At 52.4% G+C, this 282,037-nt stretch overlaps 6 protein-coding genes and 1 pseudogene across 8 annotated transcripts in view; 5 read left to right on the forward strand and 2 right to left on the reverse strand.

Moving 5' to 3' along the window:
* Positions 1-321: 321 nt before the first annotated feature.
* Positions 322-38,973, reverse strand: CFAP99 (cilia and flagella associated protein 99). Its single transcript, XM_028089723.2, has 16 exons — positions 38,804-38,973; positions 30,931-31,058; positions 20,979-21,123; positions 20,063-20,157; positions 18,616-18,728; positions 17,248-17,425; positions 15,641-15,721; positions 15,387-15,461; positions 14,375-14,446; positions 14,079-14,167; positions 13,217-13,421; positions 3,608-3,749; positions 3,265-3,416; positions 2,217-2,422; positions 569-734; positions 322-438 (listed from the first exon to the last, which is right to left on the reverse strand). The coding sequence occupies exons 2-16, from the start codon at positions 31,039-31,041 to the stop codon at positions 322-324; spliced, it is 1,947 nt and encodes a 648-aa protein (XP_027945524.2). The 5' UTR covers positions 31,042-31,058; positions 38,804-38,973.
* A 614-nt stretch (positions 38,974-39,587) lies between these two features.
* On the forward strand, positions 39,588-148,989 carry ZFYVE28 (zinc finger FYVE-type containing 28). Its single transcript, XM_088021263.1, has 13 exons — positions 39,588-39,664; positions 91,453-91,593; positions 100,572-100,709; positions 102,569-102,771; positions 104,275-104,364; positions 106,806-106,895; positions 116,314-116,415; positions 122,776-124,023; positions 143,202-143,317; positions 144,384-144,500; positions 145,850-145,954; positions 148,103-148,206; positions 148,711-148,989. Exons 1-13 carry the CDS (start codon positions 39,626-39,628, stop codon positions 148,840-148,842), a joined length of 2,625 nt encoding a protein of 874 aa, XP_087877389.1. The 5' UTR covers positions 39,588-39,625; the 3' UTR covers positions 148,843-148,989.
* A 9,243-nt stretch (positions 148,990-158,232) lies between these two features.
* MXD4 (MAX dimerization protein 4) lies at positions 158,233-172,693 on the forward strand. The gene is made up of 6 exons (XM_028087535.2): positions 158,233-158,443; positions 158,544-158,643; positions 162,155-162,184; positions 167,792-167,906; positions 168,901-169,063; positions 169,417-172,693. Exons 1-6 carry the CDS (start codon positions 158,380-158,382, stop codon positions 169,572-169,574), a joined length of 630 nt encoding a protein of 209 aa, XP_027943336.1. The 5' UTR covers positions 158,233-158,379; the 3' UTR covers positions 169,575-172,693.
* A 4,666-nt stretch (positions 172,694-177,359) lies between these two features.
* On the forward strand, positions 177,360-196,582 carry HAUS3 (HAUS augmin like complex subunit 3). Of its 3 annotated transcripts, none has more exons than XM_028087661.2 (6): positions 177,360-177,442; positions 178,324-178,442; positions 178,850-179,895; positions 180,859-181,298; positions 183,256-183,484; positions 191,517-196,582. In XM_028087661.2, exons 3-6 carry the CDS (start codon positions 178,987-178,989, stop codon positions 191,748-191,750), a joined length of 1,812 nt encoding a protein of 603 aa, XP_027943462.1. In that variant the 5' UTR covers positions 177,360-177,442; positions 178,324-178,442; positions 178,850-178,986; the 3' UTR covers positions 191,751-196,582. The 3 variants fall into 3 exon arrangements, with proteins under 3 accessions (XP_027943462.1, XP_027943468.1, XP_087877392.1); XM_028087667.2 differs by having other exon boundaries at positions 177,365-177,442; positions 178,379-178,442; XM_088021266.1 differs by having other exon boundaries at positions 177,376-177,442; positions 178,321-178,442.
* On the forward strand, positions 193,563-222,190 carry POLN (DNA polymerase nu). Its single transcript, XM_088021358.1, has 7 exons — positions 193,563-193,734; positions 203,440-203,519; positions 205,424-205,924; positions 208,358-208,551; positions 213,822-213,934; positions 218,862-219,019; positions 221,933-222,190. The coding sequence occupies exons 1-7, from the start codon at positions 193,563-193,565 to the stop codon at positions 222,188-222,190; spliced, it is 1,476 nt and encodes a 491-aa protein (XP_087877484.1).
* LOC148164938 (large ribosomal subunit protein eL43 pseudogene) lies at positions 219,441-219,721 on the reverse strand (annotated as a pseudogene).
* Positions 222,191-223,699: 1,509 nt separating the features above from the next.
* The window catches only part of LOC114196851 (DNA polymerase nu), a 97,667-nt gene continuing 39,329 nt past the window's right edge, over positions 223,700-282,037 (forward strand). Inside the window, exons 1-10 of the mRNA XM_028087656.2 lie at positions 223,700-223,756; positions 224,460-224,524; positions 236,571-236,654; positions 236,948-237,043; positions 244,116-244,172; positions 245,071-245,124; positions 245,763-245,828; positions 264,624-264,681; positions 265,626-265,703; positions 266,587-266,701. Coding sequence (XP_027943457.2) covers positions 224,462-224,524; positions 236,571-236,654; positions 236,948-237,043; positions 244,116-244,172; positions 245,071-245,124; positions 245,763-245,828; positions 264,624-264,681; positions 265,626-265,703; positions 266,587-266,701 — 671 coding nt within the window. The 5' untranslated portion in view covers positions 223,700-223,756; positions 224,460-224,461. The remainder of the gene's footprint in view (positions 223,757-224,459; positions 224,525-236,570; positions 236,655-236,947; positions 237,044-244,115; positions 244,173-245,070; positions 245,125-245,762; positions 245,829-264,623; positions 264,682-265,625; positions 265,704-266,586; positions 266,702-282,037) is intronic.

The following is a 282,037-nucleotide window of genomic DNA, read 5'->3' on the forward strand; positions in this document are numbered from 1 at the left end:
AATGCGTTGCCCTGGGCCCTAGGGAAGGGCTAGGATCTAGGCAAGGGTGGCCAGATTTAACATATAAAATACAGGACACCCAGATAAGTCTGAATTGCCGATAAAAAGCGGATACTTTTTTTAGCGTGTTTGTCCCAGGCAATAGCTGGGCGTCTTACATTTTATACCACAACCCTGTTCTGGGCGGGGGGGGGGGGGCGCTCTGCGGCGGCTGAGCGCGTGGAACCGGGCGAAGGGGCCGAGGAGGCGGAGGCGCGCACCGCCGGCCGCACGCCCCACGCGGGCGGGATGCGCGGGGCCTGGGGGCGTGCCCGGCCCGGCTCAGGCGGCCTCCAGGCGGCGCCCGTGCCCGCCCGCCGAGCTACTCAGCAGCAGCGCCCGCAGCCGGCGCTCCCGGCTCCGCTGCAGCTCCCGCCAGTGCTGCTCCTCCAAGTGCGCCTGCGGACGGGCCCTCGGCGAGGTCGGCGCGGGCCCAGCGACCCTGCGCCCCCATCCGCGACCCCTCCCCTCCCCCCGCCCCCCCGAGGCCACCGGGCCCCCAGCCTCCCCGCCAGCTCCCGCAGCTCACCCATGGCTTAGGGCGCGCGGGTCCCGGCGCCGAAACCGGCTTCAGGGATGCCTGCGTGCGGCGGCGCTCCGCCACCTTCTCCTCGATCTTGCGCTGCAGCTCCAGCACGCGCTCGTCCCGGGAGGGCGTCCCCGGGGCCGCAGACCGGGCTTTCTTCTCCTCCCACCTGAGCGGGCGACGGGGCGGCCTTAAGAGGGGCCCTAGCCGCAGGTTACCGGAAGTGTTTCGGGTGCAGGGGGAGAGGCTCTCCAAGGACCACGGGGGTGCCGTCGCCCCGGCGCCCCTATCTTTTTGCTCTTTGCACTTAACGTTATAAAAACGTACCCCATGTCTATTAGCTGCGGAGGTATTTGGAGCAAAAAAGCGAAAACCCTCTTTTACCCTGTGCTCCCCTTGCCACTCTTGCCTAGAGGCAACGGCTGCTAAAACAGCTTTGCAAATCTCTATCATACTAGACCATTTTTCCTTCCAGAATGAGGTCTCACTCTACAGACTGTTCCCTGACGGCTTTGGGTTAAGTGCACATCACGGCACCGCCAGGCAGACTGCCCACAAAAGTGGTCCTGGCGAATCAATGCCATGAGGTCTGGCTGTACGCAGCGGGCTCCAGGAGCCTTGTTAGCAGGTTTGGACCCTTGGAGGCTCCCCAGCACCAACCAGACTGCACGTGGGGTCTATCAGGCTGAGTCTGGAAGTGGTGAAGTCTCCCAGGTGCCTGCCACCTTGGGGACCTGCTGGGTGGCCAGCCAGCCTTGCCTGGACAGCCCCCACAGTTGTCACGGGGCCTCCTCAAATTGTAACCCGAGCAGCATTCACTCAGGATCAATAGTGATGGGTTTTGTGACAGTCCTTCCTTCTGTCCACCCCACCCCAGTTACACACTTTCTCTGGAGCCCTGGGTGCCAGACCCTGAACCAGGCTATGCTATGACAGGGCTGGGTGCCACCTGACCCAGGGGGGTGACACCAACCCATGCTTGACCATGCTGCCACGGGACAGACGCATGGGGCTGGAAAAGCCACCACAGTGTTCCCAAAACAAAAGGGGTCCATGTGTACGTGCTCTCCATTAAAAGAGAGAAGTCAAGTCAAGATGCCTGACAATCAAATGCTATGTGTGAATCTCAGCCAGGTTCTGGTTTAAAAAGAAAGAAAAAAAAATTACGGCGAACAATCTTTTAAAACTTACAGCAAACAGTCTTGGGACCCTAGAGAAACATGAATACGGAGAGGATATTTAGATGATGGGAATTTTTGCTGAAATATCTAGTTGTGTAATTGTGCTGTGGTTATGCAGGAGCATGTCTTTTTTTCAGAAGATGCACACACCAAAGTGTTCAGGAGCGAAGAGTGTCTGAAGTCTGCAACTACTTCCAGAAGGTTCTTTAGGGACAGATAAGTGGCTAGCTAGATGGAACACATGGCAAAGGTCGTACTTGTGACCTACATGCGAACATTTTGCATCCAAGCCCTCACTGCACGATTTTTTCACGTCTGAAAATGATCTAATAAAATAGTTGGGGTGGGAGAAGCTATTGCAAGGAAATTGCAGGCGAGTGGTGTGTTGTTGCAGGGAGAACCCGCCCGGGGGGAGGCTCGCGGCGTGCCCCCTGCCAGAGGCGCCTGCCCCTGGGACCACCAGTACCGACCTCAAGGCCGCAGACCTCCCCATGGCCGCGCGGCACAGTGAGATCTGCTCCACCGTATTCTGCAGTTCCTGGCTTCTGGCGCGCTTTCCCTGGATGATCTGGTCTCGCTTCTCTTCCTCTTCGCGCCGCTGGGTCTCCTTGAGCAGGGCCAGCCGCTCACGAAGCTCCACCACAGACATCTCCCCTTCCAGGCCATACCCAGGGATCTGCAGGGTGATGGGGAGAGCCGAAGCTGGGCGTCAGGCCCGTGCCCAGCCTGCAGGGCCGTCTCCTGTGCCCTGACGTGTCTTCTGCCCCAGCATTGGTGACCCTCCCCCAGGTTCCCTCGGTTTGGCCCCTGTGCCCAGGAGACCTCCTTCCCTCTGTTCAGTAGCCCTGTGTAACATGTCTGCCATTCAGCCTCTCCAGCCTGGACCCCCCTCTGGTGACTGCACATCGCAGCTGGGTGCCCTGTAGGCCCCTCTACTGGGGTTGGGCCCAAACGGAGCTCACTGCTTTCTCCCCAAGCCAGGCCCTGGGGGCCTGGGCTGAGTGCCCTCTGGACTTCCCACATCCCCTGGGATCAGGCCTCGTTCCCAGACCAGCTGCCGTGGCCCTTCCAGGCCAGCTCCCGCCTCACCAGATGCCAGCCTGGCTTCTCCTGGTTCTTCGCACACAGGCTTCCAGATACCAGTGCTCTCCTCTCATCCCCTGCACATCCAGCCTTTGTGCACCTGCGCTGTCCTTACACCGCCCTGCCCGCCTGGGCCTGGGGAGCCCTGTGACCTCCTTCACCCTGTTGAAGCCTAACTTGTGAAGCCTACCTTGCCCCCTCCCAGGCCCCCTGGGCTCTGGCCCCCAGAGGTCACAGAGGTCTCCCTGACAGGACTGTGGACTCTTGGGCCAGCCCTAGGCCTGGCACATGACAGGTGCAGCATCCACAGCTGGGTATGCCACTCATGCCGGGTGGACCTTGGCTTGGGACCAGACCTCCTTTGGTCTCGGTGGGAATTGTGGACGTGCCCTCCCATGGCAGTGCCAGGCTCCCCAGGACAGGCCGTGTCCTTACCTGGGTCAGGTCCACGAGCTTGCCCTTGCGCACGGGCTGGGTCTCCAGGGCTCGAAGTTGGGAGACGAGCTCGCAGCGCTCCTTCTGCTCCTCCTTGGCTGCCTGTATGGTGCGCTGCAGCAGCTCCCGGCTCTCCTCTATCACCTCCTGAACTTGGGGGCCGAACAGGGTGCTGAGGGGCTCGGAGGGCGGTTGGCCCAGCCCTAGCCTTCCCCTGAGGGCAGCTGGGCCCTCGCCAACCACGGTGGCTCACTTGGGGCCGGAAGGCGGCCTGAGACCTGAGCTGGGGTGGGGGGTTGGCAGAGCTGGGTGCGGCCTCATGGTACCCAGCCCCCCGCTATACCTATCTGCCTTCGGCCCTTCAGGAGCTTCATCTGAGCCAGCTTAACATTCTTCTGCACCTCTGTCACCTGCTCCACCAGCTCCTTCATGGACCTTTCCTCCTGGAGGCGCCTCTCAGCACACTGCTGCTTCAGCTCAGCCATCTGCTCGGACAGCCGACCCAGCATGGTCAGAGCTGGAGGTGCCCCCTGGAGCAGGCCTGTACCCCCCCTGCCCCCGCCGTCTGCCCCAGCCCCAAGAGCAGCATGAGGTCTGGGGAGCAGAACCTGCCCCTGACCCCGAGTCACCTTGGAACCCGGATCTAAGTTCATCAGCTACCGGGAGTCCCCTGGAGGTCAGGGCCTACTGGTGAGGTTCCACCTCATGTCCTCCCTTCCTCCACTGTGGTCCTGGGGAAACCAAGTCAGAGCCACTGGGTTTGCCCCGAAGCCCATCCACCCCGGGACTCCAGCTGAGAGAGGAGGGAGCTCATTGCTTGGAAGCCCTGAGGAGCACAGCACATGCCAGCCCCCCAGGCAGCCTCAGCCTTCTGTCACATGAGCCCCCAGGCATGTCCTGCTGGTCACCCTGCTCTCTTCTTTCTCACGGTGCCTCGTTAGTGAAGAGTCTTAAACGACGGAATGGGCAGTTTTGTCACTTGGACGCACGTGACCGGAACCCTCCTGTGTGTCCAGGTGCTTCTCGCCTCTTTGGCTCTGCGCTGCATTCATTAGCCTCATAAGGAGATGTCCCGGATTGTAGCTGGCTTATTTTTGCAGCTGTATGTTTTGAGGACTATATCACAAAGCTTTCATCCATTCTACTGTGGATGGACATTCAGATCACTTCCAGTTTGGTGCTATGGTGAACAATTCAGAATACTATTTTTAGTCCTCAAGACGCTATAAGGCACAGCGTGGGGTTTATACCTCCATCACTGGCCCAGGGTGGCCACGGAGCTAGCGAACTCCCAGCCCTGGCTGCCTGTGCAATGGGGGGCTCATCTTAAGCCGCACAGTAAGCAGGAATCAGCCTGCAGGCAGCTTGGACTTCAGGCTTAGAGACAGCAGCACGAAGTAATCCTTCTGTAAAACAATTCACTGGTGTGCATAAAAAATGGCTCTTGACCATCCCTTTCGATTTATGCCATAAAGTAAGGAAGTGCTTACACAGCAAAAGGACAGAGGGCAGTCAGAGGGACACAGGGGCCAACCTGAAAGAGCTCCCAAAAGCCAAAGCTTGCAGCAAAATCAATACTGTCCTATTGGGTGAGAACACAAAGTGTAAAACAAATATGTGTGAGTCCCCACTGAAAGAAGTGATTGAATAAATAAGTAAGTGAGAGAGAAGAGAGGAGTCTTCCGGGCAGAAGAATTCTCAGTAGGTGCCCACTCCTTGAGTGTGGGCTTTGCTTAGAGACCCCCTTCTGCAGAATTCCAAATGGTGGGGGGAGACAATGGCAGTGGAGAGACCTGACAGGCACGACCTTGGCCAGGGGACCAAGGTTAACATCACAGTGATGAGTCTGTTGAAATAAGATACCCTTGAAAGAGTGTGATAAGAAGATCACTTTGCTTCTGCAGTCTTGTTCCCAAAACCCACAACCTCAGTCTAACCATGAGAAGAGCATCAGACACATCCCACCCAGGGGCATTCTACAGGACACCTGACCAGCTCTCCTCCAAACTGTCGAGATCATCAAAAACAAGGAAAGTCTGAGAAACTGTGACAGCCAAGAAGAGTCTGAGACATGACCTTTAAATGTAATGTGGGGTCCTGGGACAGGAAAAGGGCATTTGTGTGGGGGGAAAAAAAAAAAACGAGTTCAAATCCTAAGGAGGTGTGGAGTTTAGTGAAGAGTCATGTACCAATGTTAGCTACTTAGCTGTGACAAATATCCCATGGTGCAGTGGGCCAGTGTCTCCCCCCAAATTCACATCTACCTAGAACCTCAGAATGTGATCTCATGTCCAATTAGTTGAGGATCTCAAGAGGAAATCATCCTGGATTTAGGGTGGGCCCTAAATCGCATGACAAGTGTACCTAAGAAGCGGAGAGGACACAGAGAGATGCGGACACATGGCACATGACTGTATGAGGGTGCAGGCAGAGACTGGGGTGAGACCGCCACATACAACGGAGTTCCTGGGGTCACCGGCAACTGGAAGAGGCAAAGAAGGATCCTCTCAGAGGAGCTTAGCCGAGAGCGTAGCCCCACTGCCACCTTCCTTGACCTTGGACCTGGGGCCTCTGGAACTGTGACGTGAGCCCTCTGGGCCATGGGGCTTTGTTGTGGCAGCCCTGGAGACCTGGTGTGGTGCCGGCAGATGTCAGCAGGGCAGCTGGGGGGAGGACACGGGAACGCTCTACACTATCTTTGCAACTTTTCTGTAACTCTTAAAAAACTGTTTTGAAATAAAAAGCGTATTTTTAAAAGTACTTTCGAAAACTTGTTATTAGTGGAAAAATGCTCATGTGGAAATATGAGGTGAAAAGAGGTGGGCTATCAACATCTGCGAGGGGTCTTATCTCACGTGGGTAGAGTACAGACAAACCCTGAATGAACCGTGGGCGAGGAGCCCTGCCCTGCGGGGTCCCCAGGCCCCGGCCAAGCCACATCTCAGGGACAGCCAGGAGGCAGGAGAAGGGGTGGCATCTCCTGGCTCTCCATAAACGTGCCTGTAACAAGGGGGTGGGCAGTGCAGGACCAAGGACAAGGCTGAAGCTGGGGAGGAAGACACACGGGATTTGGGGCGCCTGGGGGGCTCAGTCGTTAAGCGTCTGCCTTCAGCTCAGGTCATGATCTCGGGGTCCTGGGATCGAGCCCAATGTCAGGTTCCCTGCTCAGCGGGGAGCCTGCTTCTCCCTCTCCCTCTGCGGCTCCCCCTGCTTGTGCTCTGTCTCTGTCTCAAATAAATCAGTAAAATATTAAAAAAAAAAAAAAAAAGACACACAAGACGGTAAGGGCCATCTCTGCCTGGACCAGCTCTGCTACCTCAGGCCCTGCCAGCATCTATGCTGGTGGATGAAGACGGGGGTACCCACCACCGCAGCCCCTCCAGAGGGGTGCAGAGGGCAGGGCAGCAGGAAGGGCTTCCGTGGGCCAGGCCGCAGCCGTGGAACCTCTGACCAGCTGAGGCAAAAGTTACAGTTAATGCTGTAAGAGTCATCATCCAACATGAATAATACAAGAGACATTGAAATCCCTTTCTCTCCGAATATTTAGTGCCATCTAATCTGCCTAATATATTTATATAAAGCTTCTAGTCACATAAATGCATGTAACTGCACATTCCAGGACGGGGAAGGAAACGTCAGAGGGTACCATGTGGCAACCTACCTCCCACCCCCCGCCTCCCCAGCAGTAACAAGAGTAGTGTCATCAGAGGCCGAGTGGACAGTGAGGACCCAAGTGGTATGGACACCACTCCTGACATGCTTGCCATGCGACAGTGGAGGCCACATGGGGAGCAGGTACAAGGTACTCCCACCTTTGCCAGGCAGGGAGACATGAGTGCAGGTCTAGCCAGAGCTCTTGCGAAGAAGTAATGAGGAACCCCCCACACAGGGGTCAACAAAGGCCAACTGGGGGGCCTGGATTGCTAGGCCCACCTGGAAATAATATGGCAGCTCCCCATCTTCCCCTACCTGTGTGAGAGGGAGCCAGCTAAGACAAGGGTTTAAATAAGATCCAGAGTCCCATAATATCCAAATGTTTGGGTTTCAGTAAAAAAATCACTCATCATACCAAAAGCCAGGATGATGTCAAGCTGAATGCAGACAATAAATGCTGAGATGACAAAGATGCTAGGTTCGACAAAGATTTTTAAAGAAGCCGTTATAGAAATGCTTCAATGGCAATTATGAACATGTTTGAGACAAATGAAAAAAATAGTTTCAGCAAAGAAATAAAGCCTTAGCGAAGAAATAGAAGACATAAAGAAAAAACAAATGGAACTTTTAGAACTGAAAACCATAATAGATGAAATAGAAAATTCAGCGGATAGCTTCACTGGCAGATGGAGGGAAGGAGTAAAGAATCCGTGAACTTGAAGGTAGAACAGTGGAGAGAAATCACCCAATCTGAACGTAACAGAGAAAAGAGACTGAATGAGCAAAACCTCAAGGACCTGTGGGACAATCAAAAACATCTATCACTCCTGTCATCAGAGTCCCAGGAAAGAGGAAACAGGATGAAGAGGAAAAAGTACGTCAGAAAGTCATGGCTAAAACGTCCCAAATTTGGCAAAAGACATAAGCCTAGAAATTCAAGAAGCTCAGTGAACCCCAAAGACACCCATGCTGAGACATATTGTAATTAAATTTCTGAAAACTAAAGGAAAAAAAAAAAAAATCTTGGGAAACAGCCAGAGAAAAATGACACATTACTTATAAGGGAGAAACTATGTGAATGACAATGGCTTTCTCATCAGAAACCACAGAGGCCAGGTGGTGCACAGTATTTTTCAGGAGCTGACAGAAAAGAATCATCAACCCAGGGGCGCCTGGGTGGCTCAGTCGTTAAGCATTTGCCTTCGGTTCTGGTCATGATCCCAGGGTCCTGGGATCAAGGCCCGCATTGGGCTCCCTGCTCTGTGGGAAGCCTGCTTCTCCCTCTCCCAGTCCCCCTGTTCGTGTATCCTCTCTTGCTGTCTCTCTCTGTCAAATAAATAAATAAATAAAATCTTAAAAAAAAAAAAAAGAATCGTCAACCCACAATACCATACCCAGCAAAAATATTCATCAGGAAAGAAGGAAAAACAAAGACAACCTTAGATGAAGGAAGACTAAGTATTTGTTGTCAGCAGACCTGCCCTAAAATCATGGCTAAAGAAAGTTCTTTGGACAGAAAGTGGTAAGAGAAGGGACCTTGGAACGTCAGAAAGGAAGACAGAACATGGGAAGCAAAAATGTGGGAAACACAACAGACTTTCCTTCTCCTCTGGAGGCTTCTAAATTATGTCTGATGGTAGAAGCAAAAATTATAACACCGTCTGGTGTGGCTCTAAATGTGTGTAGAGAAAATATTTAAGATAATTCTGTCATGAAACCGGGAAGGAAATGGGACTTGGGAGGTAAGGTTTCTAGACCTGACTCAAGCTGTTAAAATGACAGCACTTGGGATGCCTAGGTGGCTCAGTCAGGAAAGCGTCTGCCTTCGGCTCAGGTCATGATCCCAGGGTCTTGGGATCAAGTCCCACATCGGGCTCCCTGCTCAGTGGGAAGCCTGCTTCTCCCTCTGCTGCTGCTCCCCCTGCTCGTGCTCTCTGTCTTTGTGACAAATAAAATCTTAAAAAAAAAAGTTTTTAAAAAATAAATAAAATGACAACACTTGCAGGTGGTGATAAGTTATGCATGCACGATGTAATACTTAGAGCAATGACTAAAAAAGCTATATTAAGAGATACACTATAGGGGCGCCTGGGTGGCTCAGACGGTTAGGCTTCTGCCTTTAGCTCAGGCCATGATCCCGGGGTCCTGGGATCGAGCCTGGCATTGGGCTCCCTGCTCGGCGGGAAGCCTGCTTCTCCCTCTCCCACTCCCCCTGCTTGTGTTCCCTCTCTCGCTGTGTCTCTCTCTGTCAAATAAATAAATAAAATCTTTAAAAAAAAAAAAAGAATGAAAGAGGTTATATCACTATAGACCCTACAGACACTAAGAAAAAAAAAAGGGTGATAATAGGATACTATAAACAACTCTACATGCATAAACTTGACAACTTAGTGGAATGGGCAAATTCCTTAAAAAAAACACAAACAACCACAATTCACCATTTATGAAGCAGATCATTTGAATAGCCCTATAACTTTAATGGAAATTAAGTTTGTAATTTGAAAGCTTTCAAAAAGTAAATCTCCAGGCTTAGATGATTTCACTAGAGAATTTTGCAAAATGTTGAAAGAATTAACACCAATTCTACACAATCTCCCCCAGAAAATAAAAGAGGGGAGAATACCTCCAAATTCATCTTACAAAGCTCTTATGACTCTGATACGGAGACCAGACAAAGTCAGCACAAGGAAGAAAACCACAGATTAACATCCCACGTGAAACTATATGCAGAAACACTTGCAAAAAATCAAAATAGTAGCAAATACAATTAGCATATATAAAAAGTATCATATACCATAACCAAGTGGGGAAGAGATGCAAAGCTGGTTCAGTATTTGAAACTCTGTCATGTGATAATAATTCATCACATTCATCACATATAGTCATGAATCTACTATATTCACAGCCCACAGAAGAAAAGTCACATGATCATATCCATTGAGGCAGAAAAGCATTTGATGAAATTCAACACCTTTTCATAATAAAAACTTGTGGAACTTCATCAACTTGATGGAGAGTACATCCACAAAACTTACATCCAACATCAGTACTTAACAGTGAAAGACTGATTTCCCCTGATATCAGGAACTAGGCACAAACGTATGCTCTCATTCTTACCTAACACAGGCCTCGAAGTTCTAGCCTGTGCAATAGGCCAGAAGAGCAAATGATAGGAATGCAGTTCAGAAATGAAGAAATAAACTGTTCTTTACAGATGACATGATTGTCTACATAGAAAATCCCAAGGAATCTACGACAAAACTCCTTGTTTGTCCTAGAAAAATAATAAGGGAGTTCAGCAAAGTCACAAGATATAAGATCAACACACAAAAGTCAATTACATTTTAATATACTAGCATCGAATACATGGACACAAGAATTAAAAATTCAACACCACTTAACAATTACTCAAAAAAATAAAAGAAATACTTAGGCACAAATCTAACAGAACGTGTACAGGATTGAATACTAAAAACTATACAACACAGATGAAAGAAATAAAAAATTTAAATAAATGGAGAGACATAGTGCATTCATGGATTGGAAGACTCAAATGGTTGGCCACAAAAGTGGATCCAGATCTCAGACCATGTACAAGAATAATCTTTGAGTGGATTCGAGATCCAGATGTAAAAATGAAATACAAATACTAGAGAACACATGGGTCAATTGCTCCCTAATGTGGGTATAGGAAAAACCTTTCTTTTCGCTCTTCAGAATGTGGACACAATAAAAGGAAAGCTTGGTAAGTTTGCACCACAAAACACATCATAAGCAAAGCTGAGTGACCAACTGGAAGAAACTGTCTACAATATACCATAAAGAGTTACTTTCCCTAATGTGTGAAGAACTCTTTTTTTTTTTAAAGATTTTATTTATTTATTTGACAGAGAGAGCACAAGTAGGCAGAGTGGCAGGCAGATGGAGAAGGAGAAGCAGGCTCTCTGCTGAGCAGGGAGCAAGATGTGGGGCTTGATCCCAAGACCCCAGGATCATGACCTGAGCCAAAGGCAGCCACTTAACCGACTGAGCCCCCCAGGCACCCCATGTGTGAAGAACTCTTAAAAATGAAAGAAATGAAGGCTAAGAGCTTATTGGAAAGTACCTGATGGATCTTTGGCACGGAGACCACTCAGTGGGGAGGGGACCGTGTCTTCAACAAGTGGTGCTGGGAAAACTGGACCCCTACCTCACACCACACACAAAAATCAACATAAGACCTGAAATCACAAACTCGTAGAAGAAAACAGGAGACAATCTCCCTCACATTGGCCTTAGCTGTGTTTCCGGGGTGGGGGGTAGTTGACATCAAAAGCACAGGCAATAAGAACAAAAATGAACTATTGGGACTATCTCAAACTAAAAGGTTTCAGCACAGGATAAAGCATAACCAATCAAATGAGAAGGTCACCTGTGCAATGGGAGAAAGCATTTGCAAACCGTATATCCATAAGAGGTTAACGTCCAAAATACACAAGGTACTCTTACAACTCAGTAGAAAAAAAAAAAGCCAAATACCCTGACTAAAAAATGGGCAAAGAATGTGAATATTTTCCCAAAGGCGGTAAAAAAATGGCCAAGGGGTATATGTAAAGATGCTCATCATTACTAATTATCGGAGAAAAGCAAATCAAAATGACCATGAGCTATCACCTTACACCTGTTAGGATGGCTGTCATAACAGTCAAAAGACAACAAATATGGGCGAGAATGTGGAAAAAAGGGGTGCCCGAGGGTGGCGGTGTGAATTGGGGCAGCCACTGTGGAAAACAGTATTTTAATGTTTCCTCAAAAAATTAAAAATAGAATTACCAGGTTTTTTTTTTAAATAAAGTTTCTATTTATTTATTTGAGAGAGAGAGAGAGAGTCAGGGGGAAGGAGAGAGAATCTGAAGCAGACTCCACGCTGAGTGTAGAGCCCGACATGGAGCTCGATCTCACAACGCTGAAATAGTGACCTGAGCTGAGATCAACAGTCGGACGCTCAACTGACGGAGCCACCCAGGCGCCCCGTCACATCACACACCTTAGACATATGGGAGTCTTACTCGTCAATCATGTCTCAGTAAAGCTGTGTAAAAATGGACAAAAGCCATGAAGAGATAGTTCACAGAAGAAGTCACAGAAATGGGTCTTAAATACATGAAACACACTCAGCCCCGCACCTAACAAATGACAGGCACGTCAGCACGGTGCCGAGATGCTGCGTCACGCCCACAGGCTCAGCACAAATCTCTGAATTCAGTACAGTGCACCCAGGCGGGGGTCCTGGGGCCAGGCCCCTCGCACACCACCTGCAGAAGGTGACCCAGCATCTCTGATGAGCCCGCATGCCCCGGACAGTGTGGACGGGGCAACACAGCAAAAGCCCTGCATTCCGTTACTTTCTGACTCATCGACGTCCCCTGGAAGATGTCCCCTTGAGAGTCCCCCTCCCCCGATGCCAGAAGCTTGCATGGGCCTTATTCATTGCGGATGCCGCACAGACAACGTGTGTAAGGAGAGAGGGACGTAAGAAGTGGGTGTAGGCAAGTGTACACATTTGCTTCGAAGGAAAGACAGAAAAGATCGTCCAGAAATTAATGGAAATAAGAGCTGAGGGGGGTAGGTGGAAATGGGCTCCCCAAAAGGGACACTCCTCTGGGTCTATTGTTCACATTGTTTTGACTTCCTATTTGTAAAAAAGGAAACTAAAAAGGAAGGAAAAGCAAACCCTGACATCTAATAGAAACAGACACAGAGAAGTTTATCAGAAAGGTGTTCAGGAGACCGCAGGTCCTCAGGGACACATGTCTGAGGATGGACAGGGCTGCAGTTGGGCCACAGAGCCCAGGCCCCTCGGAGGCCCTCTGCAAGGAACAGGCTTTCGGGGAAACACAGGTTGGGGGTCCCCACCTAGGCCGCCTGTCCTGGCAGGAGGACGAGCCTAGACCAATATGTCTACAGCCTCTGAAGTGGTAACGTGGATGCCCACAGACCCTTCTATGGGACAGGACACTAGAAGCAAATGTTCGACGTGTGGGCTTTCCAGAAGTTTCAGGTCTTCCTTCATGTGTGGACGTGTGGGCCAACCGACTCTGCTGGTGGGGGCGAGGAGCGGGTCTGGACCAGAAGGGCCAGCCTGACTGTCCACTCAGAGAGCCTCTAGAACCCCCCTGCCGCCCCCCCCCCCGCCGCCCCCCAACCACCACGGGAGCGGCCAGGCCCATGGCCCTCGGCAGCCCCACAGCTTCTGGGGGTCAGACAGGCCCACCGGCCGGCCCCCGGGCCCCCAGCCGCTCCTGCGAGGCTGTGTCACCTCCTCCTTCTTCTGGTCGGCCTTCTGCTTGTTCTCCTGCGCGAGGTGCTGCCGGGCCAGGATGGCCTCCTCACGGCTCAGCTTCCCCTGCAGCCTCCGGCACGCGCTTGTGGCCAGTTCCTCCTCCCGGTCCTTCGCCTGCATCTCCTTCTGCCACTGGAGGAACTCAGAGAAGTCCCTGGCCCCGTCCACAAGCGTATCCACCCTGGGGAAGGGGGCAAGAGGCAAGGCTTGGGATCCCCCCAGGTCAGGGCCCACGCTGGCCACCGGGATGCCCCAGGTTCCCCCGGAGTCGGTGGCCCTCACAGGCGTGGGGCGCTCTTCACCCAGTCCCAGCCACACCACCCACCCACTGGCCACCTGTCCCGTGCATCCAGCCTCCAGCCACTTGTTTGTCTATTCACCGGAGTGTCCATCGGCCCTCCCCCTGTCTACCCGTCTGTCCATCGGCCCTCCCCCTGTCTACCCGTCTGTCCATCGGCCCTCCCCCTGTCCACTTGTCTGTCCTCCCATCCATCTGGGCAGCCACCCAAACTCCCACCCACAGCCCAGCTCATGGGTAAGCACAGGCTCTGCCGCGCTGGTGGTCTGCGGGGGGAGGGGGGCATCAGGAAGGGGTCTGAAAAGGAGGGGACCCCTGAGAGAGGTCTGGGCTGGGCTAGCTTTCTGCTAAGCCCCCCTCTGTCCCGTCCATTTCCCTCACTGAGCCGGGACTATCTTCCTTGGATACAGCTGTGACCCCAACACTGGCCTGCTTGTGGACCCCACCAAAGCACCACAGCCACCGGGCGCCCTCTATTCCCACAAGAGCCATGCCCTGCACCCCCTCCTCTGAAGAGGGGTGAGGAGCTGCCGCCCCCACCTCTGCAGCTCTTTCTCCACCTGCCGCTGGTATAAAGACCCTTCTCGGAGGATGGCAGCAGTGTTCAGCTTGACCGGGACCTCACTGGGCTGCAGGAGAGAGGAGGGGCCGGCTGCAGTGGGGTGGAGGGTGAGGGGAGACTCGGGGCAGCAGGTGCCCCCCTGCCCTTCACACTTGCCCTTGCCTCCAGCTCTGGCCATCCGAGCCCCTGGGCGCAGAACAGGCCAGGAGGTGGGTGTCCAGGGACAGGGGACTGGCACCTGTGCCCACCCAGACCAGTCAGGAGCACCCCTCACCTTGTAGAAGGTCAGCTTTGGAGTCTTAAGGATTCGGGGCATGAATTGAAGCTGCAGCTTCTTCTTGGAGTCCTGTAGAAGGCAGGGCCTGGCACCTGTGCCCACCAGGTGCCCCTAACACACCCTGGGGAGGTGGTGGGCCCTGCACCCCTGGGAGGGCCAGCTCCCTCCTCTCTATCCTAACTCCAGCTGCCCACCCATGTGTTCCCAGCCTGCCCCCTGCACGTGCGCCCCCCAGGGCAGCCCCTCTATCCTCCAGTGCCCTCCCCAGTCTTTCTGGGGTGTCGGGCCTCCCAGCCGGGGGCCGGGAAAGAGTGGGCCTGCCAGGCCTGGGGACAGCCGGTTCCCAGTCAGCGGAGCTTGAACCTCCGGGCTTGGGACCCATCCCCCTAGCTGCTCCCTGGGGCTGGCTTCCACAACCCTTCCTGGCTGCCCCCCAGGTTGGCTCTCGGCCTGCTGCTTTGTGGACACCCCCGGGACGGGCCCCACGGCTGCAGTGTGTGGAGCCGTGGGTCGAAGTGCACCTCCTGGGGACCTGCCGTCACCGCCACCCCGCCCCCCGCAGCTGCTTGTGGGGACCATAGCCCCTCTGCCTCTCCGGCTGCTGCCAGGGGGGCCCGCAGGGGAAGGGCAGGGCCAGCCCAGCTCCTCCGGAGTGAGCTGCCACCGAGAACAGGCCTTCCTTGTCCTTCTCCCTTTACTTTTCCCTTATTGACAAACATACCGGGGTTTTTGTTTTTCTTGTAGAAACATTAGGTGCTCAGCACGGAAATCTGGGAAACTAGGAAGCCCCAGAAAGCACAGAAGACGCGTGCCCGCAGTGGTCTGGGAGGTGCGTCCGCACCTGCACGCTCAGGCTGAGCTCAGCCTGGCTCGGGGAGCCTGCCCCTCTGTGAACCGAGCCTGGAAAGACTAAATGAGGGGCTCATTGTGTCGCTGCTGGCAGGGCATCGCAGCAATGTGTCCGTGCCACCATGAAGACTGACCCAGGGTGTGGAGCGCTGGGGGTTACCTGCATCAGGGGCTCCCCCTGGGACCTGGGCACCGCACACCGCATCTCCTCGATGTTCGCCTTTAGCAGCAGCTCCTGCAAGCAGTGCATGACTCTGGCCCTACTGGCCACCAGCCGGCGTCCTTGGGCCCCAGAAGGGACAAGGGCACGGACCAGCTCCCCACTCCTCCCCTGCTTCTTTGCATAGAACCCCCCACCCACCCACCACCACGGCGAGGGCTCTAGGAAGGCAGGCGTCGCGGAAGGCTCCTCACCTCGGCCTTCCAGCGATTAAATCTCTTGGTCATCTCTAGCAACTGCCTCTCCTTGGGCGGCTGGTAGGTGCTCCTGGGGATCTGGTGGGGTGGCAGGAGAGGAGCCTGCTGTCATCGGCTACAGTTTGGAGGGGTGTGTGGAGGTGCCAGGCTGGCGTCCAGCTGGATGTGGGTGCGGGAGGGTGCTGCCCGCACCAGGAGAGGCAGGGCTGGAAGGGAAGCTGCTGAGCTCTGACTGGGATCCCTGGGTGCTGGTGGTCATCCAGGGGAGGGAAAGGAAGGACGTCGGGCCAGCAGCAAGAAGGAAGGTAGCCGAGCATAGCGCCCAGGCCCAGGAGACACTGGACGAACAGGCAGGTGACTGGGGGGCCAGGGGATGAGGGAGGAGGCCTGGAGGGGCAGGTGAGGCCAGGAGAGTGTCACGGAGCCCAGGAAAGTCAGTGTCATGGAGCCCAGGAAAGGGAAGGGGCCGCGGCATTAATACTGCCGAGACCAGGGTGGCCCGAGGAGTATCCGTGGGGTCTAGTCACGGAGACCCTCGCCAGCCTGGAGGGGGCATGTCCGTGGGGGGTGGGGTAGGGACAGCCTGGAAAGCCCTGAGCTCCAGACCCTAATTCCTGGGCCTCTGCCCTGTGTGTCTAAGGAGCATCTGAAAACTCGAGGGACCTGATACGGGTGAGGGGTTTATGGAAGGCCTCTCTGGGCAGACAGGTTGCAATAGACCTAAGGGTGGTGGGAGTGGGCTGGGACCCTGGGGCCCCCGAGCACCACCCCCTTACCCTCCATGCAATCCTCAATTCTGTGAGGAAACCAGAATGGTTCTGGGCAGCTGAGTCCACCAAGGTGCCTGGGGCAGGGACCACAACCGGTCGGAACATCGCACCCCGATCACGGTGATCAGCTCAAGGGGAGGCCTGCCACCCGAGCTGGTCTAATCCTAGTGCCACGGAATTCTTGACCCTAGATGTCCTCTCATGCCCTGGATGGTTTGCTACGATGACGGAAGTTTGCCCAAAGATAAAGATGACCCACAGAAGCACAGCAAGGACTCTGACCAAACCAGAAGCAGCTAGTTCTCTATGGTCTAAACCAGATCGAGCTGCTTTTTCCTGTTATTTGCAATACAATGCATCCTGACTGGCAGGAGAAGTCAGCAAGGTAGGGAGAAGGAGAAGAGGGAGGGGAAGAGGGTCGAGGCAGAGGGAGAGTTGTGCAAAGGCCCTGGGGTAGGGACAGGCCCACATGACTGGGGTCACACAGACAGACATTATCACCGGCCCACGATCTGAAGAGTACAGAAGAGTATATGGTGATGTATGTGTGTGCTGGGCACTACCGAATAGAGAGGGAGAGGTACGCTGCAACAGGCTCCAAGTAGGCTCCAAGTGCCGAGTCCAGATGGGTCTGAGCCCCATGGTCCCCCAGCCTCATTTCATGTCACTGACCAGACCTCAGTATGTGGAGCACAGGAATCCACCAGGCAGGCTCCAGTTCAGCTGGGTGGGGTCATTAAACACTCCTGGTCTGGTCCAGAGCACACTCGGCCCTGGGAAGAGCCCAGCTGCTACTGGCTCACAGCCGGGCCCACGGCAAATGCCTGCACTTACTGGTTTTGACTTGGCCATGACAGGGACCGGCTCGGGAACTGGAATGGCGCGGGGCCGGGGGACAGTCAGGTTGAACTCCTTGGGCTCTGTGACCTTGGCCTTGGTCTTTGAAAGAGGGGGCTGAATGGCCATCACTTCCTCCAGCTGGTGGATCAGCTCCTGGACCTCCGGCTGCCATCTTGAAGGGAAAGGTGGGAGAAGCTGCTTAGGGCCACTTCCAAAGCAGGTCAACTAGGGCACGGTCCTTGGAATCCAAAGGACCCCCCCCCCATCGCCCAAACACCTGGCTTTACCTCAGGGTGGGGGTGATAATGTCTCTGATGCAGGGACAGTACCAGCCACACCCCAGAGTCACACAGCAGGTGGGGAAGCAGGGCCAGCAGCACTGAGGTCTCAAGCCACGCTGGTGAGTGAGTGAGCGGGGAGCTGGGAGGAGGGGACAGAGAGATCCTCTCGCTGCGGAGTCCAGCGAGTCTGAGGAGGAGCGACAGTGGGGACATGGAGCTAATCTGGGCCAGCAGACAGCCCAGGGGAGGGAGGTCAGGGCAAGCTGGCAATTGCTGTAAGGTTCCTGGAGCTGTGCTGTTGGTGACAGGTGTAGAAGGGGCTACAGGGGTGGAGCGGGGTTGCCCTGGGGCAGGGGTTTGGGCAGGGAATCTCCCACATCAGCAGCCTGGCCAGTGGGGCTCCCCTGAGGGCAGACTACACGGTTTGGATAGTTCCTGCCCCAGCTGGAGGGCCACGGCCCCCGGAGGAAGGAAGGGCATGTCCGAGGGCCAACGGAGAGTGCGATCTCAGGAGGGGCAGGTGGGGCAAGGCAGGTCTGGGATGGGGCTGGTCCTATAGCGGACAACGGTAGGGCTGTATCGCGGGTGGTGGGGCAAGGGGGTGGGGCACGCTGGAAGCGGGCTGAACCCGGAGGTAGCTCCCGGGGCCCTGTAGGCCGGGCCCCTGCTGGCAGCCCTGTGGACGGACAGTGAATCCAGCCTGGCTGGGACTAAGGACTTTCTTCTGGGGCAGGGGCAGCTCAGGGGACACTCCGCAACCCCAGGGCCACGATTTCCTTCCCACAGAAGGGCTTCTGCCTTCCCTGGGCCTCTGGGTCTCCTGTACACAGCTGGTACCTAACGTGGTCTGCTTGTGCCCAGTCTCTCTGTCCCCAGGAAGACAAGGTGGACCCCCCAAGCCCCATCAGAAGGGAAGCCACAGGGGGCAGCTTCACCCTGCTCCCCGTGCTGGTCCTTCTCCAGCAGGTCCTGGCCTGCACCTGTGAAACCACCGTTTTCCCAAGCCTGTCAGGGGCATGGGGACAGGCAGTGAGGGCGGCTTTGGGAAGCGGGGTGCAGGGAGGCCCCCAGCCTGGCCCACCTCATCAGGGGGTCGATCCAGTTCTCTCTCACGTGGGCGGTCTCATAGATGAGGCTCCACTCATCCTTGATCCACGAGCACAGGTTTAGGGGATTGAAGAAGAACCCGAGGAACTGAGGGAGAAGCAGGAACCACTGTGGGGGCTCGGGCCCAGACCCCCCAACCTGGTGAAACCCCCAGCTCTCCTCACACAGAAAGCCAGTGTCCAGCGGGCAGGTGTGGCTATGCACCATGAGAGGAGACCTCTGTCCACCCCAGGGCAGGAGGCCCCTCCTGACAGAGCCTCCCTCCCTAGAACAGAGAGGGGAGCCTGACCGTGCTCACCTGCTGGGCTGGGGTACCTGCTCTGGGGAGCTGCCCCTCACCATGTGGACTTCTACACACGGTATCTGGGCTTTCGGGGCAGCCCACCCCAGTCCTGGAGCACGCCCCAGCCAAGCAGGGCCCATCCCCGCTGGTGGGGACCCTGTGCTTGAGCCAGCTGCCCAGGACCCGCGAGGCCCACACCCCACTTCTGGAGAGTTCTTGGTGGGGACAGGCGGACAGTGGCCTCTCCTCCCCCCCACCCCGTGGGCTCCCGAATGCCAAGAACGGAGTTGCACCGTTTTCTGCAGCCTGCCTCTGCTTGCCCAGGGCAGTACCCGGGGTGGGCCCTCAAGGGATTGAGGGTGTGTGCCCTGGCACGGCCCAGACCCTGCCACAGCAGGGATGTCCAGCAACTGTGGGCTCCTAACAGCTGCTTTCCAGGCCGGACCCTCAAGTGTAACAGATCTGATTCTAGAAAAACAGCACAGTTTAGCTTCTCAGTGGAGGCCACCTCGGGGAGCTGGAGGCTTCTGCAGAGCAGGCTGGCCGTCGCTTGGGGTGGCCACAGGAGTGGCCGTCTGTGCTGCTGAGATGAAGCTCAGGCCCCAGCCCTTGTCCGAGGGGTGGCCACACTTTGGGCCTGTTGGGGGGCTGCTCTGTGTAGGGGTGTCCACCAAGCTGAAGCCACACTCTGTCTTGGAGGGCCTTGTCTAGTCAGGGGACCACTACAGACCACTCAAGCCAGGCTCTGGAAAACTGGCTAGAAGGGGAGGCCACGTGGGGCAGTCTCCCAGGAGAGCTTCGTGTGGACTAGGAAATAGGATGCCTCCGTCTGGTCCCCAAAAGAGCACCCTGAGCCGTGGGCCTTGGGAACAGGTCGTTTACTGGGCCGGACCAGGCAGCACAAGAGTTGTGTGTCAGCGTCTGCCTTCGGCTCAGGTCATGATCCCGGGGTCCTGCGATCAAGTCCCGCATCGGGCTCCCTGCTCTGCAGGGAGCCTGCTTCTCCCTCTCCCTCTGCTGCTGCTCCCCCTGCTTGTGCTCTCTCTCACTTGTTCTCCCTCTCTTTCTCTCTCAATGAAATAAATAAAATCTTTAAAAAAAAGGGAGATGCAGGGCAGGTGGTGGTGGGGGGGCTCACCTTGTGCATCTTGTCCACAGGCTGGGCCCGGACAATGTCACAGAAGAGCTGAAAGCCGAGTTCCTCCAGCTGGAACGTGGCCAGGTAGCAGATCACTAAGGAGACAGGGCCGATGAATGTGGGGCAGACCCTCGGGTGTCATCCCCCACACCCCCTAGCATTTGATCCTGGGGGAGTCAGCCAGAGGCCAGGGGCCCGAGGGGTGCGCCTCAGGCCCCACCACCGTCCGGGCGGGAGCTCCACCTGGCGCCCCGTGAAAATGGCAGGATGACACACCATGGCACAAATGTCTCACACAGGTGAGCGTGCGGTGCCTTCCATCCCACTTCCACACACACTAACTCATTTGATGAGTTCTCAGAAATTCCAGAATTTCCCTCGGTAAAAGTAAATCATTCCGGATTTTCGTTTGTTAATTCTGAGAGACCGAATAGCCTCGAGCTGACTGTAACTTGAATGTCCCTGGGCCAGGTGAGGGTCGTCCGCGGGACTGTTGGTCACACCGACTGCTAGGTGGGCCAGTGACGTGCTGCTGACTTGAGCCAAGTGCCCAGGGGCGCAGGCGGGGCCCAGGAGCCAGCTCCGGACCTGGCCTCCGGCCACCAAGCTCAGCCCCCCAGCCCCCCTCAGTCCCCATCCCGTCCCCCTGGACGGGAGCCCTGCGGCCTTTAGTGGGCCTGGAGTCTGTGTCCGTGTCGTCAGGTGGACCCTGGTCCGCCCACTCACAGGCACCCACGAGGACCCAGCGAGGTAACAGGCCGTCGGGAGACCTCGGAAAACACAAGTGCCGCAGAAACAGCAGGAGCCTGAGGAGTGTCCTTTCGTTCCCACTCCACCCGGTCATTATTGCTGCTGCGAGTCTGCGGCCCCCATGCCAGAGACAAGGGCCGCAGGCCTGGCCCGCAGGGACACCTACCCTCGAAGAGGTTGTAGTCGGCCCGTGGGCAGAGCCAGCCGGCCCGCACGTAGAACGCATCTACCACCACGGCCAGCAACTTCCGGTACTCGAGGCACCCGGACAGCACCTCCAAAATGAACGCCTGCTTCTGGAGGCTCAGAGTCTAGAAAAGAAACAGCTGGGAGGGGGCCACGGGCTAGGCCAGGCGTCCCTCCATGCGGGGGAAGAGCTCAGTCAGGGCACTCCCCCCAGAGCAGTGGGCAGAGCCTCAGACCCAGAGGGTCCCCCCCAGGATGTGGTCCCTCGGGTGCTCCTGGATAGTGATGGTGAGCTAGGGGCAAACACAGAAATAAACATGGAAATGATGCATTAAAACAAACGCTCCAAAAGGACAAATATGTGATTTCACAAATAGGAGGCCCCTGGAGGAGCCAGATTCCCAGGACAGAAAGCAGGATGCTGGGGGCCAGGGGCGACGGCGGGGTGGGGCAGCTAGGGTTTCATGGGACAGTGATGGTTGGGGAAGAGGAGAAGGTTCTGGGGAACCTTCTGGGTTGGGATGGCTGTGCAATGTGAAGGTACTTACTGCCGCTGAAGCGTGTGCTTAACATGGTTAAGATGGTAAATTCTACCTCACGTGTGTTTTACCACAATAAGAGAAAAGACGCGCAAGCTCTTATAAAGGTTTCCAAACGAGTCATTAAAAAAGTAAATCTCGGGGCGCCTGGGTGGCTCAGTTGTTAAGCATCCACCTTCAGCTCAGGTCATGGTCCCAGGGTCCTGGGGTCAAGCCCCACATCGGGCTCTGCATCGGGCTCCCTGCTCCGTGGGAAGCCTGCTTCTCCCTCCCCCACTCCCCCTGCTTGTGTTCCCTCTCTGGCTGTCTCTCTCTCTATCAAATAAATAAATAAAATCTTAAAAACAAAAAAGTAACCCCCAAAGGAAAAGAAAACCATAAGGGCGCCTCTGTGGGACTCTTTGGGTATGCAAAGCCAGGCAGGAATTACCAGTAACAGCAGGGACTTTACCCTGGGAGGGGCTGGGGGTCGTGCTGGGGAGACTGCAACACCTTGGGGTTGGTAACCTGGGTTGTCACACGCTACTTATTCAAAAAAGGAATTAAGCTTTTGAAAATAGAAGAATGAAAAAGAACATCCAATATTGCCCGCAGAGCCTTAGCCGGCGGGGGAACAGGTGCTGAGGAGCCTTTCCTGCAAGCAGTCTGGGAACACCTTTCGGGCACCTTATACTCCCATCCCCTTTAACCCAGCAATCACACTTCTGGGGATGGAAGGGAACCAACCAAAATGCAGGAGGTACCCAAATACGACAAGTTCAGGGCATTTCAGAAGAAAACTTTTTCAAGCATTTTTCCCCCTATCGTCTGCCTTACTCTTATCGATTGAACCGTTGGCGGTTTCTGCCTGTGTCCGGCTAGCTGCTGTCATTCGGCTCTCCCGTTGGAGCGGAGGAGTGCCCTAACTTAATGTGCTGGAATGTCAGCCTTGCACAATTCTTTACGCTGAAAGACAAAATGTTTTCTGTTGCTGCTGGACATATATTCCAGGCTTTTCAACTTCAGGAGAAAAAAGAGTCATCATATGTCTTCCTGTGCTGTACATTTTAGACTCGTTCATATATGTGGTATTAAACCTGCCATGTTAATTGTAAGGTAAAGATTTTGCAAATACTATGTTGCATGTGATGCCTAACTGTATCGGTCGGGTATATGTAGTATGTTTATGCCCACTAAATGTTTTACTTCTTTCTGAAAAGAAAAAGAAAGAAGTTCAGGGCAAGGGGAAAGGGTAAGAGCCTAAGTGTCAGTGGGGGGGACGTCACTCTCTCCTGTTGTCCCAGGAGAGCAAGGCCGCCACAGGCACGATGCTCCGTGGAACTGAGGATGCAGCCACAAGACAGTTAATACGGTATGAAGCCGAAGTGTGGACCTGGCCCCTGACAGGTGCAAAGCACATCAAAATAAACTCACCTGCAGTGTCGTTAAAAAAATTGGGGGGGCAATCTATTAGATACATTTTAGTATCTTGTTTTATTTTGAAATTTTTTTATTAGCAGTGAAATTTTCCTATGTTTATTGGACATTTATTTGTACTTCTGTGAATTATCAATTTACATTCTTGGCTAACTTTTTATTGGGACAGTATTTTTCTTAACCATTTTTATGAGCTCTATTTTTAAAAAGATTTTGTTTGAGAGAGAGGGAGAGGGAGGGCACAAGCAGGGGGAGCAGTAGAGGGAGAAGCAGGCTCCCCACTGAGCAAAGAGCCTGATGTGGGACTCGATCCCCGGACCCTGGGATCACGACCTGAGCCGAAGGCAGACGCTTAACCGTCTGAGCCACCCAGGCGCCCCTATGAACTCTTTATAGAGTAAGGCAATAAACATGTTCACTAATAGGATAGTTATTTTTGTGAGTTTGTAATTTGCCCTTTAACTTTGTGTAAAATATTTTTCGGCACACAGAGCACACAGGGGTTTCTCTTTTTTTTTTGAGGTCAAATCTATCCTTTCCTTCATGGTTTCTTCCCATTTTCATGCTAAGAAAACAGAGAAACGAGACGACCTGAGGGCTCCTGGACAAGCCACAGGACCTCAGAGAGCCTGTGTCCCCACCTGCGTGCGTGGGACATCTGGATGTTGTCTTGGCAGATGGTGTCATTCCCACCGGCACCACAGGGGCTGGCAGCCCGGGGACCAGGTTCTTCCGTGGGCTCTGCCCCCATGGTTCTGGGCACAGTTTGGTCCTGCCCTTACAGGAGGGACAGCAGGGCGAGGGAAACAACGCACCTCTTCCTGCCACGGCAGAGGTGACCGATGCGCAGCCCCGGGCTGCCCCAGACTTGGGCTCTAAGCCCGGCTCCTCCCAGTGCCTGGACGAGCCCCTGGTAGCAATGTTCTCATGCTAATAGTGCCTGTGGACATCCTGGCTCCCAGGGCCCATCCCTCCCGCCCAGTTTCTTCACTGTCTGCACTTAGCCCCTGGGACGCCTCACCTAGCCGGCCCTCCCTGGACTCCAGAAAGTTCCGTCTGTTCCTGCTCCTCCCCCCACTCGTCTGTCTGGTGGCTGTGTGGGAGGCTGGCCTCCTGGGCTTTGCCCAAACCTGACCCTCCCCAGCCTTCCCATGTCCATAAGCACAACCCTTGCTCCCAGCTGTTCAGACCAAACCCCCGATGCTTCTCTCTGCTCCCTCCCAATGCCTCATGGACAGCTAGGGGAAACCAGCTGCGTTCTGGCTTCTCCGCTTGCCCGCCCTCTATTTCCAACCTGGCCACCAAGCAATTCTTTTAAAATGGAAGTGACATCATGTCTGTCCCTCTTTAGAACGTTCCAGAAGGAGTCCTTACTGTGGCTGGTGAGGCTCCGTCTGAGTCCGTACCCAACCCTGGCCCCACTCCAGCCATACTGGCCTGTCTCTGCTTCTCCAGCATGTCAGATGTCTCCTCAGGGTCTCCGTGCTGGCTGTTCCCTCTGTGTGCAATGCTCTTCCCTGCACACTTGCTCCTTCGCTCCCACCAGGAGTGCTCAGGTGCTCCCTGACCTGGGAGGCGTCCCTGACCTTCCCACAGTCAGACATCGGCTAGCCCCCTCGCCTAGCAGTGCATGTTGGCAGGTGATTGCCCGTCTCTGTGAGAACGTCGCCCCGGTGCTCACGGGAGAGGGACTAGAATGTCCTGCCTCTTTGGGCCGTGGCGGGGACCCAGAGACCTCGCTGAGTGCAGGCTGGGCGCAGAGCGGGGTCTCCGTCCCGCCAGGCTTCTGTGTCCACTTCCCTGCACGGGCCTCTAACTCCCGGGCTGTGCCCACACCAGGCAGGCTCTCTCTGAGGAAGCCCAGGATGGCGGTGCGGGCCGGTCGGAGAGCAATGAGTCAGCGGGGCTGGAGCGAGGCTGCATGACTCTGCAGGATGCCTGCCTCCGAGGCTCAGACAACAGTGACTCTGCTTCTCATTCATTACGTCTGCGTTTGGGAAGTGTGAGTATGTATTTTTAATAAGGTCAGAGCCTTGAGCCTGTGGCTGGAAGCCCTCATGCGGTCAGTCCCCAGGCAAGGAGGTCAGGCAGGGCTGCACGAGGCCCAGGGTCCCGGAAGACGCAGAGCCAGGCAGTAAATGACACCCTGGCCCATGGGCTAGGCTGGGCCTAGGGCCAGGTCCTCACCGCCAGGGAACCCAGCTGGTCACAGAGGGGAGACTGGGGCCTGGTGGGGTGACATGGGTCAGGGGCCACTGAGCTTCAGACCAGGTCCTTCCGGCCAGGCCAGCGAAGGGCTGCTAGGGCTGGGTTGGCCGGGCTGGCCGGGCTTTCTCTAAAGGAGGTAGGGCCGGGGCCAAATTGCAGAGGGGGCCCCAGTACCAGAGCTAAACCTTAACCCCAAACCAGCCTCAGTCACAGAACCCAGAGGGCGGTGGCCACCCAAGGGCCTCTGAGTGTTGTCATACCATTTTGGGCCTTGGTCCAGTTCAGGACTCCCAAGTCCATAGCCCCTGGCCAGCCCCCAGGGAGGGAAGCAAGCCCTTGGATAACAGTGTCACGGACAGTCCTGGGAGGGGGCCAGGCCTGGGGGCAGAGGACCCAGAGGCCTGCAAGTCTGCCCACGTTCCACCATCACCAGCTGCCTCCTGTAGGAGTTGCCAGACCCAGCTTGTGTGCCGGCACCACAGAGTTAGGGCAGAGCGAGACCAGGGTCCAAGGCAGGAGAGGGGCCTGGGTGCAGATTTCAGCACAGGAAGAATACCCCGGGGCCCCTGCTCGTCAGTGATGCCAAGGCTGAAGTCAGGGAGAAAAGCAGAGAGAGGAAGCTGAGGCTGCCAAATGTTGTCGGCACAACCCCTTCTCCTTTTCTCCTGCCCAACAGAAAAATGCTATCTCATCGCAGATGGTGTGCTCAGCTAGAACTTTTCCCAGTCCCCTGCTGATGGAGCCATGTAGCAAATGGCTTTAATCAATGAGATTTAAAGGCCAGTTGCCAGGGGTAGCCTCCAAGAAGGCTCCTAGAAAGTTAGGCAGATTCACCTGGCACCTGCCTTATGCTCTTTGCCTTTCTCCTCTTCTTACCTGGGATATGGATGCAATGCTGGAGGCAGGGCAGCCATTTTGTGACTTCAAGACAAAGGTACATTCTAAGGAGTGCCAAGCAGAGAGGAAGAAGAATGCATTCCTAATGGCACCCCAGAGCCGCTGAGCCCACCCTACACTGCCCGTCTGCAGACTGCTTCTTATGTGAGCAAAGATACCTCTGATTTCTTCAAGCCATTGCTTTTCAGGATTTTCTCAGAGCCAAACACTGTTTCCCAACAGATACAGGTCTAAACAGATAGTTCAGACATAGAAACACATACTGTTTCAAAACTCGGGAGCTAAAATAAGAGAAGTGTTGATTATAACTGCCCCCAGTGCCTTTCCCCGCCTATCTGGCAACGATGAAACTAGCTGCGAGCACAGTGTGTAAGCAAGGTCAAGGACACGGTCGGCATGCTGCTCCCTGTGATGGGTCCACTGAGCTGGCTGTGTCCATGGAGCTCACCAGGGCCCACTCTCTCTCAGGGAGAAGCTGCCTCTTCCGGGACTTGACCCCGACTGCAGAAGCACGGGCAGACCAGTCAGCCCCACCATGCTTCTCATCCTGAAACACCGGACACAACCTCTGAGCCCGTCGACCAGGGACAGCTGCCGTGACTCCGTCACAGTCGGGAGGTAGGACGCTCGCGTCCACCAACACAGGGCAAGCCTCCAGGGAAGCTTCAGGGCAAACAGCCAAGTGCAGGACTGTGAGACCATGGGTTACCATCTGCTAAAACTGCTTAAAAATTTTATATAAAAATGATATCGTTTTCATATACGAAAGATACTGTGTAGACGTAATTTTCACCACATGGCAGTATCTCTGCGGGAGAGGCCTGCACGGCCTCTGGAAGGAACCGCAGGACACTGGTCTCTGCTTGTCTCCTGGGAGGGCCAGGGGGAGAGGAAGAGCCCCCACTGGATACCGTTTTGGACCTTCTGGATTTTGGATCTTTGATGTCAATAAGTGAGGCACTGAACAAATACTAAATTAAAAACGATTTCCTGAGCCCAGGCCTTCTGTGAAGCTACCGACCAGAAGAGTAAGAAGGCGTTCCGGGACGCGACCGCCACCGCCGCCGCCGCCCCGCCACCCTCCAGGCAAGGACATGGCTGGTGATATCAGGCCCCTGCCTTCCCCCCTACCCTCCTGCACGAGCCCCCTCCCTTCCCCCTTGCCACCCTCCCCAGCATCTCTCTCCCTGGCGGGGGGCTGGGCTGGGTGCTCGGCCAGGCCTTTCCCCTCCCCACCTCACCCCTGCACTGTCGGACTGAGCAGCTGTCCAGTACGTCTCCTGCCATCCCCGTGCTGACCTTTCCCTTCTCCCGCTCAGGACTCACCTGCCTGCCTGCCCTTGCCCATGGGCTGCCCAGATGGTCCCGGGATCCAAGCTGCTATGCACTCAGGCTCTGCTTGGCCACCCTGACCACATAGCGCCTGCCCCAGGTCAGGACTCCGCTGTCCCTGGCTCATGCGGATCCTTCTGCCTGAGGAAGCTCCGTTCTCCCCTACCTCCCACCCCTCAGGTACTCTCTCCCAAAGCCAGACCCTTGTCGGAGGTCTGCTGAGACCTCATGGACTCTGTGGATGCCCCAAGCTGCCTGCTCTGCCCAGCACGCCCACACCTCTGTCCCGAAGGCCGGTGTCCATTCTCTGGAGGTTCTTATGCCCACCTGTTCAGGCTGGTGGCCCAGCTGTCATGCCGGCTGGCCACGTGGGGCTCTGGGAGTGTGCGGGAGGGAAAGGAGTGGCCCAGGGCAGGGCCCAGGGAGTAATGTCCCCCAGCGTCCATCCCCCCTACAGGAAACCCTCCAGTCCACCAATGTGGTGCTCTAATGAAACGATGCCTGTTCCAAAGTGACATTAACTGTGGGGGTCGAGCTTGGAGCGTGGAGAGAGGGAGGGGCCCTTCTCATTCCCAGCCCTCCCTGAGGGCTCGGCCGGGGGGCACAGGCCACTTGCTGGCAGCATGCCTGGTTGCTGGTGCCATCACCCTCACGCCCACCTGCCCCTCCTTCCCTCCTCCAGCTCCAGCCAGCTCTTCTGTGCCGCTGTCAGGCCATTCTGGAGACTGGTGCCTAGAGAGGCTCAACGCCCACGTCTCAGCACCTACATGTGCCGTGACCTGTAGACCAATCTGCAGAGAGAAAGTCAGCGCGCTCTTCCCCCAGCCCACAGGTCCTCGGACTTTTCCCCACCCTTCAGCCAGGCTTCATCTGACCACCTGAGGCATCCTCTCCTCTACCTGGTCCCCAGAGCCCAGCATTCCGGCAGCCACCCTGAGTGTGCCACCTGGCCCTTGGTCTCTGCCAGGAGGCTCCCTGTCTATGCAAATGTCCTGGGGCAGCTGTAACAAATTACCACAAACTTGGCAGCTGGAAACAGCAGGAATGACAGAAGTCCAAAACTGAGATGTTGCAAGGTCAGTCCCTTCTTGGGGACCGGAGGGAGAGTCCCCACCATGCTTCTCCCCATGGGGGGTGATTGCAGCAGTCCCGGTGTCTGCAGCTCATAGATGCGCCACTAAACTCTGTCTGAGGTCACAGGGGCCCTCTTCCTTGTGTCTCTGCGTCTGTGTCCAGATTCCTCTCTTCTTATAAGGATGCTAGTCACTGGATTTGGGGCTCCCCCTAAATCCAGTACGATCTTATCTCGAGATTCTTAATTATATCAGCAAAGATGGCGTTTCTCAGTGAGTCACATTCACAGGTAGCCAGCAGTTAGGACTTCAACTTATCTTTTTTTGAACTGAGAAACCTGCCCTCCACCAGTCGGCCAGTCCGTTTCTGTGCCGGATCATTCTCTTCCAGGTGACAGTCTTGAGCCTTGGTCTAACAAAAGCAGTGGATTGCACCAATTTTCTGACAGCTGGAGACAAGGGTGTGTTGTCCCAACTGTTGGGACTCGAGCTGCACATTTGAAAGGATCTGGGAGGACCAGCGTGTCAGAAAACTCAGCTGCCTCTCCGCCTGATGTGAGCATCGGCGCCCCTCTTAGGGATGCCGGGCAGCTCCCCGGGGCTCGGTTGGGGTGCTGGTCTCCCCCCCAACAGAAACGCACACAGGGGGGCATCACGCAGGGCTCGCTGGTAATAATCTATTGGTTGTGGGGAAAAACACCCCACACTATTGTTGTAACAAACCCAACTTTCTGTAATGGTTGTTATTGAGAAATGAAGACATTATTAACTCTACTGTTCATGCCGAGCAGGGGTGAAAGATTTGGAGGGGTGCGGGCAGGGGAGCTGGGGGCACAGCAGACACACCAAGGAGCCTTCTTGGAAGTGGAAGGTGAGAACCTTGGGTGAGGTCTTTCTTTTAGGACGAGAGGAGTTAACAGCAGTCATGGCTGCCGGGAAAGACCCGAGGTGGGCAGACAGACACGCAGCCCTGCCCGGGAGCGGTCGAAGGGGCCGGGCTGCAAGCGGGCTCTGGGGAGGCCGGTTCTGCTTGGGGACAGGGCACTGTGGCCTGGCACCTCCCCCCCGTGCCGAGGGTCTCAGGGCAAGAGCTCAAGAGATGGGTGCAGGGGTGTGGGGGGACGGACCCCTGCCCAGTCCTTTCCTGAGTGACACTGGGGAGCGGGCACCGGGTCAGCAGCCAGGCTTTCTCTCGTGGGAGTCTCTGGTTGCTGGAAGCCCTCCAGCCTTTGTGTATGCACACCGCCCAGGGCCCCGGGCACTTCGGCAGGCCAATGCCCGTCCACCCTGCCCCCTCTCTGCGTTTTTAGGTTGCTGTACCACAGGCAGCCAAGGAAGGGGGAAAATACCCCACCACACCCCGAGGGAAAGGGAGTCCATCTGTGGCCGGGGGCCCGGCAGAGGCCGCAGCTGAGCAGGTGACGGGGCTGGGGGGTGGCGCCTAGAGGTGGGGCCTGGTCACAGCTGGGCCCCCCGGGGGTGGGTGCCGTGAGTAGCTCACACGGGCCCTGGTAAATGAACACAGCTGCGGCAGCAGCAACTGGAGGCAAACCTCCCGGAAGGAGTGCATTCGCCACCGCGACCCTGCCTTAGCGCGCGTGCAGGCGCAGGTGTTCTCCCTGCTGGATGACGACGGGCAGGCAGTGGGGGGGGGGGTCCCACAGCATTTCCTGAGGCCCCATCCAACAGGGCCCGTGTCCCAAAGTCCTGAAGGCAGGCCCCCACAGTGCATGCTTCTGCAACCCGAGCACCCCCTCGACAGCTGGCCGGCGGACGCAAGGCCAGAGTCCTCCATCCCAGCGAGGCCTCTGAGGGCTGCTGAGGGGCAGGATGTGCTGCACCGCGCTGCTCCCGTCCCACGATCCCGTCCAGCGGACTCTCTGTGTGTGCCTGAAACGGGGTGGCCTGCGGTTGGGGGAGGAGAGCGCAGGGACCATGCAGGGGCACGGGGACATAGCCGAGTCACCGGGGGGAGGCCCCTTATTTCTTCCAGGTGTGGGTCACAAGAGGAAGGAGCTGGGGGCTCCCGTGGGCCTTGCCGCTCTGTGGGAGGCCGCTCAGCTCACTCGCTGCCCGTGCAGAGCTGCCCTGGGGAGGACGCCACTCTCCAGAATGGCGGCTCATCCGAGCTGACTCTTAACCTATTTTCAGTTTTGGATGGTACCGCACAGGCATGTCCCGAGTCGCGGTGCCACTGTTTCTCTTCATGAGACTGGTCTGACGCACATTCTGGACACCAGGAGTGCCTCTTGAGGCACAGAGGGTTTCCCGCCCTGAAGGGTCACCATCGTGACCTACGGTGACATTGAGCATGCCCAGGAGCTGTGCCCAAGCCTTCTCCCCAGGTGGGAAAGAAAGCAGCTGTGAGGAGGGGATTTGATGTTGTTTTGCTAGAAAGTAACTAGCTACATGACATGTGTCACTGGCACACCTCCCAGCGAGCCCTGAGTGGCCACTCTGAACCTACCTGCAGGGCGGTGGATGCAGCCTCCAGGAACTGCTCAGGACTGTCCTTCTCAGGCTTAAATTTATTCAATTGCTCAATGACAGTTTCAATGCATTTTCCGTAGTAGGCCATCTTCCCAGGGCAGGACCCTAAAAGCAAACCACTCCAGGTCACGCCCTCCAGGGCCTCTAGGCTGCCAGGTCAGCAGGTGGCAAAGGCCGCCACAGAACCCTATCAACAGACGGCCGCCCCCTGGGAGCCTGGGGCCTCTCAGAGTAAGGCGTGTTAGAGGGAAAGAGGGACCCCAGCTGCAGTAACCTGGGCCCACTTCCTGGACTGTGTCCCTGCTGGCCTCTGCTACCCGAGGGGCCCGGGCTGGCCTTGGGGAGCCCTCACGCACAGCCCCTGGAGGCTCCCAGTCTTCCCCAAGGTGGCCCCAAGCCCTACAACTGTGCAGGGGTGGGGATGACCCCTGGGGGGTGGAGCTCTGAACATCTGTCAGCCCAGCTGGGGTTCAGTGACAGTTTATGCAGCAGGTCTTGCCCAGAGGGGCGGGTGACCTAATCCCAAAAGGGTGGGGCAAGAAGAGTCCTCGGGTCACCAGATCCAACACCCCCATTTTAAAGATGAAGGACCCAACACCTGGAGAGACTGCACAGTTGGTTAAGTGGCCAGGCCTGGTAGAGGCACTGAACATTCCAGAAACATACTAGCTCCAGGAGAATGGTTTGCCCAGAGACCCTCTCTGGGAGACCTTGGAGAAGCTGCTTGGGGTGGGGCTGGGCTCCCAGGAACTGGTTCTAACAGGTAACCCCCAAATTGCCCTTGGGGGGTGGCCAGGCCCAGCAGAGTCTCCCTCCCCACCCTCCCCTTTGTTTCACCTACTTGAGCAGCACCTCTGGGCCACCCCCCCTGCTGGTCTTCCCAGGCTCCAGTTGTTGGCGGAGCCAAGCTATTAGTGCCCTGGGGACAGTGGGGGCACTTCTCCTCCACCCCCAACAAATTGGGATGGCTCCAGATAGCAGCCCCCAGACCAAGGTCCCCCAGGGGAGACAGCGGAAAAACAAACCATCACTGGGGTCCCCAGGGAGATGGCCGGTCCCAGCTGATGCAGCCGCTGGCTGAGTCCCACCCACCCCCCCCGCAAGGAGAGTGAGGACCAAACGCCCCTGGACACCTCGAAGAACCTCTGACGTGAAACGCTGAAGCAAGCCAGGAAGAGGAGTAGCAGAGTTAAAGTTCAGGGACAACTATACCACCTCCCAAAGATGAGTCATACGGTATCCGAGGAACGAGGAACTGTGGCAGAAAACGGAGTCTTGCAAACGAAAATATGGCAGCAGAACTAAAGATATAAATACAAGAGGTGGAAGGTAAATTTGAGAAAATCTCCCAGAGAGCAAAAAAATGGAAGTCCAGGGGCCCTGGGTGGCTCAGTCGGTGAAGCGTCTGCCTTCGGCTCAGGTCATGGTCCCAGGGTCCTGGGATCGAGCCCCATGTTGGGCTCCCTGCTCCGCGGGAAGCCTGCTTCTCCCTCTCCCTCTGCTGCTCCCCCTGCTTGTGTTCTCTCTCTCTCTCTCAAATAAATAAATAAAATCTCAAAAAAAGATGAAGATACAGAAAGCAGGAGACAAATACACAGAAAACCAGAGAACCACTCCAAAAGGTCCAAGTGCCAATTAACAGGTGCTCCAGAAAGAGAAGAGAAGAATCGAGTGAGAAGATGTTCCAGAGATGAAGGATGGGTTGGTTTCCCTGTGGACAGGGATCCCAAGCGCCTTTTGTCGCCAAGGGAGATAGCAGGTGGCCTCAGAAGGGACAGGAGTGTGGAGTGGCCTCAGATTCCCCAGCAGGGAATCCATCTCTGACCTGGAGAGAAGGATGACGTGGGCAGACAGGCAAGGCCCCCCACCCTTCCTTGGGGAGTGAGCCCAGGAGGGGGCAGACAAGTGACTAGGAAGCAGGAGAATTTCCAGGAAGGTGACAGCAGGTGGCAGGCCAAGGACATCAGAGCCCAGCACATGGGGCTCCAGCAGGAGCCCTGCACCTGGCACAGAGCTGAGTGGGTTTTAGTGAGTGCTCAGGGAAAGAGGCTTCGACACTGCCCTGGTCAAGTTCGGGACCGGTCTGCATCTTCGCCACTCTGCTGGCTGCACACCTGGGCCCCACACCACCCAGCCCCCCAGGCCTGACTTGGGGCTGTCCCCTCAGGGGCTGCTCTGGGCCCAGCCCTAGCTCTGTGGGGACCAAAGCCAGCAAGAACGTCTCTTCTATGTGACCAGGAAAGTCCTCTTTAAACCGAGAAACACACTGAAACCGGCTTAAAGCCCTGATGCCGAGCTCAGGCCCCGGAGACCCAGCCTCAGGAGAGTCTGAATTCGGAAACCAGCCAGTGGTCCTGCAGAAACCAGGGCAAACTGCCGGAGGCAACAGCCGAGACCTGCGGAGGACTCTAGCGTGACAGAGTCCCTATTTCTACATCAGATCTTGCCCCAAAGTGCGCATGAGCAATCAGTACCGGGTGAGCTAGCTCCAGGCACAACCTGGAGGAATCTCAGCGCCAAAGGCGGCACTGAGGGGTGTGCAGCTAGTTCTTTTTCTCCATGTGGGGTCTGGACTCCAGGGAGTGGGGGTCCCTCCCTGGGGCCTGGCTTGCAGACTGAGGGAATGCCGGGCCTGGGGGACCCTGGAGGAAACACTGACTCTGGTGAAGTCCTGGAAAAGACTTATTTCTATGGTTTGCAATCTTTGCCCTAGCAAGATCGGGGTTTTCTCCACCTAATGCAGCTAATGGACAAAGGGACATCCTATTTTATTAAGTAGGCTCCATGTCCAGCATGGAGCCCAACATGGGGCTTGAACTCACCATCCCAAGATCAAGACCTGAGCTGAGATCAAGAGTCAGATGCTTAACCGACTGAGCCCCCCAGGTGCCCCTGACAAAGGGACTTTTTAAAGGCCACAGAAAGTGGTGGCCACCCCTCCTCACCCTGACCACCCCTCCTCTGGCATCAGAGGCTTTGCTGGGCATGATGGAGCTTGGAAGCCTAGAGGCCGGCGGGCTGCCCGTGGCTCCTCGGGATGAACCCCTCCTAATTGGTTTCTTGGGTTCATGTAAACCCTTTTCCCCCGGGGCCCGTGTCTGAGAGGCTGTGGGACATTTCCAGGTGAGGATCACCCAGTCTGGCTGTGTCAACTAGCCATAACCCCCCTTACCAGGTCTCCCAGGCCTGGCCCTCCATCTTACCCCCCAGCACATCCCTTGTCCTTCCAGACAGGTCTTCGGGTGTAGGGGGAAGGCAGGAGGACCTAAGGCCTCTGGTAGATCCGACAGGGGGCGATGTTACGCTCTGAGGGGAAGGAGGTTAGGGGAGGAGTGGTCTCAGGTCAATGGATCTCCTGCCACTAACAGCCATCATGAACAAATCCCCCCAAGTTCTCAGCTCCTGGGGGACCCAGCCGGGTGTCCTCTCCCTGGTGAGCTCCTAGGTGTCTCACAACACCGAGTGCAACCACAGCCCCTTGGAGCCTGCCTTCCTCATCCCCCAGCTCTTCCCTTCTCTGTGCCTCCTCTGAACTCGTCCAAACTTGCATGACACCTCCGTGAGCAGCTGGCACAGGACCCTGCTTTCCTGCCTCTGAGTTCTGGTCCTTAACCAGAGCTGGCCCCCAGCAAGAGCCGCAGACATCTCTGTGGGATGAACGACAGGGCGCAAAAATGTGCAAAAGGACCCAGTACCCTAACTGGTACTCTTAGTTTTAATCTGAAAGATGGCTTTGACATCCAGAGAGAGACCTCCCCAAAGATCATATTAGTGCTTTTTTTTTAAAACCTGTGCTCCCACAAATCCTATAGTTCAACAGAGTTCAGTTTTACAATGTTTCACTTAACTGGAGGATAACAGATACCACAACAAGATTTACTAAGCGAGTAAATGTGGAAGAAAACAAACCCCATGTTGAGTTGGGGGCTGAGGTAGGGGGTCACGCTCCCCAACCCCAGGGAAGATTTCCTGCCCACGGAGCCCGAGGTCCAGGCTGGTTCTAAAACTCTGCCAATAGCCTCTCTGCCCGATTCCCGATAACATCTCAGGGGGAGCCATAACTGGGTGAAAGAGGCACCATGTCAACATAATAAAGGAAAATAACATTTACACATTCCAGAGCTCACAAGGAAATGAATGCAACTAGTAAAAAGTCTGTTTTTATAGAAACAATGTTAGGGATGCAGGTTTTTTTTTTTTTTTTTTATCGCTCCTGCTGACCATCACTTGGGGGCGCTGCCCTGGGATGGGGTCTGGCCCTTGACCCTACCTTTCTGCATCTGCTCTGAACACAGCTCAGCCTGGGGGAACCACGTACAATCAGGAAAGGGCTCCCTCCCTCCAGCACCTGATGTGGGCGGTCTGCATGCATGGGAGCTGCTCCTGGGCACAGGATGACTTCCCTGCCCTCCCTCCTGTCCCAGAGCTGGAACATTCTGGAGAAAGCATGCTCCAAGAGGCCCTTTGGTGATGACGCAAGTCCACGAAGAGCAAGAGAACCACCCAAGGCATCCCCTCAATCCAGAGCGGGCCTGGATGGAACAAACTGGAAGCAATGACTGCATGCACCAGGTGGCAGCTGCAGAGGGGACTCTATGGGGGGCTGTGGGGAGGAGAGGGGAGTCCCTGGCTCACTGTCAGGCCCAGGGCTCCTGGGGCAGGGGCTCTGAACCCCCACCTTGGCACAGAGCCGCTGCGCAGGAGGGTGGACATCAGGGAAAGAGACCTTGGAGTTCTGCATTCTCACTGAAATTAGCCTATGAGCTTAGTCAACATAATGACATGTTTGGGTGGGAGACAGGCAGTAAAGGCACCTGATTCTGATGCATGCTCTTAGCTCCTCAGCTTTGTTTTAATGGGGTAAAACCAGATATGTGGGAAGTAGCATCCAATTCCCAACATTTAACTCCCCTAATCAAGACTTGACTGTCTCATATTTAAGGAAACTTTAAAGGTGGGCTGGACCAAAGCTTCTCTTTTCTTAGCAAATCCTTTGTAGAAAGGAATGAGATCACAGGAGGTTTAAATTCCATCAGACACAAACCAGTTCAACACTCTCAGCCACTAGAGAGCCTTCATTTACATAGATACCAAATGTGCACTAATTCAAATATATTCTTTCCTTGGTTTTTGATTCTGAATAAAAGTCTCTGAAGGATTTTTGCCAAGTCATGCTCTGATGGCTTGTGCTCAAAGTACAGACCCACACGGTAGGTTTTGCTGGTTGCTTTTTAATCTCCACTCCCCCTTTCCTCCTGAGTACAAAACACTGAGTTTTAGTTGGGTTTATTGCTGCCCAGCCGAAAGATGACATTTTCTAACCTCCCTGGCAGCTGGGTATGCCATGAAGTGCAAGAGTGTGAGATTTCTGGAAATTCTTTCTGAAAGGCAGAGGCATATACGCTTCTTCTCTTTTCCATCCTGCTGCCTGGACTCAGGGAGTGATGGCAGGAATTTGGGCAGCCATCTTGGACTGTGAGGAAACATGTTCAAGATGGCAGAGGAGAGGGGCGCCTGGGTGGGTCAGTTGTTAAGTGTCTGCTTTCAGCGCAGGTCATGATCCCAGGGTCCTGGAATCAAGTCCCACATTGGGCTCCCTGCTCAGCGGGAAGCCTGCTTCTCCCTCTCCCACTCCCCCTGCTTGTGTTCCTGCTCTCGCTCTGTCTCTCTCTGTCAAATAAATAAATAAATCTTAAAAAAAAAAAAAGATGTCAGAGGAAGAAGCGAGAAGAGTCCAGTCCCTGACCGCTTTTTGTGGCTGCTATACCTTCCAGGATTGCCTCCCCCATTAACCTCCTTTATGGAAACATGAATAATCTTTTTTGGGCCGCTGTGATCTTGGGGTTTTTCGTTACATGCAGCTGAATCTAATCCATAAAAAAATTTTTTTAAAGATTTTATTTATTTATTTGAAAGCATGTGTGTGAGAGAGAGAGAGAGGACATGAGCAGGGGGAGGGGCAGAGGGAGAAGCAGGCTCCCCAAGAGCAGGGAGCCCAATGTGGGACTCGATCCTGGGACTCCAGGATCATGACCTGAGTCGAAGGCAGCCGCTTAACTGATTGAGCCACTTGGGTGCCCCTAAAAAATTTTTTAAAGATTTATCTATTTTAGAGAGAGAGAGAGAACAAGCATGAGCAAGTGGGGGGAGGGTCAGAGAGAGAGAGAGAAGCAGACTCCCTACTGAGTGGGGAGCCGGACCCAGGGCTGTATCCCACAACCTATGAGATCATGACTTGAGCCAAAACCAAGAGTTGATGCTTAACCGACTGAACCACCCAGGGGCCCCTAGGTGAACCTAATCTAATTGATACACCAACTTCCCTGAGGCCAGCCCTCCTTCCAAGCACAGTTTTAAACTGGGAAGCATAGGAGGGAAGACTCGGCACAGCCGCAACTTTGTCCGCAAAGTTGGACAAGGACAGAGCCATAGAGAACAGTCCCCCAAGTTCCTACCCCGAGTTCTCATGCTAGAAGCACTGGCTGGGGAGGAGCGGGTCTTCCGGGGGGAAGATGGAGAGTCCATTTGGACATGTTGCATTTGGGGGGAGTTGTTAGACTTCCATTGGCAAAGAATAGGGAAAGGGGTCTGCAGTCCCAGGGCGATGTTCAGGCTCGAGATACAAGTTTTGGAAAGCTCAGGAGAAAATGGTTTTTTATCAGACCTCGTGACTGCAGAAGGTCACCCAGGGAGGGAGTGGAGAGAAGAGTTTCCAAGGACTGAGTCCCGGGGCTCTCGTGTTAGGAGGCTGGGAAACAGAGGAGACCCCAGCCAAGAAGACTGAGAAGGAGCAGCCACAGGAGGAGAGGCAGGGAGTGCGATCTGTTCCAGCCAAGCGAGGATGGTGTGTTCAGGAGGAGAGCACTCAGCTGAGATGCCCGCTGCTAACAGTTCCAGGAAGAGATGGGGCTCTGATCACTGGACACAGCAACATCGGGGTCAAGGATGACTTTGATGAAGAACTTTGGAGGAGAAGTTGGTGAAAATCTGATCGAGTGGGCTCCAGAAAGAAGAGGCAGAAAAAATTGAAGATTAGAGGCAACCCAGGGTGGGGAGGGATTTGCTCCTAACGGAGCAGCGATTGGGTAGTAGCTGGAGGGGTGTGGGGAAGATCAACCAGGCACTCAAAAATGAACATGGCCCGCCACTAGCACGCAAGGAAATCTCCGAGGCTGCCTGCGTCCAGACTCATCGACTCTCATAGGCTAAAGAGGTCAGGGATCCAGAACAATCAGAGCACATAGCCCCTGGGCCACTGATGACATGAGTCTCAGAGAATGAGTTCTCTACCAAGGGAGACATTCCTTCCGTTTCCTGCACCCCAAATCTGCACATTTCAGAAGACCTAGAGAAATGGTGCTGGGTGGGGGCAGGGGAAAGTGCGAAGCTGCTGGGGGAGTGCTGTCCTTGATCTAGATCCCCTTCCTACAGCCAAGAGCACAGCAATTTCTCCAGCTGTCAATGGGAATTTAAGTGTTTTGTATTCAATACATCTGTTTTTAGCTCTCTGCTTGATACATAATAGGTTCTTAGATTTTGGTGATTGTCTTTATGGATCCAAATTAGGGCACGGTTGGGGGAGTAGTGAATATGGGAGAAAATCTTTTTAAAAAGCACCGTTTATTGTGGCGATTTTAAAAAACAAAACAAGACAAAAAAACACCGTTAACTTTAATCAAGGAGCTGGGAAGAAGCCCAAAAAGGTGGTCAGCCAAAGCAAGATGAGAAGCAAGGAGGATGCGCACTGCCTGCAGACCATGGGAAGCTGCTGGAGAGAGGTGCTGATGCTGAGGGGACGCGCCTCGCCCTCCTCCCTATCGGCTCCCACCTGCTCCCTTCCCACCTCCTACCTGTTGGTCGGCTTCGTGGGCGCTCCTGCCGCCGAACCTCCCGTCCCACTCCCACCCGCCGCCACCGCAGATGCCAGGGCCAGCGGGTGAGGCAAGTCTCACGAATCCAGGCGGGTCCCCGACTTCACTCCGGCCCAGCCAGGACCTCCGCCACCGGCCGGGGCAGGGGGTGTGCCCAAGAGTGCAGTTTGGATGTCGTCACCTAGCAACCGGCCGCAAGCACCGGAGCTGCCAGCGGAAAGACTACACGCCCCAGAATGCACAGCGCCCGCTGTGCGCCAAAGGACGCCGCGCCCAGGGCCCCGCCTCCCCGCAATCCTCCGTCGGGACTTGTAGTTTTTCGCCCTTCCCGGGAGCGCCGGGTCGCCCTCCGGCGGGGAGCGCGCCTCGGGCGGGGCGCGGCACGGCGCTGCGGGATTGGGCGGCCTCGGATGCCCGCGGCGGGCAGGGGGCTCGCTGTGCTTCGGCGCATGTGCGGCGCGCGGCGCGGTGGCCGGCGAGTTGCGGGGTGTCAGTGAGCCGCGAGGAGCCGGCGCCCCCGTGCCAGCGTCTGTGCGCCCGCTCGCCCACCCGTCAGCCCGCAACCGGGCTGCGAGTCCGCGCTGCGCGCCGCTCGCGGAGCATCTCCGGCCGCGCACCTGCCCCGCGCACCTGTCCGCCGCCCTCTGCCGGGCCCTGCGCCCGGCTCCGCTAGCGCCAGCCGCCCAGGCACCGCGCGGGCCCCGGCCCGGCCCTGCCCCCGCGTCCGCCCCGCTCCGCAGCCGGGCCGGGCGCAGCGCTGCGGAGGCGAGGGCCGCGGGTCCGGGTTCGCGCGGCGCGGCGATGATGAACAGGTTCCGAAAGTGGCTGTACAAACCCAAGGTGAGCGCCTGTCCCTCCCTGCCCGGACAGACCCCTTTCCCTGTGGTGACTGGCCCTCTCTCGCCTGCCGCCGATACCGCCCCCTCCCCCCGCCACTCTGAGACCCGCACGCACAGTCGCGGGACCCCTGCGGCGGGTGCCGCCTCCCCCACCCCTCTCTAAGCCGGGTCCTGGACCCTCCTGCTCTCTCGCGCCGACCGGGGTGCGCTTTCCCCCCACTGCCCGAGACCAGGACGCTCCCCGTTCCCTGCTCATCCAGGTCCTGCTTGAAATCCCGCTCGCACCTCGCGGTCCCCGACCCGCAGCTCGAAGCGGACCCCTTCCTACTTACCCTGGGTCCTGGAAGGACCTTTCCATCTCTCTTCCCTGCACGGGGGTACCCCCTCGTTCTTCTGCCGGCCCCCGTTATCCTGGGCCCAGAATGTACCTCCCAGCTTCCCGCCGCACTCCGGAAGAGACCCTCTCCCCACTCCCCCAGGTTCTGGAGGGGACCCCTTTTTTCCTCTCCCGGGGTCCCGGACGGACCCCTCCCACCCCATCCCACTGCCCCCGCCCTGCCCTCCCGAACCAGCGCTGATCCGCTCCTTGGCCCAGTCCTTGGCCCGTGCCCACCGCGTGCTCTCGAATCCAGGACGGGTGCCCTCCTCGGCCGCGGGGTCGGGGTCCGGACGGCGCGCCCCGCGCCTCGTTCGCTGCGCCAGTCGCACTGCGGGCGCTGCGTCCTCGCCGCCTGCCGGGGCTCGTGTCCGCTGTGGCCCGCGCGGGGCCGGGGGCGGTGGTGCCGGGTGCTGGGCGCAGGGTCCCCGGCCGCAAGCGGGGGGCCGGCGCAGCGGGGAGGGCGGGGGCGCTGGGGTCCTGGCTGGGGGCGATACCGCTCGGGTGGGGTCACCGCGGCGACAAGGGACATGGAGGCCGCAGTGTCACTGACCGATCCGAGGAACCCACTGCTCCCCCGGGGGCTGACCACTTTCCTGGATCCGGCTTCCCCGCCCTCCCCAGCGTGGGTGGGCTCTCAGAGTGGGGGTTTCTTTAAATCCGTGCCCTCTGGGTGCGCCCATTCGGGGGAGGCAGCAGGTCCGTTTGGGAGACGGGCACCGGGGTCCTGAGGCGAGCCCAGAAACCGCAGGGTTCGTGCTTCGCGGTCTTTGGGGTCAGAGAGTTCTCCGGAGTGTTGGGTTGAGTAGGATGCCCGCGGTGCTCCTTGCTCCACCTTGGCCTCACCCGGAGAGGATTGGGGTTCTTCCATGCCAGGTACAGCCGCCCTCCCGCTCCCGACCTTCTTGTCATGTAGCAGCTCCTTGTCAGTGCCACCCTGGTGCTCCCCGCTCTGTGTGTGGTCTGGGGCCCGCCCTGACCTCGGCCATTTTCCACCCAACCCCTGCCGCCCCCCCACCCCCAATCCCAGCGCCCCTGCTGTCCTACTGTAGGTTGTCAGCCTCTGCAGGATATCTGGGCAAGGAATGGCTTTTTGCTTGTGTGACTTTTGTCCCCGGTTAAGGAAAAATCAAGTCTACTTGCCAAAAGGTCATTTCTAGGGTGGGCAGCATTATTTTTCCAGCGTATTTGCCAGCAAGGGCTGGCAGGGAAATGTATCACTGGTCAAGTAACCTTCTGGTATTTCCAAAAAAACTTTTGTCAGGAGTCCGGAGGCTCTGGGATGCTTTTCCCAGCCGTGGCTCTGCAGTGGCCTTGTTTCCAGGATCACGTAACTGTATCATATTGTTGGAAGGGAAGGAAAAGTAATTGTGGGCTCTCTGTTTCACTAATAACTGCGTACTTTCAGTGGCCCTGCCTGTTTCAGTTTAGGGGAAAGTCTTTAAAAGTGAAAAATGATATTGCCCTTGAGCTTATGCCCCAGAATTGAGAACGGCGTCCCTAGTGTTCCCTTCCAAGGCAAGCTCCAGCGGCTGGCCAGGGCGAGGTGGACAGTCGTGATGGAGAATCAAGCTGTAGGAAAACGGAGAGGTAATGGTTCATCTTGTCTTCAGTGTCATCTCAGATCATGTTGTCTGATATTTGTCCCTGACCCTTGGACTCAAAGACACATCTGCATCTGAGATCTTTGCGTCTGGCCATGATGTGGTGCCCTGCGGTCAGCTTGAGCTTGGGCAGTCTCTTGTTTGAGATCTGTCTTCGGAGTTAAATATCTTGATTGTTTGAAGGGTTGGAGTATGTTAAGTCACCCCAGTAGCCTTTCATTTTTCAAACCAAAGCTCAGACTTTTGTCTTGGATTATGAATTGAATTTTAGGTGTCCCCTACCTTTCTGATTTAACCCATTTGGCACAAGTGAGCACAGAGTCAGTCCCGGGAAGATTCTGGGCTGGAAGAGCAGAAGTGTGAGTGTTAGCTGTGGGGGGATGTGTCTGGGGGAGACTATTGCCTGCAGTTAGGATTTTTCCCCCCACTTTTTATTTAGATAGATACACAATTCAAACTGCATTCTTGCTATAATCCCTGCTTTGGTTTAAAACTGAACACTGAGCTGCTTGTTCATTGCAATGCAGTGGAAAATATTCTGAAGCCAAAAATATTCATTGTTCTTGCAGTTCTAAAAAGCATTTAGAAATGCTTTAAAACATTCTGACACTTAAAATTTTTGATATCTGAATCATTAATAAGTACCTCAGTTGAGTAAAAAAAAACAACCTGACGTATAATATACGTGTTTAACATTAAAATGACATTACCTATCTCTCATTTTTCCATTTATTTTCTTTAAGGCAGACTTTTAAACCTTATGATTTTTCTTCATGTAAAGTGTTCAGATTTGTCAGTATTACCTGGACGGTAAAAGCTGCGTGCTTATCAGCCTGTCCTTCTTTGTGTTGTTGGTAGTGTGCTTTTTTGGCTTTTGTTTAGGGAAAGTCCTTCCAAGAAAGAGTTTAACTTTATTTTTTTTTAAGATTTTATTTATTTAATTGAGATAGAGACTGAGAGAGAGAAAGAGAGAGCACAAGCAGGGGGAGCGTCAGGCAGAGGGAGAGGGAGAAGCAGACTCCCCGCAGAGCAAGGAGCCTGATGCAGGGCTCCATCCCACGACTCTGGGGTCATGACCTGAGCCAAAAGCAGACACTTAACCCACTGAGCCACCCAGGCGCCCCAAGAGTTAACTTTAAAAAGGTGAAACCTTTTGGAAAAGTGGGTGTCTTCATTTGAGAGAAAAATATTAATACTTATATTTCTTGCTGGCTTATAAGTTTCTTGCTGATGCCTGGTCACTGTGCTGAGGGGTGAGATGGTGGTGTCGTGGAAGGGGGTCCCACACTAGGCCCAGCCAGGGTGTCCTGGCCACCGTCAAAGAGCATCCTCATGATGGTACAGGTTAAATTTGGGCTTTCCATCTTTGAGGAATAACTGCTGGGTGGGCAGGTGATGCTGTCCAGCTGGATGGGGATTACCATGCTCAGCCATGCACCCCATGAAGAGCTCTCATCTGTACCCCAAGCCACTTCTGGGGTGTGGGTCATTAACTTTCCTGGTAAATACAGTGCTTTAGTGGGTAATGTTTATCTGGAAACTTTCAGTATTCTGGGTTCAGGTTAGAGATGAAATGGCCTTCTTAAAGTGAAGCCTGAGTAATGGGATGGGTGTGTGTGCCTTCTGTAAGAAGGACTCTGCGAACTTTGTGAAGTGGGCCTGGGTGCACACCCAGGCGGGGTGTTTGTGGAACTTCCTGTCGGTGGCTGTGGACTTAACCCAGCCTCAGTGGGCTAGGGGCTCCAGAGCCCTGCCCGGGGTCCCTCCTGGTTTCCAGAGTCCCTGGCCACCTGGTCATGGGCATGGAGCTGGCCCTCTGTTCCTTGGCCACCTGGCAGAGGAGGGGGCCGCACCCTGGGATTGCAGTGGCAGGTGGGAATCCTCCAGGGATTAAACCAGCCGGTCTCGGGGCCCCAGGAAGGACCCGGGTTTGTTCTGCATGGCCCCCCAAGGTGCACAGATGCTGCGTAGCCCAGCCGTCCTTTCAGGGCTTCCCTGCAGAGGCCTGGAGAAATACAACTGAGGCATCAGCAAGCCCCAAGGCACAGAGCACCATGGGAGGGCCTGCAGTGGAGGCCGGTGAGATGTCTGGTCTTCCCTTCACTGGGGTCCTGCTGCCTCTGGTCTGAGAGGGCAGCCTTGGCATGTGCCTCGATTTCTCTGTTGGAGCCTGGTGCTGGGTACAGACACTGTTTCAGGGGCTTGGGGTTTTAATGCGAACATGCAGCCAGGCTGCTGACGGATTGGTTTTCAGCTGATAAACTCTGAGGGCTCAGCTACAGCTGAGGCCGTCCTTGGGGTAGCTCACTTCTCTCTGTTTCTCTCTGAGGTGAGCTACTGGAAAGCCAGCGTTCTGGGAAGCCTGGCCACGCAGTCTGTGCCAGGGCTGAGTTCCATCTACCAGCATGTGCCTGGAAGAGAGGGGCTCAGGGCGTCCTGGGAAGGATGCTCGGCAGTGCTGAGTCACAGCAGGCTTGCCTGGCCCACACACCCATCTCTGTCATCCCTGAATTCGGAAAGCACGGGCCCCTCCCCGAGAGCCCTCCCTCCGATGTATCAGCACTGGGAGGCCTCAGGCACATGGGAGGGCCTCAGCGGTCCCCTGGCCCTGCAGGTGGCTTGCCGAGCCCACCCGGCCAGGCAGGGGGTGACTCAGTAGGAGGCTCCCGTCTCACTTCCCAGGCTTTGCCGTGTTCCTGTGTGTGGCCTCACACGCTAGCTCTGTGCCGTCGCCGTTTGCAGGGCAGGGAGAGGCTGAGTGGCTAACGGATGGTGAGTGTCCGTTCTCTGCCAAGTCTGATGTCATCAGTTAGGGGTCTGCAATTTACAATCAGAGCAGTATACTAATGGGAAATGTCTGATAGGGTTTCTGTTAAATGGGCGAGTCACAGGCAGGGAACCTTTAGCGTTGCCTAACTGATATCTGGTCTCAGGGTCCAGCAGGTCAGCGCACTGCCCCCTGCTCTGAACGGGAAGCCTGCTGCGTAATTTTGTTCGACCTTAAGAAGAGATGGGTAATTTTAGGATGCTTTAGTGCCTCTCCTAAAGCTGCCAGGAATTCCCAGAACACCAGAGATGCTTCTTTTAAATGTGTGAAAATGCACATCTAAGAGCCTATAAATGACTCAGTGGTCATCTGCAATTTTCGGTGGCGTAGCCGTGTTTTGTTTTGTTGCCATTGATGGCACTGGGTCACCATGGCTCCTGAGGGGTCTGCATGCGCCCACGCAAAGGTGAGTGATGGGGAGCACTCCCGGTTCAGAGGAAAATGGGTACCCGGAGTGCGTGTGCGGCAGTCCCCTCCCGTGCCTCACTGGCCTGTCTTGGCTGCCCGCTATGACCTGTGTGTCCAGTGTCGAAGCCGCAGACAGGGCAGCAGAGGCTTCTGGGAATCCCCACCCCTTCCTGCCCAGCCCCGTGCCTCAGTTTCCCTGTTTGAGGTGGGGAATTTGAGGAGATCATCTCTGACCGGAGCTCATAGGAATGGCTCAGGAAATGACCGCTGTCCATGTCAGCGGCGCTCTCGGGCGTTGAGTGAATGCGGGACCACGCGTGGGGCATTTTATGGAGTCTGCTGTCACTGAGGTTTCCAGTTACTTCCAGGTCAGCTTGAGAGTAACACTATCTTAAAAGGTGCATCCTGCCTCCCCCACCCTCCCTTTCTGTGGCACGTTGGGTACTGGGTTGCTGGGAACAGGCCCTGATTCAGGACACCTCAGGCATCCTGCTGGGCCTCATCACAAATAATGACAATGATGCATAATAATGACCCCGCCTCCTGTGCCCTCCCTGGGGCTGAGATGCAGCTGTGTCCTCATCTACTGCCTGGCTTTGCCTCTCCAGTGAGAATCCAGGGCCGAATTTCAGTCTGTGCAGGCATCAGTGGGCTCCACCATGTCAGGTCTGGCCTCCAAACCTCTCAAGCCTCCTCTGTTCCTTGGCCCGAGGCTTGGGATCCAGTGGAGGACGCCGGAGCCATGGCGTAGCCAAGGCTGGATGTAAGTGACAGCTCGGGGATAGAGCTCTATTGGTTAAGGGGCTGAGGTCTTGGGGGTGCTTGTTAACGATTGCTATTCCCTGTTTTACAAATGAGATCTCAGACACGAGATGTTAACCTTCGCAGCCAGGATGAGGGCAAGCTAGGTTTGAACTCCGGTCTGTTTGGCCCCGGAATTCGCAAGCACCTCTGTCCTGCGCTGTGTGTTTCCTGCAGGAAGGAACCGAAGCTGTCATAGGTGTTTACATGAGTCCCATTTGATGAAACAATTGCTTTTGTACTTTTCACAGTTGGATTGCAAAGAAACTTAGATATTGATGGGCAATTCAAGTGTTTGAAGGAGGAAGACAAAAATGAATGGATTTTTTTTTTACTGATCTGACTAGATTAAGCAGAAGTAGAATAGAACGTTTCATATTATGGTAATTTATGTAGAGTAGTTGGGTAAGATCAATGGAAGGTTTTTTCCTTCTTACAGTAAGTATTTTGAAGCTCTTCCATTTCTCCTTGTTTTGTGCTGGGCGGAGGCAGGGGGATGTTGGGGGCATTTCAAGTGGGGCTCCCTTCCTGGCTGAGGAGTCCTTTGAGCTCTGCATGGGGGCTCTGTGAGTCTCTGCCCTGGGGGGTTTGCCAGTGATCTCCCCTGACCATCCCCATGACCGCCAACCATCATACACTGGGTTCTTGGGGAAAACAGGTTTCCATTCCTACCCACTATGGGGACGGTGGCTTTAGGGCAGCCATTTTTCCTTTGGGTTTTTCGTTTTTGAGAATGTTTCCTGTTATTTTTAGGGATATTGTAATTGTAAAAAAAGTCTAGAAGCAGAATCAATTACTTTCATGTCAGATACATTTAAGAATCGTATACCCATGGGGCGCCTAGGTGGCTCAGTCGTTAGGCGTCTGCCTTCGGCTCAGGTCATGATCCCGGGTTCTGTGATCAAGGCCCGCATCGGGCTCCCTGCTCAGCGGGGAGTCTGCTTCTCCCTCTGCCTCTGCCCCTTCTCCCCACTCATGCTTTCTCTCTCTGTCAAATAAATAAATAAAATCTTAAAAAAAGAAAAAGAATCGTATACCCATGTTTATAGCAACATTATACATAATAGCCAGAACGCGCAAGCAGCCCAAACGTTCTGCAACGGTGAATGAGTAAATGAATAAATGAAGTGTGATCTGTCCACAGGATGGAAGGTTATTCAGCCAGGAGAAGGAAATTCAGGTTATAACATGGATGATCTTGACATGCACAGCCGCTGAAATGCACACTTTAAAATGGGTAATTGTATCTTATGTGACTTTCACCTGAATAAAAAAAATTTAGCAGTTCTTGAGAGTTCTTTGAGAATTGTAACATTTTTATTTTTATTTTTTTAAAAGATTTTATTTATTTGAGAGAGACACAGCAAGAGAGGGAACACAAGCAGGGGGAGCGGGAGAGGGAGAAGCAGGCTTCCTGCCGAGCAGGAATCGAGCCCCAATGTGGGGCTCGATCCCAGGACCCCGGGATCATGACCTGAGCCCAAGGCAGACGTTTAATCACTGAGCCACCCAGGTGCCCGGAGAATTTTAACATTTTTAGAGATAATCAAGGGAAAGGACATTTTGCAGCCAAGTAAAGAGATGCTCAGGACTAGGTTTCCTGGGGGGCTTGGTGACCTGAGGCTCTCTGAAGCCACCCCTGGCAGGCCACCCCCCCGAAGCCACCTTGCTGGGGGTCTCATTGCCACTGATGATGGACCCCCTTGTCCCTGCTCCCCATCCTCCCAACTGAGCCATGCCAGGCCCCTCTGTTCTGGGGCGTCTAGAAGACAGCAGTGATGCGTCCCGTGTGCTGGGGCTTGTCCTTAAGGCTCACTTCTGTCAGCTTCCTTTTTTTCTTTTTTTTTTAATTTTATTTATTTGAGAGAGAGAGAATGAGACATAGAGAGCACGAGAGGGAAGAGGGTCAGAGGGAGAAGCAGACTCCCCTCTGAGCGGGGATCCTGATGCGGGATTCGATCCCGGGACTCCAGGATCATGACCTGAGCCGAAGGCAGTCGCCCAAACGACTGAGCCACCCAGGCGCCCTTCTGTCAGCTTTCTGAAACCAGAACCCACCCCCCTGGAGCTGCCCTGGGGTGAGCCAGTCCTGGTTGCATGCAGCGCTCACACCCTGTGCCCGCTCGCAGGTAGTGGGCGGCAAGGGGAGCCAGGCCCCGGAGGAGCAGCTGTTGAGCTGGGGTTGAGGGACTGACGGCAGTCTGCAGAGCGGGCAGGAAGGGTGCCGGGCATCAGGCAGGAGAAACTCCTCCAGGGTGTGGATGTGTGTGTGTGAGCGATGCTGGAAGGGCCAGGGGACCAGGTGGGGGTCCCTGTAGATGGTGACCAGTCCTTGGCTCTCTTAAGGAGGGTGGGAGGCATGATGGATCCCTCCAGGCCTGTGAGGGGAGAGAGTAGATTACGTGGGGAGACCCTGGAAGATGGGACTGGTGACAGAGGCCTGGCCATGGCTCAAGGGAGGGGATGGCGGCCAGGAGTCTGGGAGGGAGAGGCCTGGTGGGGAGGTTGAGGGGTGCTATTTGCTGGAGGGGGGTGCAGGGGGGGCCAGTGGGGCGAGGGGCCCGGGGACCTAGGTGGGAACTGTGGCATTTGAGGTACCCATGGAATGTCCACATGGAGGGTGAAGGCAAGGACAGTGGACCTGGGGCTCCGCGCGGCAGGCCTGGTGAGAGTGGACCCTGCCGCTGCAGGTGCCCAGGAATGCTGATTCACTGGCCCCGAGCTGGCCCGGGTGCTGGAAGCCAGGGAGCTCAAGCCCAGGGCTGAGAGCGCCGCTGTGAGAACCAGAACAGTCACCCCATTTCGCGGGCCACGTGTGGGTGGGGCCCGGTTGCTCTTGCCTGGCTCCCTCCTGTGGCCTCAGTCGGCTGGGGGCCGGGCATTCGTCTGTCAGCTGGGCCCCTGTCTGCATGGCCTCCTGTCCCCCCGGAGCCTGAGTGGGGGTCTCAGGGCTGCAGCGGGAGTGGCAGGGCCTCCTGAGGCCTAGCTCTGAAGTCACAGGCATCCCCTGCACTGTCTCCAAGGGCTAGACCACCCGCCCCCCCCGCCGGGCGGGGGCCGTGTTCAGGGACAGGGAAATCCCAGCTCCTGGGGAGCACTCCACTTGGTGGCCCAGGGCCTGAGAGACGGGGAGGAGGGATGAGTGGGTGGTGGGGAAGCACGGGGCAGGGATGGGTTAGAGGGGCTCACACACAAATCTGTGCCCTCTGTGACAGGCGGCCAGGAAAACCCCACCCTCCACTGTGTGCCTGGGTGGTGCTCAGTGTCACTGGGGTGCCCGGCAGAAAAAAACGAAATCGTCTTGGAAACCCCTCCTGCCATACATCTGGCGTGGAATTCATGGTAAAAAAGTTACAAGACATGAGAGTGTGGATTTGCCTGAGCGAGAATCAGGAGCCTAACACACGTAAGTTTTAAAGCAATCCAACAGGTGGGGGAATGAAAGCCCAGGGCGGCGATGCGGGGACCTTTTAAACAAGGGCCCTGGAACTCCCAGCAGTGAAAGAGATAGCCAGTGAACTGAAACTTAAAAACTAACCCCAGCCCGAAGGAAGGGGTCTCCCGTAGGAGGGGGTGAGGGGATCATTCTGCAGGTGGCCTGAGAGGTCCCAGCGTGGAGGGCGGGATGAGGGTCAAGGTGCATCTGAGGGGACTGGGGTGGGGGTGGTAGGCGCAAAGGGGGCCTTTGCAGGTGGCCAGACTCGAGGCCCTGGGGGGGCCGTGCAGGGAGCCACCCCCCGGCAGAGCTCTGGGCTTGCTGGGCCGTGTCCGCAGCGGGGATGAAATGGAAGACAGTTTTAGATGAAGGCAAAAGCGTAGCCACCCCCGAATCCTTGCTGCAGAAGTACTGGGAAGTGTACTCTAGAAGGAAGATCAGAGTCAGAGGGCATGGAAGGAGGCTCCCTGCACATCCATCCAGCAATTAGCCCATGCAGTGAAGAGAAGCAGGGGCTTGGGCAGGAGTAACCCAGAAACAAGGGGAGTGGAGTTACCAGCCAGGAGCACCTGGGGGAGCTGGTGTCCTGAGGGGAGTGGAGTTATCAGCCAGGAGCACCTGGGGGGGGGGCTGCTGTCCTGAGGGGAGTGGAGTTACCAGCCAGGAGCACCTGGGGGGGGTGGTCCTGAGGTCTCCGATGGCTTGATGGCTCTGGAGGAGGCGCCGGTGAGGGTGAGGGTGAGCGTGAGTTAAGCACATGCATGAGCACCAGCACACTAGTTACGGGATGAGAACCTTCCAGACCAGGAGAGGGACACGGAAGAATGTAGAAGACACAAAGGAGCGGGGGGAGGGCAGCAAAGCAAAAGCACAGTAAATAAAAAGCAAACAATAAAGCTGTGGAGATAATCGCTTATCTATCAGTGGTCTCAGTAAATGCAAATGGGGCAAACCCCTCCACCCCCTCGAAAAAGGTCGAGTTGAATTGTGTGTCAGAGATACAGCTGTGCGCTGTAGATAAGGGATGCCCGCAGAACAGCTCTGTGCAAGGGCTGGAAGGAAAAGTCCAGAAAGACACGCAGGCAATCAGCAGAAGTAGGGAAGGGAGGTAAATGGGCTGAACCTGTCCCAGCCTGGGGGGCCTGGGGGAGGAACGTGGGAGCAGGCTCTCCAAGGAAGGTCCGCTGCAGGCACGTGTCTGTCGGGGAGGCCTTCTGGAGGGGGAGGGGATAGGAGCGGGGGAGGGGGAGCCAGGTCTTGGTGCAGCCTTGCTCCCGAGGCCTCCGGAGCTGGGAGGGCCCTTCAGGGTGACCTTGAGCTCGGTGAGGCACGGGGCTTGGATGGGTCTTGGACGGGGCTGCCCACGGAGGGGCCCACCCTCAGTTGGGTCAGTCCCGGGGGGTGGGGGGCTGCCAGCTCCTGGGGGATGAGCCTTCAGTTCTAGACGTGCTTCTGGGCGAGTCACAGATACCCCCTTCACCTCCCTCAATGGCTTCATGCTCGTGTCGACCCCTCTACCCTCTAGCACACCGAGCGCTCTTGAAGGGCCCTGGCTGGTCTAACATGTTCATGTGTGTTTGTCAGATTGACTGTCTAGCACTGTGTGATTGGAGGTAGATTGGAAGGGGGGCGGTAATTGAGGTCATGCACAGGAAGCCTCCATGTATTGGAGGAGGAGGTGGTCGCTCACAGTCCTGGCTGCGACCCTTGAACGTGGAGGATGCCTAGGACATTCCACCCCAGTGGGTGTCTGTTCCATTCTGTGGGCTTCGGTCTCAGCTTTGAGAGGAACGTATGATGAGCAGCCACGCATCCTGGGACAGATAGTGTTCCTGGTGGCCTTGTCCTTGTGCGACTCCCTGCTAACTCCACACGTGAGCCCCCAAGGAGCCTCCATGCTACTGGGAGAAGTCTGTGTCCTGCAGAGCCCACCAGTGGCTCGGGACGGAGGGCAGAGAAGCCCAGGACGGATTCAGCAGCCGGGTCCTGCTCTGGGTCTCCTCATCTATGCGGCAAGGCTCCCTGGGGGATCATTGTTGACCGGAGGCCAGTGTGCTTTTAGCTGGATGAGAAGCTGGGGGAAGACACAGCTGCCCTCCTGCCCCTGCAGCAGAGCACCGCCCCCCTCCCCCCCCACACAGGTGGCAAGCGCTGGTCAGGCCTGCCACGGCTCCTATGAGCCAGGCACCGCGGGATCTGCTGTGTGGGACAGACTGAGCAAGCTCCAGAGAGCCCCGCAGTGGGGGGACCCCACTCTGACACCATGGCCGCTGGTCTCTTACACACGCCCCTGGGTTGCTGGCTAAGCACACTTGCAGGGGCCAGACTGTGCTGTTTTCCAGTGTGTTTTCCAGTAATAAATGTTCTCGGACGAGGAACCCGTGCCCCTGAGAATCCCCGGCCCCAGGTGCCCCACAGAGGGCCTGTGTCCAAACCTCTGCCATGTGGCCCCAGGGACAGGGCTCCGGCAAAGTCTGGGGGCACCAGGGTCTGTTGAACTGCCCCAGGGAGAAGAAAACATGTGGGCCCCCCCCCCCCCAGGAGGTGTTCGTCAGGCTGAGAAGGAGCCAGCAAAGGGTCCGGCGGTGAGCTCACTTGTCACAGACGAAGACCTGGAAGGGAGGAGTGCCCAGAGAGTGAGCACGCGGCTTCTCCCCCAGACTCGACCCTGTGTGGGCCGACCCGGGCCTGGGGCCCAGCCCCGCTGTCTGCGGCTTGCCTTGGACCTTTTCCAAGGATGTGCTTTTGGGCACAAATCCAGCCTGTTCACAAGGCCCGTTGTAATTTTGTTGTTGTTATATATATTTTTCGTTTTTTAAAAAAATTAGATGACATTCACCTGACAGGCAGTTAGCCATTTAAAAGTGCACAGCTCGGTGGTGGTAGCGTATCCAGCATGCGTGTGAGCGCCCGTGTCCACCACGCAGCTGCTCCCCGCTCCCCCCTCCCGCCCCGAGACCCCTGACCTGCGGTCTCCGGGCACTTCTGTTCCGGGCACTTCATCCGAAGGGGATCTGCACCACGGGCCTCGGTGTCTGCATCCACACTGCCACCGGTGTCAGAAGTTCCTTTTGGAGGATGAATAAGTTTCCCCTGTGTGGGCAGACTGCCTTTTGTTTATCCGTTCAGCCATCCGTGGACTTTGGGGCTGGGTCCTCTTCCGGGCAGCTGTGAATACGGCTGCTATACACATCCACAGACATGTTTTTCTGTGGACACTGTTTTCATTCTCTTGGGTAGATACACAGAAGCAGAATTTCTGGGTCACATGGCAACTCTAGGTCTAACTTTTTGGGGACCACTAAACTGTTTTCCCCGCTGTGGTTCTTGACGCACGGAGGGTGCTCATGGCAGTGGGTGGGGCCTGGGGAGCCACAGGGTGCCCAGACGGGGGACCTCTGGCTGCCCGGCCCCTGTGCTGTGGCCCTCGGGCCGTCCCAGCCCTGGGGCCCGGGGTGTTCCCATGGGTGTCCGTGCTTGTAAACCAAAGCAAACTCCTTGAGGTCGGAGGCTGGGTAGGTCCTCGGAGGTGGCCTGTGCCCTCCGGACCGCAGCCCGGGCTCGCCGGGAGCAGCCCTCTGTGAATCCTCGGAGGACCCGCGTGGTGTGTCGACGTCCCTCTGCGTGACTGTGTCTTCCTCACGCGCTGTTATTTCTATACCCCACTCTTGGGGCGGCAGCGAGGTCCCCTGGCTGGGAGCCATGACATCCTTCCCTTCCTGGGATCCCTCCGGGCCTGTCAGAAGCAGGGCTTGGGCACCCACGGTGGTGTCTCGGAGAGGTCACCCTTTGTCCAGTGTTGTGAGGAATCCGAGAGTGTGGACTCTCCGTGGGTGCCTGTGGATTCTCCACATACACGGCTGCCGCTGGGGGCCGGGGGACCCCCAAGTGGGGTGGGAAGGCTCTCATGGGAGTTAGCCCGCTGCCCACCGCGGAGGGTGCAGGCCTGGCCCCCGGCTCGAGGGGCTGATGAAAGCAGAGTGAGCTTCACGTACGGGAACGGGAGATGATTTGGCACGGGGAACAGACGGAAAGTTCCCGCCAGCGTTCCCCTCCCCGACGCTGCTGCGACGTGCGACACCCCCTTCTAACCCTTCTCCTGACATTCGTCTTCAGCATGTCTCCACCTGCTTGCGCCATTTCCTGTGAGGCTTTGTCTCCCCGCGGCTGCTTGCTCACAGGCTTTGTGTAATTCCAGCTGTGACGTAGCCTCACCGGAGCTGCGTTTTCCCCGTGAGCCCTGGGCTGGATGACCTCTTCTGCTAGTGGTCGCCGTTGTGGCCGCTTGGCTTCGTTAAGGCCTGTGGGCCCAGGGGAGGGGGTGTCCTGTGGGGGGAGGGCCCAGCCACGAGGGGTGTCCTGTGGGGGCAGGGCCCAGCCACGAGGGGTGTCCTGTGGGGGCAGGGCCCAGCCACGAGGGGTGTCCTGTGGGGGCAGGGCCCAGCCACGAGGGGTGTCCTGTGGGGGAGGGCCCAGCCACGAGGGGTGTCCTGTGGGGGCAGGGCCCAGCCACGAGGGGTGTCCTGTGGGGGCAGGGCCCAGCCACGAGGGGTGTCCTGTGGGGGAGGGCCCAGCCACGAGGGGTGTCCTGTGGGGGGAGGGCCCAGCCACGAGGGGTATCCTGTGGGGGAGGGCCCAGCCACGAGGGGTGTCCTGTGGGGGAGGGCCCAGCCACGAGGGGTGTCCTGTGGGGGGAGGGCCCAGCCACGAGGGGTGTCCTGTGGGGGGAGGGCCCAGCCACGAGGGGTGTCCTGTGGGGGGCAGGGCCCAGCCATGAGGAGTGTCCTGTGGGGGCAGGGCCCAGCAGAGGGGGTGTCCTCTGGGGGGCAGGGCCCAGCGGAGGGGGACCCTGGCCCTGTAGGCACCAGGCTGACATTCCAAGTCCAAGCCCCAAAGTAGCTGCCGCCTTGAAGCCTTGCTGAGGACAGGGAAGAGGTGGGCGTTAGGGGACCCCACCCACCCTGCAGGGCTGTCCCCAGGTGATGCGCGCACAGACGGAGGCCCCTGCTCTGCCTGGCGCCCTGTGGCTGGTTGTCCCTCCACCCTCCACTGTGGAGGCTCCCTGTCAGCACATGGAGAGCCCAATGCCCGCTCCCTGCCCAGGCCCGCTGCAAACTCTGGGCATCTAGCATCTCTGGTCCCACATGTGAACTGAGCAAGTCCCTTCTCCGGTGTCCGATGAGGGGACTTCAGAAGCTGCTACTGTCCGCCCCCCCCCCCCCCCCGTGGCCTGTAGGGTCTCTGTGCATTTGCGGGTATCTCTTGAAACAACAGATAGAGCCACGGGAGGCCACGTGGGCTGGCAGTCACCCCACACAGCTGGGCTGCAGGAAGCTTTGTCTGAAAGGTCTTTCTCATGAGGTGGGGGGGGGAAGGGAAGGGCACAACCGCCCCCACCCCCACTATTCCCCATTTTGGGCCAGGACCCACTGCGGGTTTTGGAGCTGTGCGGAAGAGGCCTGGTGGGACCTGGGACTGAAATCTGACCCTGTAGCCACGGGACCGTAGAGCTTTGCAGGGTGGACCTCGGAGGGGCTGGGGCCGGGAGGGGCGGGAGGGGACGAGGTGGGTAGAAGGTGGAAGGTGGGGTGTCTGCTGAGGGTTGCAAGGAGGCGCTCACTTTGGTTCTGGGTTTCCCGCTGCTGTGGCCCAAAGGCAGCCCCGGAGCAAAGGTAGTTTCACGATCCGATAATTCCCCCGACAGACCTCTCTTCCGAGGGCTTGAACGCACAGAGCCACTCACAAGGGATGCTGGGTGAGCCCACATACTGTGGAAACCACCCGTACTGCCTAGAAGGTTCTGGACACATGGCCCCAGGCTGTGGGGTGCCTGTGGCACGTGCTATGAGGTGTGTCACCAGGACCCTGGACACAAGCTGGGCAGTGGGGGGTAGCTGCCCCGAGCAGTGGCTGTGGGCCGTGGCTGCCTCGGGGGTCCCTGGACACTGGACTGACTCAGGCCTTGGCTGGGGGCAGAGTGTTCACTCTGCATGTGGGTTCTGGCCAGGCGGGAGCTGTCCTCAGTCAGGAGACCTGCCCCTGCAGCAGGTGCAGGTGCTGGGGCTGCAGGTGGGTGACGTCCTTCTTAGGAGTCTCCTATCATCTCAAGTGCCCGTGGCGAGGCAGGCACGCGGGCTATAGAGAGGAACAAGACCCAATTCCCTGCCCTGAGAAGGGTGGAGAGCAGGGCTGGGGCAGGGTGGTGGTTCTGACAGCTGGAGAGCGGGGCTGGGGAGGTGGGCGGAGGGTGGGGCCGGCTGGTGGACCTGGGCTCGAAGCCATTCAGGGGTCCTGGAAGTGAGATCCCACTCCACCAGGCTTGGGGGACACCAGCACCACCTGGACATTTTTGGATCTGCATAACCAGCTGTTACATGTTGGATTGTGTTCTCCTAAAAAGATGGTTTACCTGTCTTTACCCTTTACCTGTGAATGTGACCTTATTTGGAGACGGGGTCTTTGCAGATGATCTGGTTAAGATATCACCTGGGTGGGCCCTGGATCCACCGGTGCCCGTGTGGAAAGGGGAGCTTTGGGCACTGGCACGCGCAGGGAGTATGCATGTGAAGACAAAGGCCGAGACAGGGTGGTGAGTCTGCAAGCTGAGGAACGGCGAGGATGCTGGCAGAGCCGCAGGGGCTGGAGGGAGGGCCTGGAGCCCCCAGAGCTGTGAGAGGGTCAGTGAGTGTGGTCCTCTGTTACGGCAGCTCTACTGGACCGACATGGGCTCTGTGATTTTACACATCGGGGCCTAGACAGTTGGCTGCCCTCTGGGCCAGTGGATTGGAATGTGGCCACTGGGTCAGGCATTCTGGTACATTCCATCTGCCGCCAGGCCCCTGCGTTTTTGCTCTGTCTTTGGGCCACAGTGCACCCCAGTGCCCCAATCCTGGGACTCGGGGAAGAAAGCCCACTGGGGTCCCTAGACTCCCACCACCCCCAGTCCTGCCAGCCTGCCCTTTGCCAAGGTGGCCGCACCTGCCCACAACGGCTGAGCTCTGCAGGCGAGGTCCTATCTGGGGCTGAATTGGCTTCATTGGCATCTTCAGGAGCCATTTGCTAGGCATCTGCTGAGCCCTTGCCTGGCCCCATGGCTGTGCCACCCAGCCCGCACCCACGTGTGCCTTTGTGGACCCCACGGCCGCCCCACCGTGGCAGCGCCCCAGATAGTGGTGAATGTCTTCAGTAACCCGTGGTCTGTCCCCTGATGGATTCCCCGCCCAGTCCCACCGAGAAGTCCCCGTTCGATTTGGAGCTCATGTGACCACACGCCTGCCTCCCGGGCCATCACACTGGAGCCGTGCCCGGCCTGCGTCCCCACGGTGCCACCTCCATTTCTGTGCCCTGCTGCGCTGCCATTGGTCACGTTCTTTGTGCATGCCAGCCGGCAGCCACCTCACTCCTTTGTGGACAAAGCAGGGACATCGATCACTCAAGATAAATAGCTTTGATATATGGCTCTGGTCTTGCTCACTCCAGCAGAGCGGGGGTTGGCTAGTGACCTCCACGATGCTCCCTCTGAAGGTGGTTTGGGACATCAGGTTGCAGTAGAATCCTCCTTCTCAATGCCTGCATTTTAACAGCCAGACTGTTAATGGGTGAGGAGATTTGTTTTTGTGTGTGTTTTATCACACAGTCAGTGGAAGTCATTTGATATTTCCAAATGTTCTGTGATGGACCAACGAGGAATACAACACTAAATCCACAGGGCCTTTGTGTGGATAAAGGAGCGCACCCTAACCCGTGGTTCTCAGAGGCCTTTGGAGGGTCTGTGACATCACTGACACGAACCACGGGGGTCAGAGCTGTGAGTCCCATGGAGGAGCCAGCAAAACCCACAGTGCTGGCCTGGAGTGGCCAAAAGGCCCCAAAGGCTCCCGAGACCTCCCTGGGGAAGGACCCTGCGTAGAGACGATTAGTACAGGAGTGGAAAGCAGGGGGCTGTCCCAGCCCTGCATGCCGAGGTGCGGTGCGTGTGTGCCCTGGACCTGCGCTCCTGATTGCTCTCCATGGGCTCTTGGAGGAGGATGAGACCGTGCCTCAGTGGGCCGCTGCCCGGCCTGCTTCCTTCTGCCCTGTGCGGGAGAGGCTTTGATGCGAGGGGCGGAGAACCTGGCTCCGCATGACCAGGCGACTATAGTCCGCCCGCTGGTGCGGCTCATGCCCAGCAGAGTTTGGGTCCGGACAGCAGCCCGGGCTCTGCTCGGAGCTCCGGTCTGGATAAGGAGCCCTACAGGGTCTGCCCCAGACCAGGCATCCAGGGAGAAGATGCCGCAGGGCGCTCTGTGGCGGGACCCTACCTGTCCGCCCCCTGTGTAGACATGCGCTTGGGGACCCAAGTCTCCCTATGGAGACAGATGGGGGTGGGAGAGGCTGGGGTCTCTTTGTGGACAGTCCCTGTAAGCATCTGGTGCGACGGAAGGGAGTGGTAAGCCCCTCCTGACCTCAAAATGGCACAGAGTTAAGGTAATCATTTATTAATTCAACGGCATTAATTGGGTGTGGACTGTGTGCCAGGCCCTGGGCTCAGGACTTGACAGAGGACAAGACAGTAGAGGCCCCAGCCGACTCGGGACTTCCTCTCAGGAAGTAAAGTTGGGTGCCAGGTGGGCGAGTGGCCGGTGGTGGTTTCGGAGGACGTCACGGTCAGGGAGGTGGGGGGGGGGGGCGGGACTCAAGTGACCCCTCCCGGAGCACTTGCTGGGATCCCAGCTTACGGTCAGGACAGCTTCGGCTCCCAGGGGGGTGGGTGGCTCTGTGGCTCCCCAGGCCGGCAGGACAAGTGCGAGCGGGGCGGTGGGACCAGGAGACCCGAGAGCAGAGGGCAGAGGCGCAGTCTGCAGAGGACGGGTCCGCGTGTGGAGCTCGGTGCATCCCGGAAGCAGCGGCCGCGCACCCCCACCGCGTGGGGCCCTGTGCAGACAGACGCCCTGTGCGTGTGACGTTCCAGGTTCTCTTGAGGGGACACAGACCCTAGGAAGCCCCCTTGCTGGACCAGGTGGTGACCACCAGGGGGCCTTGGGGTGAGGTTGACCGGTAGGGAGCAGCGGATGGGAGCCGGCAGTGGTCTCTGACCTGCAGGGGATGGGGAGGGCCGCTGGCCTGGGACCCTTTGAGGCGGAGAGGGCACCTGCTCATGGTTTTAAAAGCTTTACCGAGGCGTAGTGTACTTAATACCATTCCACTGTACGTGTCAGAGTTCACAGTGGTGGATTTTACGTTATGTGTGTTTCACCACCATGAAAGGTTTTTTTAAAGGCGCAACATGAGGGATCCTGGGGGTGACGAACAGCTCTGCATCCTGATGGTGGTGGCGGGTTGTGGCGCTCCACAGGTGATAAGGCACTGATCACACGAGCGTGCGCTCCGGAGAGTGTGAGTGTGGCGGTGGGCTGTGTCTGTCAGATGTCCCGGTCACAGTGCTGTTCTGCATTGATGTTACCACCGAGGGAAGCCGGGTGAGGGGTGCACAGACCCCTCTGTACTGTTTCCTATGATCACATGTGAATCACAATTATGTCAAAATTAAAAGTTCGATTAAAAAAACTTTTAAACAGCTTTATTGAAGTATAACTGACATATAATAAACTGCACGCATTTAAAGTGGACACTTTGATAAGTTTGACATGGGGATACCCCGTGCAACATACCCACCCAGTCGCAATAGTGACCGTAATTGCCACCCCCATGTTCCCTCGGCCCCTCTGTCTCCCACTCTTTCCCGCCCTGCCTCTGCCATGCCCCCACCCCCGGAAGAATGCAGGTCTGCTTTCTGCCTTCATAGATCAGTTTGAACTTTCTATGGAAAAGAGGAAGGGCATATGACCGAGGATGGCATGAGGACCGCTGATCCTGCCCTGGGGAAGGCCAAAGTCCAGACTTGGTGAGACTGGCCAAGTGCGACAAAAGGACCTTCTAGAAAGTCCCTCAGCAGCAAGATGATGCTTTAGGAGGATGCTGTGCACTGAGTCCTATGCTGAGTCCGAACCCCAGTGCGGCTGTATTTGGAGACGGGGCCTTTAGGAGGAGACGGAGATTACATGAGGTCACGAGGGTGGGGTCCTGTTACCATAGGACTAATGTCCTCATAGGAAGACCTGTCAGGAGGTCCTGTACTCTCCCACGTGCAGGGGTGGTGAGCGATGGCCATGCACAAACCAGGAAGCGCATCTCACCGGGAACGATCACACAGGCACCTTGACCTTGGGCTTCCAGCTCCAGAACCGTGGGAAGTAAATGCCTGGTCTGTGATGTGCTGGTTTGGCAGCCCAAGCAGACCAGAGACCAAGGGTGGCGTGGGCGTGACAGCGGCAGAGTGGTTTCGCTCCTACGGTGAAGGGTGCAGGTTCCTTTTGGGGAGGTAGTCCAAGTTCTGGTGTTGGCTGGTGTTGGTTCGCAAACCGGCCGCTGTTCGTGGAGCGCGGGGAGAGGCCGAAGACAGAGGCGGCCATTCCGGGTTGGCAGGTGGCAGGGTTAGCAAGCAAGCGGACTCACTCACAGACTTGTCTCGATGCCACAAGACAAGGAGATCTCTGTGCCCGGCTGCCAAATCTTAAAGTTCATAGAGAGGCCTTAAGTGGACTCAGTGATGGTGCCATCAGATGGCCTCAGCACAGCACTGTCTCAAGGCCGCGACCTTGGGGCAGCCTCAGAATAGGGAAGGCAAGCAGAGCACACATTCGGAGGACCAGGGAGGGGGTGAGGAACCTCCGAGGGCCTGGGTCCAGCTCCCAGGTCAACTGGAGGTCACGTCCTCTGTCCTCTCGGTGATTTCCTCCAACAGCTGGGTTTCTGGGTCCCCCAGACTGCGCTGGCCTTTTTTGGGGTGATGCAAGGGCATGACAGAGGGACGGTGGTCCAAGAGAGTGGCAAGCCCCAGCCCAGAAGTCACAGGGAATGTTGGCTACATTCTCGTGGTCTCAGCAAGTCACAGGCCAGCCTAGATCTGAGGGAACCTGAGAGAGACTCCAGCTCCTGATGGGAGGAGAGGCATGAAGCGTGGCTGGGGGGAGGTTGCTGCATTATTGTGGACAATCTGCCTCTCAAACCTGGGCACTGGACCTCATTCCCCTTGTACACTGGATCTACCCCAACTCTCTGTGCACCGGCTCTCCCTCCCCCTGTGCGCTGGGTCTCCCCTCCCCCCTGTGCGCTGGGTCTCACCCCCCACCGCCGTGCGCTGGGTCTCCCCTCCCCCCTGAACACTGGATCTCCCCCAACTCCCTATGCACCAGCTCTCCCTCCCCCTGTGCACTGGGTCTCCCCTCCCCCCTGTGCGCTGGGTCTCACCCCCCACCGCCGTGTGCTGTGTCTCCCCTCCCCCCTGTGCGCTGGGTCTCCCCTCCCCACTGTGCGCTGGGTCTCCCCTCCCCCCTGAACACTGGATCTCCCCCAACTCCCTGTGCATGGGCTCTTCCCTCCCCCGTGTGCACTGGATCCCCCCCCCCGCCATGTGCACTGGATCTTCCCTCCCCGCTGTGCGCTGGATCTTTCCCCGCCATACACTGGGTCTCCCCTCCCCCTTGTACACTCGATCTCCCCTCCCCGCCGTGCACTGGGTCTCCCCTCTCCCCTATACACTGGATCCCCCCACCCCATGCACTGGATCTCCCCTCCCCCTTGTACACTGGATCCCCCCACCCCGTGCACTGGATCTCCCCTCCCCCTTGTACACTGGATCTCCCCTCCCCGCCGTGCACTGGGTCTCCCCTCTCCCCTATACACTGGATCCCCCCACCCCGTGCGCTGGATCTCCCCTCCCCCTTGTACACTGGATCTCCCCCTGCCCCTGCTTTGGACTTCACCCCCTTTGCTTTTGCAGCATTGTTCCCTGACTCCTGTACTGGTCTCTCCATCTTCTAGATCATTCCCCTGGAGGTAAAACCTGCTGTGAACTCCCCTGTCTCTAAAGCAGCCAGGTCATCAGCCCACTTGGCCTGAGGTCCCACCCGCTCTCCCCTCCACAGAAGTCCTAACCCTAAGCCCGTGCCCCCTGTGGTCTGCCTCCCACCAGCCCTTCTCCGGCCCGCCTCCCCAGTAGCCCACCGAGACCACACGGCTGACCATGTCCTGTGGCCGGTTGTCCTCATCTCTTCGACTACTTCCTTCCCTAGGTGTCCGTGACACCAACCCTAGTTTCCATCCGGTCTCACTGGGGCTCCTTCCCATCCTCCACGTGGGGCTGTGTCACTCCCGTCCCGCCGGTTCCCCAGCCCTGAGCCCTGCGTGCCCTGACCTCTGCCCCGGGTGCCAGACTCCTGACACGCTGCTCACTCAGCACCTCCACCTGGGAGCCACACCGCCTGGGGTGAGGCTGCTTCCTCGCCTCCCGCCCTTCATGCGCGTGCTCAGGCCACACCTGGAAATCAACCCAGTTCTCCTGGCCTCAGACAGTATGTCCCCGCCTCAGCAAATCCTGTAGCACGCCTTCCAGCGTTTTCCAGGAACACACCCCTGCTCATGGCAGTGTTATTCCCCATTGCCCGAGGGGGGAGCATCCCAGTGTCTATATGTACAGACGACGATAAACCAGTGTGGCCCATCCAGACACTGGAATATCATGCAGCCTGAAACAGGAAGCACCATCTGCCACCTGCCACCACATGGTGAGCCTTGAGGACACTGTGCTCAGTGAAAGGAGCCAGCCACAGAAGGACAAGACCTATATGGTGCCACTTGGATGAGGTACTTAGAGTAGCCAAAATCACAGAGACAGACGGGGCTGCCAGGTGCCGGGAGGAGCGGGAACAGGGACTGATTCCTGGACGGACACCGAGGTTGAGGTTCACAGGAGGGGTGAGTCCTGGGATGGACGGTGGTGATGGCCATTCAGCAACGTGAGCGTGGGTAATACCACTGAGCTGTGCACTTAAAAAGGGTCAAGACAGTCGAGTTTATGTTATGTGCGTTTTACTACAATTTAAAAGAATACGTAAAGGAAAAAAGTGTTTCTGACGCCTCCCGCATGCCGAGCCACCCTCATCTTCCATGGGTTATTGAAGGAACCTCTAACCAGTCTCCTTCTCTGCCCCACCCCAGGCTATTCTTAACACAACAGTCGGAACCAGCCTTTTCTTTTTTAAGGATTTTTTTTTAAAGATTTTATTTATTTATTTGAGAGAGAGAATGAGAGAGAGAGAGAGCCCACGAGAGGAGGGAGGGTCAGAGGGAGAAGCAGACTCCCCGCTGAGCAGGGAGCCCGACGCGGGACTCGATCCCGGGACTCCAGGATCATGACCTGAGCCGAAGGCAGTCGCCCAACCGACTGAGCCACCCAGGCGCCCTTTTTTTTCTTTAAGGATTTTATTTATTTGAGAGAAAACACCAGCAGGGGGAGGGGCAGAGGCAGAGGGAGAAGCAGGCTCCCCGCTGAGCAAGGAGCCCCATGTGGCTTGATCCTGACCTGAGCTTCACCGACTGAGCCACCCAGGCACCCTGGAACCAGCTTTTAAGCACACACCTCCGTGTTGCCTCTCTGCCCAGAACCCCCCGTGACCCTCATCTCAGAGGAAAGCCTGAGGCCTTCCAGGGTCAGGTGCCCCCTCCGACCTCCTTTGACTCCCCCTGCCCCCTCTGCCCCAGCCCACTGGGCTCCTTGCTGCTTCTCGAACACCCCTTGGGGCCCTCTGCCGGGTGGCTCTCCCCACCAGGTTTTCCTTTAAATCCCACCTTACAGGAGACACTTGCTTTCCATCTGATGCAGCGGTTCTCAGAGTGACTTTAATCCCATAGGGAACGTTTAGCGATGCCTGAGAATGTTTTTGGTTGTCACAACTTAGCAGGGGGAGTGGGGCTCTGGCATCTGGTGAGTAGCGGCCAGGATGCCGTCACCATCTTGCAGTGCAACAGGGCGGCCCCGTAACCAGGACTGTGAGCACCGCTGGGGCTGAGAAACCCCGCTCTAATGCCCTCCCCCTGCTTCGCCTCTTTCCCCACAGCCTGCTGTCCCTGGCCACCAGGTGTTGTCTGAGGAGGGTGCTCCCTCCCTGGGCAGCCGTGTGGTCAGAGGCCATCCCTAAGGTCTTGGGTCTGGCCATCTCTTCCGGCCTGACATTCTCGGTGACCTTGGCCACAGACGAGCTGCAGTGGGACCGAACTTCAGGAAACTGGATTCCTGTCCCCCACGTGACAAGGAGGTGTTCTTGATTGCAGCCCCTCCCAGTGGGATGGGAGCTTTGGGAGCTTGGGTCAGCGAGCGGCTGGACCCGGTGTGAAGGTTCTGCAGAGCAGAGGCCTTTGGGCCCTCACATTCCTCCCTCCACCAGCTGAAGGGCTGAGCCTGTGGAGGAAGCTGTTCAGGGCCCCCAGGTGGCCTGTGGGGGGTGGCCTGCCCAGATCCCCTGGCTCTGGAGTGTGCTCAGCCTGAATGGATGGGTGGAGGAGGGGAGCCGGGGATCAAGCAGTTGAAGGCTACTCTGTGCTATTTTTGCATTGTCACCTGCCCTTGGAAGGGGAGCAATATGGTTAAGTAGTTTTCATGAAATATCAGGTATTAGGTCTGAATTCCTCTCTTACTAGTCTTTTAAATCTGGACTGAAGAAAACACTGAACTTTGCAGTTCTCTCCTGACCGGGGAGTGCACCCACTGCACACTCTGATGGTCTCAGGTGGGCGCCTCTGCCAGGACGGGGCGCCACGAGGTCGGAGAGTTCTGGCTAGTTAGGGAATGCTGAATCAGCCTGCTGGGCCCGCGCCTCTCAGTGCACGCACACAGGGTTTCACGCTGGAGTCCGCCGCTGCAGCCCACAGCCTTCATTCCATTCTTTGAAAGAGGTAGAAGCCTCTCCCGCTTAGTGAGGTTGAACTTGCAATGGGAAGGTCAGAGAGGTCATGAAGGCTGGCCTTGCCCGGGGCGTGGAAGAGGTTTCTTGATCTTCCACGGACCAGTTGTCTGCACGGCACCCAGTCTGTGCCTCCCACCCCCCCTTGCCCTGGGTGCTGGGTCTGCTGGAGAGTGGAGGACAGCACCTGTCTCCTAGCAGAGGCAGGACACCTCTGACCTGAAACAGGGCAAGTATGCCGCATCTGCGGCCAAGTGCGCCCGGCGTGGGACCGTCCCTAGGACTGCAGACCCTGCAGACCCCACCACCCAGATGCCCAGGCCCCTCTGTCCTGGGACTGTGAGCTGGACAAATGCCCTTTGTCGGAAGGAGTGTCATCAACGTGTGGAGGACCCCCGTGCACAGAGCAGGAACCACCATAACCTGTGCATGGTCATGACCTTCTCATGTGGTCATCCGCCTTGTGAAGGGAAACCCTTTCCCTCAAGTCACAGCCAGCCCCCACCTTTTCCCAATGAGCTGGTCACAGGAAGATGTCCTCTGGCCCAGGTCTTGGAGGAGGGGGGTCTGGGACCTGAGTCATGACTGCCAGGGTCTGACGTGGCAGAGTAATGGCCCCCAAAGATGTGCATATCCCGATCCCTGGAGCTCGTGAACATCTTAGGTTATGTGGCAAAGGGGAATGAAAGCTGCAGGTGGGGCTAAGGTTGCTAACGAGCTGACTTATTAAAAGATTATTTATTTGAGAGAGAGAGCACAAGCAGGGGGAGACGCAGAGGGAGAGGGAGAAGCAGACTCCCCGCTGAGCATGGAGCCTGATGCGGGGCTCGATCCCAGGACCCCGAGATCATGACCTGAGCGGAAGGCAGACGCTTCACCGACTGAGCCACCCAGGAGCCCCCGAAGCTGACTTTAAAGTAGCAAGATGGGGGGCGCCTGGGTGGCTCAGGTGGTTAAGTGACTGCCTTCGGCTCAGGTCATGATCCCGGAGTCCTGGGATCGAGTCCCGCGCCGGGCTCCCGGCTCAGCGGGGAGCCTGCTTCTTCCTCTGACCCTTTCCCCTCTCATGCTGTTTCTCTCTCTCTCTATCTCTCAAAAAAATAAATAAAATCTTAAAAAAAAATAAAGTAGCAAGATGGTTCTGGATTATCCAGTGAGCCCAGTGTAACCACAGGGTCCTTAATGGTGGAAGAGGGGGCCAAAGAGGGTCAGAGGGAGCGGTGAGTATGGAAGGTCTGAGAGGCACACCACTATCGGCTTCAGAGATGCAGAAAGGGAACATGGACCAAGGACGGGAGGCCTCTGGCAGCTGGGAAAGGTAGGGACACAGATTCTCCCCTAGACCCTCCTGATGGAACAGCCCTGCTGACCCCTTGATGGTAGCCCAGTGAGACCCAGGCTGGAATTCTGTCTCCTAGAGCTACAGAGTCACAAGTTTTGTTGTTGTAAGCTGAGAAGTTTGTGGTGATTTGTTACATCTGCCTCCTAGGGACATGCACATACAGCCAGGGGATGTGTGAGCCCATTCATGGAGGTCCACGCACTGCCAAACCCTCATGGGGCGTGGCTGAAAGCACGGTGGGACTCCACGCAAGGTGTGGTTACAGAGTATCAGCTTGGTAAAGGGCAGAGCTCACAGGATGTGACAAATCTAAAGCCAGTCTCAAAATATCACATATGCATGACGTCTTTTTTACAGAGTTAAAAGCAACCAAAAATACATTTAGGACCACATATGGCAACCAAGATGCATTAAAGGGGCCGCATGAGTCCGGATCCAGAGTGCAGGTAGCTTTGTGGGGAGGCGGGGAGTGGATGGGAGCCGTGGGGAGTAGAAGTGGGTGGGAGCGGGCTTGTGGGTGCTCATCGCACGATTTAAAATAACTACTGAGCCATAGAGATGGCCATCTCCTGGGCCTGTGTGGCTTGTGGCCTGCCTCCTTCCAGAGAATTCCCAGCCCAGGAGTTTTATTCTTATTTATTTCTTTTTTGGAAGATTTATTCATTTATTTGAGGGGGGGTGGAGGGGCAGAGGGAGAGAATCTCCAGCAGACTCCCCCCCCTCCCCCCCGCTGACCCCAGAGGGCAGAGCCTGATGCTGGGCTCCATTCCACGACCCATGAGATCACAACCTGAGCCAAAACCAAGAGCGGGTTGCTTAACCCACGCAGCCAGCCAGGCGCCCCAGGAGTTTTAAATTAGTGTGGCCGGTAGCATTGTGTGTGACACAGGCAAGCTTTGCATATGGTCGGATTGTTCTGTAATTAGCAAGGGGAAGGCAGGTCATGTGTGCAGACGGGGGAGGGGGGATGAGGCATGTTCTGGGCAGCAGGGCTGTAATGTTTGGGGTTCCCTCTGACAGCCTGCATTCAGGGGCTCTGCCCGAGAGAACTGATTCACCCATGTGGTTAATAAAATGTCTTTGGAGTGAGAAGGATACAGCGTTTGGTCCTTTCAGGAGGAGCTTTGCAAATTTGCTTTCTTCCAAGATAGGAGCAGAAGATCCCATGTGTCTTGCCTGGATCTGGAAAGGGATAAACGTCTCTTTTCTTGGAACTCCAGGATGGATCCCACACAGACTTGTTTATTTGCATTTCTGCAAATCCTTTACAGCCGGTGTGTGTGATGCCCAATGGCCATTGAGCTCACACAGTCAGAGCTGAGTTTCCAGACATAGTGTCCGATCAGACGTGGGGTCTGGGAGGAGCCGGGCCAGGTGCGGGGGGTGACAAGGAATTCAGAGAACACAATGTTTCCCTTGAGTTAATTGAAGAATTACAGGAAAGGAGGAGAGATGGAGGGACGAGTGCGAGCCGTGAAATTTAGCTGAACTCAGATAATCATGTAAGGGGTGAGGGTCAGCAAGGTAAGCGGGGTGTTCTTGCCGCATTTACTGTAAAGGATAAATCTGTCCTGATTTGCGGAGACACCGGCTTTACCCTCCTTCCCAAAATGACCCGTGGTAATCCCGAAGAAAGGAAGTGATGCGACATTAATATACTTTTTTTAAGAGTCCCTCCTGTTTTATACTTTTTGGGTCCATTGCTCATGGTCATTTTGTTTCTAGTGTGGAATTTACTCCGGCGTTATGTTCCTGGTCTGGCCAGAGAGCGATTACTGGGCACTGCTGCTTTAAGGGAGAAGTTCGGGCTTCACAGGTCCAGGGAGCCCGGTCCTTGGGCGTGGGGCACACTGGCCACGCTCGCTTGGCTTCTCAGGACGCATTACCCCTGGGTGATTCACCCCCAGGGTGTTGTCAGTATTAGTTTTAAGTTAAGGTGAAATTGAGGTAACATAAAGTTAACCATTTGGAAGTGAACAATTCGGAGGTATTTAGCACATTGGCAGCGTTGTGCAACCACCACCTTTCCAGTTCCAGAACATTCTCATCCCCTGAGAAGGAGACCCCATGTCATGGAGCTGCCCAGCCTCTGGCAACCGCCCATCTGCCCAGGGAGCTGCTTAAATGATTAAATTTAGTTTTATGATGACTCATCACTACCGGCATATTTAAGAAGGATGAGGTGAGCAGCCTGGTGGGGGCCACTCACTGGGGCTTTGCACCTGACCTGGCAGCACCACAGTCGACCGCATGACTTTGACCAGTGCCTTGGCCTCTCTGTGCCACAGTTTTCCATCTGCCAGAGGAGACTGGTAATAGCTCTACACACAGGGCTGCCAAGGGAGCGGGATGGAGCCTGGCCCTCTGAAGATGCCCAGGGAATTCAGCGGGGGGACACGGCTTCCCTAAGGGGGACCGTGGATCGTCATGCCCACTCTGACGGCCCACTGCCCGTCAGAGGCCGGGCCTTTGCAGATCCTGCCTCAACTGCCCCCTGGGGACAGGAGCCTTGCTGCGGCCAGCTCAGACGCAGGGAGCTGAGCTGTGTCCAGGCCAGGGTGTCCGAGGGGTCTCTTGTCTCTGGACTCTTCAGTTCTGCTGTTCCACAGCCTTCTGTGAAGCCAAAACCCCCAGATCCTTTCCTGGGCAGTTCTGAGGCCGAGGTGAGCGAGAGCCGGGTGACGCCCGCTCTAATGGACACTCACGGATGCATGCCTGTGATAGCGGGTGTGGCATCTCTGTCAGCCAGCCGAGGGGGCCACCCTGCCCACGCGTGGAGCCTGCAGCCCCACTGCTCCCTGTGCTCCCTGAGTCTGGGGGTTCTCTGAGGGTGAACAGCCTGCCCCAGCCAACACCCAGATCCTAGCATATTCCTCCCCGATGAGCCTGGGGCAGGTCCAGGGGGCAGGCAGAGGGGGGATATAAGGAAAGCAGACAGGAGTGGTGGGGGCAGACCCAAGGCTGGGGAGGGGAAAGCTGAGCGCAGATGGGGGAGCGGGCCATGGGGGAGGGGGGGACCTGGGCGGGGGGCGCAGACCCGGGGGTAATGGGGGGAGGACAGTGCCCGTATGAGGAGGGGGCACCCAGGAGAGGGTGGGGGAGGGTCCAAGGAGGTGAGGCCAGCCCGTTCCTTCAGTGCGGGCAGACGTTTGCTGTCCCCCAGGTCACTCAGAAGAGCCCCAGCTGCCCTCCATCAGAGAGCCTTCCCAGGTCCCTGTGTCCAGTGTAGATGTCCAGCTTTCCCTCTGGTGGACAGTGGCCCTGTCCACCAGATGCACGAGAACTGGCTGGCAGCCCGGTCCAGGCAGAAGCCTGTGGCTGCCGTTTCTGTTCAGATGGGACTGGACCCTGGGAGGCTCTGCTCAAGAGGACGGACAGGATCCTCCAGGGTCATCAGAGGGCAGTGTGCTGGGCTGGGGGCTGTGTTCGAGGGGCATCATCTCTCCGTGGTAGGGGAGAGTGCAGGGAAAGCAGTCTGGGTTGGGGGGCAGAGATAGACGTGTGGGCTCAGCAACAAGTGAAGGGTCATCCATGGCTCCGGCCAGGGATGAGCATGCCCACCACACAATGTTCATGAGGACAATGAATCATGCGTGTGTGGTGAGAGGCCCCCAAACTCCCCCTTTGCAAGTTTGAGACCCTCTGACAGCCCAGTCCTGACTCCCCCTTCCCAAAGGGCCAGATGGGTCCTCGGTAAGCCAGGAGCTGGGAGCACAGGGAGGGCTCCCCTTTCACTAGCCTGAGGGAAAGGGGGGCAGCACGGTGTCCCGAGAGAGGCCGGACAGTGGGCCTGGGGAGAATTGCACAGGAGGTCAGAGGCTGTGTCCCTGCCAGCAGGGCTCTGCTGCAGGTGGTGGGTGCCCCCCTCTGTCCCCTTGCAGCAGTGGGCTGGATCCTTGCCAGGTTGGGGCCTGGGACACTGAAGAAGCCCCAGGGAGGCTGCATGGGTGATCTAGGACCTGCTGGGTGCCACGTTGCTGCCGAACCCAGGGGGCCTGCAGTCTGTGGGGCCTGGCCCCATCCTCCTGGCCCTGCCAGTTCTGCGCCAGTGGTTGGCATTCTGTGGCGTCGAGGTGAGATCTGGTGCTGAGACACATGGTCAGCACATCAGCGATTCTCGGGTGGGTCTGCTGTATTGACCCCAAATGCTCCAGCTTTGGTTGGCAGGAGAGTGTTAAACATCAGATACCTGTCCTCTCTGTCATCTGGTTACCAGGGATCTAGCCTCTCATCTATACTCATCAAATCAATACTTATCTGCAAGAGAAATAAAATCAAGTCGCCGCCGTGCTCCTTAAAAGGAAAATAAGTTCTAGATAGGTTAAATGTTTCCCCATAGGAAAAGAAATCACAGAGAAGCTGGAAGGCTGTGTGCGCAGCCCCATCTCTGTCCCACGGTAGGAAGGCTTGGGGAGCGCGGGCAAGTGGCAGGGAGACATGGGGCAGAGCGAGAGGCAGCCCACGAGACCCGCAGCTGTGTTCCGGGAAAACTGCCACAACGTTGGACAGGCGGTGAGGTACACTGGTGACTGGACAGCAGGCCCATTGTTGGCTTTAGTATCATGAATGCTGTCACGACGCCCCACACCCCTCAGGACGGCTGCTCTCAAAGGAGCGGAGACCGACAAGCCTTGGCGAGGACATGGGGCAACCGGAACCCCGGGCACCGTGGGGTGCAGCTGCCGTGGAAAACACCGTGGAGGGTCCTCAAAACACTAAGCCCAGAATGAGCCCACGGCCCAGCCATTCCACGTCTGGGTGTGCTCCCCGGAGAACGGAGAGCAGGGCCTTGAACACGGGCCCTGCTTGGCCCTGTTGCTCTTAGAGCGTTTGGGAACCCCTAATTTGGAAGATGTAAGAAGGGACACGCGTGCCTCCACTGTTAGAGTTCTGCTAGGGACACGCTCTAAGGAAACGCGTGGAAAGACACGAACGAGGTTGTTTGATGCGGTTTTGTTCATGATGGCAAAAGGCTGCGTGAGCGGTGCGGTTGGAACGTAAGCCATGCCGTGCGGTGGAACGCCGTCCAGCCTCGGAGCGCAGCGCGTGTGGTGCAGGGAGCGGTGAGGAACTGTGGGAATACCGCTCAGTTTTTATTACAAATACGTACGTATGTGTGTGCTGGGAAATCATTCGGGATGTGCCTCAGAACGCTAGTGGCCCTTGTCCACAGAATGGTTGTTCACCGGGATGTGGCATGTGCTTGTGCCGTTGGGACCGGTTGTGTACGGATACTCGTGGCAGTGATAACTCAATCCAGAAGAAACGTCTAAAACTCAGTCTTAACGGTCACAGGAAATTTAAAAAAAAATCTATTTATATGTTTATTATTGCAGAGGTGTGTGATGGGTGATCAAAAAAGACTTGGGGCATAAACGTATTCTGTGCAGATAAAACAATAGGAAGAAAATGGTGTGGAAACCCGGACTCAGGAGGGCAAAGGAGCCGGGTGTTTCTCTGCTTATCTGTGCTCGGCTGTGTTTAGATGAGGCCGTCCCATCGGGGGGCTGTTTGGAACCCATATGGGATGGGTAGTTTTACTGTCAACAGTTACAATGTGCTGGTAATCCAACCTCTGTAACTGTGTAAGCTTCAGCTGAACGTTTTAGCTCTGGCTTCGTTTTCTAGACTCTCATAAGAGGAGAGAGCGTCCACGGTGGGGCCCTGGCATGGGTGGGGGCATCTCAGCGGCTGCGAATCCACGCAGTGCTCCCCCCACAGTCTGGACAGAACCTGGGCTTCTGAGATTTCCTGTATTAGATAGGTGAGGACACTCTAAGTCCCAAAGTGGCTGTTGATGTTTGCGGGTCCTGCCGGTCCCTGGAGAGCACCCCCCCAAGGCATGTTCTCCGTCCTCTGGCCCAGGTTCCACAGCAGGACTATGCACAATTGGGTCTCGGCCACATAACCAGCCCTCATCCAGTGCCCTTCCTTGTGGGATGGCCTCCACAGGTTCGGGGTGACCACCTTCCCAGCGGCTCCCCAGGGTGCCCCAGAGCCCACAGATAACGGGGTGCAGACCTGTCCCGTGGAGGAAGAGCCCTCTGCCCAGAGCCCTGATTCCCACCCTTGGGGGTCTCGGGCGGTGTGGGGAAGGGTGGGTAAACCCTGCAGTTGCCTCTCCTGTTTCCTTTGGAAGAATCAAGATCTATGGCATGCATGAGCTCTGGGTGTAGAGTGTGAGCCTCTAAAAAGGCAGTTGGTCTGGCTGGCCTGGAGATGCGGGCGTGAATGCGGGCTGGAGCTGAGCTGGGTGGAGAGGTAGCTTCGGGAGCTCGGGAGCTCGGGTGGGCATTGCCTGGATTTACTCCTGCCACAAATGCTGGCACAGCTCCGGCCGCTTGTGGGGTCCTGGGTGCCGAGCGAGGAGCAGGTGGATGTGGTCCTGCCTTCTCGCACCTCACAGGCAACCGGGCATGCACCTACGGTCAGTTGCACAACCAGCCTGTGGTGTCAGTCCGGGAAAGCAGGACGAGGGGACGTGCAGAGTGCCCCCTGTGTGCGGGAGTGTGGGGCGCTCCCTGGGGGTCCGATAAAGCTCTCCGAGGAGTCCAGGCAAGAGAATGGGGGAGAAAGACTGATGGGAAAGCCCCATTTGGAAAACAAACAAACAAACAAAACCCCCCAAAACCAGCAGCTGGGAATTTCCCCGAATGGAAGAAAGACGAGAGTCCTCCAGCGAAAGGAGACGGAGTTCGAAGCAGGAGCAACAACATGAAATCCCCTGCGACGTGCGTAAAACTGCAGAACATGGTGAAAAATCTCAGAAGTTAACGAAGAAAAGACAGGGTAACCGTGAAGAACAGGGAAAGCCTGGCGGGTGTCTCCGATGGTGCCCACTCGCAGACAGAGGAAGTATGGCCCGTGGTGCGGGGTCTCACCCAGGACAGACTCGCACGCGGGGCAAGGCACAGCCGTGGCCCAGGCACCCCACGGTGAGCTCACAGCAAGGCTTATTCCCAACAGATGCTCCTCGGCAGGAGGGAAAGAGGGCTCGCAGGGAAGCCGGGGGGATCAAAGGGGCGGCATTGAGGCTGGACGTTGGTTGAACGTCGACAAGTGTAATTAGCTATTGATGGTTGCAGAAACTCTGTGTGTCTAAAGTCGAGGGAAGGGTAGAGCCCCAGAGCAATGGTGTCCTGCAGAGATACGGCACAGGCCTCAGCTGCAGATTTTCAAGTAGCCATGTTAAAAAATATATAGTAAAAAGAAACAGGCAAGATTGATTTTAATAATACATTTTACTTAACCAAATAGATCTGAAATATTGCTGTCTCATCATGTAATCAACATACCAACCAGGAGACCCGGACATTCCCACGAACATCTGTGAAGTCGGCGTTTCCACTCGGACTGGCCCCGCTCAGGGGCTCACCAGCCCTGTGGGGCAGTGGCTGCCGCGTGGACAGTGGGCACAGAGGGAGGGGCTCCCAGCTGTCCTCTGCCTGGGACAGCAGGTGACGGCGGCAGTCCTGTGCCCCAGGGCTCACGCTGTGTGGCTTTGTCTCCCTGGAAGATTTGGAGGCTCAGTGTTGGGGAGGCAGCCCTGGTGTCTCACCGCACAGGGCAGATCACTCCGTATGGCCACCGAGTCATGACTTCATGTGGGCTCAGACGGTGGGGCATTTGCTCTCTAGCTTGGGGGAGAGCCAGCCGGGTCTCCCCGGGACCCCCTAGGGGAACCGGCCCAGCTGATTTAGGCCTTGTTAGAACTTACCGCCCTATTAGATGCAAAGTTGCTTGAAATGAGTAGGAATGACTTAATTTAACATTTAGCTGTAGAATGGGCAGTTGGGACAAGAGAAAGCCCTCTTCTTCAGAGCTTCTGGAGAGCCACGCGGCCCCTCCTCAGCTTGCCGCAGCAGGGCGTGGGGAAAGGGGCACGGCTCAGGAGCTCCGGGCGTGCAGGGCAGTGCCCATCTCATGGCAGACGCACCTTCCTATTGGTGGACTAGATGTCAAGGCACTTGGAATTGCATTTTATAAACAATAGAGAAGGACAAAAACTTACCAGGAGAATTCTGTTCTGGAAGCTCAGAATCTTCCGTGGGAGAATTATAGCCTCTGTGCCTCCACCCTGCCCCCCCCCCACCCCCGTCTGAAAGCCTCCCCAGGTCAGCGGACTCTTCGAGCCAGGCCCGCCGGTGGACCAGTGCCCTGCGTGTTCAGCAGTTCAGCACCGTGGGGTCTGCTGTGACCTGGTGGGCCAGGCGGGCAGGGCAGGGTGGGGAGCAGGGGGCTGAAAATGGGGCTCCTGACAAGCTGTACAGAAAGAAGGCCAGACCTGCCCAGATGGGAGCTCAGCTGCTGTGCCTGGCAGCGTTGATGTGGATGGATTTTAAATTCTAGATTTGTCCCAGGGGTACTCTGGGCATCTTTCCTTGTGAGGACACAAAGACCCACTTAAAAGCACAGATTCTGACCGATGTCTGTCCTTGTCTTCAGAGGCTCAGCTTCTGAACAGTTAACTGAAGATGTACATTTTTGGAGAGATCTTTTCATCAGTTCTGGTTTTCTGTATAATTGCACTCAGTTGTCCCTGTGGCTTTTTCCAGAGCGGAGGGCTGAGCCTGTGAACAAGACAGACCCGTAGAGGGACTGTGCATATATCCTAATTTTAGGGTAAAAACACTGCTCTTGGCTGTTCAGGGTAAGCGCTCTTGAAGACCTGTGGGTAGAGGGGGGCCCGGGGTAGTGTTGGAGCTGTCTCTAGTTTCCTGGAGGCATTGAATACATCCGTGTTTTCGAGGGGTTCCGTGAGGACCCCAGTATGCCGCCTGAGCGCGCGTTTTCCGCTGCGCAGGTGGGAGAAGCCGTGTGTGCTGGGGGGCGGGGCGCGCTTGAGGATTCATTATGTGCCCAGGTTCCCACAGGCAGGAGACCAAGAGGTTAACAGTGGTTTGGTTCTGGGAGATGTTTACTTTCCTGTTTACAGTTTTCAGAATTTCTGTACTTTTTATAATCAAAAAAATAATATTTAAAAAATCATCTTGTGTTCCGTGTGCTCTATCACGGCGTGGTCACTCTTTAAGAAGGTTGAGCTGCAGTTGGAGAATGCTGCTCGGCAGCAGGCCAGCCCCGAGCCTTCCGTCCCTGCGGTGGCTTGTTGAGGGAGGCGCTGACCCCCCAGGTGTCACCATGTAGGTGAGGGGTGTTCTGTGGCTCTGGTGTCATTTTGTCCTCCTCTTGCTGCCCATGGACCCAGGGCAGCTCTGCAGGTGCTCAGGCTGCCCGGCACTAGGGGGAGAGGCCTGGGGGCCGCACACATGGGTAGGCGCTGGTCCAGGCTGCTGGGTGGTCAGCCTTGGGGACAAGCCTCGGGGAGCGCAGGCTCTTGGGAGTGAGGAGCGGCCCTGATCCAGATGGGTGCCAGCCCTCACCCCTCCTGAGATCAGCCCCAAGGGTTTTAACCTGCCCAAATCAGGGCAGCCCCAAGATATTTGCTCTCTGCCTTTACAGGGTAGTGGTGGGGGGGGGACAGCTGGTGGTCATTCAGGCTTCCTTGTTGGGTAACTTCCAGAGTCCAGGCCAGGCCCGCCTGCCCACACATGCCTCCTGTGGTACCCCCTTCTTCTTCCTTCCCGAGTCACGCTGCATGCTGGAGACACCAGGGAGGGCTTTGGTGATGTTGGGCGACGTTCGGGATGGAGGAGTGAGCTGTTGGGGGAACGGTGAGGGTGAAGGCCTGGAGGCTCCACTGTGCCGGGCGTGCCTGAGGGACAGGAGGTGGTCTGGGTGCTGCAGCCTGGCGAGAGGAGCAGGGCCAGGGCGTCCGAGGGGCACCGTGGGCAAGCTTTGGCTGCTGGCCCCCAGTGGGCTGGGGGTACGGCAGAGGGAGGGGCAAGGGGCGGTCGGGCAGCTTTGAAGGCACAGCCCATGGGGTTTGCTTGGGGTGGGGGTGGGGGTGAGATGGAATCCACCAGCCCCCAACTCTCACGACCGAAGCTGCTTCTGCCTGCTCCCGCTGCAGCCAGACGCCAGCCTGAAAGCTCGTGCCCTGGAGGGTTCCTCTTGGTCACGCAAACGTGTGGCCGTAAATGAAACACTCCTCTTCGCACAGGACATGTCCCCCCTAGGCTACGTGCCGGCCTTGGCCTCCTTCTGCACACAGGCCGCGTCACCACCGAGGACAGGCCAAGCCTCAGAGCCTCCCACCCGCCCTCTGTCCTCCGTGCCCCCACGCGCTGGGCCTGGGGGCTGGGGGCTGGGGTTCTGCAGGTTCCCACATGGGGCACCAACCCTGACCCCACAACCCCAACCTTAGTCTTGTCACTGAGCAGGCCTGGCTCCTCACATCCGCAGACCCAGGGGCTGCTGGCTGTTGGGTCGAGGACCAGCGGGCCAGCACGATGTTGCCAGAGGAAGGCCTTTCCAGCCCGGCTTTGGCCCTCAAAGACAGCGTCGGCACCGGCCTCCCGGCCCAGTGTGGCCCCAGGCCTCAGGGGTGGGCCCACCATGGGCTTCAGCCACAGCTGGGATCAACTGATGCACCCCCAGGGGCCGTTCCATGCGTGGGGGTACCTGCTACTGACCCGGCGGCTTGTGACAGACTCAGGGGCTCGCCCTCCTCCGGGCCGGTACCTGGGGGTGTCCCTAGCGGAGCATCGCCCCTCGATGTGCCCTCTGGCCTCCATGCCGAGTGTCCCCCCCCAGACCTCCCGGGTTGGCCCCCGTGCACCCTGACCCCAGGCAGCCCCTCACCCTAGGCTTCCCCGAGCTACGATCTTGTCCTCGAGGTCCTGTGGTTGACAGGAGAGCAAGAGGGTGGGGCTGGCCTGTCACCTCTGTCCCCAGGCAGCCACGGCTCTGCCTTCTATCACTAGGTGTAGTTTGTGTCGTCCGGAATGGTGGGCACACAGATTTATACATACTCACCGTGTGTAGTCTGTTTTGTCTGGCTTCAATTCAACCCAAATATTTTGAGATTCATGTAGTAGCTCAGCCCTTCTTGCTGCCAACAGGTGCTCCACTGTGTGGACAGCCCACAGCTTGTCCGTCTGTCCGTTCCCTCGACGAGCGGACGTGCGGGTTCTCTGCAGGTTCTGACTGTTACGGGTGAAGCTGCTGTGGACATGTGTGCTCAACTCCCGGGGGAGCTGGGAGCGGCACCCCTGGTTCATGTGGCTGATGAACTTTTTAAGAAACTGCGTTTCCTCGATGCCCATAATGTGAAGCATCTTTTCATGCTCATCCGTCACTCTGCAGGTCTTCGTTAGTTAAGTGTCTATTCAAATGTTTGCCCATTTTAAAATCAAGTAGCGGTCTTGTTTAGTTGTAAGAGTTCTTCCTTTGTTCTAGATGTAAGTCCTTCAAAATACACGTTTGACAAATATCTTCTCCAAGTCTGTGGCTTGACTATTCATTTTCTTAACAGGGTCTTTTGAAGAACAAACTTTTTAATGTTGATGAAATCCAATTTATTGAATTTTTTCATACAGTTCACGTTCGCTGTGAACTATTTACGAACACTTTGCCAAGCCCCAGATCACAAGATTTTCCTATTTTGAGTTAATTTTTGTGTATGTTCACAGGTAAGGCTGGAGGACCGTTTTTTGCCTGTGGCTGTCCCATTGCCCGAGCACTATTTGTTGAAAAGATTCTTCTTTCTCCGTCCCGTTTCCTTGGCCTCTTGGTCAAAAATCAATTGCCCGTGTACGTGTGGGTTTATTTCTGGACTCTGTTCTGTGGCGTTGTGACGGCCGAAACCATCCCCGGATGTACCCAGACACGCACAGGCGTGGGCCCCGACTGGCCTAGCTCTCCAAACCGAAACGCCGTGTACAGCGTTGGTCAGGTGTCTAGAATCAGGGGGTTGAACTTGTACGTGACAAAGCGATCCTGGGGAACCAGTCTGTGCCCTTGAGGAAGAACATCCTATGTATCTGAGGGAAAACCGCTCCTTGATTGTTGATCATTCTGGTTTGGATGGCTCTGTTTGCCCTTTCACCCCTACTCTGGTGGGCTCCTGGTGGATGTGGGCTGAGGTCCAGACGCTCTTCCTGTCTGCCTCTGGGATGGCCTGGCCCTTGGGGTCCCAGGACCTTCTGGAGTCAGGCTGGCCTGTTTGCAGGTGTCCTGCGCAGGCACCCCACACAGGGCCCTACAGCATCCCTGCCACAGTGAACAGAAGGCATGATGGCGATAATACCCTCCCTTCTGAGTGAGTCGTGCACTTTGGCCTTACCCCTGGTCCCTCCAGCGGGCTCTCCACTCTGGGCCCGCAGGACTCGGGTGCAAGGGTGTCTCCCTCCTGCAGTGACAGATTTGTCAAAAGAGGGTGCCCAGACGTGGGGCAGTGCCCATTCTCAGAGGCACCAGGAGGCCTAGAGAACCTGCAGCCCCCAAGTGTGAGCCGGCTGAGAACCCAGGACACGCCTGTTTGTGGGCTGGGGCAGCCAGGAAGCTCTGCAAGGCCTAGAACCCTGGTCATTTTCACCTGGGTTCCGGGCCAAGCTGTGCCCAGGGCAAGTTCACAGGATACATGGACTGAAGTTGGAAAATAAAGAAGGACTTCTGAGTGCCTCCAACAGAGCCACGACGAGGCAATCCCTCCTCCCTGCTGTGCGCTGGTTCATTCGGGTAGTTGGGAGGGAGGTGCGGGGCAGGTGCACTCCTTCACCCCACTGCTGTAACCAAATACCACAAAGTAGGTGGCTTAAAACAAAGGAAATTTATTCTTTCACGGTTCAGGAGACCACAGTCTGAAAATAGGGTTGGTTCTCCGGAGGCTCTGAGAAAGAACCTGGTCCTTGTCTCTTCTGGATTCTGGGGGCTCTAGGCATTCCCGGGCTTGTGGACACCTTGCTCCAATGTCTACCTCTGCTTCCCATGGCTTCTCCTCTGTGTGTACCTCCCCTTCTCTTGTAGAGACATTTGTCCTCGGATGTAGGGCCCAACCCTGATAATCCAGGATGGTCTCATCCCAAGATCCTACCTTCCTGCCATCTGCAAAGACCCTTTTCCAAAGAAATCACATTCTTAGGTTCTCGGTGGACTTTGAGGTCCACCTGTTCAACCCACTGCACGTGGACAGGAACCATTTCTGGGGTCCCGAGGCAGGTGATGGGGAGCACCATTGCAAGTAAACATGTTCCCAATCGTGATGAAGGTGCCATGTTGCCCGGTCCACACCTGCCTTGGGCTCTGGCTGTGGCAGAGGGACCCTGGTCCCAGCAGACAGAGGCCCGGTCTAGACAGTGCACTTACGCAACTGTGGGAAAGCAGATCTGGTCAGGCCAGAGAGCGCGACTGCCTTCCCTCCTGTCACGTGCATGCAGAAGGACAGAACACTCTGAGGAAGGACAGCGACAGAGAAGACTCACAAAGGGCCAATAACCACAGGAAAGGAGCTCAACATCCTCACTCAGCAGGGAGATGCAAATCAAGATCCACGGAGGGGGCGCCCCCCACCCCCCCACCCCCGGGGCTGGAGGCTGGAATCGAAGTCACAGAGGCCCCTGCGGAGCTGCCGAGGCTGTGGAGAGATCAGGACCTCAAACACTAATGCCACGGGATCGTCACGTGGTGCAGCCGCTTCGGAGAGCAAGCTGGTGGCTCCTCAGCCTCACCCAGAGTTACCGTGTGACCCGGAATTCCCCTTCTAGGTTTATGCCCCAGACCAATGGAACACTCACGTCCACACAGAAACCGGTTCATAGCAGCATTATTCACCATCGCCACAAGGTGGAAACAATACACGTGTCCACCAACCAATGACTGGAGCGATCAACAAGACGTGGTCCATCCACACAGTGGCAGGCTACTCACCCGTAAAGAGGGCTGACACACGCCACAACACGGATGAACGTGGAGAACATACTGAGAAGGAGCCAGACACAAACGATCACATCTTGTACGATCCATTTGTACGAAACGTCCTGAAGAGGCAAATCCGTAAAGAGAGTAGATCAGGGGCCGGTAGAAGGATAACTGGTAGTGGGCGTAAGTTTTTCTTTGGGGCGATGGAGGCCTTCTAAATTAGTTCATGGTGATGGTTGCACAAGCCCATGAATATACTGAAACCCCTGAATTGCATACTTTAACTGGGAGGATGTTATGGGATGTGAGTTATATCTCAATAAAACTGGTTCTAAGAGCCAGGCTTACACTCTTTTGGGAAGGGGTGTCTGGGCTTGTTGTTCTGACCCGTTGGAGCTGCTTGTCCACGGACCTTCCCTGAGCACCCACGTGGCCCCGAGTGACCTGTGGTCAGAGGGTCTGCGTCCAAGGCGGCAGCAAGCCCCTGGGTTCTAAGTCCTTGGATCCTTCAAGGCGGGGCAGTCCAGGGGGGCTCCCACAGGGTGCATTAACCCCATCTGCTTGGCCAGGGAGGCCTCCCTCGGTGCTGGTTTCCGGTGATGTCCTGTCTGTTGGGTCCTCTCGGTGGGACACCTCTTGGAATTCCATGTTCTCCCTGACCAGCATGTTCCCCCCGCCCCCCCGACCAGGTGGGGCTGGCCCAGGATGAGGGCTCCCTGCAGGTGTGGGGTCAGCCTCTCCTAATCCACTTCATGCCAGTGCTGTGGAGCTGATATGCCCAGGACTGGGGGGACACTCGTGGGCCACGGGCCTGAGCTGGCAAAACAAAGATCAGGGTAGCCCAGCTGCTGTCGTAACCCACCTGCAGTAATCCACTTGGTCCCAAACCTGGGACCCCTGCTTGGGTCCTTTAATTGCTCCTCTGTTTAAACAAACAGGCTCAGTTCACAAGTGTTCAGATTTAGTAAGTCACCTCAAATTCTTTTCAAAGGAGAAGACAATTCATAAACAAGCAATTTAAATTTCTGTTTCCCTTGGGTAGATTCCCACCTGGCCTGGAAGCCAAGACTACAGCCCCCGGCCCCCGGCCTCATCTGGTCACGGGCTGTTGTCATCCAGGCGGCCAAGCTCAGGACTCTGTCCCAGCAGGGGGCGTGCAGGAGGGTGATGCCCCCGGGGCCCCTGGGACAGTGTCTGGTGCTGCCAGCAGTGCGGGAACAGAGGTGATTGTCATCCTAGCAAGTTTACTATTTAATAGTTTGAACATAACATGCATTTGAAAGAAATTTCAGAACAGATCTCCTACAGTTTAAACACACAGCTGTCAGGTGCGGTCTGTCCGTCTGGGGATGCAGAGCACACTTCCCTCTCCAGATGGGCCGATGCCCGTGCCCCTGCCCCTGCTCCCGCAGTTACAGAAGAGCTTCTCCATGGTGCTCCCGAAGCTTCGGTGCGTAACCCCCCAAGTCCGCATTCCTGGTGTGTCGTTTGTGTGTACACAACTAGACTGCGAGATTTGCGAATTCGTTTTCCCTCTGAAAACCATTCACTGGACAGTCAGCTATCTTAGGTGCGCGTGTCTGGTTTGGTGTGCAGACCAAACACTGCAGCCAAGGCCCGGGTTGTCTCCTGGGGTGTTGCAGGGTCCCACGCCTGGCTGCCCCCCCCCCCCCACTACGGGAAGGGGCGGCCTAGCCTCCTCGCAGGGCTGAGGGCCTGAGTCTCAGGAGCATCTCCCCCAGCAGTGTGGGTCTGTCTTCAGATGGGACTGGAGCATGCTTCCATGGGGGCCCCTGTCCCCAGGGCAGGGACCCTCTGCAATCAGAGAGCTTTCTCCTGAGCTGTTCCTCCTTCTTCCTCCAGAGTGGCCAACAGCAGGGAAGCAGCCCCTCCAAACTGACCCGCCCGGCTGGGAGATAGCAGGGAACTGGTTTATTGGGTGTCTAAACATCTAAACTGGTCCCGCAATCTAGAGTTTTCAGGGCACTAATTTAGCAGATCACGTGGGAAGCGGCAGCGTGCTAAGCCGGCCTCAGGGAGGCCCACTGTCAGCTTTGCTTAAGAAGGTTCTTCTAAAACATCATTTGGGGCAACACTGGTTATGGTGATAAAAGTATCTTCAAGACAAATTTAGCGAGTTCAAAACTCTGTCTCGGAACTGATGTGTGAACCTCTTAGGTGTGGGTAAGATTTCATGACTATTTTTTGCTGGGATAACTGGACCCTAGATTTCATCGAAAGTTGCCCCTGCAGTCTCTTTAAGAGGATGAGGTGTGCTCCCTTGTGGGTGTCCAGCTTCAGCCTGGGGACCCTCCTTTCAAGTCGACCTGCTGGGGAGGGGTTCTAGGGCCATCTTTGAGTTCACCATGAAGTTGGGCTGTGTTATGTCTGCCCACCTTGATTTCCTGAGTGAGAGTCATACTACATGTCTGAGTGCTGGCCCGCCACTGCAAGAGGGGGTGCTGGCCCTCTCCCGCGCCCCTCCTGTAGAGGGGGACCCCGCCCATGCCCATCCAGACTTCAGTCCGCAGCTGGCTCAGCAGAGGTCTTCTGGTATTGCGGTGACTCTCCAACCTCGCTGACCCACACTCCAGCCCAGGCCCGAAGTTGGAGGGCCCCCCAGGAACCCCGCGCATCCGGCCAGCACTCTGCCACGGTGGCGCCCGCCGCTTGTCCCAGGTCTCTGAAGGGACCCGGAGCAGGGCCCAGGCTGCGTTTCTCCGGTGGGTGGCCAGAAGGCGGCGGTCACGCCCTCGCACACAGGCGCACCGCTTCGGGGCGCATTCCGTGAGACCCAGGGAGAGGGCGCCGGCGTCCGTGCCCTCCTGCGCTCCTCCCGCGCTCCCCTCGCTCCCGCGGCACTTCGGTGTGGACACCCACGGACCTCCCGGCCTCCACTCGCGGCGCACTCCCAGCCGACGCCTCCCGCCACCAGGCCCCGCCCCTTCCTCCTTCCCCGAAGCCCCCCCGCAGCCCGCACGGCGCCCCAAGCCCTCCCTTGCGGGCTCACCTGGGCCCCTGCGCCCCGCCCCACGTGCCTTCCGTACCCTGCCCCTTGTCCAGGGCCCCGCCCCCCAGTCCCCGGTGCCCAGCATCCCAGCCCCCAATATGCTGCCCCTGCACCCCAATGCACTGCCCCCTGATGTCAAGGGAGGGCTCTGAAAGACGGAAAGAGGCAGGGACATGGGGCAGGAGGCACACCCCAGAGCAACCCCAAGTGTGCCTGTCCGGAGATCCGGGAGCCAGGTGCTGTGGAGGGGTGTCTCCCGCCCTCGCTGTGGGTCCTTGCCGCCTCCTGGATGTTGAGGTTCCCCACGGGGCTCTGTTGGCTGGACGTCGGTGTGTGGTCAGCTGTTTCGGGAAGGCGCTGTCCCCTGGAGAACTCAGGCCACTGTCAGGGGATGATGCTATCAGGGAGTGATGTCATTGCTTGGCTTATTTTTTATCACCCTTGGCAGCTTCCACCATGGTTGCTGATGAGTCCTGATGACTCCTTATTGAGTGTCTGCTGTGCCCCAGGCACTTGCCAGGTACTCCGTGTGCTTTAAGCCCATTTTGCAAATGACAAACTGAGACATGGGTGCCCATGGTCACCGTCCAGTGAGTGACTGAGCTGGATTTGAACCTGCAGCCCACCCTGGACCTGAGCCGAGCACATTGCATCTAAATTCTGTGCCCACCCGGTTCATCTTGCCATCTTGGGCACACACTTCCCCATGCTGCTGGGGGCCCTTGATTCCTCCAAACGCATTATCAGAACGGCTTGTCTCTGTTACTGTACCATAAAGATAAAATATTTATTGGTGTGAGTCATCAGTCTTTCCTGGGCAAGCATTTGGCCGTGTTTTGCGGCAAAGTGCTGTGCCCTGGAGGCAGCAGTCCACGGTGGCCTGGCTGGCCCCCACACAACTGAGGACAGGCCATCTGTGGCTCGGGTCAGGCTGCAGGCACGTGTGGGGCCCGTTCTTGGGCTTTGGCAATGACCTGGCGGCAGCCCAGGGTGGGGCCAGCCTCCTGGCGTGGATGGATGCTCCCTGCGCATTCAGAGTTGATATGTGGTATCTGTGCAAGCTAGCCCACTGTGGGCCCGTGAGCCTGACCCTGGTGCGACCCACCAGCTTCCTACATGGGACACGTGGTGGCTGCTTACTTGGCAGCCCTGTGCAGCCCTGGCTCTTAACACCCAGCAGGAGCCAGTAGGGAAACTGAGTTAACGAAAAAGGCTGTCCTTTGTCAGGGCGGCTACTTTTTGGATATGTGATCCTGGGTGGATTTGTGCACCTCTCCAAGCCTAAATTCTCCCCTGTGCAGGTTGGGGAATAGCCTTCACCTCCTCTGAGGGGGTGTTGGTGGAAGTTAGGTGATGTATGGATAGCTCTTGATGGTTTTCTCTGTGATTCATCTGCACCGCGCTCTGCCCACCAATACCTAAAACCACTGGAGCCTTGCCAGCCTCCTCAAGTCCCAGCAGAAGCAGCTGGCCATCTTGGGGACTCCCTGACCAGGCGAGCTGGACCGCTGCAGGGGGCCACAGGGGTGGTGACCTGCCCAGGGCTCAGCTCCGAACCTAAGCCTGGAGGCCAGAGGAAGGGTAGGCTCCTGAGTCCTGAGAGAGCAGAGTGGGAGGGGCAACCAGCAGGAGCTGTTGCCGGTGTGTGTTGGGGGGGTAAGGACAAAGCGCCTGACAGTCCCTCCTGGTGACTGGGCATGCTGTCTGCAGCCCCCCACGGAGAAAGCAGGCAGTCGAGTGGGGGATGGGCACAGGAGTAACCGGCCACCTGTCATCGATGGGCCAGAGGGCAGGGCTGCGGACGTGTGACAGCAGGAGCGCACCTGTTTGGAGCACTGGATCTGCGGAAGGATGGCTGGGGTCTGGGGCCTGGCAGTCCCCGGGGTGTACTGATGGAGACAAGGCCAACTTTGGGGGCATGGGTCATGGCTGCCAGTCGGCCAGACTCTGGTGGTGAAAACCTGCAGGAGGGCCGGGGTCCGTGTTTGGAGGCAGTGAGGGGTTCCAGGCCTGGTGACCCGTGGTCAGTGGGTTTCCTTAACAGTCCAGTGTGGTCTGGGCAGCTTCTCCTGCGTCCAGAGCCCGAAGATCGGCTGGCTGAGTGTGAGGGGAGCACCACTGGAGAGGAGCAGTCAAATTCAAAGTGCTACAACTGGGGGCTTTTCTCTGGTTTCTTTCTTTCTTTTTCTTTTTTTTTTTTTTCTTCCAAAGATTCCATCCATTTATTTGACAGAGAGAGACACAGCGAGAGAGGGAACACAAGCAGGGGGAGCGGGAGAGGGAGAAGCAGGCTTCCCGCCGAGCAGGGAGCCGGATGCAGGGCTCGATCCCAGGACCCTGGGACCGTGACCTGAGCTGAAGGCGGACGCCCAACGACTGAGCCACCAGGTGCCCCTGCTCTGGTTTCTTTACAGTTTCTTTCTTGGATTTGTGGTGTTGAAGTGGGGGTCCAAGGCCTTACTGGTCTAAGAGAGACCCAGGGCTGCGCTGGCGCCTGAGGCCCCCAGCCCTCACCCCTGAGCAACCTGGACTCTGTCCAGCTGAAGCCTACCTGGGGTCCGCTGAGGTCTGGAAGGCTCTCTTCTGCTAAGTGTTGGAATGGTGGGGGGCACGTGGGGTTGTCTGTCTTGGGAACCATTGTTCAGAGACCAGCTCACATCCTGCTGCAGCCGCTGGGGAGAGGGTGGGGGGCGGTGGGCAGGGGCCGGGACCCCCCACACTACGTGGGTTACGCTCCATGCCTGGGCTTACGCTGGGGGTGCGGGGGTGGCAAGGCCGCCTGTCCTACCATCTGTCCTGCCCCCCTGTCTGGCCGTCTACCTCCCCCTCTTCTCCTCCCTGCCGTGCAGCTTGGCTGAGGCTGGGTGGTTGCTGCTCCGGGGTGAACAGGGGGCATCCCTGTAAGGCCTTCCCTCTGCCGTGCTCACTTCTTACTGGGGAAGCGAAGGGCGTGAAAGGAATGGGAACCCGCACCGCACTTACCCCTTCCTCCCCTTTCCCGCGAGGATGCCTGAGGGTTCTTAGTGTGAGCACCGGGCCGCCTTTGAGCTCCACCCTGTCCAGCAGTGCAACCTTGGCCATCCCTTTTCTTCACAAGCCACGATCTCTTCATGTGGGTGCTCTGCACGGGGCTGGGGGCTCCCGCCCCTCAGGGGAGGCTCCCCACTCCTGCATTCTGCTCCAGCCCAGCCAGCCAGCCTCGAACCTCTCTCCAGCGTCATGGGGCCTGACCTGGAGGCGGGGCTGAGCTCGCCTCTGCCTCCTGCAGCCTGTGTCCCCTCCCACACCACAGAGCGGGATTTTGAATGAATAAGTAATTTCATCAACTTTACAAAATTAGTTCTGAATTAGTCAGTTTGTGCACTTTGACTTAGTACTTCTTTGTGGTTGCGCGTTTTCTGTTCGTGGTCACTTGACCTCCGAAGCCAGATGCTTCCTTCGTGAGCTTAGTTTTGTCTCCTTGCAACTCTGAAAACCTCCACCGCCCTGAACTGATTTTGAGAAAATATTGACACAGTGCGCCAAAAGACATTCCCACCGAGTTCTAAATTATTACCATTTTTATTCGAAAATAGGGTAAGTTCTTTTTATTTATACCAATTGTTTCTCTTTGTTGTGGACATTTTCTTTAGGGACATTTAAAAGCTTAATTTACAATTGAATTTTAAAGTATTATAGGATAATGCTGGCCGATTCAAATCAAAGAGAAAGACAACTTGTCACATCCCCAAACGCTCCCTCTTCCATCCCACGGGGGGGGCCCCCCTCTGAGCTGACTTGAGGGTGCTCCTGCCCTGAAGGCTGAGGCGGGTGTCCACCATGGGCGTCCCGAGCCAACCATTGATGCTCCAGACTCTGCAGACACAGACAGGGAAATGGGGGGCCATCATCTCTCCTTTGGATTCTGCTAATCGGCTCAAAAGGGAATTTTGTAAGTTGTGTTAATTCATTTCCTGGGACCGCGCCTGGAGTTTTGTCTCACACAGCACCTGGGGGCTCCAGGCGTGTCCGAATGACACGGGGCACACAGAGGACTTCTGACTCCTCTGTGGGCAATACCAGTCCTGAGGGGGCTGGAGCGCGAGCTCAGGGTACGGCTGAAATCTTAAAATAGCATAGACCTTTTGAGTTTCAGGAATATAAAGATAATCACTAGCTGTAAACAATTTTTCTGAATTTTCTTATTCTGTTGCACGTGTGTGTGTGTTTACCTCTGTAGGTCTGGTTTTAAGGTCTGTAATTCACCGAAATCCAATCCCCAGGCGGCAGATTCTGCCACACCTGCCAGGTGCCCTGGGCTGGGAAAGCGTGGTCGTGAGGAGGTTTAGAACCCGCGCAGCTCTGGGGGCACACTCAGTACTGGGTGCTCCCGTTTGCTTTTCTTGTGCCTTTCCACGCACGCACGCACAGACACTCGTACCTCACAGTTCCACATCGACGCACGGGGTACTTGTTTGTCACTCCCTCCAGAACGTAGAGCAGGGTGTGCGCGTGTGCACGTGTGTGCGCAGGCACGAGCTGGGGGGCATGCAGGAGACCCTCTTGAGGCTCAGTCCCCTCCTGGATTCAGGGAGGAGGATGGCCAGGTCGATGGGAGCGTGTGAAGGGCAGAGCTTTGGCTTCCTGCCAGCTGGCCCCACGGCCAGCCACCGTCAGGCATTCCTGGACCTTCGGTTGCTGCTACCACTGGCCAAAGCTTGCCACCAGAGCAGAGGGGGCCGGGCTCGCCTGGGCAGTCGCTGTGAATATCTGGGTTTGAGGTCTGCTTATATGTGGTGAGGTTTGTACCGCCAGGGCAAACGCTGATTCTGAGGTATTTTCCAGACTGTTTTGGGCATGCCCCCCCGCGTCGTGCCCTCTTTCTCAGAGCAGAGACTTAGCGTCCTGGAGGTGTCCTTATCCAGTGCCCTAAATTCAGTCCCGGCCCGTTCGCTGGGCCAGCTGGCGTCTCGTGGGCGAGCCGCAGCGGAGCGGGCGCAGGGAGGGCTCTGCGGCCTCGGCTCCGGTGCGCGTTGACCAGCAGGGATCCAGGCCAGCTCCGTGGACGGCTCTGGGTCACGGCGGGGTGTCCCCACTGTGCCCCTGCTCTGCCGCCTCCCACCCCCACTGCTGTGAGCGGAGCTGGGGGCTGTGAGGCCAGAGGGAAGCCAGTGGGCTGCGGCGACTGGGGTCAGCTCCCGAGCGCGGTGTCAGGTGCCCAGCCTCACCGCCAGCGGAGTCCAGCATATGTCACCGGCCAGTGGCGGCCTCAGCCCCTCTCCGCGAAGGGATGGCCCCTCTACGTCTGGTAACAAGGTGCCGTTTGAGGCACTCCCCTCCTTCCCTGGCACAAGGCTCGTGGTACCCAGGGCTGCCGGAAGGGAAGCCGGCAGTCCCCAGGAGAGCCGGGTCGCCATTGTGGGGCTGCTGCCTTTTTTGTTTTAAGTTTCAGGGGTAGAGTTTAGTGATTCATCAGTTGCATAAAACACCCAGGGCTCATCACATCACGTGCCCTCCCTCATGCCCATCCCCCAGCTACCCATCCCCCACCCCCTCCCCTCCAGCAACCCTCCGTTGGTTTCCTAGATTTAAGAGTCTCTTATGCTTTGCCTCCCTCTCCGATTTCCTCTTGTTTTACTTTTCCCTCCCTTCCCCTATGATCCTGTTCTGTTTCTTCAATTCCACATATGAGAGAGGTCATATGGCATTTGTTTTTCGCTGACTGACTTATTTCCCTCAGCATAATACTGGGGCTGCCTCTGAGAAGCAAAGAGCAAAGCCTCAGGGCCTCAGCTGAAGGTCAAAGGCCTCCAGTAATGGCCCTGAGGCCACCCCCACCCCCTGTCTGCCTGCCAGCACCCTTGCCCCTCCCTGGGACTCCACGCCCTTGGGGGAAGGGCCGGGAGATGCCTCTTGAGCATCACTTTCCACACCACCCACTCAGTGGAACAGGAAAGAGGCAAAAAAGTATTGCCCAGCCCCCTACCCCAATTCTGCCCCTGGTTCATCACAGAGGGGACACTGGTTACCCTCCTAGGTGTGACGGGAACCAGGGCAAAGTCAGCTGAGCCCCCTGAGGGGACGCATTGGCTCCCGAGGCCAGAGAAGGCACGAGATGCGGGGACACCGGTTGTGGGGGAGGGGCGTCTGGGTCTGTCTCACCCCAGGCTGTGCCCTGACTCCTGCATGCCTGGCGGCGTGCTGCGTGAGCGGCTGAGAGAACAGGCTCTTCTCTCCGAGACTCTCCTGAGGAAGTCCCGGGAAAGGCCTCCCTGGCCCTGCCTGGGTCGCGTGCCCGCCTCCTGGGCCAGTCACCGCGGCTGGGCACCCCCATCCATGGGTCTCTCCGCCGTCTCTGGGGGCTCCTTTGGGGGCCAGCGTCCAGAGCTGACGGAGTCAGGCACTGAAGGGCCCAGACCCCTGAGCTGGAAAGAGCCCCCTGGCGTGGCCACACACGTGGGAGCGGGCAGAAGGCTAGGGTGAAGGGGAACACCTTCGGTGGGGAAAAAAGGGCAGCCAAAAAATTTTGAAAATAAGTTATGCTACATTTACGAACTTAGGTTATAAACACATCTGTGCTATATCCTGGGTCAACTGTGCCCTGTATGTGCTTGTGATTTTCCAGCAAATCTTAACGCCTGGGTGATTTGGCATTTCTCCTCCGTTGTTTTTCTCTGTGTGATCGTGAAAAACACCACTTATAACAATACCTTCAGGGGCTCTAAAAATTTTACTGTGGGTTTCTCCTAATCCTGGAAACTCAGATCAAAGGGAACAAGCCATGCCTGTCTGTGGGCAGAGGGAGCTAGAGCAGGCTGCTGTGTGAGGAGAGATGGCTGCCGTGTGAGGGGAGAGGGCTGGTGTGTGAGGGGAGAGGGCTGCTGTGTGAGGGGAGAGGGCTGGTGTGTGAGGGGAGAGGGCTGGTGTGTGAGGGGAGAGGGCTGCTGTGTGAGGGGAGACGGCTGCTGTGTGAGGGGAGAGGGCTGCTGTGTGAGGGGAGACGGCTGCTGTGTGAGGGGAGAGGGCTGCTGTGTGAGGGGAGAGGGCTGGTGTGTGAGGGGAGAGGGCTGCTGTGTGAGGGGAGACGGCTGCTGTGTGAGGGGAGAGGGCTGCTGTGTGAGGGGAGACGGCTGCTGTGTGAGGGGAGAGGGCTGCTGTGTGAGGGGAGAGGGCTGGTGTGTGAGGGGAGAGGGCTGCTGTGTGAGGGGAGACGGCTGGTGTGTGAGGGGAGACGGCTGGTGTGTGAGGGGAGACGGCTGGTGTGTGAGGGGAGAGGGCTGCTGTGAGGGGAGACGGCTGGTGTGTGAGGGGAGACGGCTGCTGTGTGAGGGGAGAGGGCTGGTGTGTGAGGGGAGAGGGCTGCTGTGAGGGGAGAGGGCTGCTGTGTGAGGGGAGACGGCTGCTGTGTGAGGGGAGACGGCTGGTGTGTGAGGGGAGACGGCTGCTGTGTGAGGGGAGAGGGCTGCTGTGTGAGGGGAGACGGCTGCTGTGTGAGGGGAGAGGGCTGCTGTGTGAGGGGAGAGGGCTGCTGTGTGAGGGGAGAGGGCTGGTGTGAGGGGAGACGGCTGGTGTGTGAGGGGAGACGGCTGCTGTGTGAGGGGAGAGGGCTGGTGTGTGTGAGGGGAGACCGCTGCTGTGTGAGGGGAGAGGGCTGCTGTGTGAGGGGAGACGGCTGCTGTGTGAGGGGAGAGGGCTGCTGTGAGGGGAGAGGGCTGCTGTGTGAGGGGAGAGGGCTGGTGTGTGAGGGGAGAGGGCTGGTGTGTGAGGGGAGAGGGCTGCTGTGTGAGGGGAGAGGGCTGCTGTGAGGGGAGACGGCTGCTGTGTGAGGGGAGAGGGCTGCTGTGTGAGGGGAGACGGCTGCTGTGTGAGGGGAGAGGGCTGCTGTGAGGGGAGAGGGCTGCTGTGTGAGGGGAGAGGGCTGGTGTGTGAGGGGAGACGGCTGGTGTGTGAGGGGAGACGGCTGCTGTGTGAGGGGAGAGGGCTGGTGTGTGTGAGGGGAGAGGGCTGGTGTGTGAGGGGAGAGGGCTGCTGTGTGAGGGGAGAGGGCTGGTGTGTGAGGGGAGAGGGCTGGTGTGTGTGAGGGGAGACGGCTGGTGTGTGAGGGGAGAGGGCTGGTGTGTGAGGGGAGACGGCTGGTGTGTGAGGGGAGAGGGCTGGTGTGTGTGAGGGGAGACCGCTGCTGTGTGAGGGGAGAGGGCTGCTGTGTGAGGGGAGAGGGCTGCTGTGTGAGGGGAGAGGGCTGCTGTGTGAGGGGAGAGGGCTGCTGTGAGGGGAGACGGCTGCTGTGTGAGGGGAGAGGGCTGCTGTGAGGGGAGAGGGCTGCTGTGTGAGGGGAGAGGGCTGGTGTGTGAGGGGAGAGGGCTGGTGTGTGAGGGGAGACGGCTGGTGTGTGAGGGGAGACGGCTGCTGTGTGAGGGGAGAGGGCTGGTGTGTGAGGGGAGAGGGCTGCTGTGAGGGGAGACGGCTGCTGTGTGAGGGGAGAGGGCTGGTGTGTGAGGGGAGAGGGCTGCTGTGAGGGGAGACGGCTGCTGTGTGAGGGGAGACGGCTGCTGTGTGAGGGGAGAGGGCTGCTGTGTGAGGGGAGACGGCTGGTGTGTGAGGGGAGAGGGCTGGTGTGTGAGGGGAGACGGCTGGTGTGTGAGGGGAGAGGGCTGGTGTGTGAGGGGAGACCGCTGCTGTGTGAGGGGAGAGGGCTGCTGTGTGAGGGGAGACGGCTGGTGTGTGAGGGGAGAGGGCTGGTGTGTGAGGGGAGACGGCTGGTGTGTGAGGGGAGACGGCTGGTGTGTGAGGGGAGAGGGCTGGTGTGTGAGGGGAGACGGCTGGTGTGTGAGGGGAGACGGCTGGTGTGTGAGGGAGGTGGCTGGTGGGGCTGGAGCTGAATGGGGAGCGAGGTCGGGACAGTCTGCCATCCCGTCATGGGAGCAGGGCACCCGGGTTTTGCTCCAAGGAGGGTGGGTGGTGACCCCCTGAGGAAGGGGCTTCCTGCCACAGAGCACTGGCATTATCTGGTGTTACAGAAACCGGGCTGAGGACCTGAGAAGATTCTAGAGAGTAGAGCAGGCGTTGGCAACCATTGATGAGGCTTCTTTTGAGGAAATTGTGTTGTGTAGTCTGGTGCACTTCCTTCACAGGCTGTCGTCATTGTAGTTTCGTTTCATGAATAAAACCCGATTATTCAGAGCCGATTCTATTAACTCCACTGCGGCCTCGACCCACTGTCCACGAGCCCCTCATCTGTGAGTCTTCCTACCACCGGGAGCTTTGGGCCCGGACCTCTGGCTTCCGCACAGAGGTGCTGTCCCCGCACGTCCCGCCGTCAGGGCGGCCCTCTGAGAAGTGGGCACAGCCCTATGGGCTGAAATGCCGATGGGGGTTGGGGGGGTCAGGCCGGGTGTCCAGTTGGGAGCCGTGTGGGGCTTCTGTGAGGGGTGACGCTCCCATTCACACCCAGACCTCTCTCCCCTGCAGAGGTCGGACCCACAGCTGCTCGCCCAGTTCTACTATGCGGACGAGGAGCTGAACCAGGTGGCCGCTGAGCTGGACAGTCTGGACGGGCGGAAGGACCCACAGCGGTGCACACTGCTCGTCAGCCAGTTTCGCTCCTGTCAGGTGAGCGGGAGTGGGGCCAAGAGGCCTGTCGTGGGGGAACCTGAGGCTTTGTCACCTGCTCACACACTGTGAGCACGTCTCACTGTGGCCTGGGCAAGGTGCCGGGCGCCCCTTGGTCCGGCTGCACCCCGGGCCTGGAGGAGGGACGAGCCGGAGCAGGCCCGGGTGGGGAGGAGAGCCAGGCGACAGGCGCCGCCTGCACAGGGCACTCTCACGGAGCAGATGTAGGGGGAGGCTGGGTGACTGGGAGCCAGCAGGGTCTTAGCCAGGGAGCAGCACAGGAAAGGGGCCTGCTGGAGGAGCCATGTGCAGAGCTCCCGGCGGGGGTGGATGGGAGCGGCTCAGACTCCCTAGGTATTGCACGATTCAGAGTGGGCTCTGGAAACGATGCTAGAATGTCCTCCCAGTTTAGCCAACGACCCGTTTGAGAGCCTGAGGTGTGATGCAGTTTTGTCAAGGGACAGTCAAGGTCTTTCACAAAGTTTCAGAACATTTTGGTGCATTCTGCCCGCAAGTTTTGCTGGATTCTCTGCCCTGGGGGGGGGGGGGGGGACTGGGGTGTGCTTCCCAGATCACAGGGAGAGCAGGATGCAGTGGAAGGGATGCCACAGAAGCCAGCATCCCACTGTGTGTTTTAAGCATCAGGGGAGTTAGAGAAGGATTTTGGTGGGAGGAGCAGGTCCCGGCTGGCCCTAGAATGACCAGGAGGCCCTCCCCTCTCCTAGGGGACTGGAGGGGCCAGAGGGGTCTCCGGACTTGCTAGGCCATCAGCGCTCTCCCTTTCCCACCAGAAGATGTCCTTCCTTGTGCCCACCGCACACCAACCTTGCAGCTAAGAGGCCTCCCTCCATCATGCCCACCTGCACCCCTGCCTGCGTCCCCCACCTACGCCCCACCTGCACCTGCTCCCACCGCAGCTCTGTGCCCCCTGCAGTGCACTGGCCAGCTCACTGGAGGATATAATTGCCGTTTACACAAACTGACCAAGTGGGATGGCAGCTAAACTAGGTGCTTTGTAGAGCCTCAACAGGGTAAAAACCAGAAAGGAAAAATGCTCTGGAATTAGGCGTGGGCACGGTACTTTAAGGGGATCAGGAAACAAGTCATAGAAAGCTAAAAGAATCTTGCACAAGCATCTTTAATTCCTCACTCCTCTCTTAAGACTCCCGTGTCAGGGTCCCAAGACCACCCCGGGGTCGATGACTCACTAGGAGGATGCACGGGGCGCAGCACATAGTCGTGCTCATGGCCGGGATTCATCCCAGTGAACCCATACAGAGCAAAATCAGCGAAGGGAAAAGGTACGGGGTGGGGGGAGTGGGGGGGACGAAGTCCAGAGGAAGCAGGGGCCAGCTTCCAGCACCCTCTCCCGGGGAGTCAGGTGGGACACGCTCTGTTCCCGGCAGCGCGTCGTGACAACACGTGTGGGGTCTTGTCTGCTGGGGAAGCTCGTTAGAGACGCGGAGCAGGGCTCTCGCTGGGACTGGTCCCGCAGGCCCCTCTCCCTGGCTCGGCCCAAACCGCAGACCCCCGGGAGGAAGGGGTGTCGTCACCGAGCACAGCGTTGGCCCGGACGGGGGAGGCGCAGCTGAGGAGCCGGGAACGCTCCTGATGGCCAGGACCGGACACCTGCCCCGGGCCAGCGCTGCGCGGGCCTCTCAGCACACAGGGTGGGCCTGCGGCGGGGCCCCTGTACACAGAACAGCACAGTTAGAAATCCTGGCTGCCAAGTCACGGATCCTGGCCGTGTGCTCGGCCGCCCACCCAGGAAAGCGGAGTTAGCAGGGATGCCTTTGTGTACACGCTGCAATTTTATAAAGACTCATCACAGTAACATATTTGTTTAACTGGCTACTCACTGGGCGTGGGCTGTGTGAGGGCTCCTGTGCTAGTGAATTTCTACAAAGCTCAGGCCTTTAAGTTGGAAAGTGTCTTCATTTCTGACATTGGTCTTGAAACAGGGCAGTTTGTCTTTTCTGCTTTTGACTGCTGTTTCACATTCTATTTGACTGTCACAATGCTGGTTGTTCATTTGATTGTGCATTCATTCATTCATTCATTCATTCATTCAACAGCAGTCCCTCGAAGAGGATCTTCCTCTGTGTGGAGGGTGGGCAATGCCACAGAAGTGAGGTGGGTGTGGAGGGGACAGGTATTTGGGGTCACTGTATTCAGGGAGGGGCTGCTTGTGCATGATGACAGGTTTGCTGTTGCAACGCGGAGTCTCGTGACCTGCAGTTAAGACGTGGAGCTCTGACACGTTGGTTGATGGCAGCCCACTCTGCAGGGCCACTTGGTGGCCTTGATTTGAGGATACTGTCATCCTAGGCAGGTCACTGGAGGCGAGATTTAGGGACTCCAGGCCCCTGATGCTCTCGGGACCTGTGAGTCTGTCCCGGGCAGGATGTGGCCACCACTGCCAAGACCAAGACTTTTTCGGCTTTGGGGCCGGTGGCTCGGCACTGCCAGTGGGACCTGTCCTTGTCCCACTATTGTCTCGGACCCTGGCCTCGGTGACATATCCCTGAGTCGTCTAGCCTAGGTGTCTGGGGCATCTCGAGGCCCCGTCAGCCCGAGTACAGCCCTCAGCTGAGCCTGGGGCATCTGTGTGGAACACGCTTGGTGGCACCAGCCTGGCCTGGCTCAGCCCTCCAGGGGTCCCTGGAGGCATCCACGTGTGGGTCTCTGGCTGGGTCCCATTCGGTTCTGTCTGAGTCAGCACTCCGGCTCAAGTGTAGGGCTACATTCAGGGAGCCCGGTCTTTCTGGTCTGGGAGCTCTGTCTCCCTTAGGGCATGGGCGGGTCTCCACAACGGTCCTCTGGGTAATGGCCTCACCACTTAATTCCTGCCGGGAAGTCTGATTTCTCTCACCAGCGAGTCTTGGGGGCCTCGTGCTCCCCAAGTCCAGCCAGAACGGGAGCCAGTGCTCTGTGACCATCTGCTTGCTCAGCTAGAAGTTGACAGATGGTTGGTGTCCAGCTGGTTGGCCCTTAGGAGTGCAGGTGGGAGCTGCAGGCTGCAGTGGCCACCGAGACCCACAGAATGAGCTGCCTGCTCACTGGAGGGGAGAAGGGCAGGTGAGGGGCAGGTGGGGGGCAGGTGGGGGGTAGCCAGCACTTGGCTGCAGACCACTTCTGCCCCAGGCTCCCCTCTCAGCCAGCTCCAGGTGGGGGTGGGGGCTTGCTGGGCCCCAGGACAGGGGAAGTCCCCACCAGTATTCACCCCCTTCCCTGTCAGCGGACTTCTCTTGAATGAAGTCCTGTCACAGGCCCTGTCCTTGGGGTGTAGTATCTCAAACCTTTCTGCCCCATAATGGGGTCTGTTAGGTAAAGTCTCCAGGCCAATGCCAGGTACAGAGTAGATGCTCCAAGAACAGGAGCCTTCTTTTCTCTTCTTACAAGAGCGATGCTGTGAGAAGCACATGGGCTGGGTTTGTAAAGAGCAGCAGGCACCGACATGCGGGGTCGGGGGCGGGGGGGCAGGCAGCGGGGGGCTGGGAGCCTGTGAGGTGGAGAAGCCCAGGGACCTGCCCGGTGGTCCTGCCCCTCTCTGGCTCTAATCTTAGAAGGAGTCAGAGTCCTTCATTTTCACCTAAATGACCTTTTACTTTGTGAAAATTGTGGACTGGGGCATACATGAGTGTGCAGGTGGATTTCTGAGGACGTTTGTGTGTTTGTGTTTTTTCTAGCTTCAGAAGCCATAAAGGATTAGAAATCATAGCCTAGGAGGATGAAATGAATCCTGGATTCTTGTGAGGGGCTGAATTGTGTCTCCCCCCACCCCACGTTCATACCGTTCATACATTCAAGTCCTAACCCCCAGTCTTTAAAGACATAATTAAGGTAAAATGAGGTCATTAGGGTGGGTCCTGATCCACTCTGACCAGTGTCCTTGTATGAAGAGGAGATTAGGTCACAGAATGCAGGACAGTCAGGTGAGAACACCGCGAGAGGATCCTCTACAAGCCCAAGAGGGAGGCCTCAGTGGGAACCCGGCCACTGGCAGCTGCACCTGCGTCTCGGAACCGGCACACCGGCGCCTGGGTCTCGGAAGCCGCCCACCCGCACCTGCTTCTCGGAACAGGCCCACGCGCACCTCGGTCTCGGGACCCGCCCACCCTCTCCTGGGTCTCGGGACCCGCCCACCCTCTCCTGGGTCTCGGGACCCGCCCACCCTCTCCTGGGTCTCGGGACCCGCCCACCCTCTCCTGGGTCTCGGAACCTGCCCACCCACGCCTGGGTCTGGGATCCCGCCCTCCGGCACCTGGGTCTTGGAACCCGCCCACCCGCACCTGCTTCTCGGAACAGGCCCATGCGCACCTGGGTCTGGGAACCCGCCCTCCGGCACCTGGGTCTCGGACTCCCAGCCTCCAGGCCAGTGAGGAATAAACTTGGAGCTGCCAGGTGCGGTGTTGTTATGGCGGCCCCAGGCACTAATACAGTGGGATTTGGATTTCATGATGCAGATGGGCTTGAATTTGCTCTGGGTTGGATTCCGGCATCATCATCGACCTGTTTTCTAAAGCCACACCGTAACTTTTGCCACCAAGGGAGTATAATTTTGGATGCTTCAGTGAATATTAAACGGCAAAATGTGCCCCCCCAACCTTGTACCCAAGTGTAGCTAGTTAACGGGGTCACGGTGGGCACGGAGGCGCCTTGCTGCAGATCTGTGATGTGAACAGGGAGGGCCACACCTGGCAAGGGACACCCTCGAACCTCCCCTCACTGGAAGGAGCTGGTGCCCACCGTGGCAGAGGTCGGTTCTCGGGGAGAGAGGGGTCCCTGGTGTGCCCTGACTGCACAGCCCAGACTCCTGTCTGTGGTGTGCTACACCTGGGGGGCAGGTGTGACTACATGTCTGCATTTGGCATCCCAAGAGCTGTGCTTAGGAGGAACTGAGGCGGGGGAACCCAGGAGGACTGGCACTCCTTGCCAAGGCCGGGAGTGCCTCGCAGCTCTTGAATTCTTTGAATTGAATTCTTTGTTTTCATATTGACTTTTGAGAGTTCTTTACATATTCTGACACCAGGCTTCATCCAGTTATGATTTACATTATTTTCTCCCAGTCTGTGGCTCGTCTCTTCATTTTCTGCCTAGTTTTTTGAAGGACATAAGTTTTAGATTTTGATGAAGCCCAGCTTATCCTTTTTTCCCTTTGTAGGTCATGTTTTTTTGGTCTAAGAAGTCTCGGCCTAACCCAGGGTCATCAGATTGTCTTCTGTGTTTTCCTTTAGGAGTTCTATAGTTTCAGGCTTTACATTGAGGTCTGTGATCCATAGTGAGTTAACGTCAGTATATAGCATGAGGACTGGACCCACGTTTTTGTGCAAATCAATTTTCCGTTGTTCCAGCATCATGTGTTGAGAAGATGCTATCCTTTCTCCACGGAAAAGTGTTATTGCACCTTTGGGAAAATCAGTTTTCCAAATAGGTGGGGGTCTATTTCTGGGCTCTCTGTTCTATCCCCTTGATCTGTCTTCAGGCCAGTCCCACGCTGTCTCCATCACAGCAACTCTGTCTTGCGTCTTAGAATCCCGCGGTGTCAGATCTCCAACATTGTTCTTCTGTTCAAAGTTGTGGCTGTTCTAAGTTCTTTGCAGTTCCGTATGGAATTTAGAAACTGCTTGTAGAGGTCTATAAAGAAGCCCGCTGAGCGGGATCACACTGAAGCTGTAGGCCAATACTGGGGAAAGCGTGCGGTTTTCCCCATTAAGCATGGTACTAGCTGTCCAGCGAAGCAGGGATCCTTGGATTCGTAGCTACTCAGGGCTTGAAAGATGGAGCCCCACTGCTTTCTCACGCACACTCTTCCTGAGAAAGCCAGGGTAACCCTTCTCTTTGCTCTGCGTGGTAGCATCTTTTTCTCTTACTACTTGTAAGGCCTCTTTTTATTGGTTTCTATCCATTTCATCATGCTGTGATTTGCTGTAATTTTCTTCGTGTTTCTTGCCCTTTGGGTTCTTTGAACTTCTTGGACCTTGTGTTTATAGTTGTCATTAAATTGGACAAAAACTGGCCATAATTCTTTCAAATATTTTTTCTGTTCCATTCCTTCTCTTGGGTCTTGCATGATAGGTCTGACATCCTGAAGTTTTATTATTTCTTTTTCGGGCTCTTTGCAGAGTTTCAGTTGCTTGTCTTCAGGTTTATTGTTCTCTTCTTCCGAAATGTCTGATCTGGGCTGAATCTCATCCGGTGTGTTTGTTTTCAGCTCAGATATTGTGATTTCCATTTTTAGATCAGCTGGGTCCTTTTTATGTCTTCACGGTCTCAGCTAACTTTTGGAACATACAGGTATCACTTGTAAGGGCCACCTCCATGTCCCCTGATGGCCACCATGCCACCGGGCACAGCTAGGCTTGGTTTTTCTTTTTATCATGTGTCATATTTTCTTAATGCTTTGCAAGCCTGGTGATTTTTTTTTTTTTTTTTTTTTATTGAATGCCTGATGTTGTGAATCTGGCCTTCTGGGAGCTGACTATTTTTGTATTCCTGTAAATCTCTTTGACCTTAGTTTTGTAATGTAGTTTGGTTACTTACAAATGGTCTGATCCTCTTGGATCCTGTTTTTTAAGATGTTAGGTGGGGGTCAGAGCTGAGTTCAGTCTGGGGCTAATCACTCTCCCGCCACTGAGGCAAGACATGTTTGGGTGCTCTGCCTAGCGCCCTGTGAATAGCTCTCTGAGCTCTGTGAACGGCTCCCTGTACCGTGTCCTCGCCTCCTTCCTGGTCTTGCTGGCCTGTGTCCGTTCCCGGCTCCCAGGCCTGCGGGGATTTCTCTGGCCAGCTCTCCCTTCTCTTGATTCTGGCTTCCTCAGTCCCTTGGACCGTCAGCTCTTCTCTTCAGTGAGGGCGTTTGCTGGGTCCCACCGGGGTGCCCGCCCTTCGGACCAGGACCTAAAAGGTTGCTCAAGGCCATGAGCCAGACAGTCACAGCTCTTGCCTTACCTGTTTCTCTTCCCTTGGGGCCACTTGGCTGCGATGGCCAGTGTCTTGAGAACCATTGTCTTATTTTCCCCATTACTGTGGTCATCTTTCAAGGGAGGCCGATTTGGTTCCTGTTCCTCTGCCTTGGCTGGAATCAGAGGTCCCTGCAGATGTTTGCTGGGCACAGGGGACCCGTCAGAGAACAGAAGGAGACCTGCCCTCGCCCTCGGGTGCTGATGTCCTGCAAGCCCCCCACCAGCCCTGGCTCTTCCTGGGAGCGGATGTTGACTGGGTGCTAACGGTTTTGATGGAGTTGATTTTTCATTAGTTTGTTGAATCATGAGAAAGGGGCCTTCCTGCCCAGAAAGCCTTTTATTTTATTTTTAAAAAAGATTTTTATTTATTTGACAGAAAGAGACACAGCAAGAGAGGGAACTACAAGCAGGGGGAGTGGGAGAGGGAGAAGCAGGCTTCCTGCTGAGCAGGGAGCCCGATGCGGGGCTCGATCCCAGGACCCTGGGATCATGACCTGAGCTGAAGGCAGATGCTCAACGACTGAGCCACCCAGGTGCCCCCGAAAGCCTTTTAAACTGGAGTCCCGGGATGGAGTACCGCATCAGGCCCTGCTCAGCGGGGAGTCTGCTTCTCCCTCCCACCCTCCCCCCTCTCATGCTCTCTCTCTCAAATAAATAAAATCTTTTTTAAAAACCCATTTATAAGAAAAAAAGAACTCATGGTAGTACCATTTGATGCTGGTTGAATTTTATTTTTATTTTTTGTATTGTCAGAGCTCAGTGTGCTGACGTTTTACATTAGAAAGGTCATGCTTCCCACTTGTGGTGACTGTTCATATCTGCTTCCTAATAAAAATGGAAGTCGAGCCTCAGAGGGCAGAAAGGAGCGGTGTTGAGATATGAAATCGCCAAGGGTGAGAACGTCAGCTAGGGCCGTCTTTCTGGAAAGCAGCTTGCTGGGTTGTAACCAGAGCCCGTAAATGCGCTGCGCGCTCGACTTTGTGGCTCCACTTTTGGAAACGAGTGGATCCTAAGGACATAACTGAACACTCGGAGTGTCACGCCCCACAGCCTGATGGCAGCTTTGTTCCTGGGGGTGGAGAATTAGAGACACTATCAGTGGCCGGCAGACCAGGAAGCGGCGAGTCCACGGGGTTTTACAGACCCAGCTCCCACTGCCTGACTGACGGTCCGGGAATCCTGGGCTCCTTCTGGGGGCTGCCTGGAGGATCAGAGAAGTTAAGCAGCCTGTCCCAGGTGCACAGCCATGAGGGGTGGAGTCAGGGTCTCCACCTCCCGGAAGGGAGGAAGCCCCTCTTCCTTGCCAGCTGATTGATCTCTGGTTCCAGAGGAGTCTGAGGGGATGCTGCCTGGGCGAAGGAGCAGGGGCCGGCTGTGCTCGGCCATCTACACAGGAGTAAACGGAGGTCCAGAGAGGGTGGCGGCTTTGCCCCGGCCCCGACTGCGGAGGCTCCTGCGGTCGCTGGTGCTGGGTGAGGAGGCCCTTTTCCTCACACGGACGGGCCTTGGAGCGCTGTGCGGCAGGCCTGGGAAGGCTGGTTTGCACACAGTCTCCCAGTGGGGTGTCCTTCCCCGACAGCTGATCTTGTCTGTGCTGTGATCACGCCCCGGATGACGTGGGCTTGTGATGTTAATAGGAGCAGCACAGCAAGCTGGCGGTAAGATCAACTCTTCTTGTGTGTCTGTCCGCATAGCCACGCCATTTCTTGAGCTCTGTTGTAAGCGATTCGTGTACACGTGTTCAGAGACAGTCTTTGTGGCCTCGGCTGCAGGGAGCCCGGGTGTGGGTCAGCAGCCGCTCGTGGGCTCATGGTAACAGGGAGGCTCCCCCAGGCCTCCACGCGTGCCTAGCCTCCGTGAGCGTGAGCAGCAGGACCAGGGAGGCAGGGGGAGGCAGGACGTTCTCTCTAGATGCTTCTGGAGCATTTGAACTTTTCCTAGCCATTGCAGAGCAAGCAGGGGGGTGTTACCGTATCACCCCCGTCGTAGCACACTTTCATGTTTCTGTTTCAGGACAACGTGTTAAACATCATTAATCAGATCATGGATGTGTGCATCCCCCAGGACCGAGCCCCGCGGGATTTCTGCGTCAAGTTCCCTGAGGAAATCCGGCACGACAACCTGGCAGGCCAGCTGTGGTTCGGTGCTGAGGTAGCGGGCAGCCGCCTGGGTCTGGGATCACAGTGTGGGGCACTGTGTCTCTCCCCTGTGTGCACCTGCGGGGGTTAGGGACCTGGTGTCTCCCCCTTCACGGGGTCAAAGCCCACCTGCCAGGGGTTATGGATGGTGCATTCTCAGCCTGTGAGGCCACTCGCCCCTTTGAGGGTCTGGGAAAGCCATGAGCCTGCTCCCCAGATCTGTACATGCAAATATGGACACGAAGCTTCACAAGCGATTTCTGGGAGGTTCTCAGGCCCCCAGATGTGAAGGGCCCACAGGGGCTTCTTACCAGCTTTGGGAGCGGCACTCCCCTCCCCCACTAACGGGGGGAGCATCCTTGCCCACGGGGCTGGGGGCTGCATTCGAGGCCTTACTGGAGCACCCCTCATCCGCCTGTCAGACCTCCCTCCTCCTCTCCCCCTGGGGGGACTGCAGCCTGAGAGGAAGGTGCTGGCCCCGTGGTGGCAGGACCTGCTTCGCCCCGGCCAGCTGTTGTCCGTTGCCCCACCTTGCAACCCCTCCCTTGGCCCCACTGAGGTTCGCAGCCTGACGCCTGTGCCCCCTTGGCCTCACTCCCGATGAGTCCCTGGGCTGCTACGTCTTCCTCTGGCACCGCCTGGCCCTGGGCCTGTCTGTCCTCTGCCCCACCCCTCTGACCCGCCTGGTAGGAGGGCATCCTTGCCCACACTTTGGTGCGGGGGGGCCCCAGGCAGGCTGTCCCTGCCCCATCTCGGTTTTCCCGGCCATAGAGTGAGTTCCAGGGGCAGGGACAGCTGTGGGGCTGTGACACGATACAGGTCCCGTGCCTGGTGGCACTCAGGGCGCCGTCTCCCCTGTGCGGGCCGGCCCTGGGGCTCCCCTCCAGGGGGGTGGGGAAATCAGCAACACTGCGCTCTGCCCCCCAGGAAAGTGCTTCTCGCCCCAGCTCGTCTCTGGGTCACTGCTGACTGGGTTAGCGGTTGACGAGTGCAGGCCTGAGGTGGGCAGGGGGCCCCACATCACCACCGCCCCAAGTGGGGATTGCACGGCCACCCCTCAGCCAGGACCCGGGTCTGACGAGCACCCCATGTCTCTGGACGTGTGGAACATGCTGGGGTGATGCATGCAGCCTGCGCAGGCCTGCGATCTGCCCCCCACTGCCCGGGACAGGTGTGGGTGGATTTGTGGGCACAGAGGGACCCTCCTACCGCCCAGGAGCTGAGAGTCCCGCACTGATGAGTCTCAGCTCAGCGCAAAGTCAATGAGCGTTTGTGGAAGCCAGGTGTCTTTACTTCCTAGAAAGGTCAGCGGTCTTGGGGAGCGGGGTCAGCTCTCGGTGCCTCACGCCGGAAGTGTGGCCATGAATGTGGTGTTGCGGCGCTCCTGGGCATCCAGCACCCAGCTGTGGGCTGGGTGGGAGGGGGCAGGAGTCAGGACCAGGGCCCCCAGCACGGAGCCCCCAGACCCAAGAGTCCCAGTTGGCCTTCCCCTCCCTGCCTGCCTCTGGGTCCGTGTGCGGACCGTCTCAGGGAGAGCCTTTGCCCTCACAGCCATGGCTGCTCTGGGTTAAGTAGAGACCAGGAGCGAGCAGGTGGCACGTCCCTGAGACACTTGGCCTATGGTATGAATTGGGGCTCTTCCCAGGAGAGGAGCCTCGGGGAGGGGTCTTGGGGATGATGCGCACACCTTGGCCTGGCCACCGCTCCCCTGACTTCCTGTCCCACCGTCCTCAGGGCTGGCCCTTAGAGCACCCGCTCTCTGCAGAGTGGAGGGGAGGACCCCAGCCGGTCAGGCTTCAGGGGCCCCCCCTGGAACCAGCTCTGATGCCGGTCGCTCCCAGGCCTCTCCTGAACCGTGTTCTCTGCCTGCAGTGCCTGGCTGCTGGCTCCATCATCATGAACCGCGAGCTGGAGAGCATGGCCATGCGCCCCCTGGCCAAGGAGCTGACCCGCAGCCTGGAGGATGTGCGGGGCGCTCTCCGCGACCAGGCGCTGCGGGACCTCAACACCTACACGGAGAAGATGAGGGAGGCGCTGAGGCACTTCGACGTCCTGTTTGCCGAGTTCGAGCTGAGGTGACCCTGAGGCCTTTGCTTTATGAGTCTGGGGAGGTGCCAGCCCCCTGCATCGTGGTGTTTCAAGCTGGACGGATGCGCGGAGGGAGGAGCCGGGGCTGGTTCAGGGCCGTCCGTCCGTGTAGTTAACCCTGGACACATGAGGTGGGGGGTGTGGGGGTCAGGCTGGGTGACCTTTCCAGGGGTCCAGCCCACCCCCTCTGCCTCTCCCTGATGCACCCCAGCGTGAAAGACCCGGGACGTTCCTGCAAGTAGCAGTCACCCGGAGTGGACGTGCCACTGCCAGCCTCCACCCGTGCCGCCTGCCCGAGGCTCTGCTGCTCCCCTTCTGCCTCGCCTCCTGCCTCTGACCGCCTGCCTCACCTCCCGCTTCGCTTCCCACCTCGCTTCCTGCCTCGCCTCCCGCCAGTGCCTGGGCTCACCGAACAGGGCTTGTTGGTCACCAGCTGCCCCCTTCACCCCATCTGTTCATCCGCTCCCTGCACAAACACCCCGAGCATCACCTCCCCCACCTTCATGTGCTCAGATCTGGGACACAGAGCAAGGGCGGGGTGGCTGTGGCTCTTGGACACGGGGACACTCCAGCTCCCTGGGATGAAGTCGAGGGCACCTCCCCAGGTTAGGATCACACAGTGCCCTCCACCCGCACCTGCCATGTGCCCCACCTGTCCCCTCCTGCCTGCTGCTGTCCCCAGCCTGGGGAGCCAAGGCGGAGCCCACCCCCGTCTCCAGCCAGTGCCTCCCGCCCCCCCAGGCTGCACTCACCTGCTCCTTCCTTAGAGGACACAGGCAGGGCCTGGGGGCTACCTCGCAGGGCTTTGAGGAGCCCAGGGCTGGGGGGCAGGCACGCCACCCGCTCCCACAGACACGGAGACGCTCGCGGTTAGCGAGAAAAAGTGGGACCCCAAATCCACGTCCATGGTGGCTGCAGTTAGTATAAATTGTCCATCGTGTAAGCCGACGACAGCAGCCTAGACATGAAGGCAGTGCCTCCGGGAGGTGGGAGCACAGACGATGTTTCTCCTTCTGTATCCTTTTCTGGCTTGTCCAGGTCCCAGAGAAGCTTTTATAACAAGAAAAAAGTCAGGGCTGGGGAGTTAGAAGCAAAGAGACGCGTTCTCACCCGGGGAAGGGTGGGACAACGTGTCGCTTGCCCAGGAGGCCCCTGTGCTGGCCACCCCCGCCCCGCGGTCTTCACCCACTTGCACGCGCATCCACCCACTCACGTGCCCACGAAGGCCGGCACCCAGGCGGGGATGTCACAAAGCCGGCAGTGCCAGGTCCAGGGCGCGCAGGGCCCAGGCGGGGCAGGGCTGTGGGCCCCGGAGGCGCTGGACTGGGCCCACCTTGGGAAGAGCCTTGATTTCAGACACAAATGGCCATGCCTCTTGCCAGAAGCTGTGTACGTCTGAAGCACGTTTGGCTTTCATCTGAGATGCAACTCTTTTTGGGGGGATGCGTGGGTGGTGGGGGCAGCACTCACCTCCCTGGCTGTGTCTGCAGCTACGTCTCTGCCATGGTGCCCGTGAAGTCCCCCAGGGAGTACTACGTGCAGCAGGAGGTCATCGTGCTGTTCTGCGAGACCGTGGAGAGGTGAGGCCACCCCTGACCACCACAGGACCGTGCTCCTCCCTGAGGCAGCGCAGGGTCAGGGACGCCTCCAGCCCCCTTCCCCTTCCAAGTCCGCCTTCCCCTAGTGGGCACACCTACAGCCCTCCTTCCTCAGCCCCACCATCCCCTTCCTCCGGGCCCACCCCTGACAGAGTGCCAGAGCGGCGGCCACAGGGAGCGCGGAGAGCTGGAAGCCTCACCTCCCCACCTTCTCACCTCTGTACCCCCTCAGCCTCCACACCTCCGTGCCTTCCCGACCTCCTGACCTCCACACCTCCTTACCGCCTCACCTCCACATCACACGGCCTCCGTCACCGCCATGCCTCCTTCACCTCCTCACCTCCACACCGCCTCACCTCCACACCGCCTCACCTCCACACCGCCTCACCTCCACACCCTCCTCACCTCCACACCGTCTCACCTCCACACCGCCTCACCTCCACACCCTCCTCACCTCCACACCCTCCTCACCTCCACACCGCCTCACCTCCACACCGCCTCACCTCCACACCCTCCTCACCTCCACACCTCCTCACCTCCACACCTCCTCACCTCCACACCGCCTCACCTCCACACCCTCCTCACCTCCACACCCTCCTCACCTCCACACCGCCTCACCTCCACACCGCCTCACCTCCACACCCTCCTCACCTCCACATCACACGGCCTTCGTCACCGCCATGCCTCCTTCACCTCCTCACCTCCACACCTCCTCACCTCCACACCCTCCTCACCTCCACACCGTCTCACCTCCACACCGCCTCACCTCCACACCCTCCTCACCTCCACACCCTCCTCACCTCCACACCGCCTCACCTCCACACCGCCTCACCTCCACACCCTCCTCACCTCCACACCTCCTCACCTCCACACCTCCTCACCTCCACACCGCCTCACCTCCACACCCTCCTCACCTCCACACCCTCCTCACCTCCACACCGCCTCACCTCCACACCGCCTCACCTCCACATCACACGGCCTTCGTCACCGCCATGCCTCCTTCACCTCCTCACCTCCACACCTCCTCACCTCCACACCCTCCTCACCTCCACACCTCCTCACCTCCACACCGCCTCACCTCCACACCGCCTCACCTCCATGCCTTCTTCACTTCTGCATTTTTACACCTCCTCACTTCCAAACCTTCCTCATCTCCATGCCTCCTTCACCTCCTCATCTTCACACCTCCTCACCTCAACACCTCCATGCCTTCCTGATCTCTATACCTCCTCACCCTCCTCACCTCCACACCTTCCTCACTTCCACATTGCCTCACCTCCATGCCTCCACACCTCCTCACCTACCTGCCTTCTGCACCTCTATACCTCCTCACCTCCGTGCCTTCCTGACCTCCTCACCTCCACATCTTCCTCACCTTCTCACCTCCACGCCTCCTTACCTCCTCACCTCCTTACTTTCTCACTTCCACACCTCCGTGCCTTCCCGACCTCTTCACCTCTACATTTCCTAACCTTCTCACCTCCACCTTCCTCACCTTCACCCCTCCTCACCTCCATACCTTCCTCACCTCCCTGCTTTCCTCATCTCCTCACCTCCACACCTCCTCACCTCCATACCTTCCTCACCTCCCTGCTTTCCTCATCTCCTCACCTTCACACCTTCCTCACCTCCACAGGCTAGGATGGAGCCCTTGCTGGGTTGGAGGTCCCCTGAACAAGGTTTTGTGGAGTGAATCATCAGTATTCTTGCCATGCCTTGGACAGTAATTAAAGTCAGATTTTTGAGTGGATTTTGGGACTAAGATTTCGCCTAGAATGTTTCTTCTGTTTGACTAGTGCTGTGGTATTAGGGAAGTCTTGAAATTGCCTCATATCACCTCACAATGAAAGGCAGGTTATTCATTTTTTATGTATTGAAAGACACTTCAATTTGCTAAAAAATAAGATGGTGGGCGTCCTTTTACTTGGAACCATTGTGACGTGACTCGAGCAGCGCCAGCTCACGGAGTATAGAGAAAGCTGCTTGCGTTTGCCTGGGGTGTGAGACTAAATCCAGGAGAGTGCCGTTCGTTCCTCAGGAAAGTGTTAAATTGTGCAGGGCAGTGTTTTTGTTCCACGTTTGTTTTGCCACTTGAGCTGTTTCAATTTTCTGGCTAAGCAAGCCCATGGCGGGATAAGCTTTTGTATTTTGTTTGCTGGACACCATCACTGCCCCGTGAGCCCCTCCTCAGCAAGCACACCTTCCTCCTCCCTGCACCTTCTGTCAGAGATGGGATCGGGCAGGTGGGAAGATGGGGAAGGGTAAGCACCAGCCCCCTCTGCTCGGGCCTCTTCTGGAGCAGAGTGTGGCCCCTGTCACCTTCCTGACCATCTGCTAAGCACAGACGCAGGTGAGGGTGGAATGGGCCACGGTGGATGCAGGTGGGCAGGCCTCACCCCTCTTGGTCTCTGTCCCTCGGCCAGGGCCCTGGACTTCGGGTACCTGACCCAGGACATGATTGATGACTACGAACCGGCCCTCATGTTTACCATCCCCAGGTTGGCCATCGTGTGGTGAGTGTTCCTCCCGCCTGGGACAGCCATTGGGCAGAAGCCTAGCAGGATTGTGGAGTGAGACAGTCCTGGGCCCCTTCGGGGTGTTGATGGCTTGGCACTCACACCCCCAACAGGTGGCTGCTCAGCCACCCACGCGGTACTAAGCAGGCCTGCTGTCGCCCTCACCAGGTGTTCTGAGGGTGAGGGAGGGATCCCCCACCCTAAATAGTATGAGATGGCTGGACACCCAACACCCAACTGGACAGGTGAGATGGACAGTCACCTATACTCACAGCCCAGGGAAGGAGCGCCCCACGCACCATGTAGAACCACGTGGGGCGCACGGAGGAGCAGAGTGCCCAGCGCGGGCTGTGGGAGGAGGCCCCTGGCTCCCGTGGGGGGATGTGATGGGCTTACCTGAATCATTCACAGGCTGGCAGGGGGTGAAATGACACCTAGCAGGTGAAGAGCAGGTGGGGTGCAGCTGCTCTGGCGGTGGGGGCATGCCCAGGCAGAGCCTCTCCTACTGGGTGCGGAGTGTGAGCTGAGAGAGCAGGGGAGCTCAGGCTCAGGCCTCTGGGGTCTTGTGGGCTCAGAGATGTTGGCAGCACGTGGGGTTAGGCCTTGTGTACGCCAAGGCAGGAGGTGCTCGGTCACTCGCTGAGTGCTCAGAGCTTCTTGGAGCCAAGGTCAGAGCCCGGGTGTTCTGGGCTCGGTCCACTGCTGCTCAGCCACACCCTGACTCCCAGAAGGGACCCCCCTTGCCTCTTGCCGGGTGAGGGGACGTGGGGCGGGTGGTCACAGGGGGAGGAGGGTGAATGGGGCCACAGGGAGCCCAGTGGAGGGGCCTGTCGGGCTGGCCACGGGGGCGGGGCCCAGTGGGCAGCTGGCGTGCAGGTGTGGAGCTGGGCAGAGAGGGGGACCAGAGTCCTCGGGGCGGACGCTAATTGTAGATGCCGTCGTCAGTGAGGTGGCCTGGGAGAGTGTGGGGTGAACACGGAGGCCGGGACTGGTCCAGGCACAGGACCCCCTCCTTGGGAAGTGGGGGTGCAGTGGTGGGAGCGGTGGGGGGCAGTGGCGGTGCAGCAGGATGGGGCCAGCTTCTGGGACGGATGGGCTTCCCTCCAGCACAGGGAGCGGGACAGGTCGGGCTGCATGCAGAAGGCCTGTGGGAGCCAGTGGGGCAGACCCCGTCCTGGACAGGCCAAAAGCACCTTCTGCTGCCCTGGGACCCTGGAGGTCAAATGGCAGAGAGACCCAGAGTGTAGAGGCTCAAGGGACGGAGAGTTGGGAAGAGGGGCCGGGACCTCAGGGAAGCCCAAGCGCCGCTCTGGAGTATGGGCCTGACCCTCCGCCCACACCCTGCTTCCCCTGGGCCGGGCATGAGGGCGGCCGCGCCCCGCTCTCCTTGGCCTGGTTGTGTCCCCAGAGCCACCTTCCCCGGCGGTCTCTCTGCCAGGACCCCCGGCCTGGCGCCTCCAGCCCTTCCTTCCATTATCCTTTTCCCTGCGAGACTGTCTCCTCCCCGAGTTTACCCGTCAGGGAAAGCAGGAGCGCGTCCCAGCTCACCAGAGCGCCCGCACTTTACAATTGCCTTGATCCCTAGAATCTGAGACTCTGCCTTCACCTGAAGCTGAGGGAGGCAGAGGACAGATGTCCCCTAGGGCCAGCCCTGGTGGCCTGGCCCTAAGTGGCCCCTCAGTGGGCCGCGCAATTTTGTCACATCATTTGCTTCCTAGGCAACGGCTCTCTGCGGCCACACTAATGTCGAAGACAACGCTGCTTTGAGCCGGGGCCTTGCTTCTACGGGCCTGGGCCGTGGGTTTGTGAGCAGGGCTTGGTCCCCTTCCTCTGCATCACATGGTTCCCAGGCTGCTTTTCTGGAAGCCCTGAGACCCCAGCCTGGCTGTGTTTCTTTTCTAAAACTCCTTGGCGAGTGCCTTGAAGCTCTGGATCCACGGCCCCCACCACTGAGCCCACGGCAGGGATGCCCCACCACGCTGGTGGGGTTCCCAGGCTGGCTTTCCTTTGGAGCCACCTTACAGTGCACACGGGTGCTGGTGTGGGTGCACACTGACCGGTGTGCTCTGATGAGCCGCATGGCCCCTCGGAGGCTGGTATAGCACCACGGCGACCCGAGGGACTTGCACTGTCTTAGACGGAACCTATTCTAATCTTCATGGAAGTGCTCAGACTCTTTCAGTCAGTTTAAAGTAAAACCCATTTAGAATAAAGACGAGGCATCAGCGAGCCTGAGTGCGTGGTGTCCGGGTTCTCGCACGAGCCTCCTGAGCAAGTTCGTTCAACCTTTACCAGCCTAGCTGCTGGCGCTGACCCAGACCCGGTGGTCATGGGACCATGCTCTCAGGCCTTCCCACTCTCACCGAGCAGCCCCCCGAGGCCACTTCTCCCTGACCTGATTCACTGCGCCCTGTTTGCAGACTGCTGCTGCCCTGTGGACATCTGAACTTCTGCTCCTTCTCTGTCCCCTGGTCCTGGGAGGGAGGGTGAGGGCCCCAAGGGCTGGGCCTTTGTCCCTGTGCCCCCCTCCTGGCAGCACCGTGTGGGGTGCCCTTGGAATCCCCCAGGACAGGAGGGAAGGCTCCGAGTCACAGCAAAGTGAGGCAGGTTTTGGAATTGGAGTGAAGGGAGAGCCGGTGCAGGGAGGCCCGCCAGGAAGTAGGAGCTGATGCAGGGGCCCGAAGCCCAGAATTTAGGGAGCAGAGGTGCTGGGCTTGGCTGGGCCAGGAGGGCGGCCGCACGATGGCCACCCCAGGTCCACCTCAGACCCTCAGCAGCCCTCCCTCAGAGCCAGGCTGTGAGTCTGGGGCTCTAGGGCATATGAGGCTGTAAATGGAATTCTCCATCCTTCGGAAGGAGGAGTAGAGCAGTGAGCAGCTGTTGCCAGAGCTGCCCCCTTCAGGGTCACTTCCCCCAGCTCCGGAAGGCCCCTCTCTCCTTCCTCATTGTCCATGCCAGCACCACAGCTGCACAAGGTGGGGCCAGGACTTGCTTGGTCCTATACCTGCCCAGCGAGCATGTGTTGAGCACCTGCTGTGTATCTGGCCCTGTGCTTGTCCCCAGGGGTACCGGGACGCCCACGGGGCGGGTGCACCGTAGGGAGAGACAAGCAGTTGCCGTGGAGTGTTCTGGATGCTGGGGTAGGATAGGACCTTGGAGCAGAAACCCTCTAGAGAGGACAAGAGCCGCGAGCATGAGGGGCAGCTCCCCGGGGCTGGAGCAGAACTCCGGGAGCTGGGGTGGGAGCTGGGCAGGCAGTGTGTGCAAAGGGGCCGAGGCAGCACCTTTGGCTGGAGGGAGAAGGGGTGGGCCATGGGACGTGTGTGGCACTGAAGCCAACTCTTGGAACAGCGGGCTTCCTGGGTCACATCTGTGATGTGGGTTCCTGGGACTCCAGGTGATACTCAGGGAGCACTGAGAACAGAGGGGGTCTGGGGGTGAAGCCTCTCTACTGCTCCAGCCCCTCCCCCTGCCTCCAGGAGCTCCAGCCCCTTCCCACATGCCCTGCTCTGAGCTCTCCCAGGAACAACACACCCTCCGAGGTGGCATGGCACCTCTGGCCCCTCACAGGTGAGGAGACAGGCGCTGAGCGGCCAGAGGGGGCACGACCCAGCCCTGCCCCTGCCTGATGACCACTGGGTTCTGTGGCCCTGGGGAGGCCTGCCTGAGGCAGAAGTGGTAAGCCGAGCCCGGAGAGATTGGCAGGGATGGGGGGAGGGCCGTGGGGGGGTCTGGAGGTTTAGGAGGCCGGTTGGACCAGTGCAGGGTGTCCACGGGGCTGGAGAGGGGTTTGGTCTTCTCCATACCAGCCAGCTCGGGTGCCGGCCCTGGACCCTGGGCCCCACCACCCACACTTCCCCTGTGCCCCTGGTCCTGGCCCCCCTGACTTAGCATCACGTCCCCCTGGGGGTGGGGACGCTGTGGGGACACATGTCCTGGGGGAAACTGAGTCTCCACAAGGTTCCGCATGTGACAAACTGGTTTACTTTTGAGGATTTATCTTGACAGTCGGTGTAAGTGAATAAAGACATTAACAGAATCTCCAGAGGCAGCGCCCAGTGAGTGGCCCCATCGGGGTGGACCTGGTTACTTGGGCCTGCCTGGAAGCCTCCCTTCACTACCCCCTTTCTGCTGCTGGTCCAGCCCTGGCCTCTGCTTCAACCTCTACCCCTGCCCCCCCGCCCACGCACAGGGAGGAGACACCCTCCTCCTGGAGCCGCACACCGGGCTTACCTGCCCAGAACCACTGGGGCCCCAGGCCCTGCTCCCGTTGCAGCTGCAGCCCACTCCTGCCCCACTCTCCCCTCCCCCAGCGGGGCCAGCTCTGCGCCTCCCACCCCCTCCCCCCCTCCTCCCCACCTCCCCCAGCAGCCCCATCCCTTCCCCTCTATCTTCGTCCTACCCCCTCCCACCACATCCATCCTGCAGGCCTACCACCAGAATTTTCCAGAAGCTGCTGCCCCATTGTTGGGGGGCGGGTCTCTGGCCTCCCTTTGTTTCCTTGCCCACCTGCTTCCCCACCAGAGACAGCCCCCTGCCGAGCCCCTTCCCAGTCTCCACACGACCTGCCTCACCTGCAGCCCTGCCCCTACAGGTGCTCACCTCTAGCGAAGGTCGCATGTGTACTCTAGACTGTTTATTTTTTAAAATACATTATTTAGATATAATGCACACACCACACCACTCACCCACTTAAAGTGTACAATTTGGTGGTTCTCAGTAAATCTACAGAGTTGTTCAGCCATCACCATTAATTTCAGAACATTTTCATCCCCCCAAAGGGATACCCCTCCCCCTTAGCTGTCATCTCCACCCCCTACACTCCCACCCCTCCAGCTCCAGGAAGCCACAGATCTCTTCCGGTGTCTAGATTTGCCTTTGTGATATTTCGCATAAATGGGATTTGTGTTATATTCACGTCTCCCCACGAGCCTGGAAGCGCTACCGTGAGGAGCGTTCACGGCCTGTATTCGCTCAGAGTCCTTAGCGCTTGGCAGCTGGTGGCACAAATTTTGCAGAATTTGGTTGCACTGACCTGACAGGGCACAATCTGTGTTTACAAAGAGTTTTACTGAAGTTTATTTTTAATCATGAAAATCTGAGGGTGTGGATATCCAGAATTAAGGGATTATTTAAAAACAGTACTCCAGGGGCGCCTGGGTGGCTCAGTCGTTAAGCGTCTGCCTTCGGCTCAGGTCATGATCTCAGGGTCCTGGGATCGAGCCCTGCATTGGGCTCCCTGCTCAGCGGGAAGCCTGCTTCTCCCTCTCCCACTCTCCCTGCTTGTGTTCCCTCTCTCGCTGTGTCTCTCTCTGTCAAAAAATAAATAAAATCTTAAAAAAAAATAAAAATAAAAACAATACTCCAGCCATTTAGGTAACGTTGGTGAAAAATCCCAAAAGCCATGGAAAAACATTCCCAGTGTGTTGACTACAAAAAATTGTACTAAACACTGTGTCTCTACTTAACAAGACTTCTTAACATGATAGCTATAACTTTTGTAAACAGAATCAAAGCAATAAATGTTAACTTTTTTAGTGTGGTAAAATAGACATAACACAAAATTGACCCCTTTCACCCTTTTTGAATGTACATCAGTGGCGTTAAACACATTCACATTCACCACCACCACGACCACCATCTCCAGAATTTTCCCATCACAACACCAACTCCCCACTCCCTCTCCCCAACCCTGGTACCCTCTAGTCTACTTTTTCTCTATGAGTTTGAATCCTCTAGGGACCTCATATAAATTGAATCATACAATATTTGTCCTTTTGTGCCTGGGTTATTTCACTGAGCATCATGTTTTCATGGTTCATCCACATGGCATGTAGGAACTTTATTCCTTTTTTTTTTAAAAGACTGAATAATATTCCATTGTATGTAATTAAATATTATTTTAAAGAAGAGATTTCCAATAACATCCAAAAGAAAAAAGTACCTAGGAGTAAATTTAACCAAGGAAGTGGAAAACATGTACACTGAAAACTATAAAACACTCCCGAAAACAGTTAAAGACCCAATTAAATGAAAAGATAGCTCATGTTCATGGATTGGAAGGCTTACTGTAGTTAAGATGGTGCTGCTCCCCGAAGTTATATATAGATTCAATACATTTCCTATAAAAACTACCTTGGCCTCTTCTTTTTTATTGCAGAAATGGAAAAGATCCTCAAATTCATATGGAACCACAGTGCGCCTTGAATAGCCCAAACAATATTGAAAAAGAAAAACAAAGTTGGAGAACTCTTAAGTCTTGATTTTTTTTTTTAAAGATTTTATTTATTTATTTGAGAGAGAGAGAGAATGAGAGAGAGAGAGCACGAGAGGGAAGAGGGTCCGAGGGAGAAGCAGACCCCCCACTGAGCAGGGAGCCCGACGTGGGACTCGATCCCGGGACCCCAGGATCATGACCTGAGCCGAAGGCAGTCGCTTGACCAACTGAGCCGCCCAGGCGCCCTATGTCTCGATTTCTGAACTTAATACGAAGTTATGATAAAAGTGTGGTACTGTCATAAGCACAGACTGACAGGAAAAAATCAAGACAACAGAAATAAGTCAAATATCTATAGCCAACTGATTTTTGACAAGGGGGCCAAGACCGTTCAATGGGGAGGTTAGTTTCTTCAACAAATGATGCTGGGACAACTAGATAGCCATGTACAGAAGAACAGAGTTGGGCCCTGTGATGTGTCCACTAGCCTAGGCCACAGTACCCGGATATTTGGTCAAAGCCCAGTTTGGATGTTGCTCTAAGCTATTTTAAAAATGAGATTGACATTTAAATCTTGATCTTGAGTAATGTAGCTTACACTTCATAATGTGGGTGGGCCTCACCCAATCAGTTGAAAGCCTTAAGAGAAAACAGACAAGAGTTCCCCAAGTGAGAGGGAGTTCTACTTCCAGACTGTTGTCAGACTTAAGCTGCAGCATCAACTCTTCCCTGAGTCTCTAGGCCTCTAGCCCACCCTCCCACTCTGCAGAGTTTGGACGTGGCCGCCATCCACAGTTGTGTGAACCAGTTCCTTAAAATAACTCTCTAAAAAAAAAAACAACAAAACCCAACCAACCAACCAAACTCTCCCCCCTCCCTCCATACCTACACATACACACACCCTATTGGTTCTGTTTCTCTGGAGAACTCTGACTAATACAGGAGGTAAATCTTCACATTTCCTGGCTTGGCAGTAGATTCTTAGATTTGACACAAAAAGGGTGAGTGACAAATGAAAAAATAGGTAAATTGAACTTAACCAAAATTAAAAATGTTTGTGCATCAAAGGACATTATGAAGACAGTGAAAAGGTGACTTGAAGAATGGGAGTAGGGGCTCAGTTTTCCTCTCCTGCTGGGCATCTGCCCCGTGCCCACCTGAGCCTGCCCCCACCCCCAGCCCCGCGTGAGCCCAGCGGGCCCCTTCTCCCTCTACCTCTGCCAGGCTCAGCCCAGGGGCTGCCTTGCCCCTCCTTGGCAGTGACAGGAGTAGTGTGGCCTGGCGTGGTGCCGTGCTGGGAGCCCTCCTAAGTAGTGGGTTTGTTTCTGAGGCTCCAGACCAGGCGCGGTCAGCCCTGGGCTTGGTTCTTATGGCACTGATCGGGTAGCCAGTGTCCTCCCTGGGACCCAGGAGAGGAGTTGGGCTCCCTCCCTGCCCGCTCTGCTGCTTTCTGAAGGACAAGATTGCCAGGTAGCCTGGGCGGGGCCCCTTTTCCCGGCCTTTGGGATGAGACCACTGGTTTACCCATGAAGTTAAGGTGCTATTTTGGGACGTTGTCCCCCAAACACTGTTAATTCAACCAGAACTGTCAGCTCGTGTCAGACCCATAAAACAGACTGGAAGGAGTGGAAGGCTGGCTGGGGTGTCCTCTGCCATCCACCCCGTGTCCCCGTGCAGCCCCGACCCTCCTCTGCCCCAGGAGGTAGGACAGCCCATGTTTTTCCTGTGACTTTTGAATCTTTCTTTGTGCACGTGGAATCTAACCTTTTTAAGGGAAAACAGTCCATTCAGTTTTACCAGTTTTTCTCCCTGCCCTGGACGCGTTCCTGAGCTAACGAGGACTCCATGTTGGATAGTGATGACCCGATCCCAATGCCGACGTGAGATTCTGTTCATTTGCAGAGAGAGACATGGGCGCCCTTCCCCATTTGTGCAAACAAATCCACAAGTCCCTCCCCCATGCTCTGACGAGGAAGCAAGGAGCAGGCGCTGTGGGGGGGGGGGGGGCGGGGTTCATTCCCTGGGCACCTCTATATGAGCTGTCTGGTCCCAGGAGCCCCAGGAGGAGGCACCCACAGAAGGGTCCTCCAGGGATGGGCCTGCTCTTGGAGAAGCAGGTCTGGACAGGATGGTGGGGCATGCTCGGAGGTGGGCAGGACTATGCAGGGCATGGCGAGATTGCCACAGGGAATGAATGAGGTGCTGCCTGTGGCACAAGGACCCCGTGGAGGGGCATCTGAGCAGAGCCAGATGGGGTGCCAGCCGTGGGTCAGGAGAGAGAGGGTCCGTCCTGCCTGGGGGTGACGAGTCTGTCTCCAGTCTTGATGGGTGATGGAGCATGAGCCAGACCTCTAGGAGGGAAAGGAGGCTTGGGGAGAGTCTGGGCAAAGGTCAGGGGGTGGGGGAGCCACGAAGCACACAGCTCACTGTGGGGAACCTCCCAGGGTTCTGGATGGGCGGGTGGGGGGGGGCCTGGGCCTGGATTGTCACAGTGTGCTGTGGGTCCGGGAGGAAGGAGAGGCCGTGGTCAGTGAGTTGGAAGGACTCACTCAGGGCAGCTGCTGAGCTTCAGAGTGTGGAGGAGGGTGAGGGAGGTCCGAGCCTGGGAGTCCCATGGGAGGTTGGGAAGGCAGCCTGGAGGCCAGGTTTGTGAGAAGTCCCCCCCCGTTTGCGCCGAGGGTCCCTGAGATGCTCCTCTGGCCCTCCTGGGACACCCGCCAGGGCTCAGCCCCGGAGGCTCAGCATCTGCATGTGTTGGCACAGGGCCGAGGGTGGGCGGGTGGCAGGGGCTGCCGGCTCTCACTTCCCAGTTCTCCGTCATGTCTGCAGTACATGGTGCACCTCTAATTCTCATAAGTTTCTGCATGTGTGTTAAATTTAAACACAAATCCAAAGTTCCCATTTTCAAGGAGGTAGTTTTAGTAACAAATCTTGATGCTGATTTATCTGATTGCAGCAGTGATGCAAACAGATATATATATATTTTTATGATTATTTTATGATCCCTCAAATGAACAACAGCTAATCAGCTTCAGAAGATGATAAAGTCTGAGTAATTTTCAGTGCTTTTTTCTAAACATATTTAAGATTCAATCACAAAAGGCGAAGTGTGTGTGGTCTGAGTCCCTGGCTGTGGTCTGGGCTCGCCCCAGGGGGCTGCAGGGCCTCACGCCATCCTGGCTTTTGTCTCGAATGCAGTGGCCTCGTGGTTTACGCAGACGGACCCCTGAACTTGGACCGCAAGGCAGAAGACATGTCCGAGCTATTCCGGCCCTTCCACACATTGCTGCGGAAAATAAGGTGGGGGAGGGGCTGTGGGGGAGGGGAGGGAAGGGGGTGCTGCAGTCCCTGTTGGCCCCCAGCCCTCCTTTCTGTGAGGACGGGTGGGGCTCTTCCCAGTCCTCTCTGCTCACGTCAGAGGTGCTGCAACCTTGGTCTTTGTCTTTAGTTACTGGCTTATAATGTTTAGAGCCCCCGTGTAAGCCCCACACCCTTGTCTCCCCACAGAACCAAGCTCTTTGTTCTTGGCCGGTGACACTGTGACCATGGGTTTAAACTGTCGGTCACATGACCGCAGCCGCTATGGCCGAGGGCCCTCTGCGTGAGAGGGAGAGGTTGGGAAAGGGGGTGATGCGGGTGCCCCCAGGGCCGCACAGCCTGCAGGGGAGGGCTGTCGGCCGGAGGGCAGCCGCAGGGCTGTGGCTGGGGCCCAGGCGAGGATGGGTGCTTGCTCCAAGGGCTTTCGTGGGTGCTCCCACCAGCGTAGGGGCGAAGTGCCCAGCTCTCTTGAGCACCAGTGCACCTCCCATGCTGTGGCTTGTCCTGGCTCCCTGGGGGTCCACGTGGCAGTGGTGTCCTCGGCCCGCTGTGTGCTGCCCTGTGGGCTTGGTGGTGCCTGGCGTGGGTGCCTGGCCTCTGTTCTAAGGGGTTCCCCTCAGCCTTTCGCAGCAACAGGCCTCAAGCCAGCCTCCTCCATTTTGTGCCTCCCCACAAACCCCCTCACTTCCCAGTGGCCTGGAGCCCTTCCGGGGGTGACCCCTCGGAGCTGAAAGCGCCCAGCTGTGGCCTCCTGGACGGATGGCACAGCAGGAGGCTGTGGGCCCTGGTCCTCCAAGCTCCTCCCTGGCCCCGTGGCCTCGGACTTGGAGGTCTTTCTTACCGTGGCTCTGGTCTCTGGAAGCTCCCTTCCGTGCCTTTGGTGGAGCTGATGACCCCGTGGACTCTTGCACGGACTTCCTGGGTCTAGCAGGACTGCCCAGCCCAGGGCAGCCCAAGGCCGGCTTTCCTTTCCTGGTGCCAGTTCTTGTAGAGAGCTGGAGAGTCCCCTGCTCCAAGCTGCCCTTGGCCCCATGAGGAGCCCAAGTACTGTGAATCCAGACAGCAGACAGTGCCCAGCAGGGTGGTCCTCGGAGAGTCACTGGCCCTGGGGGGGGGGGGGCAAGGCACAGCCTGGGTCCTGTGACGGGTGCTTGGTCTAGACCATGGCTCATCCAAGAGATAGCTGCGGCTGCTTGCCTCGCACCCGGGCCCATCTGTTGGCATTCCGGGCAAACTGCGACCCTGGGCCTAGAGGCCATTGCTGCTGTCCTCCCTGGTCATCTGATGATGAATGAGGAGAGATGGTGGACGGAAGAGCAGGGGGCTGGGCGCAGACGGGGTGTCTTATGGGGAAGGGCCAGTGCGTGGGGATGGGGGGGGGCACCGGGTGCTGGGACGTGGGCAGGGGAGCGGTCCAGAGCATCAGAGACAGGTGTGACATGCTCTGAGGTCTGACGTACGTGATTGGAATCAGAGGAAGGAAGCGGGGCACCTGCTGGCTCAGTCGGGGTAGGGGGCATGCGACTCTTGATCTCAGGGCTGTGAGTCTGAGCCTCACGCTGGGTGTAGAGATCACTTAAAAAAAATAAAATCTTAAAAAAAAAAGGAAGGAAGGAATTTTTCAAAACTGAAGAGAAATCTCTGCCCGCAGACCCAGGAGGCTCAAGAACTACAAGGAAGATAAATACAAGCACACTTGGGTATATCGTAGTAAAATTGTTGAAAACAAAGGGAAAAAATCTTAAACACAGCCAGAGAAAAAGGACATATTTCTGGGAAAAGAACGTAAAACTGACAGCTGTCTCCTGAGAAACAAACAATGGGAGCCCGAAGGCAATGGAATGATGTCATTTCAAGTGCTGGAAGAAGACATCTGTCCACCATGAAGGCGAAATGGTGTTACTGAAAAGCAGAGGCTGAAGAGATACAGCAGCGGCCTGCCCACAGAGAAGAGCTAATTGGAGTTCTTCAGGCAAAGGCAAACGCCCAGATACAAATGTGGAAATGCAGGAGAGACTGCAGAAGTCTGTGTGGGTGGACGTGAATAAGTGTGCATTGTGCAGCACGATCCTTGCCATGTCTTGTGGAGTTCAGATTACACATGGCATCGTTAACGTTTGAAAATAAGATCAACGTTTTGCTACAAAAATTTTTTAAAAGAGGAAGAAAAACCAAATCACTTTGAAATTGCAGTGTGAGAATTTGAAAAATTCAGTACCTATTTTATGATGAAAATATCAATGGGGATTTCCTTAATCTGATAAGAGAGAGAGATGCACACACACACACACACACACACATGAAGTTGAATCCTCTGTCACACCGTACACAAAAATTAACTCAAAGTGGACTCAGGACAGAAACGTGAGACCTGAGACAATAAAACTCTTACAAGACCATGTTGGACAAGTGCTCTTGTCCAACGTTGTGTTTTGGAAATGATTCCTTGGACAGGACACCGAAGACACAGGCGACAAAAGAAAAAATAGACAAATTGGACTTGAAAGTTTTAAAATTTTGTGCATCACGAGACACTCTCAACAGAGTAAAGAGGCAGCCCACAGGTTGGAGAAAATATTCTCACATCTTATACCTGATAAGGGATCAATACCCAGAATCTATAGAGAACTCCTAAAACTCACCAAGAAAAACCAAACAACCCGATTCCAAAGGGCAAAGGATTTGAAAAGACATTTCTCCAAAGAAGATGTGTGAATGGCCAACAAGCACATTAAAAGGTGCTCAGCATCATTAACTGTCAGCGGCACGCAGATCAAAAGCACAATGAAATTCTTCCTCCCTCCTGGTAGGATGGGAGGAAGCCAAAGAACAAATAACAACCACAAATAACAAATAACAACCACAAAACAAATAACAACAACAAATACTATGTATTGGCAAGAATGTGGAGAAATTAGAATCCTGTGCCCCGTTGGTGGGAGTGCAAAATGGCGCTGCCGCTGTGGGCAAACACTGTGGAGGTTCCTCAAAAAATGAAAAATAGAGGGGCACCTGGGCGGCTCAGTCGTTGAGCGTCTGCCTTCGGCTCAGGTCATGGTCCCAGGGTCCTGGGATGGAGCCCCGCATCGGGCTCCTGCTCGGTGGAAGGCCTGCTTCTCCCTCTCCCACTCGCCCTGCTTGTGTTCCCTCTCTAGCTATCTCTCTCTGTGTGTCAAATAAATAAATAAAATCTTTAAAAAAATGAAAAATAGAACTCTAAGATGACCCAGCAATTCCACATCTGGGTATATTCCCAAAAGAGCTGAAAGTAGTGTCTCAGAGAGATGTGTGGATAGCAGTGTTCCAAGAAGCATTATTCACAACAGCTAAGGTGTGGAAGCAAGCGAGTGTCCACTGATGGCTATGAGTGGATAAGCAAAATGTGGCCCCTCACACAATGGAATGTTATCCGGCATAAAAAGGAAGGCACTCCTGCCACCTGCCACCACATGGAGGAACCTTGGTGAACTAAGCCGCCATGAAAAGACAAATTATGTGTGATTCCAATTAAAGAGGGACCTAGACTAGTCAGAATCGTGGCGACAGAGAGCAGGTGTGGGTGTCGGGCGGGGGTGGGGGGTGGGGGTGAAGTGTGCCGGTAGTGTTTATGGGGACAGAGTTTCAGGTTTACAAGATGAATGTGTTCTAGGAGCGGATGGTGGTGATGGTGGCGCTAGGCTGTGAATGTACTTGGTGCCACTGAATTGTCACTTAAAATGGTTAAGATGGTAAATTTCACGTCATAGTTGTTTTATCATAATAAAAAATTTAAATATCGTCTGCAATAATGTCAGTAAATATCAGCTGCTTAAGCATAAGTCTGCAGTTGTCTAAGGCCTCCATTGAAAGTTATGAAACATTACTGGCATGAAATGTTAAAGACGTAGAGAGAGAGTGATTCCATATTCAAGGAGTGGAGAACTTAACATTGCAGAGATGTCCGTTATCCTCAGATCAATCTGTGAATTCTGTGCAGTCTCAGTCAGAATCTCAGGAGGTTTTTGTCTCTTTTGGTAGAAATTGACAAACTAATTCTCAAATTCATGTGGAAATGCAAGGGACCTAAACTAGCCAAAAAGAAGAAGATCGCTGGAGAAAAAGAACATTATTTACCCACTCTACCCATGCTGGGCTTTGATTCTTTCCAAATGACGCTGGTCTGACCACGCTTATGAATACGTGTGCATTTCTGCTGTAGCAAAGCCGACAGCCGTGCTGGGCCGGGAGCAGCTTCCGACCCCGTCAACGGGACAGAGCCTAGAAACAGACCAACACGTCCACGGCCCCCTGATTTATGACAAAGGAGACTACGGCAGAGCAGTGGGGGATGGTTGCTGTTTTCCAATAAATGGGCCGAGTCAGCAAATATCCATGTAAGGAAAAACGGGTCTGGATCTTTACCATAATCGTACACAAGAATCAACTCCGGATAGATCACAGATACACACGTGGAAAGTAAAACAATGAAGATTGCCGAGGAAAGCAGCAGGAACATCTTTGTAACCTTGGAGTAGGCAGATTGCTTAAATAGGACAGAAAAAAAAGGGGGCACCTGGATGGCTCAGTTGTTAAGCATCTGCCTTCGGCTCAGGTCATGATCTCAGGGTCCTGAGAACGAGCCCCATGTCGAGCCCCATGTCGGGCTCCGTGATCAGTGGGGAGCCTGCTTCTCCCTCTCCCACTCCCCCTGCTTGTGTTCCCTCTCTCGCTGTGTCTCTGTCTGTCAAGTAAATAAATAAAATCTTTTAAAAAAAGAAAGAAGTAAAGCCCCAGTGTTGGGGAACAGATCCATCAAAGAACTCTAATCCCAAACATAAGGAACTCCTGTCAATCCGTAAGAACAAGAGTGATAACCCAACTAAAAATGGGCAGAAGCCCTGAAAAGGCCTCACGGAGGGTACATCGAAGGGCTGCCAAGCGTGCACGCTGGTGCGCACTTCATCACTCAGCAGGCTGAGCAGTTTAAAGTGAAAAACGGCAGGAGCGCCTGGGGGTGCCGGTGAGCAGGCCTGAGAGCCGCAAGGGAATGTCCCGGGTGCACAGTGTGAGCCCCGCAGCAAGGCGCAGATGTGTCCCCCAGGGAGGCGCTCCGAGAGGGTGGGCAGCCAGAGCCCAACAAGTGTGGAGCAGATTCTTACCCATGAGACTGGACCATCGACAACCATCACCAAGTAGGGTTGTCAGATCCAGCAAGACAAAACCAGCAGAACCCTCTGAATTTGAATTTCAGAGAAACAGTGAGCACTTGCTTAGTGCAAGAATGTTCCACATGCTCCCCATTTGGGACATTCTTATTCTAAAAAATATTCATATGCTTAAGAAGAATTTGTTGTTTATCTGAAACTCAAATTTAACTGGCCATCCTGCGTTTCCCCTGGCGGCTCTATACAAATGTGATATTGCCAAACAAAATCTGCCTCTAGAGAGTGTGGACAGCACATTCCCATTTATGCAGGGAGTGACAAGAGGCAAGACCACCTTAGTCTTTGGAAGTCAGAGTGGGGGGGATGGCAGGGAGTGAGCAGGGAGGCACGTGAGGGCCTGTGAACCTGGTTCACCGCCTGCCATTGGATCTGGGTGCTGTCCGCATGGGCGTGCTCAGTTTATGAAGAGTCACAGGCTGCGTGTTTCCGGGAAGTACACTTTTCCGTGCATTTCCAAGACTGCACGGGAGTCTTTAATCTGGACTCAGACCTACACTGGCAGAGAGCAAGGTGCATCCGTGTAGAGCTGCTCTAGACGCATCCCAGGCCACATTAACTCCCTTCAGGTCACTGGCTCGGTGCCCCTTCCTCCAGGAAGCCTCCCCAGACTATGTCGGATGTGTTGATGTGCCCTCCTGCCGGTAGGCATTTTCTTTTGTTGTAGCTGCTGTTGTGATGAAGTCATCATTCACAGAAACGGTGTTTATTACCTGCGTCTTCCAACGTAGCCCCAAGTGTGCGACAGGCCTGAGCTGTGCCTGCACGTCTTCCCGTCTGGCACAGAAAGGGCACTCGAGAACATGTGTGGAGTGAGAGCCTATATGTATGAGAACCAACATTTTGTTTTCACTCCTAATTTGTTTTCTTAACACGATGATCGCATCCCTAAGAACCAGGGCCTTCTTGTTTTCCACAAGAGTTGTTAGAGCCTCACTTTTGAGAAAGAAACCATCGCAGGAAGGCAGTCATCCGTCCCCATGGCCGCCGTCCGACCTGTGGCTCGGGAGGATCCCCATAGACACCTTGTTGCTTCCCTGTGGATGCAGTTGTCAAGCACGCTGTGTCCGTCTGCTCTCAGCCAGGGGGCTGGTGTGGCCTTTGGGACCCTCACCCGTGGTTTTTGTCTTGACCCCTGTAGGGATTTGCTGCAGACCCTGACCGAGGACGAGCTTCACACACTGGAAAGGAACCTCTGCATTTCCCAAGACGTGGAGTTCCCCATCCGGGCAGACACCCAGGTGCCCCCAGCCCTGGCACCGGCCTTCCCCTCACCCCTACCCGCCGAGGAGCTGCTCTCAGCCAAGGCCAAGAACCCGGAGGCGGAGCTGGCCTGCTCCATGCAGTACGACGACCAGGAGCTGGAGCAGCTCAACCGCATGGTCCACAGGGCAGGGGACGAGATGTCGTCCCTCCTCTCCCCGCCCAGTGCCTGCCAGTCCCCCGCACGCCGGCCAGGGGTGGAGGGCAGCCCCCGTGGGGAGGCGTCCCCAGGCAGTGCACGGCTGCGGCCGGGCAGTGACGAGGAGGAAGGAAGGGTGTTCTTCATGGATGACGTGGAGGGGGCCGCAGAGGCCCCGGGCGGCCTGTCCGGGTGGGCGGGCAGTGCCAGTGCTGACCCCCAGGAGAGAGGGCAGGGCGGGGGGTGCAGAGAGGTGGAGGAGGGGGACCTGAGCAATAACAACGACGTCCCTCACGACAAGATGTGGGCGCTGGGCCCCAACTCCTGCAGCTGCCTGGACGGGCAGCCGCACCTGGACGGCTGGGAGGGGGGCGTGGACGCTGCGGAGACGGCCGAGATGATCGCCCACCGGACCGGGGGCATGAAGCTCTCAGCCACCGTCATCTTCAACCCCAAGTCGACGCCCACCGTGGGCTCTGCCGTCACTGCCACAGAGGCCTCCAGGGACGGTGTCTCCCTGTCGGAGCCTGTGGCCGAGGGGACAGACGGTGGCTCCCACAAACTCAGCACTGCGGCCACCAGCTGCCTCCTTAACTCCTGTGTGTGCTGCGGGGGCTGTGGGGGCGGCAGGGAGGACCCTGCCGCCCAGAGTCTGCGGGACAAGTGTGGCCCGGGAAGCGTCATCAGCACCTCTGACCTCGGCTCCGCCAAGGCCAGCGCCAAGGGCTCAGCCCAGAGACTGGAGGAGGCCCGGCCTGTGCTGGAGGCACTGCCCTCAGAGGACGCCCCCATTTCCAAGTGCCTGACACACACCTCGGGGCCTCAGCTGGACACAGCAGACGGGTCACCTGGAGCGGGCAATGGCACGGGTCCCACAAGGGAGCCTCAGGCTGGACTGCAGGACAAGGGGCAGCCCTCGAAGGCCAGGGTGCAAAGTCAGCAGGGAGAGGCGGCCGAGGAGGAGCCTCAGTGCCTGTCGGGCTCCAGGTAAGAGCCGTCTCAGCCCGCGCCTGGATTCCTCTCTTTGCGCTCAGGGCTCGTTCCCATGGGGCTCTCAGGTGTGGGGGTGGGGGGACGTGGCCGGTGTGGGACACCTACGCTGCGGGGAGTTAAGCAGCGTATGTCAGCCTGGTCGCCCAGTCCAGCGGAGAAATGTCCCCCAGTGAGTCCCTGACCCCACCCTCCTTCTGATGTTACAGGCACCTCTCAGGTGATGTGGGCACAGCGCCAAGCCCTCTGCCCACCCCCTTTCACCACCGTGGCCCATCCTGGCCCCAGGTGATCCATGTCTGTCCGGGGGCGGGGTGGGGGCAGGGACTGGGCAGCGGCCACCCCTGAGCATGCTTTCCACTCTGATCACTGTGGTGGCCTTGGCCCAGCGCCCACCTGACCCGCACGGCTGCTTAGCTCCCGTGGGGCTGCAGTTAGTTGTGTGGATGCTCAGCAGTGGGCATGGAGCCCCTGGGGGCCGTGCTGGGATCCTGGGACCACCCTGGGGCCGCCCTGGCTATGTTCTCAGGCAGTGCCCCCAGGACTCTGTTCTCTCCCCGCCCCGCCCTCCCCAGGGGGTCTCCTATGCTCTCCTCCAGAGGCAAGGGACAAGGAAAGGTGGGCTGGGGCGGGGGGCGTGGGTCTGCAGGGCCCTGGCATCTGCAAACCTCTTTTGACTCAAGGCCACTCTCCCTTCCCTTGCTCCCCCCACCCTGGACATATCCTGATGAAGCACATTCAGTGAGCGTTGCCCCCACGCCCGCCATGTGCCTGCTATGTCCTCAGCGTTGGGAAGGGGGTGCTGGGCTCACATGCGACTGTTGTATTGTCACAGCCCCTGGCCCTCTCACTGGGGCCCTGCCTGCTGGCTCTGCTGGCAGGAGGTGGGAGGACGGGGGGGGGGGAGTTCAGGCTGGAAGAGAGTGCGACAGGGGCTGGCCAGGACCTCACGGGTGTCAGGGCCACCATTCCACGTCCCCCAGGCAGCTCCGCGTGGGGTCTGCAGTCACTCCCCACCCCTCCCTGAGCCCCAGACGACCACTAACTTACTGTCCCTCTCCGTGGATTTGCCTCTTCTGGACAGTTCCATGCACAGCATCACACGGTATGTGAGCTTTGATGCCTGTCTCCGTTCCCTGAGCGTGATGTCTCCAAGGCTCGTCAGTGTTGGGGCAAACGTCGGTGGTGCTTCTTCCTTTTTGTGGCTGAATAATATTCCGCTGGACAGACGGGCCACGGTCTGTCTATCCGTTCATCCGCCGGTGGGCGGGTGTCGTTTGTACGTCGGCTGTCATGAATGACGCTGCTCTGCAGAATTGCGTCCACACTCCTGTGTGGTCAGAGGTTTTCTTTCTTCTGGGTGTAGATGCAGGAGGAGACTTGGTGGATCATACGCTGACGCTGCAGCTTTTTGAGGGGCTGTCAGCTGTTTCCCGGAGCCTCCACGGTGCATGCTCCCGCCGATCATGCGCTGGGCCCCGCGTTCTCTACATCCTTGCCAGCGCTCATTGCGGCCCCAGAGTTGGTTAACTGGCTCCTTTGTCCTTTGAGCACGCGACTAAGCCCCCAGTGTTACAGTAGGTCATTTTACCCCATTTAGCACAAGATGTGTAGAGATGGTCATTGACATTTAATTGTATAATTATCTCAAATATTTGCTTGGTTACCATTAAATCTATAAACTACAGTGTATCCAGAGAAGTTTATCTCTTCACCTTGCTCTTCCTAAAGGTAACAGTATTAAAGTTTTTTACAGTTTGCCTTTCAATTTTAAAAATAAAAGCAAAGATGTACACACATGCATTCTCCCCCCTACCCCCAAGGCCTCACCCTGCAAACACTCTCGTCCGCCCTGCTCTCCTGGCCTTCTAGCTTGGAGGCCTGGCCATCATGGCTTCTAGAGGTGTGCTTACCTTCCCATCCAGCCACATGTGGCTGAGCCAGCGCACCCTCAGACAGGTCTTGCTGCTGGCCTCGGGGTTGTGCCGGACTCGGCTGTTACAGACGGTGCAAACGTCTTCTCCTCTTTCCGATAAAGCTGTTTTTGAGATGCAAGCTCAGTGGCGTCCGGAGGAATGAATTATCGTCACAACGTGCTGGACGGCTTTCTTCCTCAGGGCCCGCCGCACAGGGTTGATTATTGGTAAGTGAATCATCTTTCTGCAAGGATGATAGGAAATCATCAGAAATTCTTCCACAGGGTGTGTGGGTTTTTCAGTTTTTGACCTGCCCCCCCCTTTTCTGGTCCAGCCGGTGGACACCTACTCTGTCTCCTGCTTTGCTGACATTTTCCATGGTGGACACCGCTCGTTTGCCTCATGAAGACGGCTTCCCGGGCCCCATCCAGCTTCGCTCAAATGCTGAAGCTGAGCTGAGCAGAGGAAAGAGAAGCCCCACCGTGGCCTTGAGACAGTCCCATCTTCCCGGGAAGCTTTATCCAGAAGGTGCAGAGGGCCTGAGGAGGGAAGAATGTGGCAGGTGGCTGGTGATCAGGACAGTCACGCGTCTGGGCCAGGGCCTTGGAGAGCGGTGCCCCCCCACCCCCTGGCGCCAGGGGCAGCCGGAATCAGGTCAGCCAGGTGTCAGCAGATGGAGCCCGTGGTCCACCAGCCGCAAATATGACAGGAGCACCGTTCCCTCACGTCACAAGCTGACCTCACGGAGCGTGATCTAATAGTAATGCGGAGGTGACAGAGCAGTGGTACCGCTAACATGGACAGACACAAAAGACCAACCTCACACAGGCGGAAAGTTTACCCAGATTCCAGCAGGGAGATTCCCGAAAGTCGGGTGTTGCTGTCCTCATGATGTCTCGAGGCTTCACGATGGAGACCGTGGGGCTCGAGTGCAGGGGCAGCCTGCAGACGGGGAGGCTGGTGTCTGCCTCGGCTCAGACCGCCCGGAGAGGTGGCTGGCCTGCAGCCTCCTGTCCACCTCCCGCAGGTGCCTCTGCAGCCCCGGGGACCGGCGGTGGTGGGGGGAGTGAGCAGCGGGCATGGAGCTGTGCTCGTGAGCTCTCGGTCCCGTGGTCCCTCGAGGAGGTCACTCAGGCACAGCCTCACACCTCTGCGAGCCACACAGAGCTGGCCCAGGCAGGAAGTGCACGGAGCTGTGACAGAGGCTCTGCTTGTCCTGAGGACACAGGGAGTGAATTTTCCTGGTCAAGCAGAAGCCAGGTGGAAGGACCAGGCACTGGGCTCTCTGCCAGGCTGGCTGGAGGGTCTGGGCCAGAGAAGCACCTTCTGGGGCATTCCCCCAGGCCCTACATTCAACCCGCTGCACCACAGACCAATTCCATCAGTGCTGTCGCCGGGGTGCTGAGACATGGCCCCCTGAAGAGTCCTGGAAAGAATGTTCTAGAACCACGTGTCCTTCGGCTTTTTTTACTGGCTTCTCTCCTGCCTTTTCAGGAAAAGTTAGGATCTTTTTAAAGGGAAAGTTAGCATTTTTTTTAAAGCTTGTCATTCCCTATCCAGACTTACCTCACTGTTCCAGAACCTTCCATGCTCTTGAAGCCCGAATAAGCCACTTGTCTACAGCGTGGAGGCTCGGCCTGCCTCACATCTTTTTGTCCTTTCTGCGGACATTTGACTAGAGTGTTTCCATCCTGCTGCCTTCTTTGAAAAATACTGTGGGCTCTCTTTTTTCTTACTATAAACGTGGTCCCCGTTCATCGTAGAAACTTTGAAAACGTAAGAAGAACAACAGAAGGAAATAAAAATCACCCAGAATCCTATGAGCAGTTTTATTTTTTTCACTACATATTATGATCATTTCTCTGTAAAGCGCTTGAAAAACACTATTTCCATTGAATTCTACTGTATCCTTAGGACACAAGGACATATCTAGTTCATTCTACATTTTCCCATTTTTGTGTGTTTTTCTGTTAGGTTAGCCTTGTGGCCCCTCTCTCCCTTAGGGTTCTGTGTCTGCCCCTGTGGTTGTATCTTTAGAGCCAATTCTCGGTAGGGTCACCACGGCAAAGGTACCACCTACCGCCACGTACAGTCAGATTGCTCTCCAGACATGTGCCGATTTATCGATTTATCACAGCGGGGTGCCCCCTCCCCCTGAGCCTTGAGAGGCAAAACACAAAGCCCTGGTTGCTGTCGTTGGCTTCCCTCTGACGATTGGTCCCCCGGGTACTTCTTCCTCCGTGTGCAGAGCGACCGCTCCCGTCTTCTGCCTGTTTTCTGACTGGGTTTTCATGACTTGTTTGCTGACTTGAAAGCGTTCCTTCTACCTGGCGCGTCTGCTCTGGACAGATTTACCCCACGTGCTCCTTGCCCCCTGATTCCACGTGTTGGTGTCTTTTGATTTATAGAAGCCTTTCATTTTGTTTTGCGTAATTACATCTATGAAAATTCTAGAGAAACCTTGCGGTTCTCACTTTCCCTTTTTTTCTCTGGTTGGTTGTGCACTTTCCATCCCTCTTCACCCCAAGGCCAGGGCATCCGGCTCATGTGCTGTGGCTTCTTTCTTTGTTTCAGCACTAACTCTGACCCAGTTTCGGAGGTCCGGGTGGTTCTGCCTTCTGAGACTGTCTCTGACCGTTGGGACTGATGGCCACCCTGACGCACAGGCAGGGTCACTCCAGTCTGGCTTCAGGCCGCCTCGTTGCCTGCCCTGCTCTGGAGGCCTGCTCTGCAGTATTGAGTTCCCCAGCTGCATTTCAGAGTCTGGCTGACGGTCCCCCCTGCCTCTCCCTCATGCAGTTGGTGGGCCTCCCTGGCTGTCGTTGTGGGTCAAATGGTGAGAATCTGGAAGGGCTGTTCTCGGCACAGGCTTCTGAGCCTCTGCTCCAAACAGGTGACGTGTGCTCTGACCAAGCGCTCCGTCCTTGCAGGGGGAAACTGCTAGCAAGTCTCACCTGATGTGATACCTCACCTCTGATAGCACTCACCTGTTCGGGTAGTGGTACCAGAGGACCTGTTCCCCCACACCTGCAGATGCAGTGGGAGGCTGGGTCCAGGGGAGGGAGGGCACCTGTGGCTGGATGCTTGACCTCAGCCTCCCCGAGCCTCCGTTTTGTCAGCTGCAGAATGGGCTGACAATGGTCGCCTGCTCAGGTGGCTTCTGGGGGAGGGGCTGAGGCCACAGAACATTGTTCCTTCTTGTTACTCCGCGTCTTCCTCATTGTTATTTGTTTTCATCACCTGCCATTCCTCACCGGTTATTACTCAGCCGTGGCTCAGGATTGTTACTCACTGCTCCTTGCCATCTTGCTGTAACCAACCTTGACTTTACCTCCCCGTCGCATCACCAGATTTCACTGTTTCCAGGCCTCGTTTACCACTCCACATGGGTGGTGTGACCACCGGGCAGGGTGACTTGGAGCACTGTGGTGGGACTCTGTCCCAAGCTGACAGACTCTGGACGACTCCGGCCTCTGGAGTCACCTCTGACTGAGCTTGGTTCTGGCCTGGCTCCTTTTCCAGCGGATGGATGCCTTGCCTTCCTGTGTGCTGCCGCCCCGTCATGGTCCCCCCTAGCTCTTCTGCCCACTGCCGGGGTTGGAAACCAGCCTCAGGGGTGTCGGGCCCCTGGGCCCCATCGACCCTCCTCCCCAGACGGAGGGAACTGTTTGGGATCTCTGTCTGAGACCCTGTGGACCTCGACCCCGCCTCCGTGGCCAGCCCAGGGGAGGGCAGCACATGGCTGCACAGACAGAGCTTCCTCCAGAAGCATGTGGTGGGTGGCGAGGCCTCCATCACGTGGAAACCTTCCCCAGAGGCGTGGGGCGGGCTCTTCTGATGTGCTGTGTGCACGCGTCTCCCAGTCGGCTTTCCCTCTAGCCGACCAAGTCCGGCCGGGCCCTCTGTGCCTGGGATCAGCCCTGCTCGGGTATCTTCTGGCCTCCACGACCTGGAAGGGTGTGCGTCCCTTTCCAGTGTGTGATCTGTAGCCTCGGGTTCTGGTGCAGGCAGTGGGGTGGTTGGGGGTGCCCCGGGGAACAAGGCCTGAGCCGGCACCTTCGAAGGTAAAGGGGATGTGAGCGGAAAGGACTGTGCTGCCTGGGCGGACTGGCCACTCAGTGACCCCAGACGTGGAGGAGCCATTTCCTGGCCTGCCCCCACCCCGCCCCGTTGCTGGTTCTTCCTGGGGCTTGGCAGAAGACCAGTTTCAGGATGGGGTGATGGGCGGGGCGGGGCCTACCCATGACCTCTCTCTGGCAGCTGTGGGGCCCTGGGCTTCTGTCTGCCCCATCGGGACAGGCCCGTCGCTGCCCTTCCTGCCAGAGCCCTTCTGGGGCGGGACGCTGGGTGCAGGCCTCACTGCTGCAGGCATCCGTCCCTGGGACAGTTGTCCCCCCCACAGTGCAAAGAGCGCGAACCCTCCACCACGTCACATCCCTGGAAGGAAAAACAAGGATGATTGAGTGGGTTAAAAATAGAGACGGACTTGGAATTAATTAGACTCTTGAAAAACAGATTAGGCGTAATGACTGCCAGCAAGTCAACTGCTAAGTGATGGGGCTGCGCGGCCGATGCGGGGCGGGACCGGAGCGAGCCTGGGCATGAGCTCAGAGGGCAGGTCAGGGCTGGGCTCTTGCCTGAGCCCCTCACCGCGCCCGCCATGCACCCTGCAGCAAGCACAGTGACCACGGCCCGTGCCGCTAGAACCCCACAGGGTCGCAACAACAGCCCTGTGAGGCCACGGGGAGTCCTGCACCCGGTAGGCACTCGGGTCGGGGTCCTGGGAGGGGTGCTGCCCTTCTCGTTCATGGGCCTCCCCCGTGTCAGGGTCCTTCTTACGAGCTCACAGTCGGGTGTGGAGCTGGCCTGGCTGAGGGGTGGTGGTGACTGCCTCGTGAGTGGGCACCCAGGACAGCTCCGTCCTGGCCTCCGCCCCCTGGGAACCCCCTAGAAGGCCCCCCTCATTCCAGACAGCTCCTTGCTCCAGGCTGGCTGCCTCCCTGCACCCCAGACATCTCAGGTCCTCCCACCCTGCTACTCCCTCTGCCTTTGCCAATGCAGGACCGCTCCCCTCTCCTTCCCCACCTGCCCCACCTCGTGGGGGTGCAGTGCCAGGAAGAAGATAAAATCGATGCATAAGATGGAGAGTGACAGGTGGGCTCTGGGGCAGCTCCTAAAGTCAGAGCAATCAGTGGAGGCCTCCTTGGGGCGGTGACACCCCCTGAGACCTGAATGGAGGGCGGGGGACGGAGGGGATGTGCCCCAGGCAGTAGGTCCAGCAAAGGCCAAGGTGCCAGGCTTTTTAACCTGGGCTGTTTCGATGGCGGGAAGTGGTATCCACAGTGGTGTCACCCTGTGTGTCCTTGAGGATCAGTGATCAGTGATGTTGACCATCTTTTCATGTGCTCCTTTGCCACCAGCCTGTCTTCTCTGGTGAAGCGTCTACTGTATTCAAACCTTTTGCTGTTTCTTTCATTTGGGTTTTTCCTTATTGAGTTTTGAGCATTCTTCATTCATTCAGGGGTCCTTTATCAGATATAATTTGCAAGTATTTTCTCCCAGGCTGTGCATTGTCTTCTCGTTCCGAGTATCTTTTGAAGAACAGAAGTCTTTAATTTTGGTGAAGTCCACAACTTGTCAACTTTTTTCTTTCCTGGATTGGATTGCAATTTTGGTGTCATATCTGAGAATTATTTTTATGACCTCAGATCACAGAGGTTTTTCTTCCGTTCTAGAAGCTTTATACTTTTCGTTTTTACATTTATGTCTATAATCCATTTGGGGTAACTTTGTGTACGGTGTGAGGTATGGATCAGAGTTTTATTTTGTTTTGCATAATGAAAGCCAATTGCTTCAGCCTGATTTGTTGAGAAAGCCCGTCCCTTCCCCACTGAACTGCCTTTGCACCTTTGTCAAGTCAGTTAGCCATATCCTGTGGGTTTATGTCTGGACTGACTCGTCTGTGTTGTTCATCTGTCTGCATGGACATCAATATCACACTGTATTGATTATGGTAGCTTTATAATGAGCCTTAAAATCAGGCAGTATATATCTACAACTTTCTCTTCTTTTTCAAAGTTGTTTCGGTTATGCTGGGTCCTCTATATTTCATGTGAATTTTAGAACCATGTTGTCAATTTATAGGAAAAACAAAAGCAATAACAAAAACAAAGACTTCTAGGACTTTGACTGGAATTTTGTTGAATCTACAGATCAACTTGGGAAGAATTAACCCCTTAATAATATCAAGTCTTCCAATTCATGAACATAGTGTATCTCTCCTTTTATTTATGTTTTTAATTCTCTCAGCAAAGTTTTGTGGTTTTTACTGTAGAAGTCTTGCACGTCTTTTTTCAGGTCAGATTTCTCTCTATTTTATATTTTTGACACTATTGTAAATTATATTGTCTTGTAATTTCAATTTCCAATTGTTCGTTGGTAATATCGGGAGATGTAATTGAGTGTTGTAAATCAACTTTACTAAACTCACTTCATTAGTTATAGTAGTTCTTATGAAGATTCATCAGATATCCTATGGATGATGATGTCACCGGTGAAAAAAGCCAATTTTATGTCTCCTTTTCAATTGGATATTGTTTACTTCTTTTTCTTGCATTTTTGCCCTGGCAAGGACCTCTAGTACAATGTTGAATAGAAAAGCTGACACAGGATATTTTTGCCTTGTTCCTGATCTCAGAGGGAAAACATTTACTACACCTACTGTTGGCTGTAGGATTTTCATAGGCACCTTAAGCAGGTTCAGGAAGTTCTCCTTTATCCCCAGTTTGCTGAGAGTTTTTATCAAGAATAGATGGGTTTTCTGAAATGCTTTTTCTGCATATTTTGGGATGATCATATCGTTTTTATTTTTTAGTCTGTTAATGTGATAAATGACATTGATTGATATTTAGATGTTGAGTTAATCTTACATTCCTGGGATGAACCTTACTTGGCCACTACGTATTACCCTTTTAATGTATTGTTGGCTTTGATTTGCTAAAATTTTGTTAAGAATTTTGCATCTGATGGTGAATAATGTCAGGCAGCAGTTTTCTTTTCTCTTAAAGTCCTTTTCAGGATTGGGTATCAGAGCAAAGCTGAGAGCCTAGGGTGAGTTGGGGACCATTCCCACTTCTTCAATTTTCCAGAAGAGTTTGTGTAGAATGGGTACTATTTTGCCTTAAATATTAGTTAGAATTCACCAGTGAAGCCATTTGGGCCTAGAGTTTTCACGGGGAGGTTTTTAAACTACAGTTTCAATTTCTTCGCTAGACGTAGGTTTGTTCAACTACCCATTTCTTATCCAGTGAGTGGAAGAGTTTATTCACGTAGTCCTCGGTCCTTGCTCCTCTCGACTTCCCCTCAGACAGGCTGATACCAAATAGCTGGGCGGTGGTCTTCTGCCTGGAGTCCCAGGGCTCCCTATGCTCCTGGCTTCTGGGGCCCAAGCCACCTGCCCCACCCGCTGCCCCGTGGCTGGCTCCTTGCACCCTGGCCAGTGTCAGCTCTCTAGATGACCTCCACACTCTCCTCCCTCTGGTCCTTGTTTGCTCCTTGGGTCACCGTCCCCAGCCTGTCTGCTGCGACGTCCCTCCCATCCCTGCTACACCACATCACCGTGTGCCTTTGATGAAACTCATGGGGAGCTTTGCCCAGTGGCCCTGTTGAGTGCTGCGGCTACATGTCCTTGCCATCCCTGTTTCACAGATCTGAAACAGAACCCCTCAGCGGGGGCAGTCCCTCTCATTTGTCTGACTCCGGTTTGGGGGCCAACTGCGGGACCCCTGGGCCCATTCCCAGAGCCCAGCCTCGAGTCTCACATGTGTGATGGTCCATCCTCCCGGCCCCCACACCACCTCCTTTAGGCTGGGGGAAGCGTACCTGTCCTAGCTTGAGTGAAAATAAGGGGCTGCCAAGGTTTGGAAGGCAGCTGGCCAAGCAGGACACCCTAGGATTTGGAGGTGGACATTGGGGCTCTCATCCGGTCACTCACATCCTGGGTTCTCTCCTTCCAACTCCTGCCCCTGCAGTGGACCTCTTCTGGGCCACTGCCCCTTAGCATGGTGCTGGCAGCCGTCCAGCCCGGCTTCCGTAGCAGGGTCCTTGCCCTCATCCCAGCCCGTGTGTGTGGTCTGGATGTTTGTGGCTTCAGGGGGCCACCCTGCAGGGGCAGCTCCAGGGGAGGGGGCTGGTGGAGTCCAGGCCTGCAGTACTGGGCCTCCAGGTACGACCATCCCGCCCTCCCTCCCTGCAGCCCCGTGGCCTATGTGTCCTTATTCTGCCTGACTCCCTGCTCCTTGAGCATCTGGAGCCTCCACAGTGCAGGGGTGGAAGCCGGGGCTTTGAGCAGTGTGCTTGGTAAGTGCTGACCCCTCCTCAGGATGCGGGGGGCGGCCTGGCTGCTGCCCGGGGCCCCAGCAGCACCCTAAAGGGCTTGTCTCCTCCACCCCTGGGGCCAGGAGAATCCCCTTCTGAACAGCCACTTCCCCAAGCAGAGCCTTTGCTCCCATCTTCACAGAGGCAGACACGAGAAAACAGGTTTAAATTGCTGAGTGTGGTGCAGCAGGGAGGCCTGGACGCTGTCCGCAGTCCATCACCCATGGCTTTGTTCACATGGGTGATGTTCTCAGAGCCTTTTTTTTTTTTTAAAGATTTTATTTATTTATTCATGACAGAGAGAGAGAGAGAGAGAGAGAAGCAGAGGGAGAAGCAGGCTCCCAAGGAGCAGGGAGCCCGACGCGGGACTCGATCCCAGGACCCTGGGATCATGACCTGAGCCGAAGGCAGACGCTCAACCATCTGAGCCACCCAGGCGCCCAGTTCTCAGAGCTTTTAAAAGCAGCAAAAGTTGGGGCATCTGGGCAGCTCAGTCAGTGAAATATCTGCCTTCGGCTCGGGTTCCAGGATCAAGCCCCACGTTGGGCTCCCTGCTCAGCGGGGAGTCTGCCTCTCCCTCTCCCTCTGCTCCTCCCCTGCTCATGCTCTCTCTCTCTCTCAAATAAAATCTTAAAAAAAAAAAAAAAAGGCAGCAAAAGCTCAGGAAAGGTGTGCAAGGTACGACAGCAGAAGGGAACACAGGTCCCCTCTGCTCATGCCACAACCACGCATGTTTATAAAACACACATCTATTTTTTGCGGATCTGTGTTTCCTGGCTTTTCTAGAGCATACGCATATTGCACCTGTATTAAGAGGGAATGATGTGAAGATCAGGCTCCCATAGACCAACCGTGGGACCTTCTCCAGAGCGGGGCTGTGCTGTGCCCCCAGAGGAGCCAGACCACGGCCCCCACCCTCCCCGTGGAAGGGGAGGTGGTGCAGGGCCAGGTAGCACCCCGGTGAGGGCAGCGAGCCCAGAGGGAGGGGAGAGACCCACTGGGAGGAGCTGCAGGTATCAGCAGGTGTTTTGGGGCCCTGCCCGGCTCCGCAGCAGCCCCCACACCCCACAGCCCCAGCTTTGGGAGTTGTCTCCTGGGGGCTGTCGGGGACAGAGCTGTAGTCTCACAAGTGGACAAAGCTGGACGGGGTGGGTGTGTCCGGGCCTGCGGATACACGGGACCCCCCCCCCCCCGGGCAGCTGTGGGGTAAATGGAGGGTTGCCATGGCAACGTGGGAGGCACCAAGGCATCAGGAGCTTCCCAGCCTGGGAGGGAGGACGTGCACCTTGTTTCACAGACCCTCCTTGGGTCCCAGCAGGCTTGGGGTAACCCCAGACACTGTGGACATGCATGCTGCCAGGCTCTCCCTTCCTCTGGACTCCAGGGGGACCGGCCTCGGTGGGCCTGTGTCTGAGGAAGCGACTCTGAGGGACCCAGGTGCACTCTGCTGCCCAAGGCCCCCCTGTCTGTCAGTCATCGGGCTGGGAGGGCTCAGTGAGGGCCACGGGCACCAGGCAGGGGGTCTACTCTCTGTTCCCTGATTGGGGAAGCCACAGGTTCCTGGAACTTCCTCTGTCCTCGGGGCTCCGCAGCACATCCTTTGGTGATGAGGGGGTTCACCGAGGCTTCCTGGCTGTCCCCCATAAGCGTTGTAGGGGCATTTGCGCTCCTGTATCCTTCTGGATGGACATCATCCATAGTGATGACCAGAGGATATTTCCAGGAATCCCCATTCCTGAGCTCATGGGCATCTAGGAGCCTGGCACATGGCCTCAGGCGGTCTGAGGTCCGCTGTGTCACAGTGGGGCTGCATTGGGGGTGACATGCCCACCGAACAGCGTGGGGCAGACCCTCAGCCACTCCTGGGCTGGGCCCTGCTTGATGCCCATCTCGTGGGAAGTCCTGCGGCTTACGGAGCCTTTACCAGAGTCCCGGGATAGCCCCCTTCCGAGTGTGATCTCCCTCTATTCCCACTTACAGAAGTGAACACAGAGGCCCAGGGACAGAGAGCAATTTGCCTACATTCACAAAGCTGGACAAGGGTGGAGCCAGGAGCCTTACAGGGCACCGTGTGTCCGGAGAGGGATGGGGGGTGTGAACAAGAACCTCAGAGCACACCCTCACGTGTGGCACGCAGAGACCACTGCTGTTTGTGTGGTCACGGGAGAGCCCGAGTGCATGGACTCTGGTGTCACACTTGTCCCCAGCCACATGCACCCCCCACGGTTGTGACGGTCTCCCCCTGCCCCCAAGGGCCCATGCCTGAGTCCCGGCCCGCACCCCTGCCAGTGGGGACCAGGCTCCCTCCCAGTGGTGTCGGGCAGGCTCACCCCTCCCCAGGGCTGGCCAGCAAGCTCGGGAAGGGGTGGGGAGGGCTGGGTGGGAACGGGACTCTGCCCAGGCACGAATGCACTGAAACCAGGATGGGGAAGCGGGTTGGCTTCAGCCTGGTGAATCGCGGCATCTCCCTGCACGAGGGTCTCCCTTTAGCATGTCCACACCTGGGATCTCATTTTTAAATCTTTTCACATAAGATTAAAACACGACACGATTCATTTTTAAAGGAATACACAGATAATAGGCAAATGTATGACATCTTTTGAGAAAGACAAGGCCGCAGCGTGACACGTGCTAGAGGTGGGCTTGTGTGAAGGGCAAGCGGAGTCAGGCCTGGCTGCCGGCGGGGCCACGGTGGGGCCAGGCTGCAGTCAGGGACCTCAGAGGAGGAGACGCGAGAAGGCTGCTTGGGGCAGGAAGGACATGCGAGGTGTGAGGCGGCTGCTCGTCACAGGGGACCCTCGGTCCTGTTGCTCTGTCCCTCTCCGTCCCTCTGTCCCTGCTGGGTCACTTTGGAGGAGTGTTCGGTCTCCTGCACCTCTGTGTCCTGTGTAGCTGCTGTCCTTGGAGGGGTACTGTGCCCCGTTCTGAGTGCACACTTACACACGCGTGCACACGCGTGCTCACAGACACGCACGCACACGGATGCTCTCACACAGGCACACGCATGCACATGGACACTCAGGCACACACACGGATGCTCTCACACAGGCACACTCAGACACGCACGCACATGGACACTCACGCACACAGGGATGCTCTCACACAGGCACACGCACGCACACACATGCTCACAGACACTCATGCACACACACGGCCGCTCTCACACAGGCACACTCAGGCACACGCGTGCACATGGACACTCATGCACACACACAGATGCTCTCACACAGGCACACTCAGGCACACGCATGCACACACATGCTCACAGACACTCATGCACACACACGGATGCTCTCACACAGGCACACTCAGGCACACATATGCTCACGGACACTCATGCACACAGACGGATGCTCTCACACAGGCACACTCAGGCACACATGCACACACATGCTCACGGACACTCATGAACACACACGGATGCTCTCACACAGGCACACTCAGACACACGCATGCACACGCATTCTCACGGGCACACACGTTCACACTGATGCTCTTACAAGGCACATTCAGACATGCGTGCAAACGCATTCTCACAGACACGCACGTACACACACTGGTGCTCTCACAAAGCACAGACACATGTGCACATGCATTCTCACGGACACACGCGCAAACACTGATGTTCTCACACAGGCACACTTGGACATGCGTGCACATGCATTCTCACGGACAGGCACGTGCACTGAGGCTCTCACACGGGCACACTCAGACACATGTGGGTGCACATTCACACAGACACACACACACCCGCACTCAAGGCCCCCCATGGGAGGTTTAATGGGTGGGGAAGGTGTCTTGGCTCCCCTTCCCCAGCACAAATGGGGACCCCAGGCTCCCCACCGGCAGGGCTCTGGGTGGCCCCAAGATGCTGAGGGGGAGCAAGACTCTGCCAGGGGCTCCTGCACTCGAGACAGAAGCATTACCCCCCCACCCCAAGGCGCCAGGCAGCCCCACACGGCTCTGCCCTCCGCCCCACCTCCAGCCCCCACCTTGCTGCCAGAGGCCGCAGGTGCCAGGGCAGGACCCTCACACACGCACTCCTCCCTTCCCTCGGTGGTCCCACGTCCACTGCACAAATTGTGGGATGAACGCAGCAAACACCTACTGGCAAAGCAATTTCCCTAGAGGCTTAAACATTGATTATGAGCTCAGACTCCCTTAAGCGATTCGAGCCATAATTATATGTTTCCTGTGACGCCCCTTTGCCTGACAAGCTCCAGCGGGCTTCATCGGTGGGAACCAGCCGTGTCCTCGGTGCCAGGACAGCCCTGCCTCTGGCCTGCATCTCATGCTTGTGCACTGACACCCCCCACGTGTGATCGGTCTTTTCTCACTGGACCCATTGGTAGGAGATTCTACTGTGCATTCTGTCCCTGAGGAACAGTTTCCTGGGCCCAGCAGGTGAGAGACGGACCTGGGGTTGGGTCGTGGGTTCTGTGCCCAGATCCGCTTCCCAGGCAGCAGGAGCAAACTGTCGCACGCAGGGCTTCAAACAACAGGAACGTCCCAGTCTGGGAGGCCAGAAGTCCAAAATCAAGGGCCATGCTCCCTCTGGAGCCCCCGGGGAGGGGCCTTTCTGGCTGTCGGGGCTCCTGGGGCTCCCAGGGTTCCAGGGCGTATGGCCACGTCCCTCAGTCTCTCCTCCGTCCACACCCAACCTCTTCTCTGTGTGTCTCCTCTGCTCTTCTCAGAAGGACCCTCTTTGTTGGAGTTAGAGCCTGCCTGGACAGTCCAGTCGCAGGTCCTGGGGGTTTCGGGTGGACGCATCTTTTGGGGGCTCTCTCCCACTCCTCCCAGCGGAGCCGTTGCATCAGATGCGGCTTCATGGGGGAGGAAGCAGACAGCATTCCGAAGCTGTGAGGTACGAGAAGGCTGTGCTGGTGGCTCCTCTTCCTAAATCCCATCTAGCGTTCCAGACATAGAGAAAGCGTTTGTTCCCCCAGAGAGCCCACGTCTCGTTCTCCCCTGCGTCTAATGAATTCAAACTCTTTGTTCAACAGATATAGATTGGGAGGTTGGCGAGGGGCGGGGCCGGGGGGGCTGCTTCGATGCTGGGCATACAGCAATGAACAGAAGAGAAGTTGCTGCCAGGCCAGCCTTGCATTCTCCCAGAGTAAGACAGAGTCAGCATGCACATGCCAAGGCAGAGTGCTGAGTGTCCCAAGTTGCACAATGCAGGGTAAGGGCAGGAAGAGAGCAGTTGGCAGGGCGAGGGGGTGGTGGTTCTGTTTGTGGTCAAGGAAAGGCCTTCCAATGGAGCATAACAAGCAGAGGCATCTGGGTCTATCCAGAAAAAGAGCATTCTGGGCCCAGTGACATCTGTGCAAAGGTCCTGTGGCCAATAGCATGTTTGGCTTCTCTGAGACAGCAAGGAGGAAGTCTGAGAAGTGTAAGTAAGTGGAGGGTGCGGGAGGGGAAGTTGACGGAGAGAGGTCCAGACCACGCCAGGCCCCATAACCTTCGGTAAGGATTTTTGCTTTTACTTGGACTAACTGGAAAGCAAGGGTGGAAGGTTGCAACAGAAGAGGGACAAGTTCTGACTTTTGTTTGAAAAGATTCTCTGTCCTGGGCCTTCGATAATCTTGGTAGGAGCTGCAGCACCTTGGGGTGGCCCCTGGCATGTCCAGGGGAGTTTAGGCCTGGCAAATCCTGAGTGCTGGGCACCTCTGAGGCCGAGGGTGAGTCCTGCCTCCATGAGTCATGCCGAGCTAGGCAGGGCTCTGCAGGAGCCCTGGGGCCTGGCCTCTGAACACAGTCCCCAAGCTGTCAGCCTGCTGGCTGGGCGGTGCAGGGCAAGGGGCAGGCCCTGGCAGAGGCTGGGGAAACGGGGGCCTCCCAGTAGATGTGAGTGCCCCTCTGTCCACATAGGGTCCAGTGCCCGCTGTTGGCCGGTCTGTCTAGCAACTGCCTTGGACAATCAGCACCCTTCCAAAGGGGTGGTCCTGGACAGTGCCCAGACAATGGCCATCCCCGTGGGCCCTAGGGGCCGGGCAGACCCAGACAAGACTGGGGCTCAGGTCCCAGCTGAGATCCCAGCTTCTAGCGCCGGTGGGGTCTGTTCTTTTGTTCCCCCCAGCCCTTCGAGGCCGACTTTCTGCCTAGGATCCGTGTCTGTGGAGTTTTGTGTCTCTCTCCACTGACCCCCGACCCCCGCTCGGCCAGAGTCTCAGGCTCCATGGCCTCAGCTGTCTGTGGTGTCGAAGTTTCGGTGTGCGGGCCGCTGCACCCGTGTCCAGGAAGACATCCCAGTCTCCGGGGCATTGAGCTGCGGGGCTGGGGCTGCAGGGTTGAACCCCAGGGGCGCCCCCAGAGCCACTCCTACCTGCACCCAGAGACAGACTTCCCACCACAGGCAGGGCTGTGGTGCCATCTGCTGCCAGAAGCTCTGCCTTTCTCCTCAAAATCACAAAAGTAATACTTGCTCACAGAAGACACTTGGGAAAAGACTAATTTATCCGTAGTCCTGCTATTCAGATAAATGTGATACTAATGCCTCTATGATCTTTCCCCATGTCTCACTAGGTACATGTGAGATCTCTAATTTTATAATACTGCTTTTCATTCAGTACGTTAACATTTCCGCATCTGACGATCCTTCTACTAAGTGGAAATTGTATGGATGGGACCTAACTTGTGGAGCCAACCCAGTTAATGGACATTTAGCTTATGAGCTATTTCTTGAATATGAGTTTGCTAGATGATTACAAGAAAAGAATTCCTTTATTGTTTTAAGTGTGCACTTGAGTGGTTTTTAGTGTGATCACAGCTATGCACACATTTTCGTCACCCCTTAAAGAAACCCTGTGTCCACAAGCAGTCGCTCCCCGTCTCCCTGCCGCCAGTCCCGCCTTCCCATCTCACAGACCTGCCTCCTCTAGACATTGCACATAAACGGAGTCACACACTATGTGACCTTTCGTGAGTCAGTGGGTCACAGCCTCCTGTCTTCTCGCTTCCTCCCTGTCACGGCGCACGCACAACCTCCTTCTACGGCTGAATAGTATTCCCTTGCGTGGACGGGCCACGGATGTTGGCCTGCTCATCCACTGATGGACGCTTGGATTGTGCCCACCTTGTGGCTCTCGAAAATTGTGCGGCTCTGAACATTTGTGAACGGTATTTGTTTGGGTCCCTGCTCCCCAGTCTTCTGGGTAGAGCTGTCACTGATACCGGGGATCCTGAGTGGCAATGGACATGGCCAGCAGTGAAGTCCCCACCTCCTTCCCCTACGTGGCTCCCGGGGCAGGGACGGGAGCTGGGGGGCAGCCAGGCCCCCGCATTCTCAGGGGCCCCGTCCGTGGAAACCGTGCAGCTCAGGAGGAGAGAGCCGTGGCTCATCATACGGGTCCCAGCAAAGCACGGGCGCGCCCAGCCCCACTGCCTGCCGGCCGTGGCTGCTCCAAGCTCCAGCGAAACCGTAAATGCTCGTAAGCGAATGTTCATCGTGTTAGAGTGCGCCGGCAAAGTGCACCCTCATGCACACCCTTGGCTGGAGGAAGGGGGCCTGTGGAGCCCTGGGGCCCGGTCAGGCCAGCCTCCCTCCGCACCGGCCGGGGGTGCCACATCTTTGCGCTTCTCAGTGGTCTCCCATCGGGGGCGTACCCCTGCCCAAGACTCGGCAGTTCTGCGCGTTTCTCTGCCGTGTGTCAGGGACCCACATGGCGCGTGAGGAGCTGTGACCGGCTCCCCTCCACCTCTGTCGGCTCGGCCCCTATGCGACCACTGAGCCACCAGGGCCACCGTGAAGATCCAGCCACGTGCGTGTTGTGTGGGCAGCTCGTCTTTCAAGCAGATGGTGCCACGTTTTCCTTCTGAAGTTGTGGCCCAGGCCACTCGGGCCCAGCCGTGTCTCCCTCAGAGTGCGGACAGACGGCCCGGGACGCCGTGTGCGCTGAGGCAGGCCTCTGGCGTGGAAAGCAGACCAACTCCCTCCCTGGAAGGAGAAGGAGATGGTGCAGGCAGCTGTTGGCCACGTTTTAAAAAATTATAATGAATATTTCCAGACAGATAAAAGGCTTGCACCCATGAAACGACAGGGAGAGCACAAATTAAACGTCAGGGGGAAAGCTGGAAGGGAAAATGGAGAAATTATCCTAGACTGTAGGACAGAGGAGTAGAGAGAGAAGAAAGGAGGGGGTGATGTAAGACTTGGAGGTGCCCCTGCTGGGCCCTCGCAGCCGCAGGGGAGAAGGGAGGTGCGTGGGGCGGCAGGAGCCCCGTCTTCGTGAGAGAGTCCCACACGTAGGGGCTTAAAACGACAGGAAGTTACCCCTCACTGTAAGGAGGCCAGAAGTCCAAAATCTGGCAGGGCCACCCCCCCATCCAGGGTCCTTCCCGCCTCGTCCAGCTCCCGGGGCTGCAGGCGCCCCCACCTCTACACCCTGTCCCACAGCGCCTCCTCTCAGAAGGCCACCTGTCACTAGGTTAGGGCCACCCAATAATCCAAGATGACTTTCTCCTCTCCAGCTGCAAAGACCCTTTACACAAATAAGTCACATTTGCAGGTTCTAGGGGTCCGGGCTTGTGCCCATCCTTTGGGGTCCACCGTTCGCCCCGCTGTGTAGGGAGTAAGTAGGTGAATTGATCCTCTGTCAGAGGAAGCCGGTAGATAAGGTTAATCTGGGAGAGTGAGAAGGGCAGCCCGACCTGTGCAGCAGGAGAGGGCAGGAGTTGAGCTCAAACTGTGGTGGATGGGGCAGGGGCTGGGTCAGAAGCCAGGCTGTGCGGCGGCCTCGTTAGGGGCCGCGTGTGGCTCGGTTCTGAGTCCAGGCAGCTGGGCTCCAGGACAGAGAAGGTTTTCTTCTCACTCGTGGGCTTTCAGGCTCCAGCAGCCCCTGGCCGCCCCCCACCCATGCACCCCGTATTCCCTTCCTCTTGCAGCGGCCCCACGGACCAGGCCGGGCTGGAGGCTGCCCCCTCGGCCACAAGAGAGAAGATCCGGTCCAGGTTCCACGGCAGCCACGACCTCATCCACCGCCTGTTTGTCTGCATTTCAGGTGCCCGGCTGGGCCTGGGGCGGGCAGGGCCAGGCGGAGGGCGGGGTGCGGGCGATGCCAGGCCCCAGAAGTCTGGGAGCTTCCCCACCATGTCATTTCTTCATCTCCAACCCAGGGTCAGGGAGAAGGGCTTAATTCCTCAGCAGGTCCCCCAGCTGGGATTGGGGAACCCACGCTCCTGCAGGGGCCTCGGCCGCCCACACGGGGAGTTCAGACTTTAGTGTGTACCCTGCCTAGTTTTGTTTCCCTCTCTGGGGAATGGCTACACAGTAGGGGGAGGGGAGGACAGGGAGCCGCCTGTTTTGTCCCCCACCCCCTGGGGGGTTCAGAGGCCTGTGAGCTTTTCTTTAGTTCTGTGTATAAAAGCGTGCACTGCAGCCCCCTTCCCTGCCTCCCACATGCCCTTCCCACCCCCACCTTTGAGGGCTGGCCTCCAGCCGGCCTGCTTGGCGGGAGTGTGGCCCGTGGCCTGGCGGGGTCCTGCAGAACCAGGGTCATGATGGGGGGGCGAGGGCCCCACAGGCACTGCCGAGCCAGGCCAGGTGGGACCAGGAGGTCTCGGGCGACTCTGAGCTCCAGTTTGCACAGGTTTGTGTCGGGGGTTGGAGGGATGCCATGCCCAGCAGGTGCTCGGGGCATTGCCGGTGCACAGAGAATCCTCTAGAAGCGCTGACTACAGCACTGGCTGGGGCGGGTCACTGGGCTCCCGTTCCCAGTGGGATGCCCGCAGCTTCTCCCTCATTTTGTTGCATGTGGCAGCCGGGTCCGCCCCCAAAGAGCTAAGCCAGCATTGCTTTCCACCTCAGCAGGGAGGGTGGGGGGGTGCTTTCCTGCCAGGGAGGGGGCTGTCCGTGTGGTCGCTCCCACCACCAGCCTTCCCTGGGCTCCTGAGCCTTGACTTTGGCCAAACTGTGGCCCGGGGGCTGGGCGGCCCCCATTTGCCCTGACCCACCCGAGGATGCGTCAGTCCTGGGCCGTGAGCTCTGGCCGGGGTCACCCAGCTGGCAGCCCTGAGCCCCTGCTGCTGCTTGGCCTGACCTGCCCTCCCTTCGTCCTCCTCTCTCAGGGGTGGCTGACCAGCTGCAGACAAACTATGCCAGCGATCTGAGGAGTATCCTCAAGACCCTTTTTGAGGTCATGGCCACCAAGCCCGAAACAGACGACAAGGAGAAGTTAAAGAAGGGTGAGTGCCACCCACAGCATGTCCGCGCCACCCCCCAGGAGCCGCACCCCCACCCTGAGGGCACACGGCCCTGCACGGCCATCCATCCCGCCTTTCCGGGGCCCACCGCCTCCACACAGAACCCACTGGCACTGCCAGGCTCTCTGCTAGGGACCAAGGGGCACAGGTCGCAGGTGCCCCAGAGGCTTTGTGGGGGGCTCCCACCCCCCCCCCCACGCACAGGCCTGTGCCTGCAGCACCCTCTGCTCGCCCCTGCATGCCCTCCAGCAAGGCCACCCAACGTCTCGGGGCCAGTGGCCTGCAGGGGGCAGTGAGACCCAGACAACGCAAGGTCACCCCTACCAACTTTCCATCCACGAAAGCCGCCGGGTGCCAGCCCACAGTCAAGGAGGGGACCTTGGCCCCACCTTTTGGGGGGGAAGTGGCAGCTTAAGACCTGTGGCCGCCTGCGACCTGCCTCACGCGTTTACACGTGCCCACACATCCCAGGCACAGACATGCGCGCGCACATGTGCACGCACACTCTCCCACGCACACTCTCTCACACAGCCACCCACGCACACTCTCCCACGCACACTCTCTCACACAGCCACCCACGCACACTCTCCCACGCACACTCTCTCACACAGCCACCCACGCACACATGCGCGCACACACACACTCGCACACACCCATGCGCCCGCACACACGCACACGCTGTCACACACTCTTGCACACTCCCACACGCCTGGGGTGGGGAGAGAGCCTGACCCCTGCTCGCCCTCCCCTTGTGCTGGGCTGAGATACCTGTTCTGGGCGAGCTGCCCGTCCTCACGGGGCATCTGGGCACACAGGGCCACCTGCCCGGCTGTAGAGCCCGCCCCCATCCAGCAGGGCACATCCTGGCTTGGGGGGAGGAGGAGCAGAGTCAGTCCTGTGTGTCGCCCCAGCTCTGCCTCCTGGTAGCCATACCACTGGGCTGCTGGGGAATTCGGGGTGACGCGGCCTTCTGAAACATCAAGAGTCAGAAAAGGTGGGTGACACAGACCAGTGCTGCAAGCAAGGATGGTGGGCTCCTCAGCCCGTGTCCAGATCTGGTCCCCCTACTGCCTCGGGGGTCACAGCCCAGGGGGAACTTCCACACACAGAGCAGGGGCTCTGGGGCTGGGGGCCCCAGGGGGGAGAAGCTGTAGACCTCAGGGCACTGAGCCCAGCCTGCTGGGGCAGTGCTGACTCACCCGTGCGCTGGGGGACTGGGGCTGGCTTTGGGGGAGCTGCCCCCCTGCTGGCCACATGCGGGTGGGCCTAGCGGGGACAGGTGCTTGGGCATCAACCCCACCCCTTCCTTTCTCCCTCCCTCTCTCTTCTAGTCACCCAAAGCCTGCGGAGTGCGGCCTTGGAGGACTGTGCCCTGTGCCAGGAGACCCTGTCATCCTCTGAGCTGGCAGCCAAGACCCGAGATGGGGACTTGGAAGGTGCGTGCAGGGTGTGGGCCAGGGCCCGAGGTGCTGCGTGCGGGGCAGGGAGCGAGGAGCTTGTCTGGACTGTCCCCCTCTCTGGCCTGAATGCAGAATCCATGAAGGCACTGCTTCTCCAACTGGGGGTCCCTCCCCAGAGGCCCCCTGGGCCTGTAGCTGCCCATGGGGAGGCGGCTACCCCCTTGGTGGCACACGGACCCCCTTAGCCAAGGCCTTTGGCTGGGGCTGGAGGTGGATGGACCCAGGGCAGAGGCACACATCTGAGCCCACCTATACCCACCTGCCCCACAGGAAGGGGCTCACATGGCAGCTTCCGGTGACTTCTTCACAGGTCATGTGGAAGCCCCAAGACCCTGCTCCCCGTTTAGGCTGGAGGCCAGGCCTGCTGGGTGATCAGGGAGGGAGCGTCCAGAGTAGGTTGGGAGCTCGGACAGCACAGCTATAGGGAGGGGGCCACCCAAGAGTTTCTAAGGGGCTGGAGGCCTGGGAGAGGTGCTGTGATGGATGGTGGTGGATAGGCCTGACCAGGCGCCAAACGGGAATGGGGCCAAGAAGGAGGCTGAAGTTGACCCCACGATAGGCCAGAGGTCACAGCACTCCTGGTGTGCCTGGCCTGCTGGCTGACCCTGCTTGTCCCAGGCTCGGGGCCTTCCTGGTGCTCGCCAGTCCCCTGGGGGTGACAGAGGTTGCGGGGATGGGGTGTAAGGAGCAGCACAAGCTCATCTCTACCTTTCTAGAAAACCATGCATGATGGTACAAAGTACCTGTTACAGGAACTTGGAACCTCTCTGTTCATGAGTGAATGTAATGAGCTGCGAGGTCTGGCATTGCCCAGGGCACAGGCGAGGGCTACATCCTCCCTGGGGGCTGCCGACCCAGCCCCCTCCTAGAAGTGGCTCCCCTTGGCAGGCCTAGGAAGTCTGCGGGACCCTCACATGCCCCCCCCACGCCGCCCCTGCCAGGAGTGCTTCTGGCCTTATCTGCCTGAGCTGGAGGTCCTGGCCCAACACGGTCCTTAGGGGCTAACATTGCCATCCAGGATTTCCCCGGGGCCAGCCTGAGATTCTACACAGGAGGTGGTGAGCATGAGAAGTGACCTCCCTGCCGGGTTGGGGTGAGCTGACCCAGCCCAGGATGGAAGGCAGGAGAGCTGAGTGGGAGGCAGTTCCGAGTCTGTGCAAGCAGACAGGAGGAGGGGCAGAGCCTCCAGGGTGGGAGGGAGGCCAGAAGACCCCAGGCCCTTCTGAGTTCTGTTTGGAGGCCCTGAGGATGGGGTGTAGGGATGCAGGCCAGTGCCCACTTGAGCATCAAGCCTGGGGGTCTTGTGAGGCTACACAGACCACCTCTGAGTACTCTCTGTGGTCTGAGGGAGGGGTCCGACGTGTTCTTTCCCCCCGGCTGTTGGTGCCGGCCTCGGGACCTGGCCTGCCCTCGTCAGCTTGGTGCCCGAAAATGGGAGGAAAGCACCTGTCTTGCTGCATGTGGGAGCCTGCTTCTCCCTGTGCTGTCTCCCGAATTCCAGAGCAAACCTCCACAGAGGCTCCCATCAGCCAGGGACTCGAGAAGTGAGCTCAGACAGGCCCCACATGTGGTCTGGAAGGAGGAGGTGGCCCCTGGCCCCAGCCTGGCCTGCACACATGTCAGGGAGGGGCCGGCTGGGCCTCCAGGACCCCAAGAGCCTGAAAACTGCTCTGGAGCCAGGGGTGGGCAAGGCTGGGGGCGCTTGAGGCCCCCACAGAGCACACCTAGAGCTGAGCTGGGGGTCGATTTCTTCATTTTTCGACCACCACCTCTGCCCCAGGGGCCTGCCAGGCTGGCTGCTGACAGAGAGAGGCCCGGGCGAGGGTCATCCGGGTGGACGCTCCCTGCCCATGTCCTGAATCCCGGTGGCCTGGCTGACTGCGAGGTGTAGGCTGCAGCTGGGGGCTGGCGGGCAGGCTCGGACAAGAGCTGAGGAGCCGCTGTTCGGGTGACGATTTCCTGAGACCATAGCCAGTAATGGGGGTCCAGGGGAGGCCCGGAGGGAAGGAGGGCGGGAACTGCTGGGGCCCGTCCAGCCAGAGGCTCCCTTGAACCCCAGACCGCCGGCTCCCACCGTCACAGCTGCACGGCTCCCTCTGGCTGACCCCATTCCCACTGTCACAGATCCACCGGAGTGGGTCCCAGACGAGGCCTGCGGCTTCTGCACTGCGTGCAAAGCGCCCTTCACCGTCATCCGCCGGAAACACCACTGCCGCAGCTGCGGGAAGGTGAGCGGGTCGTGGAGGCCAGAGGTTGTCCCTGCGGCCCCAGGGACTGAGGCTGCGGTCCTCCCCAGGGGGCTGTGCACAGGATCTGGAAGCCAGGACCGATGCCCCGGCTTGGTGCAGAGGTCCCTGAGCCCTGGGCCCTGCTCTGACCTGGTCCAGGGTGTGGACTTGAGGCCCCCAGCCCCCTGGGTCCTGATGGTGCTGCTCCTGGCCACTGCAGAGCTGGGGATGTGCAGGGAAAGAGGGTCTGAGGGCGCCAGAACCCCCTCGGTGAGCCTGGCCTCCTGGGGCCGTGACCCACGCCAGGTTTTTCTGAAGGTCCCTGTGGCACGCGGGCGACCCGCAGGGTCCCGCCACTGCCGCCTCGCCCGGGCTCGGAAGGAGGGGGTGGGAAGCTCTCCCCGCCCCCGCCGCAGGGCCAGGGTCGGGAGGGTCGAGGCACAGGGCCCGGGGCTGCTGGGGACCCTGGCTCACTGCCCCCACGGCCCGCCCCTCAAACTGCAGATCTTCTGCTCCCGCTGCTCCGCGCACTCGGCGCCGCTGCCGCGCTACGGGCAGGTGAAGCCCGTCCGCGTGTGCACGCACTGCTACGTGTTCCACGTCACGCCCTTCTACAGCGACAAGGCGGGCATCTGACGCGAGCCCCGGCATCCCCACACCTGCCGGGGCCCCCGCGGACTCCCGGGGAGGAGGTGCCGCTGGCTGCGGGTCTCCACGCACCTCAACAAGCTGCTGCTGCCGCCACTGGAGGGCGCTGCAGGCCGCCCAGACTCGCAGGACGCCCCGCGCCTCCGTCCCCGCCCCGCCCCCCCACCGGTGCCCACCCCCCCTCACCCCCCCACGGGCCAGCAAGAGGTCGGCTCCGGGCAGTGGGGGTGTCCCGGGCGGCCAGGTGGTTGCCTGGGCGGGGGTGGGCGCGCCTCCTGCCCGCCCCCGCCCCCGGCGCCCGCCCCCGGCCCCGGCCCCGCCGAGCTGCTGTCCCCAGGCTGAGCCGTAGTAGAAGGCCTACTCGGAGCCTGCTCTTGACCGGGAAAGTGGGGTCGCACCTGGGGCCAAATCCTGGGCAAGATGGGGGACACCTCCAGGAGAGGGGTCAGGCCTCAGTGTCCCCCGGAGGGCTTCCCCGTGCTCTGCCCATTCTCTCTCCCTGCCCATAGCCCACAGCTGCCTGTCCCTGCTCCCCTTCGGGACCTTGACCAAACAACAGGCGAGTTGGTTACTCTCAGAGGGGGAGATGCAGAGGCACACCCAGCTCTTCTGGGCCCACCCAAAGGCGCGCCCCTGCCCACGGGTGCCCATCTGCTGATGGGATGGGGGGCAAACAGCTGCCTGCACGGCGCTGAGACCCAGGTCCCCAGGCTCTCAGACCAGGGCTCCCAGGGGCCAAGGACCACCACCCACCTGCTGCCACCACCCCCTTCCCTCTGTCCCCCGGGAACCCTGGCCCACCTCCTCCCACCCCGGATTGGCCCGGGCCTCAGGCTGAGGCGGCCAGCCAGCCCCAGCACGGACACCTCAGGCTTAAATCTCAGGCTTCACATTGCAGTGACGATTGCAGCTTTATTTTTAGAGAGACGGCACACTACTTCTTCTTTTATAAGAAAATCCAGCTTCTGCTGAACAGTGGGTGCACATGCACAGAAACAGCTTCGGGGGGGTATACAAAGGAGGGAATATTATGTATTGAGATTATTTTTATTTTCTAAATGCTGTAATTCGAAGCCACTTCCATAAATCTCTTTAAGGATTGCAGACGCTCGTTTCTGATGTGAACACGGACTTCTTTTTCTGTCTGGGAAGGGATGGTGTTCTTGCTAATATGTGTTCTCCCCAAAAGCCCCTTCCCATGCCCTGCCTACTTGTCCAGCCCCTTGTCTCATGTGTCCTCAGCTCAGACCCCTGGTGTGTGTGTGTGTGTGTGTTGGGGGGGGTGCTCTTGGACACCCCCACCTTGGAGCCCTCCCCACCCTGGTCCAGGGCTGAGCTACCCACCCACCTGGGGGTGCCTTCTGGAGTGCCCTGGGGAGAATGCAGGCGGGCAGGCTGCACCCTGGGGTTGCCATGGCAATGGCACCTTCCTCTGCTCTTGGAGGCTGATCCCTTGGGAACTGGGTGCCCAGTCCCTTGGAGGTAGACACTGGGACCTCAGAGAATGGGGGCATGGTTGGGAGAAACCCCCGTGGCCATCAGACCCACTTTCTTTCTGAGAGGTGAAAGAGTATTTAGAATTTGGGGGCTCCCTAGGAGCAGTCCTGAGTCCTTCAGGAGCAGAAAAGAAGGGGTGTCTGGCTGCCCACCTGGACAGAGCCCCTTCCACCCCTGTGGGTGGCTGCAGCTGGTGTCACTGGAGGGACAGCGGTGCCTCCCGGAAGGTCATACGGGGGTCGGGGGGAGCAGCTCATGCTGCCACAGACCAGGAAGTCAGCCCCTTACAGGAGAAGCCTCTAGAGGGAGAGACACCCTTTCCTCTCCTCAACAGGCACCCACAGTTATCCCCTTCCAGACTTATCCGCCAGGTCAGGCTGGGCGGAGTGGAGACCCAGAAAAGAGGGTCTGCCCGCCCTCAGCACAGACAGGGCCGCCCTCCAGAGGGAGAGGTCTAGGCCCCCGGGGACACAAGGGAGCTCTGAATGTGGCCGAGAGCCAGGAGGCCTTCCACGCCAGACTTGGCCTGCCTTTGTGCACCCCCACCCCAGGCTGCCCTGCAGGAAGTTCTCGGGACACGGGAGCACCCTGTGAGGGTCCTGCATCATGAGACTCTCCATGCTAAACCAGGGATGTGTGGTCACTCTACCCTTCTACAGGGCTATCCACATCCCAAGGGCAGAGCCAAGACCTGGAGGGGAGGGGATGAGTCCAACACAGAGTTTCCCACTCAGGAAGGTTCTAGAAGGAACGGCCTGCTGCCCACCACAGTAGGGCCTCAGGACTGGGAAACCTTGGGGGTAGGGACAGGGAGAGAGCCAAGAGCTCTGAATTTGGAATCAGCCCTTGCAACCTGGCCTTGGGCCTCGAGCTGGTTAGCCTTCCTGAGCCTCCGGTCCCCTTCGTCACCACCACTATGGCCTTCCGCTTTGAGTGTGCTCTACTGCCCTCGACAATCCCCTCTGGGGCAGGATCCCTGTGTCATGTGGAGAAACCGAGGCTCAAGGAAGTCAGTGGGTGGTGGTGGTGGAAGCAGAGTGCCCGGAGACAGCCCCAGCTGGCTGTGCCTGGAGAGCCACTTCTGAAGGCCGCTCCAGAGACCAGGGCTCCACCAGCCTCAGAGTGCCCACCACACCCCTGTCCAGCCTCGGGAGGAAGGCTGGGGGCTGCCAGCGGCTGGGCACACCTGGGTCTGTCTTGCCCGCCTCACCCCTCTCTTGTGCTATGCACAGGCTCTGGGGAGAAGGCCTTGCATGCTCCCTAACACCGCCACCCCAAGCGTCTGGCAACAGGCGGGGACCCTAGGCCTGACTGGGCCCCATGGGTACTCAGGCCCCGGATGCAGCCTGCCGGCCACCAAGTCAGAGGATGGAGGGTCTGGGCTACGCGCACCCTGAGCTCTCTGCACCTCAGGAGTCCCTGGAGCAGAGAGGGCCACCGTAGTCAGCCTCAGAGAGGTGGCGTGGGGGTGGGGAGAAGGGGGATGCCCCAGCCGGTCCCGCTGCAGGCTCAGCTCAGTCCAGAGGCCCCCCGACTCCCACCCCCACACCCCCTGGCCTCTGGAGGTGCCCCTGCTGCCTGTCCCCATCTGTGGCTCACCGTCCCCACAAACATGACCAGATTTAGCCAGCCTGCCCTCAGGCCTGGTGCACTTCCCCCGGACACCCAGGCAGGCGGCCACGGGCGCCAGCCGTGTGGCCCTGGGGTGGCGCAGGAGCCCAGAGAAGAGGACTGTGTCGTGTCCTGGCTGCTGACTAAGGTGATGGGACAGTAGCCCCCCAGGAGGCCACTGGCAGGAGCGGGGTTGGAGGGGTGCTCCCCTTCTTTTGGGGCAGAGGACTGAGCTCCCTCCTGGGTCCCCACTATAGCCCCCGGTGGCCACCAGGGGGCGCCTGCCTGCAGTCGGCTCTCCCAGCAGGTCTGGCTGCCAGGGCCACGGGGGACACGAGCGCTGCCTGCAGGGCGAGAGAGGGTCCTGGCTCAGCAAGCACTATATGCAGGGCAGACCCCATCCCAGATCCATCTGGGTCCTGCGCGGAGTTGGACATCTCAAAGCACCGGGGCTGGGGCTGGGGGCTGACCCTCCCAGCTCTTCTGGTTTCCTGGACTCTGCAATGGGAGCTGGGGGGCAGGTGAGCAGGACTCAAAGTGGCCGCCCAATGCCACCCCCTTGACCCAGAGTCCTGGAAGCTCTATCTCTTCAGAGGCCCACCCAAAGCCCCCTCCTCCAGGCAGCCTTCCCAGACAGCAGCAGCACCCCCATCCTCACACACATTCTCAGAGCACAGCCTGGGGTCCCTTCGAAGGAGTCAGCAAAACCCTCAGGGCCTCTCCTGACTCTGAGACTGGGGAGCGGCAGATTCCAGCACCGAGCAGTCACTCAAAGGGGATGTCACCCCAAAGACTTAAAAACACAAGCAAGGCTCTGGCTTCTGCTCGTGTGCTCAAGGCACGTCAGGGCTGGAGCCTGCACCAGAGCTGGGCAAAGATGGGCACCCAGACACCCCAGACCTTCCCTGCCCTTGGGGACCTGCAGGTCTGGGGCAGGGGCACGTGAGCTGGCTAAGCTGGCTGGGCCTTGGGGGGTGAGTGGGGTATCCATGGAGAATGGGGTGCCAGAACAGTCCTGAGAGTTTGAGCAATGGGGGTACTCCTGGCCAGGGTGGAGCACATATAGGGATCAGGGCTGGGTCACCCCAGGCACCAAATTCAGGCTTTGTCCGGAGGGCACTGGAGAGTCGTGGAAGAGTTCTGAGCAGGGCAGGGCACGGTCAGATTTGTGGTGTGGATACCTCACAGGGAGATGGGCGGGTGGGAGAGGCCAGGGTCCCATCGGAGGCGGTCACATGGCTTTAGCCAGTCACCTCTGGACTGCCTCCCATCACACAGGGCCCTACCAGGCTGTGTGGGTGGAGGTCTGAGAGGCCTCTGTGCCCTCGGATGGAGGCAGCCTGGGTCACACTCGCCAGAGCCCAACCCTCTGGGTCGAGAAGCTGCTGGATGACCAGGAGCCCAGGGGTGGGGAGCTGGGGTGGGTTTCCTGGGCTCGGGCCCGGTGAACAGGCCAGAAAGGCCTAGGGCAGAGAATCCTAGATGGCGGTAGTAGGAGAGGGGTTTTTGGTGTGAGCCTGGAGGCCCCTATTGTTTGTGGGAGGGAGACCTGCCCATCTATTCCAGGCTCCTCCTCCCTCAGACGAGAGGGCCCACAGCCATTAGGGGCCTGGGGGCAGCAGCAGGGCTAACCCGGGCTCCCTGTCACGCCCCACCTGGGGCCGGAACTGGACGAGGTCGCTGGCCCTGAGCTGTAAGAGTTTCTGGCCCTCTGGCTCAATACCACAGCAAGTGGTTGAGTCTATACCACATCCCACCTTCATACCTTGTTTTGTTCCTATGAACATTTTTTAAAAGAAAATTTTATTGTTTTGTTTTTGGATATCTCAGTTACAAAAAAAAATTCATTTAATTTATAATTGTCTAAGTTGTCCAGGGTCATCGAATATAGCGGGGAAAATAACTTCTAAAGTGAGAAATAAATCTACTCCAAAAACTGTTCACAAATACAATAAACTATTTCCTTTTTTTAAATTTAAAAATAACATTGACATTATGTTAGCTCTGCACACATTATGTCTTCATGCATCTTGGTATCATTGCTGCCCCCTCACCGTATCATGGAGACCGTTTTTTCCTGAGGGCTCGGCTTTGTAAAAGGCCCCCAAATGCTCAGAGGCCTGGCCCGTGGCTGGCGGGCTTGGGCAGCTGCCGCTCCAGCCCACCCAGGCTCCACGGGGACTCTGATGCTGGCCGATGGCGACTGGGCAGGCCCGGCCCCATTTCTCTGTGTGTAGGGCCAACAGTTAGAGGCACTTGCTGATCGGGGCTGATGTTCATATTCCTGACACTTTCTGGGCATCCCTTTGTGCCCTGCCCACTGCTGCCTGGGACCTTCCATGGATCCTTCTTTCCAGCCCAAAGCCACCCCGAAAGGTATGTACTGTCAACTGTTTTATAGCTGGGAAACAGGCGGAGAGAGGTTAAAGCGAGGTGGCCAAGATCTTGTGGCCAGACTAGAATCCAGGGACACTTTGGGAGAGGCACCCCGGGACAAAAGTCCCCTGGGACTCCCCTCTGGTGCTGGTGCACACCAGACATCTCAGGGCAGGGGAGCCACGGCTTCTAGGGGGCTGGCTGTCATGCTGGGGCAGGCCTGGCCCTCTGATGACCCCAGGCCAGGCTCTCTGTCCCCCCCCCCACACACACACACCACAGTCCCAGAACCTGTCTGCAGGGAGCTAACCAAACGTGGCCTGCCACCCCCCCGGCCGCCACCCCCCCCCCCCCCCCCGCCGGCCGTGGGCCCGGGGAAGGCAGGTTGCGGGCTGTCCAGGCAGGCGGGGCAGCCCCTTACTCTCAGCCTCCTGCCCAGAATGCTGGGGCTGTGGACCCAGCTGGGAGCAGGGAGTCCACCCCAGTGACTGGGGAGGCAAGGGAGAAGGTGAAGCCAGGGCTGGGTCATCCTGGAAGCAGGAGGAAGGGGCTTTGGAGAAAGAAGGGCCTTGAAGACCTTCCCATCCTGGGTGGGGGTGCTTCCTGGGGCCGTGCTCTGGGTGGGGGTGCTTCCTGGGGCCAAGCCGGGAGCCACAGGCATGTTCCCAAGGCTGTGAGGTCAGGGTGGAGCCCTAGGCCAGAGAAAGGGAGCCAGGGCCCAGCAGGTGTGGGGGAAGCTAGGAAGCAGCTTTCTAGAGGTTTCTTTCCCTCAGATCTCCTTAGGGCCTTAAGTGCCCTCCCGGGACCGTGGGGGTGGGGAGGAAGGCTGCCTTTACTGAGCTCCTGGGCCAGGAACCCTCACGCCATCCTCCAAACACTGAAGAGGTGGGTACTACCGTTCTCCTTTCATAGCCAGGGAAGCTGAGGCTAGGGCGCAGGTGGGGGAGGAAACCAAGCAAGCTGGGCAGAGAGGGCCTTCCAGTCAAATCGGGAAGTCCCTTTTGGATTCAGGCCCCACTCCTTCTCCTAGAGCCTCTGTCTGGGAGCTCTGGGGTGGGCTGGGCTCCCCTAAAGGACAAGCAGGGAAAACAATCTGGGGGATGGGACAGTGGGGGAAATGTGGGCTGGTGCAGGAGGGATGCACGGTGGAGGGCCCCTGGGGCCTGGGTGCTTGGGAGGCGCATCCGGAGTGGGGGGCAGGAGAGGTCTATGTCCCCTCTTGGGCTCGAAATGGAGATAGAGAGAGGGGGCCTGAGAGGTCTGCGTCCTTCCTTAGGGGCCTGGACTCGGGCTGGTTCCCGCTGGGACAGGGCCCTGCACTGGAGAAGGGGCAGGAAGGGCTGGGCAAACATGGGAGAGAAGTAGGTGAGGAGGCAGCCGGCCTAGCCTGGGCTCAGGGAAGCCTCCCTGGAAGAGGTGATACAGCCTTGTTGGAGACCTGCCCTACAGAACTGGGCCTGCGGTGGCACAGAACCTGCAGCTTTGGACCCTGGGCCAGCCGGCTGCTCCTATACCCCCCCTCCCCCACCGAAACATACCTGGGGAGGGCCCACTGACGCTCACGGGTGTGGAGCCTTGGCTGGCCCCAAGTGAGACCAGCACCGCCCCACCCCTGTTCGCCCCCCCACTCCTGGCAGGCCCCCACCTTGCAGCTTAGTGTCTTCCCTGGAGGCTCTGTCTGGTCCACAAGGCTCCTCCCTGGTTGCCCCCTAGGCCTGGGGTCCTGATGCCTCAGCCCATGCCATGCCCTGGCCCTCCTGCTCTGCAGCTGGTTTGCGGCCCACACTTCTGCCCTCACTCCCACACACTGCTTGCCACCGGCACTCACAGGCCGTGTGGCGCCCCTGCAAGTGCTTGGTCCCGGGTGCTACTGGGAGAGGGGCTGCCGAAACAGCCTAGGGGCAGATGGAGGCAAGGTGGGACCACTCCTTCTGCTCTCAGGCTGGGGTGCGGTACACACGTGGTTCCCAGGGTCACACCTGGGTACTTGCTCTGCGGGCTGTGACACACAGCACCCCTCCTGCCCCACAGCAGTTAGTGGGGTGGACGTGCAGCAGGTGCACTCACCCTGGACAAGGTGCCGGCTTTAGGATTGGGCCAGCAACCTGTCCTTCACACAAGCAGGGATGAAGGGACTCTGCAAAATGCTGACCACCAGGTGGTGAGCCTGGGGTTCTGCCTCCTACACCCCTGAACTCTGCATGCATCTGCCCCTCCCCAAAACGGGGCACCCTCCTTTACTCTGTGCAGCTCTTAGGGGCTCAGTGCCCTGGTCCTGGGTGGATTGTGGCGCTGGGGTTACCATCAAGGGATCATCTTAATGTCCATGCAAGGCTGTCTAATGGCAGTATCCGAGTACCCCATTGGGTCCTGCGGAGCTCTGCTGGGAGGGTTGGGGGGTAGACAACACATCCCTAACCCCATTTCTCAGGTCACACAGCTGTGGTTCCCAGGCAAGTAGTGTTAGGCCAGAAGGTGTCTTGGTCTCCATGCTCCTGGGTCACCAGCCCTGGGGCACATTTAGGGGAGCACTAATCTACATGCCCCTGGGATTGCAAGGAGACCCTGGCCAGTCCCTCAACCCCAGGATTCCTGGTTTCCTTATCTGTAAACTGGGGACTCAGAAATACACAAGGGAATGTGTATGAACCATGCAGTAGATCCTAGGACAAAAGGTGCTGAGATTTTTAGTTTTTGTTTTGTTGGCAGCAGCATGCCCCATTTGGACCGCTGGGCAGGGTCGGGCGGGTCCATCCACCTTAACCCACACTCTCCAACCTGCTGGTCCCCTCCCCAGGGTCTCCCAGGCCACCGGTCTCAACAACCAGTGAGAAGGAAGACTGAAGGGACCCAAAGGGACCCGAGGCCAGTGTGGGGCTGCGTCCAGGCTGCCAGACCCTCGTCCTGCAGAGCCAGCTGAGGGTCGGGAGCCACTAGGGGCCACTCAACAGCCAGGAGCTTGATGAGGGAGGGGCTCGCTCCTCTCCCACAGAGGGCAACTCTCCTCCCTAGAGAGCGCTTTCTTGTCCAGAGGGGACCAGCGCCCGGAATGCCTTGGAATGTCCCTACTCTTTAGACCAGACACGAGCACGCAACCCTCCACTCTTGGGGGCCCCTTTCTCCAGGCCTGGGGTCCACTGGGCAGCTCTGAGGACCCCCCTCTCTGGGTCTCTCCCCATTGAGATGTGGCTCAAGAGGATCTGGCTCTTGGGCGCTGACTCTCTACGCCCCTCCTCCAAGCTCCGGCCTTCGCTGGGGTCACTCTGTATCCGGCGGGAAGGGGTGTCATTTTGCAGCCCACACGGCACCCCCGAGGGGACCACGAGGTGCCGTGCTCCCGCGGAGCCAGAGCTGCGGCGGCTGTCCCAGGGCAACAGGTTCTTGCACACGACGTGCACACCCCGCGGACCGGCCAGGCGCAGCCGACGCTCCCCGCACCCTAGCGGGCCCCGGCGCGCGGGTCGGCGGCGCGCGGTCCCACCGCGCTCCGCTTCCTCTCGGCAACGCGTCTGGCCGAGGCGCCCTCATTGGCCGCGCGCCTCGCAGCCGGCCATTGGTCCGCGGTCCCTATTTTACATAGACCGCTCTGGGCCAATCGGCGCGTGGCGCCTACTTAACATGCACGCCAGCCGCCAGTCAGCGAGCGCGGGGGCCGGGCCACCACGTGCTGTTGCTAAGCTTGGGCTTCTAAATTGTTACTACCGCGGCGGGCCTATCGGAACCGAGCTTCGCATCTGTCAACATTCTCGGCCCGGCCCGAGGCGTTCGGCCAGCTCCCATTGGCCCCGGCCCGGCCCAGTGCCCGCCCCCGGAGCCGGAGCGCCGGTCCCCATTGGCTGCGTCGGCCGCCGCTCGCCCTTATGTGTCAATTTGAGGGCCCGAGGCGGAGGGTGGCGGCCGAGCGCGCAGGGAGTCCGCCGGAGTCTGGGGAGTGGGGCCGCCGGGCGCGCGGGGCGGGCGGCGAGCGGAGCCGGCCGGAGAGGGCCGGGCAGCGGCCGCCGCCGTCCCGGAGAGCGCGGGCCGGCGCGGGCGGGCAGGAGGATGGAGCTGAATTCCCTGCTGATCCTGCTGGAGGCGGCCGAGTACCTGGAGCGCAGGGACCGAGGTAGCGCCCGCGCCCCTTTGTGCGCCGGGCCGCGGGCGGGCGGGCGGCGGCGGGGCCGGGGCCGGGGCGGGGGCCCGCTGACCGCGCCGTCTGTCCGCAGAGGCCGAGCACGGCTACGCCTCGGTGCTGCCCTTCGACGGCGACTTCGCCAGGAAGAAGACAAAGGCGGCCGGCCTGGTGCGCAAGGCCCCGAACAACAGGTACCGCCCCCCCGCGCGGCCGCCCCCACTCCCCGCCCGGCCCGGCGCCCGGGGTCGCCCCCCGGAGCTCCCTCCCCCAACCCGACCCCCGGGCCTCAGCCCGGCCACAGGCCGCGCGCCCCGGCGGCCAGCCTGGAGGAGGAGGCGCGCCCGGGCCGCGGCCGCAGCCCCGCCCGGCCGGCCCCGCCCGCGCCGTCGCCATCTTCCCGCGGGCCGCGCCTCCTCGGCCTCTCGCGTAAACAGTGCCACGCGTACAGCGCCAGCCGCTCGGGGTCTCCTCCCGCAGCCGCTCCCCGCTCCCAAGTTGTTCTGGACTTTTCCGGGCAGGAAAAAAGTTGTCTGTGGGCGCTGGCCGGTGCCCCGTGAGTCCGGGGAAACTGAGGCTCGGTGCACAGCAGCGTGGGACTGCCCGCTCTGACCTCTGCTTGCCACGGGTGGGTGGGCCGCATCTCTCCTACTGTTGGGCTGAGTACCCCCACCCCCGGGGGGCCTAGACAAAGAAGGCGCATGGAGGCCCTGCCTTGGGCCCCCAGCCCTCCCACGGAATCCACCCTCCTGTCCAGTCTCCTGACATAAGTGAAACGCAGCGACAAGTGTAGGGTCTCCTTCTTTGGGACAGGAGGCCCTTTTTAAGGGGAGCCGGAAGAGGTGCAGGCCGCTGTGCAGCAGCCTTCCCCCACCCCCCCCCTCTTCTGGCCTTGTTCCCAGACTGTAGAAGCAGAAAGCTGGGGTGCACATCCCTGGGGGGGGACCCCGAGCTAGGGCTCCCGCGGGGTTCCACTCTCTCGGCTGCCATGAGGACCACCCCACACCTGGCACTGCCCGGCCAGCTTTGGCTCGGGACCATGTCACCGGGCGGGGAGCTGGGCTTGCAGGGGGCTTCGGGGCCCCTTGGCAGAGGGTGCGGCTCATTCCTGTGGCCTGCCTGTTCTTGGGAAACAGAAAGGCTGGCACAAGGACCCATCTCCTGTGACGTCCTGGCGCCCTGGGCCTGGCAAGGAGCTGGTTGAGTCTCCATCTGCCCTGGCTGGACGTGCCTCCCAGTCCCAGCCCCTGGTCTCCTGCTGAGGACAGTTTGGGAAAAGATATGTGAGGGGGGCACCCCGGCATCGGGCCCCCGCTGTTGGCTCTCACTGCCCCCAGTGCCCCAGCGCCCATGGAGAACTCTGGGGCATGACCTTGGACTCCCACGGGGTACCCAAAGTTGATAACCAGAATTCTAGCTAAGACTCTCTGGGGGCTTTGGTGTGCTGAGTGGGTCAGTACCTCCTACTATCCGCCCAAAGCAGGATGGACGTGTTATTTTTATCTGCGTGTGAAGGCTGAGGAAACGGGCACAGAGAAATTGAATTACTTGCCTGGAGCCACCCTCCCATCCCTGGGACCTCTGTTCTGAGGTGGGGTCTTGGCCTTTTCCATTCTGCCAAGCAGAGACCCTCAGGGCCCTGGGGAGGACCGAGAGAGTCTCCTGGGCTGCAGTGCACCTCCGGGCCGCTCCTCTGGGCAGAGCTGGCATCTCCCAGGGATGAGGCCCCCTGGGGCTCACAGAGGTGGCCCCTCGAGGCGGTCCTTGTCCAGTTGGGCCTGGCCAGCCCGGAGCAGGGCCTAGAGGATCCGGAGCCCTGACTTGCCTGGCAGGGCTGTCCTACCCTGCAAGGCTTCTTCCTCTCGCCACGGTGAGGGGAAGGGATGGGCACCGCTGGGACCGAGGGCGATGTGTGTGTGGGAAGCCCCACAAGCTCCAGGAAGGGCTTTGGGGGACAATGGTTCATCAGGAGGGAACTGGAGCCGGCCTGCTGGGGTTCAGGTCCTCCAAGAACATGGCTGAAGAGTACCTACCCGGAGGGGTTGCTGTGGGCTGTGAACCAAATGAGGGCAGGAATATACTTAGCAGAGCCCCAGCCTGGGGTCCCCACTTCTCCCTAGGCCTGAGACAGGATGTTCCTGGGACCCATGTTACAAACCTGCCAGAGGCTATCACCGGTGTCTGGACCTGGGAGGAGCCCTAGGAAGGGCTCTGGGCCTCTCTCCATCCCCAGCCAGCCAAGGACTGACCCTCTTCCTCCAGGAGGGGGTCTAGCCCAAACTGTGAGCGGGTGGCCAGGCACATCTCTCTACATCGAAGGGCACTCACTGACCCTTACGTCCTTCACACGCGAGCAGACCTCCGGACCCACACAGGTGCACTGTGGTTCAGGCCTTGAGCAGCCTGACAGCTATGCCCCTTCCTGGACCCGGCCAGCCCCGGCAGAGGTTCTGAGGCTCCCTGCCCAGCTCATGTGATCGGCAGGCCCTCGGGGCTCTCCTAAAGCTGCACAAGGAGGCCCAGGGGCTGACTGCCCTGGCGAGCAGAGGGGAGACCTTGCGTCTCAACTGGCTTTGATGGGGCCGTGAATCATGCTAGGCAGCAGAAGCAGGAAGGATGGGCAGGCACTCTGACTTGTGGGATGGGGACAGGAGACACCTAGTCCACAGTTCCTACAGCAGGGGAGTGAGGGCAGGCAGGCAGAGGTCAGCAGAAGCTCCAGGAAAGAGTGAGGGAGGGGTGGGGGACACAGCAGTCAATCTGGGTGTCCCCTGAGGTGGCTTGGGGGCCCTCTGCTCACATGCGAGGCAGCCTGGCAGGCCTAGGAGCCCTGGCTGTCCATGGGGTCCTCACCTGAACTGGGAAAATGATGGGGAACTGGAAGATTCGCCCTGCCGTATTATCGTCCTACAGGGCAGGTGCTGTGGCCCTGTCCACCAGGGTGCTCAGGACTCTGTATCCCTGTCTGGATGGGCCAGGTGGGCAGGGCTTGAACAGCAGCTGGGGTCCCTATGCCCAGAGAGTCCAAGACCATGGCCCCAGAGGGAAGCGAAAGGGCCAGCCTCAGTCTCCCTCTGGCCCACTGGCCCAGGAAGCATCCACATATTGGAGGCATCCTTATGCTCTGATCCCTCTTGGGCTGGGTCTGCTCTGTCCCTGGGTGTCCGCACTGGTCCGATGAGCTGTGAGGATGCAGGTGGGAGAGCCCAACAGGGTGAGAATGGTGCTCTGGCTGGGTCAGGGCGGACCACCCCATGTCTGTGCTCCCCTGCCGTTGGCCCTTTGTGCTAGCTCCCGTGGCCTCCAGGGGTGGGGAGTGGAGAAGACTGGTAGCTTAGCGCCTGGGAAGTCTTGGGAGCACAGGGTGCGTCAGTCCTAGTACCTTCTGGGAGGGGTCTTGGACCCTCCTGCTGGCCAGAGCCCCCACATGCCTCACAGAGTAAGCCGGGCAGCCCTAGGCACCCGTGGACAGAGCTGCAGCTCTGTGTCTCCTGTCCTTGTCACTCAGTGCGAGGTCCCCCCCCACCCCTGCCTTGGCTCGGCAGCTGCTCACCTGCCCCGGCCCTCCCCGCCCTGGGCCATCCTGGGGCCCAGACCCTGTCTGCCACCATCTACAGGTTCCTAGGTCCCCGAGTAGAGCTGTTGTTCTTGGGCCTTGGTGACCAGGCAGCAGAGTGAGCTCTGTTTTTCTGTCTCTCTAAACAGGTCTTCACACAATGAACTAGAAAAGCACAGGTAAGTGATCCCCTGTCCCCCGCTCCCGGTCGCCCGTATGAGCCACCTAACACATCCCACCCACCCTTCTGCTGGGGGGCTGCCATGGCCACACCCTCCGGGTCCCACCGGATGTGTCTGGGCATGGCTGACCGTGCTGCCAGGCTGGGCCCTTGCTTGGGCAGGGTCCGTCTTAAAGGCAGAATCAGACTGTGCTGTCAGGCACTCCCATGCCGGGAGATGGAGGCAGGGGCCCGGGTGCTGCTCTTGGAAGTTCAGGGTGGGGGTGAGGGACTTGGAGCAGGACCCCCTATGCTGGGTGACCCTCAGGGCCCGCTCTCTGGAGGAGGAGATCCATCTAACTTGGGGCATCTGAGCCCCTCTGGGAGCAGCTCTTGAGCCTTTAGGATGCTGGCCTCCAACCAGGAGGGCTTGGCCCACTTAGTCTGGGGTCCCCTGCACCCGGGGTCTGCCTTCCAAGGAGTTCCCACTGGTCTCATGTGGGGGCAGTGGGAAGGGCAGCCTGTCTCTGGTGCACGTGGGCTTGAGGGGAAGCTCTGGCCCAGGGAAGGATCCAGGGGAGCCCGCTTCGTGCCCACCTACCGGCTGCAGGGCTGGGTCTGCACTGGGCCCTCTGAGGAGTGGGAGGGCTTGTGGGGAGAAGCAGGGAAGGGCAGCACTGTGGCCCAAGGTAGGCCCCAGGGCCCCTCTCCGGCTGACCCCAGCTTGGGTGCTGCAGGCCTGGCTCTGCCCTCAGGGGTTCCATGACCCTGAGCCTCCTCTAAAATAGGGACAAGACCCAGGCAGGCTCGGCCCTGCAGACAGGGACCCTCATGGTGGACCTCAGTGGGGTGGTGGGAGCTGGGGGTGGGTACAGAGGCCCTGAAGGCAGGAGCTGTGGTGCCAGGACGAAGGGGTGCCACATGGTAGCTTTCTCCTGAGCTTTGCTCCCGTCTGTGAAATGGGCCCATTCTTTTCTCCCTTCTTGGGTCAGTGTAGAGGGGGCTTCTGTAGGCAAGTTGAGCTCCCAGCCTGCTCTGGGAAGGCTTGGAGCTTAGCCAGTTCTGCGTGTTCTCCCCCCGCCCCTGCTCTACGCCCATGGCAGCACCAGCTTCCGCTCCCCTGGGATTTGGCCTCAGCTGGGCGGGGGCTGAGCGGGGACTGGACGCTGTGTTCTCTGGAGGAACCGTACTTCCTGGACTGGTCCCGTGTGTTTGAGGGGCTCCCGGGCAGGCCATGGAGGTGGGGCAGGTACAGGGGCGCCAAGAGCCAGGCAGGCCCCGGGGTTGCTCCCAGGCTGGAGGAGGTGGTCAGCCTTCACCGGGACCCCGGAGCCTGGACGGGCACGTGAGGGGTGTTCTGGAGAAGGCCCTGGGAAAACAGGCCCTCAGTGCAGACGGGATGATGCTGCGGAAGACGGGTGCCCAGGGCGTGGCAGCCTGTGCAGGAGGACAGGTAGCTAGCCTTTGACTCCTACACCTGCCCCTTGACCCTGGCCTTGGCCTCAGTCACCTTCTCCCAAAGCCCGCCCTTAGGCTGGGCCTCGGGGGGTCCTTTTGAGACACTGCAGCCGGATAGATGGGTGACTTGAGATCTCTGTCCACTCCCCCATCCCAGTGCAGGGTCCTGTTTCTGGCTGGCCAGTGGGCAGGTGTGGGCAGCCATGAGGAGCCCCTGGTGGGGACCGGGATCACGGCTGTGCCTGTGACTGCCCAGTGCTGATGCAGGATATGCCTGGCTGCTGGCCACAGGAAGGAAAGAAGCATGGCTGGGTCACCCAGCCGGCCCTGGGGCGGGGGTTGGGGGGGGGACGGCGCACAGGCCCTGGACGCCGCCTTCCCTGGAGGTGTGCCTACATTGGGCCTCTGGGGTTTCCCCTTGCCTGTTCTATGAGCCAGCCCTGTCAGCCTGAGGCCCGCCCAGCCTGGCCCTGTTCCTCCTCCCAGCCCTCCCCATCCTCCCTCATAGGAAGCAGCTCCCACGGGTCTGCTAAGGTCAGGGCTCCGCTGCTGACCCCAGGCCTGGGGGCCACGGAGGTCAGGTGCTCCTGGGCAGGATGGGCCTCCTGGCCCCAGCTCCAGCCTTTAGCCTTTGTGTGTGGAGGTAGGGAGCCCCCAGCTGCCTGGTGCAGTGGCACACGGTCTTTATAAACCACACGACAACTAGAAGCTGCAGGTGAGCAGAAGGTGGCTCCCCATCCCCCCCCCCCACACTGCCTGCACCACCACCCCCCGCCCCCGCCCCGAGGGAGCCACAGTTCACAGCATCTTCTCTGACCACCGGGCCTGGGGTGGTGCAGAGCGTTGCTGTGCAGACGCTGGGACCCTGGAACATGGCTCGGGAGCTCTGGGTCTTCTTCCGGGGAGCAGGGGGCTCGTGGTGAGAAGCTAGGAAGGACCTGTGTTGAGAGCTGGGCTGCGGCCAGTGGCCAGCAGCTGAGCTGCTATTAACACTAACGCAGTGATTCCCAGAGGCAGGTTCTGCCTCCTGAGTGCACACAGGGTTCCTTCAGGAAGCGGTGAATTTTCAAAGCTCCCAGGAATGCTGGGGACAGCCACGGGGTGCTGGCAGAGGGCCTGCGGCACTGTGGCAGCCTCGGCACCCTTCCCGCTCCCCGCAGGGGCGGAACACCGCAGCCGACGAGGGTGGGAACTTGCCCGGGCCCCCGCAGCCGGCGCTTGGCAGAGCTGGGTCCCGGCCCCCCCAGGCTGCAGGCCTGGCTGAGCGCTCCTGGGGACTTGGGCGGCCATGATGTCCAGTGCCAAGCACTGCACAGGTATCGTCCAGCGGACTCTCTTTGTCCCTCGAGGAGCCTCTGCTTTAGGATTTGTAAAGCAGTCTGTCCACGTCCATCGCAGACGTTCAAGGCCCCCCCGGCCCCCCCCTCCCCCAGAGAGAGCCATCCTAGGTGGCTGGGAGGCTGTACCTGCATCCTCCTTCTCCACACGGATACTAACTTGGATAAGAATGGGACCTTGTTAGCCGCTGTCTCATAACTTGACCTTTCACCTGACACCACGAGTGCTGTCCTGTGTCGGCGCCTTCGCCACCGCGGGTCCCAGGACCGACACAGACTCGCGGCCCTGCTGCCCGCGCTTTTAGCCATGACCTCTGCTTAACGCTGCCCGCACCACCGCCGCCACGTTGTCCCCCGGGGGGGGGGGGTGGTGCGAGTCGCTGCCACGGCCCTTGGGTGCTGCGGTCCCTGTTTGCTCCCCCACCCACGACCCTACGACGCGTGGCCGGCCGCGCACTGGCCAGCCCCAGAGCCCACCGGTCTTGGCAGTCGGGCCCAGATATGACGGCCTCCCCCACCCCGCCAGGCTTTCATTTCCTCGCGGGCTGCGCGGCCGGCTGGGTTTTGTGTTAGCTTAGCGGTCTGTGTTCTGCAACTTGCCTGTGTGTGTCCTTTGCCCATTTCCACAGTAAGATACTCCTCTTTTTATTTTTGATGTGTATGAGCTCAAAATGTCACGAATACTAACCGTTTGTCTTTTATGTGTATTGCAGATACTTTTCCACTGTTATTTGTCTTTTACCTGTGTTTTTTCTTTCTTGTACAAATTCTCTTTCTGATTGTAAAAGTAATATGTGGTTTTTTTTTTAGCATAGAAAGCCTGAAAATACAAAAAACAAAACAAAACCGTAAAGCCAAAGAAATAAACGTTGCTAACCGCATCACCTGGAGACGCATGCCTCCTGTTCTTCATTGTGTCCTGTTGAGTCTCTCGTGTGCGTCTGCTGTTTGAGTTTTTTAAACAATATTGGGTCCCTTGTCACGTAGGTGGTTCTATATGCCGAACATTCATGATGCGAGAACGTAGACTACACTAAAATGATGGTGGTGGGATTCAGGGTACTTTTCATTTATTATTTTTCTCTTTCTCTTGATTTGCAGTTTCTGATTTTACACAAAGGTCAGGTACTGCTTATGTAAGCGGTAGATTGTAAGAACTGCCATTTGCTACAGTGCAGAGGGACAAGGGGACCCCACCAGTGACCTGGGTGCAGGTGGCAGGACGGCAGGGCCCACTGTGGGACTGTGGCTCTCTGGCTGGCGAGCCCCTCCTTGAGCACAGAGCGCAGTTTGCCGCCCCCCCCCCGCCCCAGTGTTCCTGGCCCCGTTTTCAGTGGGGCATCGGGCAGGGTCCTAGAGCCCCGTGGAGGTGGGGGAGTGGAGGTTCCCGGACTCAGGGTGGTCCTGCTGGTGTGCCGCCTGCCCCAGCCCTGTAGTCCCATGGAGGTGGGAGTTCATCTCTAAAGGTCCTCCAGCCTCGAGGCAGAGTGTGGGGCTGCTCCTCATGCAGGTCCTGGTTCCGCGTGGCCTCGTGGCAGAGCACAGCCTCGGTCCTGTGTCCTGGAGGTTCTTCTGGACGACTGCTAGGTCCCGGGGTGCTGTGGGCTGGGGTGCTGGGTGGGGGGTGCTCTGTCAGTGGGAGGGTGCCGTGTGGGCCTGGGTGACAGACGTAGGGCCATGGGGTCCAAGTGCCGCCAGCCTTCCTCCTGCAGGGTGGGGCTGTTCTCGCTGCTCTGCCAACGGGCTCCTGCCCCGCACCGGCTGCCCCTTCTCCCAGGCCTCGGGTGTCCCCTCGGTCCGCTGTCCTCCCAGGCTCTGAGGCTGAGTGGGCTGTAGATGCGCGGGGGCTCTGGCAGGTCGGGGACAGAGGTGAAAGCCGGGACTTGCCGAGGGAAGGGACCTGCACTGGCCGTAGTACCGGCAGGGCAGCTGGGCAGCAGGCTGTCAAGGCCTCACCAAAAACTGCCCCCTGTCCTCCAGGGGTTTCTTAGCTTGGCCTAAGCAGAGTAGTGTGGCCAGGCATCCCGCAGAGGCGAGGAGGGTTAGGTGCGTGTGGCAGAGGCCCCCTGGCCATCCCGGTGGCCAGAGTGTGCTTCGGAGTGAGCTGTGGCCACCCCCCTCCCCCCGCAGGGATGAGCCAGGAAAGGCAGTGTTTCTGCACGGGTGGGATCCGGGCCAGAGCCCCTCACCCGAGGCCCCCGTGTGAACAGTGCCGCTGGGTCTTATGAGGGCAGTTTGGTGAAAATCTGCATTCATCTGCACGGACACAGGGACACCAAAAAAGTGGTCTCCTCTCAGGGACACCAAACTCGGGGTGGGAGGGGCTGCTCCTTGGCCCTCCCTGAGCCCAGTAGACGTGTTTCTGTGGTGACATGACCAGAGACCACCCTGAACTTGGCAAAGTGGAATGCCAGCCTTGCCTGGGGCCCCCTGGACCTCCGGGAGCAGCCTGAGCAGGGCCCTAACCTTGCCACCCCAGTGTGCCCTGGCCTCCTGGATCCACCACGGAGGGCGGTCACCTCAGGGCGGGCTAGGGCTCTGAGGCCATGCCCCGCGGGCCGTGCTGGGCTGGCTGGCTACCCACGCCCCAGCCACAGGCTCTCTGCTCCGTCGGGGAATCCAGAAGGCGGGGACTGGGCTGCTCGGGGGGGGGGGGGGGGAAGCAGGCAGCCAGGCTGGAAGGGGAGAGTCCTGGAGAGGGACCCTCGGCAGGGCCGTGCCGGAGTCTGACTGGCTGCCTCTCATGCTCCCAGACCTCTCAGGCCTGTCTGCTGCTGCTGTCCCCAGGGCTATGCCACCCTGGCCTGACGGTTCTGCCTCTCCTCTTTCAGACGAGCCAAACTCAGGCTCTATCTGGAGCAGCTCAAGCAGCTGGTGCCCCTGGGCCCTGACAGTACCCGCCACACCACGCTGAGCCTCCTCAAGCGGGCCAAGATGCACATCAAGGTGAGCAGGGGGTCCACTGGTCTGACAAGCTGCCTCAGCTGACCCCAGCCCGTCCCGTACACCCCGGGGGAGTGCCCAGGGGTCCTGAGGGGGGCCACCCAGCCGGTGTACCCTGGGGACCTCTGGGGGTCTCTGGTGGTAGGTGAGGGCACAGGGGATGCTTAGGGTGGAGGGGGTCACAAGCACTTGCTGGGGTTTACTGAGAGGTGGTGGGGGTAGGTGGTAGCCATGCTGGGCTGGGGGAGGTGAAGGGGGTTACAGATAGCCCCTGGGGCCCTGGGCTGTGAAGGACAAGTGGGGTCAGGAAGGGCAGGATGGGAAGCAGGCAGCCCAGGGGTGTTGGGAGGTTCTGGTTAGAGGGTTGAGTTGGTCTCCTGGGGCCGGCAGAGGGGGTGGATGGAGTGAGCCGTTGTCTGGGGCGGGCCCCCAAGGCCTCGAGACAGACCTGCTGGTTTGGTTTGCCGGGGGTGGGGGTGGTCTTAGGACACTTGGGCCAACGAGGGTGGGTCTCAGTCCCCTTGAAGGACCCCTCAAAGCCTCTGAGCACAGCCAGCGGCACCCCCAGGCAGAGTGTTTGGAGCTTGCAGAGAGGCATGGTCCGTGCCCTGGGGCCTCCGGGAGCAGGCAGCTTCCCAGAGCAGAGTGCGGCCCTCGGGGACAGGCAGGGGGTGGGGGGATGTCAGCAGTATGGGGCACAGTGGGGGCAAGACCACCGAGGGCAGGCAGGCCTCCAGGAGGCAGCGCCAGCCCGGGGCCCACACATGCCATGGGTCTTCCGGAGCTGGTCAGCAGATGCAGAGCACAGGCCTGGGAGGTGGCACCTCGTGTAACCTCTGGCAGGGTGAGGGGGCTGCTCATCAGGCCTTTGGGCCCCGCGGGGCCAGCGGTGGGGGATGAGAACCTGCCCTGCCCAGGCCGCTGTGCCCCAGTTCCTGGTCCTGGTACGGGGGATGGTCCCCCTGCCTCCCACCGCTCATAGCTCCCCTGCCCCCAGAAACTGGAGGAGCAGGACCGCCGGGCACTGAGCATCAAGGAGCAGCTGCAGCGGGAACACCGCTTCCTGAAGCGGCGCCTGGAGCAGCTGTCCATGCAGAGTCTGGAACGCGTACGCACGGACAGCACGGGCTCCGCTGTCTCCACTGATGACTCAGAGCAAGGTGGGGACATGGGAGCAGCCGGGCGGGAAGCTGGGAGGGTGGGGTTGGCTGAGGAAGGTAGGGAGGACCGCAGATGTGTGCGAGCGCTGGTAGCAGACGTGACGGGACGTGGCGGGACGAGGCGGGACGTGGCGGGACGAGGTGGGTGAGGCACGGAGGGCAGCTGGTCTGTGCTCCAGGCCCCGTGTGCCTCACGAAGCTGCAGGCCCGGAGCCCCGTGCTTCCCCCCACACCCCCACCCCTGGAGCCTGGAGCCTCTGCTGCCTCCACGAAGGGTGGAGATGAGCCCTGACTTTGAAGGGAGCCCCGGTTGGCACCTCAGCTTCTGATCCTGCCCCCTCCGTTCTCCCCAGAAGTGGATGTAGAGGGCATGGAGTTTGGCCCTGGTGAGCTGGACAGTGTTGGCAGCAGCAGTGACGTGGACGACCACTACAGCCTGCAGAGTGGTGGCTGCAGCGACGGGGGCTACGGGCCCCCCTGCCGGCGGCCCGGCCGCCCCGGCCTCTCGTAGGCCCCGTGCCCTCTGCTCCGTGGCCCGCCTGCCTACCCGGCCAAGCGTGCCAGCCCTCCAGTCCTCGAAAGCCTCTCCACGGGCCTGCTGCTGTGCCATTCTGGAAGCTCCAGCTGCCGCCCGGGCTGCCCGCCTCCGCCCGCCTGCCGGTCAGGGCCTGCCGTGCCGCCCACCCCTCCCAGCTGGGCAGGGACCCCTGCAGGGAGACGGGGCCCAGCTCCCACATCCCGGAGCCCAGCGTAGCCGCCCACGGTCTGTTCTCAGATTTCTAATCATTCCAGAAGTATTAAATATCATTGCTGCAAATCTCGGCGGGCACCGTGTGAGGGGCTTAATGACCACTGCGGGGAGCTCAGACCCCAACCCTGGATCCCAGGAGAAAGGAGTGGACCGAGGAAGGAAGGAAGGCGTGGCTCTCCGTCCATCTGTCCATCTGTCTGTCAGTCCACGTAGGCTCCTGAGGCCTGGACAGAGGGACCCATGAAGGGCGGGACTCGGGTGAGCACCCTGGGGCAAGTGGGTGGAGAGGGCCCTTTGCACCCCACAGGTGTCAGGAGCCAGGGCTGGGCTCCTGGGGGCAGGCCAGGCCACCCCATCCCAAGCTGGGCAGCTTCTGCTCTGTTAGGTCCCTCAGATGTACACATGCACACGCCTAGGCACACGTGCACACACGCAGACACATGTGGTCACTGGACCCAGAGGCTACACACTTGGGGAGGTAGGCCTTCAGGGGTCATCTGGGCACATGCTGGCCCCCGGCCTGCGCTTGGCTCCTCGTCCCACCCCGGCTCACCGCGCAGGGCAGGGGCTCCGCCTCCCAGCCGGGGCCGAGGTGCGCTGGGGGCGGCAGCTCGAAGCCACGGAGTCCTCAGGAGGCTTTCTCATCTACCTTTAAAAATAAGATAAATTGCTGCACTGCCCAGCAGCCCAGAACAGGGCTCCCGGGAGAGAGGCTTTTTCCCCAAAATGAGAGAAACATTTTTAAAAGAGAAAAAAGCTCTGAGGACTCCCCGCCAAGTGACATCAGCGTGTGCTGCCTCAATTTCCTGTACGAGATTTTTGTACTCTATTTTCCTAGCCGTTGTTGTGTCCTTGTTTGCTGAGGGGTGGGAGCGACCCCGCGTCTCAGGGACTCGCCTTGTCTGTCACCGTCGTCCAAGTGTGCCTTGTGCCCCGTGTCTGGCCCCGCCCCCTCCACCACCACCAGCATCTCCCTCGTGGCCCGGGGCACCCGGCCGGCCCCGCAGGTGCCCTCCCAGCTTCCTCCCTGCGCCGCAGCCCCTCCCCCAGCCACGGCTTTCTGGGAGAGCGGGCCTGCGGGGCCGGCCGGGGCTCGTGTGGGCGGCTCTCTGTCACCGGCTGCCCCGGTGAGACCCAGCGCCCCCCCGCCCCCCGTCTTGCCCTCCCCAGCGGTCGGTCGGGGCCTGCCGGGCAGCCTGGCCTCCTGGTCAGGGGCCTGCTCACCAGAGAAATAGTTCTCCCCTGTACCCCTCTTGACCCTTCCCTGCTCCCCCGGCCTGGGGCGAGAGCTCCAGATTTCAGACATTGGCAGCTGACGAAGACAGCCCTCCGCCCCGGGTAGCCAGGCCTGGGCCTCAGGAGGCTTCTCCTGGCCTTTTGTTTCTGAAGAGTCCTTGTCTGCACAGCAATATTTGGAGGGCGCGCTGTGGGCCTGGCCCACAGCTGCGTCTCCTTCCCTCTCTGGTGCATTGTAACCAATTTCCAGATTGTGGGGGAAAGTTCGTGTTTATTTTCGGTCAAGCCGACGGACACCCCAGGGTCGGTGGCCTACTGGGGCAGAACGGGGTCCCTGGGTACAGCTCTGGCACAGAACCTGCCCTGCAGGGGCTCAGGATGATGAGTGGAGAGCAGGCTTTTGGGAGGCAGTGCGTGAACTGGGGGAGACTGTCCAAACATCTTGCTGGTGGTTGCAAGGAAAACTATTCTGTCAGCATCTCCTTCCAGCCTCACTGGGGGGCCTGCGGTGCCCAGACTAGCTCGTCCTGTCTGCCTGAGCATGCCGCACAGTGCTTCTTGTGAGCACCAGCCCGCTCTGAGCAGGGTAGGAGGGCCTGAGTTGAAGATCCCACTGCAGGAGACCTGGGGTGGTCTGTGCTCTCCGTTCTTAAAGCACCAGCTCCCCCAGTAGCTGGGGGCTCTGCTCCCACCCCAGCCAGCAGAATCCTCCCTGGGTGACCCAACTGTGGCCCTCAGCTGACCTTCCTGGCAGCTCAGCCCGTGGCTTTTCGGGCCATGGTTCCCATGTGGGCCGGGGGCCCCTCTCTGCCACCAGCAGGCAGGTGAGGGGGTGGTCCTCAGGGCCAGGGTCTGGTGCTAGCAGTTACTCACACATCCGTTCTCCCCTGCCACTGGCTCCCTGCCTTTCGCACAGGTTAGCTGTTGCTGGTGGCCACAGGGACCCAGTGGGGGCCTGGCTCGAGGCCACGTTGGGTAACTGAGCATCATCGTCGAGTCTCTAGAAAGCGGATGGGACCAGAACAGGTCTGCAGGGGTGTCTGTGACCTCTGTCCATATGCCCTCCCACACCTGTGTGGGCCACTGTGGCCCTCGGCCAGGATCCTGGAACCCCAGGCTCAGGTTTGGGTCCCCACCGTCACTGGGAGGTGACCCCATACACCAGGCCACCACTGCCCCAGTGCGGACCCAGCTGGGTGGGGAGACTGCAAGAAGGCTTCTTCTCCTTGGAGCTCTGGGCCCGCCTCTGTAGTTTGGGTCTTGGAGGCCCAGTGCCCAAGCCTGCCCTCCTGGGCTGATGGAGCTGTGTGCCCAGCCACAGCCCTGCGGGCTTCTGCCCCCGTCTGCCCCAGACAATCCCCATCTGCTGAGTGAGGCAGGCTTCCCCGGCTCTCCCACCCCCTGCCTCTCTCTGGGCCAGCTAACCTGGGGCCCCCTCCCCATGGCCATGTACACAGAACTCTGACCCCGGGCCACATCTAGGGCAGGTTCTTTGCCAGAGTCTGGGGCTGCCCAGGGGGCCAGGTCAGCGCATCACAACATCCTTGCTGGAGAGAATTGGGCCACCCACCTGCCTGTTCACCGGGAGGGACTGTGCTGTACCATTCTGTCTTTGTAATATAAATACAGATTTTTATACCTCACCCCTCTGGCTTCTAGTTCTTTCCGTCACCATATTTGGCTTCCCTCCCCTTGGCCTCCATAGGGAGCCTGAGCCCACCGGTGACCTTGGCAGCCTTCACCGCCCTGCCCACAGCTTCTGCTTTCAGGGAGGCCCAACATACCATGGCCCTTCCCCACTGCCAACCGGCTACCACGGAGATGGCACCGTCGCGGCTGCCTCCCTGGACGGTCACACCTGGAGCTGAAGGAAAGTGGAACCCCACCCCGCCCCGCCAGCTGCCAACCAGATACTCTTGCTGCCGGCATTCCTACTTTGCTCCTGGCCCTGGGGCTGGGGCACTGTCTCAGGAGGACAGGTTGGCCCTTGGGGTGGTTGGTCTCAGGGTGGATAGCAGGTGTTCTCAGCCAGGTGCCCCTTCCACCCAGCTGTGGTTGGCTGTCAGGATGCACCTTGAGAAACCGTCCCTGGGCCTGTCCTCAGCATCTCCCCAGAATGTCCCAGGCATGGCCTCTGCCTACTGCTGTGCAGGGTGAGGGTGTGCGAGGGTGTGGCCCCAGCACAAGGCAACTAGGGGACAAAATGCTCGGGTCGTGGGGAGTTGGGTAGCCAGAACGGGACTTTTCTGGGGCCCCCCAGGGCGCCACAGCACACTGGAGACGGCTCAGTGGTTCCCTCTAGCAGGTTCTGGGGTGTCTGGGAGAGGACCTGCAGGGACCTCCTCCCTCGCCTAGCAGGCTGCAGTACCCACCTCTTGAACCTGGGTGAGTCCCCCTGGGGGGCACCTCTGGAAAACAACGGAATTCCTACTGGGAATGCAGCTGGGGCTTGGGGTGTGAATGAAAACGAGCAGCTTTTGAATTCCAAATATTGCTAGGACTTCCAATCACCACCAACCTTTTATGGACCTCACAAGGGCTCCAGCAGCTGGGCTAAGCACTTTGTGAAGTCAGAGCCTGCTGTCCTCACGCTGGGCCCATCTCAAAGACAGAAAACTGAGGCTCAGAGAAGGTACCCACCTTCCCCGAGTCACCCACTGAGCCAGGGGGGCCTGGGATGGGACCCTGGTCCTCAGGGAAACCCCTCCTGCCATCAGAGTCCATCTCCATATTCAGCCTGGATTACAGGCAGTGCCCCTCAAGGGGGACACCTGCCTCCATGTCCACCCTTCTGCCCAAGCTCTTTTTGGTAGGCAGAAGGGCCTCAGGGGGTCTTGTTGTCTGCCCCAGAACGAATCCCGGGTGCCTGCTTTCTCCCCATCTGCTCCTGCACCTTCGCGGCTCGCTTCCCTCTCCCACCCTTGCTTCCCTCCGTCCCTACGCACTCACCAGCCCCCCAGTTCCCAGCTCAGCTCTGTGACCTGCTCCTATGCCCCTTCCCATCACACTTCTGCCAGGATCAGGCCCCCAAAATTGGGTGGCAAGGCCCTTCCCGTGCTGTTTCCTTTCCTGGGTTCCCAGTCCCTAGCTGGGCCAGGCCCCCAGTGCATGCTAAGCCCGCATGAGAATCTTTCCGGAATGTAAATGGGATTATGCCACTTGCCCGTTTAGCTCGCAGGGGCTCTCAACTGCCTCGTCATTGCTTTCTGCCTCCTCAGCCTGTCTTGAGGGCCTCCACGAGCCCCCGAGCCCCCCTACCAGGCCCTTCACTGCCTCCTTCCTCTGAGCCCTGTTACCCCCAAACTCTCCCCATCCGCAATCGAACTATCTCGGTGAGCTCCTGACCCCAACCTGCTCCTGAGTTTTTACTTCTGTTGCGTGAATATCGGTGTGATGGAAGACAAAAATCACTTTCTTCCCACCCTCTTCCTTGATACCCTGTGCTTTCTTCTGACCAGGCGGGATTTATAGGAAGACTAGAAAGAAGTGCCACTCTCTTGCTCTGCTGGAAGCTGAGAGTCATCCTGTCTCTGGCCCTCCTGGCTCCGGGGTTCTGCCCTCAAGGCCGCGCTCTGCCCCTCCGGGACCCAGCTTGTGCCTCCTCTCCCCCTTGGTAGGCAGAAGGGCCCCAGGGGGCTCTTGTCGTCCGCCCCCCCACACACACCCTCCAGAACGAATCCCAGGTGCCTGCTTTCTCCCCATCTGCTCCTGCACCTTCGCGGCTCGCTTCCCTCTCCCACCCTTGCTTCCCTCCATCACGGGAGTCTCCCTGCATCTGTCTCTGGCCACCTTTTTGTCACTTTTGTCACTGAGAATGTCACTCCTCTGCCTGGAAAAGCCCCGAACTCCTCTTACTGCTTGAAGAATGGAGTCCCACCAGTACCAAAAACAGCATCGAAGAACAAATGATCCTTAACATCAGACTTCCGGTTAGACATATCTAAAAACATATTGTCTAGAACCTAAAATACTTGTTAGTATCAGTAGGAGAAAAAAGATTCCTACAGGAAGGAGAAGAGAAAAAGCAATCAGCGAGCCCACTTGCGGCTCACAGCAGTGCGAGGAGGCCTGCCTTCTCGTGGGCCTCCTCGAGGAGGGCTCATCTGTGGGTTCATCTTTTGACTCTGTAAGGACCCCACTAAGACCCCGAACGATTTTGATTGGAGGAGAAAAAATCTTGTGTTGGAAGTAAGTGTAACCTATTTGCTTCTTAAATCTCAAATGCAACCTGACCCTAATAAATCGAGTTTTCAAAGAAAGCTTCTGGGGGCTGCATGATTAAACCTGTTGTGTGTTGTTTGTACTCTGGGAGCTAAGAATATTGTGATTTCTACTTCATGTCTTTATGGCTTTTTTTGGTCCCACAAACATCTTTCAAACAAATAACCACGGTCAGCAATTCAAAATCATACGGAGAATCTGTGGGCCCAGGAAATGACCCAGGAGTCTCGAGGAAATGTGGGATTCTAGAACAGCTCCCTATCCGTCACCCTCCTGTCCCACGGGGATCTTTCCAAAACGCAGCCCCTTTTCTTTCTTCTCCTCTTTTCTAAGTTCCTCTTCACAGTCTATAAACATCCCCAAGTTCCTCTCATCTGAAAACAAAACAAACCCAAGCCCTCCCCCCACCCCACCCACCTTCCCACCCCCTCATCTTGTGTCATCCCCCTCAGCCTTTGCCTCCTCAGCAAAACATCCTGAAGGCGCTGTCTGCACAGCTTCCACCACCCCCAGGGGCAGTGGCCAAGAGGAGTCCCCCTGGTCCGGGGGCTCCAACCTTGCCTCCCAGCTCACCAGTTGCTTTCCTGGGCCAGCCCCAGCTTGTTTCAGGCGGGGTACCAATCTGTGAGTTTTTTCCCCTGTAATGTTTGCTTTTCAGATCATTGTAGGCTTTATTGTCTCTTAGAAGAGGAAAATAAAAAAGGAAGACAAATGAAGGATTAATAAGTATCTTTTCCTCAAGATGAATCCATGATTTCTGCTTTAGACCATTCTTTTTTTTTTCTCTCCTAAAAGTATTAAGAAAAGTTATCCAGAAAGACTTCTACCCTTCCAATGTTCCACGAGACTAGTTGGTCTCCCACAAGCCACCTTCGTGTCATTTGATGCTGGGGGTGGAGAGAGAACCGACTTGGGAGTAAGGAAGAGTAGATGTGAGTCTGTAGAGGACCGGTGAGGGGGAAATGAGCCTGTCCGGTAGAGATGCGAGCCACCGCCGCCGGATACCGAGGGCAGCCCCGCAGGTGTGGCTGCTCTGGGCTGTAGGGCATCCGCCAGGTGTGCCCGGACTGCGCAGCCTTAGTACAGCTGTCGCCCGCTCATGGACTGACCACCCGTGTCCTGGGTGTGGCACCCTCCTTGGAAAGTGTTCCCTCTTGACTTACATACCTCTTCCACACGTACCACGTATGTTCCTATATTTTCAACTTTTTACAAGTTATATTATATATATATATATACACACACACACACATACACCACCTGGGTGGCTCAGTCGCTTAACGGTCTGCCTTCTGCTCAGTCATGATCCCGGGGTGCCCAGATCGAGACCCGCATCGGGCTCCCTGCTCAGCGAGGAGTCTGCTTCTCTCTCTGCCTCTCCCCGTCCCCCCTGCTCGTACTCTCTCTCTCTCAAATAAATGAATAAAATCTTTTTTTTAAATTATATTTTGAAAATGGGATTGTGAAGGAAGTCGGCTTTTGCTTAGTGGTCAGGTGAGGGCTTGCGGATTGCGTGCTTTGCAAAACAACGTTGAACGCAAAAGCTTGTAAAGCGCGTAATGACAGCTGAGCCTAAAGACGCACCAGACGCTGCTCGGCTCGTTCTGGGTCCCGTAGTTCGTCTGCTCCCAAGACTTGTCGAAGGGGCGCGCTCCCTGAAACAGGTCCTGGCGGTGCAGAGCCCACCGGCCGGACGGCCCCGGGCCGCGGCCAGGCGAGCTCCGGGCGTGTTCCTGACCGCACCCGGCTTTCCCTGAAAACGGCCTCGTTGGAGGATGGGGGCCTGGGGAACGGGAGGGCAGGACCGAGAGCCGGCCTGAGCCAAGGAGCCCGTCCAGGCACAGCGCAGCGCCGCAGGATATAGGGCGCTAAGACCCGCCCCGCCCCCGAGACCCCCACCGGGCCCGGCGTACCCCGGCCCCGCCCCCGAGGCGGGAGCCAACCAGCTCGCCCCCACCGGTTGTCGTTTGGCCGGGGGGCGGACCGGCGCCCTGCTCAGCTCCGCCCCAAAGTTCCTCCTCGCCACGCCCGCCTCTGCCGACACCACGCCTGCGCAGACGGTCAAGCCACGCCCCGCCACTGCCCTCTGCGCGCGCAGCGCTCCCGTGAGGCAGTGCGAGGCGCGGAGCGCGGCGGCGGGTTTCTGAGGCGTGCGAACGGAGCTTCTAGAGGTGAATGGCGCCAGCCTCTCCGTGGGGCTGTGGGAGCGGCGCCGGTCCCCCGGCTGCCTCTTCCTTCCAGGCACCCCTGGGGACTCCTTTCAGGCGCGCGAGTCGGGGTCCTCAGGGCTTGGAGCCACGGGCGAGGGCGAGGGCGGGGAGTGCGAAGGCGAGTGGGAGGTGGGCGTCAGCGGGGAGCGCGGCGAGGGTGAGTGAGGCGCAGTCCGGTGGGGGGCGGGACGGGGGCTGGGCTGATGCGGGTAGGCCGGGGCTGGGGGGAGCCGGCCAGGGCCGCGGGCGGGTCCTCCGGGGCGGGGCCGGGGCTGGTCGTGGGGGCGGGGCGCGGGGCGGGGCCGCGCGTGGGTGGTCTCGCGCGGCTTCGGCGGGGGCGGGGCCTCGGCGGGGGCGGGGCCGGGGCTGGTCCTGGGGGCGGGGGCGCGTGGTCTCGCGCCGCTGATACGCGGGCGGTCGCCCCAGAGGGAGTGAACCGCGCGGGTCTGGGGTCTCTGCAGTTTGTCTTCAACGCTAGTTCGGCGGCCTCTGCGGCTGTATGTTACTAACGTGCGGCCGGTCGCCGCCCGTGGAGTTCCCTTAGTGAGGTCATCGGGGGTGGTTCGGCGCTGCGCTGGTCGCAAAGTAGCAGATGCCGCACGTGTTTTTAGCCCTGTTTGCTTAGTTCTTTGGCGCTTCTGAAGTGGCGGGCACTTGGGTTTTGGGGCTCGGGGGTTATTTTGCTCTAGTCTTTTGAAGTATGGTTGACGTACACCGTTGCATTGGTTTTGGGTGCACGGCGTAATGACCTGACATGGGCATACCTTGCGAGATGGTACCGCATTAAGTCTTAGCGCCATCACCGTACATCGTGACTTTTTTTTTTTCCTTTTGTTGAGGAGTTTTAAGATCTGTTTGAGAACGGTTCTTAAATCTGAAGCCTGATGTTGCCTGCAGTAGGTTGATCGTCTCTGGACGTTGATTCCTGTGTGAATGGCGGATGCCGATTTGAGTCGCTGAGGTAAACATTTTGTTGACTCTTTCTCTAGAACATTTCCGTATTTATTTCTGTTTTCTCACTTGGGAACGGCTGGGTGCGGGAAGAGGCTGCTTAGCCGCAGGCGGGCTTGGACTTGTTTAGGTACACTTATTTTGAATTAAAAACTGAATGAAAGAGCTGAGCTGCTCTGTAAGAGACAATGTATTTTTAATGGCTGTCTTTGGAAAGATTTTCTTGCTAATTAGGTTTTCATTGTGTTTGCAGTGTTCTCAGTAATACCCTAATTTATTTTATCTTCATCAGACATTTCAGCTATAACTACCTCTGGGTTAGATGGTTCCCAGATATTCTGTGATATTTATCAGTATCGTCCTTTTACAAATACAGTTACTTTATTTATGGTCTAATACCTGTTTTTCCTCCCCCAGGAGAAGTCAGATTCTAAAAATATTTTTTCCTTTCTCTATGGACTTAATATAAAATTAGTTTCGTTTGTGTTTTGGGTTTATTTTCTAAATAGCAACATAAACCCTTATCTGTTACAAAGAAATTGGGTACTTAAACCATGAGTTGTGGAAAAGAGTTTGTGGAAACATTAAAAAAAGTCAATTATCCCAAAGCTGATACTCTTAATGGGGAAGATTTTGACTGGTTGTTTGAGACTGTTGAAGATGAATCATTTCTGAAGTGGTTTTGTGGGAATGTGAATGAACAGAATGTATTGTCTGAAGAAGAATTGGAAGCTTTTAGCATTCTTCAAAAATCCGGCAAGCCTATCCTAGAAGGAGCAGCATTGGATGAAGTTCTTAAAACCTGTAAAACTTCTGATTTGAAGACATGTATCTTGGATGACAAAGAGCTAGAGAAATTAGAGATTGAGGTTCAAACTCTGCAGAAATTGAAGAACCTAAAAATTCAGCGACGTAATAAATGCCAGTTGATGGCTTCAGTAACAAGCCACAAATCTCTGAGGTTAAATGCTAAAGAAGAAGCGGCCACTAAAAGGCTGAAGCAGAGTCAAGGGATTCTAAATGCTATGAATACCAAGATAAATAATGAACTTCAGGCTCTTACTGATGGAGTTGCTAAATTGATGATGTTCTTCAGACATTCTAATTTGGATCAAAGGACGAATCCACTGGTGTTTTTATCTCAGTTTTCCTTGGAAAAATATCTAAGCCAGGAAGAGCAAAGCACAGCAGCATTAACTTTATATACCAAAAAACAGTTCTTTCCGGGTATACATGAAGTAGTTGAAAGTTCAAAAGAAGAAAATTTTCAACTTTTAGATATACAAGCAGCATCTATTTGTGATAATCAAGAAATCCTTGAGAAGAGATGGCTAGAGATGGCTAGGCTGCAGCTAGCCTACGTTTGTGCTCAACATGAGTTAATTCACTTGAAAGCAAGTAATTTGAGCATGAAGTCAAGTATACAGTGGGCAGAGGAGAATCTTCATAGCCTCACTAGCAAGGTAAATATGAGACAGACTGGATTCGTACAGTAATCATTGTTTATAATCGAAGATATGTTAAAATATTTCGGAAAGGGGGTCGAAACAAGTACATTTGTAACAGTGTAACATAAGTTACATTTTCTTCTGTTTATTCATTGCTTAGTTTTGATGTATTTCAGTGTTTCATACAAATAGATCTTCATATCAGTAGAGGGCAAAAATAGTAATTATAACCCAATCACATTAGCTAATTTTAAACAAAAGTACTCTTTCTGAAGTTGAAATTCATGTTGGTTCAGACTCAGAGGACACTGAAATTCCCTCTTTTATGATGTATGGGTAAAGAGCCTTGTTGCTTTGTTACGGGTGTTCTGCCTTGTTTGGTGCTAATGAAGTCAGGGACCCAGTTCAATGGACTGAAACCCTGATTTTTTTGTTGAGAATGTACAGATGTAGTGCCCATATCTATCTGCACTCTTGGAAAGCTTGGAGTCTTGGTAATAGAACCACTACGTAATTGAGTGAAGATACAGCTGAAACTGAGTATCAGCACCAAGTGAGCTCGTATAACTGACACAAACTTGGGAATAATGTATGAAGTTCGTCACTCTTTGCCAGTGCTAAAATCAGCTGACAGACTAGGAGCATGGCTACTGGGACTATTTTAGTTTTAAGAAAAACTTAAAATAGTGTACATTTGCATTCAGTTAGTAATGCGCTAATGACTTTTATTAAGTAAGACAAGCATGACAAGGTGTCTGTCTTGGTAGCCATTATTGTATATATGTGGTGGTAATAGCGTTAAAACAGCAATTTACCTACTCTTTTCCTTTTTTAAACTGTGATTTTGGCTTTTGTTAACATGAAATTAGTTTTTATTAGCATGTGATCTGATAAACTAAAACGGAAAGTAAAAATAAGTTTAAAACTATTTCGACTTTATACTTAACGGCTTTAAATGTAATTGCTTTTTCTGTGTAGGCTCTTGGCAAAGATAATTTGGAAGCTAAAATTTCTAACTTGAGTAGTGAGATTCTGAAACTTGAAGAACAAATCTCTCATATGAAAGATAAAAGTTTGCCTGCTGTGGTAAAAGAGAATGCCCAGTTATTGAATATGCCAGTTGTAAAGGGAGATTTTGATCTACAGATTGCTAAACAAGACTATTATACAGCAAGACAAGAGTTAGTTTTAAATCAGTTGATAAAGCAAAAGGCATCTTTTGAACTTCTACAATTATCATATGAAATTGAATTGAGAAAGCATCGGGACATATATCGTCAACTTGAACATTTGGTTCAAGAGCTTAGTCAAAGTAATACCATGCTCCACCAGCGATTAGAAATGCTAACAGACCCATCAGTATCTCAGCAGATAAATCCGAGGAATACCATTGATACCAAGGACTTTTCTACCCATAGGTATGCATCTTTGTTTCTTTAGTAATTGTTTTTTTTTTTGCTTTTGTAAAATACTGTAGAGAGTTTGAACTAATATTGTGGAAGTTTAAAACATTCTTTGTTCTCTATTTTGGGCCCTCTGTTCTCTTCTTTCACTTTTCTTGCGTATGACTCTTCCCTTTTGAATATCTTGCTCGCTTTTCCGTTCTTGTTATATCTGGATGTAGCTGTTTCAGAGCTGAGGTGGATGGGTTGGTGGAGTGAATGTATACAAGGTCTTATTCACCTTTGGGCACCATTATTTAGATACTTTGAGATTGACGCAGGAGTTTTAACTGCAGGGAGTTTGAATACATTTTGGTGTGTAGTTGATATTGCTGGGCAGAGAACTGATTGCATTCAGAGAAGGTGTGGGCGGAGAGATGGGAAAACAGACTGTGTTTCTTGTCAGGTGCATCAGTGAGAATGAATACTTGCTCCCAACCTCTTCTGGATGTCTAAGCAGTTGATGGTATAGGAATACTAAAATTGGAGGACTGAAGTAGTCAAAGGCCTCAGAAATCTGGATCCTGCTCCTGATTTTTCTCTAGTGCTAGAGGAAAATCATCTAATCTTTTTGTTTTGTTTTGTTTTTTAAGATTTTACTTACTTATTTGAGAGAGGGAGAGAGCAAGCACGAACAGGGGGAGGGGCAGAGGGAGAAGCAGACTCCCTGCTGAGCAGGGAGTCCAACGGGGAGCCTGATGCGGGGCTCGATCCCAGGGCCCTGGGATCAGGACCTGAGCCAAAGGCAGACGCTTGACCGACTGAGCCACCCAGGCGCCCCTCCTTTTTTTTTCTTATTAATGAGGTGAGGGGCATGGAAAGGGTGACAGTGACATCATGAGCTAAGAATGGTTCCCCCCCCCCGAAATTGTGTAGTCATGTCCCACAAGAACAAAATTGTCAGCCTTGGACTTGAACCAGTTTTATGAATTCTTGCAAATTGTTAAAATAATTAAGATAATTAAAAATGTATATATTTTTGAAATAGAAGAAAAAGAACAAACCCTTTTTGTCAGAAACGTGTAGAAAATGCTGCCTCGCATTTTTCCATTTGTTCCAAGGGATTTTCTGCCGTTAATACTTGAAGTGTTAAAGTGGCCTCATAGCTCATTAGGAATTTAATTCGACAATCAAATATGGATAAGACTGGAGTCGCAAGTTTATTATTTCTTTAGCTCTTCATTGTTTTCATTTCTTTTTACATTTTATACTTTATTTTCAGTTTTTCTCTTTTAAATTCTCTACCATCCTGTAACGATAGGTATGTGAAATGAAGAATGTAGTCTCAGAGGTTGACTTGACCCAGGTCTCAGAAGACAGCCAGAACTCAGACCTGGGTCTTCTGTTTCAAGCTCGTTGCTATTTCTACTATATCATACTGTATTCTGTGAAAGAAATGTTTTCTTGGGCAGTATCTCTGAAACATACGATAATGGCAGTTAAAAGTCAAAAAATGTATTCAAAACTTGCGGGATGAGAAAGTAGAAGCAGATACAGTAATTACAATATGTATTTCTGTAATGAGATAGTATTCTATTTTATTTTTCTTACATATATAATTTAAAGATTTTATTTATTTGAGAGCGAGAGCGTGAGAGAGAGAGAGCATGAGCCAGGGGGTGGGGTAGAAGGAGAAGCAGACTCCCTGCTGAGCAGGGAGCCTGATGTGGAACTGGATCCCAGGACCTTGGGATCATGACCTGAACTGAAGGCAGATGCTTAACCAACTGAGCCACCCAGGTGCCCTGTAATGAGAAAGTATTTTAGCTGGAATGTTTTTAGTTGCTTGATTTAGCAGCAGATTAATTTTTTTCCAGGTTAATATTTTTAATCTGTTATATATCCCCAAAGATGCCCAATACGGTGACTTATAATTTTGAAAATTGTACTGATTTGAGAATTTTCTCCTGTAATTTTTATTTTCACATTTTAGGCTTTATCAACTTTTAGAAGGAGAGAATAAGAAAAAAGAATTATTTATAACCCATGGAAACCTGGAAGAAGTGGCTGAGAAATTAAAAAAGGATGTTTCTTTAGTACAAGATCAATTGGCAGTATCTATTCAAGAACATTCTTTCTTTCTGTCCAAACTGAATAATGATGTGGATATGCTTTGTGATACTTTGTATCAAGGAGGAAATCAGCTTTTGCTTAGTGATCAGGTGAGTGCTGGCCACAGTAACTGAAAATGCTGTAAAAAAATGCTTGTTGTAAAAGATAGTAAAGAAAATGTTAACACGGGGAAAATACCCCAAATGCTATTGCCCTACTATAAAATTTATTTTTTTATATCCTAATTTTTGTTCACATATAAGTATATTTTTCGGATGGTTTTGATCAATGTCAACAGAATTTTAAGAACTTACAAAATATTTCAGACATAAAAGGATATGTAATGTTTACACTAAGAATTTAAAGAAAAATCAAACCACCCCTGTATTTTACCTGTCTCAGCAAATAGAGGGCTATTATCTTTAAAGTGTTCTGTGACAGCTTGCTTCTACCAATAGCGTTTCCTTTCCTTCATCACTTAATCGTTTGCTTGCCTTTATTTATACTTTTATTACACATATATATTCCTAGATTGTATATATATATTTTTTTATTTTATTTATTTGAGAGAGAGTGAGCATGGGCACGAGTGGGGGTACGGGCAGAGGGACAAGCAGGCGGCACCCTGCTGAACAGGGAGCCTGGGCATGGGGCTCAATCCCAGAGCCCTGGGATCATGACCTGAGCCGAAGTCAGACACTTAACTGACTGAGCCACCAGATGCCCCGCTAGACTGTATATTGTTTAGTTTATATGTTTTTGAAGTTTATGTATGTGGTTTCTTACATATATTCTTTACTAACTTGCTTGTTAACATTAAGATCCTGAGATTCATCCATGTTGCCTTATGTAAAGCTCTAGCTCATTTGTAGTTTTCTTTTTGTTTTTCGTTCTTCTTTTTACTTATTTATTTGAGAGAGAGCGAGAGCATGCGCACACAGCAGGGAGGAGCAGAGGGAGAGGAAGAGAATCTCAAGCAGACTCCGGCAGAGCTCGGAGCCCAGCTTGGGGCTCGATCTCACAACCCATGAGATCGTGGCTTGAGCCGAAATCATGAGTCCAACGCTTAACCGACTGAGCCACCCAGGCACCCCTATGGTTTTCTCTTTTATATCGTTAGTATTCCATTTTATGAAATCCCACAGTTTAGTTATCTGTTATGTTGACAGACATCTAAGTTACTTTCAGTTTTTGCTATTTTGGATTATATTGCTGCGGATGGTCTTACTGTATGTCTCACAGCTGTACATGTGTGTGCACATGCACACTCACTCTCAGTGAGGAGTAGAATTGCTGTATCACAGATTCAGTTTTCAGGGTACATCAAATTGTTTTCCAAAGTGGTTGTACCATATTACATCAGGCAGCTGATTCTCCAGTGTCCTATATGATATGATCAGGTCTTCATCAGTAGGACATTCAATTTAGTTGGGTTTGCAGGAAGGGAGATGGATTTGCATCACTGCACGCATTCATATTCTATTTCTTGGTGCCCTTTGACGCCAGTGCTCTCTATTGTAACAACATAGCCATCCCATTATCTGATCTGGAGCAGAGACTCATGAGCACAAACCACCTTGGGACCACCCTGCTGCAGTAGGAAAACCTTAACTTGTTTTCCTTAACTTCCCGCTGAGGAGGGAGCCTGATGTGGGACTCAATCCCAGGACTCTGGGATCAGGACCTGAGCCGAAAGCAGACGCTTAACCACCTGAGCCACCCAGGCGCCCTTATGTGTGATGTGAGGTAGAGTTCTAGTTTTATTGTTTTTTATTTTTTTCCCTAAAAACAAGTGGTCCCATCAACCTTTATTGAGGCATACAATAAAAATAAAATCCCTCTTTCGTGAAGGGAACTTCTTCTTACGAAATAAATGATCCTTAAGTGCTTTTTGCCTTCATGTTTCTTGTGTTAGATACTGTAGGCAGGGATGGTTAAGTCTAACTAGGCTTTGGAGGACCCAGGTGATTCCTGTCTGGCCTGTAATTCTATCCAGGGGCTCTTCCATTTCTGGGCCATTCTGATCTTAAGATTGCTGGTGTCCTGTGAGTCTTTGGCTTATTATGAAGAAGGTCTCCCATTTGACTTCCCACTTTCTGTGGACTTTGGACTTTGATTTTTCTCCCACTCATCTTGTGAGTCTCAAGAATCCTAGGTTCTAATTTTCCAAGATTGGCAGTTGCCCTAGAGTAAAGCTGTTTCTGGACTGCCTTACCAATCTGGGATGTTTTATGGACTTAAAGTTCCTTTTAATGTCTTGTTATCTTTTTATTGCTTTTAGGAAGCTTTTGTTTTGCTTGATTTCTAAACATATTTCATTTAGCCTTTTATATTTTTTTCTTATGGAAGGATTGATTTGGATAACTAGCCTACCTTTCCTTGGAACAGGAATGCTTGTAATTCGTTTTTTTTAAATAATATTTTTATTGTGGTGAAATGTAGAAAACGTAAAATTATAGTTTTAACCATTTTTACGTGTATAATTCAGGGGCATTAAGTACAAAAGTACATTCATATATTGTGCAACCATGACCACTATACATTTCCAGAGCTTTTTCACCATCCCAAATAGAAACATCAAATAATAAACAGTATTTTTTCTCTCTTTCCTCCCCAGCCCCTGATAACTTCCTTCCTCCCTCCCTCCCTTTATTTATTTATTTGACAGAAACAGAGACAGTGAGAGCAGGAACACAAGCAGGGGGAGTGGGAGAGGGAGAGGGAGAAGCAGGCTTCCCGCGGAGCAGGGACCCCGGCGGGGCTCAATCCCAGGACCCTGGGATCATGACCTGAGCCGAAGGCAGACACTCAATGACGGAGCCACCCAGGGGCCCTGCCCCTGATAACTTCTTTTCCACTTTCTGTCTCAGTGAATTTGCCTACTCTAGGTACCTAATATAAGTGAAATCCTACAACATTTGTATGATTAGGTTTTATCCGTGTTGTAGTATGTGTCAGAATTTTATTCCTTTTTATGGCTAATACCCCATTGTGTGCATGTAGTACATTTTGTTTATCTGTTTGTCTGTTGATGGTCACTTGGATTGTTTCCACCTTTCGGCTGTTGTGAATAATGCTGCTGTGAACGTTGGTGTACAGGTATCTGAGTCCCTGTTTTTGTTTCTTTTGGGTATATACCTAGGAGTGGAATTGCTGGATCATGTTGGAATTCTGTGTTTAAGTTTCTGAGGAAGTGCCTAACTTACACAGCAGCCGCACCATTTTATATTCTCACCTGCAGTGCACAGGGTTCCAGTTTCTCCATATCCTTGCCTACACTTGTCATTTTCCTTTTTTAAAAAATATATAATCGCCATCCTAATAGCCTGAATTGATTATGATTAAGTTTTTAAAGATCTATTACTGATTTTGTCTCCTAGATCTATTAGTTTTATAAAAACCTCCTATGATGGCAGCTCTGAAGGTCTGTTAGTTTTTTCTTTATATTTGAGTCTGTTTTATAAGTTATAGTTGACCCTTGAACAGCATGGGTTTGAACTGCATGGATCCACTTGTATGCAAACTTTTTTCGATAAATAAATAACAGTGCAGTACAATAAATGTATTTTCTCATGATTTTCTTAACATTTTTTTTCCTAGCTTTATTGTAAGATTACAGTCTATAGTACACATAACATATGATATACAGAATATATGTTTTTCAGCTGTATGTCAACAGTAGGCTACCAGTAGTTAAGTTTTGGGGAAGTCAAAATTTATACACAAATTTTTGACTCCACAGGAAGCCGATGCCCTAAACCTCCCCCCGACCCCGAGTCCCGCACTGTTCAAGGTTCAGCTGTATATCTAAGTTTCAAATTGTGGTGAATTATTCTAGTGGTTTGAATTGCAGTAAATTGAACCATTTAGTATTACATAATGATCTTCTCTGTTCTTACTGTGCTTCTTGTCTTAACATTCTTTTTTCTGATGTTAGTATTTCTATGCCATCTTTCTTTTGGTTAGTATTTGAAGGTGTATGTTTTTCACCTTTACTTACACATCTTTTTTATTCTTCCTTTTTACTTAGCATTATGAAATAAACATTTTCACTCTGAATAATTTTAATTATTAATGTTACAATAATTTCTGTAACCAGTCCACCATTGTTGATATTTTTTGATAGTCTTCATTTTTTTTTGTTTGCTCTTGAACGATACCATGTACATCTTACGTTACAGCTTTTTGTTGTTAAAATACTTTAATTTGGATGAATTCTTGGAAGTAGGATTATTGGGTTTCTTAGCTATGAACTTTTTTTTTTTTGGCCTTTGATGCTGTCATATTGCTTTTCCGAGCAGTGACACCTATTTTCATTGCTACCAGCACTATTTAAATGTCTACTAGACACCATCGATCATATGGTACACCATCATCTTGTGAATTGCTAAGAAGAAAAACTTGCTCTGTTAAATTGGCATGATTTTTTTTTTAAGATTTTATTTATTTATTGCAGAGAGCACATGAGAGAAAGCTAGAGAGAGCACTAGCAGGGGAAGGGGCAGGGGGAGAAGCAGGCTCCCCACTGAGCAGGGAGCCAGACACGGGACTCGATCCTAGGACCCTGGGTGGGATCACTACCTGAGCTGAAGGCAGATGCCTAACCCACTGAGGCACCCAGGCGCCCCAGCACAATACTTTCTTATTTAGAGTTTTTATTGAATACTTACCAGAAGATATCTTTTAGGTACAGATAGACAGATTTTTATTATATCACTCTGGTATATACACATGAAATGAAATATACACAGTTAAAATCTTTAGGGTATTTCAAAGCTTCACACTTAACATGCAATTTTTTTTTTTAAGACTTTATTTGACGGAAAGAGCACAAGCAGAGGGAGTGGCAGGCAGAGGAAGAGAGAGAAGCAGACTCCCCACTGAGCAGAGTGCCCGATGCGGGGCTCGATCCCAGGGTCCCGGGATCATGACCTGAGCCGAGGGCAGATGCCCAACCACTGAGCCACCCAGGCGCCCCTTCTTTGTTATTTTTTGACTCAAAGTTGTTGTCTTTATGTTTCTACACTATACATGGAGAATGTTGGTGATAGCAAAAAAACCAATAGCCCAATTAAAAAATGGGCTAAAGGCTTGAATAGACTTTTCTCCAAAGAAGACATACAGATGGCCAACAGGTATATGGATAGTTGCTCAGTATCACTCATCATCAGGGAAATGCACATCAAAACCACAATGAGATATCTCCTTACACCTGTTAGAGTGGCTAGTAGCAAAAAAGCAAAATCAGGGGCACCTGGGTGGTTCAGTCTGTTAAGTGTCTGACTCTTGGTTTCAGTTTAGGTCATGATCTCATGGGTCCTGGGATCAAACCCTGGGTCTGCGTTAGGCTCTGCACTTAGCAGGGAGTCTGCTTGAGGATTCTCTCCTGCTCTCCTCCAACTCACGTGCTTATGCATGTGCATGTACTTTGTCTCTCTTAAATAAATCTTAAACAAAAAAAGTGTTGGTGAGAATGTGGAGAAATTGGAACCCTTGTACCCTGCTGGTGGAAGTCCAAAATGGTACAGCCGCTGTGGAAAACAGTATGGAGTTTTCTCAAAAAAATTAATGATCCATATGATCCAGTAATTCCACTTCTGGATATTTAAACAAAAGAATTTAAATCAGGATCTTGAAGAATTATTAACACTCCTACATCCATTGTAACTATTCCTAATAGCCAAGTTATGGAAACAAATGTCTACCAATGGAAGAATGGATAAAGAAGATGTGATATATACACACAAAGTATTATTCAGCCTTAATAAAAAGAAATCCTGTAATGTGCGGCAAAATGGATGAACCTTGAGGAAATTATACTGAGTGAAATAAACCAGTCACAAGGACAAATAATGTATGATTCCACTTACGGAGATACCTAAAAAACTCAGAGACAGAGGGTAGAATGGTGGTTAGCAGGGATTGCAGAGGGGGGAAATTGGGTTAAATCAACAGATACAAAGTTTGTCATGTAGGGTGCATACGTTTTAGAGATACGCTATACAACGTTGTGCCTGTAGTTAACAGTACTCTGTTGTACTCTTAGAAATCTGTTAAGTGGGGGGTGCCTGGGTGGCTCAGTCATTAAGCATCTGCCTTTGGCTCAGGTCGTGATCCCAGAGTCCTGGGATTGAGCCCCACATTGGGTTCCCTGCTCAGCGGGAAGTCTGCTTCTCCCTCTCCCCCTCCCCCTGCTTGTGTTCGCTCTCTCGCTGTGTCTCTGTCAAATAAAATCTTAAAAAAAAAAAAAAAATCTTAAGGGGGAGGTCTCATGTTAAGTGTTCTTACCACAGTAAAAAAAAATTTTTAATGTTGGTGATAAAGCATTTCTTATGAGTGGCTAATAATAATTACATGATGCTTTCAATTATAAAATGGTATGGGTTTCAGATATTTTAAAATGTGAAAGGTTGCATCCCAGAATCACTAAAGTATGGTGATTTCACTATAATCTTACTGGGTGTCATTATTTAATGTTTTTCCCTAACCCAGTGAAATGTAAAAGTGCCATATGTATAAATTTTAGTTTTCATTTTTGTTAATAACAAGGATATTTTTCAATATCTGTAGGAATATTATTTTAGCAACTATTAAAATCTTTACTACTGAAATTGAAGGTGAGATTGTAGTTTCTCATTCAGGTTTCCCAAGTTTTTCCTCAAGAGGAAACCACTTAATGTAGGTATTACTTGATTTGGTTAAAGTGTAATTGAAGTACTACTCTCTGGAACTGGCATTTATGACAGGTGTAAAGCAGTCATTCTTGAACTTGCTAGAATCACCAGGGAGCCTGTTGGAGTTTGAGTAATTTAGTGTGCAGTAGGGTACAGGAGTATGTGTTCATAACAAGTACCCCAGGTGATTATCATGCTCATGGACCATGCTGAGAGGGTGCAGAAGGTTGAGATAGCGCTATAGATTTTCTCTTTGGTGATAGTGGCTGGAAATTTACAGAAGTAGAATACTTGATTAAAAACCCATGGAAACTTGTTAATAAACCGCTTTTAATGTTAGGAAGTGAGGCATTTCATTTTGTTAAATGTGAAGGGCTGGCATATCTAGGTTCTTTTTATTTTTATTTTTTTAAAGATTTTATTCATTTGAGACAGCATGAGCATGGGGGAGGGAGAGGGAGAAGCAGACTCCCTGTTGAGCAGGGAGCCTGACGAGGGGCTAGATCCCAGGACCCAGAGATCATGACCTGAGCCCACGGTAGACACCTAACCATCTGAGCCACCCACGCATCCCCCCCCCTTTTTTTTAAAGATTTTATTTATTTGAGAGAAAGGGAGAGCAAGCACGAGTGGGGGCAGATGGAGAGGGAGAAGCAGTGGCGTGTCTAGGTACTTGAGCAGGAGGATTACATGGTAAGTTGGGATTGTTGAATGTTATATGTAATTCTATCTTCTATAACACTGTGAAAAAAAAATGGAGATTTCTGTTGAGGTGATTCTTTTTTATTGGTAATTCCTTCATTTCAAGGCTTTCTCAGTACCACTCAGACCGAGATTAGGCTAAAACAAAGTTTGATGGATCGAGTGGAATATAAGCTCCATAAAGGAGATGGTGTTTGTTCTTATATCTGTAGTCTCTGAAACAGTGCTTGGCATATGGTAGATATTTAGTAATTGTTGAATGTATGAATATACATTATAGTTTATATATCAAGTACTCTTTAGGAAGTAACGGTTTGTTTTGAATCCCTTAAAATTATCTATTGAAAGCTGTTGCAATTGACTTTACGTAGAATTTATATTAAACCTATTATGGATTTTTAATTGAGGTTCATTTATCATTAAAATCATGGGAATAATTATTACATCATTTGGATTTTTTTTTTAAGATTTTATTTATTTGAGAGAGTGAGGGAGGGAGCACAAGCAGGGAGGAGGGGCAGAGGGAGAGGGAGAAGCAGACTCCCTGCTAAGCAGGGAACCTGACTCAGGGATTCTTCCCAGGAGCACCCCCCCCCACCCCCTCCACCCTGAGATCATGACCTGAGCTGAAGGCAGATGCTTAACCGACTGAGCCACCCAGGTGCCCCTATCATTTGGATTCTTTGCGTGTAAATTACATCTTAAATTTATAATTACTGTTACAAATAGAGCTTTTGTAGTAAAAGCATTTTTATTTTCCTTTTAGGAGTTAACAGAGCAGTTACATCAAGTTGAATCCCAACTGAATAAGCTAAATCATCTTCTTAGTGATATTCTTGCTGATGTGAAGACAAAAAGAAAAATTTTGGCATCTAATAAACTGCATCAAGTGGAAAGAGAATTATATGTATATTTTTTAAAAGATGAAGATTATCTGAAAGATATTGTGGAGAATTTAGAAAACCAATCAAAGATTAAGGCCGTTGGTCTTGAAGATTGAAAATTACTAAAAACTGAATCTTTACTACATATGCTGTTTTAATATTTTATATATTAGGAAAATATAGCTAATAAACCCTACTAAAATTTTAAATTTGAGGCCCATGGAACATTTCATTTAATTCATTCAAGTATTACATCGTTTGGTTTTTTCCTTATATAGTATGTTCAAAGTACCGCCAGTGCTTTTTATGAATTAACCATTTGCTTGGTGGCAATTAGTTCAGGTAACCTTTTACTTACAGGGAAAAAGCATTATTATATAATGCAAATATTTCTTAATAGAATTAGTTCTAGCTCTCCTTTACTTTTTTTTTAGAAATAGAAATTTTCTGCTGTTATATATTTTAAACTTTTGTAGAACTTTGAATCAGCATTGTTAAACCTGTGGACCCTAGTATACGGAAGAGCCAAGTCCCCTCATATTTGGGTATAAAGTAAAACTCAGCCACTCAAACTGTGTAATTCCTTAATTCCCTGCTATAGACTTTGAGACTCGACTCCTGTTTGCATCCCAAAGAATGTCACGTGTCCTTCGACCATTGTTCATTTTAGCAGCTGTGTCCTGGGGGCTCAAAATTTCTGCAGGACAGATCTTAGCGGTTTTGGACTTCAGTGTGACTTACACATTTTGAAAATACCGTACAAGTGGTTTCTCAGAGGATGTATAATGCTATTTTAATCGGTTTCTCTGGAGTGAAAATAGTTAAGTGTTAGATTGTATTAGTTGGGGTACAGATGTATTCTTTGGACAATTAGAAATTATTTTGAATGGTATGAAATCCTTTGAAGTAGCTTATTTATCAGTTGTGACATCAAATGCTTCTTGAGTGCTTGATTTATATGTGGCCTGTGGTATATACTATGTAAGCTTTACAGAAGAAGAAGGTAGAGCTATTACCTTCAAGAATATTCCTAAAAAAAAAAAAATTTCCTGTTCCAGAATATCTTGCCTTTTTAATATGGAATGCCAGTCTAAACGCCATGCATTTTAGGTGGTCCTCGTGGAATTCTTTAGCTATGATCATCAGAACATGGGTATGCTTAGGTGATAAGTCTTGATAATTTTTATAATCTGTTGAACGAAAATATCTTGCCAATTATAGTATTTGTACCTTATTTAAATATTTATATTAAGTAGATCTAAATGTGTACGAAAAATTTGTAACAAATTTTGTCTTAAGATTTTGGTATTAGCTCCTCATGGGTGACTTTTGTTCCTTTTTAAGTTTTTTTTCCTCTTCTACAGTGGAATAGAGAATTTATTTCAAATTTTTCTTTTATCCAGTAATGTGGAAAAATATGTCACCGGTTTCCTGGCTCATGGAATAGCAAATTCTGTCTAGATTTGTACCAAATATGATGTATGACCAGCTACTTGATGATTTGTACTGTCCCTTCCAGACCTTTACCCAATCAGCCCAGGGGCCAGGCAAGCTGAGCAGTATACCTGAAAGGATGTCAGGTTTTGTGTCTATCATAATTACCCAAGTCCATTAAAAGTAATTTTTCTGTAATTAGATTTGTATATTTGAAGATTTTAACAGCCATTGGTTTCAGACCTCAGAAAGTATTTGAATAGATTGCTCACTTCAAAATTGGTTAGCTAGAAATGTGTTCTTTGTTTCCTGTTTACCAGGATATTCCAGTTGAGCCTCTAACCATCTTGCTCGCTTCTTACTATTGATCGGTAATTATGGAGGCAACTGCTACGTATTTTCTGTGGTCATTAATAGAGTAATTTGTATGAATGCCTCTGGCTGTAACATTTTCAAATAACGTGTTTCTTATTTTGAAGTCTCAAAATTAATACATGGATGTTATGTTTATCTTATGTTTAGGATTTATGAAAATGGAAAATTATGAGGCATTTGTAGGCTTTGATCTCTGTAAGGTACCCCTATCCAGTGCTGCACAGAAGATTATGTCTGCTGTGCACTCGGGTGATTCAGTGGAGTCTAAGAACTGGAGAGAGAGTGAAAAGAGTGAGTAATTTTTATATAAGCATCTTTCTGTCTTTTGTTACCTTGAATGTTAATTATTTCTTAAGGTTTGACAATGAAACAATCATTCTCAGGAACCTTCTATTGTGTAGGGAGGTTCTTGCTACAGACAAATGGAGTCCGGCTCACCTTGGTTTATTCTCATTCAGTGATGACTGAGCTTTTGCTCACAAGTTGCACATTCTCTTGGCCCTTACTGCTTTAGAATGTAACACTCTCTTCCTTGTTCCAGGCATTTCTATCCGAGAGTTCCTGAGAATCTGCTTCAACTGTTTAAGTAACCTCAGAGAGCTGGGCTCTTTCACAGTGCCCCTCGCTTCAGCCTTAGCTCTTGGGTCTTCGGACACACAGGGACGTAGTACTTGTTTGCTGTGTGTGGTGGATGGGAGAAGGGTGTTTGACAGTGTGTGTCTTAGCTGCCCGAGAGCTATGAGCTCTCAGGTGTGTGTGTTTATGACGTGATGTCACGCAGCAGCAGTGGCGTGGGCGCACAAGTGTGACTGAGACATTCGGAACACCAGTTCTTTGTTTTACTAGCAAAGCAGTTTGTTGTTGTTTGTGCCTTAATATTTAAGCCTGGGCTAATAATTTGTCGTTTTTTATAGAGTAAGTTATACGTGAGATGTAATTGTGATGAAGTAATTGAGAGCATTGACAAATAGTGCAAAGGCTATGTAAGTGCAGTTCTTGATTAGGATATAGTAGCACCAAACATTTCGATCTGCTCATATTTAGGAATCTGTTGCTCGTGAGCCTCATTATAGAAAGTCGCTGATAAATGAACTGCTAGCAAGTTTTGTGTATGGACCACAGACCTAGAAGTTGAAAATGTTTTGGGGAATGAGGGGTGGATAGTAAAGAAAATAAATATTTAAACATCAGAGAGCTTTCTCCTTTATTCTGTATACTTTCTAAAATAGCAGTGTGCACTTGACAGAAGTGGAAATGTACTTCCCTTTAAAAACTGATAGGAATAAAAAAAAGTACTGATAGGAATAGTGAAATGCCTCTGGTAGCTTCAGTGTGAGTCTTGAGAAAGATTTATGGCCATCAGCCCATCTTGTGAACTCTTTTGTCATGCTCTTCAAATACCCTATAAAATTCTAGTTTTCATAAATTTATTGAGAGGTAATGGGAAAAGATAGTATTTTTCTGTCAAGTGTTACTGGATTTGGAAAAATAGAGGAATTTCCACAAAGATTCTGTATTGTCTTTTGCTGCACAGCACTGTTACTGCAAACTTAGTGACTTAAAAATGGCACGTTTGTTATGTCCCAGTTTCTGTGGGTCAGGAGTCTGGGCACAACTTGGCTTTATCCTTTGCTGGGCTACAGTGCGGATGTGTCAGCCAGGGTTCGGGTCTCATCTGAAGCCCGAATGGGGAGGCATTTGCTTCCAGTTCACAGGGTTGTTGGCAGATTCAGTTCACTGTAGGCTCTTGGGCCGAGAGCCTCCCAAGCTCTTGGCTGTAACACACCCTCCATTCCTTCCCACGTGGTTCTCCTGAGGCACAGCTTCACGTGATGGCAGCTTTTCCTCTGGCAAGACTGACATCCTAGTCTTCTGCAACGTGATTGCGAACACCCTGTCACTGTTGCTGTACTCTGGGTGAGGAGTGAGCCAATAAGTCCCACCCGCACTCAAGGGTGTGAGTACTAGGAGGCAGGGGTCCTGGGACCACCCTGGAGTCTGTCTGCCACAGAGTCCCACCAGTTTTAGTTCTTATTTCATATGGATTTGATTAAGTTGGGTTTCTGGTGGGTTATTGATGCATGATGCTGGACCTAAGATCTAGTTGCTTCCTGGACTTTAGTTATATGCTGAGCTGTTATTGTGTCAGACCCTTATCTCTTACAAGGAAAATACTATAAATCTGCATTTCATTTCTAAAGCCCATTTTGAACTAAATAAATACAAAAATTGAATTCCTAAATCAATGAGAATAACTACAAATATTTGTTATTACGAACAAGTAAAACCAAACAACATTAGTGTTTTATGTCACTTCGGGGTCTAGGTGTCTTATGTGCTGGGCTGAGGGATGTCAAGATGCACACCCAGTGGGCGCCTGGGTGGCTCAGATGGTTAAGCGTCTGCCTTCGGCTCAGGTCGTGATCCCCTGGGATCGAGTCCCGCATCAGGCTCCCTGCTCTGCGGGGGGCCTGCTTCTCCCTCTCCCTCTGCCTCTCTCTTTCTCTGACTCTCGTGAATAAATAAATAAAACATTTAAAAAAAAAAAAGATGCACACCCAGTAAGGGATGGACTTTGTATGTCGTCTTGCTGCAAGATTGATCGTTGTTTAAAAACCCTCTGCTGCGAGAAAACAAAATATGCAAAAACTGAAACTATAGTTTAACGAATGAAGATAAAGAGGACATCCATGTCATTGCATTCAGAACCTCGAAGTTTCCTTCTCAGTTAAAACTCTCTCCCTGCTTAAGGGGGGCATCATCCTGACTTGTGGCAGTGTCTTCTACTTCCTGACCACGGGCATTTTGTGTTGCTCCAGAGGCCTTTTGGGGCAGAGATTACTTGTATGCTGCACCAAAGTTTATCCTTCCCTTCAGACTACATGGCTCAGTCTCCTTCAGTCAGGTGTGACCTGGGTTCCTGTCAGCGGGATGTGCGCTCAAGTGGCGTGTGCCATTTCCAGGGCAGGCCTCTTTCCTTCCCTCCAGTAGGAACCCTCCTTTTGAACTCTGCAAATGAAAACAGTGTCCTAGAGGATTGTACGATGTGTTGGAAGCACCCCAGTCCTGGAGAGGCTGCATGAAGGAAGCATGTCCAGCCAGTTGAGAACATGAAAGAGAAATAAACTTTGTTCTTCAAGCTGTTGTCTTGTTGGGTCTTTTGTGACTGTAGCTTAGCTTTGTACCTTAACCCATACACCTTTAAACTAGATTGAAAAGTGGGTTCATCTGACTTAAATTTTCGTTGTCATTTGATGGTTCAGTAATGCTGTTGAAAGCCTTGGGTAAATACTGAGGGAGAAGGAGTTTGCAGGGTGGCTTCAGGGTTGCCAGTGGACTCAATGGCTCTGTAGAGGGTTATGCAGAGGAGTCAGCACGTGCTATTGGAAGATACCTCTGTTTTGTCTGAGTAGCTATAGAAATCAAATAACACATTTGTCCAAATTATTTTTCATTTTAACAACTTAGATGTGAATGTGGTTTTCCAGTTAAAAATATATATATATACATATATATTTACAGACATTATAAAATAATACAGTTTGAGACCCCCAAAGGTAAATATTTGTGAAAATCCAGTTCATTAATGTGAAGTGTGTCTTTATCCCACCATCCAGTAGAAATCTTCGCGATTTCAAGGACATAACAAAACTAAAAGACCAAACAGATCTATCTTGATTCTGTTCATTCTAGTCAAAAGTATAATGGATAAACATGTTGTATTATTTTTATTTCTGTTAAATAAACATAAAATCCTTACATCCAGTCACTTGGCAAGCCCTGCCAGCTGTTGGGTTTCAGCCCCCACTGTCCTCATACAAGCCTGCATTTCTCCTCACACGGATTTTGGCAGTGGCTTCCTGATTGTTGACCTTCATTATTGCCCCTTTGTCTTGCCCTCATGCCTTCACTAGAACTACCTCAGCTCCTGTCCTTGCCCGCCGCGGAATTCACCTACAGAAACATCCCATTCACTCTGAGGGACCCCCGCCTGCCCTGTTGAGTCTTCTGCCCCCCATCATTCCTCTCTTACTTTACACCCCATTCAGATTTGACTGCAACTTCCAAACACATTTTCATTATCCTCCTCTACTTACCCTTTTCTTTCTCTTCCACTCAGCTGAGTGGTGAAAGCAGCATTTTACAAGGTCCTGCTCAAAATACTTTTTTTTAGAGGCGCCTGGGTGGCTCAGTTGGTTAAGTGTCTGCCTTCAGCTCAGGTCGTGATCCCAGGGTCCTGGGATTGAACCCCTTGTCTTTTCAGGCTCCCTGCTCAGCGGGGAGCCTGCTTCTCCCTCTCCCACTGACCTGCCCACCCTGCTCGTGCTCTCTCTACTTTTTTTTTTAAAGACTATTAGAGCACGAGTGTGGGGCGGGGCAGAGGGAGAGGGGCAGCAGACCCCCCCACCCCCCACTGAGTGTGGGAGCCCAATGTGGGACTCCATCTCAGGATCCCGAGAACATGACCTAAGCCAAAATCAAGAGTCGGATGCCCAACTGAGTCACCCAGGTGCCCCTCGCTCAAAATACTTCTGCTACCAGTGTGCCTTATTGGATTCATTTGCAGCTCAGTTGAGCGTGCTGAGGTACTTCTGGTTGTTTGTATGACGCTGTAACTGTTGGTGTGCTTTGAGCTCTCTGAGGCGAGGTATGCTGTTCTCTCCTTGAATTTGGCCACAGGTGGACTCACCTGTTTATTCTCCCACTGATTTGTAAGAGCTTTCTACACACAATACATATATGTGAAGGACTTTTTTTTAAAGATTTTATTTATTTGACAGAACACAAGCAGGGGGAGCAGCAGAGGGAGAGGGAGAAGCAGGCTCCCTGCTGGATCCCAGGACTCCCAAGATCATGACCTGAGCCAAAGGCAGACACTTAACAACTGAGCCACCTAGGCGCCCTGTGAAGGACTTGTCTATTATATATGTTGTAAATATTGTCCTCAATATTTTTGGGAGGTCTCTTTTTTTGGTAATACTTGGGAAATTCTTTTAAACAAAGCCAAAAACATAGAGTTCATAATCCCACATTTAGGGGCGCCTGGGTGGCCTCAGTCATTAAGTGTCTGCCTTCGACTCAGGTCATGATCCCAGGGTCCTGGGATCGAGCCCCACATCGGGTTCCGTGCTCCGCGGGAAGCCTGCTTCTCCCTCTCCCACTCCCCCTGCTTGTGTTCCTGCTCTCACTCTGTCAAATAAATAAATAAAATCTAAAAAAAAACATTTAAAAATATTTTCTTACATGCTTATACCCACAGGCACGTGGTGAAAGGGTTCATCTGCACATTGTTTTCTTGGTTCAGCCTTTTGCTTTGTTGAACCCTCTCTCCTTGTTGCTAACCAAGCTGGTAACAAACTTAGTATGTCTCTTTTATGTTTTTGTCCCATTTCTTTCTGTGATTGTAATTCTAGCCCGCATGTGTGGCTGTGCTGTGCCATCCAGACCCCTCCTTGCTTCCAGTGGGATTGGCTGAGGCCTTCCTTGTGACGGAGCCTCCCCTTCACTCAGTCCTTGGGTCCCCCCATAAATTTCCTGTGGGCGAAGCTCAGTCTGGTTCCCAGGAACCAGATCTGCTGCAGTTGGTGCCAGAAGCGGTCTGAGAGGGCACACGTGGCGTTTTGGAGTTTGGTCATCCTTAGGCAGATGCACTGATGACCTTCACAGGTGGTAGGCAGAATAGGACTGGTAGCAGTGAGTTCCAGCTTGGACTGGGGGTGGGTGGTGTGGCATACCAGTGGAAGCCGCTGCCCTGACTGCTGGGATTTACTGGGTACTTGAAAAGTACAGGGCAGTGGCAAACAATGGAATTGGCAGCTGTGGCTAGGAATAATAAGTCCTTTGGAAAAAGACATGGGGTGAGGGTGATTAATTAGCGTTTAAAGGCTAAATGTAACCAGGGGTCTTCCCTGGTAGCGTAAAAAGAGACCACTCACAGCCACAGACCAGTGCTTAGTCCTGAGACTGGAGAGCTCTAGAGAAGGTTGGCTTCTCAGCCCAGGCAGGTGTGCTACCTCAAGGTCAGGGCCTTGATCAGAAGGGGACCAGACCCTGAGATCTGGCCTGGGATTACCTGATTGGCACATTCAAATCCTGAATCCCAGATGCCTCTGGGACCTGCAGAAGTGGCTACTTCTCTGTTAAAAGCTAGTGTCCCATCCTCCTGCCATTGCTGAAGACCGTGAAGGATGCTTTTTCCAGAAGGAGGAACTTCTGCCTCCTTCCGTCCTGGCCATTAAGTCAACAGCCTCACCAAGAAGTAGTGGGCCTGTTGAGGAAGCCTGTAAGACATGCACCAGTCAGGTGAAACAAACCATAGGAAATTTGAACAGGGAAAGGTACTGCATGTTAGCTAGTAAGGGGATTAGCTACCAAGGAGTAAAGAATGAACACAGTAAAGGCAGACACAGAGCAGCTCCCTGAGGTAGAGTGTTGAAGGAATAAACAGTGAGAATGACTTGGCTAGCCTGTCACCTGCTGTCCCAGTACAAGCACCTGGGGCTCTTTAGTGGAGTGGCCATGGGCTGGGGTGAAGACCACACGTGGACCCAACCACATGCACACCCACTCACCAGGGCTGATCTAGTTACTGCCTCTGCTGAGTGTCCAGGCTTCCAACAGCAGACCAAACACCGAGACCCTAGTAATACCATCCTTTGAGGAAACAGTCACTTGGTCACAAGTTGACGACACTGAACCCCTCGTTCCCCTAAAGGTGCAGTGACCTATCTTGATTGGAATTGACATGTTCCAGGCCTGGCTTTCCCTTTCCCGTTTGTAGGGCTTCAGTGATCCACTGACAGTACCACAAGCATTGCATTGGACGTGGGGACACACTCTACAGGAAGGGAGCTAAAGCAGGCACGTGATTATGGGACCCAAGGGTTCCCTCAGCCACACACCCAGCAACACCACCCCGACGGAGGAATGGCCTGTAGCAGGTGCAGCTTGCACAGCGTGGAGGAGCCACCTCCAGGTTGCGGTGTCCCCAGTATGTACAATTAAGGGGTCTAAAACCAAAAGGGCGATGTGGGAGTGGTCCTGCTTATTGTCACTCCCAGTGCTCCAGTTGGTAAAAATCTGTCTCTCCCCCAACACTTCTGGGTTCTGCAGAATGAGTCTTGACTGACAAAGGGGAAGCCCACCGGGGGCATGGGAAGAATACCATTTAATTTGAAGCTGCAGCTCCTGCCCTGTCCTTTCAATAGCCTTATGCCAAGGGACTGGCAGGCACGGCATGTAATCTGCATCCTGTTTGGGGTGTGTCCTGGTCATCAGAAGTCAGGACTGTTACATGATGGTGCAGGGAAGCATATATTTGGTACCCGGGTGATAGGACTAGTCACCGCTGTCCTCTGTCCAAATCTCAGTGCAGTGACTGTGGTGGCCAGGGGCTTACACCTCCCAGGGATGAGGGGTTTGCGTAACTCCATCAATCAGGTAAGCCACCTAGACCAACAGAGGTGCTAAGCCAGGGTGAGGGGATTCTAGAATGTGCATTAGAGGAGGGACACGAATCTCATCTGTAGCTTTGAGACCAGCTGCAGTGACCAGGGGATGCAGTTCATCCCATTAACTTCCTTTTAAAAGCTGCTTCCAGCAAGAGGCCCACCAGAACCCTGAAGGGGCTACTTTCTGAAACGTATCTGCAGCAAGTGGCTGGGAGCAATGCAGTGTAGTGCCGAGCAGCGGAGGACTGCAGTGAGCCCTGTGGATGCCCAGGTTCCCGTACTAGTACTAAGCCATTTGTCACCCCCACCTGTGGGAGTCTGTCTGTCTGCTCACCACACAGCCACTCCTGGTGGCTGCCTCAGCTGCACACTCCTTTCCCAGGGGCAGCCGATCCAATGACTGCTTGGTGCTGGCATATAAAGTCGCGCTCCCTTGACCCAATGGGGGCTAACTCCACAGGCCTTCCAGTCCCAAGCAGGCCTTTGTAGTGACTGCATTGTGGTCTGGTCCTCCTGTCGTGCTCCTGTACACGCTGATCCTGAGAGCACTCCCCAGTAACATTTCAAATGCAAACCACCTCAGAGTCAGCCTCCTGGGGACCAGGCCTGTGCCAGTAGGTGTGTATAACACACTCGTATACAAAAATGGGGAGATTTGGTCATGGGTTGCAAAAATGAGATATTTTCACAGATTTCTGCATCTTCGAGGCAGCTAATAAAGCTCTAAGTCATTCATTTCAGTGACTGTGTGCTTCGTGGTGTACATGTTCCATAATTTATTCATCATCTTCTTTTCTTGATTGGTATCTGCTTTGTTTTCAGTCCTTTGCCATAAAGCAATACTGCAATAGATGTCTTGGTTTAGACCTATTTACTGTTGCGTATATGTCTATGAAACTGCCAGTAGTGAGGTTGTTTGGTTAGATGATTTATACAGTTATATCTCTGTTTTTATTGAGGGTACACACACACACACTCTATACACAAAACACATATATTCTGAGTTTATAATAACATTTCACAAACTGAACACTCCTGTAACCTTCATGCAGATCAAGAAACAGAACATCAGCACCCTGGAAGCCCATCTTTGCTCCCTTTAGGGCACTCCTCTTCTCAACTCTCAAGGGTGATGCTTGTATTTTTAATTTTAATAGGTGTTGACAGTTTACTTTCTAAGAAGATTCTAGCTATTCACATTTTTACCAGCAATGCCTGAAACGACCTCTTCCTTCCACCTCCAGTTGTATTTAGTTTGCATTTCCCTGACCACTAGTAAGTTTGAGTATTATATCATGTTTATTTGCTTTTTGGATTTGCTAATTTGTGTACCACTTCTTCCTATCTTTTGCTCATTTTTTAAATTGAATTCTTTTTTTGCCAGTGTTTAAGGATTTGTTGTATAATACAGGTATTAGTATTTTGTCCCATTTCTTTCTGTGATTGTAATTCTATCATTTTTGTTCCAAATGGTTTTCTCAGTGTTCTGTTCTTCAGAAGCAGTGCTGCTATCCCTATTTATTAATCTGTTGTTTTCTACTGAATTGAGATGCCATCTTTGTTCTGTAGTAGAGACTCATAAAGCCATGGGTCAGTTTCTGGATTGTCTATTCTGTTCCAGAAATCTTTTGACTCTTCCTATTCGAATACAATGTGGATTTGATTTGGTGGTTGAATAGTATGTTCTGATAATCCAGCAAGGCAAGGCTTTTATTGGTTTTTAACTTACCTTCTGTGTCTGTTTTCAGATATTTAGTATTTCATATGTACTTTGACATTTTTTCAATTAAAAGAACACTGTAGGGTCTCTAAGTGGAATTGCATTAAATTTATTTTTGGAAGAATTGAACATTTTATGCATACCTGGATGCTATGTCCTTCCATTTGTATAGATCAAGTTTTATGCATTTTGTGAGATTTTAAGTTTTCATCGAGTGCCTCGTGCCTTTTTGTTAAATTATCCTAAGTTCTTTCTACTGTAAAGATTTCCCCTGTTTGCATTCCTTGGTTGTTATTGTTGCTGTGGAGGGAACATAAATCACAGTGGTTATGAGCACAAACACCTGAGTCATGTTGCCTGGGGTTGAATGTGGGTTACATCACTTACTGTTCAGCCCAGGCTTATTAAAATTAAAACAAAATTTAAAAGAGAGGTTTGTATTAATGGTGTTTTACTGAACTTCTAATTGTTCCATTGCAATATTATGCATTATAGGAATCTCCGCAAACCTTTAGTACTTTCAAGGTTTCCGTAAAATATTGAACTTGGGTTTTCGGACTCCAGTATTCAATGGAGACACCAACTAATACTTTCTGATAAACATGTCATGATTACGTGGATCTGTCTCCAGTTAATTTGAAGATATGTTACATAAATGTTTATTGCAATGGTAGTATACATTTTGGGTATGAATGTTTTTACACTGTTTTACGTAAGTAAATAACGAGTAAGTAGCATGTTTGTAGAGGCCACTTTCAATGTTTAGCTAATTATATTACTTAGATTCAATGTTTCTTTAATGCTTTCTTTTTGTGTTTTTAAAAGCTGCAGAAGTGGTAAACAATTCCCGTATTAAGTATTCAGTACTTCTTGAAAATGGGAAGAATCAATCACTGGAAAAAAGGGTAAATCATTTCAAATATGATTAATTCAAAATAGATAACTTTCACTCGTTCAACACATACTTACTAAGTATCTACTGTATGCTAGGCACTGTGGCTACCACACTTCAGAAAATCAAGAACAGAGTTCTACTCCAGGAGCCTACGGCTGAACTTGCTTGATTGGGGAGGGGAAGACAGAGAAGTGCGACCCTACAGGACGGTGCATTAGGTGCCATACATGGTAGGGGTCAGTCCCAATAACAGTAGGCGAGACCACTCACCCAGTTTTTGTGCTGTCTTGTTTCGTTTTTTTTCTGGGTGGTGGGGAGCGTGGTCTGGGAGTCTTCCTGAAGTGTGAAAATTATGCCTGAGTCGACATCTACAGGATGATTAGGAGCCCCACCTTTAAAGAATGGGGGAGGACTTGGCAGACGTGTTTAGGGAGAAAGCTGGGGCTCTGGGACAGCTGAAACACAGAACAGTTCCAGAAGGAAGGGGACACAACTCTCAGTGGGTGAGCTGTGTGGTGTGGGCCTGAGGGGAGGGGAAAGAAGATGTCATCTCACCAAAGATCTGGTAGGGGAGACACAGTGGCCGAGAGATTAGACTTGGGGGCAAAAACTACGTGTGTTCAAAGTCCAGCCTAACTCAGTCTAACTGAAACTCCCTGTAGTAAAGTGGGGATGGCAGGACCCGCCCAGGGTCCTGGGTTGCCCTGACGTTGGGGGAGAGGCGAGTCCCACAGCCATGTCAGGAACACAGGGTGCTCACTCACTTTGTGAGTGAGTGGAGATTTTCTCTCAGTGCCACTCTGGCTGTGTCCCTCCCATCACTGAGGTAGAGAGCCGGCTCACCAACGTTTTGCTTCCTTTCTCGCAAAAGAATTTTGAAAAGCGGTATACCTCGTGACATATTTTTAAGTTGACATTTAAAATATTCATAACAAATTTAAAATGTTTCACAGGACACAATTTCTGGTGTATTGACATTTTAAAAATGATTACATCATCATTAAAATATAACCACTAAAATCTAAATACTGTACTCTGGTAACTTAATACCCACAAGCATCCCTTTAAAAAACAACATGAGCAAGGTATTCTTCAGCAATCTAAATTTTTGTATTTCCCTTTTGCTCCTTGAACTCCTTTTCTTGTATCTTCTTCTGCAGAATTATTAACATAATATAATTTTATGCTTGGAAGTCTTTTCTTGAAACCATATAATATGTCTCTGTAATAAAAATATGAGTATAAACTTAAATTTTCTGTGACCATATGCCAAATACTGAAAAATTTTCCTCCAAAATTATTTTTAAAGTACTATTAATATACATTTGTTCAAAACAAAATAAATATATCACAAATCTGAAAAATAAACATTAAAAATACGTTTTATTCTAAATGAATCCAGTAATGAGATGGGTAGAGATTCTTTTTTTACCCTCAGTTTGTGAATTTATGAATGAATATTGCACAGTACTAGATCAAGATGGGAAGAGGATTGCTGTTGAGCTATATTTTTAAAAAATTTTAGTAAATAGATGAACATATTATCAAATAGTTGTGGTGATTTCATTTTCTCTGTAAATGGCCTTTACCTGGAAGTTAAATTATTCATCTTGAGCGTAAGGCGCATTTGTAACATACTCCCACCCATGGCATCTGTCATTGCACGCATCGGGTATGGTTGGAGACTTGTGGACTCCTCCCTATTCCAGCCCGTGATTCAGATATGCACTCCTACCTGGGTTGAGAAAAATTACTGCTCTAGAAGCTACTATATAGTTTCATTAGAAAGTTTGATCCTAGATAATGTGAAGCTGTGTCCCCACTTGACCTTAGATGAGGTTTACCAGAGATTAGTTTGGTTAGATCTGTCTTAGGATTCCATATTCTTGTGAAACATTTCACATTTTTCTACAGAATCTGAATTCTTCCACAAGCCAGACGTCAGGCTCATCCATCAAGCTCTGTCCTCCGTCCTCCAGTATCAGACTCACAGATCAGCCCTCTGCCGACCAAAACCAGAAGAACGTCAGCTCATTGGCTCCTCCCAGTTGTTTCATTCCACAGTGTAACCAAGAGGCTGCAGTCCTACAGAAAACGGAGTCTAAAAGAACGCATTTCCTAAAGGAAAATAAAAATAATGAAAAAAAAGAAATGCCTGTGAATCTTAAAAGAAAACATGGTACATGTCATTTTTCAGGGAAAACAAATAAACATGTGGCATTGGAAGAAAATGCTGATGAGGTTGAAGCCCACCTAAACTGTGGGAACGCAAGAGCATGCGAAAACCATTTTTGTGACGTTAGGTATTTGGATGATTTGGAGAAAAGCCAACTGGTTGAAATGCTCCAACAGGCAGGGGCCGTGGTGGTAACACTGATGTATGAGGACGGTTCGACCCAGCTAAGAGCTGAGCAGGTTAGTGAACAGTGTTGGGTTTTGTTTGTTTCTTTGGCACCATAAAAGAACCCCATTTTCTTTGTGTCTGATTTTGATAGGAGAGCTAGGAATAAGATTTGAAGCCCACCCTCCCCTCCCCACAGTGCTGAGTGACTGATAATGCATAGTTCTCTTCAGATTTTTAGGAAACTGCCAAAATGTTTTCCAGAGTGGGTATGCCTTTTTGCATTCCAGCAGCAACACACAAGAGTTCCAAGCCCTCCACCTCCTTGCCAATCCTTGTTGACTATCTGGTTTTAGCCATTCTAGTGGATGTGAAGTGGTATTTCACTGTGGCTCTAAATTGTATTTCCCTAGTAACTAATTACATTGAGCATCTTCTCATGTGCTTAGTCCCATTTTTGTATCTTCTGTGGTGAAATGTCTGTTCAGATCTTTTGCCCATTTTTAAATCGGGTTATTTGTGTCTTATTTTGGATCTGTAAGCCTTCTTTCTATATTCTGATATGAGTCCCTTGTCTGATCTGTGATCTGTAGTTCTCCAAATCTGTGGCTTATTTTTTTCAATTTCTTACAGGTGTCTTTTGAAGCACAAAATTTTTTAAATCTGATGAATTCTATCAATTTTTTTTGTATTGCTTGCACCTTTGTTGTTATATTTAAGAATGCTTTGCCTATCCCAGGTCTTGAAGATTTACTTCTGTTTTCTTCTAAGAATTTATGTTTTTGCTCTTACATTAAAATCTGTGGCTGACTTTGAGTTAATTTTTGTTGTGGTGTGAGATAAGGGGCACAAACCTGCCTCTTGTGTGTTGATACCCAGCTTTCCAAACACTGTTGATAAGACTCTTCTGTCCCCATTGAATTTTCTTGGCACTTTTCTCAAAATTCAATTGACTGTAAATATAAGGACACTCAGTTCTTTCCTTTGATCTATATGTCTATCCAGATGCCAGTACCAAAGGGTCTTGGAGTGTGTCTTCTAACTTTGTGTTTTTCAAGATTGGTTTGGGTATTCTGGTTACTTTGCACTTCCATATAAATGTTAGCATCAGCTTTTCAATTCCTTCAGGCACGCAGCTGAGATTCTGATGCAGATTGTGTTGAGTCTATAGATGAACTTTAGTTTTGCCATCTTAACAGTACTAAGTTTTCGGGCCCATGAACAGGGGTGTCCCTTCATTTACTTACACCTTTAGTTTCTTTTAGCAGTGTTTTGTAGTTTTCTGTGTGGTATACAAATCTTGCTTTACCTGTCATTTTTGAAAGATATTTTTGCTCACTAAAGAGTTATAAGTCAATAGTTTTTTTTTTTCTTTCAACAGTTGGAAGATGTCTTCTAGCTTGCTTTGTTTCCCACTGGACATCTGCTGTCTCGCTTCTCTTGATCTCTGTGTAACGCCCCTCTCCCACCTGCCTGGCCCCTGCCCTCGCCCCTTCTTTTAAGGTTTTCCCTTTATCGTTGGTTTATAGCATGTGATTGGTGTGCTGTTCTAAATGTTTCTTATACTTGGGGTTTATTGATTTAGGTTCTACAGATTAACTTGGGAGAACTGACATTCCTGTTAGGAGTTTTGTGGTCCTCAAGCGTGGTGTGTCTCTGTTAGTTAGGTCTTCTTTGGCTTCTTTCACCAGTACTTGTCATGTAGTGTAGCATACAGATCCTGTACGTGTTTTGTTGATTTCTATTTAAGTATTTCATTTTTTGGAATGGTTATTATAAATGGTAATGCATCTTTTTATTTTTACTTTCATTTTCATTTATTTTTTATTTATTTTTTTAGAATAGAATAAGGAAAAAAGGGAGAGAGAGTCGGTGGCGGCAGGGGGGCGGGCAGGGGCAGAGGGAGAGGTGGAGAAAGAATCCTAAGCAGGTTCCACATCCAGCATGGAGCCTGATGCAGGGCTCAGTCTCACAACCCTGAGACAATTACCTGAGCCAAAATCAAGAGTCAGATGCTTAACCGCCTGAGCTACCCAGGCACCCCTGGTAAACACATTGTTTTTAAAAAAAGATCATTTTTACATGTTCATTGAGAGTACATAGAAATACAATTGATTTTGTGTTTTAATCTCGTATCTTGCAACCTTAACTAAACTCACATATTGGTTCCAGGAAGTTTTTTTGTAAATTCCCTTTGGTTTTCTATGCAGACATTTGTGTCATCTGTAAATAGAGACAATATAGTTCTTCATTTCTGATCTATATGCCTTTTATTTCTTTTTCCCATTATGTTACTCTAGCTAAGACTTCTGTTATGATGTTGAATAGGGAGGAGTCCAGATTTGGAGAGTAAGATCATGGGTTTGGCTTTTGGCCTTGACTGTCATTAAAAGAGCTATTTATTTACAAATTTAATTGTAGGCCTTTTCTCTCTGTTTAATTATAAAACATACCTTTCTTGAATAAATACACTGTGTTTAATTTTGAAACTGTATTTGTATTCACAGGCTCTGTTTCCCTCTGTTAAAGGAATTGCAATGTTACTGCAGAGTCGTGTAGACGGCAGTGGTCCTCTGGATGTCTCAGCCTCTGACAGTGTCCTGGGGGAAGGCGCCACACTCCGTGATCAGTATATCTACCTCCAAACAGAGCACTCCTCTACTGGGGGCCAAGAGCAAGAGGCATATAATCAGTTTGCCAGGTCAGAAATCTCCTCCCACTGCCTTACTTCCTACTTACATGTCTGCTTCGTTGAGTCCAATTAGAGTCTCCCAAGCTCCAACTTTAATTATTTAAACTTTTAGACGTTTTGTACAGGCACATGAAAATAAAATGGATCTAAATGACAGCTCTGCACACAGTAGCCTGCTTTCCCCCAAAGAGCTTCTGGAATGAAGGCTCCATCCTTCCATGGGAGCCCCTCCAGGATTTGAATCAACATCTCAGTGAGAAGTTGGTAAGAAAAGCTTCATCCCAAGGCCTGAAGATCCACTGTCGTGACCACAGTCCCAGACGATCTTCCTCATCTCACTCACTCACAGCATTAGAAAATTAAAGTAAATTAAATTCAAAAAGTAAATTGTCCTCAGTACCACCTAATTTCATAGCTTCATTCTGTGGAAATAGTTAAGACACACCTCACTTGGACCTGCCCTTTAGAATTGGACAGTTTTAGATCGAGCAGGGATGCTTGAGCTGCCCTGTAGCGATCCTGAAAAGTCCTGCTGGGGGTTCCAGCCCCTGCCCTCGTTACAGCTCTTCTGCCGTGTTGTCAGCCTGACTCCGGTTTCTGCCTTGGGTGGGGACATCCACTTCCTGCCCACCCAGCCCTCGGAGTCCCAGCCCCTTTGCTGCCTGGCAGGATCTCCCTGAAGCTGCTGTCCTGAAGAGGCATTCACGGAGGCTCAGGGGTGAGCAGGTGGTGCCTAGGCCTGGCCCCGTTGGCCTCCTACAGTCTCACTGGGCTGTGGGGGAGTTGTCGGCCGTTGCTGCGTCTGTGTTGTCCCAGCGAGGAATGCCAGAGGCCAGTGTTATGGCTGGACCAACCGTTAGAGTTCCTAGGATCACAGGACACAATTCAGCAAAAGCCATCAGGGAACTTTGAGGAACAAGATTCATTACTCACAGGTCCTGGAGGGTACACACCACACCGGGGGGCCACACAGCAAAGTCGTAGCTACAGAAAGAGAGGGCACAGGCCTGAGGCTCAGCCTTTATTATGGTCTGAGGATGGGGGGCTGGCAGTTTCAAGGTTTCACTCTTTATTGCTAATAGAAATCATAAAAGTGGGAGTTAGGGTGCAGGAAGGGAAAGGATCACTCACAGGTCAGGTGTCTAGGTGCCCCCGGCCTGTCTGGAAGGGAAGCTGCATGGATGGGGGTGGCCCTGTTCCTTGCATGGGCGTTTCGCTGGTGGCTTATCATGCAGCAGGCAGTATGGATGTCTTTTGAAACGGATGCCTGAACAATCATAAGCTTAACATCAGGTACTTATACTGCAGTAAATTTTGGTGAGAATGGGACAACGTTTGACTAATAGAGCAGCCTGCTCACAAGAAACCCATAGCCTTATTTTTACCTAATTTTCTTCTGAAAGAACAAGTAGGCAGGTCTATTCTATGGAAGATCTCTGTGAGAACAGAGCCCTAATATTTGGGTGGCCTTTTCTGAATTCTGGATGTATATATCTTACTCAGTGCTCTTTACTTGGACATCTGATAGTCACTAGGGCCTCAACAAGTGCAAAACTGAACTCCTGTCTTCCCGAAACCTGCCTCCAACAGGCTTTGCTGTCAGGGTTAATGTCAGCATTTGCTCTCCGTAAGCTCAGGCCAAGGGTCCTGGCATAATCTTTAACTTCCCTCTTCCTTTCATCCAAGCTCTTAGTATATCCCATTGGCTCTGCCTTCAAAATACAGCTAGAAGCTGACCTCTCTTCCCTTCTGCGGCTGCCATTTGGTTCAGGCCTTCACCTCCTGACCGAACCAAGCAGGGGCTTCCTGAGGGCCGCCTGCCTCCACCTGCCCCCAGCCTATTTTCCGCACGGCTCCCAGAGAGGGTCTGAGCACTAAGTCAGGTCACAACACTCCCTGCTCGGAGCCCTGCAAACAGCTCCCGATGATGCCCGCAGGTCTGCGCGTGGCCCTCACCAGGCCTGGGAACTCCTCTTCCCCTGCTCCCACTGCACACCAGCCTTCTTGATCTACCCGGGGGTCTTCCTTGTACCACACTCTTCCTCCCCTGCCGTGTGCTCCCAGGTATCTGCAGGATGTGCTACCCATTCCTCTAAACCATATCCCCCCAACACACACAAAGCAAATTATGAAAACATGAAAGTAGAGAGTGTAGTGTAATGAGTCCTATATACACACCCACTCAAACCAAAGGTTTTTCCATGCTTCCTTCATCTGCCCCTTTTTGAGGAGAGGGGTAGGGAGCTAGGATTAGGGGAAAATCCCGGACATGTCGTTTTTAGTTCACAGGGCTCAGGATGCAGCTCTAAGACACCTGGCCACAATGCCATTCTCAAACTTAGCAAATTTAATACTCAGTCCACATTTGAAGTTACCTGATTGTTTTTATTTTTTATTTTTTTTTAAATTTTATTTATTTATTTGACAGAGACACAGCGAGAGAGGGAACACAAGCAGGGGGAGTGGGAGAAGGAGAAGCAGGCTTCCCACAGAGCAGGGAGCCCGATGCGGGGCTTGATCCCAGGACCCTGGGACCATGACCCCAGCCGAAGGCCGACGCTTAACAACTGAGCCACCCAGGCACCCCTTACCTGATTATTTTTAAAATTGTTTCTGCACTTGATCTACTGGGATCAGGACCAGCAAGGTCACGCATGCCATTCCTTGTCTCTCCTCCTTCTTCTACTAAGAGCATCCTCCGACCTCTGACCCCATCTTGCAGGAGGTCCCATGTCCTGGGCTTATCTGTTTTGTGATTGTGGGGTTCTTTACCTTGTTCCCCTTTCCTCCATACTTTCTGTAAGCTGGAGCTTCGTTCTACGAACTCCATTATCCAGCTCCAGCTTTTTTCACAAGGGTACTTCCCTGGGTGGTGCTGTCTGCTTCATACCCCATCACACACAGTTGGATGGTCAGATTTAGCAAATAAAAATGCAGGGTGCTAAGTTTGGATCCCAGATAAACAATTTTTTAGTATAACTATGTCCCAAGTGTTAGAAGAGACATTCTTACACTACAGGCATACATCTCTAAAAAATATATTTTTTTTCATATAAAAATTATTCACTGTTTTTCTGAACATCGTGTTTAGCTGGGTGCCCTGCACTCGATCCGGCTACCTTCTGCGATGCAGTTGTGTTGTCCTCACATCCGTGACACTCCAGTGGAGCTGTGGGCTAGGCGGTGTCAGCATGCTCCCTCCATTGTGAATGTCCCCACTGAACGTCCCCTCAGTGGTCATCGAAATCAGTTTTTCCGTATGTCTGGAAGATGGTGATTTTTCTGTGTCTATCATTTCTTCCACACATATTGGGTAAAATTTTCTATAGAGAACTTTCCTCCTTCAACGAGGCCTTTTGTTCACCTTACACTTCAAGTCTTCCCTGAGGTGTTAGAGCATGGTCAGAAGGCCTTCCCTGCCCACTGTGTATAGCGTGCCCCCTCCCCGCCCCGTCGCCCTGTGTGTCTGTCTCTGAGTGCCCCGAGCCAGGGGTTTTTATGTCTTGCTCATTCCTCTGTCTCCACAAGCCAAGAACAATGTAACAGAGTATGTGCTTCACAAATACTTATTGTTACTTTTGAACAAATGAGTATTAAGGTTTAATTTTTATAAGTTCCAAGACAATTATATGAAGACATGGCCTCACATACCATAAAATTGGAAGTAATAATCCCAATTCTATGTTAGTATGTTTGAGATTTAAAATGAATTTAAATAAATCACATTTAAATGAAAACATAAATAACTTTTTTGCACAAAGCATACCGAATACCATTTATTGCACACCTGTGCAAGGTCTTCTTACACACACGTGCTCTCTTCATCTTCACATTAACTGTATGTGTTGGGTCTTATTAGTTCCACTTTATAGATGACAAAACTGAGACTCAGAGAAATAGCCCTAAGTCAGTCTTGAGACTCAAGCCTCCTCTTTTAGACCCAAGTCTACCTTTTTTATATTCTGGCTGCCTTTTTGTTTACAAACGTGACACAACTGACTTCTGTAACTGACTTACAAAACACACTGTGTTTCAGTCACTTTGTCTTACAAGATGCTCTTTTTGTTGTTTGTCATACCTTAAGTTAGAAACCCGCTAGCCTGCATCTCTTACTAGTGGGAGATCCTGCAGTTCTTAGGTGACCTTAGTAGGGACTTGGCGTCTGCAACAAGTAAGGGCGTCAGCATGGAAGTGCAGCTCTTCTCCCCCGTAAGCTCCCAGCCCGTCTCCCCTTCTCTCCTCCCTGCGCCCTCCCCAGTCCACAGAGCCAAGACCTGACACGGTGCTGCTGGCCCTCTGTCCTCCCTACCAGCTGGGCCCCCTCTTCCAGGGAAACCCATGTGAAGCCACGCAAGAAAATGCAAATGTCTGTGCAGCAAGCTGAGCAGAATCTAACTCTCTGTTGACCCTGTGTGGAAGACCCTCGTTAATGTATGAATAGAGAGTTCCTATAAAGGAAGTGCGGGCCCTGGCAGCAGCAAGATAGGGTCTTGCTGGGAAAATTGTTTAGCCACTCTGAGCCTCAACTTCCTTATCTGTAAAGTGGATCTGGTGCCTGCCTAACAGGGTTGTGCTGAGATTTCAGTGTAACAGTCCTTTGAAGTGTTTAGCATGGTGTCGTAATGGTAAGTGTTCAGTAAATGCCGACTCTTATGAATCCCATATCCAAGGAGCTCACAGAGCAATGGGGTGAGCCTACTTTCAAGGCAAATTACGGTACAAATGTGGTCCTGCCTGCAGCTGGTACATGGACAGGAGTAGAGAGGAGGGGAAACTCCCCGCCTGGAGAAAGGGGCAGTTTGCAGAAATCGTGGGAGGGGAATTGCAGGCAAGAATGCAGCATATGGCATGGCCCAGACTGTGGGAGGACGTGGCACCGTGTGCTGGTGGAGGAAAGACAGTTCAGTGTGAGCGGAGGGCAGCGTGTTGGGAGCGCGTGCTGGGAGAGCAGGCTGGAGAGCCGTGCTGGGGAGCCTGTAAGGAGTCCAGAGTGTGTGTGCTCTGCTCAGGACCGCCGGGCTTAGTCTGCAGTAATGCGACTTCTCCCAGGGATGGGCTCTGAACAGCTGTGGGGCCTGTCTCAGCTTCATCATCTGTAAGTGCAGAGAAGTAACACCTTCCCACAGGATTCAGGTTAATCCACGGAAGGCTCCTAGAAGAAGAATGTCTACAAGGTAGTATTAGCAAGTGACACCTGTCAGTAGAGCAATAGATATTTTTTCCAAGGTCAGAAGTTCTAAATTAATGTCTGAATCAGTGAATTTCTTTTTATCTTCCAGGAAAGTGCTGTTTCAAATGCTGAAATGTAAATGTCCTGTTGTTTGTTTTAATGCTAAGGACTTTGTGCGAACAGTGCTGCAGTTTTTTGGTAAAGATGGCAGCTGGAAGCATGGTAAGTTTTAGTTTTTATAATCTCTTAAATTGAGCTCTCCAGCAGTGATTCCTCCTGGGAATGGGAGGTGCGGAGGCAGGGTCCAAAGCACCAGCTGTGTGGCCTTGTGCCCCAAGAGTGAGGGGCACTTTCCCTCTGTGCTTTAGATCGTTTGATTTTTTTTTGCAAGTATAATTACTTTTTATAATTTAAAATAAGAAAAGTGATTTATGCAGTGTGGTCAGATGGGATGTGTTGTTACCACAAATAGCTTATAAACTCCCTACGAATTAAATTAAAGTCCAGACACATGAAAAGATAAGATGCTCAACATCTCTCATCATCAGGGAGATGCAAATCGAAACTACAATGAGATACCACCTCACACCTGTCAGAATGGCTAAAATCAACAACACAAGAAACGAAATGTTGGTGAGGATGTGCAGAAAAAGGAGCCTTCGTGTGCTGTTGGTGGGAACATAAACTGGTGCAACCACTCTGGAAAACAGTGTGGAGGTTCCTCAAAAAGTTAAAAATAGAGTTACCCTGTGACCCAGCAATTGCACTACTGGTTATTTATGCAAAGAATACAAAATACTAATTCAAAGGAATACATGCACCCTTAAGCTTATGGTATCATTATTTAACAACAGCCAAGATATGGAAGCAGCCCAAGTGTCCATCAAAAAGATGTGACATATACATACATATATACATACATAGATACATGCGTACAGTGGAATAGTACTCAGCCATGAAAAAGAATGAAATCTTGCCATTTGCAATGACATGGATGGAGCTAGAGAATATTACGCTAAGTGAAATAAGTCGGTCAGAGAAGGACAAATACCGTATGATTCACTCATATGTGGAATTAAAGAAACAAAACAAATGAACAAAGGGAAAAAGGAGACAGACCAAGAAACAGACTCTTAACTGTAGAAAACACGTGATGGTGACCAGAGGGAGGTGGGGGGATGGGGGAAATAGGGAATGGGGATTAAGGAAGGCCCCTGTCTCAGTGAGAACTGGGTGTTGTTCAGAAGTGCTGAGTCACTGTACTGTACACCTGAAACTAATATGACACTACGTTAACTATACTGGAATTAAAATTAAATAATAATTCACATCAAAATAATATAGAACACGTTTTTATCTTTCATTTAACATAAGAATTTGTAATAACTTTTCTTAGATGGACAGACATGTAGCAAAGCAAATATAGCAGAAATGCTCCTTATAGAATCTAAGTAGTGGATATTATGAGGGTTCACTGGATAGTTCTTTTTAAATGTCTGCATGTTTGAAAATATAATAAGAGGTTGGAAAAAAATCTTTTTTAGTATTTGTATTTATTTGGGAGATAGTGAGAGCAAGAGAGATCACAGAGGGAGAGAGAGAAGCAGATTCAAGGCTGAGCATGGAGCCCAATGCAGGGCTCAATCCCAGGACCCCCAGATCATGACATGAGCCAAAGGCAGATCTTAACCGACTGAGCCACTCAGGTGCCCCAAGGAAAGAAAAACTCTTTGAATGTACAAAATTTTCAACACGTCCAAAATTACCTGTGATACAATAAGAAATACATATTTAGTCTTTGTCCTTGCTTCCTGGCACATAGTTCCTAAGACCCTTGCAATCCCCAGAGTGCTAAGAATGTCTTTTGTGGGCTAATGAGAGGACTGGGAGTGGGGGGCCCCTAGTGGGCTTCTGGATGGGGCAGTGGACAGAATGACCACACCGGGCTTAGTGGGTTGGACTTTAAGTCCCCCACCCCCACACCCCTGCCAGGGACAGAGAGGGGATGGAGAGGCAGTCAGTCTCAGTGGCCAGCGAGCTCATCAGTCGCACCTGGGCAGTGGAACCTCCATAAATCCCCTGCCCAGGGGGTGGGGGGATCTGGAGGGCTCCCAGGTTGGGGAGCACGTCTGGGTGCTGGGCAGGGGGGAGCTCTGCACCCCTTGCCCCATACCTTGCCCTCGGGATGGTCCCGAGTTGTGTCCTTCATGATAAATGGGTCACGAGTTAGTATAAGGTGCTTTCCGCAGTTCTGCGAGCCGTTCTAGCCAATTACGGAACCCGAGGAGGGGGTCGTGGGAACTCCGATTTGTAGATGGCGGGTGGGAGGTACGGGAGGCGTCTGAAGCACGGGTGGTCTTGTGAGGCTGCAGGGTCTGCACTCAGGGCAGCTGGTGTCAGAATGGCGCCAACTGTCAGACACCCGCCGGCGTCTGCAGAGCCTCAGACCCGTGGGCAGAAGACCGCACGCTGGGCACCAGAGACGGTGTTGGAAAACAACATGGTACCCAGCACTCAGCTTCAACAATTAACCAACTTATGTCCAGTCTTCCTTCCTCTGTAACTCCTCACACTTCCAACCACCTGCCTCCTGGCTTGATTTGTAGCAGATTCCAAGCATCATATGATTCATCTGTAAATGTTTCAATTATGTGGTGAAGCATGAAGGTTTCATTTTTAAGATGATGCCATCATCATCTCCCCCCAAATTAGTAGTAATCTTTCAGTGTTATTAGATATCCAGTCAGTGTGTGCGCTGCCCCTGTTGTCTTTAAATATCTTGTTTGTTTTTATTTTTGTACAGTTTGTGTGACTTGGGATCCAAACAAGAGTTGGGCTTAGGTTGTCCCGAAGCTAGGATAGGTATATGTTTCTTGTTTCTTTTTCTTCATCTATATATTCTCTCTCCCTGTTTTACTTTCCTGTAATTATTTTGTCCTTGTGGAGGGAACCAGTTTCTTTGTCGTGTAGGATTTCCCAGCGTCTGGATTTTTCAGAACGTATCACCTTCTTGCTGTTTAACACCTTCTTCTTGCTCTTCTATTTCTTGTAAATTGGCAGCGATTTCAGGCCTGATTTTGGGAGGGCAAGACTAAGACATGACCCCAACCCTAGGTAGTGGTGTGTCCTTCTGTCAGGAGGTACATGATATCTAGTTGTTTACCTTTTTTGTGATATTTGAACCCATTTCATATGTTGAATCTGTTCTCTGCTCTTTCATATTTATCACTTTATCTAGAATCTATTTCCAATCTCATTTTCTTTAAATTCCTCTTTTCCATCGCCTTTTCTTATGTAGGGCATTATCCGTTGCATTGATTGGCTTTTAAGTGTATTGCCAGTTCAGTTTTTATTTATGAAATTTTTTTGTTTTATTTCCTGAACGCTTTCATTTCTTTGTTCAGTTTTTATTTTTCTAAGTCACCTAATTTCCAACTATTTCTGATTCTGATTTATTTATTTTTCATCACTTCTATCATTTTCTCAGATTTTCTTAGCTCATTTTAAATCTGTTTTTGTTGGTATTTCTCTTTCAACTACTGGCATTTTCTCCCCAGTGTGGGGCCTTGGCCTGGCGGACTTTAGTATGTGAGGTAGAGGAGATTACAGGAACCAGCCCCCAGGCCCTTCCCCAAGAGTTTTCAAGAATGTTAGCAGAGCCTTAATTTTGGAATATTAGGGCTCTGAAAAGGCAAGTAGAGTGAACTAGTCCTCCTGGGTCAGTTAGCATTGCCAGATGGTGTTGGGTCGGGTCATGCACAGCCGACGTGGGTATAGGTCCAAGAGCACCTGCCGATGTTGTCCCAGCCAAGGTTCCAAATCTGCCAATGTCAGAGACTTCCTAGACATCAAACAAAAAAGTCATGATACTGGTTGCATTGGCAAATATAAATCTCTTAGACTGGCATAATTTAAAGGTGCCAGAAAATATAATATTTAGTGTGTTGTGATCTAAGACTATAGTTTTGTTTAAAAGCAAACTCCTTATTTTTATGTAGCATTATTCAAAATGTTAAAGTAACTTGGGGCACCTGGGTGGCTCAGTTGGTTGAGCATCCAAGTCTTGATTTCGGCTCAGGTCATGATCTCAGGGTCCTGAGATAGAGCCCCACGTTGGGCTCCATGCTCAGCGCAGAGTCTGCTTGGGATTCTCTCTCTCTCTCCCCCTCGCTTGTGCTCTCTCTAAAATAAATAAATCTTAAAAAATAAATAAATAAATAAATAAATAAATACATCTTAAATAAATAAATAAATAAATCTTAAAAAACAATGTTAAAGCAACTTGAAAATGCAATCACTTAGAATTCAGATTTCTCTCTCAGTTTATCAGTCCCCCCCCCCCCCCAGTTATAGCTCCCCTGTCCGTGTCTAAAATACTCTGGTACTAAAACTTATTTAGCAAATGTCTTTTTTATTTTTCACAAAGCATCTTCCCATATGTCTTGCAGAGACGTACAGTAACCTCTTCCCTGGGTTTTGGATGGGAAAACTAGTACTTAGGGGCAGTGACTGCCCAAGTTCCAGGGGTGAACTTGTGCTTGGTTCTTTTTACATATTGCAATGCAGCAGAGATCTGGGGGTCTCTCAGGTTTTCCTCCATCAGGGGAAATGCCCCGAATGCCAGCCATCTCTGTCCTCAAGCACACTGCCCTCCTCCTTCCCCCCGCCCGCCCGCCGAACTCGGCAATGAGGACGCTTATGCTCTTTCTTCTACCCACAAGACTTGGGTTCCTGGACACCCTGAAGAGGGGTCAGGAGTGCGTAGGAAGGTAGCCCAGTGAGAGGCACAGGGTCGGAAAGCTGGGGAGCAGGGGCGGGGACAGGTGGGGGAGAGGAGGCCAGAAGAGGGCCTGAGGGTTCTCACCGCCACCTCTCTGAACATTTTTGAGAGGTCCCAGTTCCACGTTATTTCATTGCCCCTCTTTGGCTGTCTGGGGTCAGTTCCCTATGGAGATTGCCTGTGTGAGACCTGGCTCATGGAGGCCGCTCGTACCAAAGGCTCCAGTTCCTCAGGAACAGTGGAGCATCCCTTAGGCACTCACTTCTGTAACTTGAGGGCACAGCAATGCTATTATTATTATTTTGATCCTCAAGTAAAGGACGGTTCTTCGGTTTTCATGCAGTGACTAAATGGCCTTTTTCTCTGTAGTTGTTCATTTTGTAGGGCTCGACCCCAGAATTGCTGCATGGCTTATAGATCCTGGGGATGCTGCACCCTCTTTTGAAGATTTAGTGGCAAAATACCTTGAAAGCTCCATCTCTGTTAAAGTGAACTGCACATATGGGAATTCCTCAAGAAATGTTGTGGTGAGTTATGTTAAGATGAGGCTTTACCAACCTTAATCAACCAAATTTTTTCCTAGAAATTTTTTCTGCTTCATAAACAGTCCAGTAGTAAAAAGAACATTGCTGACATTCATTTTTACTTATTCTGCACAAATGCTTTTTACCCTCACATTTCTGGTGGAGGATATTGCGTTAGGACAGGTGACTTCTGTTCCTTCATGAAACTGTTCCTGGGAAGTCCATTCACAGTGTGATTCTTCTTCTTTTTTTTTTTTCCCAATAAAAATTAGAAGGATTTTTCATTTCCAAGTCCTTTGAGAAAGCAAAACTAATGCAACACAAATTGAAAGATCTAATTAATAAATTTAACAAGCCAAAGTAATTTTGTTACATAAATTAACCCATTTATTATAGGCTAGCAATGTTTCAAATGGTGGAGCTTCTACTGGTCTTTCAACTCCTTCAGTCATTTGATGGCGGGCTTTACTGTGACGGCACAGAAGCGATGCTGTAGGTCCAGGCGCCATCAGCAACGGTTTTCGTGCAGGAGCCACAAGGCCAGATCCCCACAGCTCGTCGTTTCGTCTTGGTTTTGCCACAGAAGGAGCAAGTGTATTTGGCGTGCTGGCTTATTTCAATCTTCTTCACCATTTTCCTGAGGGAGGCACCATAACGCGTCCTGTATTTACCCACGATTCTCACCTTCTTGGTGCATTTAGCCATGTTGCCGCAAACTAGGTCTGAGCCCAGAGAGACAGTGTGAGTCTTCTAAATGGACCCTCCGGCGTCAGAGAGCCACGTGCTCTGGGCCCCATGAGCTGCTCGTAGTGCCGGTGGCCTGGCCGCTGCCGCAGAGGCTCTGGCCACACCTCGCTCCATGTGCCCAGGTGTGTCTTCCCAAGCCCTATCCTAGAGACACACCCAGTTGTTAGGAACCGCGTCTGCAGAAGCCATAGTGCTCACGGGTCTGGAGCCCGGCCCAGAGCCCAGTGAGTCAGGCCCTCGAGGAGGTGGCCCAGGGGGAGCAGTGTGGCCACAGTTGGGCCCCTCTGTTGAGGCTTCCTGCATGCAAATCAACAGCAGCATGCTAGAAGTACAACGGGACGAGCATACAGGGGGCTCGGGGAGCACCAGGGTTGGCCATGGGGTGGGAACCATGGGGGCAGAGTGGCTGGTGATATGCAGGCCCTGAGGTTCGGGGAGGTCTGCTTGCTCCTGCTCTTCATCCTGCGCCATCTGTGAGGGAGGGTCTGAGTCAGGTGGGGGCTTGGGGGTACAAATATGGAAACTCACTCTCCCTTAATTTAAAGAGATGTGTCAGAGGAATATGTGGGAGCTCCCAGACTCAGAGGGAAAGCAGTAGCAGGCCATGGGAAGATGTGAGCCTCAGGCCCTGGGGCCAGCAGTGAGCCATGGGTCACTTTTGTCAAAGACCCACGGTAAGTTCCCTCACTGTGCCACATGTGTGCCCCTTGGCAGGGGGACAGGGCGTGGAGTTGAGTTCTACTGATTGTAGGATGCCGGGAGGGGAACTTCCTCAAATAGCAGCTGAGACACTGTCACTGAAACAGGGACTTGCCCACCTCAGCACTACCAGTCTCAGTGTCCCAGTTTATAGATGAGAAGACCAAGGTGGAGAAAGGTCAGTGTGCACGCACCTTGCCCAAGGTCAAGTTGAGGCTATGGATCAAAGCGTGGGTTTCTGACTATAAGGTCTAGTTTCTTTCTAGTGCATCTAGGGCTGGGAGTGGCTGCAGGGAACGAAGCACCACCCTCAGAGGTGTGTTTTCTCCCTGTCAAGAAGCTGGGGCCCTGCACCCAGCTGCTCACAGTGCTGTGGACCCTGCCAGTCCCACCACTGCCCGTGAACTGTCGCCTCACCCCGGGCCCTCAGCACACTCCAGGAAGAAAAGCAGCAGGCTCCGTGAACTTGCGCTCGAATCCTGGTGGCTAGAAATGTGTCCATTGTGGAGGCATGCAGTGTGTGAGGGGCGGGAGGGGAAAGCCAGGCCCACGTTGTGCCATGCTGAAGAGGTGCTGGGGATGGTCTGAGAGAACACACGGGGCATCTGGGCAGAGGGAGCAGCATGGGAACGGGAGGGAATGGTGAGATTGGGAAGAAAGGTGTGGGGTAGAGGAGGGGTGGTATCATGGGCTCTGTCACGAGGGTGCTGGTCCCCCCCCGGAGCTCAGTCTTGTCCTAGGGAAGCCCCGCTGGAGAACCGTTCATAGTGGGAGGCGCATCATCAGCTCTGTCCTACTATAGGAAGCTCATTTGGGCGGGAGTGGACAGTCTGCTCACGGTGTCCCCAGACCAGTCTTCCAGGAGAGCCAAGGCTGGGGATGACGAGACAGCAAATGCCAGGCTACATCAGCCCACTGCTGGCTCCTCGTCCTGCGATTTCTCCGGCTTGGGGCCTTGAGGCCGAAAGTGGAGTGTGGGGAGTTGTTCGGCAGAGCAAGGTGTCCAGGGGAGGAGAGTCAGACTGCGTGCTGGGGGCTGCGGCTCATGCCCTGCCCTGTGTGTCCACGCTCAGGGCCTCTGGGGGTGTCGTCCAGGTGAGGACAGACAGTGAGGGTGGCCACGTGGCTCCTCAGCCTACTGGGGCACGTGAGGGTATGCTTCTGTCTCTACCACCGTGTAATCTTTGCAATGTGGACACTTTGCAGTTCCTGTAAAATGAAGAAGAAAACTGGGTTGGGGGAAAGTGTGAGGCGCCAGGTAGCTTGCATTTGTCCAGTAAGAAGGCTTTTCTGTAGCATGGGAGCTTGCCCGCTTGAGGTATTTGGTGATGCCACCGATGTTCGTGTCTGCCATGGAAAGGCTCGCGCCACCCACCTAGTGCCCATTTCTGTGGGCTGTGTCACTCCCTAGATTGTGATGAACATTGCTGCCAAGTTTGCCTAATCTTTCATTCTTGTGATCTTTTAAAGAATCAGAATGTACGGGTGAACCTGAAGATGCTCCACAGACTTACGATGGGCCTTTGTTCCCAGTTGAAGGCAAGGCGTCTTACTGTAACTTGGGGTTGGCAGGCACTCTTGCTCACTGTTCCCCAAGAGCACCTTTCACTCACATCCACGCTCACAGCATCTTTGAGTGAATTCTCAGGCCAAGTGAACTTGTGCATCACTCATAGAAGGATAGTCCACATAAGACCTGAAGTTTTAAAAATGATTTCCGTAGGCTAACAATTGTAGCATTTTTAAAAGCTACCAATTCAATTGGAATTTTTTGTGTTTTTTTAAAGATTTTATTTATTTATTAGAGAGAAATGGAGAGCATGAGTAGGGGGAGGGGTAGAGGGAGAAAAAATCTCCAGCAGACTCCCCACTGAGTGGGCAGAGCCCAATGCGGGGCTCAATCCAACAACCCTGAGATCATGACCTGAGCCAAAGTCAGATGCTTAACCTACTAAGCCACCCAGGCGCTCCTCAGTTGGAATGTTTCTAATGCTACAGTTAACATAAAAGCTGAGTATTCATTTTAGTTTAATAGTGAGATGGACACAGCTCCACTCAGTCTCGTTGGGAAGCAGAGGGCATTTGTGGGAACAGTCAAGAAGAGTTGGAGGAAGGGACTGTGTGTGGAGGTGAGCTCAGGAGTGGGGGGCCAGCAAAGGATGGAGAAGCCTCTGGAGACAGGTACTAGCTGGAAGCGTTTCCACCGCTGGGCTTGGAGGGGAAGCTGTCACCAGGACCCGGGGAGAGCCGAGGCCCTGCAGGGGCTGCTGGTCAGGAGCCGGGCAGCAGGCGCTGTGATTGCAGGCCCAGGATTGTGGGCTGCTGGGAAGGGTCCAGCAGGAGAGAGGAAGCCCATTTCTCTCCCCTACTACCCGACATGGGCAAAACCAGCCTGAGAGCTGAGGAGGAGCCAGGTGGTGGCCTGGAGCACATCAGCCCTTCCCCAAGGGCAAAGTGCAGGGCACGGGGCCTGGAGGAGGGGCAGGCAAGGCCGAGGGCTTCAGATGGCAGCAGGAAGGGACACACATGACAGAAGCCCTGAGAAGAGGCATGAAGATGGTCTGAATAAATGCAGAGACGTTTCATACTCCTGGAGGAGGTGACCTCATATAAAGATTTCACCTCTCCCCACACTAATCTATAAAGCCATTGCAAAAACCAATGAAAATTCTAGCTACACTTTTGGGAATTCAGTATACCTATTCTGAAGTTAAAATGGTAGGCTGCAAGTCTAAAAATACCTACATCACACTTAAAAATGAGAAAGATTAGGGCGCCTGGGTGGCTCAGTGGGTGAAGCGTCTGCCTTCAGCTCAGGTCCTGATCTCAGAGTCCTGGGATTGAGTCCATGTCAGGCTCCTTGCTCAGTGCAGAGTCTGCTTCTCCCCCTGCCTGCTGCTCCCCCTGCCTCATGCTCTCTCTCTGTCAAATAAATAAATAAAATCTTTAAAAAAAATTTTTTTAATGAGAAAGATTAAAGAGAATTGGGAGTGGGGATTGGCCTACCTGGTATTTCTAAATATCTCTGCGAAGTCTTGGTAATGAAATAGAATACTTGAAGGAAATAGTTTTACTAGGAAGGAGCTCCGCAGGAGGGCCGCTGTTGGGAGGAGCCACCACTCACTTGGGAGTTACCCGAATTCCACCTCAATGCAATCATGTAGGCTGTTCAGCAGCGTGCAGGTAGAAATAATTTAAAAGTAATATTGGTATCATTTCTTCCTACAAAACAGGTTTATGGTTTATGGCAACTATTTTGTACCTTGGAGCTTCCTCTGATACCAGTTTTGGCAGGTAAGCTACCATAAAGATGATGGACAGTCCTGTTTCTAGGGAATTCTTGACATTCTTTGAGGGCAACTGTTTTCTTATTTAGGGGTAGGCAGTGTGTCATGTGAGCACTGAGAGGTAGCAAGCCCTTTATTTTCCCTCCGTAACAAGAGGGGTTGGATGGCATCACCTGTCGATCTAGAAGGACGAGAAGGTTCTGACCTCTCAGTCGCATGGGATCCCTTTTGCACCACGTGGTTCTCGGCACCCTGGCCGAGTGGCAGCCCCAGCTCCTGAGGGCCGCAGTGCGGGTCGAGCTGTGGTGTGTTCTGCATGGCAGTTGTTCGTCCTGGTGGTGTGCTGTCCGTCAGCCCCCCTCCCCCGCTCGGGACAGCCCCTAGAACAAGGGGTGCCAGGCCCTCCTCTGCCTTTGCCTCTCAGCAGCCCCTCCGCCCAGGTCCTGCTGGGCACTAGGGTAGCTGAGCCCGGCCCAGCACTCCGCAGCCTGCCTGGCCCGAGGAGACTCTGTCCCGTGCGGCTGGCCAGGGCGCATCCCCACGCCCCCCCACCCCCCCGCCACTGCTGGGCTCCTGCACCGACCCTCGTAGATCGTTGGTGGAGGTGGGATGGGGCAGGCACTGTCCTTGTCCTCCTCAGGAAGGCAGGCTCACTCCCCGTCCTTGAGGCTTTCACAGAAATGACTCACTGTTTGGTGTTTGACTGACAGTGATGGAGAGCCACAGGTTTCAGGTGAACAGAGAAGAGATGGAGAGGACTTCAGCACTTCTGGGGGTACGTTCTTATTTCAGAGCCGGGTGCCTGTAAGTCCTTCCTCCCTTCCTCCTCCCTTCCTCACTCACGCCACACTGACCCCGATGCCTCCTGTCTCTGACGTGTGCTGGGGAGCACCAGACCCACCCTGGGTGCTTGCTCCATGGTGCACAGGGTTTCACGGATCCTCCAGCTTCTCAAGAGTCAGGTTCACTTCACAGGTACACCCCCCTGGAGTTTGGTGAGGGCAATTCATGGCTTTCTTGGGTTCTTTGAAAAAGCAAGAACAGGGCCCCTGGGTGGCTCAGTCGGTGAAGCCTCTGCCTTCGGCTCAGGTCATGATCCCAGGGTCCTGGGATCGAGCCCCCCCCCCCCCCCCCCGCCGGCATCAGGCTCCCTGCTCAGTGGGGAGCCTGCTTCTCCCTCTCCCTGCTGCTTCCCTGGCTCCTGCCCTCTTTCTCTCTTTCAAATAAATAAAATCTTTTAAAAAAGCAAGAACAAAACTTTCTGTCAAAAATAAAAAATATAGAGGGTGCATAGAGATGTATGAAAAATGCATTAAAATGTTTCACATAAGTTATTTTAAAGGAAACTCTGGTATAACCACTACCTAGGTCATAGTGTAGAATTTCCAGAAGCCCTGTGTGCCCTTTCCCTATCAGAACCCCTTCCCCTGCCAAAAGTAACCTCCGCCCTGACTTCTGGAGTCACTGCATTGTTGCTTTTACTTTCCTTTGCAGTTTTCCACCTCAGGGCCTAAATGATGTGTTTGGCTTTCCTTTGGAACTGTGAGTTAGTGGTCGTCTGACCGCTCTCCCTCCAATCCGGGTCTCAGCTCCACCCGTGTCCTGTGTAGCTCAGTGCTTAGTCTTCCGTCACACCCCGTGTCCCACTGTTGATAGCATTTGGGGTGTGGCTAGCTTGCGGCCGTTACAAACCACACTGCTCCCTTGGGCATGTCTTCTGGCCCCACTGGTGCACGCTTCCCTGGGCACAGGACGGTCTCCTCAGCTTTAGTAAGAAGTCGCACTGCCAGAAGCACACACGGGGAGGGTCCTGCCATTGCACGTCCTCACCTGCATGAGGACACCAGGCTTTTAGGAACAGCCATTCTGGTGGGGACGTAATGGTATCTCGTTAGGATTTTGGTTTCTATTTTCCTGACTACTAATGAAATGGAATAGCTTTTTATATCATCATTGGTTATTAGGAGTTTCTCTTTGGTAAAAGATCTCTTCAGGTTTCTTGCCCATGTTTATATGGAGGGCTCTGTCTTTCCCTTACTAATTTAGAGGACATCTTGATATATTCCAGTTACAAGCCTGTTACATATACCTTTTCCCTCTCTGTGTTACCTTTTTACTCTCCTAATGGTATCTTTTGACAAATAGAAGTTCTTAATTTTTAATGTAGCATAATTTACCAATCTTTGTCTTTATGGTTAGTGCTTTTTGTATGCTGTTTAAGAAAGCTTTCCTACGTCACGTTCATGAAGTTTGTTCATGTGTTATGTTTAAAAGCTATTTTTATTAGCCTTTGCATTTAGGTTTATAATCCATCTGATTTTTTCTTTTCATGTACTGTTTTAATTGAGAAAGAAATTGCATACAGTGAATAGTACAAATAATTTTAATTATTGTGATAAAGTACATTTAATATAAAACCATCTTAAACCATTTCTGATTAGACGGTATAGTGGTATTAAATACATTCTCATGGTTGTACAGCTGTGATCACCATCCATCCCCAGAACTGTAAAACTGAAACTCTGTGCCCCTTCAACAGTCACTTTCTGCTCTCCCCTCCCCGCCACCCCCCACCCCCACCCCTCCCCCCACTCCTGGCAGCCACCGTTATGCTTTCTGTCTCTATGATCTGACTGCTCTAGGTACCTCATGTAAGTCAAATCACACAGAATTTATCTTTTTGTCACTGGCTCATTTCACATAGCATAATGTCTTCAACATTCATCCTTGTTGTAGCGTGTTGCAGGATTTTCTTCCTTTTCGAGGTTGAATGTATGTACCACATTTTACTTACCATTCATCTGCCAGTGGATGTAGTTGCTTCCATGTTCCAGCCATTGTGAGTAATGCTGCTATAAAAAATGGGTGTACAAATATATCTCTGAGGCCCTGCTTCCAATCCTTTTGAGTATATACCCCAAGGTGAATTGCTAGATCTTATGGTAATTTTTAATTTTTTGAGAAACTACTGTACTTTTTCTATAGTGTCTGTACCATTTTGCACTCCCACTCACAGTGCATAAGTGCACTTTTTCCACATCCTCGCCAATACCTGTTGTTTTCTGAGTTTTTTGTTTTGTTTGTTTTTATAATAGCCATCCCAATGGGTGTGAGCTGGTATCTCACTGTAGTTTTGATTTGCATTCCCCTAATGATTAGTAATATTGATCATCTTTTCATGTGCTTACTGATTATCTGTGTATCTTCTTTGGTAAAATGTCTATTCAGATCCTTTGCCCATTTTTAAATTAGGTTGTTAATTCTTTTTTTCTTGTTGAGCTTTAGGAGTTCTTTATATATTCTGGATAGTAGTCCTTTATCAGATATATGATTTTTAAGTATTTTCTCCCATTTTATGGGTTGCCTTTTTACTCTGTTGATAACGTCTTTTGATGCACAAAATTTTTAAATTTTCATGGTCCAATTTAAATTTTTTTCTTTTGTTACCTGTGCCTTTGTTGTCATATCCAAGAAATAGCTGTCAAATCCAATATTGTGAAGCTTTTGTCCTCTGTCTCCTTCTAAGAGTTTTGTTGTTGTAGGTCTTACATTTAAGCCCTTGATACATTTTGAGTTAATTTTTTATATGGTGCGAGGTAGGGGCCCACCTTCATTTTTCTGCATGTGAATGTCCAGTTTTCCCAGCACCATTTGTTGAATAGACTGTACTTTCTCCATTTAGTGTTCTTGGCATGCTTGTCAAAAATCATTTGACCATATATGCATGGGTTTATTTCTGGGCTCACTATTGTATTCTCTTTGTCTTTATGTCTGTCTTTATGGCAGTACACACTGTTTTGATTAGTGTAGCTTTGTAGTCCCTTTTGAAATCAGGAAGTATGGGTCCTCCACATTTGTTCTTTTTTTCAAGATTGTTTTAGCTATTTGGGGTCTCTTGAGATTTCGTATGAAACTTAGGATGGATTTTTCTATTTCTGGGAAAAAGGTCTTCAGGATCTTGATAGGAATTACATTGAACTTGTAGATCACTTTGAGTAGTTTTGGTAAGTCTTCAATCCATGAACATGAGATGTGTTTCCATTTATTTATTTTTAAATTTATTTCAGCAGTGTTTTATAGTCTTCATTGTATGAGTCCTTCACCTCCTTTGTTAATTCCTAAGTATTTTATTCTTTTTGATGCTACTATGAATGGAATTGTTTTTGTAATTTCCTTTTCAGATTGTTCATGTGTAGAAATCCAACTGATTTTTGTGTGTTGCTATTGTATCCTGCTACTTTGCTGAGTTCCAAAGTTCTAACAGTTGTTTGCTTTTTTTTTTTTTTTTTTGGTGTGCACTCTAGAGTTTTCTACACATAAAATATCATCTGCAGAGATAATTTTACTTCTTCTGTCCCAATTTGGATGCCTTTTATTTATTTTTCTTACCTAATTGCTCTGACCAGAACTTCCAGTACCATGTTGAATAGAAGTGGTGAAAGCAAGCAACCTTGCCTTGTTCCTCATCTTAGAGGAAATGCTTTCAGTCTTTCACGGTTGAGTATGATGTTTCCTGTGGGTTTTCTTACATGGTTTTTATTATGTGGAGGTAGTTCCCTTCTGTTCCTAGTTTGTTGAGTGTTTTTATCATGAAAGAGTGTTAAATATTGTCAAATGATTCTTGACATGATCCTCTATTTTTTTTTTCCCCCTCCATTCTGTTGATGTGGCATATTACATTGATCAGTTTTCATATATTGACCCATACTCACATTCCAGGAATAAATCCCACTTGGTCGTGGTATATAGTCCGTTTAATATATTGCTAGTATTTTGTTGAGGATTTTTGTATCAATATTATAAGGGTTGTTGGTCTATAGTTTTCTTGTATCTCTATCTGGCTTTGGTATCAGGGTAATGCTGGCTTCATAGAATGAGTTAGGAAGTGGTCTTCCCTCCTCTCCATTTTTTGGAAAAGTTTGGGAAGGATTGGTATTGGTTCTTCTTTAAATGTTTGGCAGAATTCACCTGTGAAACTAATGATCTGGGGCTCTTCTTTGTTGGGAGATGGATTATTGATTCAATCTCCTTACTAGTTATAGGACTATTCAGATTTTCTATTTCTTGGTGATTTAATCTTGAAAGGTTTTGTGATTTTAGGAATTTATCCATCTCATCTAGGTTATCCAATTTGTTGATGTACAGTCATTCATAGTACTCACTTGTAATTCTTTTTATTTTTGTAGAATAATGCCTCCACTCTCATTTCTGATTTTAGTAGTCTGAGTTTTCTCTTTTTTTCTTAGTCCATCTAGTGAAAATTTGTCAATTAAAAAAAAATTTTTTTAAGAACTGTGGTTTCTCTATTGTTTCCCTATTTATTTCCTTTATCTCTGTTCTGATATTTATTATCTTCTTCCTTTTGCTACCTTTGGGTTTAGTCTGTTCTTTTTATAGTTCCTTAAGTTGTAAAGTTAGGTTATTGATTTCAGACCTTTCTTGTTTCTTAATATTTCTAATATTTATAGCATTTATAGCTATAAAATTCCCCTTTGTTGCTGCTATTGCTGTATCCTGTAAGTTGTAGTATGTTGTGTTTTCATTTTCATTCATCTCTAAGTAATTTCTAAATTCCCTTTTGATTTATTCTTTGATCCTTTGATTGTTTAAAAATAATTTAATTTCCATAGTTTTATGAATTTTCCAGTTTTCCTTTCTTTATTGATTTCTAACTTCATCTTGTTGTAGTCAGAGAAGATGCTTTATATAATAACTATTTTTTGAAATCTCTTGAGCCTTGATTTGTAGCCTAACATATGGTCTGTCCTGGAAAATGTCCCGTGTGCAAGTGTATGTGGTTGTTCCTGGCTGGTGCTCTGTACGTCTGTTGGATCTGGTGGATTTCTTGTGCTGTTTAAGTCCTCTGTTTCCTTATCTTCTTTGTGGTTGTTCTACCAGTTATTCTGAATGGAGTAATCAAGTCTCCCAACTATTATTGTAGAATTGTTTCTTTCTCCCTTCAATTCTGTCAGTTTTTTCTTCATATATTTTGATGATCTGTCATTGAGTATGTAGATATTTATAATTGTTGTGTAACAATTGCTGTATGTATTGCATACATGTCATCCTTTGTCTTGTGTAACCATTTTTTACTTAAAGCCTATTTTTTCTGATATTAATATAGCCATTCCTGCTCTATTTGGGTAAGTATTTGCATATCTCTTTCTATCCTTGTACTTTCAACCTGTCTGTATCTTTGGTTTAAAAGTTTGTCTTTTATGGACAGCATATAGTTGGAGCATGTGTTTTTATCTATTCTGCCCATCTCTATCTTTTGATTGGAGAGTTTAATCCATTTACATATAAGTAATTACTGATAAGGAGGGACTGACTTCTGTCATTGTGCTGTTTTCTTTGTGCATTATAGATTTTTGTCTCTCATTTCCTGCATTACTGTCTTCTTTGTGTTTAGTTGCTTTTTTGTAGTGAATCGTTTAAATTCCTTTCTCATTTTCTTTTGTGTGTATTCTATAGCTATTTTCTTTGTGGTTACCATGGGGATGACATTTATCATCCTAACATTATAACACTCTAATTTGAGTTTATTACAGCTTAACTTGAATAACATGCAAAAACTCTGCTCCTTTACCGCTCTGTCCCCACCCCTTTCAGTTGTTGATGCCACAAAATTATATCTTTATACATTGTGTGCCCCACACATAAGCTAATAATTTTTTAAGTGCATTAGTCTCTTAAATTATGTAGGAAACATGATTTGGAGTTACAAACTAAAGTTACAGTAATACTAGCTTTTACACTTATAGTTGTTTTTTTTTTAACCATGGAGAAAACGAAAAGTACAGTGACAGATTGTTATTATAATACTAGCTTATATAACTGCCCACATATTCACCTTTCTTGAGATCTTTATTTCTCCATATGGCTTTGAGATACTGTCTAGTGTCCTTCCATTTCACCCTGCAGGACTCCTTGAGCATTTCTTCCAAGGCATGTGTAGTGATCACATCTCCCTCAGCTTTTCTTTATCTGGGAATGTCTCAGTCACTCCCTCACCCTCAAAAGACAGTTTGGCCAGATGCAGGATGCTGGGTTGACAGATTTTTCCTTTTAGCACTTTGAAAATATTGTCCCACTGTCTTCTGGCCTCTAAAGTTTCTGATGAGAGATCTGCTCACTACCTTATGGAGGATCCCTTATATGTGATGACACTTCTGTCTTGATAATTTCAAGATTATCTGTTCGTTTTTGTCTTTTGAAACTTTGATTATAATATGCCTTGGTGTTGATCTCTTTTAGTTCCTCTTACTTGAAGTTTGTGGAGCTTCTTGGATGTTTATAGTCATGTATTTCATCAAATTTGAGAAATTTTCTTCCATTGTTTCTTCAAATATTTTTGCTTTCCCTTTCTCTCGCTCCTCCTTCTGGGATGCCCACAATGCATATGCTGGTCTACTTTGTGGTGTCCCACAGGTCCCTTAGGCTCTGTTCACTTTTCTTCAATTTATTTTCTGTATGTTCCTCAGCCACAATAAGTTCCATTATCCCATCTTCAAGTTCACTGATTCTTTCTTCTGCCTGCTCAAATCTGCTGTTGAACCACCCAAAGGAATTTTCTATTTCGGTTAGTGTACTTTTCAGCTCCAGAATTTCTTTTTTATTTCCTTTTAGGTTTTCTCTCTCTTTATCATTATTTGCATTTTGCTCACACATTGTTTTCTTGACTTTCTTCACATCCTCCTTCAGTTCTTCAAGCATCTTTAAGACAGTTGTTTTAATGTCTTTGTCTAGTAGATCTGCCATTAGGTCTTTTCCAGAGACAGTTTCTGTTGATGTTTTGTTTTGTTTTTTGTTTTTTTCCTGTTTGAATGGGATGCTTTTCTTTGTATGCCTTGAAATTTTTTATTGAACACTGGACATTTGAATCTGATAATGTGGTAGCTCTGACAATCATATTCTCCCCCTACCACAGGGTTTGCTGTTTTGTGTTAGTGGTTTTGATTTTGGTTTTTTTATTGCTATAGGTTGTCTCTGTGCTAAAGATCAGCCTGAGGGGCAAACTTAAGGTCTTCTCGTGTTTTTTTCTAAGATTTTTCCTGGGCATACACAGTCTATTTCTAATTTTCCCTGCATAGGCAGTAGTTGTCGACCATCCTTGTCCTTTAATTTCTGGCTCCCAAAAGGAGGAAAAGTGAAAAATTAAGGGGGATGTAAAAGGGTGCTGGCCCTTTAATTCCCCTGGAAGTCTTTTCAGCTGGAGGGAGAGGGTCTTACAACACTGGGGAGAGGGGCCACAACAATGACTGCCTGCCTATTTGTCTGCACCTGTGTTATTAGAAGCAGTAGTCAGAGCCCAGATCCCTACCATTTGGAGGACAGGGTCTTTTTGCCCACCCTGGCTTTTGCACAGTGTTCCAGAAACAGGTGGACAATTGCCTGCTGTGTGGCTGGGGGTGCAAGATGGGGATGGGCCACTGCTACTGTGCTAAGAGCTGAAATCGACCAAAAGTAGCCACAGTTTACCTTCCAAGTTTGGAATCTGAAAGCCTTCAACAGACTCCTGAGTTCAAAACGGCTATTGCATCAGACGGTTTCTGCCCCTGCAAATGTGGTCCAGGTGGGGAGGCAGTTTCTTACTTACAGGTGCTTCCTACTCTGCCATCTTTCCAGATCTCCTTGGTGTAAATTGTAAGTGTACAGCTTGACATGTTTTTACATTTGTACACATGCATGTGACTCCACCCGGAGCAATATACAGAATATTTCCAGTACCCAGAAGGCTCCTCCTTCCTGTCCCCTCCTAGTCTGTAACCCCAGAGAGAGCCATTAATCTGACTCTGTTCAGTGATTTTGAGCTTCATGTAAATGGAACCATGCAGTGTGGGCTCTTTGGTTCTGGGTTTTTTTTTTTTTGCTCACATTCTATCTGTGGGATTCACTTGTTTGGTGAGTTTTAGCAGATGTGGGTTCCAATAAAACTTGCTGTGTAACACCCATTTAAGAATGTGTCTTAGCTTCTTTACATCCTTCCCATTCGTAGGCACTGTGATCACAGCAGCTATGAATATTCGTGTGCATAAACTGTGGTGGATGTGAGTGCTCCTGTCTCTTGGTTTTATATCTGGAAATGGAATTGCTGGATCACAGTGTGTGTATAGGTGGTAGTAGGTACTTCCAAAGACCTCTTGGAATTGGTCATGACCTTTTCCAGTCCCATTTGCTACATCCTCACCAGTACATACTGCCAGTCTTTCTCACTTTAGCCATTCTGGTGGGTCTGTCATCGTATATTTACAATGGATTGTATGGATTTACGTTGTGGATTTAGTTTGCATTTCCCTGATGATTAATCATATTGAGGACCTTTCCAATGCTTGATGGTTTTTTTGGATGTACTCTTTTGTGATCAATTTTGCAGACTTCACCCATTTTGAAATTTATGTTAACTGACTTTTTCATATTGATTTATAGGAGTTCTTTATATATTCTGTATGTGAGTCTTTGTAATAAATTCTATATGCAAGTCTTTTGTAATATATATTGAAAATTCTTTCTCCCAGTCCAGGGTTTGGTAAACAATAGTCTGTGGGCCAAATCCACCCTGTGGCCTATTTTCATATGGCCTACAAGTCAAGAGTGGTTGTTACAATTTTTTTTTAAATTTTTTTATTGTTATGTTAATCACCATATATTACATCATTAGTTTTTGGTGCAGTGTTCCATGATTCATTGTTTGTTCATAACACCCAGTGCTCCATGCAGAACGTGCCCTCCTCAATACCCATCACCAGGCTAACCCATCCCCCTACCTCCCTCCCCTCTAGAACCCTCAGTTTGTTTTTCAGAGTCCATCATCTCTCATGGTTCGTCTCCCCCTCTGACATACTCCCCTTTTCTTCCTCTCCTGTTATCTTCTTCTTTTTCTTTTTTCTTAAAATATGTTGCGTTATTTGTTTCAGAAGTATAGAACTGTGATTCAACAGTCTTGCACAATTCACAGCGCTCACCGTAGCACATACCCTCCCCAATGTCCATCACCCAGCCACCCCATCCCTCCCACCCCCAACCACTCCAGTAACACTCAGTTTCTTTCCTGAGATTAAGAATTCCTCATATCAGTGAGGTCATGTGATACATGTCTTTCTCTGATTGACTTATTTCACTCAGCATAACACCCTCCAGTTCCATCCACATCGTTGCAAATGGCAAGATCTCATTCCTTTTGATGGCTGCATAATATTCCATTGTGTATATATACCACATCTTCTTTATCCATTCATCTGTCGATGGGCATCTTGGCTCTTTGGTTGTTACAATTTTTAAAAAGATAAACACATAAGCAAAGATAAAGAAGAATATGTGACAGGAGCCATATGTGGCCCGTAGAACCTAAAATACTTTCCAGCTCAGTCTGTGTATATGGCTTGTCTTTTCACTCTCTTAATAGTGCTATCTTTTGGTGAACAGAATCTCTTTATTTTAATGAAGTCCAGTGAACCATTTTTTAAATGTTTAAGAATTTTTATGTGCTGATATCTTTTGTCTGCCTTCTAGTAAAGATATTCTTCTGTTTTCTTCTATAAGCTGTATTATTTTAAGCCTACCATCCATTTCACATTAATTTTTCTATATGGTATTAGGTATGGTTCAGATTTTTTTCCCCAAGTTGATTTCTGTTTATTTCAGCATCGTTTATTAAAAGTGCCATTGTTTCCCTACTGAATTACAGTAACATCTGTGTCATAAGTCAGATCACTGCTGTCAAAAGTTCAGAGAAAAACAGAAGCAAGACCAGTGGAGCACTGAAGTAGTAAGTAGCAAAACTTTATTGTGCACACACCAAAAAGACGGCTTACAAACCAGGAGCACTCAAACCAAGCCATGGAGTGAGGCTCAGAGGTCTCTTATCATAAAGCAGCTTATATGGTGTGGAGGCAGGAACTGGTTATTCCTCACGGTGGTGGACTACTGCATTAGGATTTTGGGGGGCACAGTTTGAGATTCACTTATGATTTTCAGAGACACAAGCAAGAAGAGACCCAGATCAAGTTAGCCTCCCTGATCTTGCAGACTAGATTAAATGAAGCATTGCTTGTAGGACTACACGGGTTTCACCTGCTTGGGGAATCTTCAAGGCTGGTCTTCATGTGTGTTTTATTTTTAACACTGTGTAATGTGAATCTTTTTCTGGACTCTGTTCTGTTTCATGTGTTTTTTTTTAAATCCTGTGCATCACAAACTAATGATGTAATATGTGGTGATTAACATAACAATAAAAAATTTTTAAAAATCTGTCCTGTGCTAATACGCCTTGGCAGCTTTGTGATCACATGTCTTAACACCCGACGGTCTGTCTTCCATCTTTTTGTTTCTTCCACATGGTATTGTCCAGTCTTAGGCTCTTTGCATTGCCATATAAAATTCTTTGATCTACTTTTTTAAACACCCTGCTGGGATTTTGATTGTATTTTCATGCATCTGACAAAGGACTCATATGCAGACTGTAATAGAGAACTCTTATCAATAAGAAAAAGCCAGTTAAGGTCATTTTTAAATGGGCGACAGTTTGAAGTGAATCTCCCCGCGCGGCCATGCAGCCAGCACTGCACCTAGCTCAGCCCCACCCAAGGTGCTGATCCATGGCAGTGTGCTTTGGACTGGTTTGTCATGAGGCAGCAGGTAACTGGTCCAAGCTGGCCCAGCTTCCTCCGGCCTGGCCACAGGCCCCAGAGCCCAGCTGGGTTTTCCTTTCCTTCTGCCTGCTGCTTTGTACTTTGTATCTAGTCCTGCTCTGAAGAGATGTTTATGTTTTGTTTTGTTCTTTTAAGAACTTTTTGTTTTTCTCTGTTTATATTTATCCATTTCTTCTTGTGCCTGAACACGAGGAGTGCACTAATGTGCAAGTTTATGTGCCATTTTAACTGGAAGCTCAGTTTGTTGCTGGAGTTTTTGTTCCCTAAGGTATGGCTTACTCCTGAAGGGATCCATTTTCTGTCCTTTAATGCTCTGTTCCTTGGTTTTCTTTTTATCATTTGTTTCTTTGACTACTGAGTTTTGGCATACTTTAACTGAGGCAAGTGTTTCTGGCTTCTTCGTTTCACCTACATACTCTTTTCTTGGACCAGACTTGTCTGCTCCTAACTTCTCTGGACCCTCTTTGTAACTTCTTTCAAAATCTCAGACTCAAGGCCGTCCTCATCTGATGAAGAATAGAATGCAGATGATATTTCACCAGAGTGGGTTGGTTTAGCTTCTGCTTTCTGTTTTCTTCTATAATTATGTTTTTAAGTCCTGGCTGCCTTCCACTTTTCTTCTGACGGAAGTGGCAAGGGGACAAGGGGCTTATAAATTCAGCTGTGCTCCGCTCCTCACTGTCAGCCGTTGCATGGGGCATGGTTAGATTTTTTTCACCTGGACCACCTGTGCCTCCCACCCCTCAAGCCAGGCTGTGTCCAGAGCGTGTCCCTGGTGTCCCCTGTGGCTGCTCTCTCTGCTGGGTGGGAGGGCACTATGAGGTCATTGGTCCTACCTCCTTTACCTACTTGGATGCTTTCAAGTTTGTGGTATGATGCTAGATCCCTTTTCTAGTAGTAATATTCCTGGAGAATTCATTCTTCCCCTTATTTTGGTGTGTTATTTCCTATTTTGCTTCTTTCATTTGCTTCCTGAAGTTTGGGAGAGGATGATTCTATGAGCCCGAGTTTTCCACTATGAGTCAAAGTATATATTTTTAATGTCCAGTTTGGTACATTGTAGGCTATTTTTTATTCTTATAAGAACTTTTGTTGAGAACTGTTTGATGAGCAAATTAAATAATCTTTCATTGTGAAAACCATTAGTGAGATTTTGTGTCACATTCACAGTCTCGTCTCAAGGAATTGGAGCAAGAAGCCCATTTTGTTGCAGGAGAGCAGTTTCTTATAACAAGTAATAATCAGCTTCGAGAGGTAAAACTAAGTTTTGTTTTTGTTTTTTTATAAAACATACTTAGGGATTAAAGAGAGATTTATTCTGAATTTATAAATATTATTTTATGTTGATCTAGAAAGAATGTAAGTTGTCCATGTTTTCTCACATTGAGATTCATTCCTTCAAAGCCTGTAAATCCAAGAAAAGTATGAATTCAGAATTTGAGTGTTTGTAGCATCTAATTGGGTAGGCCTTCTGTGGCTGTGGTAGTGATGTTCAGTTTCTCTCAAATCTGAGACCCGCTCATCACGTGTCACTGCTTTTGTTGAAGATCCTCTTCGGCAAGCTAAAGCTACACCTGCTGAGTCCCAGGGAGACTCTTCCCAGAACGGGGCTGCAGAGACTCCCGTCCACGTCAGAATCTGTGGTAAGTTCAAAAATTGTCCCCTTTCTTTTTGAGACAGTAGCACACCTACACAGAGTCGCCCTCAGACCCACCCGTGCCCCCTGCAGTGGGCTGTGTGGCAGGTGCTCCCACAAGGTGCTCCCCAAAAGGCTGCCCTCCTAGTATGAACCATGAGAAAGAGGCAGACAGTACAGTTTTCCAGAAGCAAGCCACTGACTTCATTTTCTTCAAAGGAAAATTAGGTGGAATTTTGTTCTGAAAACAAATTGTTGTCAATCCAATCACAGCCTCTTAGAAACTAGAGGCTGCCAGAAACTAGAAATGGGGAAGGTTGTCAGTCTTCTCCTTTCCTAGATTTATTTTACTTTTAATATAGATGTGGAAGGCTATTTTAAAAGATTTTATATTTATTTGTCAGAGAGAGAGAGCACAAGCAGGGGGAGCGGCAGAGGGAGGAGCAGACTCCCCACTGAGCAGGGAGCCCAATATAGGACTCGATTCCAGGACCCTGGGATCATGACCCGAGCCAAAGGCAGATGCGTAAGCAACTGAACCACCCAGGTGTCCCCCTAGATTTATTTTAGAAAATTTGAGCTACCTTTCCCCTGAGAGGAGCCTGTTTTATAAACAGGGAGAAGTGAGAGTCTACTCTATCAGAATGGCAGAGTATAGGGGCACCTGGGTGGCTTAGTGTGTTGAGTGTCCTCGACTTTTGATTTTGGCTCAGGTCATGGTTTCAGGGTAGTAGGATTGAGCCCTGAGTTGAGCTCCGCACCTGGCGGGAACTCTGCTTGGGATTCTTTGCCTCTCCCTCTTCTGCTCGCTCTCTAAAATAAATGAATAAATCTTTAAAAGATATCTGTTAAAAAAAAAAAGAATGGCAGAGTATAAATAGATGTCCAGAATCCAGTAAATAATATTCATGAAAGCATGCAGAGTGGGGATCAGTAAGTTAGTGGACTTGTTTTTGTTTTTAAGATTTTATTTATTCATTTGAGAGAGAAAGAGAGTGAGCAGGGGTGAGGAGAGCGGCAGAGGGAGAAGCAGGCTCCCTACTGAGCAGGGAGCCCGACGTGGGGCAGACGCTTCACTGACTGCGCCACCCAGGCGTCCCTGCCGTGGGCTTGTGTTGCTACGGTGAGAGCCAGGTTTGGGGGCTCCAGCCTGTGCTCTCTGTGCCGTGTCCAGCATTTGACTTAGCAGCAGCCTCCCTCCCTACGCACATGGCCACTCCAGCACTGCACACTGTGCCCATCTCAGTCCTGCCAGAGCCCCTTGCTTTCTGACAGTCCCCATGTGCGGCCCTCAGTGGGCTCAGATGGCAGTTCTTGAGTGGATCACAGACTCTGTAGAGTGATGTGTCCCAAAGGGGGTTGAATCTGCCCCCTTCCCCACCTCAGTGGACGCCCATCCTCCTGGGTCCTTGGGAGCCAGCAGTGGGTGGAGTAAGGGCAGTGGAGTCAGCTACCATGTCCACCTGCATAGCTGGGGCATGTCTTTGACTCCTCTGTGCCTCAGTTTCCTGACCTGTAAAAGAAGGATAATAACAGTCCTTTCCCTACAGCAATCCTGTGAGTGTTCAACAAGTGTGTGGATGTGTGCCTGTGTGTAAAACAGTACTTAGGACAATGCCTGACATATGAGCTCTCAAAACCCAGCAAGTACTGGCTATAATTATTAGCTACTTCATCCAGAAACCTACGAGTCATCTTGGATTTTCTTCCAGCCTCACCCCACAGCCAGCTTTACAGTCTCTACCTACAAACATAGGTTCTTGAGTTTGTCTGCTCCCTCAGTCCTCGTGGTCACCACCTCAGTCACCTCCCATTCACAGCCCTGCAAAGCCCCCTCAGCAGCTTCCCTGATGGTTATCCATCACATCCAGGCAGAGCCATGTTTTACATTAGAAAAATCATGTTATTCCCCTGATGTACATTCCAGGGGTTTCCCGTGACCCTTAGATTAAGGCCCCAGCCCTCCCGTATGTCTGCAGGCCCTGGGTCTGGCCCTGCCCCTTCTCTGGACCCCCTCGCTCCCAGTGCCCCATGAGCACACTGCTCCTCACAGGTTCTGCACGGGCTCTTTCCTGGCCTGGAGACTCTCCTGAGGTTTGCGCAGTGGCTTCTGATTGTTGGCTTAAGTGCTGCTTTCAGAGAGGCCTCCCCTGGCCACACAGACAACAGTAAGACCCCCAGGCGCAACCTGTTTCTTCACCCAGATCTGTTTCCTGCACCTAGAGTTACCTTAGTTCCTGGTTGGCTTGTTGCTCTAGGATGTAGGCTGTCCTAATCAAAGCCCATGTTTGACTTGTGCACTGCATCTCCAGAGCCGAGCAGCCTGAACCAGCACAAGTGTCTGTTCACGGAGATCCGGGACAGCATGGAGCAGGCCCCATCCTGCTGGGGAAACTCTGGCCTGGATTTCACACCTACACTGCAGAGGGGCACTGCGCCCTAGAGGTGGAGTGGCAGCGGTAGCTGGAAAAGCCGCACACTTGCCCCCATGGGGCCTGGAGCTGAGGGTCTCGGTCTGATCTATTCTCTGTCCTGGCACCAGCTGACAGTGTTGCCCTTCCCTTTGCTGCTGCTTAGCTCTTCCAGACAACCAGCAACTAAGAAAGGAAATGAAACGCTCTTGTGGTGTTGATGTGCTTTCTTGTAGACAGAATTAATGACCTTAATTATTTTTCACAAAGACATGATCGAGGTAAATCATATTAACCTCTCTTACTTAACTGACCAAGTCATACTGTTTTGTGCATTTGAAAAAAGATGAACTAGGGAGCTCATGTACATGGTTCTAAATTCAGAATTAAGACTCCTCTCTTCTTTCCTTCCCTTCCTGTTCCCTTCCCCATGTGGAAGGATGTGGACTTCAGGTAAAATGTGTAGCCTCGAACAGTTCAAGTAAGGGCACAACTGTGATCTTAGATACAGTTTTATTAGGCTTTTATTTTTATTAGATTTTATGTTTTATTTCACAGCACTATTGAGCAGAAGGTGCAGAGAAGTCTCATATACTGCCTTCCTCCCACCCCCACCACACCCACTCCCCACCCTCTCCCCCACTGTCCACATCCCCACCAGTGGGACCATTTGTTACACTCGGTGAACCTCGGCTGACACATCATCATCATCATCCAAAGTCCATAGTTTATCTCCGGGGTCACCCTTTGTGTTGCACATTCTGTGGGTCTGTACAAATGTGTCAGGACGGGTGTCCACCATTATGGTATCACAGAGTGGCTTCACTGCCCTAAACACCCTGGTGCTCCACATGTTCCCCCTTTTTCCCTCCCCCCACCCTGGTATTTTCACTGTCCCCGTAGTTTTGCGTTTTTCCAGAATGTCCTGTAGATGGAACCATACAGTATGTAGCCTTTTCAGACTGGCATCTTTCCCTTAGTCATGTGCATTGAAAGTTCCTCCATGTCTTTCCTAGTGGATAGCTCATTTCTTTTTAATGATGAATAAGAGTCCATTGTCTGGTTGGACCACAGTTATTACCCATTCACCTACTGAAGGACATCTTGGTTGCTTCCAGGTTTTGGCAATGAGGAAGAATGCTACTATAAGCATCTGTGTACAGGTTTTTGTGTGGACGTAAGTTTTCAGCTCCTCTGGGTAAATACCAAGGAGCATGATTGCTGGATCGTATGGTGAGAGTATATTGAATTTTGCAAGAAACTGACAAACTGTTTTCCAAAGTGGCTGCACCATTCTGCCTTCCCACGAGCCGTGGATGAGAGTTCCTGCTGCTCCACATCCTCGCTAGCATGTGGTGTTGTCAGGGCTTTGGATTCTGCCCATCCTAACAGATGTTAGCCATGTCCTGAAAAGTCCACTCTTAAAGCTGGTTGGAGGAGGGAGGAGTCTCGTTAATAGGCTGTTACTATAGTGTGAGGGCAGAAGTCTTTGTGGTCCAGCTGACAGCTGTGAAGATGGAGCAGCGGAAGAATTTCCAGAGCATTTTTAGAGCAGAAAGGAACTCTAAGTGTGAGTTCATGTGAGCATCAACAAAAGACTGTGGGGGTAGCTCTTGGTTTTCTTAGTTGTGCAACTGAGCAGAGAGAACAGGCCATTACTCAGGGAAAACTGGGAGAGGAACAATTTCCTGGGGTGGGGGTGGGGTCAAGCATTCACCTTGGACTTACTAAGACAGAGATGTCCAGAAGACACGGGCACAGAGATGTCACAGGAGCGGTCAGGTCAGTGAAAAGTCTTGTGCTGGAAGTGGTCAGCCAGTTTTTAGTAAAGTTGCCCTGGGATGGTGGTCCCCTACCCTGGCCCAAGCTTTGGAAAAACACTAATGCCCAGGCTGACGACTGATCCACAGAATCGTGTCTGTGGGTTGGACGGCCCAGACCCAGGCATGTTTTTGAAGCTCCCGGCTGTTTTTCATAAGCCGGCCAGCATTGATAACTGCAGAACCTAACGCTGAGAAACTGACCCATAGAGGTCAGGGAAAGAGGAGGCGCCAACAAGAGGCTGCAGATTGGCCATAGAAAGAAAGGAGCCGAGAAGAATGTGCTGTCAGGAGCCAACACGGACTGTGTGATAAAGCTCGCAGGGCGGCAGACGGCTGCGGAACTGCCTCTGATCGTGAACCAATGCTGGTAGGGCTTTGTCCAAAGTTTTATGAGATCAAATACTTAAATCTTTCCAAGGGTTCTCGGACGGCTGAAGTAGGGATATACAGAGAGACTGTGGTTAGATGAGTAAGGTATCAAGATAAGGAGAGCTAGCCGATCTTAAGCAGGTTTCTTGGCTAAGTGTTTTCATGTACTGTCATCCCCCTGGGGATAGCTTTTCTAAGTAAACGGCAATTCTGGATTGTACTGAGGTAGGGTGCCTCCCCCTGGGCAGCGCCTACTCCCATGACACCAGTGTCGGCTCTCCGGGTTATGATTCTGTGGCCAGCCAAGACCCTTGGGTCCTCAGTCTTTATTAAAACAGACGGGGATGCAACTTCATGCCTTACACTGTTACATGAGAGTTAGCCCAACCTGATTTACAGATTCAAAACAATCTTAGCAGCAGTTTTTTGGAGAAGCTGGCAAGCTGATTCCCAAATTGACATGGAAATGCAAAAAACTAAGAGCCACTGTGATCTTGGGAAGCACTACTGGAGGACTTAGGCTGTTGGACATCAAGACTAATCCTAAATCAATAGGGATTGCCAGGAACTAAGTAGCACAGGCTAGTGTTGATTGGAGCATGAACAAACAGGCCAGTGGACCCAGGATGGGGAGTCCACACGTGCGTATGAAAGGCACAATCTCTGAGAGGGTGGCTTTGCCAAGGAGTGAATAAGGAGGGCTCGTTCCATAAATGACCCCTCTTTCACACCATACACAAAAATAAACTCCAAGCAAATTGTACATCTAAATACAAAAAGCAAAACAATGAAGATTGCATAAGATAACCATAAGGGAATATCCTCAAGACCCTGAGGTGGGGGCGCCTGGGTGGCTCAGATGGTTAAGTGTCTGCCTTCGGCTCAGGTCATGATCCCAGGGTCCTGGGATCGAGCCCCACATCGGGCTCCCTGCTCAGCGGGGAGCCTGCTTCTCCCTCTGCTTCTCTCTCTCTCTCTCTCCCTCTGTCTCTCATGAATAAATAAATAAAATCTTTAAAAAAAAAAAAAAGACCCTGAGGTGGGTGAATGTTCCTAAACAGAACACAAGATGCATTACCCATACAGGAAAAGATTGATAAATTTGGCAATAGTAGAATTAAGAATCTCTGTTTATGAAGAGATGCCATTAAACAAGTAAATAAGCAAGTCACAGAATGCAGGGAGATTTCCAGTAAATGTAACCAGCTGAAGAAAACACTGTCCAGAATAACAAATTCCTACAAATCAAGGGGGGGGGGAAGACATGCAAACCAATTTTTTAAATGAGCAAAAAACATCAACAGGGGTTTAATGAGAGAAGATACCTAATTAGTCAATGAGTATGTGAATACTGTCCAAGTATATTAGTCACTGGGGAAATACATATAAAACTACCATGCAGTATCACTTCACATTTACCAGAATGGCTAACATTAAGGCCTGGGACATGTGTTGGCAAAGATGTGGGGCAACTGGAACATCCACATGGTGCTGGTGGGGAACAGACGGGTGCCTTCACTTGGGAGAACTGGCTGGTGTTGCCTCTGCTTCAGTTGGCCCTGCGATTCCATTCCTCTCTCTGTTTCTGCTCAACAGAACTGCAGACATATGTTAACCAAAATCGGGCTCCACAATGTTCACAACAGCACTACTCATCATGGCCCGTAAACAACCCACTAGTATCCATCAACGAGAAAATATAGTTGTCCTACATTCAAACAAACAATTGAAAACAGGAGTACAAGTAAATGAAATGCTGCTTCATACAACACAGGTGAACCTTAAAACCACCCTGTTGAACAAAACCACACACACAGAGTGTCTGTCCTGTTGCATGGATACGAAGTTCGAAAGCTGGGAAAAGTGGCCTTGATGGTGGAGGTCAGAGTGGTGGCTACCTGCAGGGGAGGGGCAGGGACCCGCAGGGGACCTGGAATGTTCCGTGTGCATTGCCTTACCCAAGCATGTTCACTTTGTGGTAATTGAACAAACCACGTTCTTAGGATCTTGTGTTGTCCTATATGTAATATTTTGACCTTTTAAAATTAGTTTTAAAATCCATAATCCTATTCTGATGTTACCTCCCTGCCATTATGCCTGGATAACTGTAATTGAAACTCATTGGGTGTTCCTAATAAACTCTTGAGTTACGTATTTGTAGGCATTTTCTTAGTTTATTCTCCTACGTGGTATTTTACATACCCTGGATTTAGATTTCATGAATTTAAATCTCAGAAGCAATCTTATTTCCAAGCTTGTGTGAAATTCCTTTAGCTCTCATATGTACAGCAATGATTTTGTAAGGGACTTAGATTAAGACACTTGATAAACTGAATTTATTATGAATCTTCACTTTGGAAAATATGGTCAATACAGACCATTTATTATTAGGATTTTCTCCAGCTGAAAATAAGTGTTCAAAATGTTAAAATTAAATGAAGGAATTATATTGGTGACATTTATTCTCATTTTTCAGTTAAGTGCTGTGCAGGACCTTCATCCATTACCCAAGATAATTTTGGAATATAGACGGGTAAGTTCCCTTTGTGTGTGAGTGAGTTGGTGAGGGAGGGGAGCCATCTGGCCCCACCTCTGATAAGAGCCATCAGTCCATAATCACAGCAGTAGCCCTGGCAGTGTTCTGAGGGGAACAGAGCTTGTTCAAGCCGGCCTGGTTCCAGCGCTGCTCTCGTGCACCCCGCCTGGCACTACGCCACAGGGTCCCACGCGGACGAGGACGGATGAAGATGGGAAGGGGACGTGTGTGTTGTCATCGGGTGACTTCGCTGTGGACTAGACTCCACCAGCACAGAGTTCAGAAGCCTCTCTCGAGGGCCTCCTCCCGCTCCCCAGCCCCGGGCCTGGCAAGGTTCCCTGCGGCCCTCTGAACACGTTGGCTCGCTTGTCCTCTGACATGCCCCCTTCTTCCTCAGCACCCAATGCTTCCTCTGTCCACGCACCTGCGTGTGTTCTCTGTTGTTTGTGAACCGCGCCCATAGCTTGGCTGCCGCTTGTACCATCAGTCTGTCACTCCCTGAACCTGTGGCCTGCTGCTCTCCTGAGGTGTGGCAGCCGACAGGGCTTGGTCATGGCACCAAATGGACTTCTCCTTGAAGGGACGAAACGATTGGAAAAGAACTAAAGGCACCCTAGGGGATGCGGGAGGGTGGGTACCCAGGGCTCCCCATTTATCTCTGCAACGTTTCTGTGAAAAGAATCATTCCAGAATTATTCTGGAAAGAGGGTAGGGTGCCGTCTTTCTCTGTGGGTCATTGTTATTTAATTGTGGGTACCACACCAGCCTGTTGCGGAGCCTCCTGGAGCTGACACTTGAACGCCACATGCCCAGCGCTCTGTGGAACACTGCTCTGATGCTTGTTCCTGCTGGATGCTGAAACAAGAAAATGATTACTCTTGTCTGTGTAACCTAGGTTCACAAGATCAAATCAGCCTTTGTGGATGGATTACTAGCTTGCATGAGAAAGGTAACTGAGCTAAATGAGATCCTGTGCCCAGGAATGTGGTTTCCACGTGGCTTCAGATACATGTACAATTTCCTGAAATTTTAGTTAACGATGAAATCACCAAATATTCTTGAGCTGTGAACCATGATTTTGTTATTACTCGGGTCTCTTTATAGCCTGAGTGGTCATCATGCCCTCAGACCTGGAGCTGCATGTACACCAAAGCCCTGGGGTTTCCCAGGCACTGTGACACTTGTCACTGAGCCTCTTCCTGCGCCCATTGCAGGGAAGGAGGAGGAGCCTGCAGGCAGAGGTGTTCCGTCTGGGCCCCTGTCTTGGCTGCACAGCCCCACCTGGAGTCTATGCTGAGCCCCCGTGGCACATGGTCCTCCTCTCCCCATGCTCAGGGGCTTGAAGGGACCTGAAGACCCACATGTCCTGTTGCAGTTTCTGCATGGGTTAGGGGGAACCTCCTTGTTGGTCAGCAGTTGGCTGACACCCAGAGACCTTTCAGGGTTGGGGGCTTCGGGCCAGCAGCTTGTGGACATCTGCAGGAGAGCAGTGAGTGTGTGCTGTGTGCAGGGAGACTAAGGGTCACTGTGCTCTTGACTTCACATGACATTGCCAGCGCTGAAACTGATTCTTCTTAACTGATAAAGGGCTCCATTTCCTCTACGTGGAATCAGACTGGAACTGTGACCGGAAGACTTTCAGCCAGGCATCCGGTAAGTTAGCGCCCATTGGTAGACGCCAGTTTCTGTGCCTCGGAGTTGAGTTTTTGCCTGTATGTGTGTTTGCCTGTGCACTTTCTGTTTCTAAGAGAGGGACCCATGTTGTTAGCTGTGTTTTACTCTGTTGATCCACTGAGCTGATACTCACTTAGCACCTGCTCTGTTTTGGGAACATAGTGGGGGAACAAGACACATACTCCCTGTTGTCATGATGTGTTGAGTTAGTGAGGGGTCCTTTCCATCCAGAGAGTCATGCGTGCTGGGGTTGAGGGCAAAAGGGACACCCCGTTCCCACTTCCCCTTCCTCATCTTCACATTTGTACTGGACAGGAAGCTTCTGAGGTCCAGAGATGTGTTGAAATGTCTGATGTTCTGATGACCTCCTCCATTTCTTTGTTGTTGTTCCAGACTGCCTCTGATGAAAAAAGCTGTAAATACCCTTGAATTTATGATGCAGCTTTAATAACACTCAAAGCAATTAGCTTTTTAAATGGCTTTATATTTTTTAATTAAAGATGATTCATTACTAATTTTTCATCTCAGAACAGTTCCTTAAGTGCAGAAATGTAAAAACAAACAAAAACTAATAAAAGTCACCTATTATTCCACCATGCAGAATTAACTGTGGTTAACATTTTGGTGTCTATCCTTATTGACTTTTTGCTAAGTACATATATTTATAAAATACTGTTTTTCTACCAAAATAAAACCTCACTTTTATACTTCTCAATTTTGTTTATCATGTCTTGATATCATACATTAATACTGACCTGAATCTATATTTAGATTTAAACATTTGAATTATTTAAATATATGAATTGAATACATTAATTATTTAAATATGCACTGTAAAAATATATACATATGAGTATATATTTGTGATAAATTCAAATAGTGTGGACATGTGTAGAAAAAAACTTCAGTGCCCTTTCCTTTCCGTTCACGACACATCTGTCTACCCTGTGGGTCCCGTCACTGGTCTGGACCACATCCTGCCAGCCTTCATCTGGCCTCTACGTGTGTGGGTACCCAGTGCTCACCGTGGGTGGTCATGTGGGGCTGGGTGGGCTCACACCTGCAGGAGCCACGGCCCTGCTCAGGGCCCTATGCTCTCTGGACTTTGCACCCACCTTAGGAAGGTCTTTTTTTGGACACCCCACTTTAGAGAGCTCTTCTGTGGTCTTTACCTGGCTCACCACAAGCAGTTCTAACACTAGTGCCTCCTCGGAAAGCAGGTGCCTACTGCACCTTTTCTCTTAGCTGCCGCTTCTCATCAAAGAGTAATTTATGAGTTCTACTGGGAAAACGCACTTTTTTTTTTTAAGGTTGGTTTGTTTTTTTGTTTGTTTGTTTTTTTGACAAAGAGACACAGCAAGAGAGGGAACACAAGCAGGGGGAGTGGGAGAGGGAGAAGCAGGCTTCCCGCAGAGCAGGGAGCCCGATGTGGGGCTCCATCCCAGGACCCTGGGATCATGACCTGAGCTGAAGGCAGTTGCCTAACAACTGAGCCACACAGGCGCCCCTGGGAAAACACACTTTTTATGAGGTCCTTGCTTTTGCCTGTACAGCATGTAAGTTCGTATTTTCTATTACATTTCCAGGTTAATCTCTTGCTGTGTTTTATTCTCTTGCAGTAATCTCCAGTGTCTCTGGTTTGTGGGTAGCACTCCTCCCAAGTTTTTAGTGATGCTCTTGTTTTTTTTATTTTCTGTTATTTCAGTTGAATTTTTGGAAGGAGAAGGTATAACATAATGTGTGCATTTGGCCACTACTTTCCACTGGAAGTCCACATCATCATTTTAACAGCTACTTTACACCCCACTTGATGGCTGTCCCTGGTGACGGTCGTTTAGATTGTTTTCAGTTGTACTTATTTTATACAGAGATGCCATAAACATACGTGTATGGTTTGGGTTTTTTTTGGAACATTTTTCTAATAATTTCCATAGCATTCCCAGAGATGGAATTCCTGAGTCAAAATATACGTGTATTTTTAGGGCTTTACATTATAGGTTGTGTTTCTTACCTTCCTTGTTAGGTGGGAGCCCTTTCTTTTCAACTGTGTCCATCCTGAGTGGAAGTAGAAGCCCCCATCTGATCATTTTCATCCACCTAAAACCCTCATTCTTTGAGTTCTCTTTGCATCGAGTGGTTCATTGATCAGTATTTGCTTTATCAAAACCCCGGTCTAGTATCCTCCTAGACATTCCCTGTACTTGTCCTGATGGCCACTACTTGGTGTTTTAACTGCCTGTTGACTTCTGTTTACCCTGTTAGATTGTATGTTCCATGAGAACAGGGACTTTTTGCCTCTTTTGTCGACTTACTCCCCATCGTGGCCTGGCTCTGCACCTGGTAGGCACCAAGTACTTACTGAGAGAAAACCTGGGTGTGTGATCCACCCTTGACTTGCCTTCCCATGTCTCAAAGTCGCGTGGTTTGGAATCATCATCAGGATTGCCACATGTTAACAGTGTATGCCCAGCCTCTTCCCCGAGCTGGACTGTCATGTTCTCCATCCTGGCTGGGAGTTGGTCATTAGCCTCAATTCTCTTCTTCCCTTGACTCAGATTCTTTAGGGGTCATGCATGTCAATCTTTGTTTTGTGTGTCTCTCTTGGACCTATCATATTTTTATGAAGGCCTGCTCCTGGGCAGGTGCGGAGGACCTCTCTCTTCTTACTGCACTTGCCAGGAGCCACATTCTCACCATTTCTTCATCTCCTAATACCTCCTTGTCGGGTGTGGCCAACAAGATGCCCCTCCTAATGTTTCTGCATCGACAGGCCAGTTTTTGTCACTGCCCTTGTGTCACTGTCGTGCCACTTGCACTGAGTGGTTCCGGCTCAGAATTCACCCATGTTTTGTAATTCAAAATATCTGACCTCACAAATTGTATTGTTATGAATTCTTTAATATCCCAAGTGTTCAGTCATCTTCTATGTTAGCTTTGTTGTCGCAAATGGCAAGATCGCCTTCTTTTTATGGCTGAGTAACATTCCATTGTATATACATACCATATCTTCTAAATCCATTCATCCATCAGTGGACACTTGGGTTGCTTCCGTATCTTAGTTATTGTAAATAATGCTGCTATAAACATAGGGGTGTGTGTGTGTCTTTTCAAATTCATGTTTTTGTTTGCTTCAGGCAATTACCCAGTAGTAGAATTACTGGATTATACGATAGTTCTATCTTTAATTTTTTGAGAAGTCTCCACCCTGTTTCCACAGTGGCTGCACCAATTTACATTCCCACCAACAGTGCACGAGGGTTCCCTTTTCTCCAATCCTTGCCAAAACTTGTTATTTCTTGTCTTTTTGATAATAGCCATCCTAACAGGTATGAGATAATATCTCTTCATGGTTTTGATTTGCATTTACCTGATGATGAGTGATGTTGAGCATCATTTCATGTGCCTGTTGGCCATCTGTATGTCTTCTTTGGAAGAATGTCTATTCAGGTCCTCTGCTCATTTTTTAATCAGATTGGTTTTTTTTGCTATTGAGTTGTTTGAATTCCTTATATATTTTGGATATTAACCCCTTATAGGATATATGGATATATTTACATATATTATATTTATATATTTATATATATAGGATATATTTACAATTTTTTTCCCATGCAGTAGGTTGCCTTTTTTTTTCTCTTTGCAGAAGCTTTTTTAGTTTGATCTACTCCCACTTGTTTATTTGTGCTTTTGGAGTGGGATCAATGCTAAGACTGATGTCAAGAAGCTTACCACCTATGTTTTCTTCGAGGAGTTTTATGGTTTCGGGTCTTACATTCAAGTCTTTAATCTATTTTGTGTTAATTTTTTTACATGGTGTAAGATAGTAGTCTAGATTCATTCTTTTGCATGTATCTGTCCAGGTTCCTCAACACCATTTATCAAAGAGACTGTCTTCTCCCCATTGGATATTCTTGACTCCTTTGTTGTAAATCAATTGACCATATAATTATGGGTTTATTTCTGGGCTCTCTATTCAGTTCTGTTGGTCTGTATGTCTATTTTAATGCCACTATGTATTAATATTTTTAAAGGATTTTTGTGTATATATATTCATGAGAAATACAGATCTGTTTTTATCTGGTTTGGATACCAGGATAACACTAGTTTCATGAAATAGGAAATGTTCCTTCCTCTTGCATTTTCTGGAAGATATTGTGTGGAATTTGTGTTAATTCTTTAAATAGGGATGCCTGGGTGGCTCAGTCCATAGAGCATGTGTCTCTTGATCTCAGGGTTGTCACTTTGAGCCCCACGTTGGGTGTAGAGACTACTTAAAAATAAATCTTAAAAAAAATTCTTCTTTAAGTATTTGGTAGAATTTGCTAATAAAATTGTCTGGACCTGGAAGTTTCTTTTTGGAGAGTTTTGAAATTATGTGTTCAATTTTACCAATATTTATAGGGTTATTCATAGTATCTTGTTTCCTATTGGGTAAATTTTGGTCGGTTGTATTTTTTAAAAAAATTTGTGAAATTGATGTGCATATAGTTGTTTGTAGCATTCCCTTAACATTTTGATGTCTGCAGGATCTGTAGTGATGTCCCCTATTTCATTCCTGATATTGGTAATTTGTGTCTTCTCTCTTTTTTCTTTATCAGTCTAGATAGAGTTTTATCAATGTTATTGATCTTTTCAACGAACCAGCTATTTGTTTCAGTGGGTTTTCTGTTTTCAATTTTCCTGATTTCTGTTGTTTAGTCTTTCCTTTCTTCTGCTTGATTTGGGTTTATTTTGCTTTACTTTTGCTAAGTTCTCCAGGTGCAATTTTAGATTGTTGCTTTAAGACTTTTCCTTTTTTCTCATGTATACATTTTTTGTGCTATAAAATTTCCCTCTCCCCCACTGTTCTAACTATATCCCACAAATTTTTATATATTGTATTTTGTCAAAGAAAAATTGCAACAGAGTTAAACAGGCAAGGAAGAGCTTATTCAAGATTATTGCAGTAGGGGAGAGAGACTGAACTCAACTCCAAATACAGCAAGGGCACCTGGGGATTTACGGCCAGTAGGGAGGTGGACAGAGTCACTGGGTAGAAAATTACTAAGAGGAACTTGGCCAGGTATAAAGGGTGGGAGGATTCATGCTAAATTGCTTGCTAAACTCAGCCACAGTGTTTTTCTGTGGTATTTGTCTTGCTGGGCTGTCCCCTTTCTGTCCTTTGGCTAGAGAGAGCAGGCTCCTCCCCTCCCGTGCAACCTTGAGAAGGAGAAGCATGAGTGGAGGGTCAGCACTGACCGAGTGCTTTTCCCCAAGTGTCTACAACCTGGGTGATTGTTACCGCTTGTCCAAGTATTCATTTAAATATGTCCAGTGGCAAACAACAGAAAATCAAACCCAAAAGGATCTAAACTATCAAGGTATTTCTCAGCTTACCTAACTTAGAAGTCCAAGGAAGGGCTAGCTTCAGGCAAGATTTGATCTGGCAGCCAAAGTTATACAGTAGGTCCAGCTTCTGTCCCCCATTTCCCAACTTCTCTTCCTCAGCATCCCAGCAAGTCTTGGCAAAAACTGCTTAGTTTCTCCCCAGTGGGATGAACATATCTCTCCGTGTAGCTTCCATGAAAGGAGGAGGAAGCATCTTTTGCAGATGCCCTCAGCAAGCAACTCCTTGCATCTCTCTGAAATAGCCCAAGCCACCCTTAAACTGGTTACTGTGGCCACGAGATGGCCTCTGCTGGCTGGCCTAAAGGTGGGGGCCCTTAATGACAATCTGAGTGTCATTTTCTAAAGAAGAAGGAAAAGAATACTTGTGGCCCCAGTAGCCAGTATCTCCACATGTGACAAGACTATGGGTTTTTCTAGCTATCAGCACAAATAAGAAGTATCGTTCTAGCAGGAAATGTTCTGTTCTGTTTTCCAGTGCTCCTGCCATTCTTAGGTTGTTACTCTGTAAAGAGTCTTCAGAAATTTGCCTTCAGGTTCAGGCGGCACCACCCAATGAAGAGTTTTGCTTTCCAGATACAATATTTGAGCCCTATTTCATTATTACCTATATAAATTTTAAAATAGCTAATTCGAAGTAGTTCTATTTAGGGTCTTTACATTGTTGGCATGTGATTTTTCTGCTTACCTGATGAATATCTCCCACATAATATCATTGTACTATCAAATTATTATCAAGATTTTCATAAGTCATATAATTATTGCTAACTCTGCAGCACCATTTGAAACCCAAATGAGATGTTTTTATCTTTATACTTTGTTATTTTCGGGATGAAATATTTTCCAATTTCTGTTTAGAGTAAAAGGAGCAGTCCCCTCATTCTCCGTGGATCACTTCACAGTAGAGCATCTGACTCTTGGTTTCAGCCCGGGTCATGATCTCAGGGTTGTGAGAATGCTCCATGCATCGGGCTCTGCGTTCAGCACAGAGTCTGCTTTTTTCTCTCACCCTCTCCCTCTTCTCTCTCTCTCTCTCTCTCTCTCTCATAAATAAATAAATCTTAAAAAAAAAAAAAAGCCACAGTGATTTCGTCCTTTTATGCTAAATCTTCCTCAGTTCCCCCGGTGGCTCAGGTGGGAGCCCTGCTTTTCTAGCCCATTGCCAGGTCCTGTGGAGTGTGCCTCCCGGGCATTGCTCTTCACTGCCCTCTTCATCCCACTCACCTCAGCTGTCTTTGTGGGCCCTCCCACTCTCCTGCCCAGCAGCCAGACAGCCTCACAGGCCAGCCACATTCTCTACTCCTTACCTGGTGTCCAGGGCTCCTGGTGTTCTAACCCCTGCCTCCCTCTCCAACCCATTTCCTCCTACTGCCCATTCATTCATTCTTTCATTCAACAGATGTTTATTGAGCACTTCTTACATGCTAGGCTGTTCAAGGTGCTTGTGCTGAATGCATATCATAATCTCTACCCTTGTGGAGTCTGGGGGCTGGAGGGCATGAGCAGACAGCAAACATACTAAATAAATTCTGGTATGAAAGATGACAAGATGTTGTGGAAAATACAGAGTTGCAGAGGCAAGGATCAAAAGCACAGGGGAAGACGATGCTCATGAGGGGAGACAGAGAGGCACTGACGGAGGAGGTGATGACCAAACAAAAGCTCTAAGGTGAAGGAATGGGCCACCTGGAGCCATGTGGATGTAGGGGAGGTACATCTCAGTGCACGCCAAGGCCATCTGAGCCCCTCACCCAGTCCCCAGCTCCACACAAGGCAGGGCCCATGCTGGTCTTGGGGCTGCAGATCAGATCAAGTGCAGGAGTGTTAGCCCAGTGCAAACTACTATCTTGGGTATGTCCGTGTGGCCCTTACCCTGTTCTCTGTACCAGTTGTTCTTTCTATGGTTTTGCTGCCATGGTTTTTACTTGTTTTGTTTTCCCTCGTATTCTTAAAAAAAATGATTTCAGGAAAAATCTGGCACTATTTGACAGAACCCCAGAGGCAGCTGAGCACTGGTTTGGGGTAGACCTGAGTTCAAATTCCAGCTCAATTGTTAACAGTATGCCTCTAGCTGGAAACTTCAATTCCCAACCATGAAATAATAAAAATAATGCCTTCTTTGCCAGGTTATTGTGAAGATTATTTACTTTTCATTTCATTCATCCAACTAATATTTGTTGATTGCCCCTGTGTGCCAGGAAGGGTCATAGGTGATGAGGACACAGGCATGACACCACAGGCATGGCCTTGCCCTCAGGAGGCTGCATCCTGCTGGAGTGCAGTTTTGTTCTTTTGTTCCTGACAGCCCATCAGAGGCACCTCAGGTGGTGCTTGGAAGCTGCTGCTGCTGTCACAAAGAGATCAGGACAAAGGGAAGCCAGGTGTGCCCCTCATGATTATCACTGCCATTCAGCCTCATTCCAGAGGCTTCAAGGACGTACGATAGAGACAGGTCTGCCATCACTGTTGCTGTATTTCTGCCGCCTCCTTGGTATTGCATCTGCAGTTTGGACACTTTGGCCACACTGCAGAGGACTGATGGTGGCCGTCTCCAGGCCCACAAAGCACCTGAGTAGGAGGGCCATGGGAGAACGGACCTCCTGGGTGTAACTGCCTTCCCCCGTAGTTAAAAGTATTCCTTGGTTGGCATTTTCACTTACAACTGCTGACATTTTAACAAATGCCAAATTGTACACTTAAAATGTCACCTCTGCACCTTGCCTGGTGGTGAATGTGAAATAAAGGGTGTTAACATTGAATTTTTCTAGATCAGTTCTCTTATTTTTTTTTAAGCGCACTGAAGTTCACCAGGAAAACAAATGCTAAGAGTGTGCCCAGTTTTTATTACTAGGTGCTTTTTCTCTCCAGCCATAATGGGGCCCAAAGCAGTCTATGGATCCTGAGAAAAGAGAATCAGGTACAGAGCACAGGGCATTTCCTGTAGTGGGTCTCAGTGTCCCAGAGACTCTGGCTGTGTTTATTTATACAGGGGGCTTGGAAGTGGTTCTCATACCACTTGTGATGTGTACATTAAAGCAGAAAAATTTATAACTTAGAGGAGAATAAAGTCCCAATTTACTCTTACTTTCCATAGTTTGGGAAACTTAAAGCAGTTATTCTGACAAATGGTCATGTTGCTATGCGCTCACTCTGCATTCTGCTCTAGATTGCTCAAAAGGCTCATGGGCCTGGTCCAGACTACTGCACATTAGGGGGACCCAGGAGATTAAAATTTTCACTGCATGTTTATTCAACATAGTACTGGAAGTCCTGGCTGCAGCCATCAGACAAGAAAAAGAAATAAAAGGCATCCAGATTGGTAAGGAAGAAGTAAAACTTTCACTATTTGCAGATGACGTGATAGTATATATAGAAAATCCTAAAATCTCCAACAAAAAACTGTTAGAACTGATAACTGAATTCAGTGAACTTGCAGGATACAAAATTAATATATAGAAATCTGTTGCATTTCTATATCCTAATAACCAAGTAGCAGAAAGAGAAATTTAAAATACAAACTCATTTACAATTGCACCCTAGGAATAAACTTAACCAGTGAAGTGAAAGACCTGTACTCTGAAAACTACATAACATTGATGAAAGAAGTTGGAGGAGACACAAATAAATGGAAAAATATACCATGCTCATGGATTGGAAGAATTAATATTGTTAAAATGCCCATACTATACAAAACAATCTACAGATTCAGTGCAATTCCTAACAAATTGACAAATAGCATTTTCCACAGAACTAGAATAAATAATACCAAAATTTGTATGGAATACAAATTACAGACCCCAGATAGCCAAAGCATTCTTAAGAAAGGAGAACAAAGCTGGAAGTGTCACAATTCCAGGTCTCAAGATATACTACAAAGCTATAGTAATCAAGACAGTATGGTACTGGCACAAAAACAGACACATAGATCAGTAGAACAGGATAGAGAGCCCAGAAATAAACCCACACTTACATGGTTGATTAATCTATGACAAAGGAGGCAAGAATATCCAATGTCTCTTCAATAAATGGTTCGGGGAAAACTGGACAGATACATGCAAAAGAATGAAACTGGGTCACAAAATAAACACAAAAATAAAGTTAAAATGGATTAAAGACCTAAATATGAGACCTGAAAGTATAAAAATCCTAGAAGAAAACATAGGAGTAATCTCTTTGACATCTACTGTTACAACATTTTTCTAGATATGTCTCCTGAGACAGGGGAAACAAAAACAAAAATAAACTATTGGGAGTCCTCCAAAATAAAAAACTTTTGCACAGCAAAGGAAATCATCAACAAAATGAAAAAGCAATTTAGTGAATGGGAAGTGGAAATAATATATCCAATAGAGGGATAATATCTAAAATGGAAGGAATTTTACAACTCAACACACACACACACACACACAAACTATTCCAATAAAAAATGGACAGAGAACCTGTAGACATTTTTCCAAAGAAGACATCCATATGGCCAACAGACACATGAAAAGATCTCAACATCACTCGGCATCAGGGAAATACAAATCAAAACCACAATGAGATACCACCTCACACCAGTCAGGATGGCTAAAATCAAAAACACAAGAAACAGGTGTTGGTGAGGATGCTGAGATAAAGGGACTCTCGTGTACTGTTGGTAGGAATGTAAATTGGTGCAGCCACTGTGGAAACACTATGGAGGTTTCTCAATAAATCAGAAATAGAAATACCATATGATCCAGTAATTCTACTAGGGTATTTACCCAAAGAAAACAAAAACACTAATTTGAAAAAAGAATGAAAAAAAAAAAAAAGAATGTGATCAGGTGGGAGACAGGACAATGTCATACACTAGATTTAGGGTATATTTTGGTCTGCTGGAAGAAACTGTATCCCAAAATTTTAAAGAGAGAAAAACATATATATATAGAAAAAAAATAAAGTTAAATACAATGAAGAGATAGAATATGACTATAAAAATGAAAAATTAAAAAAGATTTTAAAAAAATTGATAAGATGTTGGTTGAAAAAGGAAAGAAGAAAAATTCAACTAAAAAAATAGAAAAAGAATAAAGAAAATTTAAAAAATTAACTTTGAAAGACTAAAGCATCATGGGAAAAAAAACATGAATTCTATGTGCTGTATTCCCCTAGCGTTGGGGTTTTGCTGTTCTCATTGATCAGTAAACTTGGTCTTGGCTGGCTGTTCTTGCTGATCTTCTGGGGGAGGGGCCTGTTGCCGTGGTTCCTGAACGTCTTTGCTGGAGGCGGAATTGCCCCACCCTTGCCAGGGGCCAGACTAAGTCATCTGCTCGGTGGGAGCTTTTGTTCCCTGAAAGCTTTCCGTACTGCTTTGGAGGACAGAGTGAGAATGGCGGCCTCCCAATCTCTGGTCCTGCAGGAGCAGAGAACTTGGGGCCCCACTCCTCAGTGCGCCCTCAGAGAAAAGCAGTCAATCACTCCTGTCTCCTTGGTCTCTGGCTGCATTCTGTGCTCACCTGGCCTGTGACCGAGTGCAAAAACCCTAATTTGAAAAGACACATGCACCCCTGTGTTCATTTTAGCATGATTTGCAATAGCCAAGATATGGAAGCAACCCAAGAATCCATCGACTGATGAATGGATAGAGAAGATGTGGTCTATATATACAATGGAGTATTACTCATCCATAAAAAGGAATGAGATCTTGCCATTTGCAACAATGTGGTTGGACCTTGAGGGTATTAAGCTAAGTGAAGTTAAGTCAGACAAAGACAAATACCGTATGATTTCACTTATATGTGGATTCTAAAAAACAAAACAAACAGATCTGCCAAAAAAAGAAAAAAGCAGACTCTTAAATAGAGGGAATAAATTGGTGGCTGCCAGAGGGAAGGTGGGTGAGGAGATGCATGAAATAGATGAAGGGGATTGAGAGTACAAACCCACAGTTATAAAATAAGTCACATAGATGAAAAGTACAGCACAGGGAATATAATCATTAATATCATAATAACGTCTGGTGACAGATGGGGACTACACTTGTCGTAATGAACACTGGGTAATATACAGAATTTGTTGCACACTTGAAACTAATATAACATTGTATGTTAATTATACTCAAAAAAAAAGTCTTTTTTCACTGAGTGGTCAGCGTGAGGGGACTAGCCGATGGCAGATACTAAAGACTCACCCTAACAAGCCAAGTACGCCGATTATATTGCCTTCACACCATGGCATTCAGATGTTGTCTCCTCATGTCAGGTGGGTGCCAGCCTCTCTCCTGAGGAGATTAATACTGACAGTATTAATCTGTGTCTGCAAGGGCTTTGACATTTCTTTCTTCTTCCTCAGAAAGGCACAGCTCCTCCTTGTATTAAAATCTAGCTTTGGTCTTTGACAGCATCCATTTGCTAGTCAGGTCTGACCTGGATGCCACCATGGGCATGTCACAGCCGTGATCCCGCCTACATCCCTGGTGTGCTGGGTCTTTGCCACATTCAGATGGTCACCAAATGGGATCTGACTCCTTCCCAGATGTTTCAGGCTCTTGTTAGCTGTCACACAGCCCCCATAGTCACTTCATTTCAGCCTTGGTCTTTAGAGATCACTCGCATGTACATTCATGGCTCACCTTGACAGACAAATGTGTGCGCATACATTTGTGCATGAGGCTTTAGGGACAGAACTGTCCAATTGCTGTTTTCATCACAGAGGCCAGAGCAGAAGTTCCGTGGCATTTCCTGTATACATCTGTGAACATGAACCCATGCACATGAGCAGACAGACCTGGCTGGGACATAGTGCCGCAGAGCAATGCGGAAGGTATTATCCATGAAGAGCTTGGCATGGGCCAACATCCTTCTCAGGACTGTGTTCTCTGGAAGAACGTATTTAACAAAGCATGCTATTTTTTAAGTTAGGTATTTAGTGACATTTCTGTTATCCTGTTATTTTTTATATTGTAAAACATAAAAATTGGCATTTAATTATTAAAAAGGCTTCCTTCATATTCATCTAAAAATAATCCATTTAAACAACATTACTGCTTTCTCAGGACAAATGGGAAAATTGTTTCTCTCTCTCTTGTAAAGTGACTGTCATTAAAGCTGATGTTTTATGAGTCCTGGGAGAAATTATATTAGGAATTTTATGCTTGTTTGCTGGGTGACCCTGAAACCAGGAGCATGTAGCTGGGTCATTATTTACAGTCTGACCTGGTCCTGATTTGGCATTCCATTGGGTAGAGGACACATCCTATTTTATACAGATATGACACTGAAATTACTCAAAGTGAGTAAATTTTATAGATGCTCTTAGTTTGAGAAAAATTTTTTTCCTAGTTAGTTGAGATATTTTCATAAAAATGAGTGTTGAATTTTGGCAATTGCTCTTAATGTTTTATTGTGATGATGTGGGTTTTTTTGTCCTTTATTCTACTAATCTGATGTATTACATTAGTTATTTTTGGATTTTAAACCTTTGCATTCCTGAGATAAATCCTACCTGTTCATGGTATATAATCCTTTTTGTATGTTTTTAGATCAGTTTGTTAATATTTGGTTGAGGGGTTTTGTATCTTTATTTATGGAGGGTGTTTTATTTAATGTCTGGCTTCAGATTCAGGGTAATACTGACCTCATAGAATGAGGCAAACTCCTTACTCTGACATTGTAGAAGTACCTTTCATTGCTGAGTTTTGTTAAGAGTTCTTTATATATTTTAAATCCAGTGTGATTTGCAAAAACAATTGATCCTAGTACAAGTCTTGCTTTTCATTCTCTTAATAGCATCCTTCCCAAACCAAAGGTTTTTAAAAGTTTGATGGAGCCAAATTTTTCAAGTGTTTTCTTTTATGGATCATGCTTTTGGTGTGTATCTAAGAACTCTCTGTGTAACCCAAGATCACAAGGGTTTTCTCTTAAGTCTTCTTCTAAAAGTTAGAGTTTTATGTTTTACATTTAGACCTATGATCCATAATTATAGAATCAGCTCATTGATAGCTATGAAATATCCTGGGATTTTGATTGGGATTGTGTTGAATTTGTAGATCAATTTTGGGATCATTGGTATTTAATATTGCGTATTCTAATCCAAGAACATGCTGTATCTTTCCCTTTAGGGCTTTGAATTCTTTCATCAGGATTTAGTAGTTTTCAACATAACAGATTTATACCTAGGTATTTTGGGGTGCTGTTACAAATGGCATTGTTTAAGTTTAATGTCCAGTTGTTCATTGGTAATATGTAGATATACAGTTGATTTTTGTAGGTTGACTTTATATCCTTGTACCTTGGTCAGCTCATTTATTAGTCCCAGGAAGCTTTTTTGTAGTTTCCATGGGTTACTCTACATAGACAATTATGTCTTCCATGAATAATGGCCATTTTATTTATTTTTTTGTACTGTATGCTTTTTATTTCTTTTTCTTGCCTTATCGTGCTGGCTCAGACTTCCTCTATTGTGTTGAATAGAGTCCTGGGAATAGACATCCTTGCCCTGCTCCTGATCTCCAAAGGAAAACATTGAGTCTTCCACCATCAAGGATAATGTTCATTTTAGGTTTTGTCACAGATTGTCTTTGTCATGTTAGAGAATGCTTTTCTATTCTTAGTTTACTGAGAGTAGTTTTTATCATGAATGGATATTTAATGTTGTCAAATGCTTTTTCTGCATCTATTAAGATCGTGTGACTTTTCGTCTTCAATGTATTTATATAGGGAATGACATCGATAGATTTTTATTTATTATTTATTTATTTTAAAAAATTTTTTAAATATTTTATTTATTTATTTACAGAGAGAGACAGCGAGAGAGGGAACACAAGCACGGGGAGTGGGAGAAGGAGAAGCAGGCTTCCCATTGAGCAGGGAGTCCAAAGCAGGGCTCCATCCCAGGACCTTGGGATCATGACCTGAGCTGAAGGCAGACACTTAACGACTGAGCCACCCAGGCGCCCCAACATTGATAGATTTTTAAATGTTGAACCAGTCAAGGCTGGGATTTGTGGGATTAACTCCACTTGGTCATGACAGATTGTCCTATTGCTGGATTGATTTGTTTCTATTTTGTTTAAGATTGTTTCTGTCTATATTCATGAGGGATACTGGTCTGTCGTTTTCTTTTCTTGATATGTCTTTGTCTGGTTTTGCTATTAGGATATTACTTGCCTCATAAAATGAGTTACAAAGTATTCCCTTCTCTTTTATATTTTAGTAGAGATCATGTAGAATTGATATTATTTATTCCTTAAATATTTGGTAGAATTCACCATTGAAACTATCTGGACCTAGAATTTTATTTGTGGAAAGGTTCTTAACTACAGAGTCAATTTCTGTAATAGATGTAGGTTATCCTGATTTTCTGTTTTTTTCTTGAGTGGAATTTTGGTAGTTTGTGTCTTTCAAGGAACTGGCCCCCTTCATCTTGTTGAATTTATGGGCATATAATGCTCATAGGATTTTTTTTATTGTCCTTAGTGTCTGTGTAATCTGTGGTGATATCTGCCTTTCATTCCTGAAATTGATCTTTTTTGCCTTTTTATTCTCCTTGAACAGTTTAGATAGATGTTTATCAGGGTTTTTTTTTTTGTTTTGTTTTGTTTTGGTCTTTTATAAGAATCAGGTTTGGGCCTCACTGATTTTTCTGTACAGTTGACCCTTGAACAACACAAGGGTTGGGGCACTGACCCCCTGCACAAGTAGAAAATTCACATATGACTTTTGAGCCCCCAAAAACTTAACTACTGATAGCCTACTGTTGACTAGAAGCCTTACTGATAAGTAAACAGTTGATTAACAAATATTTTGCATGTAATGTGTATTATATGCTGTATTCTTAAAATAATTTTAGTTTACAATAGTAAGCTAGAGAAAAGGAAATGTTATTAAGAAAATTAGGAAGAGAAAATACACCTGCAGTACTCTCCTGTATTTTTCAAAAATAATCCCTGTATAAGTAGATCTGTGTAGTTCAAACCGGTGTTGTCCAAGGGTCAGCAGTATTGCTTTTCTGTTTTAAATTTCATTAATTTCAGATCTTCATTATTTTTCTGTTACTTGCATTAGAATTAATTTGTTCTTCTTTTCCTAGTTCCCCAAGGTAGAAGGTTAAATTATTGATTTGAGACCTTTCTTTTTCTCCAATATAAATATTTAATGCTATAAATTTCCCTGTAAGTACTGCTTTAGCTACATCTCATGGATTTTGATACTGTGTATTTTCTTTTGCATTCTGTTTAACATATTTTCTAAGTTCCCTTGAGACTTCTACTTTGACTCCTGGCTAATTAAGAAGTATGTTGTTTAATGTCCAGATGTTTGTGAATTTTCCAGATAGCTTTCTGTTACTGATTCTTGGTTTGCCTTCATTATGGTCAGAGAACATACTTCGAATGATTTCAATTTTTCTTTAAATTTTTTATTGTTATGTTAATCACCATACATTACATCATTAGTGTTTGATGTAGTGTTCCATGATTCATTGTTTGTGCATAAGATTTCAATTTTTCTAAATTTGTTTGTTTTACAACCTATGATATCGTCTATCTTGAACAATGTTTCATGTGCACTTGAAGAGAATGTGTGTTCCACTGTCTTTGGATATAGTATTCTATAAATGTCAATTAGGTCAAGCTGGTAGATAGTGTTGTTCAGGCCTTCTGTATCCTTGCTGATTTTATCTCTACATTTCCAGATATTACTGGAAGAGGAGTGTTTACACCTCTAAGTGTAATTGTGGATTTGTCTATTTCTCATTGCAAGTCTGTCAGTTCTTGCTTTGTGTATTTTTAAATTCTGTTGTGAGATGTGTGCACATTTAGAATTTATATGTCCTTGTAAATTTACCGTTTTATCATTCTGTGATATTCTCTTTATGCATAGTAAATTCCCTTCTGAATGCTGCTTTGTCTTATGTTAATATAGCCACTCCAGACTTCTTCTCATCTGTGTTTGCATGGCATATCCTCTTTCACCCATTTACTTGTAATCTACCTCAATCTTATTAAAGTGGATTTCTTGTAGACAGCATATAGTTGGGTCTTATATTTGTGCGCTCAAACTCTGTTTTTAATTGGTTTGTTTAAAGTATTTAAGCTTAATATGATTATTGATATAGTTGGATTTGGGTTGCCCATTTTGTTTTCCTGTTAGTTCTTTCTGTTTTCATTCTGTTCCCTCTTCCCTGCATTTCTCTGAGTTATTGAGTAATTTTTAGAGTTCCATTTCAATTTGTATTTTGGATTTTTTGCTACATCTCATTGTGTAATATTTTTAGAGAGAGAGTGCATGAGCAGGGGGAGGGGCAGAGGGAGAGGGAGAATCTCAAGCAGACACACCACTAAGCATGGAGCCTGATGTGGGGCTTGATCCCACAACCCTGAGATCGTGACCCAAGCCAAAACCAAGAGTTCACCACCTAACGCACTGAGCCGTCCAGGCGCCTCTCATTATATATTTTTTAGTGATGGCTACAGGGATTATAGTAGTCATAATCAATTTTCAGTGTAGTTTTGGCTTTAACGTTTTACCACTTCCAGTAAGTTGTGGAAGACTTACGAGCACCATCTTGTCATCACTGCCATGCATTACATCTGCACACACTGTAAACACCCCCAGAAAGTGTTACAATGTTTGCTTTTAACAGTAATAAATATTCTAAAGAGCTTGAAAAAAAAAAAAAAACAGTCTTTATGCTTCTTCGGGTACTGAGCATTTCTGTTGCCCTCTCAAGTTGCAGGCTTCCTTGGGACCTTTCCCTTTAGCCTGAGCAACTTTTGTTAGCACTCCTTTCAGAGCAGGCCCCCTGAGGACATGTTCTCTTCCTGTTTATTTATCCGAGAATGGCTTCAGTTCACCTTCACTCCCGGAAGACACAGTTTGCTCAAGAGCAGGTTCTGAGTTGACGGTGCCCTCAGTCAGCCCCTCTGTGGTCTGAGCACTTGGCTCCTGATGGGAAGTTGGCGGCCACCCACAAGGCCACTCCTCTATGTGTCCTGTGTCATTTCGCTCATGTGGCTTTCAAGATTGTTCTCCATCTTTGGTTTTCAGCAGTTTGTGGTGTTTCTGGGCCTGATTTTCTTTTAATTCATCTTGTTTAAGGTTGTTCAGCTTCTTGAATCTGAAAAATATGTGTTTCACTAAATCTGGGAAAATTTTAGCCATTATTTCTTTAATTTTTCAGCACTGGTCTCTTTTTTCTCTTTCAGGGACTGAAATAACAATTGTATTGTACTTCTAGTATTATCCCGCAGGTCTCTGAGCCTCTGTTCATGTTTCCTCAACATTTTCTTTTCTCCTCTATACTGGATAGTTTCTACTGTCTTTAAGTTCACTGGCTCTCATTTTCTGTCATCTCTGTTCTGTTACTGAGCTTATCACGTGAATATTTGGTGGTGTTTTAAGATATCACGTGATTCTATTGTAGAGAAAACTTGAGAGCCACTAGCTTCATACCTCAGGCGTTGGTGTCCTCACCTTAAAAAATGGGGAGACAGTGCCTGCCTTACCATGCGGGGTTGCTGGGCCCAAAGCATGGGGTCTGAGACATCCAGTAGCCTCACCAGATCCAGTCAGGGAGTCGAGGCCAACTGAAACCCAAGGACTTCCATTACCAGATAGAGCGAGGTATTTTGTGGAAGGTACTGCCAAGCACAAAAGGATGTTGCCGCAGAAGTTCTCCTGATTTGAATGGTGGTAACAGGAGAGAAACTAGCAGGGACATTCAGTCCAAGTTGTAAGGGTGTTAAGGTGCTTAGTGAGCTGTCACAGGCTTTTCAGGGGATGTGGACACACTGTCCACCAGCCACAGGGCAGTTGCACATGCCAAGACTGAGGCCAGTACCAAGTGCCAAGAGCACCAAGGGACGGTGATGGTCAGGGTGGAGAGACCAGAAGTTTCATCTTAAAATATGTTTTTAAGGGGAAACTACAGTATATAAAATTCACAGAAATCTATGTTGCGGATGTTACATAGAAATTTTTAAGTTTGTAGTTTAGGCTGCTGCTAACAGCATTACTATATATAATTACCATAAGGGCCACACAGGCTGGAGTCAAAGAGAATTGTTCTCATATTTGCTGACTGGACCTGGTGGTGTACTCACCAACATTGTGTTTCAGTGTTAGATGCTTGTTTTACATAATAATATGCTTATGCGTAATACATTGGCATTGGCTATTTTGTTAAGGTCTAATAAAACGTGACACATTTTAAATGCCCTGAAATGGTACAGTTTTGGGGGCGCCTAGCTGGCTCAGTTAGTAGAGCATGCGACTCTTGATCTTGGGGCCATGAGTACAAGAACCACATTGGGCATAGAGTTTACTTTAAAAATAATTTTTAAAAAATCATAATAACATCAAATGATACAGATTAATTTACAAGTAGATATTTCAGCTAAAGCTATTCTCCTCTTATTATTAACAGAATATCCAAGGTATCTCCAAGCACCCAATTCAAATTACTAAGCCACAAAATGTTAAAGGTAACACATTTCTCTCTACTTTGCTGAAGTATTGGGTAACATTTTTTAAAAAACCTACAAGTATTTATAATTGCTTTCCTGTAGAACTAAATTCTTTGCCTTCCTCAAGTTCTCTGTGTTTGCATGACCAGGATTTAAATACACACTGAAAAATAAAACACAGCTAAACTGATATGGCCCCTCCCTTTTAGCAGTTTACAAGTTAAAAGAGATGATAATTATACAAGGAAAGTAGCTCCCTTCCCACCACCTCTCCCCCACCAACTTCCCAATAGAGAAAAAGAACAAACAAACATACAAAAGACTGGCTTTTATTAAAGTCTGAAAGCTACTGGAAATGTTTATAAAAGCATACCAACACTGTTCTTTCTTCTTAGCTGTTCCACTGTAAGGCTGACAGTTACATTTCTAAAAAAGAAAAAGGTCACATCTGAGCAAAGTAGGTTCTGTGGCCCGTCCCTCCAGCTCCTGCACCCTTGGTGGGGTGCTCCTGCCCTCTGCTTGGACACCGCAAGACAGTGAAGCATGACCGGGTCCTTTTCAAATACACAGTCACCCTTAAGCAGGACCCGTGGAGGTGTCTCCTACTGCCCTTTAAAACATATTCTGTGCATCCAGGACCCGCGCTTCCCCAAAGCCTGTCTTCTAGGCTGTGAGGCTCTGGGGGCCGCCAGGACATTCTTACTGGAGTACATTCGAGGGTCTGCATTTGAGCTGCTCCTCACCAAGAATTCTAGACAGAATGTAAAATTTTAACAACAGAAAGCCTACTTTACTCTCATCAGTACCATGTTGCTTTTAAATTATATTAGTAAAAATATTCAGAAAAGTCAGAAATCTGGACTCTCGACTTTGGAATGATATTAAAATAAACTCTGTGTGTGGAATGGCTATGAATCAGCTTATGACCAAATTCACCAAGTGCTCTTGAAATAATGTTTCAGGTACAGAAGGCACGATGCTCACCATCTCCCCGAGGAGCATGTTTGTTGCGCCCGAGGGCCACACCTTCCTGGCAGCAGGTACGTGCTGACGGTGCCAGAGAGACATCCTCTGTCATGGTGGCTCACTTTACATGTTCCATACGGTGCAAATACTTGGAAGGTGGATAATTCAAAGGTACTTACAGAATTCATTCTTTAAAGTAAATCCTGAGGCAAATATTTATACAAAAGACAGATTTGATTTCTTGTGCACAGTAAATAAGAGCAGATCTGCTTCAAGGGTCCCTCACCTCCAGATCCCAGATGCCCCAACGCGGTCCCACGCAGTCTGCCCCTCCTTTCTCTCTCTGTCATCATCACACTCCGCGCTCTGCCCCCCTCGCTCCCTGCAGATGGGCTGGCCTCCAGCCCAGGCCAGTCCCACCTCACGCCCGCGTGGAACCTCTTCACTAGATAACATCTCGCTCCCTCCTTTGCCTCCTCTGTCTTGAGGAGGGGTACCCTGACCACCCTCTCCCTCCTGGACCCCCTTTCTTGATCTGTCTTTTCCAGTTCACTTCTCATCTTCTGATGTACCAGATAACTCACACACATTGTCTCCTGCTCCTAGAACATGGGCTCCACAAAGAAAGGCTTATCTGTTTTGTTCAGTATCAAATCCCAAGCATACCTCCGTAGGCACCTTCTAAACTTCTGATTTAGAGAATGAACAAACAAGTGCATATGGCCTATCCCAGAGAACACCTCTGGCCTGACGGAAGGCAGGACAAGTCCCTTAGACTTGCAGACACAGGGGTGGCCAGTGGCCTTGGGGCCGAAGGACCCTGGGAGATGGGCGGGAGGTTGCTGTCCTTGATGCTGCGGTGGGGACGGAAGGTTGAGGGTAGAGGCTGGGGCGTGGGCGGCAATGACGAGGGACACTGCTGGTAGATTCAGAATTAATGTGGATTCTGTCTCACAGACTTTTCACAGATTGAATTGCGCATTCTTGCCCACTTATCTGGGGATCCAGAACTTTTGAAGTTGTTCCGGGAATCTGAAAGAAATGATGTATTTTCCACCCTGACTTCACAGTGGTAAGATACATGAGCTCACAATATTATCAGAGCTGCAGGAATGCTGACATGATTTTAAAATCCTGAGGTTATTCCAAGGCTGTTTTCATAAGAAGGAAATTATATTTTTCTCTAGTAGTTAATCCTTTTGAAAAGAGAAGTAGATAGTTAGAATGCCAAGATTTCCCTAATTATGAAAAAACCGATGGCTCTTCACCACCAAAAATACAGCCCATTGCTAGAGAATGTAATAGAGATATTGGAAGGATCCAATGTGGGAGTCTGTGCTCCCTCCACGCGGGTGTGTGAGCGGCGGGGCTGGGTGTGGGCGCTTCCTCTCCGCACCCCCACCCCATCAGGGCCAGGAGCACATCAGACTTCAGGGACAGTCCCTGCCTGACAGTGACCTGCGCTCAAAGAGAATTCTGGAGGCAGACAGCCTTGGGTTTTGTTGGGCAGTTTGACAGTGTCCTCAAACGCCTGTCCTTGTGCGTCAGTGTTCGTAGGCGGTCAGCTTTTCCTTATCCTGGCTGCGGAAACCCTGCTGCCTCTTGTGCAGAGTGGGCTCTCCCCTCAGACCGCCTTTGCCAGGGACAGGGGTCCTGCCCAGGGCCCTGCTGCAGACGGCTCTTGCGCTGCTGTTCCAGAGCGGGGTTGTGCAGCTGCAAGGGGGGCTGGTAACAGCCATTCTCTGGAACAAAGAGGAACAGTCACAGTATCCACCAGAGCCAGGTACACCACTGCCTGGCACGAAGTCAGGGTTCTGCTACGAGGAAGAAGAGGCACCTCATCTGCTATCCGTCCCCTCCTTCAGCAGCTGTGGGCGCCGCCGTCCCTTCCCCTGCAGGCCTCTCCCCCAGGCTGCCCCTCCTGGGGGCCTCCTCGCCCACCCACCTTATCTTGGCATATCCACTCACCCTCAGGAGCCACCCTGGGGGCAGCGCTCCATGAAGGCTGGCCTCTGCGTTCTTGGGCCGCTACACATCCCTCTCTGTGCCCTTCACTGTCTTTTCTTTTTTTCTTTCTTAAAGATTTTATTTATTTATTTGACAGAGAGAGACACAGCGAGAGAGGGAACACAAGCAGGGGAAGTGGGAGAGGGAGAAGCAGGGAGCCCGATGCGGGGCTCGATCCCAGGACCCCGGGATCACGACCTGAGCTGAAGGCAGATGCTTAACGACTGAGCCACCCAGGCGCCCCATTCACTGTCTTTTCTGAAGGCGTGTGAGCCCTGCAAGGGCAGGGCCATGTCCCCTCATCCAGCACGGTGCCGGTCCTCCCCTCTCCACCTCGGCCCCCCTGAGCCACCAGGTGTTCCAGGTACACGCCTCACTCAGGCCTTTCCTTCCCCTGGCTCGGGAAGCTCTTTCCCCGAGTGTCCCCATGACTCACCCTCAGCTCACTGTGTGACACCTCGGCTTCCCTCGAGGACCTGCCTCCCACCGCTACATATCTCTCCATTGTCTCCATCACCTGGCCCTGTACCTGCGGTGCTCCATGAGGTGTGGAGTCTCAGCCTGCATCTGTGAATGAAACAGTCCTGTCGGCCAGGAAGCATCTCCTCTCCAGAGGCCCCCCACCACAAGATCTATTTGAATTGAGAAAAAATCAGGAAGAAGTATTGTTGTCAAGGTGACAGAGGAGGGAGGACACTGCTGGACACTGAGCTGGGCTTTAAAGAGTGGTTGTGAGTGTAGGGTTATGCGGGCATCCCCAGGGGAAGCAACAAACCCCACAGCAGAGCAGAGCATTAGGCGGCGGGACAGTGTGTGGACGGCATGGCAGGACGGTGTGCAGCCATCAGGCCCACTGTCAGCTCCCAGCAGCCTGCCATCCGGCCCCGGGCCCGGGGCCTCCTCTGTTTATCCCCTCCTTGTCCTAGGCGCTGTCCAGGGGCCCGGCCCTCCCCTGATGCTGGCCACTCTGCTGGGCGGGGCCCATCTCACACTGAGACCTCGCAGAGCTGTGGTCTGTGTTCCTCTCCTGCCGGCTGCTCCTCATCCCCCAACTGCCAACTCTAGGCCCCTCCCACCCCCGGCTCCCCCAGCCCTCCTCCCCTGCACTGCGGGTTCCCTTCCTGTGAGTCCCGCCTGCGATGCAGCCCAGACTCCCCTTCCGTGCCTCCTGCATGCCTGGGCATGCAGTCGTGGCCTGCTGGATGACCACTAGGTAAATGAGGGCATGACGGACCCCCACCTCCCCGTCGATCTCCATCAGCCGCTCCATGTAGGACTTGCTGCTCCCTTCACTTCTCCCCTCCCTGGTTGCATGTTTCCAGCCCTGGGTGATCCCACTCTCTGCTTTCCTATTGCCTAGCCCCAAGGGGCTGCAGGAAGCCATAAAGTGGTGAGTGAGTTGAGTCCACCATAAATCTGGGTCGTCCGACCCACGAGGGACCCTTATTAGTCTCTACTCATCAGCTGCTCCAAATGTTTTTTAGACTTGCCACAAATGTCTACTCTTCTCCCTTAATCTTTTTTTTTTAAGATTTTATTTATTTATTTGACAGAGACACAGTGAGAGCAGGAACACAAGCAGGGGGAGTGGGAGAGGGAGAAGCAGGCTTCCCGCCGAGCAGGGAGCCCGACGTGGGGCTCGATCCCAGGACTCCGGGATCGTGACCTGAGCCGAAGGCAGACACTTAACGACTGAGCCACCCAGGTGCCCCTTTTCTCTCTTAATCTTGAAAGAGAACCTCACCTTTCACTTGACTGACAAAGAAGAGGGCCGCAGACGTGAGCCCCTGGACTCCCTCCCATTTTGTCTCGATGTGTCATTGCACGCCCTCCTCCCAGGCTTCAGAGATTCCTGTCTCAAAAGAGGAAGCATCCTCTGTTGCCAAAGTCAGGAAATCAGGACTGTGCATTGCACATCTCTAGGTAATGCCATACATTTACACATCAGTGTGAATGGCACCTCCTAGAGTTGTGCAGTGCATAACCAGTACAACTTTACGTGTCAGTCCTCACGTGGATTCCCTTTATTTTCCATTTTTACTCTGGTGGTGTTCATTTTCCCTTGTTGACTTCACCTCCCCCCACAACACTGAAAACAACAACAACTGTCTAGGGTTGCCTTCAGGGAAATCCTATTTTCAACCCCATTGGAGCCCTTAGTTACTGTTTAGGTACAAAAGAAGTCTATACTTCTTGTTCTTCCTCACTGCTGGTTCATTCTTGCTTTTTTGAATAAACTTTCGCTATACCCACTTAGGCTTTTCTTCTTCCAATTTGGAGGCTGGAACTCCTCCCATCTAAGACAGTGACTACCTTTCTTCTGGGTGTGGTTGGCTCTGAGGCCCACAGCCTGCATGAGGACGCTCAGGCGCTGCCCACCCGCAACCCCCAGTTTGAAGGCTCTGCGGGGGTCTGTCACTGACCCGGGGCAGCTCCAAGTCCCATGCTCTCTGCTGGCCTGCTGCTCCAGGGAGATGCCCTTCTGCTTGGTTTGCTCCATTGGTTCTTCTTAAAATTGAGATATCATTTACATACCATAAAATTCACCTTCTTAAAGTGTACAATTCAGCAGTCTTTAATACGTCACAAAATTTTGCAACCATTGCCACTGCCTAATTCCAGAACATTTCCATCCCTCCAAAGAGAAGCCCCATCCCCATTCCTGTCACTCCCCATGGAAATCGCTAGTCTACTCTCTGTCTCTCTACATTCATCTGTTCTGGATTTTTCACATTAATGGAATCATACAACATGTGGCTTCCTGTGTCTGGCTTCTTTCACTGAACGTAATATTTTTAAGGTTCATTCTTGTGGTAGCTAATATCAGTACTTTGTTCCCTTTTATGGCTGAATAGATTGCATTATATGGAATCACGTATTCTATATATTTTGGTTTAAACAAGCAAATAATCTTCCATTTGTTTATCCATTCACATTTGATGAGCATTTGGGTGGTTTCCACCTGGCTATTAGGAATAATCCTGCTGTGAACATTCACATACAAGTATTTGTGTGGGTACGTGTTCTCGTTTCTAATGGGTAGGTACCTAACAATCGCTTGGGCCATATAGTAATTCTGTGTTTAATTTTTTTTCTTGTGGTAAGACACAAAAACAAAATTTACCATCTTAACCACTTTAAAATGTACAATTCAATGGCAACTATATTTGCTTTTTTGAGGAACAAAATAGCGACACCACTTAACACTCTCATAAGCAGCGTATGGGGCTCCGATTCATCCACATTCTCGCCAGTACTTTTTATTATCTGTCTGCTTGGTTCCGTTGGTTCCAGCTGTCCTGGTGGGTGTGAGGTGTTGTCTCACTGGGGTTCTGACTCGCATGCTGTGATGACTGAGGATGCCACCCCTTCCTGTGCTCATCACTTGTGCTTTATCTTTGCCTCTTTTCCCTCCTTCGCATGTGGAACACAAGTGCTGACCCAGCTTCCTTCCTAATGTCCTTTCTTTCCTTTCCCTCTCCCTCTAGTGAGGATATAACATAACACAGAGTTTTTAAAGCATGTAATAGATTTAGTTACACCCCTTCCCTCTCTCCAGAGGTATGGAAAGCAAGGGCAGAGAAGGAAATAATGAAGATAAGAGCAGAAATCAATAAAATCAAAACGAGGAAAACAATAGAGAAGATCAATGAAACAAAAGTGGATTCTTTAAAAAAAATCAGTAAAATTCATAAACCAACAAAGATAAAAATAGGACACAAATCATCACTATCAGGAGTGGAATAGAGGATATTAATATAGATCCCAGAGGCAGCAAAAGGATAATAAAGGAATACGATAAACAACTTCATGCTAAAAATCCAACATTTAGGAGAAACGGACCAATTTCTTAAAACCATAAGCTACCAAACCCCAACTAAAGTAAAATAAGTAATCTGAATAGTCCTAAAATCATTTTAAAAATCGAATTTATAATTTATAAGTTTCTGAAAAATAAATCTCCAGGCCTGGATGGTTTCCCTGGAGTATTTTACCAAACATTTAAAGAAGAATTAATACCCGATTGTGTGTAACTTCTTCCAGAAAATAGAAGAGAAACGAACACTTCCCACTTCATTCTGTGAAGCTGGTATTACCTGATGTTTAAACCAGAGAGAGTAAAAACTACAAAACCCAAACAACAACAACAAAACCCAAACCCACTGCAGACTAATACCGCTCACAAACTTAGGTGCTAAAATCCTCAACAAAATATCAGCAAGCTGAACTCAACAATGTCTAAAAATAATTATTCACCATGCCCAAGTGGGATTTATTCCAGGCATTCAAGATTGGTTAAACATTTGAAAATCAATTAATATAATCCACATGTGATTAAAGAATAAAAATAATGTGATTATATCTGTTGACCCAGACAAAGCATTTGACAAAATCCAACATTCATTCATGATAAAAATTCTCAGGAAGTTAGAAAGAGAGAGGAACTCCCTCAACTTGATAAAGAGCATCTTCAAAAAACCGAGCTGCCGCTGACAGCACATTTAATGGTGGAAGGCTGAATGCTTTCCCTCTAAGATCAGGAACAACTTGTTAGTACTGAATGTTGAAGCTCTAACCACTGAATAAGGCAAGAAAAAGACATAAATGGTATGCAGATTGGAAAGGAAGAAATAAAACTCTCTGTTTGCAGATGACGTGATTGTCTATATAGAAGTCTCAACATACAAGAAAAGAATTTTTCTTAACTCCTAGAACTAGGAGGTTCAGCAAGGTCACAAGACACACTATCAACACATAAAATCCAATTGCATTTCTATAAACTGACAATGAACATACAGAAAATCAAAATGAAAAACACAAGATCATTTTAAAATCACTCCAAAGATAATGGAGTCATATGTAAAGTATCCGAAGAGAATGAAGAACTTAAGTACTCGGTTAACAGAGGATGTACAGGATCCACATGTGTTGGATTACACCGTGCCAGTGAAAGCTGTCCAAGAGGACCTAGTGAGCGCGGACACACTACTGCGTGGAATGGAAGACCCAACATAGTAAATGTGTCCGGTCTTCCTGGGTTTATCCATGGGCTTAACTCAAGCCCAAGTAAAACTGAAGGAAGTGCTCTGTAGACATAGTAAGCTTAGTGTAGATTTATGTGGAAAGGCACAGGCCCTGGAAGAGCTCAAACAATCTTGACAAAGAATAAAGTGGGAGGAATCACTAGCTGATACTAAGTTATGATATGTGGTAATCAAGAGATTGGGGTGTTGGCAGAGATCAATGGAACAGAAAAGAGAAGCCAGAAATAGACCCACACAAATATGCCCAATTGATTTTTGAAAACGGTATGAAGTATCGGGCAGAAAATAATTCTCTTCAGTTTCATGTCAAGCTGATCACCCAAAAAGCCAACTTGAGAAGTTCATGTCTACATTGGATACTGTATATGTCTTTTCTGCATCTTATTAGCTTGTATTAGTTTTTGAGAGAACTTCAAAGATAAGAAGCTTTTAATATCTGCATGATGGTTGCCTCTAATTCCCCACACTTGTGACTTAAACTATAATTAGTCGCTGTGGAAATGATTTTTATGTTCCAGAGGACTAGAATAGCACATGGTAAAAAGCCACAAGATCAAGTATACTCTTAAAAACCTTTGTTTCATGCAAATGTCTTATTGTTTGAAACTCAAAAAGCAAATGGGAAAGTTGATATTCTATTCTGGAATATTTAGTAACATTTTCAAAGACTAACAATTTCCTTGAAAAACCTCTAAGGATACATAGATTACATATAAAAATGGAGACATGGAACAAGTCTTAGAAATCCTCTGTAAAGCTGTGATTTGATCCATGAAAGCCTGAGACCCTGAGAGCTGGGACCTGCCCACAGAGTCACATCAGAGCTAGGACCGATTTTGGAGCCGCTGCGGCAGCTTCAGCATTTTCAAATGCACATGGAAGACAGCCATTCTACCCTGCAGGTCCAACACAGGCCACAGGGCATCTTTCTACAGGATAATCCTTACATATTTGCCCAATTGTTAACAGTTTTACAAAATGCAAGTAAAAACCTTTCCTTATTGGCTGTGCATTCAACTCGACATTTTCAGAGTGAAACTTAGAAATTTTCACTGTAGAATATATCAATTTTTCTTCTGCTTAAGCCCTTCTGGGGTGCTTTTCTGAGATATTCTCTCATAAGGCAAGTGTGGTAGATGGTGTTGTGGGCCGCTGCCCCTCTCTTGGGGGAGATGGTGCTTCTCTACCCAGCAGATGTCAGACTTGGGCCTGTGACTGGCTCTGGCTAACAAAATGTAAACAAAAGTGACACATGTGGCCCCTAAGCTGAGGCCTTAAGAAATTGCACATGATTCCTCCTGATTTCTCTCTGTCACCATACCTGGCAACATTGATCGACGCCGCTTCGTCATCCTGCATTATATATGGTAGACCAGCCTGGGGGCAAAATGTAGTGAAGATGAAAGATCAACTATCCTTGCTGTGGGTAGTAAGATTCTGGAGTAATTCATCACAGCAGCATCACTTGGCCTAACATAGGATCTATAGGACTTGGTGCCACAAGTAAGAGGTTGTATAACGAATCCTAAAACGTGGCCCTGGCTTCAGAGAGGGGTGGCAGGTGATGAGGAGACATCTGCTGGAGGCTGGGAGATGGCGTTTGGTAAATGGTATAACATTTGGTGAAATTGTCTTTTGTGATAATTTGTGAGGCAGATAATACCCTAATGAGCTGAAGCTTTAGGCAGAGTGGACCCCGACAGGACACTAGGACGTGCACTGGTTGGTCTGGTCTGCATGTAACGAGGTACTGCAAGAAACAAACTCAGAAAAGAATTGGCCAGTGTACAAGCAGGCATGAAAGGGAATGGAAATTCCAGAAAATTGGAGTCTTATGCACTTGAATATAGAAATGATTCTCATCTCCAGCCAGTAAAAGATGAATCTGAAAAGGGTTTTGAGCAACAAAGGCCAATTAAAACACCGCCTTTAACAAATTAAAGGTGTGGCCTTAATGCCTACTGTTCATGTCTCTGAAAGACTCAAGGTGGCACCTGTAAGTTCTGAGTTAGACCTCATAGCTCCAGACGAAAAGAGACTAGCGGTGGCTTTCCCACAAACTCCTGATAAACTCAAGTCATCTGCAGTAAAGTCTAGAGAGAGGATACATCTCCAAATGAATTATGGATGGGTCTGTTGGCCCATGGAGCAGAATGAAGTCAAATGGAACTGATTACGTTTCTGAGAGTGGTACTTCCCACAGGACCACCAGTCTGGACTAAAAGAGGCATTGATTGTTTGAGACTTAGACCCTGGGGCCCCACATTTTCTATGGGAAGAAGCTGTCTGGGATATATGCTCATCCCCCAGGGAAAGAAAATTTCTCACCGTCCTCTTACATGTAGCCAAGAAATATAATGGAAAAGGAAATCCTAGGAGATGGATAAAAGGCCATGGAGAGCAATGGACTACGAATATACTCCTGAGGAACAGATTCAGGGCCTCGTCAAGGACCCTCTTTCATGCCCAGAGAAGGGCCCCCTCAGCACCTACCCAATGAGAATGCTGCAGACACTGACTGCCATGCATCTCGCACTCTTCCCGTTTCCAGACCGGTGTGTTTGTTGTGGTCATCCTGTGCCGCCCAACAGCTACACCTCACCTGCGTGCCGGGAAAGCCTGGACTTTTTAGTCCATTGGCCTACAGAGAAAGAGGAGCCGCATCAGGATCTGACATGAAGATGATCACAAAATCCTGATGCCCTGCTCAGATGGGACTTGGGACTGTCACCGAGACAAGGGGGAGGAAAGCAAATATGTGTGACCAGATATATTATTATTCAAAAATCTTTGTCTTCCTCCCCAGAGGAAGAGTGTACTTTCTCACCCATTGACTCCGGCTTGGCTATGTGACTTGTTTCAGCCAATGGCATATGAATGCAAATGATGTTTGTCACCACTGGGTCACATGGGGTTCTCCAGACTCTCTTCTTCCTCTGCCATATGACAGCCATCACTGTTCCAGTTACGGGCTGGGCTGCACCCCTAAATCACAGGATGTGGATCACATGAGGCAGAACCTCAGCTGACCCATGATGGACGCGCTGCATGAACAAGAACCAGCCCTTGTTCGTGTAGGCCTCTGAGCATAGCCTCGTCTGCCCTTGCCACACAACAAGAGGGCAACCATTTGTTCTGCCACAATTTAGGTATGTCTCCATTAAAGATGAAATTAAATCCCACATTCTATCTGTTCATTAATGAGTTTATACCAGGCTTCAGTAATCTCTGAATAAGCAGACTAGTGTTGTGGAGGATTATATGTGTGCTCTGGGCACTCCAGGCTGACTCTCCTTGACTGCCTAAGATGTTCTATGCCTAGAAGGCCAAGAACAACGTAGAGGGATTTTGTTGGGTTACTACTAAGAGTGCTGAAGAACCTCCTTGCAGCCTAGTGGTTTGGGTTCCTGGGCCACACTGCCACATGAAGGAGGAGCCAAGTTTATAGGTCATATCCCCTGGAAAGTTAGCACGACTCCCTCTGCACCTTTCTTCTGATGCGCACCTCATCCTATAGTGGATTAGATGTCCTAACACGTGGCTATCTTAATGGGGCTGTTTTTTAAGTTGTAATTCATGAGAACATTAAAGGATGAATTTCTAGTTAAGATGTAAAAAAAGAACAGACCTGTACCCCTGAAACAAATAATACATTCTATGTTAATTAAAAAAAAAAAGATGTAAAGAAAAAAATCACAAGAGACTGGGGTTGCGCTAACCCTAACAATAAAACCAAGATAAGTAAATTACAAAATTAGTTTTTCTAAATTTACCAGAGAGCTGAGGATACAACTAAGTGAACAGAACTCCAGACAGTGATGAGCCCATCACAGAAATGAAGAAATCCAAGGCTTCTCTCATCGCTGGTGGAGGGCCAGCAGTGGAGGACTCTGTCTTTCAGTGGGGAGGAAGAGACCAGCTAAGCTTAATTAAATGTGGGCTGGTGTGACAGAATTCTAAAGTGGCCCAGCTACAGATCCCATCACTTATCAACTTGTTCCCATGAGTCTTTATGGAGGGTCTAGGGGCAAATATCAAAGCTGAGGGCAAGGCAGGGCAGCTGAAAGTAGTCAACCCTCAGCATCCCAGGACCTTCAGCCACCAGGGGCTAGGTTACGGCAGAAGGCTGGGAGAATCCACAGCCCCCTGACAGGCATTCTGGTACAGGAGCGCTCTCCCATGGTGCAGAAAGCTGGGTGAGACTGGAGGGCAAAGTGAACTTCCTAGCAACCCAAAAAGCTGGCAGCTGGTTGGTAACACAGAGATCTCTTGTGGTCTGAAACACTGACAGTGTAACTGCAAAGCTCCAAGAAATCCTGGCAATTGTGCCAGTTCTCAGACTGCAGACCCCATAGAAGGGAAATTTCTGATCCCACTTTCAAAACGTTACAACTCAATAGTGAACCAAATCAAACTAAAGTTGCAATAAAGTCCAGACCCTGCCCAACCACAGATCAAATTCACTTTGCTCCCAGCTCTAGTGACCTGACATAAAAAATGACGTGTCATTTTTAGGAAGTAAATATTTACTTCAGTCTCTACTATCCAAAATGTCCAGCAAATAATTTTTTTTAACATATTAAGACCTAAGAAATAAGAAAATGTGACTTACGACCAAGAGAGTAAGCAATCAATATAAGTCAACCAAAGATATGGCCCAGATGTTGGAACTATCAGAAGAGATTTTTTTTAATTATAAAAATGCCAAAGTATCTAAATGAACAAGTAGACAATATGTGTTAAGAGATGGTTAATTTTAATAGAGATGTGGAAACTATAAAAAGGACTCAAATAGAAATGTAAAAGATGAAAAGACAATGACAAAACCAAGAATCCATCAGATAGCTTCACAGCAGACTGAACCCAGTGTAGGAAAGAAACATCAACTTGAAGACAGGCCAGTAGGAAATGTCCCAAATGAAATAAAAAGAGGAAAAAAGTGAAAACCACCCAACCAACCATAGAGTCCAAGATATGTGAGGCAATATAATGGTTTAACCTGTGTATATTTGGCATCTCATGAGGAGAACAGAGAATTTGAAGGTAAAATGGCTGCAAACTTGGCAAAATTGATTAAAGGTATCGATCTGCATATGGAGAAGGCTCAACAAATCCCTAATAAGTTAAACACAAAGAGAACCACACATTAGGCACATTACAGTCAAACTCACAAACACCAAAGAGAAGAGAAAACCCTGAAAGCTGCAGAGGGAAAAAGACACGGTATATACAAAGAACAGTATGTATTACAGCTGAATTTTCCCAGAAACAGGGGAGACCAGAGGATGAAGGGATAACATCCTTGCCGTGCTGAAAGAGTCCATCTAGATTTCTGTATCCAGAAAATTATCTCCCAAAAATGGAGGCAAAATAATTTCAGATTTATGAAATCTGAATGAACGTGTCTTAGCAGACCTGCACTGCTTGGAATGTCAGAAGCAGCTCTCCAGGCTGGAGAGAATGGGGCCACCGGACCTGGAGGTGCAGGCAGGAGTAAAGAACCCCAGGGACGGTGAAGACAGATACAGAAACATTCTCAGCTTCATTCTACATTGTTCATTTTATATATTTTGTATAGTTCGATATCCGACTTATATATGGTTTTGAATTCTTGAAAAGACTTTAAACAGTTTTTTAAGTTTACAGCATAGAAATAAAATATAATCCACATATGAGTGAAACCATATGATAATTCACTCATATGTGGAATATAAGAAACAGTGCAGAAGAGAAGGGAGGGAAAACTGAATGGGAAGAAATCAGAGAAGGAGACAAACCATGAGAGACTCTTAACTCCGGGAAAGAAACTGAGGGTTACAGAAGGGAGGAGGGTGGGGGGTGGGGACACGTGATGTGATGAGCACTGGGTGTTAGATGCAACTGAAGAATTGGTGAACACTACATCTGAAACTAATGATGTACTATGTGTTGGCTAATTGAATTTAAATTAAAATATATATATATATAAGACATAAAAAGTACAATGGGCAGCAGGCGGAGAATGTGGAATTATGTTATTGCAAGGTTCTCACTTGCCCATGCCTCCCTGTAATTGTATCTAAAGGCAGACTATGACGACTTGAAGATGCATGTTACAATTTCTAGGGCAACCTGTAACACAATACCTAGACAAGTCAGCACAGGAGATAAAATGGGGTATTAAAAATAAGTGATTCAGTGTGCCTGGGGGGCTCAGACTGTTAAGCATCTGCCTTCAGTTCAGGTCCTGATCTGAGAATCTGGGGCTCCAGCCCGGTGTAGGGCTCCCAGCTCAGTGGGGAGTCTGCTTCTCCCTCTGCCCCCCCACTTGTGCTTGCTCTCTCTCTCTCCCTCTCAACTGAATAAATAAAGTCTTTAAAAATAAAAAATATGTGATTCACCCAAAAGAATTCAAGAAAGGAGGAACAGAGAACAAGATGCAACTGGTGTAAATAAAACTAAAATTCCAAGATGGGAAGTTTAAACTGCACAACAAAGAGCATTACTAGAAATAAAAAGAGACATTTCATGATGATAAAAGACAAATTCATTGAGAAGGTATAGCCATCCTAAACCTGAATGTACCTAATAAGAGAACTTTAGGGGCACCTGGGTGGCTCAGTCGGTTAAGTGACTGCCTTCGGCTCAGGTCATGGTCCCAGGATCCTGGGATCAAGCCCCGCATCGGGCTCCCTGCTCAGCGGGAAGCCTGCTTCTCCCTCTCCCTCTGCTGCTCCCCCTGCTTGTGTTCCCTCTCTCGCTGTCTCTCTCTCTCTCTCTCTCTGTTGATTAAATAAATAAAATCTTTTACAAAAATTTTTTAAAAAGAACTTTAAAAAGCTTGAAGCAAAAATTGACAGAACTAAAGAAACAGAATATGCATTTTATTCAGTCACTGAAACAGCCCTTGCTTTTCCCAAAGCAAAATTTATTTTTAAATGAAATTCAATAAATATGTAATTAAGATGTCATATTATTAGTCTTTTAGGATACATATTATGGCACTGATTTCAAGATATATGCATTGCAAACATCTGATTATCACGCATTATTATTTTTTCCTGGACTCCTTATAATGCTTCTAAAGTTCTGCTGTGATGACTGATCACAGCACAGGCTCCTCTCACCATTACTTCTGCTTCAGAGATTTTTTTCTTTTCTTTCTTCTCATCCAGTCATTTTCTCCTAAGTGGTATTGTTTGATCTTCCAGACTCTTCTATTAAGAGGTTGCTTGGTTCTCTGGCATATTTAATTCCTTCCAATATTCCTACAGGCATTGGCAATTTTTAAACAATTCAGTGTTTTATTGGCTCTCAGAGCTTCCTAATGTTACATGTTCTCCAACACGTCACAGGAGCGACACGCGCAGATTAATAAGCACCGCAAGTTAGCCAAGTCCTACTGATGAGCAGAATCATCTCCAGGGGAGGTGGGTTATTCACTGCTGCTTCTTGTCAGAGGAGAGTGGATTTGCATGCTTGATGACCATGGTCATTTTGCTGCTTTCCCACTGAGGTGCTGAAGACTAGAGCTTCATACAGAGAGGGCACTGGCCGGGGGAAGGGGTGAATGTCAGCCACAAAACTCTGGCCCCACCAGCGGCATCTCTGGTCAGCCACAGCCAAGCTCCAGAGTTTGAGCAACGCACAGAGTCACAGTGCCTTACAAGGGAGAGAACTAGGAGGGAAGAGCTGGGGTAATATTCCATTAAGAGTATTCTTAAATTTTAATGGATTTCGCTACATTTAATGCGATGAATAATTTATTCTGGAGCCCTAAAAGAGATTTGGAAGAAAAGTTGGCAGAACTTGCTTTTGTTCTGATGGCCTGTGCATGTCGTCTCTTCTGTGCCCAGAAGGCTTCTATCCCTCTTTCTTCTCTTCTTTCTATATCCCTTTAACAAACAGCACTCAGGGGCACCTGGGTGGCTCAGTTGGTTAGGCAACTGCCTTCGGCTCAGGTCATGATCCCAGGGTCCTGGGATCGAGCCCCGCATCGGGCTCCCTGCTTGGCGGGGAGCCTGCTTCTCCCTCTCCCACTCCCCCTGCTTGTGTTCCCTCTCTCTCTGTCTCTCTCTGTCTCTCTGTCAATTAAATAAATAAAATCTTTAAAAACAAACAAACAGCACTCACTGTTATGCCTTTTGCATTATTTTAAAGACATCTCATTTAATACCAAAAAGAACCTGTGATTATTCCCCCATCTTTTGGATAAACTGAGGCCGAGGTTGTGTTAGTAACTTGGACAAGGTCACATAGTCGCTGCCTGAGCCCCATGATCCATATCCAGTGTGTGATTCTAGAGCCATGGCCCTTAACCCTTGGAGCTTTAGGGAGTAAGCACCCCACTCCTCTTCCTTAGCCTCCTACTGATAGGGCCTCCACTGGGGTTTCAGCTGAAGAGGAGCCCATTTGCTGAGATGTGGCAGGGCAAAGCCCTGTGCACCAGCCCCAGTGGGCGCGCTTGGAGGAGCAAGTCCCAGGGTCTAGGCAGTCTTCCTGGAGGCAGAGACGGAGTCTACAAGGCCACAGATGCAACCAGGGCCACAGCTCCCCCAAGAGGAGCAGCAACACTGCACTCCTCACCCTCTGAGATCTGCCAGGGTGAAGCTGCAGCGCTTCACGGCCCAATCCCTCAGGACATGGGACAGCATGGGGACTCAAGGAGGTAGAAATGGGAAATGCCATGCAGAAACCCACGGAGAAGGACATCAGAACAGACTCCAAACCATGGGCTTCATTCTGATGAAGCTGGAGTGGAAAGCTTGGCTTGCAGTATGGTCAGATGGACCACTCCTACCTGCCCCTAAACTGGACCTAGCCCCATTCTGCAGAAGTTGCCCAGGCGAGGGCAGGGCTCGTGGTAACATTCTTATGTGGCAGGCGAGACTTGTGTTTGTGTGGCCTGCGTTCGCGTCATTAAAACAAATGTCAAGTACAACAACCGATCAGAATTACAGGGGACTGTTGGGGTGACCCCCCCCCCGGACATGGCATAGATTCTGAGGTCTGGGAGCCCTGCAAGCATCCCTCGAGAGTTTCGAAAGGAGGACATAGGAAAAGATATTCAGCCCAGGGTTTACACTGACAGGAAACCAGGAAGGGTGTTCACGTGGACTTCTCCGTGGGATATTTTTTCAGATTGGGTCTTGAAGATGTTTCTTTCTCCACAGCTGCAAGGCAGAGGGAACATCTCCTTCATTTATTTCTCAGACTTTTTTTAACTATGAAGACTTGCATTTTTAAGACCAGACTCTGGAATTTCTTTAGTTAGCATTATAAACCAAAGGCAGATGCGCAGAGATGACCTTGGCTGAAGAAATGATGAGCCCGAGGAGGAGCTGAGGCAGCAGGAGTGACATGCACAACAACGCCCT

This window comes from Eumetopias jubatus, unplaced genomic scaffold, assembly GCF_037043125.1.
Source record: "Eumetopias jubatus isolate StellerSeaLion01/CBP00866 unplaced genomic scaffold, mEumJub1_p1.0 scaffold_2, whole genome shotgun sequence".
NCBI classification, from domain to species: Eukaryota; Metazoa; Chordata; class Mammalia; order Carnivora; family Otariidae; genus Eumetopias; species Eumetopias jubatus.

Bases quoted from the DNA above. Each gene is read 5' to 3' on its own strand.
- CFAP99 (XM_028089723.2), bottom strand. From the start codon at position 31,041: ATGGCCTACTACGGAAAATGCATTGAAACTGTCATTGAGCAATTGAAT. The intron at 2,423-3,264 runs GTAAGGACACGG...ATCACCCTGCAG, and splicing joins AGCTCGTGGACCTGACCCAG to ATCCCTGGGTATGGCCTGGA. The intron at 439-568 runs GTGAGCTGCGGG...GCCCGTCCGCAG, and splicing joins CCGCGCGCCCTAAGCCATGG to GCGCACTTGGAGGAGCAGCA.
- ZFYVE28 (XM_088021263.1), top strand. From the start codon at position 39,626: ATGATGAACAGGTTCCGAAAGTGGCTGTACAAACCCAAG. The intron at 124,024-143,201 runs GTAAGAGCCGTC...TTCCTCTTGCAG, and splicing joins CAGTGCCTGTCGGGCTCCAG to CGGCCCCACGGACCAGGCCG. The intron at 143,318-144,383 runs GTGCCCGGCTGG...CTCCTCTCTCAG, and splicing joins CCTGTTTGTCTGCATTTCAG to GGGTGGCTGACCAGCTGCAG.
- MXD4 (XM_028087535.2), top strand. From the start codon at position 158,380: ATGGAGCTGAATTCCCTGCTGATCCTGCTGGAGGCGGCCGAGTACCTG. The intron at 158,444-158,543 runs GTAGCGCCCGCG...GTCTGTCCGCAG, and splicing joins CCTGGAGCGCAGGGACCGAG to AGGCCGAGCACGGCTACGCC. The intron at 169,064-169,416 runs GTGGGGACATGG...CGTTCTCCCCAG, and splicing joins CACTGATGACTCAGAGCAAG to AAGTGGATGTAGAGGGCATG.
- HAUS3 (XM_028087661.2), top strand. From the start codon at position 178,987: ATGAGTTGTGGAAAAGAGTTTGTGGAAACATTAAAAAAAGTCAATTAT. The intron at 179,896-180,858 runs GTAAATATGAGA...TTTTCTGTGTAG, and splicing joins TTCATAGCCTCACTAGCAAG to GCTCTTGGCAAAGATAATTT. The intron at 181,299-183,255 runs GTATGCATCTTT...TTCACATTTTAG, and splicing joins AAGGACTTTTCTACCCATAG to GCTTTATCAACTTTTAGAAG.
- POLN (XM_088021358.1), top strand. From the start codon at position 193,563: ATGGATGTTATGTTTATCTTATGTTTAGGATTTATGAAAATGGAAAAT. The intron at 203,520-205,423 runs GTAAATCATTTC...ATTTTTCTACAG, and splicing joins ATCAATCACTGGAAAAAAGG to AATCTGAATTCTTCCACAAG. The intron at 213,935-218,861 runs GTAAGTTTTAGT...TTTTCTCTGTAG, and splicing joins AGATGGCAGCTGGAAGCATG to TTGTTCATTTTGTAGGGCTC.